Source organism: Centropristis striata, chromosome 2 (genome assembly GCF_030273125.1).
Source record: "Centropristis striata isolate RG_2023a ecotype Rhode Island chromosome 2, C.striata_1.0, whole genome shotgun sequence".
NCBI lineage: Eukaryota > Metazoa > Chordata > Actinopteri > Perciformes > Serranidae > Centropristis > Centropristis striata.
The window spans coordinates 20,859,689-21,100,372 of record NC_081518.1 but is presented as its reverse complement, the minus strand read 5'-3'; the positions used below and the strand labels follow the sequence as shown (position 1 = coordinate 21,100,372).

The window sequence follows — 240,684 nt, the reverse complement described above, 5'->3', positions numbered from 1 at the left end:
AGCAGGCAACATGCATTTTCACTCATATTCAATCCCTGTAGTGATCTATTGATTCATCATCATTAGTATCAAGGATTGGCTGAAATTGTTCTTCTCTCGCCGAAATAAGGCTGTTTTGGCCACCAGCAGTCATGTTTTAACACTGTAAGACCCAAGTATCATTTTTACTCTTTTCTTGTGATTTCAGCTCATTTTCAGCAGGAAACATGCATTTTCACTCATATTCAATCCCTGTAGTGATTTATTGATTCATCATCATTAGTATCAAGGATTGGCTGAAATTGTTCTTCTCTCGTCGAAATAAGGCTGTTTTGCGCACAAGCAGTCATGTTTGAACACTGTAAGACCCAAATATAATATTGACTCTTTTCTTGTGATTTCAACTCATTTTCAGCAGGCAACATGCATTTTCACTCATATTCAATTCCTGTAGTGATTTATTGATCCATCATCATTAGTATCAAGGATTGGCTGAAATTGTTCTTCTCTCGCCGAAATAAGGCTGTTTTGGCCACCAGCAGTCATGTTTTAACACTGTAAGACCCAAGTATCATTTTTACTCTTTTCTTGTGATTTCAGCTCATTTTCAGCAGAAACATGCATTTTCACTCATATTCAATCCCTGTAGTGATTTATTGATTCATCATCATTAGTATCAAGGATTGGCTGAAATTGTTCTTCTCTCGTCGAAATAAGGCTGTTTTGCGCACAAGCAGTCATGTTTGAACACTGTAAGACCCAAATATAATATTGACTCTTTTCTTGTGATTTCAACTCATTTTCAGCAGGCAACATGCATTTTCACTCATATTCAATTCCTGTAGTGATTTATTGATTCATCATCATTAGTATCAAGGATTGGCGGAAATTGTTCTTCTCTCGCCGAAATAAGGCTGTTTTGGCCACCAGCAGTCATGTTTTAACACTGTAAGACCCAAGTATCATTTTTACTCTTTTCTTGTGATTTCAGCTCATTTTCAGAAGGAAACATGCATTTTCACTCATATTCAATCCCTGTAGTGATTTATTGATTCATCATCATTAGTATCAAGGATTGGCTGAAATTGTTCTTCTCTCGCCGAAATAAGGCTGTTTTGGCCACCAGCAGTCATGTTTTAACACTGTAAGACCCCAGTATCATTTTTACTCTTTTCTTGTGATTTCAGCTCATTTTCAGCAGAAAACATGCATTTTCACTCATATTCAATCCCTGTAGTGATTTATTGATTCATCATCATTAGTATCAAGGATTGGCTGAAATTGTTCTTCTCTCGTCGAAATAAGGCTGTTTTGCGCACAAGCAGTCATGTTTGAACACTGTAAGACCCAAATATAATATTGACTCTTTTCTTGTGATTTCAACTCATTTTCAGCAGGCAACATGCATTTTCACTCATATTCAATTCCTGTAGTGATTTATTGATTCATCATCATTAGTATCAAGGATTGGCTGAAATTGTTCTTCTCTCGCCGAAATAAGGCTGTTTTGGCCACCAGCAGTCATGTTTTAACACTGTAAGACCCAAGTATCATTTTTACTCTTTTCTTGTGATTTCAGCTCATTTTCAGCAGAAACATGCATTTTCACTCATATTCAATCCCTGTAGTGATTTATTGATTCATCATCATTAGTATCAAGGATTGGCTGAAATTGTTCTTCTCTCGTCGAAATAAGGCTGTTTTGCGCACAAGCAGTCATGTTTGAACACTGTAAGACCCAAATATAATATTGACTCTTTTCTTGTGATTTCAACTCATTTTCAGCAGGCAACATGCATTTTCACTCATATTCAATTCCTGTAGTGATTTATTGATTCATCATCATTAGTATCAAGGATTGGCGGAAATTGTTCTTCTCTCGCCGAAATAAGGCTGTTTTGGCCACCAGCAGTCATGTTTTAACACTGTAAGACCCAAGTATCATTTTTACTCTTTTCTTGTGATTTCAGCTCATTTTCAGCAGGAAACATGCATTTTCACTCATATTCAATCCCTGTAGTGATTTATTGATTCATCATCATTAGTATCAAGGATTGGCTGAAATTGTTCTTCTCTCGCCGAAATAAGGCTGTTTTGGCCACCAGCAGTCATGTTTTAACACTGTAAGACCCAAGTATCATTTTTACTCTTTTCTTGTGATTTCAACTCATTTTCAGCAGGAAACATGCATTTTCACTCATATTCAATCCCTGTAGTGATTTATTGATTCATCATCATTAGTATCAAGGATTGGCTGAAATTGTTCTTCTCTCGCCGAAATAAGGCTGTTTTGCGCACAAGCAGTCATGTTTGAGCACTGTAAGACCCAAATATAATATTGACTCTTTTCTTGTGATTTCAACTCATTTTCAGCAGGCAACATGCATTTTCACTCATATTCAATCCCTGTAGTGATTTATTGATTCATCATCATTAGTATCAAGGATTGGCTGAAATTGTTCTTCTCTCGCCGAAATAAGGCTGTTTTGGCCACCAGCAGTCATGTTTTAACACTGTAAGACCCAAGTATCATTTTTACTCTTTTCTTGTGATTTCAGCTCATTTTCAGCAGAAAACATGCATTTTCACTCATATTCAATCCCTGTAGTGATTTATTGATTCATCATCATTAGTATCAAGGATTGGCTGAAATTGTTCTTCTCTCGCCGAAATAAGGCTGTTTTGGCCACCAGCAGTCATGTTTTAACACTGTAAGACCCAAGTATCATTTTTACTCTTTTCTTGTGATTTCAGCTCATTTTCAGCAGAAAACATGCATTTTCACTCATATTCAATCCCTGTAGTGATTTATTGATTCATCATCATTAGTATCAAGGATTGGCTGAAATTGTTCTTCTCTCGCCGAAATAAGGCTGTTTTGGCCACCAGCAGTCATGTTTTAACACTGTAAGACCCAAGTATCATTTTTACTCTTTTCTTGTGATTTCAGCTCATTTTCAGCAGGAAACATGCATTTTCACTCATATTCAATCCCTGTAGTGATTTATTGATTCATCATCATTAGTATCAAGGATTGGCTGAAATTGTTCTTCTCTCGACGAAATAAGGCTGTTTTGGCCACCAGCAGTCATGTTTTAACACTGTAAGACCCAAGTATCATTTTTACTCTTTTCTTGTGATTTCAGCTCATTTTCAGCAGAAAACATGCATTTTCACTCATATTCAATCCCTGTAGTGATTTATTGATTCATCATCATTAGTATCAAGGATTGGCTGAAATTGTTCTTCTCTCGTCGAAATAAGGCTGTTTTGCGCACAAGCAGTCATGTTTGAACACTGTAAGACCCAAATATAATATTGACTCTTTTCTTGTGATTTCAACTCATTTTCAGCAGGCAACATGCATTTTCACTCATATTCAATCCCTGTAGTGATTTATTGATTCATCATCATTAGTATCAAGGATTGGCTGAAATTGTTCTTCTCTCGCCAAAATAAGGCTGTTTTGCGCACAAGCAGTCTAGTTTGAACACTGTAAGACCCAAATATAATATTGACTCTTTTCTTGTGATTTCAACTCATTTTCAGCAGGCAACATGCATTTTCACTCATATTCAATCCCTGTAGTGATTTATTGATTCATCATCATTAGTATCAAGGAATCGGCTGAAATTGTTCTTCTCTCGCCGAAATAAGGCTGTTTTGGCCACCAGCAGTCATGTTTTAACACTGTAAGACCCAAGTATCATTTTTACTCTTTTCTTGTGATTTCAGCTCATTTTCAGAAGGAAACATGCATTTTCACTCATATTCAATCCCTGTAGTGATTTATTGATTCATCATCATTAGTATCAAGGATTGGCTGAAATTGTTCTTCTCTCGCCGAAATAAGGCTGTTTTGGCCACCAGCAGTCATGTTTTAACACTGTAAGACCCAAGTATCATTTTTACTCTTTTCTTGTGATTTCAGCTCATTTTCAGCAGAAAACATACATTTTCACTCATATTCAATCCCTGTAGTGATTTATTGATTCATCATCATTAGTATCAAGGATTGGCTGAAATTGTTCTTCTCTCGCCGAAATAAGGCTGTTTTGGCCACCAGCAGTCATGTTTTAACACTGTAAGACCCAAGTATCATTTTTACTCTTTTCTTGTGATTTCAGCTCATTTTCAGCAGGAAACATGCATTTTCACTCATATTCAATCCCTGTAGTGATTTATTGATTCATCATCATTAGTATCAAGGATTGGCTGAAATTGTTCTTCTCTCGCCGAAATAAGGCTGTTTTGGCCACCAGCAGTCATGTTTTAACACTGTAAGACCCAAGTATCATTTTTACTCTTTTCTTGTGATTTCAACTCATTTTCAGCAGGAAACATGCATTTTCACTCATATTCAATCCCTGTAGTGATTTATTGATTCATCATCATTAGTATCAAGGATTGGCTGAAATTGTTCTTCTCTCGCCGAAATAAGGCTGTTTTGGCCACCAGCAGTCATGTTTGAACACTGTAAGACCCAAGTATCATTTTTACTCTTTTCTTGTGATTTCAGCTCATTTTCAGCAGGAAACATGCATTTTCACTCATGTTCAATCCCTGTAGTGATTTATTGATTCATCATCATTAGTATCAAGGATTGGCTGAAATTGTTCTTCTCTCGCCGAAATAAGGCTGTTTTGGCCACCAGCAGTCATGTTTTAACACTGTAAGACCCAAGTATCATTTTTACTCTTTTCTTGTGATTTCAACTCATTTTCAGCAGGAAACATGCATTTTCCACTCATATTCAATCCCTGTAGTGATTTATTGATTCATCATCATTAGTATCAAGGATTGGCTGAAATTGTTCTTCTCTCGCCGAAATAAGGCTGTTTTGGCCACCAGCAGTCATGTTTGAACACTGTAAGACCCAAATATAATATTCACTCTATTCTTGTGATTTCAACTCATTTTCAGCAGGCAACATGCATTTTCACTCATATTCAATCCCTGTAGTGATTTATTGATTCATCATCATTAGTATCAAGGATTGGCTGAAATTGTTCTTCTCTCGCCGAAATAAGGCTGTTTTGGCCACCAGCAGTCATGTTTTAACACTGTAAGACCCAAGTATCATTTTTACTCTTTTCTTGTGATTTCAGCTCATTTTCAGCAGGAAACATGCATTTTCACTCATATTCAATCCCTGTAGTGATTTATTGATTCATCATCATTAGTATCAAGGATTGGCTGAAATTGTTCTTCTCTCGCCGAAATAAGGCTGTTTTGGCCACCAGCAGTCATGTTTTAACACTGTAAGACCCAAGTATCATTTTTACTCTTTTCTTGTGATTTCAGCTCATTTTCAGAAGGAAACATGCATTTTCACTCATATTCAATCCCTGTAGTGATTTATTGATTCATCATCATTAGTATCAAGGATTGGCTGAAATTGTTCTTCTCTCGCCGAAATAAGGCTGTTTTGGCCACCAGCAGTCATGTTTTAACACTGTAAGACCCAAGTATCATTTTTACTCTTTTCTTGTGATTTCAGCTCATTTTCAGCAGAAAACATGCATTTTCACTCATATTCAATCCCTGTAGTGATTTATTGATTCATCATCATTAGTATCAAGGATTGGCTGAAATTGTTCTTCTCTCGTCGAAATAAGGCTGTTTTGCGCACAAGCAGTCATGTTTGAACACTGTAAGACCCAAATATAATATTCACTCTATTCTTGTGATTTCAACTCATTTTCAGCAGGCAACATGCATTTTCACTCATATTCAATCCCTGTAGTGATTTATTGATTAATCATCATTAGTATCAAGGATTGGCTGAAATTGTTCTTCTCTCGCCGAAATAAGGCTGTTTTGGCCACCAGCAGTCATGTTTTAACACTGTAAGACCCAAGTATCATTTTTACTCTTTTCTTGTGATTTCAGCTCATTTTCAGCAGGAAACATGCATTTTCACTCATATTCAATCCCTGTAGTGATTTATTGATTCATCATCATTAGTATCAAGGATTGGCTGAAATTGTTCTTCTCTCGCCGAAATAAGGCTGTTTTGGCCACCAGCAGTCATGTTTTAACACTGTAAGACCCAAGTATCATTTTTACTCTTTTCTTGTGATTTCAGCTCATTTTCAGCAGAAAACATGCATTTTCACTCATATTCAATCCCTGTAGTGATTTATTGATTCATCATCATTAGTATCAAGGATTGGCTGAAATTGTTCTTCTCTCGTCGAAATAAGGCTGTTTTGCGCACAAGCAGTCATGTTTGAACACTGTAAGACCCAAATATAATATTGACTCTTTTCTTGTGATTTCAACTCATTTTCAGCAGGCAACATGCATTTTCACTCATATTCAATCCCTGTAGTGATTTATTGATTCATCATCATTAGTATCAAGGATTGGCTGAAATTGTTCTTCTCTCACCGAAATAAGGCTGTTTCGGCCACCAGCAGTCATGTTTTAACACTGTAAGACCCAAGTATCATTTTTACTCTTTTCTTGTGATTTCAGCTCATTTTCAGCAGGAAACATGCATTTTCACTCATATTCAATCCCTGTAGTGATTTATTGATTCATCATCATTAGTATCAAGGATTGGCTGAAATTGTTCTTCTCTCGCCGAAATAAGGCTGTTTTGGCCACCAGCAGTCATGTTTTAAAACTGTAAGACCCAAGGATCATTTTTTCTCTTTTCTTGTGATTTCAGCTCATTTTCAGCAGGAAACATGCATTTTCACTCATATTCAATCCCTGTAGTGATTTATTGATTCATCATCATTAGTATCAAGGATTGGCTGAAATTGTTCTTCTCTCGCCGAAATAAGGCTGTTTTGCGCACAAGCAGTCTAGTTTGAACACTGTAAGACCCAAATATAATATTGACTCTTTTCTTGTGATTTCAACTCATTTTCAGCAGGCAACATGCATTTTCACTCATATTCAATCCCTGTAGTGATTTATTGATTCATCATCATTAGTATCAAGGATTGGCTGAAATTGTTCTTCTCTCGCCGAAATAAGGCTGTTTTGGCCACCAGCAGTCATGTTTTAACACTGTAAGACCCATGTATCATTGTTACTCTTTTCTTGTGATTTCAGCTCATTTTCAGCAGGAAACATGCATTGTCACTCATATTCAATCCCTGTAGTGATTTATTGATTCATCATCATTAGTATCAAGGATTGGCTGAAATTGTTCTTCTCTTGCCGAAATAAGGCTGTTTTGGCCACCAGCAGTCATGTTTTAACACTGTAAGACCCAATATATAATTTTTACTCTTTTCTTGTGATTTCAGCTCATTTTCAGCAGGAAACATGCATTTTCACTCATATTCAATCCCTGTAGTGATTTATTGATTCATCATCATTAGTATCAAGGATTGGCTGAAATTGTTCTTCTCTCGCCGAAATAAGGCTGTTTTGGCCACCAGCAGTCATGTTTTAACACTGTAAGACCCAAGTATCATTTTTACTCTTTTCTTGTGATTTCAACTCATTTTCAGCAGGAAACATGCATTTTCACTCATATTCAATCCCTGTAGTGATTTATTGATTCATCATCATTAGTATCAAGGATTGGCTGAAATTGTTCTTCTCTCGCCAAAATAAGGCTGTTTTGCGCACAAGCAGTCATGTTTGAACACTGTAAGACCCAAATATAACATTGACTCTTTTCTTGTGATTTCAACTCATTTTCAGCAGGCAACATGCATTTTCACTCATATTCAATCCCTGTAGTGATTTATTGATTCATCATCATTAGTATCAAGGATTGGCTGAAATTGTTCTTCTCTCGCCGAAATAAGGCTGTTTTGGCCACCAGCAGTCATGTTTTAACACTGTAAGACCCAAGTATCATTTTTACTCTTTTCTTGTGATTTCAGCTCATTTTCAGCAGGAAACATGCATTTTCACTCATATTCAATCCCTGTAGTGATTTATTGATTCATCATCATTAGTATCAAGGATTGGCTGAAATTGTTCTTCTCTCGCCGAAATAAGGCTGTTTTGGCCACCAGCAGTCATGTTTTAACACTGTAAGACCCAAGTATCATTTTTACTCTTTTCTTGTGATTTCAGCTCATTTTCAGCAGGAAACATGCATTTTCACTCATATTCAATCCCTGTAGTGATTTATTGATTCATCATCATTAGTATCAAGGATTGGCTGAAATTGTTCTTCTCTCGCCGAAATAAGGCTGTTTTGCGAACAAGCAGTCATGTTTGAACACTGTAAGACCCAAATATAATATTCACTCTTTTCTTGTGATTTCAACTCATTTTCAGCAGGCAACATGCATTTTCACTGATATTCAATCCCTGTAGTGATTTATTGATTCATCATCATTAGTATCAAGGATTGGCTGAAATTGTTCTTCTCTCGCCGAAATAAGGCTGTTTTGCGCACAAGCAGTCTAGTTTGAACACTGTAAGACCCAAATATAATTTTTACTCTTTTCTTGTGATTTCAGCTCATTTTCAGCAAGAAACATGCATTTTCACTCATATTCAATCCCTGTAGTGATTTATTGATTCATCATCATTAGTATCAAGGATTGGCTGAAATTGTTCTTCTCTCGCCGAAATAAGGCTGTTTTGGCCACCAGCAGTCATGTTTTAACACTGTAAGACCCAAGTATCATTTTTACTCTTTTCTTGTGATTTCAACTCATTTTCAGCAGGAAACATGCATTTTCACTCATATTCAATCCCTGTAGTGATTTATTGATTCATCATCATTAGTATCAAGGATTGGCTGAAATTGTTCTTCTCTCGCCGAAATAAGGCTGTTTTGCGCACAAGCAGTCATGTTTGAACACTGTAAGACCCAAATATAATATTGACTCTTTTCTTGTGATTTCAACTCATTTTCAGCAGGCAACATGCATTTTCACTCATATTCAATCCCTGTAGTGATTTATTGATTCATCATCATTAGTATCAAGGATTGGCTGAAATTGTTCTTCTCTCGCCGAAATAAGGCTGTTTTGCGCACAAGCAGTCATGTTTGAACACTGTAAGACCCATATATAATATTGACTCTTTTCTTGTGATTTCAACTCATTTTCAGCAGGCAACATGCATTTTCACTCATATTCAATCCCTGTAGTGATTTATTGATCCATCATCATTAGTATCAAGGATTGGCTGAAATTGTTCTTCTCTCGCCGAAATAAGGCTGTTTTGCGCACAAGCAGTCTAGTTTGAACACTGTAAGACCCAAACATAATATTGACTCTTTTCTTGTGATTTCAACTCATTTTCAGCAGGCAACATGCATTTTCACTCATATTCAATCCCTGTAGTGATTTATTGATTCATCATCATTAGTATCAAGGATTGGCTGAAATTGTTCTTCTCTCGCCGAAATAAGGCTGTTTTGGCCACCAGCAGTCATGTTTTAACACTGTAAGACCCAAGTATCATTTTTACTCTTTTCTTGTGATTTCAACTCATTTTCAGCAGGAAACATGCATTTTCACTCATATTCAATCCCTGTAGTGATTTATTGATTCATCATCATTAGTATCAAGGATTGGCTGAAATTGTTCTTCTCTCGCCGAAATAAGGCAGTTTTGCGCACAAGCAGTCATGTTTTAACACTGTAAGACCCAAATATAATTTTTACTCTTTTCTTGTGATTTCAGCTCATTTTCAGCAGGAAACATGCATTTTCACTCATATTCAATCCCTGTAGTGATTTATTGATTCATCATCATTAGTATCAAGGATTGGCTGAAATTGTTCTTCTCTCGCCGAAATAAGGCTGTTTTGGCCACCAGCAGTCATGTTTTAACACTGTAAGACCCAAGTATCATTTTTACTCTTTTCTTGTGATTTCAGCTCATTTTCAGCAGGAAACATGCATTTTCACTCATATTCAATCCCTGTAGTGATTTATTGATTCATCATCATTAGTATCAAGGATTGGCTGAAATTGTTCTTCTCTCGACGAAATAAGGCTGTTTTGGCCACCAGCAGTCATGTTTTAACACTGTAAGACCCAAGTATCATTTTTACTCTTTTCTTGTGATTTCAGCTCATTTTCAGCAGGAAACATGCATTTTCACTCATATTCAATCCCTGTAGTGATTTATTGATTCATCATCATTAGTATCAAGGATTGGCTGAAATTGTTCTTCTCTCGCCGAAATAAGACTGTTTTGGCCACCAGCAGTCATGTTTTAACACTGTAAGACCCAAATATAATTTTTACTCTTTTCTTGTGATTTCAGCTCATTTTCAGCAGGAAACATGCATTTTCACTCATATTCAATCCCTGTAGTGATTTATTGATTCATCATCATTAGTATCAAGGATTGGCTGAAATTGTTCTTCTCTCGCCGAAATAAGGCTGTTTTGCGCACAAGCAGTCATGTTTGAACACTGTAAGACCCAAATATAATATTGACTCTTTTCTTGTGATTTCAACTCATTTTCAGCAGGCAACATGCATTTTCACTCATATTCAATCCCTGTAGTGATTTATTGATTCATCATCATTAGTATCAAGGATTGGCTGAAATTGTTCTTCTCTCGCCGAAATAAGGCTGTTTTGCGCACAAGCAGTCATGTTTGAACACTGTAAGACCCAAATATAATATTGACTCTTTTCTTGTGATTTCAACTCATTTTCAGCAGGCAACATGCATTTTCACTCATATTCAATCCCTGTAGTGATTTATTGATCCATCATCATTAGTATCAAGGATTGGCTGAAATTGTTCTTCTCTCGCCGAAATAAGGCTGTTTTGCGCACAAGCAGTCTAGTTTGAACACTGTAAGACCCAAATATAATACTGACTCTTTTCTTGTGATTTCAACTCATTTTCAGCAGGCAACATGCATTTTCACTCACATTCAATCCCTGTAGTGATTTATTGATTCATCATCATTAGTATCAAGGATTGGCTGAAATTGTTCTTCTCTCGCCGAAATAAGGCTGTTTGGGCCACCAGCAGTCATGTTTTAACACTGTAAGACCCAAGTATCATTTTTACTCTTTTCTTGTGATTTCAGCTCATTTTCAGCAGGAAACATGCATTTTCACTCATATTCAATCCCTGTAGTGATTTATTGATTCATCATCATTAGTATCAAGGATTGGCTGAAATTGTTCTTCTCTCGCCGAAATAAGGCTGTTTTGGCCACCAGCAGTCATGTTTTAACACTGTAAGACCCAAGTATCATTTTTACTCTTTTCTTGTGATTTCAGCTCATTTTCAGCAGGAAACATGCATTTTCACTCATATTCAATCCCTGTAGTGATTTATTGATTCATCATCATTAGTATCAAGAATTGGCTGAAATTGTTCTTCTCTCGCCGAAATAAGGCTGTTTTGCGCACAAGCAGTCATGTTTTAACACTGTAAGACCCAAGTATCATTTTTACTCTTTTCTTGTGATTTCAGCTCATTTTCAGCAGAAAACATGCATTTTCACTCATATTCAATCCCTGTAGTGATTTATTGATTCATCATCATTAGTATCAAGGATTGGCTGAAATTGTTCTTCTCTCGCCGAAATAAGGCTGTTTTGGCCACCAGCAGTCATGTTTTAACACTGTAAGACCCAAGTATCATTTTTACTCTTTTCTTGTGATTTCAGCTCATTTTCAGAAGGAAACATGCATTTTCACTCATATTCAATCCCTGTAGTGATTTATTGATTCATCATCATTAGTATCAAGGATTGGCTGAAATTGTTCTTCTCTCGCCGAAATAAGGCAGTTTTGGCCACCAGCAGTCATGTTTTAACACTGTAAGACCCAAGTATCATTTTTACTCTTTTCTTGTGATTTCAGCTCATTTTCAGCAGAAAACATACATTTTCACTCATATTCAATCCCTGTAGTGATTTATTGATTCATCATCATTAGTATCAAGGATTGGCTGAAATTGTTCTTCTCTCGCCGAAATAAGGCTGTTTTGGCCACCAGCAGTCATGTTTTAACACTGTAAGACCCAAGTATCATTTTTACTCTTTTCTTGTGATTTCAGCTCATTTTCAGCAGGAAACATGCATTTTCACTCATATTCAATCCCTGTAGTGATTTATTGATTCATCATCATTAGTATCAAGGATTGGCTGAAATTGTTCTTCTCTCGCCGAAATAAGGCTGTTTTGGCCACCAGCAGTCATGTTTTAACACTGTAAGACCGAAGTATCATTTTTACTCTTTTCTTGTGATTTCAACTCATTTTCAGCAGGAAACATGCATTTTCACTCATATTCAATCCCTGTAGTGATTTATTGATTCATCATCATTAGTATCAAGGATTGGCTGAAATTGTTCTTCTCTCGCCGAAATAAGGCTGTTTTGCGCACAAGCAGTCTAGTTTGAACACTGTAAGACCCAAATATAATATTGACTCTTTTCTTGTGATTTCAACTCATTTTCAGCAGGCAACATGCATTTTCACTCATATTCAATCCCTGTAGTGATTTATTGATTCATCATCATTAGTATCAAGGATTGGCTGAAATTGTTCTTCTCTCGCCGAAATAAGGCTGTTTTGGCCACCAGCAGTCATGTTTTAACACTGTAAGACCCATGTATCATTTTTACTCTTTTCTTGTGATTTCAACTCATTTTCAGCAGGAAACATGCATTTTCACTCATATTCAATCCCTGTAGTGATTTATTGATTCATCATCATTAGTATCAAGGATTGGCTGAAATTGTTCTTCTCTCGCCGAAATAAGGCTGTTTTGCGCACAAGCAGTCTAGTTTGAACACTGTAAGACCCAAATATAATATTGACTCTTTTCTTGTGATTTCAACTCATTTTCAGCAGGCAACATGCATTTTCACTCATATTCAATCCCTGTAGTGATTTATTGATTCATCATCATTAGTATCAAGGATTGGCTGAAATTGTTCTTCTCTTGCCGAAATAAGGCTGTTTTGGCCACCAGCAGTCATGTTTTAACACTGTAAGACCCAATATATAATTTTTACTCTTTTCTTGTGATTTCAGCTCATTTTCAGCAGGAAACATGCATTTTCACTCATATTCAATCCCTGTAGTGATTTATTGATTCATCATCATTAGTATCAAGGATTGGCTGAAATTGTTCTTCTCTTGCCGAAATAAGGCTGTTTTGGCCACCAGCAGTCATGTTTTAACACTGTAAGACCCAATATATAATTTTTACTCTTTTCTTGTGATTTCAGCTCATTTTCAGCAGGAAACATGCATTTTCACTCATATTCAATCCCTGTAGTGATTTATTGATTCATCATCATTAGTATCAAGGATTGGCTGAAATTGTTCTTCTCTCGCCGAAATAAGGCTGTTTTGGCCACCAGCAGTCATGTTTTAACACTGTAAGACCCAAGTATCATTTTTACTCTTTTCTTGTGATTTCAACTCATTTTCAGCAGGAAACATGCATTTTCACTCATATTCAATCCCTGTAGTGATTTATTGATTCATCATCATTAGTATCAAGGATTGGCTGAAATTGTTCTTCTCTCGCCAAAATAAGGCTGTTTTGCGCACAAGCAGTCATGTTTGAACACTGTAAGACCCAAATATAATATTGACTCTTTTCTTGTGATTTCAACTCATTTTCAGCAGGCAACATGCATTTTCACTCATATTCAATCCCTGTAGTGATTTATTGATTCATCATCATTAGTATCAAGGATTGGCTGAAATTGTTCTTCTCTCGCCGAAATAAGGCTGTTTTGGCCACCAGCAGTCATGTTTTAACACTGTAAGACCCAAGTATCATTTTTACTCTTTTCTTGTGATTTCAGCTCATTTTCAGCAGGAAACATGCATTGTCACTCATATTCAATCCCTGTAGTGATTTATTGATTCATCATCATTAGTATCAAGGATTGGCTGAAATTGTTCTTCTCTTGCCGAAATAAGGCTGTTTTGGCCACCAGCAGTCATGTTTTAACACTGTAAGACCCAATATATAATTTTTACTCTTTTCTTGTGATTTCAGCTCATTTTCAGCAGGAAACATGCATTTTCACTCATATTCAATCCCTGTAGTGATTTATTGATTCATCATCATTAGTATCAAGGATTGGCTGAAATTGTTCTTCTCTCGCCGAAATAAGGCTGTTTTGGCCACCAGCAGTCATGTTTTAACACTGTAAGACCCAAGTATCATTTTTACTCTTTTCTTGTGATTTCAACTCATTTTCAGCAGGAAACATGCATTTTCACTCATATTCAATCCCTGTAGTGATTTATTGATTCATCATCATTAGTATCAAGGATTGGCTGAAATTGTTCTTCTCTCGCCAAAATAAGGCTGTTTTGCGCACAAGCAGTCATGTTTGAACACTGTAAGACCCAAATATAATATTGACTCTTTTCTTGTGATTTCAACTCATTTTCAGCAGGCAACATGCATTTTCACTCATATTCAATCCCTGTAGTGATTTATTGATTCATCATCATTAGTATCAAGGATTGGCTGAAATTGTTCTTCTCTCGCCGAAATAAGGCTGTTTTGGCCACCAGCAGTCATGTTTTAACACTGTAAGACCCAAGTATCATTTTTACTCTTTTCTTGTGATTTCAGCTCATTTTCAGCAGGAAACATGCATTTTCACTCATATTCAATCCCTGTAGTGATTTATTGATTCATCATCATTAGTATCAAGGATTGGCTGAAATTGTTCTTCTCTCGCCGAAATAAGGCTGTTTTGGCCACCAGCAGTCATGTTTTAACACTGTAAGACCCAAGTATCATTTTTACTCTTTTCTTGTGATTTCAGCTCATTTTCAGCAGGAAACATGCATTTTCACTCATATTCAATCCCTGTAGTGATTTATTGATTCATCATCATTAGTATCAAGGATTGGCTGAAATTGTTCTTCTCTCGCCGAAATAAGGCTGTTTTGCGAACAAGCAGTCATGTTTGAACACTGTAAGACCCAAATATAATATTCACTCTTTTCTTGTGATTTCAACTCATTTTCAGCAGGCAACATGCATTTTCACTGATATTCAATCCCTGTAGTGATTTATTGATTCATCATCATTAGTATCAAGGATTGGCTGAAATTGTTCTTCTCTCGCCGAAATAAGGCAGTTTTGCGCACAAGCAGTCATGTTTTAACACTGTAAGACCCAAATATAATTTTTACTCTTTTCTTGTGATTTCAGCTCATTTTCAGCAAGAAACATGCATTTTCACTCATATTCAATCCCTGTAGTGATTTATTGATTCATCATCATTAGTATCAAGGATTGGCTGAAATTGTTCTTCTCTCGCCGAAATAAGGCTGTTTTGGCCACCAGCAGTCATGTTTTAACACTGTAAGACCCAAGTATCATTTTTACTCTTTTCTTGTGATTTCAACTCATTTTCAGCAGGAAACATGCATTTTCACTCATATTCAATCCCTGTAGTGATTTATTGATTCATCATCATTAGTATCAAGGATTGGCTGAAATTGTTCTTCTCTCGCCGAAATAAGGCTGTTTTGCGCACAAGCAGTCATGTTTGAACACTGTAAGACCCAAATATAATATTGACTCTTTTCTTGTGATTTCAACTCATTTTCAGCAGGCAACATGCATTTTCACTCATATTCAATCCCTGTAGTGATTTATTGATTCATCATCATTAGTATCAAGGATTGGCTGAAATTGTTCTTCTCTCGCCGAAATAAGGCTGTTTTGCGCACAAGCAGTCATGTTTGAACACTGTAAGACCCAAATATAATATTGACTCTTTTCTTGTGATTTCAACTCATTTTCAGCAGGCAACATGCATTTTCACTCATATTCAATCCCTGTAGTGATTTATTGATCCATCATCATTAGTATCAAGGATTGGCTGAAATTGTTCTTCTCTCGCCGAAATAAGGCTGTTTTGCGCACAAGCAGTCTAGTTTGAACACTGTAAGACCCAAACATAATATTGACTCTTTTCTTGTGATTTCAACTCATTTTCAGCAGGCAACATGCATTTTCACTCATATTCAATCCCTGTAGTGATTTATTGATTCATCATCATTAGTATCAAGGATTGGCTGAAATTGTTCTTCTCTCGCCGAAATAAGGCTGTTTTGGCCACCAGCAGTCATGTTTTAACACTGTAAGACCCAAGTATCATTTTTACTCTTTTCTTGTGATTTCAACTCATTTTCAGCAGGAAACATGCATTTTCACTCATATTCAATCCCTGTAGTGATTTATTGATTCATCATCATTAGTATCAAGGATTGGCTGAAATTGTTCTTCTCTCGCCGAAATAAGGCTGTTTTGGCCACCAGCAGTCATGTTTTAACACTGTAAGACCCAAGTATCATTTTTACTCTTTTCTTGTGATTTCAACTCATTTTCAGCAGGAAACATGCATTTTCACTCATATTCAATCCCTGTAGTGATTTATTGATTCATCATCATTAGTATCAAGGATTGGCTGAAATTGTTCTTCTCTCGCCGAAATAAGGCAGTTTTGGCCACCAGCAGTCATGTTTTAACACTGTAAGACCCAAGTATCATTTTTACTCTTTTCTTGTGATTTCAGCTCATTTTCAGCAGGAAACATGCATTTTCACTCATATTCAATCCCTGTAGTGATTTATTGATTCATCATCATTAGTATCAAGGATTGGCTGAAATTGTTCTTCTCTCGACGAAATAAGGCTGTTTTGGCCACCAGCAGTCATGTTTTAACACTGTAAGACCCAAGTATCATTTTTACTCTTTTCTTGTGATTTCAGCTCATTTTCAGCAGGAAACATGCATTTTCACTCATATTCAATCCCTGTAGTGATTTATTGATTCATCATCATTAGTATCAAGGATTGGCTGAAATTGTTCTTCTCTCGCCGAAATAAGGCTGTTTTGGCCACCAGCAGTCATGTTTTAACACTGTAAGACCCAAATATAATTTTTACTCTTTTCTTGTGATTTCAGCTCATTTTCAGCAGGAAACATGCATTTTCACTCATATTCAATCCCTGTAGTGATTTATTGATTCATCATCATTAGTATCAAGGATTGGCTGAAATTGTTCTTCTCTCGCCGAAATAAGGCTGTTTTGCGCACAAGCAGTCATGTTTGAACACTGTAAGACCCAAATATAATATTGACTCTTTTCTTGTGATTTCAACTCATTTTCAGCAGGCAACATGCATTTTCACTCATATTCAATCCCTGTAGTGATTTATTGATTCATCATCATTAGTATCAAGGATTGGCTGAAATTGTTCTTCTCTCGCCGAAATAAGGCTGTTTTGCGCACAAGCAGTCATGTTTGAACACTGTAAGACCCAAATATAATATTGACTCTTTTCTTGTGATTTCAACTCATTTTCAGCAGGCAACATGCATTTTCACTCATATTCAATCCCTGTAGTGATTTATTGATCCATCATCATTAGTATCAAGGAATGGCTGAAATTGTTCTTCTCTCGCCGAAATAAGGCTGTTTTGCGCACAAGCAGTCTAGTTTGAACACTGTAAGACCCAAATATAATATTGACTCTTTTCTTGTGATTTCAACTCATTTTCAGCAGGCAACATGTATTTTCACTCATATTCAATCCCTGTAGTGATTTATTGATTCATCATCATTAGTATCAAGGATTGGCTGAAATTGTTCTTCTCTCGCCGAAATAAGGCTGTTTTGGCCACCAGCAGTCATGTTTTAACACTGTAAGACCCAAGTATCATTTTTACTCTTTTCTTGTGATTTCAGCTCATTTTCAGCAGGAAACATGCATTTTCACTCATATTCAATCCCTGTAGTGATTTATTGATTCATCATCATTAGTATCAAGGATTGGCTGAAATTGTTCTTCTCTCGCCGAAATAAGGCTGTTTTGGCCACCAGCAGTCATGTTTTAACACTGTAAGACCCAAGTATCATTTTTACTCTTTTCTTGTGATTTCAGCTCATTTTCGGCAGGAAACATGCATTTTCACTCATATTCAATCCCTGTAGTGATTTATTGATTCATCATCATTAGTATCAAGGATTGGCTGAAATTGTTCTTCTCTCCCCGAAATAAGGCTGTTTTGGCCACCAGCAGTCATGTTTTAACACTGTAAGACCCAAATATCATTTTGACTCTTTTCTTGTGATTTCAACTCATTTCAAGCAGGAAACATGCATTTTGACTCATATTCAATCCCTGTAGTGATTTACTGATTCATCATCATTAGTATCAATGATTGGCTGAAATTGTTCTTCTCTCGCCGAAATAAGGCTGTTTTGCGCACAAGCAGTCATGTTTGAACACTGTAAGACCCAAATATAATATTGACTCTTTTCTTGTGATTTCAGCTCATTTTCAGCAGGAAACATGCATTTTCACTCATATTCAATCCCTGTAGTGATTTATTGATTCATCATCATTAGTATCAAGGATTGGCTGAAATTGTTCTTCTCTCGCCGAAATAAGGCTGTTTTGGCCACCAGCAGTCATGTTTTAACACTGTAAGACCCAAATATAATTTTTACTCTTTTCTTGTGATTTCAGCTCATTTTCAGCAGGAAACATGCATTTTCACTCATATTCAATCCCTGTAGTGATTTATTGATTCATCATCATTAGTATCAAGGATTGGCTGAAATTGTTCTTCTCTCGCCGAAATAAGGCTGTTTTGCGCACAAGCAGTCATGTTTGAACACTGTAAGACCCAAATATAATATTGACTCTTTTCTTGTGATTTCAACTCATTTTCAGCAGGCAACATGCATTTTCACTCATATTCAATCCCTGTAGTGATTTATTGATTCATCATCATTAGTATCAAGGATTGGCTGAAATTGTTCTTCTCTCGCCGAAATAAGGCTGTTTTGCGCACAAGCAGTCATGTTTGAACACTGTAAGACCCAAATATAATATTGACTCTTTTCTTGTGATTTCAACTCATTTTCAGCAGGCAACATGCATTTTCACTCATATTCAATCCCTGTAGTGATTTATTGATCCATCATCATTAGTATCAAGGAATGGCTGAAATTGTTCTTCTCTCGCCGAAATAAGGCTGTTTTGCGCACAAGCAGTCTAGTTTGAACACTGTAAGACCCAAATATAATATTGACTCTTTTCTTGTGATTTCAACTCATTTTCAGCAGGCAACATGTATTTTCACTCATATTCAATCCCTGTAGTGATTTATTGATTCATCATCATTAGTATCAAGGATTGGCTGAAATTGTTCTTCTCTCGCCGAAATAAGGCTGTTTTGGCCACCAGCAGTCATGTTTTAACACTGTAAGACCCAAGTATCATTTTTACTCTTTTCTTGTGATTTCAGCTCATTTTCAGCAGGAAACATGCATTTTCACTCATATTCAATCCCTGTAGTGATTTATTGATTCATCATCATTAGTATCAAGGATTGGCTGAAATTGTTCTTCTCTCGCCGAAATAAGGCTGTTTTGGCCACCAGCAGTCATGTTTTAACACTGTAAGACCCAAGTATCATTTTTACTCTTTTCTTGTGATTTCAGCTCATTTTCGGCAGGAAACATGCATTTTCACTCATATTCAATCCCTGTAGTGATTTATTGATTCATCATCATTAGTATCAAGGATTGGCTGAAATTGTTCTTCTCTCCCCGAAATAAGGCTGTTTTGGCCACCAGCAGTCATGTTTTAACACTGTAAGACCCAAATATCATTTTGACTCTTTTCTTGTGATTTCAACTCATTTCAAGCAGGAAACATGCATTTTGACTCATATTCAATCCCTGTAGTGATTTACTGATTCATCATCATTAGTATCAATGATTGGGTTAAAAGATGCTTGTCTCGCCCAGTGAGCGCTTTTTTTCGACATAAGCAATTATGTTTTAAATGGATACAGTTGTAAACTAATTTATATGCAGGAAACATTAAATATTAAATATTCAATCCCTGGAGGGATTTTTTGATTTATCATTTTAGTTATTGTTGTTTAGATACAGCAATATATCTTTGCACTTTAGTTTCCAATACAATAAAAATATGTATTCCTATCGGAGGCTAAAGCTAGAATGTGTAAATCATGTGTAATTTAAAGTTATATTGTGAACATTTTCATTGAAGTTCCTCTTCCATGATTAGTTTCTATGATTAGGTCAAATTGTTGTTTTCGTGACGAGACGTTTGGGACATAACCAATTATAACTTTTGTGGAGATATAGAGAGAAAATTATTTTTAATCAGTAAACATGCAATTGCACTGCTATGCAATCCCTTGTATGATGTATTGATTTATCATCAGTGATTTATTGATCTATTATTTTAGTATCAATGATTGCGTTAAAATGTTCTTCTTCCGCCGAAACAACACTGTTTTGGACACAAGTGGTCATGTTTTAACCCTTTAAAACCCAAATATAGTTATCACGTTTTTAAAAAAAACTATTTTCTCGTTATTTTGACTTCTTCTCGTGACTTCACCTTTTTTCTTTTCATTTTGAATACTTTCTCATGACTTGAACTTCTTTTCTCATATTCGCTTTTTTGCGTGATTTACATTTTTTTTGTCATTTTGACTTTTTTCATGTGACTTCAACTTTTTTCTTTTCATATTGGCAGCTTCTTGTGATTTCAACTATTTTAATCAGGAAACATGCAATTGGACTCATATTCAAACGCTGTAGTGATTTATTGATTTATCATCATTAGTATCAATGATTGGGTTAAAAGATGCTTGTCTCGCCCAGTGAACGATTTTTTTGACATAAACAGTTATGTTTTAAATGGATACAGTTGGAAACTAATTTCTATGCAGGAAACATTAAATATTAAATATTCAATCCCTGGAGTGATTTTTTGATTTATCATTTTAGTTATTGTTGTTTAGATACAGCAATATATCTTTGCACTTTAGTTTCCAATACAATACAAATATGTATTCCTATCAGAGGCTAAAGCTAGAATGTGTAAATCATGTGTAATTTAAAGTTATATTGTGAACATTTTCATTGAAGTTCCTCTTCCATGATTAGTTTCTATTATTAGGTCAAATTGTTGTTTTCTTGACGAGAGAAGCAAGTTTTGGACATAATCAACTGTAACTTTTGTGGAGATATAGAGAGAAAATAATTTTTAAGCAGTAAACATGCAATTGCACTCCTATGCAATCCCTTGTATGATGTATTGATTTATCATCAGTGATTTATTGATCTATTATTTTAGTATCAATGATTGGGTTAAACTGTTCTTCTCTCGACGAAATAACACAGTTTTGGACACAATCTGTCATGTTTTAACCCTGTAAAACCCACATATAGTTAAACACAAGAGAAAAAAAATTCAACCATTCAGATGTTGTTGTAGGAGGCCTTTGGGGGTGAAAATGTGTTTCAAAAATGTTTTGTGTTTTCAAAAATGTTATGTTTTAGTAAGTTTTTAAGTAATTGTTGTAATGTTGCAACATTGGGCTTAATGGGGAGCAGATCTCCTATATTTCCACTCATTGTCTGAACAACAATACAGAACTATGGATTAATTTGCAGGGTTTTGCTTTTGCCAAACCAGTATATAACATAATCTCAGTCATGTTGTTATGAAGAGTTATGCATTTTGATATTAGTTTACATTATTTACATGAAGTCTGTGTGCACATCCACATTTATTTGCAGTGATACTCCCAGAAGCAGTTCGTGTCCTCTGAAAAACAGAGCGGATAAGTTGAAATCACGAAAAAAAAGTTGAAATGACGAGAAAATATTCAAAATAATTAAAAAAAAAAAAGTTGAAGTCACAAGAAATGGTCAAAGTCAGAAGAAAAAAAGTTGAAGTCACAAAAAAGTCAAAATGACAAAAAACTTTAAATCATGAAAAAAAGGTCAAAATGAGAAAAACAAGTCAAAGTCCCGAAAAATGATTCAAAAGTAGAAAAAAAGTTGAGATCACGAAAAAAAAGTTGAAATAACATGAAAATCGTCAAAATAAAGAGAACAAAGTTGAAGTCACAAGAAATTGTCAAAATGAAAACAAAAAAAGTTGAATTCACATTAAAACAGTCAAAAAGACGATAAAAAGTCTAAATCACGAAAAAAAAATTAATTAAAGAGAAAATCGTCAAAGTAATGAGAAAAAAGTTGAAGTCACAAGAAATTGTCAAAATGTAAAGAAAAAAGTTGAAATTATGGAAAAAAGGTCAAAATAAAAGAAAATCGTCAAAGTAATGAGAAAAAAGTTGAAGTCACAAGAAATTGTCAAAATGTAAAGAAAAAAGTTGAAATCTTGGAAAAAAGGTCAAAATAACAAGAAAATCGTCAAAATAATTAATAAAACCTGAAGTCACAAGAAATTGTAAAAATGATTAGAGGAAAGTTGCAGTCACATGAAAACAGTCAAAATGAGAAGAAAAAATCGAAAACACTAAAAAAAATTAAATGGCGAGAGGATCATCAAAGTAATGAGTAAAAAAGTTGAAGTAACAAGAAATTGTAAAAATGAAAAGGAAGAAAGTTGAAGTCACATGAAAACAGTCAAAATGACAAAAAAAAAGTTGAAATCATGACAAAAAAGTCAAAATAACGAGAAAATAGTCAAAATAATTTTAAAAAGTTGAAGTCACAAGAAATGGTCAAAATGACAAAAAATTTGAAATCATGAAAAAAAGGTCAAAATGAGAAAAAAGTCAAAGTGACGAGAAATGATTCAAAAGTAGAAAAAAGTTGAAATCACGAAAAAAAAGTCAAAGTGACGAGAAATGATTCAAAAGTAGAAAAAAGTTGAAATCACGAAAAAAAAGTCAGAATAACGAGAAAATTGTCAAAATAATTTAAAAAAGTTGAAGTCACAAGGAATTGTCAAAATGAGAGGAAAAAAGTTGAAGTCCCTTAATTTTCGCCTCCTCTATCCTCTATCCTCACTTGAATCGGAAGTTCTTTCGCAGGCGCCATCTTTAAGACCATTCCAAAGCTCTTATTTGTGCGCAGAGGATAGAGGATAGAGAAGGCATATCGGAGGAGGCGCAAGCGAGGATACATGCGAGCATCCTAAGCGGAAGTCTTTTAGCGGTGTCCCCGCCCCCTGACTGGACATCAGTTATTGATTAGATGCTGCAACTGATCAGATTTATCTTACACATTGCAACATCGCTGTAGTTTCAAACTATAGTGGGGCGGATTAGCTGAACAATCGATCATTTTGTGACAAAAGCTTTATTACAGTCTAATAGAAAAGAACATTAACTTCGTATAACATTTTATTAGATCTTGATATTCCCATTCACAGGCTACGGCCTCCTCTTTGGCTTGTATTCTTCTGTTAGTGGAGCGGCTAAGTAATATAATCTTTCAGTTTATGATACAAGCGTGAAAATTGGCATGAACACTCTCCATGGGTCACTTGACAAGAAAATTGTCTGAGACATTTAAAATTTTAAGATGGCGGCCATTTTTCAAGATGGCCGACACCCAAGTGGAGCAGTTAAGTGACATAATGGTTTATTTGGTGATACAAGCATACAAATTGGCATGAGCAGTCTCTGTTGGTCACTTGACAATAACCCACCCACAGTTACTTGAAATTCCAAAATGGCGGCCATTTTTCAAGATGGCCGACACCTTAGTGGAGCAATTGAATGATATAATGGTTTATTTGGTGATACAAGCATAAAAATTGGCATGAGCAGTCTCCATGGGTCACTTAACAAAAAAATTGTCAGAGACATTTGAAATTGTAAGATGGCGGCCATTTTTCAAGATGGCTGACACCTTAGTGGCGCAATTCAATTATATAATGGTTTATTTGGTGATACAAGCATAAAAATTGGCATGAGCAGTATCTGTAGGTCACTTGACAATAAGCAACGCACAGTTACTTGAAATTCCAAGATAGCGGCCATTTTTCAAGATGGCCGACACCTTAGTGGAGCAGTTAAGTGATACAATGGTTTATTGGATGATATACGCATAAAAACTGGCATGAGCAGTATCTGTGGGTCACTTGACAATAAGCCAGCCACAGCTACTGGAAATTTCAAGGCGGCAATTCTTTTTTTCAGGATGACTGCCACCTGCCATGTGGACCTTTCAATTTCTTATGAATTTCCTCATAGAAATGTATTGGGTTCCTCAAGAGAGGTTGTTTGACTGTGCTTTGTCTGACTCCTCCAGTTTGGTAAAACCTGACAGGAGTTCCCTCCCACCGGCGTAGCTCTCCAGGTTCACCGAGGTTCACAGGCTCCCTTACCATGAGGGCTTTTTTAAATACTTTTTTAAATTACTTTTTTTATAACTAACCATTACTACTGCCATTAAACATGCCAAATAAATACTCAGGGGTGGGGAAACACAGTTGTGGTGCTGAACGGACAGTGCTCCAAAATATTAATTGAGCAATGGTTAATACTGAATGGCAATAATGACGGATCCAGAGGCAACAGCAGCTCTGGCTGACACGGAACCATGACAAACAGTGTCTGAAACTATACTAGGGAACTAAACTGAAAATGTGAAAGCAATGTTACAAAGTAAAAACTGAACATGTCTCAGTAATAGGCTGGTGACAAAATAGAACATAATGTGCAGATGTGGCGAGGGGAAGCCGAGCCATAGGCCTACACTTGAAAACACAAAGGACAACAAGGAATAACACTGGCAAAAGAAACAAGCAAATAAGTTCTAGCAGGGGCAACTGAGTCCATATCTGTAGCACTTACACTTTCCAGTACAAGCCTTGGTGCACCCACATTTTGTCAACTCCCAACAACTCTCCGCAATAGGTGGAAGTGGAGTCCAGAAGACTTTCCACTCCTTGTCCTGTTTACCCATCCCTAGTCGGACGGGCTCGGCATTTGTGGATGTCTCTCTTCAATGCCTGTCCCCACTCATATCCAGCCTCATAAGAAGTCTGGGATCTTCTTGACCTCTTGACATGGATATCTTTGGTATCTTTAGTGTCCTTAGCAGCAGTAGATGCTCTCTTTTGGGCCCTTTCCAGCTGTGTGTTGTTGAACATAAGTTTACAGCTTGAATGATATTTTGCTCTGTTTCTTGTCAATGTGCTTTCTATGCCATCACCTTCATCTAGTCGGGTTGGACTACGTAAGATAGGCAGAGCATTTATTTTATGAAATAATGGAACATTTCTTGCAATGGTATTATAACCAGTATGATCTTGGTGTCCTGCTGTTTGTTTTCTCAACTGTTATGATGGCTTCTGCAATGTCTGCAGCAAATTCAAAGGCAGAGGCTGAGGGTTTATCCTTTTACCACCTTTTAATAAGCACTTTGATGTATGGGATACAACTAAGTTCATGCCTTAACCCTACACTTAGTCCAATCGTTCATCCAATGCCATTTTTACCCTGTACGATCTGTACACCACCCAGTTAACTCAAACTACTCAGAGAGTTGTCGTCTCTTCTTTGACCAACTTTACAATTGGCTGACACTGAACCCCACTCTGAGTTTAACACCAGTCATATATCACCAGTGTGCCCTGGTAGTGCAGATACTCACCCTTGTCTAATCTGTCTATGATCAACAAATCAACACAACTGTATTATGATGTTTTAAAACTTGTTTTCCAGAATAATCTAAATCCCAATACATTTCTATGAGAAAATTGATCTTTTGAGGATCCAGGGGGCGGCCATCTTGAAAATAGAAATTTCAAGTGGCTGGGAGTGTTTTTTTGTCAACCCAAGTAACTGTGGGTGGCTTATTGTCAAGTGACCCAAGGAGACTGCTCATGCCAATTTTTATGCTTGTATCACCAAATAAACCATTATATCACTTAACTGCTCCACTTGGGTGTCGGCCATCTTGAAAAATGGCCGCCATCTTGGAATTTCAAGTAACTGTGGGTGGGCTATTGTCAAGTGACCCACAGATACTGCTCATGCCGATTTGTATGCTTGTATCACCAAATAAACCATTATATCATTCAATTGCTCCACTAAGGTGTCGGCCATCTTGAAAAATGGCCGCCATCTTGGAATTTGCGATGGCCTAATATACAGATTTGTTTGAAACAGATCCACCAACACATCCACCAAATTGTGTGCTTCTATCACAAAATAAACAATTCTTGTGATTTATTGAGCTAATCCGCCCCACAGGGGATGCACATTTTTGGGGGGTGCTACCCACACGTTTAGCCCTGTTGCTCATTCCATGAATGCACTATCCTTACAAGCTGTACCTCGTTGTAAAGGTGACTAATCAGGCTTTCCAAAAATATACAATTCATCACCAGTTGGTATTATTAAAAGGGCAGTTTTTATTCATCATTGATTTATTCGTATAACAAATGCCTGCCACGGCCACTAGGGGGCGCTTTTGAGGTGGCCCAATATCCAGATTTATTTGAAACATATTCACCAACACATCTACCAAATTTCATGCTTTTATCACAAAGTGAACGATTGGTGTAAAATATTGAGCTAATCCGCCCCACTACTAGTGAAAACAGATCACAGATTAAACTAAAATGTCTCACCACAAGTTTTATATTTTATTTATATGATTAACCATGTACCGGTAGTTAAAATCTGTTTTATTGTGGCTCTAAACAACAAAAACACCACAAACATATTTCTTCATTTATAATAATAACTTGGAGGGGTTCTGTTTCAGAACCCTGTCTACTCACCACCGGGGTCCCTCAAGGCTTGGTACTTGGTCCGCTCCTCTTCTCGATATACACCAACTCCCTTGGCTCCCTCATCCACTCGCATGGCTTCTCCTATCATAGCTATGCTGACGACACCCAGCTTATCTTCTCATTTCCCCAGTCTGAAACACGTGCAGCAGCACGTATCTCTGCATGTCTGGCCGAAATCTCCCAGTGGATGTCCTCGCACCACCTCAAACTCAACCTGGGAAAGACTGAGCTACTTTACCTCCCAGAGAAAGGCTCCCCCACCACTAGGGTTGCCAACTCCCCGAAAAATAAATAAGGGACACCTCATTGGCAGGGCCGGCTGACCCGATTGCCTTCACCCATCCTGGCGTGGTGACATTTTTTAGCCCCTTTTTAAGTAAAATGATTTTTTAACAATTTGACTCGAACCTGAATTGAATTAGATGCATATTTTTGTGTGACATGAATACATGGAAAACAAATGATTATCCAGCAATTCACTTTTACACAAAATAACAATTAGGCCCTGTTCTTCAAAGATGTAGTGGAGTTTGCTGATAACAATTTGATTCACTCCTTTTGTTGGCTTTTAAAATGCAGCATATATGCAATTGAATGGCCATTTTGGAAGATTATACCATTCCATAATTCCAAATTGGTTCAGTAAAAAGGCATTACATTCATGTCATGAACACATGGGGACCTGGTCTTCAAGAATGCACTGGAGTTTGCTAATAACAAATTGATGTATTTATTTTATTGGAGCAGCATGAATACAATTGAATGGCTATTTTGGAGTCATGCCGCTGACAAACGGGCCGTAAAGTGCAATGTAATTGCGCACTAAAATTTAAAGTGCAGATGGCGTGACCGCAGTACTGGAAGCATGTTGTTTCAGATCAGTCAGTCCACCATGGGCTACGGGAAAAGAGCGCCGGCACAACGTGCAGTGTGCTTTATAGATGTTATCACACACTTTTTCCACCCAGGTGCTTCCTTTTTCCCAATCTTCAGTATTTTTGCATCCTTTTCTGTTTTTTTCTCGGAGGGGTACTAGACACATTGCTGCTCGAAGGTGTAGCGCCCCGTGAAGCGTCGGCGTCTGTGTCACTGTCCCCTACGCATGCTGCTTTGTTGTCTTCTGCTATCTTCTCCTCGACCAATGGGATGAGCGTATTCTGTATCGTCATACTCGTGTGTGAATATGCTGTCTGTTCATTGGTCACAGAGCAGGACTGCCTGGAAACAAGTTTACCGTAAGTTTACATATAAAGCGCCCTGTTATTACATTTTCATTGGCATTTACTGACTATTTTTTGACTGTCACAATAATACGGGACAAAGTGCGTCCCTTTTCACCTCAATACGGGACGGGTGCTTTTGTTTCTAAATACGGGACGATTCCGTTTTTCAAGGGACGGTTGGCAACCCTACCCACCACTGACCTCCACATCACTGTCCAGAACACAGTGGTTGCCTCCACAGAAACCGCCAAAAACCTTGGCGTAACTCTTGACAACCAACTGTCCCTCTCAACAAACATCACCGCCACTACCAGATCCTGCAGATTCTTGCTGCATAACATCAGGAGAATCCGCCCGTTTCTCACCCAGAAGGCAGCTCAGGTCCTGGTCCAGGCGCTAGTCATCTCACGCCTGGACTACTGCAACTCCCTCATGGCAGGTCTGCCTGCCAAAGCCATCCGACCTTTACAACTCATCCAGAATGCAGCTGCTCGATTGGTCTTCAATCTTCCCAAATTTTCACACACAACACCCCTCCTCCGCTCCTTCCACTGGCTACCGGTGGCTGCGCGGATACGCTTCAAGACTCTAGCTCTGGCGTACTCTGCTGCTAATGGTTCAGGTCCTACTTACATCCAGGACCTTGTCAAACTCTACACCCCTGCCCGTCCTCTACGCTCTGCATCAGCCAAACAGCTGGCGACTCCCACCCTGCGTGGGTCAACTCGCCTCAAAACCACTTCCAGACTCTTCTCTGTCTTGGCTCCCAAATGGTGGAACGAGCTCCCCACCGACATCAGGACCTCAGACAGCCTGTACATCTTCCGCCGCAGGCTGAAGACCAATCTCTTCCAACAATACCTCGGCTAAGTCATGGTCACCTAACAGATATATATATATATATAAAAAAATAAATAAATAAAAAAAAAAGCTCTTATTCTTTTCTCTTCTTTTCTTCTTTAACATATAGCACTCCTTAGCAATGACAGTAAGCTCTTAAAGTTGTGTACTTACTCGATTCCTGTGGTCTATGTCTAGTACCATCAGGTTGAATGCACTTATTGTAAGTCGCTTTGGACAAAAGCGTCTGCTAAATGCCATGTAATGTAATGTAATAAATTAAGAGAAAGATCACTCTAGAAGCTTTTTTTTCCTTTTCATGATCTGTTTCTCCACCATACAGATTTATTATGGATATTATTAAAGTTTAAAAAAAAAGAAACAGTAGAGAGTATGAGAGTCTGTCCGTCGGCAAGAAACACTTGCTCATTTTCATCAGTCCCACGTGAGGCTGATCATTGCTGAGTGTAGCTTTGATCTGAGTGACATAATTTACATTTTACCTTAATCATCCAACCTAATAAAATATTGGCTGGTGTTCACACAATTATGTTCTGGGATATCAAATGATTCATGTATCACCAGGATCGTCTACTAGGACGGCGTATTAGGGCCATGTAAATAAATAGGGACCCAGGGGAGAGGGGCCCAGCCACCATGGCACGCGTAAAAACACATAACATGAGGTGATGGTACTACATCACCACATTTCATTCAATTCTACCTGCGGGATGTCTCCCGCTTTTCCATGATTCACTCTGTTTTGGGTGTTTTATCAGAGTGATTGTTTATGAGTGATCCGACTGATGCTTCCCTCCAGCCTGTCGGCACACAGAGCGCTGTCTTTCAGACCTCCTCTGCTCCTTGTTGACAGTTAGAGTGTGTAACGTTAGTCTAAACTTTTTTCACAGCATTAGGTTTATTGTTCCCAGCCTTCATTCCTCACGGGCATTCTCATGTGATGCGTCTTTACGCGTGCCATGGTGGCTGGTTCATGAAATCTTTATTCATCTTTGAAGTGTGTGTGTGCTTGCATTTGTGGCATCAAACGGACCCAGTGAGGCATGGACCAGTATTACCCCCCCTCCCCCGGGTCCGTATTTTTTTTTTCATACTTGGCCCTAATACGCCGTCTTAATATATACAGAAGCAAATAATAATAAATAAATGATATAAAGGCATTCCCGTGCCCCTGAGCTGGACACCGTTCACAGCATAAATACCCAATGCAGGTTGTTATAATAATAACTTGGAGGGGTTCTGTTTCAGAACCCTGTCTACTCACCACCGGGGTCCCTCAAGGCTTGGTACTTGGTCCGCTCCTCTTCTCGATATACACCAACTCCCTTGGCTCCCTCATCCACTCGCATGGCTTCTCCTATCATAGCTATGCTGACGACACCCAGCTTATCTTCTCATTTCCCCAGTCTGAAACACGTGCAGCAGCACGTATCTCTGCATGTCTGGCCGAAATCTCCCAGTGGATGTCCTCGCACCACCTCAAACTCAACCTGGGAAAGACTGAGCTACTTTACCTCCCAGAGAAAGGCTCCCCCACCACTAGGGTTGCCAACTCCCCGAAAAATAAATAAGGGACACCTCATTGGCAGGGCCGGCTGACCCGATTGCCTTCACCCATCCTGGCGTGGTGACATTTTTTAGCCCCTTTTTAAGTAAAATGATTTTTTAACAATTTGACTCGAACCTGAATTGAATTAGATGCATATTTTTGTGTGACATGAATACATGGAAAACAAATGATTATCCAGCAATTCACTTTTACACAAAATAACAATTAGGCCCTGTTCTTCAAAGATGTAGTGGAGTTTGCTGATAACAATTTGATTCACTCCTTTTGTTGGCTTTTAAAATGCAGCATATATGCAATTGAATGGCCATTTTGGAAGATTATACCATTCCATAATTCCAAATTGGTTCAGTAAAAAGGCATTACATTCATGTCATGAACACATGGGGACCTGGTCTTCAAGAATGCACTGGAGTTTGCTAATAACAAATTGATGTATTTATTTTATTGGAGCAGCATGAATACAATTGAATGGCTATTTTGGAGTCATGCCGCTGACAAACGGGCCGTAAAGTGCAATGTAATTGCGCACTAAAATTTAAAGTGCAGATGGCGTGACCGCAGTACTGGAAGCATGTTGTTTCAGATCAGTCAGTCCACCATGGGCTACGGGAAAAGAGCGCCGGCACAACGTGCAGTGTGCTTTATAGATGTTATCACACACTTTTTCCACCCAGGTGCTTCCTTTTTCCTAATCTTCAGTATTTTTGCATCCTTTTCTGTTTTTTTCTCGGAGGGGTACTAGACACATTGCTGCTCGAAGGTGTAGCGCCCCGTGAAGCGTCGGCGTCTGTGTCACTGTCCCCTACGCATGCTGCTTTGTTGTCTTCTGCTATCTTCTCCTCGACCAATGGGATGAGCGTATTCTGTATCGTCATACTTGTGTGTGAATATGCTGTCTGTTCATTGGTCACAGAGCAGGACTGCCTGGAAACAAGTTTACCGTAAGTTTACATATAAAGCGCCCTGTTATTACATTTTCATTGGCATTTACTGACTATTTTTTGACTGTCACAATAATACGGGACAAAGTGCGTCCCTTTTCACCTCAATACGGGACGGGTGCTTTTGTTTCTAAATACGGGACGATTCCGTTTTTCAAGGGACGGTTGGCAACCCTACCCACCACTGACCTCCACATCACTGTCCAGAACACAGTGGTTGCCTCCACAGAAACCGCCAAAAACCTTGGCGTAACTCTTGACAACCAACTGTCCCTCTCAACAAACATCACCGCCACTACCAGATCCTGCAGATTCTTGCTGCATAACATCAGGAGAATCCGCCCGTTTCTCACCCAGAAGGCAGCTCAGGTCCTGGTCCAGGCGCTAGTCATCTCACGCCTGGACTACTGCAACTCCCTCATGGCAGGTCTGCCTGCCAAAGCCATCCGACCTTTACAACTCATCCAGAATGCAGCTGCTCGATTGGTCTTCAATCTTCCCAAATTTTCACACACAACACCCCTCCTCCGCTCCTTCCACTGGCTACCGGTGGCTGCGCGGATACGCTTCAAGACTCTAGCTCTGGCGTACTCTGCTGCTAATGGTTCAGGTCCTACTTACATCCAGGACCTTGTCAAACTCTACACCCCTGCCCGTCCTCTACGCTCTGCATCAGCCAAACAGCTGGCGACTCCCACCCTGCGTGGGTCAACTCGCCTCAAAACCACTTCCAGACTCTTCTCTGTCTTGGCTCCCAAATGGTGGAACGAGCTCCCCACCGACATCAGGACCTCAGACAGCCTGTACATCTTCCGCCGCAGGCTGAAGACCAATCTCTTCCAACAATACCTCGGCTAAGTCATGGTCACCTAACAGATATATATATATATATAAAAAAATAAATAAATAAAAAAAAAAAGCTCTTATTCTTTTCTCTTCTTTTCTTCTTTAACATATAGCACTCCTTAGCAATGACAGTAAGCTCTTAAAGTTGTGTACTTACTCGATTCCTGTGGTCTATGTCTGGTACCATCAGGTTGAATGCACTTATTGTAAGTCGCTTTGGACAAAAGCGTCTGCTAAATGCCATGTAATGTAATGTAATAAATTAAGAGAAAGATCACTCTAGAAGCTTTTTTTTCCTTTTCATGATCTGTTTCTCCACCATACAGATTTATTATGGATATTATTAAAGTTTAAAAAAAAAGAAACAGTAGAGAGTATGAGAGTCTGTCCGTCGGCAAGAAACACTTGCTCATTTTCATCAGTCCCACGTGAGGCTGATCATTGCTGAGTGTAGCTTTGATCTGAGTGACATAATTTACATTTTACCTTAATCATCCAACCTAATAAAATATTGGCTGGTGTTCACACAATTATGTTCTGGGATATCAAATGATTCATGTATCACCAGGATCGTCTACTAGGACGGCGTATTAGGGCCATGTAAATAAATAGGGACCCAGGGGAGAGGGGCCCAGCCACCATGGCACGCGTAAAAACACATAACATGAGGTGATGGTACTACATCACCACATTTCATTCAATTCTACCTGCGGGATGTCTCCCGCTTTTCCATGATTCACTCTGTTTTGGGTGTTTTATCAGAGTGATTGTTTATGAGTGATCCGACTGATGCTCCCCTCCAGCCTGTCGGCACACAGAGCGCTGTCTTTCAGACCTCCTCTGCTCCTTGTTGACAGTTAGAGTGTGTAACGTTAGTCTAAACTTTTTTCACAGCATTAGGTTTATTGTTCCCAGCCTTCATTCCTCACGGGCATTCTCATGTGATGCGTCTTTACGCGTGCCATGGTGGCTGGTTCATGAAATCTTTATTCATCTTTGAAGTGTGTGTGTGCTTGCATTTGTGGCATCGAACGGACCCAGTGAGGCATGGACCAGTATTACCCCCCCTCCCCCGGGTCCGTATTTTTTTTTTCATACTTGGCCCTAATACGCCGTCTTAATATATACAGAAGCAAATAATAATAAATAAATGATATAAAGGCATTCCCGTGCCCCTGAGCTGGACACCGTTCACAGCATAAATACCCAATGCAGGTTGTTATCAAGTCCGGATGAACCATATGGGCAACTGGGCAATGACCCAGGGGCCCCTGACCCCTAAAGGGCCCAGGGCAGTGTGGGCACAAGCAAAATATGTGCTTATCTCTCGCTTATGTGTTCAACTGTCCGTCTGAGCCGTCGCTCACAAATTAATTTTGAGGTGATTTCTATTTAAAATGAGCTGAGGACCAAAATGCTACTTGATTCTAGATTCTTGATTCTTGTTTGTGTCTTGTTTTCCTCTGTGATGCCTCTATCAATTTAATACATTTGTGCTGCTGGGAATAAGTGTTGGTAAATAAATATTGGATGCTTTTAAAGTTGTTGTTTACTTATTTTTTTGTGAAAATTGAGGACACTTCCTTCCTGATCTTTCTCTTTCTTTTTGTACTGTGTCCTTGAGTGCCAAGAAAGGCGCCTTCCAAATAAAATGCGTTATTATTATTATTATCCATGTAGTGGGTCAATTTCTCCAGATTATACTGATGCTGACGTGTTTTGTTTGGACATTGTGGTGCATTTGTAGTTCTATGAGCGTTTGCACATCTGTACATGAAAATGCACTTGATGACAGTTAATTATTAATGTATTGAGTATGTTAACTGTATATTACTGTAATTTATTCTGTATTTTGCCAGATTATGGTGATTCTAGGGACATGATGATGGGGCCCCTAAATATTGTTGCCCAGGGTCCAGCAGAGTGTTATTCTGGCCCTGGTTGTTATTCATGTGCAGGTGTTTGTTAAACAGAGAAAACAAGTATTATTATTATTATTAGTGCATGTCTACAGCTGTTAAAGCCGACTGACAGCTGATTATTATTATTATTAGTGCCTGTCTACAGCTGATGAAGCCGACTGACAGCTGATTATTATTATTATTATTATTATTATTATTATTAATAATAATAATAATAATAATATTAATATTAGTGCATGTCTACAGCTGTTCAAGCGACTGACACCTGATCCAGCTTTGATCCGCTGCCGCTGTCATTAGAAACGGACGTCGCTTCGTTTGACGCTTTGGAGGGAAGGAGGTCCCATGTCTTTTTTATTTTTTATTGTTCTTTATTGAAAGTCAGGTATTACAAACAGTAAAAACACAGAACATTAATACAAAACAAAAACAATGCCAGGGGGTCACAGAATACCAAATAATGATGAATTAGTTCGTAGGTATGTTATAAAGAATGCATAGCTCAGTGGTTTTGATGGCTTATTTTGATCATTATTGCAATCACGATCATGAAGGAACCCAAACAGTACATTTATATATGTAAAAGAGACACCAGATAAAATATTCTGGGAAATGAATGTACAGACATCTTGCCAGAAAACCGATACAAATGGATCTATCTATCTGTCTGTCTGTCTGTCCGTCCGTCCGTCCATCCATCCATCTATCTCTATGGGATACAGCCACTGTTTTAGAGGCAAGTTGTCTGCGTAGTCCATGCGCAATCTGCGCGCAGTATCGGCGCTCATTGGTATACGTACCCTGACGCATGCCTACTAGGTATGGAGTAATTGGGCGCTGAAAAGGAAGAGCCTACTGTTGTAGTAGTACCAACCAGTTGGACTAGCTAGAGGAACAGCAGGAATCACTAAAACAGCGTCTAATCTTACCGAGTTACTTTGCTTTCGAGCATCGTGACAGAACGCAGAGTTTGGACCATGGCCGATAAAGAAGGTAGGTTTACCACAACTACTATGGTATCAGCAGTGGCCCGTTATCCTCGTGTACCGCTTTGTGTAGCACCATAGCCGGTTAACTCTCCATGGATGCTAGCATGACATGCTAGCTTGGTAAAGTCCTGTCAGTAGGCTTGTTGGTTTCGGGCTATGTGTTGCTCTCGCCTGGTGTTATTGTTTATAAAAGAACGTCATGTCCAACCAGACTTGAAGTTCGCTATGCACCCAGTCCAGAGACAGCTCTTGCTTTAAGTTTCGTGCTTCTTTTGGCGCTGCCACAGCCCCCTGAACTAGAATCCACCGTAACGTAGCACCAAACCCTGTCTAAAGCCTAGGATAGAGTTTTGGACTATTTCGTCCATTTTTTAATCCTTTAAATCCTGCCTGTATACATCACTTAACCCTCAGGGCCCACTTTAATTTACTACCCTTTCGAGTCCTTTAGGCTGAAAATGTCCACCTCCAAAAAAATGCTATAAAAACTTTACAGATTAATATTTTTTTCTACTTTTTTCTGCATAAACCTCTTAAACAACTTATGCCCTGCTCAAAACTATTAAACATTCAAAGATTTTGAGGATTTTAACCCTTTAAATGCCAATTTGATTGCATGATGTCACTGGTGTTTTATATGAAAAAAACACAAAAATGTAGTTATTTTTCATAAAATATATTTTTTTGGTCGGGGCATTGGTTTTTATCACAGCCTTGGATATGTCAAAGATTCAGAACAAAATTGATTTTGATGCATTTTTAGTTTTTGTGTAGTGTCAGATTAAAAATGTAAAACCCTTTCAGGCCCTTTGGGCTGAAAATGTCCACCTCCAAAAAAATGCTATAAAAACTTTACAGATTAATATTTTTTTCTACTTTTTTCTGCATAAACCTCTTAAACAACTTCTGCCCTGCTCAAACCTACCAAACAAGATTTTGAGAATTTTAACCCTTTAAATCCCAGTTTGATTACACAATGTCACTGTTTTTCAAAGAAAAAACTTGAGTTATTTTCCATATAATAAATCATTTTTGGCTGGGGCATTGGTTTTTTATCACAGCCTTGGGTAGGTCAAAGATTAAGAACAAAATTGATTTTGATGCATTTTTAGTTTTTGTGTAGTGTCAGATTTAAAATAAAAAAAAAAACCCTTTTGGCCACTTGATGGCAGACATGTCCACTTCTAAATAATGCTTTAAAAATATTACTGATATATCATTTTTTCCAACTTTTTTGGATTAAATCTTTCAGTCAACCTCAGCCCTGATAAAAACTATCAAATATTCAATTATTTTCAGGATTTTAACCCTTTAAATGCCAGTTTTGATTCCATGATGTCACTGTTTTTCAAAGAAAAAACAAACAAAAATGGAGTTATCTTCCATTTAATAGATAATTTTTGGCTGGGGCATTTATTTTTTATCACAGTCTTGGATATGTCAAAGATTAGCAACAAAATTGATTTTGATGCATTTATAGTTTTTTTGTGTAGTGTCAGATTTAAAAATGTACTACCCTTTTATGGCAGACATGTCCACTTCCAAAAACACTATAAAACTATTACTGATATATATTTTTTTCAACTTTTTTGGCTTAAATCTTTTGATCAACTTCAGTCCTCATCAAAACCATCAAAAATTGCATAATCATCAGGATTTTAACCCTTAAAATGCCAGTTTGACTACATTATGCTAATATTTCTTATGAAGCAGATTTGCTGTGTTTTGTTAGATGTGTGTGTGTGTGTGTGTGAAAAAAGTAGAAAAAAATATTAATCTGTAAAGTTTTTATAGCATTTTTTTTGGCTGTGGACATTTTCAGCCCGAAAGGGCAGTAAGCTTGTACACAGTGTATTATAGAGCCATTAGAAAAAATTAAATTAGAATTTCAAAATGTATCAAGAAAGAAATCTTTCTTCCAAAAATCATGTCATTTGCAGTATCACAGCCAAAATGATTGCCAAAAATAAAGTGAAAAATTTCTGAAATGGCTGAAAATGTCCTTAGTGGGCCCTGAGGGTTAAAAAATGTGTAATGACCTAATAATAATTTATTTTTTATTCTGACTTACTGGATCAACATTTTAAACCAAAAAGATCGTCATTTTGTGTCTTTTTTAGTCATTTAATCCAACATAAAAATGGGATTTAAAATTTTTTTTTACTTTCAAAACACTATCATGCTCAATAAAAAAAATTAAATGTTGCAAATGTGAATAAAAGTTGCAAATATAACATATAAGAGGGTTACATCCAGTTCTATCATTTTATACAAAACATATTTGACTTTGCGTCCAGTTTTACTTGGTTTATCATCATCAAACTGAAACTGGCCTCATGTAGTTTACAGCCAGAACTTTAGAGGTAAATTTACAGTAGGGCTCCACGCTGCTTTTTTTTCTAGTCTGGATGTCATGAAGAAGTCATGATTTGTTGGTTTTGGAGACTCCAGAGGGTTAATAAAACAGAATAGCTTGCCAGCTCTGATATTTTAAAAATTATTATTTAATAAATAATTATTGTCTAGGAGTAGTATTAATTTAGCATTGAAATAAGTTAGCATTAAATTGTATTTTTAAATATAGTTTGGTATAACACCCGTAAGACTGGCCTGTCTATTGTTGAGAAATGCATTGAGGACCTTTAAAATTAAATTCTGACTCCAACAGTAAATCCTCTCACCTATTTATCTGCGCCGATCGTTTGATGGGGAATGATGAGCGGGAGAGGTCAGAGTTCTCAGTTTTACTTCACTTTATTACAATACGTCAAGAAATGTGCAGAGTCTCTGGGTTCAATCTACATGTCCCTGATTAACACATACAGTGGGGAGAACAAGTATTTGATACACTGCAAATTTTTCAGGTTTTCCCACTTGCAAAGCATGTAGAAGTCTGTAATTTCTATCATAGGTACTCTTCAACGGTGAGTGATGGAATCTAAAACAAAAATCCAGAAAATCACATTGTATGATTTTTAAATAATTAATTTCCATTTTATTGCATGAAATAAGTATTTGATACATCAGAAAAACAGTAATATTTGGTACAGAAACCTTTGTTTGCAATTACAGAGATCAGACGTTTCCTGTAGTTCTTGACCAGGTTTGCACACACTGCAGCAGGGATTTTGGCCCACTCCTCCATACAGATCTCCTCCAGAGCCTTCAGGTTTCGGGGCTGTCGCTGGGCCACACGGACTTTAAGCTCCCTCCAAAGATTTTCTATTGGATTCAGGTCTGGAGACTGGCTAGGCCACTCCAGGAGCTTGAAATGTTTCCTACAGAGCCACTCCTTAGTTGCCCTGGCTGTGTGTTTTGGGTCGTTGTCATGCTGGAAGACCCAGCCACAACCCATCTTCAATGCTCTTACTGAGGGAAGGAGGTTGTTGGCCAAGATCTCACGATACATGGCCCCATCCATCCTTCCTTCAATACGGTGCAGTCGTCCTGTCCCCTTTGCAGCAAAGCATCCCCAAAGAATGATGTTTCCGCCGCCATGCTTCACGGTTGGGATGGTGTTCTTGGGGTTGTACTCATCATTCTTCTTCCTCCAAACACGACGAGTGGAGTTTAAACCAAAAAGTTCTATTTTTGTGTCATCAGACCACATGACCTTCTCCCATTCCTCCTCTGGATCATCCAGATGGTCATTTGCAAACTTCAGACGGGCCTTGACATGCGTTGGCTTGAGCAAGGGCACCTTGCGTGCACTGCAGGATTTTAATCCTTGACGGCGTAGTGTGTTACTGATGGTTTTCATTGACACTGTGGTCCCAGCTCTATTCAGGTCATTGACCAGGTCCTGCCGTGTAGTTCTGGGCTCATTCCTCACCTTCCTCATGATCATTGATGCCCCACGAGGTGAGATCTTGCATGGCGCCCCAGACCGAGGGAGATTGACCGTTGTCTTGAATTTCTTCCATTTTCTAATAATTGCACCAACAGTTGTTGCCTTCTCACCAAGCTGCTTGCCTATTGTCCTGTAGCCCATCCCAGCCTTGTGCAGGTCTACAATTTTATCCCTGATCTCCTTACACAGCTCTCTGGTCTTGGGCATTGTGGAGAGGCTGGAGTCTGGTTGATTGAGTGTGTGGACAGGTGTCTTTTATGCAGGTAACGAGTTCAAACAGGTGTAGTTAATGCAGGTAATGAGTGGAGAATAGGAGGGCTTCTTAAAGAAGAACTAACAGGTCTGTGAGAGCCAAAATTCTTACTGGTTGATGGATGATCAAATACTTATGTCATGCAATAAAATGCAAATTAATTTTTTAAAAATCATCTACTGATTTTCTGGATTTTTGTTTTAGATTCCATCACTCACAGTTGAAGAGTACCTATGATAGAAATTACAGACTTTTACATGCATTGCAAGTGGGAAAATCTGAAAAATCAGCAGTGTATTAAATACTCGTTCTCTCCACTGTAAACGCTGATCAGTTCATGAAGGCTGGACCAGTGTAATTTCCCTTGAACCCTTTTTTATAGTCCTTATGATTTGCAGAGACATTAGTGGATACAATGTTTTGCAATGTCCACATAAAATATATAACATAAAATATATATTTTTGTGATTTATAGAATCTTACTCTAAATAGGACACAACGTTTAAGCAGATAAAATACATTTATCAAGAGAAATCATAGTTTTAAAACAATATTTGCACATGATCATTGTATCAAAGGCATCCTGCAAGATTAATCTATAAATGCATAGAGAGAGGGCACACACACAGTTAGTGAAATACGCATGCATCAATAGTGACCTAGTCAATCAGATAGTGACCCCCGTCAGAGACAAACAACAGAGACAGAAAAAGAGACAGAATAACAGATTATTCTAACACTATGAACGAGTCATTGAGCAAGCCCCTGGCTGAACCCCCAGTGGCATCAGCAGGCTGCTTATACTTAGTATGTAACTGTGTTACTTAATATATTATATATTATATATATAATATTTTCTCGAGTAAATACGTAAATCTGTCGAGGAAAAATATGCAGTAACTTCTATTTGCTGTTAAACCTGTATCTAACACAATGTTGCTCTGTTAAAGTGTATGATGATGCAGTAGAAGAAAGGGTCATTAATGAAGAGTACAAGATTTGGAAGAAAAACACACCTTTCCTGTATGACCTGGTGATGACTCATGCCCTGGAGTGGCCCAGCCTTACAGTCCAATGGCTTCCAGATGTCAACAGGTAATCACATGCTTACATCTTACAGCAAATAAAAGTGTTTAAATCTTGAGAGTAATGTCAACAGGTGTCCATCAAACTAAATAATAGAGCCAGTGTCCTCCAGCTCTGTCTCGGCTACTAGAGATGAACTGTTGTCATTCTAACTGTTTGCCACTGTCCATCACTGGACAGTCACCCAGGTCTATGTTCTGCCTCTATCTTTACATGCAAGGTTGCTGTTTTCCTGCAAAATCTATTTCTCTTGGTCCATTCTTGGGAACACAAACATCAAAAAAACACCTGTAGGGCTGGGTATCAATCAAAAATTTTCGATACCGGTATAGATACTGAAACCTTCAATCCGATACCGGTTCCTGAACAATACTTTTTTCTATACCAATTTTAATTAAAGAAAATTACATTACACATTACAGTACAAATCTTGCGTTTTCTATTTCAGCTCAGTATTTTTCCACTCCAAGCTGTTTCCCTACAGAAAAAATAAAAAAACGAATAATTTCTAGTAAAAAAGAGCATTTGCAAACAAGTGACAGGTCAGTGTCTAATGTTCACTGCTACATAAATCACTTAGGAGCAACTTTCTGCTCTTAAATGGATTTTGTGCACGGTCAGGTGCTTCATCAAATTAGTTGTGTTGTCGGCCTTAGCAACTATGACTTTTTTGCATTTCTTGCAGCATTGGCATCAATCTTGCTAAAATGGAGCCACACTTTTGACCTCGTGGCATTTTTTTAACCGCTTCACGATGCACACACACTGCCACACACACTACAGTTCCCATTCCCAACACAGAGACATGTGAACCCCGTCTGTGGGCATAACCACAAATCACCCTAGTATCTTTGTTTTTCCTCCTTGCTGCAAACGCGTGTAACGTTACAGCCAATCGGCAGCACTAGGGCTGCACAATTAACAGTGTCCGGTGCTTGTTGTAAGTGAACACTTCCTGCAGCAGCTGCACATACACACTGTACTGCTACAGAGCTAACTGTTAGCCTATTAGCAATTTGCAGACTGGACGCTAAGGGGTTAACATTCCCTTCGGCTCTGCAGCTGGGAAAGACTGCTGCAGGAGGAATGTGCCGCCGCAGGGGCTGGCGGCTCGTTAATAAGAGTAAGAGCGAGTCTCCAAAAGTCTCCGGTAACAGCAGAAAAAGTCGCTGGATCTGTTGCAAGTTGCTTTTTTTGAAAAGTTGTCCCAAAGGGCGTCTGAAAAATTGCTTTTACAAATGGCTCATGTTGTTGTGGCGTTGAGTACTATGTCACATCCTGCTTACCGATCGCTTGTATTTATTTAGGCAGCTACATGAAACCTTAACTATGCGTTCGCCCCCTGGTGGTTGGTGGACTACTTGTGTAGAAAGTGCTTGATTAGATATGCAGGACAGCCGCATTTTAAAATGGAAATATCGCTTACGATCGGGTTAATTTAATTGTGGCAGCCAAAATCATGATCGCGATTAAAATTTGATTAATTGTGCAGCCCTAGTTCAACCCAGCATGATCAGGTGATCAAGTGATTATCCTCTGGGTACCGAAACTTGGCACTGAAAGACGAGGCATATTTTGATACTCGGTACTACCGAAGCATTTCGGTCGGTGCCTTAAAAGAACCGAAGTTCGGTATCCAGCCCTAGACACATGAAAAGACTAAATCTATTCAGTAGTGCTGTCAAATGATTAAAATATTTAATCACAATTAATTGCATTTATGTCATAGTTAACTCACAATTAATCGCACATTTTTATCTATTCTAAATCTCCCTTGATTTTTTTTTTTTATCCCTTTTTTTCTCATTGTAATGCTCTTATCAATAAAGTGGATTGGGTTGCTTTATGCAAATGTTTTTTTAATTGAAAAACAACATTGGCAAACAGGGCGATATAGAATAAAATTATGCAGTGCACATCAGGTATATTAGGACTCAGCCTATAGTGCAGTTAAACCAGGGCAATACAAAATTAAAATTATGAAGTGCACATGTCAGGTAAATTAAACCATGACTTAATACTTTCAAGTTTCTTTTTCTCAAGTTTGCTTTGAACATAGCAGCCATTGACATTTTCAGACAACAGGGAAGCTCGCTTCTTATGTACAACATGTCCAGACACGGAAAACAACCTTTCAGAAGGTACTGATGTTGCCACCGCTGCTAAGTACTTGCGTGCAAGGCGGGCCATTTCACTGTGTGCCCCTTCATGTGTGGACCACCATTCCTGCGGACAGTCATCCATGCCAGTAAGAGGCTCTGCCTTGTAGCCCAGACATTGCTCAGTAATGTCCTCCCCTTCATCAGATGAAGACTCATGTGCAAGCATGACAGTTGGTTTCATCGTAGGAGGCTCAGGCGTGACTTGGTTATCTGGCTGTACAGGCTTCTCCAACTCCTGGAGCAGGGCGTGGATCGTACCCCACACCTCAGCCCTGTCAGGTTTGCTCAGACACTTGAGGTCCTTAAACCTTGAAATTAAAAGAAATGCAACTTTAAAACAAGTACAGGTGCAGGCATAACAAAATTGTGACAATACCCCTATCTCTGCAGTGCTAAATTCAAAAATACAAAGTAAAGAGGCAAGCGACCTAACAAAACAAACACACTGAGAGAAACGCAATGCTGAGAATGAGGATGAGTGTAAGAATGAAGCATGGCAATCTGACCTTGGGTCAAGTGCTGTCGCAACTCTCAGCCATGTTATGTTGGTCTTCTCCTTACGACCCTCCATGTCTGCTGCGAAGATTCCCTTGAACTTGATCATGTAAGCTGGCTGACGTTTGTTGTGTGCAGGGCCAGTGCATCTCTCAGAGGTTCAGCTGAACACGCTTGATCATTTCCAAGGTACTATTCCACCTGGTGGAGACTTCCTGTGCGGGTGTCTCTTTCTTCTGATGATGTGCGACTTGTTGCTGCTCGAGCTCCACTAGGTTTGCTGGGCTATGCTTAAAATGTCCAACAACTTTTCTGCATTTTGCCAACAGCCCATTTGACAACGCAAAGGGGCTGTTGGTTAGAGAAACCGTGACAGCTCGGTGCACACTGTGCGATGCACGGCATGTGCTCAAAGGGGAGCTGCCTGGCCGCTGCAATCATATAACATGCACTCTGTTGTGTCAGTGAGACAACTTTGTGTTCGATGTCCCACTCTCTTGCTACTTTCATAAAGTGCTCTGCAAACGCGTCAGCGCAGTGCCTCTCTTCTGTCTTCATAACTGTCAAAGCATATGACTCAAGTTTCCACTGTGGATCAAAAAAATGGGCTGTTACCAAGAGGTAGTTGTGATTACTGAGGGACGTCCAGTAATCACCAGTGATCGGGACTGCTTTTGTTTTCTTCAACACCTGCTGTACCTTACCCTTCTCCGTTTCGTGCAATTTCTGTACGTGGCTTGTAATGGTGGCTCTCGAAGGCATTGTAGGTCCAGTCGTTGGATGCTATGCGAATGATGTCAACTAGACCCTCGTCCTCCACAACGTTAACAGGCCTACATGCAGTAGCTACCCATTTAGCTATGGCTGCAGCAAGTTTGTTCTTAGTTGCAGTATCCAAGTGCTTCTGTCTGAAGCCACCCATTGTCACCTGGCTATGACAAGGAGGTGGAGAATTCGCATCAGCTGTGTGCTTTGGCATCAACTGGTATGTCAGACTGGACGTGCTACGATGATAGCTCAGATCGCACTTACAAACGAGATCACTTTGGTCTTGTCAATGGAACCATTTGGCAATTGTTTAAAAGTAAACTTTCCATTCAGAATTGTATTGGCATCCATTTCGGCGTCTCGCGCTCGCCATCCACTCAAAAACTACACTAGGCCAAAATTACGTTAATCTCGCGATAAAAAAATTGACGCCGTCAAAATGGTTTTGCATTAACGCCCTTAATAATGCGTTTAACTGACAGCACTACTATTCAGCCTTAAAATATCACATTGCACTGTAAGATGATGCACGGCTAAAAGCTGTGGACCCCTTTGAAGAGAGGAGGGCAGGAGGAGTAGTGAGGAGCATGGAGGAGGAGGATCCTGGAGGGTGTGTAGGCATGAAGGAGATCAGAAAGGTACAGAGGTGCGAGGTTATGAAGAGCTTTGAAAGTAAGAAGTATCTTGAAATCAATGCATTACTTAACGGGTAGCCTACTCTAATGTTAATGGTAAAGTTCAGCTCAAAATGAAAAATATATATTTTAGTATTTCACGTTGTATCTATCGGTGTAGATTGTTTTGGTATGAGTTGCAGTGTTGGGAGATTTGGGGTGATCTGACCCCTTGAACTGAAATGCAAAGCCGACGAATATGGATTAAAGTCATGTCCATTTTGTGGAACTCTGCAGGCCAGAGGGGAAGGACTATGCCGTTCACAGGTTGGTTTTGGGGACCCATACGTCAGATGAGCAGAACCACCTTGTGATTGCCAGCGTCCAGGTGCCAAATGACGATGCCCAGTTTGATGCCTCGCACTACGACAGCGAAAAAGGAGGTAAATGCATGCAGTGTAATACTTTTTACATGCATCCAGTTTTTTTTATTGCCACTAAGATAACGTCTTTGTAAGGTCAGGGGGGTTGGTGTACATTTGTTCTACGGACAGATAGACGATGTAATGTTTTTTCATTATTATTTTTCATTTATTTATTATTAAACATGAATCACGAGTGATTCTCAACAAAAACATGGTGTGCATAACGTATTTCCTACCTCCTAAAACAATTGTATAAGCACCAACCACAGTTGGGTAATTATCATGAAGCCAGTCTAACGTATGTCTGTGAAGATTATAAGGATATACTTTATTAAACTAAATATATTTCACTTTTATATGATATTGTGTTAAAATGTTTTCTATATTTTTAAACATGTTTTTGATTTGATTTTGATTACCGTAATGCGTCCAGATAAAAATTTCATGGTTTCCCCACACTTATACACAATAAATATTAAATAAACTTTATAAAAAAACAAAAAAACATTTGTTTAAAAATGTATAATTTAACAGAACATAATCAGTCGCAAGGAGGAGGTCTCTGACTGTTGTCTGTGCTTATGCACCAAACAGCAGCTCGGAGTACCCGGTCTTCTTGGAGTCTCTGGGTGGTGTCCTGGAAGGGGTACTGCCTGGGGACTCTATATTTCTTCTGGGTAACGATGATGTTACCTGGAGGGGGGTGATTGGGAGGAACGGCCTGCCCGATCTGAACCCGAGTGGTGTTTATTGGATTTCTGTCCTAGTCACGGATTGTCCATAACAAACACCATGTTTGAACATAGAGTTGCTCATAAGTGTACCAGAGCACTCTAGTACGGTGGCCCTGAAGTGCAAAACACACCAGCAATTCACACAACACACCAGCAATTCACACAGCACGCCAGCAATTCACACAACACACCAGCAATTCACACAGCACGCCAGCAATTCACACAACACACCAGCAATTCACACAGCACGCCAGCAATTCACACAGCACGCCAGCATTTCACCACAGCACGCCAGCAATTCACACAACACACCAGCAATTCACACAGCACGCCAGCAATTCACACAGCGCGCCAGCAATTCACACAGCGCGCCAGCAATTCATCACAGCACACCAGCAATTCATCAAACCGGAAAGGGTAGGTACATAAACCAGTCGCCCATGTAGTGCGCCCGTATTGTGATATTTATGGTAAATTCATTTACGGTCATTCTTTTTCACTTTGCAGGATAAAAGGAAATGTAGTGTTAAAAAAAAAAAAGTCGACACAACAAATACATTTTCGGCGCAACGCAATTTGATTATATCACGTGGAGTGTCCATGTAAAGTTAACACTTCATCTCCTCTCTGCAGGTAAGAGTTTTATACTGCAAAGTGAAAAAGAATGACAGTAAAGTGTTTATCCTTCATGTCAGCTCGCTCTGGACCGGCTCAATGAATTTACCATAAATATCACAATACGGGCGCACTACATGGGCGACTGGGTAGGGGTAAAACATGTTACTTGCTGTTGGCAGCAGGGGCCGCTATGACTGTGTGTCAATATTGACATGTGGGTGTGTTCAGGGCTGGCCCCTAATCACGTGTGTGAAATGTGGGACAGATTGGAAGACGTATGGTCAAGTTATCCAGTCTGGTGTTAGATGGCGTGATGCCATATTTTGCCGGCATGCCACGCCCACATAGTGTGACCGTTGGTAAAGCTTTCAATAACGTTTGATCCCAAAGGCTTTGTGATGGTACTGACCAAGTTTGAAGTTGATTGGGTAAAATCTGTAGGAGGAGTTCGTTAAAGTATGTGAGCTAGAAATGGCAGAAAACGCTGAATATTGCGATATTCAAACCAAGATGGCGGACTTCCTGTTGGGTTTGAGGTATGGCTCCAAGAGGCTTTTTGGTGCGTCTCCACATGATTCATATGTACACCAAATTTTGTGTCTCTACGTGAAACCTACTGCTGGGGCTAGATGTAGAACATGTGACTTCCTGTTGCCAGCGGGGTCGCTATGACTGTGTGTCAATATTGACACGTGGGTGTGTTCAGGGCTGGCCCCTCATCACGTGTGAGAAATTTGGGACAGATTGGACAATGTATGGTGAAGTTATCCAGTCTGGTGTTAGATGGCGAGACACCATATTTTGCCGCCATGCCACGCCCACATATTGTGAAGGTCAGTAAAGGTCTTGATAAGTTGTGTTCCCCAAGGCCTTGTGATGGTACTGACCAAGTTTGAAGTCCATGGGGTGAAATCTGTCGGAGGAGTTATGTAAAGTATGCAACATGGTCATTTTATGAAAGGGGGCGTGTATAAGGCATAAGGGGCGGGGCTTTATGAAATATTGTTATTTAGAAGTGTTAAGAGCTGGACTCTGATGAAGCATGAGAAGTTTGGAGCAGATCGGACAAAGTATGGAAAAGTTATAAGGATGTTGTGTTTTATGGCGAGACGCCATATTTTGTCGCCATGCCACGGCCACATAGTGTGTCCGTTTGTAAAGATTCGAATAACTTTTGATCCCAAAGGCCTTGTGATGCTACTGGCCAAGTTTGAAGTGGATCAGATACAATGTGTAGGAGGAGTTTGTTAAAGTATGCGACCTGGAAATGACCAAAAACGATGAAAAGTGCGACATGCAATCCAAGATGGCCGACTTCCTGTTCGTTTTCGGGTATGGGTTCTTGAGACTTTTTGGTGCGTCTTTCAATGATACACGTATGTACCAAATTTTGTGTCTCTAGGTGAAAAAATCCTATATTGTGAGGCTCTTTTGAAAATTTCAAGGGCGCGCTAGTGAGTCACTTTGCAAGGTCCATTCCCGCGAATACCAGAATACGTAAATTTCACTTGAGATTTATGTATATTCCAATTTTGGTGAGTTTTTGAATATGATAAAGCCCCCAAAAAGGCGATTCATTTGGGCGATGAATAATAATAATAGACGGATGAAAAACAATAGGGTCCTCGCACAGGGTGCTCGGTCCCTAATAATAAAAAACAGACCAATTTCAATAGGGTCCTCGCACCGTTAGTGCTCGGTCCCTAAAAACGCGGCCCTGGTTGTGGAACAACGGACAAGCTCTATAACCTTGCGAGACTTTTGGAGGGAGTTTTGTGGCCTTAGAATTGCATGTCTGCTTTTTGCAGATGATGTGGTTCTTTTGGCCTCATCAAACTGGGAACTCCAGCACTCATTGGGATGGTTTGCAGCCAAGTGCAAAGTGGTAGGGATCAGAGTCAGCACCTACAAGTCTGAGGCCATGGTTCTCTGCCAGAAAACCTGTGGGTGGGGAGAGAGGTACTGCCTCAAGCGAAGGAGTTCAAGTATCTCGGCTCTTGTTCACGAGTGAGGGTAGAACGGAGCATGAGATGGATGGGCAGTTTGGTGCGCCATCAGCAGTGTTGTGGGCGTTGTACCGCACCGCCGTGTTGAAGAAGGAGCTCTCCATTTACCGGCCCATCTACATTCCAACACTGACCTACGGTCATGAGTTTTGGGTAGTGGGTGAGGAGACCCAGAACACGGTGGAGGGATTATGTCTCTCGCCTTGCCTGGGAATGCCTCGGGGTCCCCCAGGAGGAACTGGACGTTGTGGCTGGGGAGAGGGATGTCTGGAATGCCCTGCTTAGCCTGCTGTCCCCGTGACCCGGCGCCGGATAAGCGGAAGAAAATGGATGGATGGATGGTTTTTAATAATGTATAAAGACCAAATCTAAATGAAAATTGATGAGAAAAAATGGTTAAGTGTTACGGTAATGATAGAATTGTTTGCATTAAAATATGTGTATATTTTAATAAAGTACATTTTGGTGATACCCGCTACCCTTGAGCATATTTAAGTGTTTGCCAAAGAAAAAAAAACCTTTCGTTTTTTTTTTTAATTTAAAAATGTCTTACGGTAATGAATTTTGCTCAGTGTCTCTAAAATGTCTGAAAATACCTTAATTTAAAAAATAAATCGATTATAAATTTATATTAAACTGTGAATTTAGATTGTATAAAGGGTCAAAGAAAATATGTATTAAATGCTCTTGGATTTTTGCTATGAGCTGTACCATGTTCATGAGAATCACCCAGTGGCCTGTCATGTAAGGTTTGGTAGACACTGTCTTTGGTTGAATTACTAATTAGCTCAGATGTTTGATATGGCAAATTAATATACAAGTCAAGACCTGAGTTATGTTCCGATGAATCTTTGTTCTCAAACTGTGTTATTTTGTCTCCCAGCAGGTATGTTGATGTCACCCAGCTGTGTGTAGGCTCACTGCTCCTTTGGTGTGTTCCCAGAGGTAGTATTAGTATGTTAGTATCGCCACAGAGCCATTTGAAGGTACGGTTCAAGTAAAGCTCTTTTTCTTTTTCATCGGCCAGTATTCAGCCACCCACATTATGCATGCCTAGTTAAACAGACCAAGCATAACGATAACGATATTAGGTTCACAAGAACGAGACGAGATTCTAAGAAAACTCCAATGACACAATAATTGGAGAGAATGTTGGGAGAGAATGCTGCAGGAGGGCTGTGCTGCTTCAGTTCGTTCTTACTCTTCTTAATGAGCTGCCGCCCCCTGCGACTTAATTCTGGCTGCTAGCTGCTTCCCCTCCTTCTCCTCGTCTTCTTCTTTTCATTTTACTGCCCCCACAGGTCACAAATAGAAGTTTGGATACCTGACAAATCTCGGAAGACAGATTTTCAACGCAACGAGAAATATCGTCAAGTTTAATCTCGTCACACCCCTAGTTGTCAAGTGTCTGGTGTCATTTTACTACCTTGGATGTATTGCAGTCTGATTTTATTCTCTTGTCAGAGTTTGGTGGATTTGGTTCAGTAAGTGGAAAAATTGAAATTGAGATCAAGATCAACCACGAGGGAGAGGTCAACCGAGCCCGCTACATGCCCCAGAATCACTGCATCATTGCCACCAAGACTCCCACCTCCGATGTGCTGGTTTTTGACTACAATAAGCACCCAACTAAGCCAGGTTGGATCCCTGCTGTGCTGATACATTTATGACCACGTGCAGCAGACTGCAGATAACTCCAGTGAAGAACACATCGTGAAGGTAAATTCAGTGTTTGTTTGTGTTTCAGATCCCAGTGGGGAGTGTAGTCCTGACCTAAGGCTGAAAGGCCACCAGAAAGAGGGTTATGGGCTTTCCTGGAATCCCAACCTCAGCGGCAACCTACTCAGTGCCTCTGATGATCATGTAAGTAATGGGCCAGAACCAAGGGTCCAAATGTTTAAGATTAAAGGAGAGTAAAAAACACTGATTACAAAAGCAGTTAATTAAAAAATGCAATAGGATGGGATAAACACTGATTCTGATTTTCTAGATGGTAGTCAAATTAGTGAAAAGACTAATGCTTATTCCAGAGCCGTTGGGCTACAGAGGGAAAATGCAATATTTCCCTGTGAAATGTAGTGAAATAGTAATATAAAGTATTACAAAATGGAAGTGCTTGAGTATAGTTCAAACACCTCAAATTTGTACTTATGTAGATTACTCTTAATAGATTTACTCAGTTCCCCCACTGTGCTGTGTTTCAGTCGCTGTTGATTCCATTACTTTTATATAATAAGTTTTCCTGAAAGAGGAGACTTGCTTGAGTTTTTCAAATCAAAAAATCTAAATTACTTTATTTATCCCCGAGGGTAAATTCAGTTAGTCTAGTAGAATCTCTGTTAGAATGAGACAGCCTGATGGCTGTAGGAGCGAAGGATCTTTCATTTCTCTCTGTCCTGCGGAGCCGTCCACTGCTGTTTTTTTGGTCCATAAAGGTTTTGTGTAACGGATGATCCGGGTGTTTCATGGTCTCAAACATCTTGACCGTGCATCTCTCCACCACCTCCTCCAGTGTGTCCAACCTGGCTCCAACCACAGAACCAGCTCTTTAAACCCGTCTGTCCAACTGCCTTGCATATCTGTGTCTGATGCTGCCTCCCCAGCAGACTGCAGCATAAAACAACACACTAGCACCAAAGACTGATAAAACATCTGCAGCATCTTACAACAGATGCCAACAGATTTGAGCTTCCTTTGTAGAGAGCGTCTGTGTTTGGGCACCAGTTCAACTTATTGTCCAGGTAGACATCTAGATACTTTGAACTTTGCATCACCTCCATGTCCACCCCACAGGTATTAACTGGCTCACTTTTGTACTCATTCACAGTAAAAAATTATTCTGCATTTATAGTAAATCTGCAGTTATCTGTGTGATCATTGTTTGTTTACGCAGTGGGATGTGAATAAAAAAGTTGGCCCTTCATGGTAACGCAAAACTAATTTGAATCTGCCTTGACAAGCACAAAGTTATAAACATCAAATATGTAGTAAAATAAAGAAGTTCCACACGCACTGATTTACAAAGCTTAATTCAAGAAATGTTCTTCACAATGAAACTTCTTTAACTGCAAGTCTACAGACAGTGTGCAGAATTTATTCTGCTACTGTTGCCTACAGACTTTTCTAAAGCATCTGTCGACCTAAAGGTGTGCACAAGCTTGACTTTTTGAAACGTCCAACATTTAAGATATTGGACATGCTAGAGGCTGGTCTGAAGCTTCAGCCCTTGCCTGGTATGCTGCAGTGATCCCCAAACTGGAGTACTTGTGGAGGGATTGTGAAGTAGCTCAGCTAATTTGAAAAAGAAAAGAGTTATGATTTGGTTAAGAGATATACATTTAGGTTTAAGAGGAAAATGAACACACAAATAGTGTTACCAGGTAAGTGTGAAAGTTTTCACAAAAACCGTAAGGACATGCGTGCTGTTGTGAGTGCAAGGACAGTGGCAGTTAAATGAAAGTGTTATAAAAACAACTTTAATTTACAACTTTGGATTGCTGCGGTTGGCACACCAGCAGGCAGGTCTGACTGCACTGTGAGGCTAATCTTGAGAATTTTAAATGTCACAAAAACAAGGAAAATTACCAGTGCTGATAAGCTGAGTAGATAGGACATGTCTCCCACCCAGTGGGATTAGTTGTATCACCATAACATTTAGTTCTATAATTGAGAGCCAATGAAAACTGCTTTGTAAATCAGCAAATAAGTCAAAATGCAGCCCCAAGAAAGAATTAATTACTATTGGAAACATTAGAATATTTTGAAAGTACCTTTTCTACCAGCATCTCTGAGATGCTGAAGGCTGTGGACACTGTTGGGCTGTCATGATTAGCACGCCTCTTCAGTGTTGCGTGGAGGTCTGGGACAGTGCCTGTGGATTGGCAGACTGGGGTGGTGGTTCCTATTTTTAAAAAGGGGGACCGGAGGCTGTGTTCCAATTACCGTGGAATTACACTTCCCCGGGAAAGTCTACTCCAGGGTGCTGGAAAGGAGCCTCCAGCTGATTGGCGAACCTCAGATTCAGGAGGAACAATGCGTCTCCCGCCCTGGCCGTGGAAAAACGGACCAGCTCTTTACGCTTTCGAGACTCCTGGAGGGGTCATGGGAGTTTGCTCATCCAGTCTACATGTGTTTTGTGGATTTGGAGAAGGCTTATGACCGTGTCCTTCGGGGAGTCTTGTGGGGGGTACTGCGGGAATATGGGGTACCGGGCTCGATGCTACGAGCTATCTGGTCCCTATATAACCAAAGTGAGAGCTGTGTCTGCATACTCGGCACAACATCAAACACGTTCCCGATGGGTGTTGGCCTCCGCCAGGGTTGCCACTTGGCTCCGATTCTGTTTGTGGTTTTCGTGGACAGGATCTTAAGGCGCAGCCGGGGGGAGGAAGGTATCCGGTTTGGTGACCTAAGAATTGAGTGCGAAGCGGTTGGGATGAGAGTCAGCACCTCCCAGTCTGAGGCCATGGTTCTCTGCCGGAAAACGGTGGATTGCCCCCTCTGGGTGGGGAGAGAGGTACTGCCTCAGTATCTCGGGGTCTTGTTCACAAGGGTAGAATGGAGCGTGAGATGGACAGGCGGTTTGGTGCGGCGTCAGCAGTAATGCGGGCTTTGTGGACTGCCGTGGTGAAGAAGGAGCTGAGCCTGAAGGCAACGCTCTCGATTTACCGGTCCATATACGTTCCAACCCTCACCTATGGTCATGAGCTTTGGGTAGTGACCGAAAGAACAAGATCGCGGATACAAGCGGCCGAAATTAGCTTCCTCTGTAGGGTGTCTTGGCTCAGCCTTAGAGATTGGGTGAGGAGCTCAGACATCTGGAGGGAGCTCGGAGTAGAGCCGCTGCTCCTTCGCGTCGAAAGGAGCCAGTTGAGGTGGTTTGGGCATCTGGGGAAGACCCAGAACACGGTGGAGGGATCATATATCTCGCCTGGCCTGGGAACGCCTCGGGGTCCCCCAGGAGGAGCTGGACATTGTGGCTGGGGAGAGGGGTGCCTGGAATGCCCTGCTTAGCCTGCTGCCCCCGCAACCCGGCCCCAGGTTGCAGAAAAAGGCAGCAAAACACATGTTGGTTATTATATCTATCAAAATTAGGTTCAGGAACTCGCTCCTATAGTTTTGGCACCAGGATAAAACAAATTGATGGCGCTCTTCCTTTTATTTCTCTCCAGACGATCTGTTTATGGGACATTGGGGCCAACCCAAAGGAAGGAAAGATTGTCGATGCCAAGACCGTTTTCACCGGCCACACAGCAGTGGTGGAAGATGTTTCCTGGCATTTGCTCCATGAATCCTTGTTTGGCTCTGTGGCTGATGACCAGAAACTCATGATGTAAGTGCTCATCTGGTTTCTGCTCTGTTTTGTTGTTTTATTTAAAGCCAGTAAAATGATGTTCCTGCTGCCTCTGACTGTCCTTAATCCTCCACCAGATGGGACACTCGGTCTAGCACCACAAACAAAGCCAGCCACGCAGTAGATGCCCACACTGCTGAGGTCAACTGTCTAAGCTTCAACCCCTATAGCGAGTTCATTCTTGCCACTGGTTCTGCTGATAAGGTAGAGAAACAAAAGATGCACTGAACTCAAATTGAAGAAGTTCGAATAACTATTTAGTGCAATATTTGTTTTGTTTCTCTCAGACTGTTGCACTGTGGGATCTGAGGAACCTCAAACTGAAGCTCCACTCCTTTGAGTCCCACAAAGATGAAATTTTCCAGGTTAGAACTTCAGTTATTTCAAAATGTTATGTTAGTCCAACACAGTTTCTGTGAATGTCAGTCTGAAGTTAGAAAAACATTGTAACATACAAAACATAACTTTGTTCCTAATAACCGTTATAATAAAGAGCTGTCATGGGACACAAAATTCAATAAAAATAATTTATATGTAATCACCTAACTGATCAAATGGTAGCCCTACTTGTTTGACAAAACTTGGCTGCTTGAGCAGGGGGAGGTATAGTAGTGTTCAAAGTGATAGCAGTCCAATGTGACTAACCAGATGAATACAGGTTTTTAGTATATTTTTTATTGCTACATGGCAAACAATGTACCAGTAGGTGCAGTGGATTCTCAGAAAACCAACAAGACCCAGCATTCATGATATGCACGCTCTTAAGGCTGTGCAATTGGGCAATTAGTTGAAAGGATGGAGCAAGCACTTGTTGAACAAGCATTTCTCTTTTTTTTTTTTTTTTTTTACTTAAATTTTTATTAAATTTTCAGCTCCACATGAAAACATCAAAGTATACATATAGATCCATGTATTACATCCTATGGGTGAAGCGGTAGAAAAAAACCCAGATACAACTGAAAAGAGAACAACAAAAAGAAAAAAAGTACAACAGTCATGGCTACATGCGTCCATTATTAAATTACACTGTTTACAGATATAAGAGAAAAGAATATGAATAAGATACATTTCAATTGTTCACAACTGTGTCCCATCGTGTCCACTTCTCCCATTTAGTCAAAAAGACATTTTCCTTCATTCTGAGTCTGTATGTCATTCTTTCCATGTTATGGATTTCTCTAATGATTTCTAACATTCATTTACAGCTGGTGGCTCGACCTTATACCATCTTCTTGTTATTGTTGTTTTACATGTGACCAGTAGTATTTTTATTAAATATCTGTCTTTGACCAGGACATAATGATTCGAATTCCCAAGGTACTTAACACTACATTCCCTAGGTATTGTATAACCCAGGATATCTTTGATTATTTTGTGTACATTTCCCCAAAATGGGTTAATTTTCTGACATCCCCAGACAATATGTGTATGATTTGCCTCCTTTCTCCACATTTACGCCAGCAAGCATGCTGGGAGCCTGTTTGTTTACTTTTTAATTTGGGAGTGATGAAGAAACGGGTCAGATTTTTCCACCCAAATTCCCGCCATATTCTGGAGTTTGTGGTTGTGTGCTGTGCTTCACACATATTCTGCCACTCCTCTACGGTGATGTTAATCTTCAATTCATTCTCCCACTTCTCCTTAATGTACAGAGTGGAGACATCTTCTGAGTCTCTTAAGTTTCGGTACAGTACTGAAACTGCTTTCAGTTTGGTTCCATTGTATGTCCTGATCATTACATCGAGTACAACATTCAGGTTTTTAACAGTTTGTATTTCCTTTATAAAATAGTCCCGCAGCTGTAAAAATCTGAAATGGTCTCTGTTTTCAAGGCCATAGTCCCTTTTCAGCTCCTGGAAGCTCATTACGTTTCCATTCTTCATTAGTTTACACATTGCTGTGAGCCCTTCCCATCCCAGTCCCTGAAATTATAGTAATTTGCCCCCGGCTTAAATCCGTCATCAGAAGCAAACCAACTTAACAGTTTTATCTCTCTTTCTAATTTGTGTTGTCTGACCAAATCAAACCAGATAGTCAGTGTGTGTAGAGTTATCGGGTCTATCCATTCTTGTAGAGACTTCATTAGTTTTAGGTTGCCAGTCAGGGCCTCGGTTGGTGTATCTACCATCACCTTCTCAATATCTTTCCACTTTGCATTATAGTCCGAATCACACCACATAATTATTGGTCTTAATTGTGCAGCACGGTAATCATTTTTTCTTTTCCCTTATTGTAATGTACAGTATTTTATCCGTGGTGTTTTACCATTCCATATGAATCTGGAGATCATTTTATCCCAGACTTTGAACTTTTCCTGTGGAATCTTGATGGGAAGAGAGAGAAAGTAGTAAAGTAGTCTAGGGAAAATGTTTATTTTAATTACCTCGATTCTTGAATTAAAATCTAATGGCAAGGTTGACCATCTCTCTATATCTCTACTTATCTGGAGATGGATCTGGTCATAATTTGTTTTGAATAGGTCCGAGAGCCGTTTTGTTAGAGTTACACCAAGATATTTTATATTTTTTTGCGTGCCATTTTAGTTGATAGGTTTCTTAATTTCTTGGGATGGGACATAGTTAAAGGTCAGAATCTGTGTCTTATTTACATTTAATTTATATCCTGAGTGGTCACCAAATTCGTTTATAAGGTGCATTAATTGAATAAAGTTTGTGTTAGGGCTGTCCAAATATATTAAAATGTCATCCGCAAATGGACTTATTTTATGTTCCTGTCGTTTAATATTAATGCCTTTTACTCTCATTCTGTCTAATTGCCTGTGCTAACGGTTCAATATATAGAGCGAAAAGGAGCGGGATAGGCAACATCCTTGTCGAGTACCTCTTTCTAGTATTATTCTATCTGTTAGGCTGCCATTAACTTTTATCCTGGCTGTAGGGTTTTGATAAATAGTTTTAACACAATTCATTGAGTCTTTGTTAAATCCGAATCCTTCTAATACCAAATATAGGAAATTGCAATTAATGCTATCAAAAGCTTTTTCAGCATTTTTCAGACTTAATAGAATTGCGCTGTTTTTATTTAATTGTATTGTGTTGATTATCTGGATTGTCCTCCTAATGCTATCTTGTGTGTGGCGCCCTGAGATGAAACCGGTTTGGTCTTCATCAATTAGGTCATTCATAAGGGTCTTATATCTTTGTGCTATGATAGATGTATATATCTTGTAGTCCACATTGAGAATCGATATTGGTCTGAAGTTGTTACAATATTCTGTATCTTTTCCTTCTTTGGGGACTAACGAAATTATTGCCTCTTTCTAAGATGTCGGTAATTGGCCTTCCTTGAGGGTCCAGTTGAAAGAAGCTGTAAGAAGAGGTATCAGTTCCTGCTTAAAGATTCTATACCACTCCGATATGAAGCCATCTCCTCCAGGGTTTTGTTAGCTTTAAGCTTGGATATAGCCTTGGAAATCTCATCAGGTGTTATAGGAGCTGTAGGTTTGTTATTTTGTAATTCCCCAATAGCTGATAAATCGAGTGAGTTGAGAAACTGCCTTTTCTCCTCCTCACTAGACGAGGGTGGTTGTGAATATAGTTTTTTGTAGTCGTTTTTGAATATGTTTTCTATTTCAGCTACCTCATATTCTGATTTGCCTGATTGTGGGTCTCTGATTTTGGGTATTGTACTTTGGGTCTGTTGTTTCCTAATACGCCTTGCCAGAATTCTGGTAGCTAGTTTCTTCTCTATTTCATCTTTTAGGAGTTTGTCTATTTCTTCTTTAGTAGTTTTCATTTCTTGTAGAAGTTGAGTTTTCTTTGTGTTCTGATATTTTATTTCTAGATTTTTTTTTTTTATTTATCAGTCAAGTTCAGATAGGCTGCTTATTTTAGCTTCCTTTGCTGTGATGTTATAGCTATTCATTTTCCTCTAATAACTGCCTTTAGAGTGTCCCATAGGATAATTGGTTTAACTTCTTCTGTATCATTATCTTCTATAGATCTCTTTATTTCTTTTTTCATTTGTTCAGTTATTACCTTACTGTTCATTATTCCCACGTTCAGTCTCCATGTTGTGTTTTTATCTTTACTATCCATAAGTACAGTTAAGTGAACCGTGTTATGATCGGTGACATCTGCCACCCCACTTTTACACTCTTTCACCCTGTGCAAGTCCCAGCTATTCATAAATACATAGTCTATTCTGGAATGAGTCTTGTGTGTGTTAGAGTAGTGTGTATAGTCCTTCTCCATTGGATTAAATTCCCTCCACACATCTTTCATACCCTGTTCCTTCAGTGACATATTCATGAATTTAGTTAGATGGATCTTATTCTTTTGTGTGCTTGTTGTATCTATCTTATGATCCAGAATTACATTAAAATCCCCCGCACACATCATAATACCTTCTGCCTCAGATGATATGGTGGCAAATAGAGCTTTAAAAAAATGCTTGTCACTTTCTGGTGGGGCATAGACATTAACTAATGTGACCATCTTGTTTTCTAGTTTCCCTTTAACAATAACATATCGCCCTTCCTCATCATTGATTTCTTTCAAGCATTCAAAATTAACTGTTTTGTATCATTATAGCAACCCCTCTTTTCCGGCTTTGCCTGCATGTGCTATAGTAAGTTTTCCTATTACCAAACTTCATAAGCTTTTCATGCTCCTCCTTGGATAAGTGGGTTTCCTGGAGGAATATGATTTGTGGTTTAACTTTCTTCATTTTCAAAATTACCTTGCCTCTCTTAATTGGGTTATTTAGCCCATTTATGTTTAATGGAACTAGTGAGATATTACTCATATTTTGTTAAGTCCTTCATTCTTTGGATCTGCATCGTAGCCATAGTAACCAACAACAACTTTGTAAAACAGAACTGTATGGTATAGAACATAGAACATAAAACAGTTGAACTTCCAAAGGTAGGCATGTGACCTTCTGTGTGCCTCCCACATTACCTGTGTGGGTTGAGGGGAATATCCCACTGTGTATGGGGGCCCCTCTCTAGGTAGGTTTGGTCCAAATGTCCAGTAATGTCTGTGCATTAACCTCCTAGGACATCAATCACCGATCAGATATATTGAGTGAAGACTGATCAATATTATGACCGGTTTTACGAGTTCAATCAGTTCAGGTCTATCTTTTCTTGTCCTTTTTGTCTGTTTGAATGCATTCACATACCTTTTAGACCATCATTTCCTTTGAAAATCTTGTAGTTGTTTCTTGGCGCAACAGTATCATCTGAGTTCCCGGTTAATTGCCACAGCAGCGCCCGCTGGAGCCGCTCCTCTATCCCCGTCCCGGCTGCGCCTCTCCCCGGTGTCTCCACCGTGACTCCCCTCCTGTGTAGCTCCTTCGCAGCCTCCTGCGCACTCTTGTATGTCCGCGGTCCGGTTTCCCAATGCATCCTTATTTTCGTCAGGGGCGTCTGGAAGCGTATTCCCTTCTCTTTTAGGGCTTTTTTAATAACGTTGTATTCTTTTCTTTTCCGGATAACCTCAGCGGCGTAGTCGTGATCAAAAAAGAGTGGTTGGTTTTGGTAGTGGATCTTTTTCTTCCAGGCTTCCCTCAGTACCGTTTCCTTCACTGTGTACTGAAAGTTCACCACGATCGATCTCGGAGGTTTATCAGCGTCTGGTCTCCGCATTAGAGCTCGATGTGCCCGTTGTATTTGTAGCTCCATGTTTGTCGGCAGTGGCAGCTCTTGTTTCAGAAGTTGTTCAATAAATTGCGTCACTGTTCTGCCCTCCATTCCCTCTTTCAGACCAAAAATACGGATATTATTCCGTCGATTTCTTCCCTCTTGGTCTGTCAGCCTGTCTTGTAATATTTTCTGTTGTTTCATCGATTGGAGCAGGGCCTCTTTTGCCTCCTATGTTCCAGTTTTCCATCTCTTCAATTCTCCCTTCTGCCTCCGTGATTCTCTTGTCTTGTGCCGCTAACTCTGTTGTTGTTTCTGTGAGCCGCTGATTAACGTCTTTTTTTAAATCCTCGAGTTCTTTCATTTCTTGTTTTATTTCTTCCTTGAATGTTGTGAACTCTGCTTTCAGCTGTGCTTTAAAATCTTGTATTTCTTTAATGATATCTTTCAGTCCCGTCCAGATTAGCATAGCCGCTTCGGTCTCCATGTGTTCTTCCTCATGGTCTGAGTCCGTGCCTGTCTCGTCGTCTCTGTCTTTGGTCATTTCTGGTTGTTTTCTCAAGTATCTATGTTTTTTTTGGCTTCTTGTTCTCGCACCCCTTTCCATCTCCACTTCAGGTTATCTATTTCTACCAGAGTTGTCGGGTTCGGGGAATTTTATCTAGTACTGATCGGGAGCTAGTTCTCTATGCTGCCATTTTGGCTAGAGCTTAACCGGAAGTCCCGCATTTCTCTTTTAAAGCCTGAGGAAAATGGGTCGTTCAAGACATTGTTCAGAAGAACAGCGTACTTTGATTAAAAAGTTGAGTTAGGCTGTTCAGCTAACATTATCTCCAATGCTTTAAAATGGAGAGCAAAACCAGAGACGCGTGGCAGAAAAAGGAAGACAACCATCAAAATGGATGGACGAATAACCAGAATGGCAAAGGCTCAGCCAATGATCAGCTCCAGGATGATGGTAAATGGACCTGCACTTATATAGCGCTTTTCTAGCCGCTTAGCGACCACTCAAAGCCCTTTACACTACAGACTGCGCTCATTCACTCCTTCATCGGGAGCAATGTGGGGTTCAGTATCTTGTTGGTATTCTGAGAATCTACCGCACCTACTGGTACCTTGTACATTTTTAATACTGTCGTCAAGTGAAGAGTAGCACGAAAACTAACAGATAAGGTGTCTTTTCCTGCACCAGATATTGTGCTGAAATAAAGTCTGACTAATAACACAGAAGCCATTTAAAAGAACAACAGTGGAACGGACATTGAGCTGTTTGCTTTGGTTCATACAGTAGTTTATCGGATGTTAGCCACTATAACAGTCACAGTAGGGCTGCACAATTAATCAAATTGTAATCGTGATCACGATTTTGGCCGCCAAGATTAAATTAACCTGATCGTCGGCGATATTTCCATTTTAAAATGCGGCTGTCCTGCATATCTAATCAAGCACTTTCTACACAAGTAGTCCACCAACCACCAGGGGGGCAAACGCATAGTTAAGGTTTCATGTAGCTGCCTAAATAAATAACGAGCGAGCGTTAAGCAGGATGTGACGCCACAACAACACGTGCCAATTGTAAAAGCTGGCGAAGCAATGTTGGCAACTTGGCAACTTTGTTGCTATATTTAGGACTTTTCAATTAGCGATCTCTGTTTGTTTACAACAAGCACCTGTCACTCTGTGCACACACTAAAAACTGTTCCTATTGTTTGTTTAAAAGTAGTGCAATAAAAATACAGATGTTTTCCCTAACACGATGAATAATCGTGATTAATAATAGTGATTACAATATTGATTTTAATAATCGTGATTATCATTTTGACCATAATCGTGCAGCCTTAAGTCACAGTTCTTTGCAATGACAACAAGACACAAAAACATGGCTCCCACTCTGACTGTTCTGCTATGTTGATTTATATGGACTCTCTGTTCTACTTGTATTCTATTTCCATGGCACTAAATGGCATTCAACGTTAAGGTTTAGCTTATTTGACCAGAATAGAAAAACACAAATGTGTCAGTAAACACTGCATTTTTTTTTTTTTGCCATACGCACTAATACAAGCTGAAAATGCTACCAGGCCTCTGTTGTAAAGTCTCTTGAGTCCATTCTCATATAACAACTACATTGACCTGCCAGTGAACAACTGTCTAATTCATTAGGTACAATGGTCACCTCACAATGAGACGATCCTGGCCTCCAGCGGCACTGACCGGCGTCTCAACGTCTGGGATCTCAGGTAAAAACTGTCCACCATACCTCCATAATGCATATCTTTAAATTAAACTGTGATTTTGTTGATGTTTTGGTGAGGAGTTTTAAAGAAATTATGTTTGAAAACTGTATATCTAACTTGGTATGAAGAATATCTGGTCATTATAGCAGTGGGCCAAGCAAGGTCGTCCAGGTGTCCTGCTCCCAGCAATGTTTTTCAGCACCTCCTGGACGATCCCGGGTCTACTCCATGGTCTCCAAAAACCTCCAGAGGATGTTGCCAAGGAAGTTACTTATCAGATGCCCAAACCACCTTAACTGATAGTGTAATTACTAAAGAAAATTGCAGTTTAGGTTTAATGCAGCCTTTGATGCATATGAAAGACAACTTTAAGGCATCATAATAATCAATGATCAATGCAATACATTGTTTCTTTACTAGGGCTGCACGATTATGGCCAAAATGATGATCACGATTATTTTGATCAATATTGTAATCACGATTATTAATCACGATTATTCATCATGTTAGGGAAAACATCTGTATTTTTATTGCACTACTTTTAAACAAACAATAGGAGCAGTTTTTAGTCTGTGAGTGTCCGGTGCTTGTTGTAAACAAACAGATCACTAAGTGAATACCTCCTGCAGCAGAAGCACATACACACTGTACTGCTACAGAGCTAAGTGTTAGCCTATTAGCAATTTGCAGACTGGACGCTAAGGGGTTAACATCCCCTCCGGCTCTGCAGCTGGGAAAGACTGCTGCTTCGATTTGTTCTTACTCTTACTGGGGATTTCCACCAGGCGCGGAATGGCAACGGGATGGCTCCGCTGCGGTTTTGCGCCGTCTTCTGCCCAGCGTTAATTCACACCGGGCCCGTTACGGCAGCATAGCGAGCCAGCCGTATACATGCGAGATAACGAGAACACGCGATAATCCTGAACATAAAACTGTGTGATAAACTGTGTATAAAGTAAACAACAACAACCAACAGCTTACTTTGCTTCTCTGACGTGGAAGATCTGATGATTTTTATCCTTATAAAAACAATGTGTTATGTCATAAATGATTGTGTACCGCAGCCGTTCCGTGGCTGTAATGCGCGCGGTGGAAATCAGGCTTTATAAACGAGCTGTCGGCCCCCGCGGCTTGTTAATAAGAGTAAGAACGAGTCTCAAAGTCTCCAATAACACCAGAAAAAGTCGCTGGATTTGTCGCCAGTCGCTTTTTTGAAAAATGGTCACCAAGGGGGTCTGAAAAGTCTCTTAATACAACAACATAGTCGCTGAGTTGGCAATACTGTTTCGCCGGCTTTTACAAATGGCGCATGTTTTTGTGGCATCGTGTACTACGTCACATCCTGCTTAGTGTTCTATCCAATCAGCAACCAGGCTTTTTTCAGGGGAGAAAAGCGGCCCCGCCCCCTGGTGGTTGGTGGACTACTGGTGTAGAAAGTGCTTGATTAGATATGCAGGAGAGCTGCATTTTAAAATGGGAAAATTGCAGATGATCAGGTTAATTTAATTGTGGTGGCAAAAATCGTTATGATGATTAAAATTGGATTAATTGTGCAGTCCTACTTCTTACCATACATTAAAGCTAAGGGTCAGTATCAATGTAAACCAAACCTCAGCTGTGGAATAATAGATATAAATATGATATGCCAAAAGTCAGTTTAAAAAGTAAACACATTGGCTTCAACAGTACAGAACTACAATTAACTGGAAATAAGTGAGTAAAAGTAAAGCCTGACCAATACTGGAATTTTGAGGCAAATATTGGTATTTGACAGTTAAAATGATCTGATAATGATACATTGGGCGTTTTTGACATTAACACATAACCGTTTTTGATACATGTTTCTGATCCCTTTGGGGTCAGTATTCAAGTTGTGAATGCAACATTTTAATAAGGTGCACTTGTAAGTAAAAAGCTGCTTATTCACACACCCATCAAGAGCAACATTAAAGTTCATTTGAAGCTATGCTTCTGTCCACCTGATGAATGTAATATTCACTCTCTTATAGTTCTGCTTTGGTTTCCACCAACTCTGTCTCTTTAAGTGCTATATGCACCACTATGTTCACTGGCTATTTGCTAACTGTGTCTGTCTGTATGGTGCTGGGTAACAGTGTACATTGGGTTTAATAGAGCTTTTTCTCTGAAAACCGATGTCGGCTGCATCTAATTTAATGCTATGAGAGTAGCAAGAGTTAACCAGAGCAGTAAAGTTGCAGCCGGACAGATAAACAATGAACTGAAACTCAGTTAAACTCTGTAAACCAACAGATTAAGCTCATAATTCTAAAATTGTTCATGCTCGCTGAGCAAATTTTGTAATGGAGATAACAAGGAAGTTTCTGAATAACCTCAAACATATCTTGGGCATTTTCTCATTTGCAAATTGCAAAATCATTATCATAGACGCCCTGCTGGTTTTTTAGTCTTGCTCTGAGTTGAGTGCTCAGATGTACATTATCTTGATGCTGATGTTGATTTTACATTTGTCAAACTGAAGATGCCCGGATAGAAACGTGAGCCGCTTTTTCAAAACAATCTTTATTAAAGCTGATGATTATTGGTGAGAGCAGATTTAGAGGAAACTGCATATCTAATAATTCTATCACAAGTAGATGTCAGGGTGTAGTATTCATGACGAGGCTTAAAATACGACAAAATCAATTTTAATAATGGTAGGACTGCACTGCTCACACAATGTGGTCAATATTTTTAATTTGAAAGAAGAAACATCTCACTTGACTTGCATTGAAAAGTAACCACGCCAAATACACTTTTTCTAGTAAAATCGGGGAGGAGCAGTCAGCAGAAGATGCAGAGGATGGCCCACCAGAGCTGCTGGTAAGTGATCCTACAATCAAGAGTACTGTCATTCTCTTTTCTTTTTCCTTTTTTTTCAAAGTCACCTTTGGATCGTCAGGAAATTCTTAGATATGTCAGTAACCATAAACCCTTTCTACATTTGAACACAAAAGGCAGTGGGTGCTACAACTGTGATTAGAACAGTAACTCAAATGTCAATTGTGAATTAAAAGCACTGTACTCAAATTTGTAGGGTGTGAATCATAGACTGTATATAAATAATGGACGTAGTCACCGTGACGTCACCCATTGGTTTGTGGCCAGTTGGAAGCATCGAGTTCAGCGTTACACTCGTCGTCATCCTGTGTCGCCATCTTGTTTCCGATACGGGGAGCAGACCATAGCTGTGTCCCAATGTCAAGGATCCTTCCTTGGTAGGATCCTTCCTTCAGAGTCGGGTCCTCCGAAGGCAAGGCAAGAGTCCTTCCTTTGACTGGTGTAATGCACAAATGGGACAGCCTTCGGAGTGTGCAGCTGTGCGTCATTGCGTAATTGGACGTCCTGCTTAACTTCAGCGCCGCTCTCGGCCCTTTGGCTAAGATCAAGTGTAGTATCTGTTCTTATCAGTTTAATAAAAAATAAATAAATAAATTCAGCGCCGCAATTTCGAAATCAGTTCACGACATGAATGTGTCTCTGGCATCAGCACTCTGACACATATTTGTGAAAATGGAAGAAGATGCTTTAAGGTTGAATCTCCATGATTTATCAAGTAAAAACCATAAAGTGGATTAAACCTGAATATTTAACTGATCCTGGCTGAATTCGGCCGCTACTTAGTGCCATGAATGCTTAACTTAACTTTAGCGACTGAGACGGCATTAATTAACTTAACCGTCAATGTATCAAGATGACGTTTATTATCTTTAAGCTTAATATTCTGGCATATGCTTATTCATATGTTTTTGCTTGACTGTGAACACACGTTTTGTAAGTTATGTGATAACATTCAGTGTAAACTGAAAATATCTACATATTTAAATGCATATTGCGCCGCCGGCGTCGCTGTTTCTAAGCTCGCCATTTTTAAATCTCCCGGTAGACCGGTGTGGGCAATGCTTTATGGGTAGTCGGAGCGCACGGAGGATACACACATGCATCCTCGGAATTTGGGCAAAAGAAGGACTCTGTCCTCCGGAGCATCCTCGACATTGGGACAGTCCTTCGGCGGATGTCGATGACGTGGTGTCCTTCAAATCCAGCCGTTTGAGCATCCTTCCTTGACTTTGGGACACAGCCCATATCTGGACTGTGGAGGAGCGAGAGGGATCTGATCACTGACTACAGCCTCTCTACACCTCAACCTGACTGAGAGAAGCTGCTGCTAATTCATGTTAGCATTAACTGGAGCATTAACTGGGATGTTAGTTTTGGTTAGCAAGAAACAAAACTAAATGTATGTTACTTACCTCAGAAAATTACCAGCGATCAGAACCGATCGATCATGTGGGACGATATTAATATTTATATTTTACTCTTTTTTTTTTTTTTTTTTTTTTTTTTTTTTTTTTTTTTTTCCCCCATAAATTCATCCACTCATGCACAGGCCAATAGTCTTTAATTTATGTTAACCTTGTAATCATTTATTTACTAGAGAATACTAGATTACCTAGATTGACCTTTATTTGTTGCATAGCAGTAACTTTAATATTCCTTCATAGCAGCAGTGGCACTGTGGAAAACAATATGCCAAAATGGCCTCTATAGGGCAGTCAAGAACAGGCAAGAGCTTAATATTGAAAGTTCAGTCATTTATTGATACTATCCATTTTAAATGGCTGTATTGTTGCATATATCGTATCAAATAAAATTCAAATAAAAATTGAGTCTAATTAACAGGCTAAACAAACTCAAAATGCCTGTCTGAACATTGGTGGCATTATTGCACATTGTTGCACAGTACAATGTAACATATTATTGCTCACTCTCACACGAACATTTCTCTAAATGTCTAAACGCTTGCATAAATTGCCACTAGCGTGTGTGACATCGGACTCACTCACTTCGAAAAAGTTCCATATGGCAGACATGTGGGTGTGTGTAGGTGCATGCAGGCTGCGTGACCACAACACAACACTTTTAAAGCAGCAGCGGTTCGGTGCACTACCGCCACCTTTGGATCTGGAATGTATATCACACCATAACAAACTTGTAAAGCACATGTATGTATAATGCGATCGGATCGGTGATTTTAACCTTTGATCGAATTTTCCGATCGATGGTTTTTTTTATCATATCGGGCCAATCTGATCGATCGGCGTCATCCCTAATTTTTACTGAACATAACGTTCAAATAAACCCATTTAGTGAAACTACAGTGAAAGGGTCAAAGTTTGAGACCAAAGCACTAAACGTCCTTTTTTATATCTACATAACGTTATATATAACTTTATTGACACGTATTGTTCTTCTCTCCTGACGACGGCTCGCCTTGTCAGTGACAGTGGCTGTTACTAATGTGTATCTCTATCTTGCACATTTTTCCATCAGTTCATTCACGGAGGCCACACAGCCAAGATCTCTGACTTCTCCTGGAACCCCAATGAACCCTGGGTCATCTGCTCAGTGTCAGAGGACAACATCATGCAAGTCTGGCAGATGGTGAATATATTTGCAGTTTTTATTATTAGTTGTTTTTTAAATTGTGTTGGCTCCAGTCCATCCCCTCTTAAATGGAAAGCACCGTTGATAGTAAATCTATTCAATTGTACCAGCAGGCACTGCATGATCTTATGTCCTTCGTTGGAAGTTTTGCAGCAGCAACTGTTAGCCTGTTAGCAATTTGCAGACTGAACACTAAGGGGTTAGCATCCCCTCCAGCTCTGCAGCTGGAAAAGACTGCTGCAGGAGGGCTGCGCTGCTTTGAATCATGAAGCGGCACAGTTAACGCCAGCCCCAACGGCTTGTTTGGAAGAGTAAGAAGGAGTCTCCAATAACACCATCGCTTTTAAAAAAAAAAAAGTCACTAAGGCAGGGTTTGTACGGTCATGAAAAACCTGGAAAAGTTATGGAAATTGAAAATTCAATTTTATAGGTCCTTGAAAAGTTATTGAAAAATAAAATCCTCTGTAAGGCTTTAGAAAAGTCATTGAAATATTGCTGGATAATATTTAGAATGTGTAAAATAGTCTTATAAAATTATAAAATAAATATAATAATCCCTATACTGTAGTTTTAGGAGTACGTTTGTTACCTTCAATGGTTGGCGCCAGCTTTTTTTAGAACGGCGGAGCAGAGCTGTGAGCTGCTCAGAGCTATGCTATCGTAGCTTAATCGCCTAGCAACAGTTTCGACCGTGATCACATACGCGATGGATTCAACACGGGAGACGCAACTGTGGCCACGTCACTGACTGTGCACAACGTCAGCAGCTGATCATAAACAAAGCAGCATGGCTAATTATAATAATCAACATAGTGATCGTGAATTAACCAACATCATTAACTGTGCACAGAGTGTCCGGTGCTTCTTGTAAATAAACAGAGATTGATAAGTGAACACCTCCTGCAGCAGCAGCACATACACACTGTACTGCTACAGACCTAACTGTTAGCCTGTTGGCTATTAATGGCCCGTGGCTCATTAACGAACAAAAGGAAAGGGAACTGAGAGAAGCTGTGAAGGTCCTCCAGCAGTCAGGATATATAAAAGGTTTACTTGAAATAATAAGGAAAATAAAAACATGTAATGAAAAGTTGTGTAAATGCTTGATTATTTTAGAGAGTAAAGACAAGCTTTGCAGAAATAAAATAAAAGTGAAAAGACAAAAAAAATGCAATAGATACAATAGAACAGCTGTTTAAAATCCTCCTCCTGTAAAACAGTATTGGTTGAGCATTTAAATGTGATGGCTGCATTTGGTGCTGAATTCTTCTGCATTAGTATTTCTTAAGCAGGTGTCAAGTAACCTGGAACATGTTTCAAACACTGCACGTGACTTGGTTGTAGCGCAAATAAAATTTTCGTCAGTCATTTTTTTTTTACTTTAATCCACGTAAATGTGTGTTAATAAGAATTCAAGTTGCAAATAAAACATAGCAAGGTGTATCAAAATGTGTATCAAAATTTGATTTAGAGGCACTGACTACAGTGGTCCGATTTGAAATGCGTTAATTTTTTGGTCTTGAAAATTCATTGAACGCTTATGGAGAAGTCATTGAAAAGTTATGGAAAACCATTGCTAAAAAAGTGTACGAACCCTGCTAAGGGGGTCTGAAAAGTTGGCAACACTGCTTCGCCGGCTTTTACAAATGATGCGTGTTGTTGTGGCGTCGAGTACTACGTCACATCATGCTTGGTGCTCGCTCGTTATTTATTTAGGCAGCTACATGAAACCTTAACTGTGAGTTCGCCCCCTGGTGGTTGGTGGACTACTGGTGTAAAAAGTGCTTGATTAGACATGCAGGAGAGCCGCATTTTAAAATGGAAATATTGCCGACGATCATGTTAATTTGATTGTGGCGGCCAAAATCGTGATCATGATTACAATTTCATTAATTGTGTAGCCTTAACTCAAAGCACTTTGCACTACAGACAGCTGACAGGTGTCATTGCCTTAGGCTCTCCTCAGAGTTTCTGAGACATTTGTGAGTGTAAGTGTGTAATATGTTTTGGTCACATTGTTTGTCGCAATAACGGAATGCAGTATATTTTTTACTACGATTTTTCTCACTCGAAGTATTTGTCTTTGAAGGTGTTTTGACCCTTGTATGTGCATTGTACAGTAGTGTTCAATATAACAGCAGTCCAATGTAACAGATTAATCCATGTTTTTAGTATATTCTTATTGCTACATGGCGAACAAGGTACCAGTAGGTGCAGTAGATTCTGAGAAAACCAACAAGACCCAGCATTCGTGATATGCACGCTCTTAAGGCTGTGCAATTGGGCAATTAATTGAAAGGGGTATGTTTAAAAAAAAAATTAAAAAAATAACAGTGTGGCATTCAATCAGTGAGGTCATCAATTTAGTGAAAAAAACAGGTGTTAATCAGGTGGCCTCTATTTAAGGATGAAGCCAGCACTTGTTGAGCATGCATTTCTCTTTGAAAGCCTGAGGAAAATGGGTCGTTCAAGACATTGTTCAGAAGAACAGCGTACTTTGATTAAAAAGTTGATTGGAGAGGGAAAACTTATAAAGAGGTGCAAACAATTATAGGCTGTTCAGCTAAAATGATCTCCAATGCTTTAAAATGGAGAGCAAAACCAGAGACGCATGGCAGAAAACGGAAGACAACCATCAAAATGGATGGAAGAATAAGCAGAATGGCAATGGCTCAGCCAATGATCAGCTCCAGGATGACCAAAGACGGTCTGGAGTTACCTGTTAGTGCTGTGACAGTAAGAAGACGTCTAGGTGAAGCAAATCTATTTACAAGAATCCCCCGCAAAGTCCCTCTGTTTAAAAAAAAAAAAAAAAAAAAAAAAGGCATGTGCAGAAGAGGTTACAATTTGCCAAAGAACACATCAACTGGCCTAAAGACAAATGGAGGAACATTTTGTGGACTGATGAGAGTGAAATTGTTCTTTTTGGGTCCAAGGGCCGCAGACAGTTTGTGAGACGAGCCCCAAACTCTGAATTCAAGCCACAGTACACAGTGTAGACAGTGAAGCATGGTGGTGCAAGCATCATGATATGGGCATGTTTCTCCTACTATGGTGTTGGGCCTATTTATCGCATACCAGGGATCATGGATCAGTTTGCATATGTCAGAATACTTGAAGAGGTCATGTTGCCTTATGCTGAAGAGGACATGCCCTTGAAATGGGTGTTTCAATAAGGTAATGACCCCAAACACACTAGTAAATAAGCAAAATCTTAAACCAACAACATTGATGTTATGGAGTGGCCAGCCCAACCGGACCTTAATCCAATTGAGAACTTGTGGGGTGACATCAAAAATGCTGTTTCTGAAGCAAAACCAAGAAATGTAAATGAATAGTGGAATGTTGTTAAAGAATCTTGGAGTGGAATAACAACTGAAATGTGTCACTAGTTGGTTGACTCCATGCCACACAGATGTGAAGCAGTTATAAATAACAGTGGTTATACAAATAAATATTAGTTTAGTGATTCACAGGATTGCTAAATCCTAGGAAAAAAGTTTGTACAAAATAGTTTTGAGTTTGTAAAGTCAACGGCAGACACTGCTATATTTTTGAACACACTCCTCTCAACGAATTGCCCAATTGCACAGCCTTAAGAGCGTGCGTATCACAAATGCTGGGTCTTATTGGTTTTCTGAGAATCTACTGCACCTGCTGGTTGCCTTGTTTGCCATGTAGCAATTAGGGATGCAAATTATCGAGTAATTCATTAATCGTTGTTTCATCTTATCGATCGATGATCGATTAATTGATAAGCGGCAATTTTTCTGAGAACCTGAATTTCCCTACTGTATACATGACATAAAATGCTATCTTCCGTATGATATAAAGAAAAAATGCAAATCATATTCCTTAATCAAAGATTTATTCTGGGCTCACTTGAGGGCAGGGAATAAGATTTTGATAGAATATCAAACATATTCTGAATAGAAAATATCAGAATCATCAATATCAGAAATGTGGATGATTAGCAGCATTTATAATCCCCCTTAAACTGGGAAATGTGACAATATCACAATAACATTAGTAGACCAGGACTGGATTGTCGTAGCTCTATTTAACTCCACATCCTCCATCAATTGCCAATATTCATCTCGCAGCTCCAGCGTCCTCGCGTCTGTGAGTTTGGTCACTGTGCGGTCTGAGAGTACGACAGACACGGCCCACCGCTGCTCCGTCAGTCTGTTAAACATGTCACTGACTGAATTCCACCTGGTTTTACAGGATTGGATGAGTTTATGAGACGGCAGCTGCATTTGTAACTGTTTTTTTGCAAGCGCTTTGTTTGCTGGATTGCTGTGATTGAAGTGTTGTACGAGTCCGCTAGCAGCTACAATGACACGGTTAATGTAGGTAACGAAGCCGTCGTTAATGGCCAACTGCAGTGTGTGGGCGAAACATGGAACTGAGTGCCAGTTGACTCGCGTGGGACTGTTTGCCGAGACGATGTTCCGTGCATTGTCGTGTACACAAGCAACCACACACCCGGTGAGACCCCATGTTTCCACAGCCTGTTTTAACTTCTCAGCTAAATTGTTAGCCGTATGCCTCACTGACATGCTCTCTGTGAGTAGGACTGCTGACAAGTACGTCTAGCGTCAAGCGCGCCCTCACACGGACTAGCGGGGAATTACGGGTTCAAAACCCAATTAATTGCAAGTAATTTATTTTAATCGAGTAATTTCTTATCGATAATTAATCGATAATCAATTAATTGTTTGCATCCCTAGTAGCAATAAAAACTGGACTGCTATTATATTGAACACTACTGTATGTGCACGAGTATACGTGTGTGTGTGTGTGTGCACTTACATGCATTTTCTGTTGTTTTGAAACAACTGGTCAATTATGATTGTTGCATATTTATGTTGTGTAAAATTTTATTGCTACTATTTTGTTTTACTAGTATTGGCTTTTTGATTATGTATCTGCTGTTTACACCCACAAATGCCTCTGAAACTCTGAGGGCAGCCTCAGGCTGAAACACGGGACTTTCATTCTGCCGTGCATCATTCAGAGTATTAGATTTGCATGTGCTGCAGCATTGATGGGCTCAACTTAATGAAAAATATCAGGTGCGGTAGAAACCAGTCTACAAGCCAGGTTTGGAGAACAGCCTTTATACAGTCTGTACATTATCGCCTGTTTATGTTCTCCTGCTCCTTGTTCTTCTCCCAGGCGGAGAATATCTACAATGACGAGGAGCCAGACAACACCCCTGCATCAGAGCTGGAGGCTCAGGGATCATAACCCCAGCTCGGCATGAGTCTCTCTCCAGGCACGACCTCCTACCCCCCCCTCCCCTTCATTTCCTGAGCTCTAAACCCAGCCCCACCTGTCGTTTCTCTGTCTGGCTTATCAAGTGCAAAATGAAAAGTATGCTCTCCACATCCACGTGGAGAGTTGCAGACAGCATGGACACTTCCCTTTCTTACAGACTTCAGGCTTCTTGCTTACATGTAACACTTCACCAGGCCCAGGTACCCAAAACACTTAAACACTTGGAGTAGTGGTTCAGGTGGTCGTATCTCTAGTGATTGTGGTGGGATTTTGTGGTGAAGCTGCTTTTAAGACTCTTTGATGCAGAAAACTTTTATGTGCACAAAGTCTGTAAGCTATTGTTAAGACCAGTTGATATCAAAGGGCTTGTGCAAGAAAACATCTGTCATTTCACATTTTGACTCATGAGTAGCCACAAACCACTAACCAGTAAACTTCCCTAAAGACACAAATATGTAAGGAAATGTGGACAACAGAAGACTACCTGGTCTACATCTGTCCAAACTCATTTGTAAAATGCTGACCAATATGGTAATTTCTGGGGGAGCTTTATTTCATACCTTATTTTCCCACCTGTCAAGAACCTGTGACAGTTATTTTCCCTTATTGTACTTAGAAACATTCCCTGCTGTGTTTGCCAACCGTTCATAAGGTACATAAACTCTTCAGTATTTGATTGAGTAAAAGGTGTGGCACTAAATTAGTGCACTTGAGGGAAACGCACATCCTTTTCCTCTCCTCTTTCTGTCGTTACATAATGTGAAATTGCCATGTTTTATTTCATGCACCACAAATTGCAATAAATCTTTTTTAACTTTTCAAAGAGAAGTTTCTCATTTGTGTACATTTAAACTTTTATCAAACACCCTTTAATGCTTTTCTCAGACAAAACAATCTCAGTAAAAATGACCTGATCTTCTTTACTCTTCCAGTCAGGAAATTACACTACACTCATAAATTATTAAGGGAGGAAATGCATCCCGCAAGCTGTGGCCAGGCAGGTGGCACTGCAGCTGGGCTTTGGGGGGGGCATAGAAAGCATCTAGTGGCACCACGGGCTGTTCAATCCATGGAGCTCACAGGCTTGTGAGTGTGGCACCTATGGTACTCTGAAGGGCTGGTTTCACTTCTCTCGGCTGAGTTTGCTCTTCTTTTCCTATCAATTTACATCATGCAAACAATAACACATCAACATGTACAGTAGTGTTCAAAATAATAGCAGTCCAATGTGACTAACCAGATTAATCCAGGTTTTTAGTATATTTTTTATTGCTACATGGCAAACAAAGTACAAGTAGGTGCAGTACATTCTCAGAAAACCAACAAGACCCAGCAATCGTGATATGTACGCTCGTAACCCTTCATTGAAACACTTTCAAATTCCAAATTTCAACCCTAGAGAATATTGGAGGATATTACATACTGCCAGAATGTGGACTGTGTAATGTGTAAAAAAACAACAACATATGGACCCGGGGGAGGGGGGTAATGTTTTGAGAAAAAAGTTTACGGGGTTAAAGTGGCAAATCTCCGAGAAAAAAAGGTCAATAAAGTTAATGTTATATTACTATCATACTGATGGGGACCCCATTTTAATATCCACTGAAGTTACCAAATATAGTTCTTCGCCCGATAAAGGGTTAAGGCTGTGCTGTGAAATTAGTTGAAAGGGGTGAGTTCAAAAATAGCAGTGTGGCATTCAATCAGTGAGGTCATCAATTTTGTGAAAAAACAGGTGGCCTCTATTTATGGATGAAGCAAGCACTTGTCGAACATGCATTTCTCTTTGAAAGCTTGAGGAAAATGGGTCGCTCAAAGAGCTGCAAACAATTATAGGCTGTTCAGCTAAAATTATCTCCAATGCTTTAAAATGGAGAGCAAAACCAGAGACACGTGGCAGAAAACTTCAGACAACCATCAAAATGGATGGAAGAATAAGCAGAATGACAAAGGCTCAGCCAATGATCAGCTCCATATGGTGGCCCTGAAGTGCAAAACACACCAGCAATTCACACAGCACGCCAGCAATTCACACAACACACCAGCAATTCACACAGCACGCCAGCATTTCACCACAGTACGCCAGCATTTCACCACAACACGCCAGCATTTCACCACAGCACGCCAGCATTTCACACAGCACGCCAGCAATTCATCAAACCGGAAAGGGTAGGTACATATTGGACACTGATCCTCCTCCTGATTGGTTCCTGCCATCATTCACTTCTCCATAGTAAAACCAGTCGCCCATGTAGTGCGCCCGTATTGTGATATTTATGGTAAATTCATTGAGCCGGTCCAGAGCGAGCTGACATGAAGGATAAACACTTTACTGTCATTCTTTTTCACTTTGCAGTATAAAACTCTTACCTGCAGAGAGGAGATGACGTGTTAACTTTACATGGACACTCCACGTGATATAATCAAATTGCGTCGCGCCGAAAATGTATTTGTTGTGTCGGCGAAATTCATAATAAAATGCGCTTGGATAATTACTATACAGTAAATATCAAAGGGCATTTTATTCTGATATTCCACAGAGACACGTTCTGTGAGTTTGTGAGTGAGAAGACCCGAGGTCCTCCGGTATTAGACTGGAATTATTGATTGGAAACAGATTATTTTTTAATGTAATGTAATATTTACTGGGCTACACGGTGGTGTGGTGGTTAGCACTCTTGCCTCACAGCAAGAGGGTCGCCAGTTCAGCGGCTCCTGCTCAGTGTGTACCCCGCTTCTCCCCCAACGTCAGCTGGGATCGGCTCCAGCCCCCCGCGGCCCAAGTCCGGATAAGCAGAGGCTGAATGAATGAATATACAAGGGCATTGTATTGTGAATTTCGCCGACACAACAAATACATTTTCGCCGCGACGCAATTTGATTATATCACGTGGAGTGTCCATGTAAAGTTAACACTTCATCTCCTCTCTGCAGGTAAGTTTTATACTGCAAAGTGAAAAAGAATGACAGTAAAGTGTTTATCCTTCATGTCAGCTCGCTCTGGGCCGGCTCAATGAATTTACCATAAATATCACAATACGGGCGCACGATGGAGAAGTGAATGACGGCAGGAACCAATCAGGAGGAGGATCAGTGTCCAATATGTACCTACCCTTTCCGGTTTGATAAATTGCTGGCGTGCTGTGTGAATTGCTGGCGTGCTGTGGTGAAATGCTGGCGCGTTGTGGTGAAATGCTGGCGTGCTGTGTAAATTGCTGGCGTGCTGTGTGAATTGCTGGTGTGTTCTGTGAATTGCTGGCGTGCTGTGTGAATTGCTGGCGTGTTGTGTGAATTGCTGGTGTGTTTTGCACTTCAGGGCCACCATAGCTCCAGGATGATCAAAGACACTCTGGAGTCACCTGTAAGTGCTGTGACAGAAGACATCTGTGTGAAGCTAATCTATCTACAAGAATCCCCTGCAAAGTCCTTATGTTAAAAAAAAAAGGCATGTGCAGAAGAGGTTACAATTTGCCAAAGAACACATCAACTGGCCTAAAGCGAAATGGAGGAACATTTTGTGGACTGATGAGAGTAAAATTGTTCTTTTTGGGTCCAAGGGCCGCAGACAGTTTGTGAGAAGAGCCCCAAACTCTGAATTCAAGCCCCAGTACACAGTGAAGACAGTGAAGCATGGTGGTGCAAGCATCATGATATGGGCATGTTTCTCCTACTATGGTGTTGGGCCTATTTATCACATACCAGGGATCATGGATCAGTTTGCATATGTCAAAATACTTGAAGAGGTCATGTTGCCTTATGCTGAAGAGGACATGCCCTTGAAATGAGTGTTTCAACAAGACAATGAGCCCAAACACACTAGTATACCAGCAAAATCTTGGTTCCAAACCAACAACATTGATGTTATGGAGTGGCCAGCCCAATCCCCGGACCTTAATTCCAATTGAGAACTTTTGGTCTTTTGGAGACATGGCTTCTTCTTCTGTGTGGGAGGAGTGTGAGTGGAATAGCTGAGTGAAATTTAGTTGTTTTTTTTCTGTTTCCTTTTTCTGTGATTTTTTGTTGTGATGGGTTTGTGAATGTAGTTTGTCAATTTGGTTGGTTTTTGGTTAGGTTAGTGCTTGTTTGTCACTTGTTTTGTCAGCCACGCTCGGGGGAGCAGAGGCGGACAGGTTGGTGGAGACAGGCATCACAGTAAATGGGATGTTTGAGCCGGTGCTGCCGCTTACGCAGTCGGCCACAAAAATCACACTATCAAACCTCCCTCCATTCATTAGTGGTGAGTTGCTGCTCAATTGGTCTTCAATCTTCCCAAACGTTCACACACAACACCCCTCCTCTTCTCCCTCCACTGGTTACCAGTGGCTGCGTGGATACGTTTCAAGACTCTAGATTTGGCGTACACCACTGCTAATGGTTCAGGTCCTGTTTACATCCAGTTCCTTGTCAAACTCTACTCCCCTGCCCGCCCTCTCTGCATCAGCCAAACAGCTGACAACTCCAACCCTGCATGGGTCAACTCACCTCAAATTCTCTCCCAGACTTTTCTCTGTCCTGGCATCCAAATGGTGGAACGAGCTCCCCACCGACATCAGGACATCAGACAGCCTGTATATCTTCCGCCGCAGGCTGAAGACCTACCTCTTCTAAAATACCTAGGTTAAGTCATGTTCACCTAAGAAACCTATTAAAAAAATTAATTTAAAAAAATGCTGTTCTTTTCTTCTTTAACGTAAAGCAGTCCTGTAGTGATTACAGTTGGCTCATAAAGTTCTGTACTTACTTGATTCCTGTGGTCTATGGCTAGTACCTTGAAGTTGAATGCACTTATTTTAAGTCGCTTTGGACAAAAGCGTCAGCTAAATGACATGTAATGTAATGAGTTCTTAATTAAAGAACTGTCAAGTCATGGAAAAGTGGTGTCACCTATAAGGAAGGTATTATCGGGAATGCCTAAGGATGCCTCCCAGGCGCCTCCCTTTAGAGGTGTTCCGGGCACATCCAGCTGGTAGGAGGCCCCGGGGAAGACCCAGAACAGGGTGGAGGGATTATATCTCTCTCCTGGCCTGGGAACACCTTGGGGTCCCCCAGGAGGAGCTGGACATTGTGGCTGGGTAGAGGGGTGACTGGAATGCCCTGCATAGCCTGCTGCCCCCTCGACCTGGCCCGGGATAAGCAGACGAGAATGGATGGATGGAATTCAGTTGCTAATCAACATTTAGCACAGGAGCGTGAGTATAAAAGCTGGATTAAAACTTGTCACAGCAAAAGTAAAAAGCACATATACTGAGCGCTAAATGCTGTAAGCTACCTGTGCTCCTGAGTGTTTATTACCTGCAGCAATATATTCATTAAGTGGCCTACGTCAGCGTCCAGGTGACATTTTGTTTAAGCTTGATCTCGTTTGGATGGTAGATGTTTTTAAGTTTAAAGTCCAACATTTCCTCGACTTCCTGAGTGTCCAAACAAACAAACAAAGCAGCGTGGAGCCCTACTGTAAATTTACCTCTAAAGTTCTGGCTGTAAACTACATGAGGCCAGTTTCAGTTTGGTGATGATAAACCAAGTAAAACTGGACGCAAGGTCAAATATGTTTTGTATAAAATGATAGAACTGGATGTAACCCTCTTATATGTTATATTTGCAACTTTTATTCACATTTGCAACATTTAATTTTTTTTATTGAGCATGATAGTGTTTTGAAAGTAAAAAAAAATATTTTAAATCCCATTTTTATGTTGGATTAAATGACTAAAAATGACGACCAAAAAATACAGAAAATGACAAAGAAAAGACAAAATAAATAAAAAGACACAAAACGACAAAAAAGACACAAACTGACAAAAAAGACACAAAATGACAAAAAAGACACAAAATGACAAAAAAAGACACAAAATGACTATAGAAAAGACAAAAAGACACAAAATGACAAAAAAAAGACAAAATGACTATAGAAAAGACAAAAAGACACAAAATGACAAATTGTTACGCTTAACACACAAGACACATAGAAAATAGTGACACTAGTGACTCTAGTGACACTAGAATAAAAAAACAGAGTTGTATGACAGGATAACACACAATCACAAGATCACAGTAATGTTAGTTTTTCTTTGTTTCTTTTTGGTTTAAAATGTTGATCCAGTAAGTCAGAATAAAAAATAAATTATTATTAGGTCATTAAACATTTTTTAAGTAATGTATACAGGCAGGATTAAAAGGATTAAAAAATGGACAAAATAGCCCAAAACTCTCTATCCTAGGCTTTAGACATGGTTTGGTGCTACCTTACGGTGGATTCTAGTTCAGGGGGCTGTGGCAGCGCCAAAACAAGCATGAAACTTAAAGCAAGAGCTGTCTCTGGACTGGGTGCATAGTGAACTTTAAGTCTGGTTGGACATGACGCTCTTTTATAAACAATAACACCAGGCGAGAGCAACACATAGCCAGAAACCAACAAGCCTACTGACAGGACTTTACCAAGCTAGCATGTCATGCTAGCATCCATGGAGAGTTAACCGGCCATGGTGCTACACAAAGCGGTACACGAGGATAACGGGCCACTGCTGATACCATAGTAGACAGGCACTAATAATAATAATAATCAGCTGTCAGTCGGCTTTAACAGCTGTAGACATGCACTAATAATAATAATAATACTTGTTTTCTCTGTTTAACAAACACCTGCACATGAATAACAACCAGGGCCAGAATAACACTCTGCTGGACCCTGGGCAACAATGTTTAGGGGCCCCATCATCATGTCCCTAGAATCACCATAATCTGGCAAAATACAGAATAAATTACAGTAATATACAGTTAACATACTCAATACATTAATAATCAACTGTCATCAAGTGCATTTTCATGTACAGATGTGCAAACGCTCATAGAACTACAAATGCACCACAATGTCCAAACAAAACACGTCAGCATCAGTATAATCTGGAGAAATTGACCCACTACATGGATAATAATAATAATAACGCATTTTATTTGGAAGGCGCCTTTCTTGGCACTCAAGGACACCGTACAAAAAGAAAGAGAAAGATCAGGAAGGAAGTGTCCTCAATTTTCACAAAAAAATAAGTAAACAACCACTTTAAAAGCATCCGATATTTATTTACCAACGCTTATTCCCAGCAGCACAAATGTATTAAATTGATAGAGGCATCACAGAGGAAGACAAGACACAAACAAGAATCAAGAATCTAGAATCAAGTAGCATTTTGGTCCTCAGCTCATTTTAAATAGAAATCACCTCAAAATTAATTTGTGAGCGATGGCTCAGACGGACAGTTGAACACATAAGCGAGAGATAAGCACATATTTTGCTTGTGCCCACACTGCCCTGGGCCCTTTAGGGGTCAGGGGCCCCTGGGCCATTGCCCAGTTGCCCATATGGTTCATCCGGCCTTGATAACAACCTGCATTGGATATTTATACTGTGAACTGTGTCCAGCTCAGGGGCACGGGAATGCCTTTATATCATTTATTTATTATTATTTGCTTCTGTATATATTAGGACGGCGTATTAGGGCCAAGTATGAAAAAAAAAATACGGACCCAGGGGAGGGGGGGCAATACTGGTCCATGCCTCACTGGGTCCGTTCGGTGCCACAAATGCAAGCACACACACACTTCAAAGATGAATAAAGATTTCATGTACTAGCCACCATGGCACGCATAAAGACGCATCACATGAGAATGCCCGTGAGGAATGAAGGCTGGGAACAATAAACCTAATGCTGTGAAAAAAGTTTAGACTAACGTTACACACTGTAACTGTCAACAAGGAGCAGAAGAGGTCTGAAAGACAGCGCTCTGTGTGCCGACAGGCTGGAGGGGAGCGTCAGTCGGATCACTCATAAACAATAGCTGTGTCCCAATGTCAAGGAAGGATGCTCAAACGGCTGGATTTGAAGGACACTACGTCATCGACATCCGCTGAAGGACTGTCCCAATGTCGAGGATGCTCCGGAGGACAGAGTCCTTCTGTTGCCCAAATTCCAAGGATGCATGTGTGTATCCCCGTGCGCTCCCATTACCCGTAAAGCATTGCACACACCGGTCTACCAGGAGATTTAAAAATGGCGAGCGTAGAAACAGCGACGCCGGCAGCGCAATATGAATTTAAATATAGAAGTATTTTCAGTTTACACTGAATGTTGTCACCTAACTTACAAAACGTGTGTTCAGAGTCAAGCAAAAACATATGAATAAGCAAATACCAGAATATTTAGCTCAAAGATAATAAACGTCATATTGATACATTGCCGGTTAAGTTAATTAATGCCGTCTCAGTAGCTAAAGTTATTGTTAATTAATTTATATGCGTCAGATTATGATGTACTATGTGCAACTATGCCATTCAGAAAGTTATACATTTCTTTATTGTGTTTACAGAGACCGAAAGTCCGCTATTATCCGTTATTGTTATTTATAAATAACTGTTATTGTACTGTACTGTAAAATAGAAAATAAAAAATCATAGAACATATTTCCATGATGAATTATGCGCCGCTACTTTTATGAAACTAAGTAGCGGCCAAATTCAGCCAGGATCAGTTAAATATTCAGGTTTAATCCACTTTGTGGCTTTTACTTGCTAAATCGTGGAGATTCAACCTTAAAGCATCTTCTTCCATTTTCACAAATATGTGTCAGAGTGCTGATGCCAAAGACACAACCATCTATCTATCTATCTATCTATCTATCTATCTATCTATCTATCTATCTATCTATCTATCTATCTATCTATCAGGGGCGGCTGGCCCATAGAGGGCGCTAGGGCGCTGCCCCCCTTGACCCACAAAAAAATATATATAAATAAATAAATAATATTAATAATAATAAATTATACAAATTATTAATATTTGTGCGTTTGAAATATGACTGCACCCAGTAATATGTGTAAAATATGATAGAAAATCATCTGTGCAAGATGTATGCTTTTCCTACATGTCCCCTGTCCCGTGCTTCAAGAGCTCTGGGGCGATGGAGAAATCGCCCCAAGAAGGCGGGTCTATGTAACTGTTAAGCCAATTACTAATTTAAGATGTGAACGCATGACATAAAATTTGGCCAATCAGCGTCCTCAAATCCAATCCGCTTGGGGCGATTATTTTATCGCCCCAAGCGAGCCACTGCTAAGGTCAGAACGAGGCTGTAAGGCGCCATTTTTACAACATGACAATGGCGAGCACGATCACTGACGCTCTTCCAAGACCCAACCCTAACTCGGTTAAATCTCTCGTTCAAGACCCATTTGAGAGGAGAACTTTGGCGGAGAAGCTACGGGTGAAAGAGCTGGGCCCAGAACAACCTGACCTCTCAATCCGACAGCAGGCCAGCGAAAAAGGGAAGCGGTATATGCGCGGCTTCTCCCGTAGCTGGTACAGCAGAAAGGCCTGGCTAGCCGGGTGCGGTCATGCTAATGCCTTATTTTGCTTTCCGTGCTTGCTTTTTAAAACTACGGGGACAGATCCAGCATGGACCGTTACCGGAGTGAGGGATATGAAGCACCTGTCAGAGAAAGTCAGGAAACATGAGAGCACCAGGACACACATGGATAACTCTGTCAAGCTAGCTGTGCTAGGGAGGGTGAACATCGCTACGCAGCTGGACGACGGCCACCGGGTTGCTGTGAGGAAACACAACGAGGAGGTGGATAAAAACAGGCACATTTTATCCAAGATAATCGATTGTGTTAAGTTTTGCGGAGCTTTTGAGTTGGCGTTGCGTGGGCATGATGAGACTGACTCCTCGGACAACCCTGGCATTTTCAGGGGATTGGTGGATTTTGTTGCCTCCCTGGACAGTGTGCTGGAGGAGCACCTGAAGGCAGCTACCGTTTTTAAAGGCACGTCGAAGACTATTCAAAACGAGCTGTTGGACTGCATGCTATCAGTGCTAAAGGAGTACATTCTGGAGGAAGTAATGAGCGCTGATTTTATCGCCATTCAAGCCGACGAGACGACTGACATTTCCACCCACTGTCAGCTGGTGCTTGTGCTACGCTACCTCGATGCAAACAGTAACATCCAAGAGCGGTTTTTCGAGTTCATCACCATCCAGAACGCAACCGCCGACACCATCGCTACAGCACTTCTGGAGAGGCTAAGCACCATACTCCCAGATGGACACAAGGCCAAACTAGTGTGATGAGGGGAGCCACCGGCGGAGTGCAGCGTAAGATAACGGATGTATACGAAAATGCTCACTACGTCCACTGCTATGCGCATCAGCTGAACCTCATCATGCAGCAGGCAACATCACACATCCCCAGAATCGGCACTTTTTTTTCCGACCTTGCAGGATTTTCTGCCTTCTTCTCCAGGTCACCCAAGCGAACCACCGTGCTTGACCAAGTGGTTGCGCATAGACTTCCTAGAGCCTCTCCAACACGGTGGAACTTCCACAGTCGCGCTGTTAACACTGTGTACGAGCACAAGGATGACCTCTTAAAGTGTTTCCAGACCATCAGAGACTCTGGCAGCTTTGATCCCTCAACTGTCAGAGAGGCTGGGGGCTTTGTGAGGATGCTTGAAGACGAGGCTTTCTGTTTTTTCCTGGCATTGTTCCACAAGATCATGCCAAATGTGGACATGCTCTTCAACCAGCTGCAGAAGAGGAACATCGACCCTGTCTTCATTAAAGCACTTGTCCAGAGGTTCACAGACAGCATGCTAACGATCAGGTAAATAACTATTTTTACTACTGGCTGATGAAGCTGTTGTTGTTAGAAAGATGAGTTGCTCACTTTCGACAATGTAAAGCCCTAAATGTGCCTTCAAAGTGAATGATTATTATAGAGCACATCACAATTATATTTGTGTTTAACTGTTTTAAAAGGAAAGATTAGAGTCTGTCAGATTTGGATAATAATGCAGGTAAAGTAGTTATTAAACACAGTGTAATAACAGGCTTAATCAGGTGTCCACCAGGTCAATTTCTAGAAGAGGCCTAGTTGTTATTGAAGATTAACTTTTTTGTCATTCAGACTATAATTTACACAGGACAAGTGCACAGCAGTACGTAATTACGTTGCATCTGGCTCACAAATGTAATAGAAAAATGCTAAAAAAAAAAAAAAACTGACAAAAAATGTCAAAGACCAAAAGCAGCGCAGCTTGTGGAAGTCTTTTTTGTTTTTGTTAAGAAGCAGAAAATCAGTCTTATGAACTAACTTCTCATTCAGTATATCACACAAGTAATAAATACTAAGTTAATGATGTACATCACAGTTTAAAAGCAGTTACTAGACATAAGTGTTAGTCCCTGAGTGTGTGTATATGTGAGTCAGTGGATGTGCATGTGTGTGTTGAGGGGGAGGTGACTGGGAGTTAAGGAGTCTGATGGTAAGTTAACAACTTAAACTTTATTTTTTGGATCAGGGCCTCCATTTCCTCTCTGTGTGGGGACAGCGCATCTGACGAGCAGCAGCAGCCCATAAAGCGACGGAGGATGCTGGGACCAGGAGAACAACAGAGGCTGGCTACAGAGGTAAGTTGTGATGTAATTGTTAGTGTTTTCAGGCCTGATGGTATGTAGCCCAGGATGGCATATTGCCACAACTGACTTCAGTCGAATGATGCAGCAGGCAGTCTGTAATTTATATTTGCATTCATATTTTTGCTCACTCAGTGGATTCCAGGATTATGACAGAGCAGTCACAAGCAGCGTGATGATTTTTTGTCATCCACACACATAAGAAATAAATTCAGTGTATAAGGCATCCTCACATGTAACAAAATATGTGGTTTATTTATTGAAATGTCCCTGTAGACCTTGTTTTGTTGGGGAAACCAATAGGAAGTTAAAGATCAGGAGAAGTAAAGATACTGTAAAGTGCAATTAGGAATAATGTTAAAACCTTAGTAATCATATACTTGACTTGGACAAAGGCATGTGTTCAGTCAGAATTACTTTAATCAAAATATCTTTCTTGCAAATTTAAGCTGATGATGAATCTTTTACAGATATGTGATACCATCCTGGTGCATACCAAGGAGTGGTTCTCCTTCACCCAGCACCTCATCAGCGCAACACTGTTGCACGGAGAGTTGTTCCCACAACACAGTGTGAAGTTCCCCGATACAGCGCTTGAAACAACAGTGGAGGTGTACCCCATGTTGAACAAGGCCAAGCTCAAAACAGAACTGTCCCTCATCTATGACAACAGTGAGTTCAAGGCTTGCAGTGGTGCAGTGCCTCTGTACCAGTTCTTCATGGAGAACAACCTTCAGAGCACTTTCACAGAGACTGTCAGCCTCCTGAAGATCCTCATCACCACACCCATGACAACAGCTGAATCCGAGAGGTGCTTCTCTACTCTGAAGAGGATCAAGACCTTCCTGAGAAACACCATGACACAGGATCGCATGAATGCTCTGGCTATGCTCTCCATGGAGAAGAAACTTGTTAGGGACATTCCTGACTTTAATAATCGGGTCATTGAGAAGTTTGCCACTCAGAAGGAGAGAAGGGCAAAATTCCTGTATAAATAAGATGAGACACACACACACCCTCACACACACACACACACGCACACACACACACACACACACACTGCAGCTCTGACCACGTTTCTTTGTATATAGTTGACCTTAGCATAAGACATCAGTCAGTAATGTATGACACTCTATAAATACCTAATATTTTGTCTTAATAGTGTGTTAATATTAATAATTAATGTATATGTTTCTAGAATGTAAACACTAACCAGACTCAGTCTGTAATCTACTGATGCTTACTGTACCTTCTGAGCACATTACAGCTACAACTAATGATAATTTTCACTACCTATTAATCTGCTGATTATTTTCTTGATTGTTTAGTATATAAAATGTTTACTGTAATTTCACAGAGCCTAAAGTGACAAGTTCAATTTCAAATACAAATGGAAAGCTTGTGTTGTTCAATATGTTGTTTATGTTTTTGTGTTAGAATGCCTCAACTTTTTAATATTGGCATTAAATAATTACTGACTATTTCACAGAGCACTGGTTTCCTGTAGTTTGTGTTCAATTGTATTGGGATGGTTACTGAAACTGAATATGGCACAGCCCCACCTAGAATATTCTTCACCAGCCGCCACTGCTATCTATCTATCTATATTAAACTGATAACAACAGATAATAGACGTGATCTTAGCCAAAAGGCCGAGAGCGGCGCTGAATTTAAGCAGGAGTGATGAGTAATTCATATGTAATACATTTAGTTGAAAAGGTTAAAAAGGGATAAAATATTTACATTCATTCATTTCATTTCTGTTTACGAAAGTTAAATTACTGTGTACAGTGACTCATACAGACCACAAGGTGGCAGTATCGTGCTACTCTAGAGTCAAAGGTCAAGAATTAGTGTTGGTTTAGCAGAAGAAGTCAGTAAAAACAAACCCAAAGAAGTTTTCAGTAGTGTTATGCTGTTCATTGTTTTCCTCTGTAATACTGCACGATGGTTCAGTAAAGGTTTGAACTAAGAAAAAGAGTTTCCGGACGTTTTTATAGAACCTACAGTTAAGTTCCCACATTTTGGTGCCGAAAACCCGGGACTTTAGATTAACTTCAGACGGAGTTAGCCGATAGCTGTAGCTAGCTTACCAAGCTAAAGACGATCCGAGACAAGATGACGGAGCAGATACAGAGACTGAAACAACGGCGAGGAGTGCTAAGAGCATCCACCACGAAGCTGCTGAGGGCAATAGAGGAGGAAACTGTCAAGGATAACGTGAGTTGCGACCGCCTGCGGGAGCTGCTGTCGATATTGTCGGCTAAACAACAGAATCTCCTGGATTTGAATAAAGACATTGAAGGTGAGATACCGATGGATGAGCTACAGGCGGACCTGATGAAAACAATGGACTATCAGGACAATCTTAACTTATAGAAAGCCCGTGCAACAAGGCTAGTTGATAGAGAAGAGGCTTCAGCGGGCAAACGGAGCACGCCTCGGCTGAGCGATGTGAGTACACACTCAAGCAGACTGACCAACAGGCCGTCAGTGAAGTTACCAAAGCTGTACATAAATAAATATGACAGCGAAATATCGATGTGGCAGGAGTTTTGGGATCAATTTGAGACTGCTATCCATGAGAACAGGGAGCTGAACAAAACTGAAAAGCTGACATATCTCAAGTCATATCTCGTGGGTCCAGCAGCAAGAGCACTAGCAGGGCTAAAAATAATAGAGAACAATTATGACATTGCCATAGATATGCTTAAGGAGAGATTTGGAAGAAAAGACCTGGTGGTGAGTGCACATATGAATAAACTGCTCAGCTTGACTCCAGTTAAGAAATCTTCAGACATTGCCGCCTTGAGACAGCTCTATGATGAGTGTGATGTCCAGATTAGAGGCTTGAAGTCACTAGGGGTGGTCTCAGATACATATGGAGGATTGCTGTGCCCCATATTACTGCAGATGATCCCAGATGACCTTGCTCTTGCTTACACACGTAAAACAGATTCAGGACAGGAGCTGAAGGTCCAAGGGCTTGTCACTTTCCTACAGCAAGAAGTTTTGAAAGCAGAGAGCGTGCCATGCACTTAACAAAACTGGGAAGCCTTAACAAAGACCCACAACCTGCTCAACAGCATCGTCACAAACCAGATCCATGGGGTGGAAAATTCAGAAAACAAACTTTCCATCAGCTGCAACTCTCCACACAAGCAGCTCAAACTCTACCTAAAGCTGTTTATTCTGTGACAGTACAAGCCATAAATCAGAACAGTGTACAGATGATACAGTCAGCATGCGAAAGGAAAAGTTGAAGAAAATGGGGAGGTGTTTTGTGTGCTTTGGACAACGGCATCTGGCCAAATTCTGCCGAACCAAGGGCATCTCTTGTAGCAAGTGTGGACGGAGACACAACCTCCCTATGTGTGATAAGGATGAGCAGACTGAGCCCCCAAATACTGCTCAAGAGACAACTGAAGCTGTCATTTCTTCTGTAGCTCCCCACACAGTGAACACAAGCACAGAAAAACCAAATACAGTTCTGCTGCAAACAGTAACAGCGTGGGCAGAGGGACCAAAGGGGAGGAGAAAGGTGCGCTGCTTAATGGATGGAGGAAGTCAGAGGAGTTTCGTCCTGCAGAAACAGGTAAAGACACTGGGGTTACCTGTTGTGAAAAAAGAGACTTTAAAGCTCCACACCTTTGGCAGTAGCAGCCCAGCAACAAAGCAACACAGCATTGTGAAATTAGTTCTGCAAAATCTTGGCAACAAAGAACTAAACATCGAGAATGAAGCTGTGAAACACCGCAAGTGAGCTCCGCTATCATGCAGGTTCCAGGAGAACAAATCAGGCAACAGCTAGAGAAAAAGGGGCTGCCATCAGGAGATGTTTCAGGCAGCAGTGGTGAAGATCTGGAGCTGTCAGTACTGATAGGTGCCGACTAGTACTGGAAAATGGTGTCTGGCAGAGTGGAAAGACTATCAGAGTCCCTGGTTGCCATAGAAACTATATTCGGCTGGACAATGCAAGGACCAGTGTCCATGTCAAGAATGAGTGAAGCTTCATGCATGACGATTTGCATTGAGGAAGCCACGTTTCTAACCAGTTACGTGCATTCTGGGAAATAGAGTCTCTGGGCATCTCCAGCAAGGATGGAGAACGACCTGATGACACTGCCGCGCAACAGAACTTTGACAGGTCAGTCAGATACAGTCAAGAGCGATATGAAGTCGAGTTGCCATGGACAGACATAGACAAGATGCACCTGAACTCCCAGACAATCTGAGAATTGCCCGGAAAAGATTTGAGGGGCTGAAAAGAAGACTGAAAGCTGACGTGACACTGTTCAAGGGATACAGTGATGTGATTCAAGACTATCTTCAGCAGGGAATATGTGAAGAAATACCAGACAACAGTCACAAAGCAGGCACTGAGGACAGCACTGTCAAGTACTACTTGCCTCACCATGCTGTAATAAGAGAGGACAAGGCAACAACCAAGCTTAGAGTTGTTTTCGATGCTTCATCACATGAGGACAGCTGTCCCTCTCTTAATGACTGCCTGCTCGCTGGACCAAATCTAAACCCAGATCTCCTAACCGTCTTGGTGAGATTCAGGCTGCACCCAATCGCATTCATGGCAGACATCACTAAAGCATTCCTGCAAATATCTGTTGCTGACAAGGACAGAGATGCTTTGAGATTCCTGTGGCTCACAGGACCTCCTGATGCTGAGGACACCAAATCACGCACACTAAGGATGGCTCGTGTGGTGTTTGGAGTGTCATCAAGCCCATTCTTGCTTGCAGCTACAATCAGAAACCACTTGGAGAAATACAAGACAAGTCACCCACAGGCTGTTAACACTCTGAAAGACTCCCTGTATGTTGATGACTTCATTGCCAGCTCAAGCAATGTTGAAGATGCTTATGCACTAACTACACATGCGAAAGAGATCCTGTCCACGGCTGGCATGAACCTCTGTAAGTGAACAACAAATTCTGCGGAGCTGAAGGCCAAGTGGCTGCAAGAGGGTTTCAACTTCGCTCTGGAACCTGAAGCACACGGCTGTGTGTTAAAGGTGCTCAGTCTGGTATGGAGACCAGAAACTGACGACTTCGTTTTCAACCTCAAACATCTGATGGACATTTTCCACAAGAGAGAGAACGCAAAGAGGAGTGTCCTGCGGTCGTCAGCTAAAGTGTTTGACCCCATGGGATTTCTGACGCCATTCACCATTAGAGAAAAATGTCTCTTCCAGGACATGTGGCAAAGGGGCATCAGCTGGGATGAGAAGCTGCCAGACGACCTCGCTCAAGGGTGGCAGCTATGGTGTGTGGAACTGCTCCAGCTGCATCAGATAGCCATTCCCAGGTGGTATGGAACCGACAAACTGCAAAATGGACAGAACCAAGTTCTTCATGTGTTCAGTGATGCAAGTGAGAGGGCCTATGGCGCAGCAGCGTATCTCCAAGGTCAGACAGCTGAGGGGAAAACTGTAACCAGACTGATCATGTCCAAATCAAGAGTTGCACCCATTAAGAAACTCACCCTGCCACGTCTTGAGTTAATTGGAGCTCTGTTCGCAGCGAGGCTGGGAAACAACCTGTTAAAGGCGCTAAACATGCACACAAGCCAGATCTGCATGTGGTCAGACTCCATGATAGTCATCCAGTGGATCCGAAGCTCAGCGCAAAGATGGAAACAGTTTGTCGCTAATAGAGTGACAGATATAGTCACTGACCCCACCAGAAGCCTGGTCACACTGTAGTGGGAAATTAAACCCAGCCATTTCTGAGTTCAGCAAAGCAGCCAGAGCTAGTAAACAAAAAGCTCTGTGAAGAGGACATACAGGCTGAGCTCAAGTCAAGCCATGTCACAGTCCAGCTGAGTAACACAGAAAATGTACCACCAGATCCGCTGATGAAGCTGGAGAACTACAGCAAACTGAGGACTGTACTCAGAATCACAGCCTGGATTAAAAGATTCATCCACAACTGTCTCTCGAAGGAAAAAAGACAAGGAGAGCTGACATCCGAAGAGGTGGCTCATCCGAAGAGGCACAAAATCAAAGTTTCCAGAGAGAGATAAGTGAAATAAGAGCCGGACGAGACATACACAAGGACTCAAAAATCAGAGACCTCAAGCCATTTCTTGATGAAAATGGTTTAGTCTGTGTGGGAGGGAGACTGCAACATTCAGACCTCAGCTTCAGTGAGCAGCATCCATGGATCTTACCTCCCAATCACAGTTTTTCTAAAATGCTGATTAAACACAGTCATGATCAAGTGATGCACTCAGGAATGAGAGACACTCTGGTGCAACTAAGAGACAAATATTGGATTCCCCGAGCCCGACAACTGGTGAAGGGGATGATTGCAGTTTGCACCACTTGTAAAAGATTCAGAGCAAAAGCCATGCAGCAGATAACTGCGCCTCTGCCAAGAGATCGGATCACAGAATCACCTCCTTTTGAAACTGTAGGAGTGGACTTTGCTGGCCCACTGTATGTTAAGAGCAAGAGCTGCGTAGAAAAAACATACATAGCATTGTTCACCTGTGCAGTTACCCATGCAGTCCACCTCGAATTGGTGAAAAAAGCCATCGATTGCTGGAAAGCCATCAAGGAGCCTGAAATGCTCAAGTACTTCTCCAACAAGGGCATCTCATGGAAGTACATTGCAGAACGAGCAGCTTGGTGGGTTTTTTTTTGGGAGAGACTGGTTAGATCAGTAAAGACATGTCTGAGAAAGGTAATGGGAAGAGCTTCACTGAGCTTTGAGGAGCTATCATCTCTACTAGCAGAGGTAGAGGCAACAATTAATTCAAGACCACTCACCTTTGTCTACAGTGAACCAGAAGAACCTCAGCCTCTGACACCAGCCCACTTCCTTATTGGAAAACGACTCTCCTCTCTGCCACCCAAGCCCATTCATGCTGCAAAGCAAACTTTCAACTGCAGCCGAGAGGAGCTGACTCGAAGATGGAAATATCGCCAGCGCCTTCTCACCGACTTCTGGATTCGCTGGAAAAGGGAGTATTTACTGGAGCTGAGATCCGCCCACACCACAAACACTCCACGGCCCACACCTCTAAAAGAGGGTGATCTGGTACTCATCGGAGATGACAAAGTGCCACGCCAGATCTGGAAAACTGGCATGGTCAAGGAACTCTTCATGGAAAGAGATGGACTTTTGAGATCCTGTGCTGTGCGCACATCAGACAGGACAATATTAAGAAGACCAGTTCAACTCCTATATCCTTTTTTCCGGACGTTTTTACCTACAGTTAAGTTCCCACAACACCCAAAACAGAGTGAATCATGGAAAAGCTGGAGACATCCCGCAGGTAGAATTGAATGAAATGTGGTGATGTAGTACCATCACCTCATGTTATGTGTTTTTACGCGTGCCATGGTGGCTGGGCCCCTCTCCCCTGGGTCCCTATTTATTTATTTTTTCATACATGGCCCTAATACGCCGTTGTAGTAGACGATCCTGGTGATAAATGAATCATTTGATATCCCAGAACATAATTGTGTCCGCTGAACACCGGCCAATATTTTATTAGGTTGGATGATTAAGGTAAAATGTAAATTATGTCACTCAGATCAAAGCTACACTCAGCAATGATCAGACTCATGTGGGACTGATGAAAATGAGCAAGTGTTTCTTGCTGAAGGACAGACTCTCATACTCTCTACTGTTTCTTTTTTTTAAAAACTTGAATAATATCCATAATAAATCTGTATGGTGGAAAAACAGATCATGAAAAGGAAAAAAAAGCTTCTGGAGCGATCTTTCTCTTAATTTATTATAAATGAAGAAATATGTTTGTGGTGTTTTTGTTGTTTAGAGCCACAATAAAACAGATTTTAACTACATGGTTAATCATATAAATAAAATATAAAACTTGTGGTGACACACTTTAGTTCAATCTGTGATCTGTTTTCACTAGTTTGAAACTACAGCGATGTTGCAATGTGTAAGATAAATCTGATCAGCTGCAGCATCTAATCAATAACTGATGTCCAGTCAGGGGGCGGGGACACCGCTAAAAGACTTCCGCTTAGGATGCTCGCATGTATCCTCGATTGTGCCTCCTCCGATATGCCTCCTCTATCCTCTATCCTCTGCGCACAAATAAGAGCTCTGGAACGGTCGTAAAGATGGCGCCCGCGAAAGAACTTCAGGTTCAAGTGAGGATAGAGGATAGAGGAGGCGAAAATTAAGGGACTTGGAACGCACCCCATGTCTCTTAAATCGTTTCCTCTCTCCTTGCTTCGTTTCATGCATCCCCCCGGTGGGCGGGACTAAGACGCAAGGAAAGTGAGGGAAGCAGGAATGCGGAATAAGGGACATGAGACGCAGCCCTAGTGTAACAGCCAGCCTGTCCACGCCCTCCCATCCATCCCCTAGGTATGTTGTGCGGCGCCGATTCGCCCTTCTGTGGTTTTGTGTTTCTCCGGAAAAGGGTGTTTTTGTTTTTTTTCTCTCTTGAGGAGGTTTTCATTTAAAGGTACAGAGGGTTTTTTTTCCTCTCTCCCCGCATTATTCTACACATGAACTGAAAAACAAAGGAATGAACTGTAAATGACCAATTTGTTGGACTTTGACAGTGAATACAGTTTTCATTAACACAGATGCTTTCGTGCTTTCATTTGTTTGTTGACTATAAGGTTCTGGGTATTATAAAAAGGGATACGCTGAAAGGTATTACCTTTGTGTGGTTAAAATGTTGCGGGTATAAATTGTGTGGGGTTGGGAGTTTTGTCTCATTGGTGCTAAGGATCTTGGAATGCCAAAACGTATCAACTTTTGTTGTTGTTTGTGATGTGTATGGAGTACAGTCCCATTATGCATTCCCATTAGTTTATTTTGTAAAAGTCTCGTCCATAAACAGCAAAAACAGTTAAATTACAAACATTGGTAATGCAAAACATGTTCCAAATACAAGCATAACAAAGATCTGAAGGAAATTAAAAAAAACATAAGTTTACATACAGAATGTGTTTTAACCAGCTATCATCAAAAAAATAAATAGGTCTATATCTCATGACAACAATAGCAGAAGCAAAGTAAAGGCAACTGACACAGAGTTAAAAGACAGAGTAGTCTGGTATCATCTTTAATCAATCTAAGTAAACTCTCACAGGGACAATGATTCATTTGAGAATTTCAAAATGCATTATTACACATTTTCTGATGAAAACCCTTTTCACAGTTCTCAGTGTCCTTAGAAAGTAATGTGGTTCAGTTTACTGTCGTTGAGACAAGGCACCAGAAAAAAAAGTGGATTAAGTATTCTTTTTCTTCCAAGTCCATCGCATACCAACGAATATCTGATTTTAAATTGAGAACCAATGGACACTCTCATACAATGAGCTGGAGTACAACAGTAGAGCATGCCACTATAAAAAGCTTTGAAATTAACAGTGATCTATTTCACAGATACACAGAAAAACAGATGTATCACTTTTCCATAAAAAGATGAGCTGTTACCTAGAGCAGTCCAAGTAGAATAGTGGTCCTATATTCTACAACAAAAGTAAAATATACGGATATAGTTAATTTTGAGTTACAATGTGTAACCCACTTGTGCACAACACTTCATACATTTATCTATGAATTTCCTTTTGTCTTTTCTGGTTACATAAAAGAGTAACATATATGGTGATGGACAATGTTTTTTACAGTTCGTCACTATTCCATGAATCCCTCCCATAATTCTCCTTGTAAAAAAAGCAATTTTAAGCTACAGCTAGAGTGATCAGTACACTGCAATACCCAACATATATCATAGATGGTAGGAGAGTATATATATGGAAGTCTTATCAAATGCATCTGTACACAGTGACAGGTGATCATGAGGGATACAATACAGATAGGTATGCACAGGCCAGTATAAATACTGATTGATGGCTATCTACACCATGTGTGATTATGAAGCACTGAGAAAAACATGAGCCACTCCAACCAGCTGTTTCAACTGGTTTAAATGTGACATGTAGTGACATGACTGCATCATATCATGTCAGAGTAGAGTAGAGATGTATTGATACCGTCTTTTTATTGTGAAAGGTTTTGTGACCCTTTGAGCTCATATAATAAGTCACTTTTCAACCATAATTGGAGGCAGTCATTTACTGTATTGTAGTATGGAGAATGGCAGGGTTGTGAACAAATAACACTACTGAATCTTTAGCTAAAAATGTGAATAGAACTTCAGAATAGAAAGTAATTTAGATTAAAATACCTGAAACAGGCCTGTGTATAGCACTAGTTAGGACTTCGCAATTAATCAAATTTTAATCGTGATCACGATTTTGGCCGCCATGATTAAATTAACCTGGTCGTCTGCAATATCTCCATTTCAAAATGCGTCTCTCCTGCATATCTAATCAAGCACTTTCTACACCAGTAGTCCACCAACCACCAGGGGGCGAACGCATAGTTAAGGTTCATGTAGCCTAAATAAATAACGAGCGAGCGCTAAGCAGGATGTGACGTAGTGCTGGACGCCACAACAACACGCGCCATTTGTAACAGCCAGCGAAGCAATCTTGGCAATTTAGCAACTTTGTTGCTATATCTAGCGACTTTTCAGACGCCTTTAGTGACAATTTTTCCAAAAAAGCGACTAGCAACAAATCCAGCTAATTTTTCTGCTATTATTGGAGACTTTTGGAGACTCGTTTTTACGAGTTACAAAAGTTTAGGTAAGAACGAGTCGAAGCGGCACAGTCCTCCTGCAGCAGTCTCTCCTTTGCCTGAAACTGAAGATGCTGTCAAGTCGTTCGTAGCTGCTGACTTGGGACCAGATTTACAGAATGTTGCCCGAATGGCTGATTCTACCAACATGATACATTAGATTGATTTGATGTTAGAAGATAGATGAATGTTGTTTATATGTCATTTTATTTCTGTCCATCCTAATGCATTGATCACTGTATTATTGTTGCAAAGAAATATAGCCAATTGTGGGCTTGAACAGAACTCTTGTCTTGGTCTCGACCTCAATTAGAATTGGTCCTGACTAGGACTCTACTGGACCTGGTCATGGACCTGTTCTTGGTCTTGACTACAACCCCAATTAAATATTTCCTCTTGACTGAACCTAATTAGCTTGTTTCTTATTATTGTCAAATTGTGATATGCATTGTAACTTTTATAATACATATGGCATCTTTTACTTTTGACATATTAACCAAAAACCTTGATTGCTAGTGTAGACTGTAAAAAGCAGTTCTGGAATAAGATAGTAAACAGATCTTGAATTAAGATTATAGTAATTTAGGCTTTAAATTACTGTTTTGGATGTGTAATTATGTGCTCCAATATATCCGGAAATAAGTGTTCTAACACATACAACCAAAATAGGTAAAGCTTTTAAAAGATGGATATTTCACTCTTATGTTTTACAATGAAGAAACAGATTCAATTCTATTCCTGCAGTTATTAAAGGTGGCACCCACACATCCTGGCAACAGTTTAACAAATAAATCTCACTTAACAGGTTATACAAGGGGGATTGGGCTATTATAATCTGAGCCTAGTAGCTAGATATATAACAATGCCTAATTGTATCCAATAGAACTAGGGCTGCACAATTAATCAGATTTTAATTGTGTTCACAATTTTGGCTGCCACGATTAAATTAACCTGATCGTTGGCGATATTTCCATTTTAAAATACGGCTGTCCTTCATATCTAATCAAGCACTTTCTACACCAGTAGTCCACCAACCACCAGGGGGCGGGGCCGTTTTTCTCCCCTGAAAAAAGCCTGGTTGCTGATTGGATAGAACGTTAAGCAGGATGTGACGTAGTACTCGACGCCACAACAACACGCGCCAATTGTAAAAGCCGGCAAAGCAGTGTTGCCAACTTAGCGACTTTTTTGCTATATTTAGCGACCCCCTTAGCGACTATTTTTCAAAAAAAGCTACTGGCGACAAATCCAGCGGCTTATTCTGGTGTTATTGGAGACTTTTGGAAACTCGTTCTCACTCTTCTTAACGAGCCTCCCTTCCCCACGGCCGCGAGTCAAAACGGCACAGACCTCCTGCAGCAGTCTCTCCCAGCTGCAGAGCCGGAGGGGATATTAACCCCTTAGTGTTCAGTCTGCAAAGTGCTAATAGGCTTACAGTTAGCTGTGTAGCAGTACAGTGTGTATGTGCTGCTGCTGTTCACTTAGCCTTAAACTGTTTGTTTACAACAAGCACCTGACACCCTGTGCACACGCTAAAAACTGTTCCTGTTGTTTGTTTAAAAGTAGTGCAATAAATATACAGATGTATTCCCTAACATAATGAATAATCATGATTAATAATTTTGATTACAGTATTGATCAAAATAATCGTGATTATCATTTTGGCCATAATCGTGCAGCCCTAAATAGAACTTGACAAAGGCAAGTAGTTAAAGGAGCAGTGTGAAGGATTTCGGGGGATCTTTTGGCAGAAATGAATTATACTCATTACAATCATGTATCCATTGGTGTATAATCACTTAAAACTAAGAATCAAACCATGTTGCACTGCCATGTTTCTACAGTAGCCCAAAAGGACAAAGCAAACTGGCTGTAGAGAGGGCCTTTCATGTTATTATGTGACCTGTGGGCCACTGTAGTTAAGCATAAATTAATCATTTAGAGTCAGTGGATAAAAGTGATTAAAATCTTAATCTATTTTAGAGATTAGAGGGAGTTCAGGATGACAAATGCTTACCTTGGAGTTCTGACCTGGCCCTTGGCATTAGGTTTAAGTGCTAAAAAACGTGTGACGTAATGCCCAGTTATACCCTGGCATCCACATGATGCCGATGCCAGTGTCCGTATGGGTGCATCTTTCATACAAACACATACTGGAAGTCCAACAGAGAAGTGGAGGAGACAATGGCAGCCAGTAGATGGTGCTGATGAGAAATGTTGTAGATTCACCTTTCCAATACCACAGCTACAAAGAATGATTTCCCTTTCAGGCTTTCTTCACTTAATGTTCTTCTAGAAGCAGCTGGTTCTGGGGGACACAAGAATAAAGAAACAATTAGCATTGTTTTGCATTACTTTTGCACAACTTTTGTGCAGTACTGTATCCCTGTCAGTGTGCAATTGGATTTCTCATGTCACAGCAACCACTGAGAGTGAATCTTGTGTTTTGGATGTTATTATCAGATGCTTGGCTGCTCTAATCTCTGGCTCTCAGTTCTACCGATTTCCTGGACCCATTTCTTGGCAAAAGTGTAAATAAAGTAAAATCCTTTCCAAACATATGGTATTGTACACAGTAATGGCAGCTTATTTGTTTGTGGTGCATTAATCTATCTTGACAACATCAGTGACTGAGATATGTGCTCTACTACATTGGTTCCCAACCTTTTTCTAAGGGACCCACATTTTTACCATTGTAAACTTTGGCGACCCCCCCATTGTCCATTGCTTCTATGAAGCTGAACTCAGTGTAACTTTCATGGTACACTCTCTTTTTCTTTTTGAGATATTCAGCATTCTCATCTCCTTGATGCTTCGCCATTTTTCCATTAGCTCTGTTTCTGTTGCTAGGTGAGGTTACCTCTGCGTTTACTGCAGGAGGGATGTAACTAGGGCTGCAACTAATGATTATTTTCATTATTGATTAATCTGTCAATTATTTAAACGATTAATTGATTAGTTGTTTGGTCAATAAAATGTTGAAAATATCAATCAGTGTTTCCCAAACCACAAGATGACGTCCTCATATCTCTCGTTTTGTCCACAAACAAAAGAGATATTCAGTTTATTGTCATAAAGGAAAAAAGAAACCAGAAATATTCACATTGAAGAAGCTGAAATCAGAGAATTTGGACTTATTGTCTTAAAAAAAAACAATTATTCGATTATCAAAATAGTTGACGATTAATTTAATAATCGATTATTGTTCAATTAATCAAATAATTGTTGCAGCTCTAGATGTTACACACGCCCTTATTCTTGCGATATAGTCTATTTTTAAACTTTTCTATAGTGATTTTTCTATTTAAATAAATGACTAAACGTTTAATGTATCCCCCTTATTTAGTTGTTTTTGTCACACTAATGTGTTACGGCTCCACCCACACCCTCCTCCTCTGCTCCTTCACACCCCTCTGTTCCGGCCTCAGCCACTCCCAGCACCTCAGCTCGCTCCCAGCGGGCACTCCTCAGACACAGCTGCAACAGGTTGAGTTGACGAGGTGAATGAGCCGGATCACTGCACACCTGCTGCCACTCTCCAATCAACCCCTCTGCCTACAAGACTCCAGCTCTCCTGCCGGTCATCGCCAGATCTTCCCTGATTGTTACCTGGCAAGTACCTAGAAGAGACGCAGACTCCCTGCGAAGTGTTTGTTGCTGTTGCCTTTTTGCCTTTTGGCTTTTTGACCCTTTTTGCCTCCTTGCCTTGCTCCAACTCATATTCAACCTCTCTTCCCACAGATCTCCCCTCTCCAGCAGTGATCCGGCTTGCCTGCCCGTCAACCAGCCCAGTCACCTCACCTGCTCTTCACCTCCAGCTCACCTCCGGTTCCCCTCCAGCTCACCTCCAGCTCCCCTCCAGCTCACCCAGCCTTTCCCCCCCACATCACCCTGCTAATAAAACCCTGAACTCTACTAAATCCTGCCTCCTGTGTTGTGCGCTCGAGCCTCTCCCCGCTACCCATAACACTAATGAATTAAATGCTGACTCATCTATATTTAACACATTAGATTTATTACACCCCTTAAAATCAAGAGGGCTTTGCGACCCCCCGTGGATCTTTAGCGCCCCCTGGGGGGGTCGGGCCCCCCCAGTTGGGAATCACTGCTCTACTAGACCCTAGAGTTGTTCCCATTCCGATACCAGTATCGGAAATTGCTCCAATACTGCCGAAAATGCTGTCATCGGTATCGGCAAGAGTCCAGTCCAATACCACCTAATTTATTAAATTAGTAATCTATTGATTGGTTCGCTCTGTTAAGCTTATATTGTGGCTGCACTTTAATTTAAGTTGAATTTGCTGTATTTATTCATGTTGGACAAAGGGTGTAACCTGAGCCAGGCCTTACGACAATGATAATCATATCAAAGTCATGCAGCTATAGTATGATATTGTTTTTATAACATACTGGTATTGGATCGGTATTCAGTATCGGCCGATACTCACAGCACAAGTATCGGAATCGGTAACAGGAGGGAAAAAATGGTATCTGAACATCTCTACTAGACCCCCAATTGTGTTTTCGAGTGCAAACAAAATGGACTGGTGGTGAAACGGCCAATGCTGCTCTCACCAAGTTTGCATTGTTTTTATAAAAGTATGTTGAGGATAAAAGATTTGAGAGAACACAAAATAAATCCAAGTACTATTCAGCCTGGAAGTCAAGAGACATAGAGCAGAATTAGCTCTGTGCAAGAGGGAGGATGGAATCGTAAGTATGACAGATGATCTGAGCAGCAACACCAGTTGTGTAAATACATTTAAGCCAGCAATAACCATTGTCACTCTCGTAGCAATCAAAGATAGTGCCCTGAGCTCAAACGGAGAGCTGAGTGTCGTCACCCTTTGAGACTCTTCCTTCTTCTTACGAAATAAAAGCTGTGAAAGTGATGTTTTTTTACCACCACAAAGTATTTTCCAACTATATTATCTTAAAACTCACGTGTTCACACTAAATAGCTAAAATCACATTCCACTTCATATCTTTATCATTAAAAACCTTTATGAACAAGGTTTAATTTAATTTCTGAGCTTAATGCTGTTCCAGAAACCTAATTAGTCTAAAGGGGTAGTTGGGTTTAGTTTGGGCTAATGACACCCACTTATATATATCTATCAAGCCAGGTGAAATTGATCAGCTAGCCAAACTTAATGCATGCCTTAATTTAATAATTAAAACCTGGATGGTCCACAACTTTCGTTAAACTCATAAAACTCTAAAACTCATTATCAAATCAAATCAAACTTTATTTATATAGCGCTTTTCATACATAGAAATGTAACACAAAGTGCTTTACAAAAAATAAGGGTAAAAACAGACAATAAAAATGACAAAACCCACCCCTCCCATCCCCACATACACATCTGTATGTACACACACACACGCACATAGACACGCACACAAGCACACACTCAGAATCACACACAGCACATATTGATTGACAGTGTAGAGACATGGCAAGGCACAGAGGATCCAGATGAGGAAAACGCAACCTGTGGGAGCATCCACACTGAGAGGTGGCAGAGCCCACAGCCATAGAGGACGCCATCACAGAGACCACCACGATCCGAGTAGACCGGGGCGGACTCCCCACATGGTGCAGAGCCGCCCAGACCCCCGGTCCCAGGGAATCTCCAAAACCACATCCCCACGGGCAGATATGATAAAAGCATATCCGATAGATAAGATGGCCCAAGACCGTTAAGACATCTTTGTTATATTTTTTATGTGTGGAATAAAATTGAGCTCAGAGTCGAAAATGATGCCCAGATTCTTTACACATTTTGAAGTTTTAAAATCTTGTAGTTTTGGTAAAAGTGACTTGATATCTAAAATACAGTTCTGTGAAGCCCTTTGAGGCAAATCTGTGATTTGTGATTTTGGGCTATATAAATAAAATTGATTTGATTTGATTTAAAAGGGAATCAATTGGCTTTGTGTCATCAGGAGACACAGCGATGTACAGCTGTGTGTCATCAGCGTAGCTGTGGAACCTGATGCCTTGTCTCCTGATGACGTCCCCAAGGGGAAGCATATAGAGATTAAAAAGAATTGGACCTAAAATTGACCCTTGGGGAACCCCACACTTGATTTCATGTGTTCTGGAGGAGCATGTATCCATACTTACAAAGAAACTTCGATCTGAGAGATAAGAACTGAACCAGTTAAAAACAGTACCTGTTTAATAAAATGTGATGGTCTCCTGTATCAAAGGCGGCGCTGAGATCCAGTAGAACCAAGACTGTTAATTTCTGTGAATCTAAATAACACCTGAAGGCTGTCTCGGTACTGTGGTTCATTCTAAAACCAGATTGATATTTCTCTAAAATGTTGTTTCTATTTAAAAAATAATTTTACTGGTTAAAAATCAGTTTTCCTCAAATTTTACTTAAAAATGGTAAGTTGGATACAGGCCGGTACTTATTTAAAATGTTGGGGTCTAAATTACTCTTCTTCAGAAGGGGCTTCACCACTGCCGTTTTGTAAGCAGTGGGGAAGACACCCGTCTGAAGAGAGCAATTCACAACATTCTGGGATAAAAGACTGGATCTGATACCATCGATCTTACTTCTGAAGTGGTCTGCAAAGTCCTTGCAGAGGGCCTCTGATAGTGTCATGTGAGCTTTATTAAAACTGGTGTTGGTTAAAAGATCGAAGGTGGAGAATAGAAACCTGGGTTTTTTTTTATTGTCTGTGATGAGTTTCGAGAAATGGGAAATTCTTGCTTGTTTAACTGCGTTATTGTAAGTTTTGAGTTGTTTACGTAGTATTTCATGATGAACTGTCAATTTCGTTTTTCTCCACCTTCTCTCTGCACTCCTGCAATTTCTTTTTAGTTTTTTGATGTTAGCGGTTCTCCGCGGTGGTACAGGTTTTGTTTTTGCAGTTTTAGTTAAAAGTGGAGCCACGAAGTCCAGTGTTGATTTTAGTTTGGAATTAAAATTGTCAACAATAAAATCACAGGGTGCAGGTAAAACCTCAGCAGGGGTGCTCTGTAAAATCTCGATAAAATTTGCAGCCACTTCAGAAGTCAGGTAACGTTTCCTCACTGTTCTCACCGGGGCTTCCTGAGGGTTAAAACTGGCGATGTTAAAATACACAGAGTAGTGGTCAGACACAGCCAGGTCCACAACAGAGGACACACCAGTGGACAGGCCGTAGGTTATGACCAGGTCCAGGGTGTGTCCTCTGTTGTGAGTTGGCTGCGCGACGTGCTGTTTAAAATCTAGGCAGCATAAAAGGTTTAAAAATTCTCTGGACATTGTGTCCGAGATATTGTCAATATGTAGATTAAAATGACCAGCTATTTAAACCCTGTTGTAAGTGGTGTGTATGATTGATAAAAATTCTGAAAATTCATTGATAAAAGAAGAAGAATATTGGGGTGGTCTGTAAACTGTGATGCAGATAATCGGAGGGCTGCTAAAAACAAAGGAGTGATATTCAAATGATGTGTAACTGTTAAAAGAAACCTCTTTTGGGTTCAGTGTTTCTTCGACACTTCTGTTGTGGAAAATAAAAAATTAAAATTAGGTGGGCAGGCCTCAGTGAGAACAGCTGGTGCATCGGTGCCAAGCCATGTCTCTGTCAGTAGAAAAATATCCAGGTTGTGATCTGCAATTAGGTCATTCATGATGAAGGTTTTGTTAGAGAGGGAGCGCACGTTAATGTTCGTGCTGGTTGTGCGCTCAACGTGGTGATGGGGACCTGCCGGAGGCAGGATGATGATGGTGTCTGTTAGAGGTTATGACTGGGATGGAAGAAGGTGGACAGCAGGGAGAGGCAGTGGTAGGGGTGATGACCTGTGGTGGTACCACAGAGGAAGAGGGAGAGGGCAGCCATGCAGGTGGAGGTGTTGTGGTCCGGGCAGCGTGCTGGAAGTTAAATGTCAGTGCCCTGCTGCCCAGCCTAGAGGGGTGTACTCCGTCTCCCCTGTAAAACTCGGAGCGGTTCCAGAATAAATTAAAATTGTCAATAAAACCAAAGCCACACAGCAAGCAGGCTGGTTGGAGCCAGGTGTTAAGGCTCAACAGTCTGCTGAAACGCTCCATAGCTCGTGCAGAAGAGGGGAGGGGCCCGGAGATCAGCACAGACCTGCCGCAGCCCTTCAGCAGGGTAAAAAGTTCCTTAAAATTCTTTTTTATTTCTTCTGACTGGCGGAGGGATGTGTCATTAAAACCGACATGGATGATCAGTCTTTTGACAGAGGATGGGAGTGAGAGGAGCAGGTCCGGGAGTTTTTGCAGAAGAGTTGGAACAGTGGAGCCGGGGAAACAGTGTGTGGTGGCATTGAAAAAGCAGACATACCGGATTATGGAGTCCCTGATTATTGCAGTAGTCGGGGGGAACAGCGGGCGAGGAGATGAGGTGGGGGGGGTGAAGGCGAACCGTCGCACCGATCAGTCGTGTGATTACCACCGGCTGCCGCTGGTGGGGAGACTGATGGAGAGGGGATGAAGGAGGTCGTGGGAGAGCAGGATGGAGATGAGCGTCTCGGTACTGGGGTGAAGACTGGTATGGAGCAGCGACGCCGAGGCATGGCTGGAGGAAGGGCCGGAGGCGACGAAGAGCCGTGGGTTCCTCGGGATGGCAGAGAAGGTGGAGGCATTCCTGAGTCCTCGGGCAGCGGAGGGAAGTCATGCTGGGAGAAGATATCGAACCTGTTTTTTAGCAGGGTGTCTCAGCTCCGTGGCACGCGGGAGGATCGCCTCCCTCTCCTGCCGCAGGCACCGGCCAGAGTCCAGGGCTCAGAGTGGGCTGGAGTGGAGGTGCCCAGGGCTTTATCCGGGAGAAAGCCCGGAAAGAGGGCGTCAGCAGTGGGAGGGCCAGCAGCGATATCCACCTCAGGAGGTGAGGAGGCTTCCGAAGCCAGCTCGGCGGGGGCGATGCGGCCTGCAGCGGGGACTAAGCGCTGGTGGAGCAGGTCAGCGCCGCCGGGAGAGTCACTGTATCCATCAGCCCCTCTGCTTCCCGGATTTCATATAGGGAAGAGATCCTACCTTCCAGCTCAGCGATCTTGTCAGCCAGATGGGCACAGCTGCCACAGCCAGGCGACGCGGCGAGTGGACCCATGATGCCACTTATGTTGTGTCGCTACTTGGATGATTAAAATCCAGACGTCCGCTGATTAAAATCCTTTTCCAGTCTGAGTTAAATGTTAAAACAATCTTTGCACAGAAGCGTTAAAACATCAGAATAAAATGTTAAAACGAATCTCACGGATAGCAGGATCCGGTGCATAAGGCAAATAAAATCATCTGCAAGCAGTTAAATTGCGGTTAAAAACGTTGTTTTAGGGGATTTTCCCACGCTGTCAAAATGTTTGCCGGTAGCTGTGGCTCAATGGCGACCGGCGGACGTGACGTCAACGGATCTCTATCTAAAGACTTAATTAGCATCGATGGCATTACCCTGGCCTCCAATACCACCATAAGGAATCTTGGAGTTGTCTTTGATCAGGATCTGTCATTTAACTCCCATATAAAACAAACTTCAAGGACTGCATTTTTTCACCTACGTAATATTACTAAATTAGACACATCCTGTCTCAAAAGGATGCAGAAAAATTAGTACATACTTTTGTTACTTCAAGGTTAGATTACTGTAATTCCTTACCGTCAGGCTGCTCAAAAAATTCCCTTAAAACTCTTCAGTTAGTCCAAAATGCTGCGGCTCGTGTACTGACAAGAACCAAGAAAAGAGATCATATTCTGCACTGGCTCCCTGTAAAATCCAGAATTGAGTTTAAAATCCTTCTTCTTACTTACAAAGCTCTTAATGGACTGGCACCATCATATCTTAAAGACCTCATAGTGCCATATTACCCTTCTACAGCACTACGCTCCCAAAATTCTAGGTTACTTGTGCTTCCTAAAGTCTTTAAAACTAGATTGGGAGCCAGAGCCTTCAGTTATCAAGCTCCTCTCCTGTGGAATCATCTCCCAGTGTCAGTACGGGAGGCAGACTTAGGCAAACTTAAAACTTTCCTCTTTGACAAAGCCTATAGTTAGGGCTGGCTGAGGCCTGCCTTGGACTAGCCCCTAGTTATGCCGCTATAGGCCCAATGTGTCGGGGGACACGATACACCTGGCCCCTGTTTTCTTCTCTCTCTCTGATGTCCCAATAATACATGACACAAGCTTTTATTTTCGCAGAGTACTCGCACTTTTCTTTGCTCTCTCTTTCACAGGATGTGGAGCTGTGGTCCTGCTCGGCATCACTCCTACTGGTCTCACTGCCGTGGATCTGGTTGGGCCTCAGATGGGAATGCTCCTCTCCTGGTCTACTCTACGCTCACCATCACTACTGGCCAATGGTGGCGCTTCATCACCTGCTGTGCCCCTCCCAGAACTCCTGCTCCTCTCTGTCTCTCTCCCTCTCAACCGTCTCTCTCTATCCTCCCTCCCTCTCCCCCTTCATCCTCTATCTACTCTATTCTACTCTGTCGATCCTGTACAAACACGCTATTGACGTCTGTCCGTCCTGGGAGATGGATCCCTCCTCTGTCTCTCCCTGTGGTTTCTTCTTTTTTTCCCCTGGCTGATATGAGGGTCTAAGGACAGAGGGTTTTCCTTCCATGTACAGTCTGTAAAGCCATTTGAGGTAAATCTGTGATTTGTGATTTTGGGCTATAAAAATAAAACTTGTCACTACTTGACTGACTTGACTTGACGACTCAAATAAGACAAGCAACATCTTTGGAGAAAATCTCAATCTGAAACTGTAACCTTCCTCGAGTGAGCATTAATGAATGAAAACAAAATGGAGTCGGCAGTTATGAATCCCACCTTACTGACAGTGGTATTCTGGAGGCAGTCGTTGTCCGGGTCCCCTCCCTCTGAGCCGCTCTTCTGGTCGTCATCTTTCCCATCCTTCTCCAGGTCATCCTCTCCAGATGAGATCCTCGACAGCTTGGAGGATTTCTGCCACATACACATAGATCACTGACTTAGCGTCACAATTTTTATTTTGAGCAAAAAAATGTCAGTAACACTTGCTTTGTAGATGATAAACCAACATAGTAAGACAATAATCATTCACACCGGCCTTCATGACTTTACTGTGCACAGTTCCTGTGTGACAAACAGAGCTTTTCTCATAATTTGACATATGTTATATAAACTAGCAACAACACTTTAAATAACAAAACAAAAATAATAGGTTTCGTCATGGTTTCATCACAACACGATATTAGATCAACTCATTGGACAACGATGCGATATTTGCTCATATCACAATGTCTGCCACAGTATGACATTTATTCGGTTCAATTCAGGGACCATTGAACGATGTGAGAGGACATTTACACAACCTGTTACATTTATATCAACTCACAAAAAACAACTAAAATACGATTTTACCATTTCATTTCTGAGCTCTTCCAGATATTTAAAAAACGAAACAAATCAATAAATACAGGTTGACATTCTGTTCATTATAAAGTGCCACATTGCATTTAAGTGTAAATGTTTTAACGGCAATATCCACCGATGCATCGATGCAGTAGGATTGTTCACCGAGCAATATAAATAATCAATATATTGACCTATATTAATGTATACATCCCTAGCTAACATCTGGTCACAGCACACAAAAATATTAAATATTGGACTGTGAATATGTTATGGTGGTGTTGGAAAAGCTAAAAGATATAATATTCTCCAACTCTTAAAATACTGAGTGTCACATACAGCCTCATGCACACTGCTTTGACATGTTGAAAAAGCTACAGCCTAAAGCCTGAAGTAGGGCTGCACGATTATGGCCAAAATTATATTCATGATTATCTTGATCAATATTGTAATCACCATTATTAATCACAATTATTCATCATGTTAGGGAAAACATCTGTATTTTTATTGCACTACTTTTAAACAAACAATAGGAACAGTTTTTAGTGTGTGTACACAGTGTCTGGTGCTTGTTGTAAACAAACAACAGAAGCACATACACACTGTACTGCTACAGAGCTAACTGTAGCCTGTTAGCAATTTGCAGACTGGAGGCTAAAGCCTGATTTCCACCGGGCGCGTTACTGCAGCGTCACGTCAGCGTCGCGTATGACGTTGCAAATAGGTAACACTCTAATCAATGAGAGCATTTCCACCGGGCGCGTAGCGTAACGTTACTGCAGCGTCTACGTGAGCATTAGGTAGGACTTCTATTTCTCCGCGAGACGCTGCCAAATCGCGTGAATCTCAACAGAGCAGATCGCACCAGACAGGAAGTCTGACTCAGAATCAGCGTAAAACACTTCGGCCCCTTTCAAAATAAAACACAATACGCAGTTCATGCAGCCTAAGACTACTTCACATCAACATTATGTTATGACCGGGGCACCAGATCAGCAATCAATCAATCAAAGGGTCTCAGAGGATCGGCGACACGGACGACAAGAGACTGATTGTTGAAGTGGAACATCATACAATCATTTATGACATAACATATTGTTTTTATAAGGATAGATGGTCAGATCAACATATCTTTCACCTCAGAGAAGCAAAGTAAGTTGGTTTTTGTTGTTGTTGTTTACTTTATACACACAGTTTATCCATAGACTGTATAAATAGAGTTTAAAGTTTATCACGGGATCTTGCGGTCTCCCGTATGGTCAGGATTATCGCGTGATCTCGTTATCTTGCGTGTATATGGCCGGCTCGCTAAGCTGACGTGCTGCTGCTGTAACGCGCCCGGTGTGAATTGACCGACGCAGCAAAAACGCTGTGGAAACGTGCTGCTGCTGTAATGCGTCCAGTGGAAATCCCCAGTAAGGGGGCAACATCCGCTCCGGCTCTGCAGCTGGGAGACACTGCTGCGGGAGGACTGTGCCGCTTCAACTCATTCTCACTCTTCTTAAGGAGGCTCGTTAAGAAGAGTGAAAACAGGTCTCCAAAAGTCTCCAATAACAGCAGAAAAAGTCGCTGATATTGTTGCCAGTCGCTTTTTTTGAAAAAATGTCCTAAAGGGTGTCTGAAAAGTCGCTAAATATAGCAACAAAGTTGCTAAGTTGGTAACATTGCTTTGCCGGCTTTTACAAATGTTGCGTGTTGTTGTGGCGTTGAGTACTACGTCACATCCTGCTTACCGCTCGCTTGTATTTATTTAGGTAGCTACATGAAACCTTAACTATGCGTTCGTCCCCTGGTGGTTGGTGGACTACTGGTGTAGAAAGTGCTTGATTTGATATGCAGGAGAGCTGCATTTTAAAATGGAAATATGACCGACGATCAGGTTAATTTAATCGTGGCAGCCAAAATAGTGATCACGATTAAAATTGGATTAATTGTGCAGCCCTAGCCTGAAGGGACAACCGCCGTTCTTGGAAGCGGTGAATGCTCAATTGCAACTGACTTTCTATTAGCAAAAGACTGAGATGTGGGTCAAAAAATCGAGTCAGTGGATCCCAGTTAAGATTTGGTCATAACACAAAATACTGATTAAATACATATTTCTTTTTATGAATTTAGGATTTATTATATTTACTCAGTAATGTTTATTGTCCTGACACGTCTTATATCTGTGAAGACATCTAAAAATGTACTGTATATGGTCACCATTTACATGTAAAAATACATCAGTAGTAGCAGTTATCTGTCATCAACTGCATATAAAAGCCTAAGGATTCAAGAGCTACACTTTAATATTCAATAGCATTTGTCCGTCTGAATGTGTGTTTGTGTGTGTGTGTGTGTGTGTGTGTGTGTCATCTGGATCCTCGGTGCCTTGCCATGTCTCCATGTGTCTACACTGTCAATAAATATGTTCTGTGTGCAAGTCTGAGTGTGTGTTTGTGTGTTTGTGTTTGTGTGCGTACGTGTCTATGTGAGTGTGTGTGCATGTATATGTATGTGTATGTGTACGTACAGATGTGCATGTGGGGATGGGAGGGGTGGGTTTTGTCATTTTTATTGCCTGTTTTTATTCTTATTTTTTGTAAAGCACTTTGTGTTACATTTATATCTATGAAAAGCGCTATATTGATTTGATGTGTGTGTGTGTGCGTGTGTGTGTGTGTGTGTGTGTGAAAACAACCAAATGGTTGCTCACCTCTCTCACCATCCCGAGATCACATTACATCTTTTCTCATCTGAGGAGATTTCAGTTCCTTTGTGTACCTCTTGCGCACACGCACACACACACAGCAGTGCCACATTCCTTCGGATGCACCACATGTGCTGTGCGTAATAGGGCCAGTTGCTAGGCAACAGCAGTTGCTAAGTGAGGAGTAGGATGCATGTGACTTTTTCAACCTGCTTCCATTTACAGCAGCAATGGATTGTGCACTAATACAGTAACACACTATGGTAGAGGTCTGCAGCACTCCATCCCTTTAAACCTCTCCAAAGCCTTTTTTTTATAAATGGAGGGGTCGAAGGCAAGGTCGAACAGAGGATAATGGCGTAATGAATGAAAATGAAAATACAGTTGGATCATCAGGAATAGAGGTTATTAAAGAAACTAACATGTTTGGATGAATGAAATGTGGAGAAATGCCAAGCAGTTAAGCTGAAGTTTCATTTTCAGAGAAAAATTAAATCTGCCAGTTTGCTTTCAACAAATCCCTAAAACCCCTTAACCAGCAATATTTTGTTCATGAACAGCTGATATCTGGATTGAGTGTGTCATGAGACTTTTCACAAATTGATTCTATTTTCTATTATTTTCAGCACTGGTGGCTATCCTGTTATTAGGCTATTGAGACTTGATTGTAACAGATCATTGGTTTTCTGCCCTGAAAACTGCCATTTACATTTTCAAATTCTTATTTAAAAAGGTAGGCTAGGACCTGAATGCAATGCTCTTTTTTTTTTTTATTATATATATATATTTTTTTTGCTGTTTTTCTTGATATGTATCCATGTTATGAGACATTGCTGCTCCCCTCTGGCTCGGGCCTCCTAGACTCAATTTCTGGCCCTTTTCATATGAGCGAAGATTCGGTGGAATTTTGTTGGACCGACATGTTTTTGTGTGCATTTTCTTTTTACGTTAATGATTAAGTGGTGGCTGGCTGTCTGTTGTTTGTTTACTTTTTTTTCCCTGTTGGATTAATACAATTTACAAAAAAAGGTATCAAGTGTGATTAAACTTTTTCATTAATGTAGCTAACAAAGGCCACATCATAAAATTTTTGATTTTGTCGATTTGACTTAGATTATTTACATTTGAGTCGATTTTCAATTCTGAATTGAAAGGAAATATGCATCAGCTACAGATTATGTTTGAGAATAAGCTGGCCTTTATACTTAGTATCAACAAATCCCCTGAAAAGACAAACATTTATCAAACAGGAGGAAATTGCATTTGCTGGTGAAAATTATTAGTGGCAGAATAATCCAAATTTGCTGCATTAATATATTTTTAAATATAAATTATTAAATTTGCTGTGCGGCAGTGAAGGCAGGTTTTTATTCCTGCTTTTGAGTGTGGTCATTTGGAACAGGCATAAAAACGTTTGCGTTTAGAGGGTGTCAGACAACAATAGTGGTGGGACTCAGAAGAGACCCCACGATACAATTTTATCCCGATACTTGAGTCACGATATGATATTATTGCAATTTTAAACATTTTGTGATATGGTGAGTATTGTGATACATTATATTGCGATTGAACTGTTTAACGGCATCTTGTGTCCCCAAATTAAATTTAATCAAAAATTGTTTTGTCAAATCAGAGAAAATTCTCAGTGTATTCATCTCACTTCAGTCTTTTTATTTCTTCACAATGAGAGTCAAAGCCACAGACTGACCAACAAAGTATTTAGTCAAACTGAACTGAACTGATATCAAACATGTATGGACGACAACAACTGCAGCATTTTATCAAACTTTCCTCAACTTTATGCTTCACTGCTCTGATTTTTTTTAATGAAACATAAAAAAAACATTGCAGTTATTTCGACAACTTCCCGACACGGTATCCTGATGCACATGGTGCCTATAGATTCCTTAGATCTTCTAGAAAAATAAAAACGGCGAAAATACTGCCGGCCAGCCAGCTGTCGGAACACTAAATATCGATACTTGGTGGCCATGAATCAATATAATATTGCCACACAAAATATCGCGATATTATGCTGTATCGATTTTTTCCCCCACCTCTAGACAACAATGTTATGTTGTGTGAAGAAGTTTGTTTGAAGTGAGTAAGACCTTTAGATATGCCAGTACCACAGTACCAGTTTCAACCTGAGATTTCAAGAAGCCTCTTTCAAGGCAAAGCTCAAAATCCCAAATTACTATCCTTCAACTTCACAGATGGATGATAATAGAAGGATAGATGTTTCCACCAATGATCTCTGGTGATCTCTGTCTGAACTGTTCATGCCATATCTCAATTAAAATAAATATGATATAAAAGATTGCTTCTAAATTTTTATAAGATCACACACATTAAAATTTTTGGACATTGTATACTCAAAAACATTAGAAATTATGTTTCGGGTGGTAAACATGTCAATTCCTGTTTGTATTAAAAAAAAATGTATAACTTAAGGCGGTTGCTAATGTTTGAAACTCACAAAGTCAGAACTAATCTCAAGGACAGATGTTTGTCAGTTTCGGTGTAAAATTATGGAATGGACTAAACGATGAAATAAAGATGTGTTAGTGACTTTAAAGTCTTCTTGTTAGTTTTCAAGAAGACTTTAAAGTCTAAAATTATCAAAAGTTACACTGAAATTTGATTTAATTAGATTTTTCAGTTTAAGCTATCAAGTGTTTTGTAACAATGTGAATTATTCAGTTAATATAAGATGGTACAGGGTCGGCAAAAATAAGCCTTGGGGCTTCAGCCTATTCCTTTTTCACTTGCTGTCTGATGGATTCTTTTGTAAAAACATTACTTTAATATTTATTTTTTTAACCGAAATAAAGCTCATTCACTCATTCATTAACCCATTTAAGCCGGGAAAGCATTACCGCATTTCTACCATTAAAGCCGGGAAAGCAGATACGTCGTTTTGTAGTATTTGTAGTTTTTTCCACCTATTTTCGGCCTCTTGGCCAATGAAATGCATCAGAATACATGTGGGAGTGTCGCAATGCAACATGGGACTTTTCCAGAACTTTGAAATCATGGTGGAAGACGACTATAGCGGAGTGAGCTCAGATATAACAGCTATAAGCTCTCAAATACTTTTTGAATTTCATTTCTATCTGCTACAGAGGCTGAGAAATCTATAATTTAGTAGGCATTGACACTTCTGTTGAATTTCCAGAAAAACTTTAGGTTTTAGGGGGTTATTTTAAAATCACCCAGAGGTTTTACAGACATTTTTTCCAGGCGTTTTAGGCCTAAATAAGTAAAAAAAAAGACACAACATTACCAAAAAAAGACACAGAATTACCAAAAAAGACACAAAATTACCAAAAAAAAGACACAAAACTACCAAAAAAAGACATAAAATTACTAAAAAAAGACACAAAATGACTTAAAAAAGACGAAAAAATGACTTAAAAAAAAAGACACAAAATGACTAAAAAAAGACACATAAAGACACAAAATGACTAAAAAATGACACAAACAGACACCAAATGACTAAAAAAAAGACACCAAATGACTAAAAAAACACACAAAATGACACAAAGTGACTGAAAAAAATCTCTCTCTCAAATACTTCTTGAATTTCATTTCTATCTGCTACAGAGGCTGAGAAATCTATTATTTAGCAGGAAGCGTTGACACTTCTGTTGAATTTCCAGAAAAACTTCAGGTTTTAGGGGGTTATTTCAAAATCGCCCAGAGGTTTTACAGACATTTTTTCCAGGCGTTTTTTAGGCCTAAATGGGTTAAATCTTAAATCTATACAAATCGTATAATTTTAAGGCTGGTTGTCGTTGTCAAATCATCTTCAGCACTCATGTTATATCTGAATTGTCTCACTCCTGTGTTAGCATGTTCACCAGCTGAAGTAAAGTACCTTGGAGGTGGCTGTCTTTTTCCGTTTGGATCCCGTCTTGTCTCCCTTCAACTTTTCCTTGTCATCTTCCTCGTCAACAGAGTCGCCCTCCTCGCCCTCACTGCTGCCATCAGCAGTGTTTCCCCCCTCTTCTGTTTCTGATGAACTCTGTTGCTGGATGGCCTGTGTATAAAAAATGCTCACCATTTTCTTTTTTGCAAGAGCATAACTTTCACTTTAGAATTTATAAATATAAGGCAAGACTGCAAGTTGACACAAACTAATCCATCATTGTTCCTTTATCTGCTTTGAACAGCTCTTTTGTTTGTGTCTTACACTATTGGCGAGGTAACAATGTAGCTTTGTGGAGCATCAAGCCTGTCTGGAATCTCTGCTTTCTTCCACTGTCTTCTCTGTGTATCACAGACATAATAGACTACTGACTGACCTGATAGCCTGTGAACTTGACTCCTGGGTTGTTCTCAATCTCCCACAGGCCCTCGTTGAAGCCTTTCCTCTTGTTGGACTTGCCAAATTTGTCTTTGTACTCCTTGTAGGGCAGAAGATCCTTCGGGCCCAAGAATGCACTAAAGAAGTGGGAAGAGACATTTACTACTACTACTACTACACTGCAAAAAAGCCAACTTGTATTTTTTGGCCTAAAACAGTGATTTAAGATGGTAAAACTTGGAAATATAAATTATTGACATTTAGGGCAATAATGCAAGTTAGCACAACAAAGGAAGCCAGTTGTCTGCTCAAAAAAAGGTTGGTGAGTTGTTGTTACTTATATCTTTACGTTGGGGTTCACAACAAGGGACAATAGTTCTGTTAACTCTTATTTCTTTGTTGTGAAATGCAGGAAAGCCAACTTTCCAAGTTGGTACTGCATAGAGTAGCCATTAGCGTATCAATGCTAACTCAAAATTGTGGTCGCAACATTAGCTGACATTTCATAGCGGCGTTACAATCGTGTCAATTCAGCACATTGCAGAAGTTAGCAGAAGTAAGGATTAAAAGTTATTACAATGTAAAATTATAAGTTCGTACAACTTACAGTTGAGTTGACGAAAATCTGAATTCAGAGTTGAGTTCACCCAACTTTTCTTTTTTTGCAGTGTACTACTACGATCACTGACACAGTCCGGAAAAACACATGGGCTCATTTATCAAACAAGCGTACAAAACATGTGCAGATCTAAGCGTATTTGGTCTTACGACAGGGTTCATATGTGATTTATCAAACGATCGTATTTCTCCAATCACAGCGTGAGAATGATCGGCTGTTGATAAATGTGGTGGCTCGAAACAATCGCAATTTAAATACCATGCCCTAATTCATATATAATATATACCTGATTCAGATGGCTCGCCTCGAGAGTTTACGACACCGAAGGGCACATTACGGCCAAAAAGAGGATTTTTTTCCCCCTAAAGTCGCTTTATTAGCAAAGTGCACCGTTACAAATAACAACAGGAGCGAAATAGGCATATTAGTTAACAACTATTATTTCCAAGGTCAAGAATTAACTCTTGCACTTATATTTATATCAACATATTTTAAGTTTTTGGGAAAAGGTACTGTAAGATATTAGCTTGGCAGGGATATTACATGTTTTGAAACAATATCCAGCTCTACTTATACACAACAAAAACTTCAGGTGACACTGGCAGCAATGTCAAAATCTATTAGAATCCCAGCACTCATGATAATAAGAGTACAGCTGATATTAAATGACACAAATATAAAGAGGAATGCTGCAAAGCTTGGAAAAAAAGATGCCTACGTTTCATGGGTCCCAAAGAAGAAGATAGGGTACTTGTTGGCGGGCGGTTTGACAGCTCCTTCTGGAAGCTCATCAATCTGAAGGACAGGGAAAGAGAAACTGCATTTTATTATACTCTTCCTTTTTTATTTTTTGTTATTATCGGTTCATGTCGTTCATTCATACATACATACATACACACATACATACACACATTATCTTTTTATTTCTTTATCATTTTAAGAGGTTACAAATGACTTTAGCCTGCTGCACGGAAGAAATCCACAGTAAGTCATAACATGATAGTCCATGTGCGCCACTGAATTTGAGGCCATACTGTGTCTGTTATTAGGTGGCTATAGTGTTAAATACATTACATCATTTATTGCAAGAGAGACGTGTATTGATATTCGTATTGAACCAGAGGGGTTACCTGAGGTCAACTACTGGCTCTGTATCCCATGTGTGACAGCTAAATGCAAACATGAAATAAATGAAAAACACGTGTTGATTAGTGGAAAATAATAACATGTAAAAACGACTCAAGCAAGAGCTGCATGGAGCAGGACATGTGTGGAGAAAATGGAGCCCAGTAACTGTTACGTGTTTCCATCGTTTTAAATGCACGCAGTCTGGTGGGAAAGTGAAACATGCAGAGTAAATGTGTCTTTGAGTAAGCCTGAGCCGAGCCCGCAGCCCCGGAGCATCCCTCCGATTACCAGCCAAGCAGCGGCTGGATGTGTAAATCAACCCCGCCTCCCTGTGCTCCAGCCCGGCCGCATCCCAGACTCACCCTCGCCGGCCAGTGCGGGTATCCCTTCATCTTAGCGAAAACCAGATCTCCTGCCTTGTATTCCCGCGGCCGTGGACGAGCCATGTCGCTGATAAATACGGATGTTTTTAAGACTTTATAATCCTTCGCGGTTCTCCCCGGGGCCCTCAGCGCAGGGCTAAATTATCGACCATCAATGTTTTTATATCAAGGCTGCAGTTTACACGGAAATAAATAATTAAAAAACGCGGAAAACGGGGCCTGGGAGAGGGCTATCCCCTTACGCACTAATTCAGGTGTAAACGTAACCGAGAATGGCCTAAGTTGGAGTAGGTACCTGTAAGAAACGCAAAGTCTGACAGAAATTGTACAAATCAAACTTCCTGTCATCGAAATAAGAGCAATGCTTTTTAATATTTATTTCACGGGTAGTTGCTTAAACATACTGTGTTAAAGGTGATTTTCAATACAAAAATTTAAAAAAGATTAACAAGTGATGTTTCTACTCCGATAAAAGACCTCACAGAAAGTGAAAATGTAATGTTTTTTTTTTTTTTTTTGTAAATCTAAACTGCTGATGATTTAGTTACACATCATGTGATGAACATTTTAAAATATATATTATTTTGATTGAGGAAACAAATTAAATTGTACTGCAGGCATTTATGCAGTGGCGGTTCTAGACCAGTTTTACTGTGGGGGCCAAGCAGGGGCCAGTGTTTAATCAGAGGGGCACATTAAAAAACGCCAAAGGTGATATTTAAGCATTCAAATCCTTTATTTTAAGTTATTTAAAAATCTAATTTTAGTATATTTGGAAGATACAAATACATTGATTGAAACAATGAGACTTATCAACTATAACAATTATTTTTGTACGACCCACACAAGCTTTTATTGCACAATTCAACTATTATACAATGTACACAATCTGGGTTAATTTGGTGTACAATGAGACATTGCTTGAACAAAAAATAGGTAAGAATTGTTCCGTCATTCATCGTTATAAATTGTCATTTTATTATTAATTTGACACAGGGGCCACAGCAGGGGCCAAGGGCTTCTTCACAGGGGCAGTGGCCCCTGGAGGCCCCTGTGTAGAACCGCCACTGCATTTATGTTTTGTTAATTACAAACTGGACATTGTCATTTTTGATTCATGTTATTCACCATGTGTACACAACAAAAAAACATAATGCCATAATACTACCAAAAAGGCGATACAACACATATTTGTGGCAATGATCAAATAACTAATCTTTCAGCACATTTCAACTCTTAATCAGACACTAACTCCTGTTAAAATGTTTCCTATTTATCATTCATCCCACATCCAGTGACAGCTAGCGGCCACTTGGTGGAAGCATCCCCCAAGCAATGCAAGCAGGCTGATGGAACTGATCATTTCATCAGATCATATGTATAAATACTTAGGGGTCTCAATTGATGACTCACTCAAGCCACATATAGAAAATCTTGTGAAGAAGCTGAGGCTAAAATTGGGTTTTTATTTTCAAAATAAGTTTTGCTTTTCTTTTAATGCAAAAAAGCGTCTTGTCACTGCAACATCTGTGTTGGAGATCTTTTGTACATGAATGCTGCTGCTCCATGTCTTAGAATGATTGAGTTTTTTATCATGCTTCCCAGAGATTCATTACTAACTGTAAGATGTCCACTCATCATTGTGAATTATCCTCTGGGGTAGGATGGCCTGCTCTGGCCACTCCAAGGGCTAGTCATTGGTATACTTTCATTTATAAGGCAATATTGGGACTGCTGCCTTCATACATTTGCACCTTAATTACTGTGAGAAATGCTGGATCTTATTCTCTTCCTTCACAAGATCAATTGTTGCTTTCTGTCCCTTCTGCTCGTACGGAGTTGGGTAAAAGGGCATTTGTTTACTCTGCACCTTATGCTGGAATACGCTACAGAAAGACTGGAAACTAACTGACTTCATTTCTTTGAACACTTTTAAATCCAAACTGAGAGTTATTGAGGCCAATTCCACAATATGCACTTATTTCTCATAACACCTTAAAGGTCTGTTTCTTATGTAAATATGTAACTGTATTTTGCGTTTGCTGCCTCTTGGCCAGGGCTCCCTTGAAAAAAAGGTTCTTAATGTCAATGGGATATTTCCTGGTTAAATAAAAATAAAAAATAAATTCTTAAGCCTTGCTGCCAATCAAACTTATTATTTCATATTTTTCAGCTGTTATTTTTAGTACAAACAATTAAAAAAATGTAACAGTAATTTGAGAAAGTCTGACAACACAGTTAAGAGAAAAAGGACACAGCAAGTTTTTTTTGGAGTGAATACATTAAAAGATGGTTGCCTGTTTTCCGTTGCAGAAAGGTATGCAGCATGTACCCACAACATGTTTAGATTAGTATGGATTGGCTGATTCAACATAATAACACGAAATTATGCATTAAGATGGTTATTGTACGGTGGCCCTGAAGTTCACATCACAACGGCAAATCAGAAAACACAACAACAAATCAAGAAACACAACAACAAATCAAAAAACACAACAACAAATCAAAAACACAACAGCAAAACAGAAAACAGAACAACAAATCAAAAACACAAAAACATTCAAAAAACATCACAACAATATAAAAAACAACAGCAAAACAGAAAACACAACAGCAAATCACAAGCACAACAACAAATCAAGAAACAACAGTAAATAAAAAACACAACAATAAATCAAAAATACAACAGCAAAAAAGAAAACACAACAAATCAAAAACACAACAACAATCAAAAAACAAAACAATATAAAAAAACATAACAGCAAGGCATAAAACACAACAGCAAATAAAAAGCAGAAACAACCATCAAAACATCACAACAATATAAAAACAAAAGAAAACACAACAGTGAATCAAAGAACACAACAACAAATCAAGAAACACAAGAGTAAATCAAAAAACACAACAACAAATCAAAAACACAACAACAATCTAAAAAATCACAACAATATAAAAGACATAACAGCAAAACAGAAAACACAACAACAAATCAAAAGCAGAAACAACAATCAAAAAACATCACAACAATATAAAAAACATAACAGAAAACACAACAGCAAATCAAGAAACACAACAGTAAATCAAAAAACACAACAACAAATCAAAAACACAACAGCAAAACAGAAAACACAACATCAAATCAAAAAACAACAACAAATCAAGAAACGCAACAACAAATCAAAAAACACAACAGCAAATCAAAAAACACAACAGCAAAACAGAAAACACAACAACAAATCAAGAAACACAAAAACAAAACAGAAAACACAACAACAAATCAAGAAAGACAACAACAAATCAAAAAACACAACAACAAATCAGAAAACACAACAACAAATCAAAAACACAACAGTAAATCAAAAAACACAACAAATCAAAAACACAACAACAATCTAAAAAATCACAACAATATAAAAAACATAACAGCAAAACAGACAACACAACAACAAATCAAACAACAACAAATCAAGAAATGCAACAACAAATCAAAAAGCGCAACAGCAAAACAGACAACACAACAACAAATCAAAAAACAACAACAAATCAAGAAACGAAAAAGTAAATCAAAAAACACAACAACAAATCAAAAACACAACAACAAATCAAGAAACGCAACAACAAATCAAAAAACATCACAACAATATAAAAAATACAACAGCAAAACAGAAAACAGAACATCAAATCAAAAAACACAACTACAAATCAAAAAGCGCAACAGCAAAACAGACAACACAACAACAAATCAAAAAACAACAACAAATCGAGAAAGGCAACAACAAATCAAAAAACACAACAGCAAATCAAAAAACACAACAGCAAAACAGAAAACACAACAACAAATCAAGAAACACAAAAACAAAACAGAAAACACAACAACAAATCAAGAAACACAACAACAAATCAAAAAACATCACAACAATATTAAAACACAACAGCAAAAGGGTCAATGACGTGACGCCCACATTTTTTGTCCGACTGTATTTTTTACAGTTAAAAAAAGGTTTAAACTCGTAAAAAGAAGGTATGCAGTATATCTCCCACATATAAACCTACTTTAACCTTTCAAAAACAGTTAGTTGTTGGCAATTTTTGTGCTCTTTAAAGTGTCAAAATATCATGTGGTGCGACTGTCCGGCCTTAATTTTTGTTTTGAAAACGTCTATAAAATTACCCTAAATCAAATCAAAAAACACAACAACAAATCAAGTAACACAACAGTAAATAAAAAAACAACAATAAATCAAAAACACAACAGCAAAACAGAAAACACAACAGCAAATCAAAAGCAGAAACATCAAAAAATATCACAACAATATAAAAAAACAACAGAAAACACAACAGCAAATCAAAAAACACAACAACAAATCAAGAAACACAACAGTAAATCAAAAAACACAACAACAAATCAAAAACACAACAGCAACACAGAAAACACAACAGCAAATCAGAAAACCCAACAACAAAACAGAAAACACAATGTAACAGGCCAAAAAAAACCCACCTTATTTCCTTTTTCTTCTTCTTTCTTCTTCTTAATTTTCTGCCTGCTACTAAAAAAGGGCAATGTGTATGACGCGCAGGAGCGCATGGTAAAAACAAAAGGTCAGGAGAGTGACTTTTTATTATAAACAATAAAGAGTTTAATCTTGAAAATAACAATGTCCAAAACTGTGTTGGGCCTGGCTGCGGACAGTTTTGCCACTGATTGCGCCATTCCCCAGCCTATTTGATACCTCCTCACCACCTGAGGAGGGAGGAGCTGACACAACAGAAGTTGCACATAATTAAGCACAAATAAAAAATCATTAAAGAAACCTAAATGCGGCTTCTACACACCGGCCCCTAATTGTTCTTTATAGAATCAATTAATATAAATAAGGTTAACTGTAAAGGAAAAAGGAGCCATTTACTATAAATTAAATAAGAAATAAAGCATATACATTACAGTATAGTCTTCTACTCTTCACTCTCTAGGAGGTGGCAAAGCTTGGTCACAGGCCTTTCGATGATTGAGGTCTTGGTCTGCAGTTTTACTGAGCAAACCAGACCTCCTGCATCCGCTCTGATGTCCAGCACTTTTTTGCTTCACCCTGTTTAAAGGCTATTTGTTTTGATAATATATATAGATTGTCTATGTTGAAATTTTCAGTACTACCACCACAATGTCTCCAACCTTGAAATTTCTTATGATCTTCATCCATTTTTGTCTCTCTTGGAGCACAGCAAGGTATTCCTGCGTCCATCTGCGCCAGAAGAGATCAGCCATGTATTGAACTTGTTTCCAGCGGCGTTGGGCGTAAAGATCAGTTTTTGAGAAGGTTCCAGGGGGCAGAGTAGGCTGTGTTTTTAGTAGCAGAATGTGATTTGGGGTCAGTGGTTCCAGGTCGTGCGGCTCAGAGGACACAGTAGAGATGGGACAGTTATTGAGGATGGACTCTACCTCACAGAAGATGGTTTGTAAGCCCTCGTTGTCAAGGGTCTGCTGATGTAGAGTGGAGGTCAACACCTGGCGGACAGATCTAATGAGCCTCTCCCAGACCCCACCATAATGCAAAGCTGCTGGTGGGTTGAAACTCCACTGAATCCCATCAGGAAGCAGAGCACAATCCTTCCTTCATGCATTGAATTCTTCAGCTCTGCTTGTGTGCCACCAGGTTGGTACCATTGTCAGACCTGATGTGCTTAACCTGGCCTCTCCTGCATACAAACTGTCTGATAGCATGGATACACGAGTCTGTATCCAATGAGTGAGCCACCTCCAGGTGTACAGCTCTGCTGTTCATGTAGGTGAACAAGACTCCATACCGTTTGACCAAACTTCGTCCTCATTTCACTTCAGCGGAGGGGAGGTCTGACCTGAGCCGCTCCTGTGGCAAATCTGCCATTTTCTGCTCTCCTGTTCTTCCTCTTGAACGCCGACACACAACACACTTTGAGGTGACTCTTCTTGCAATTGAGTGAGCCTGTACCACCCAGTACTTCTTACAGAGCTCGGACAGCATGTACTTTCTGCCACTGTGCCAGTGCGCTCATGGAGATGTCTTAATATGAGCTCTGAGATGTGTGACTCTTTGGGCAGGATACATGGGTGTTTCATCTCATCAGGCATTGCAGATTTGTGGAGGCGGCCACCCACTCTTATGACACCTTCATCCAGCGCTGGGTCAAGCCTACAGATTTTACTGTTTCTCTTCACTTGAAATGGGGCTGTTTCCAGTGCTGCGACCACCTCTTTTGAACAAAGGTGATGACTGACCTTTCTGCCTGTGCGATGTCGTCCACAGTGAGGCACTGTCCACCAAGTGTGGTCCTGAAAGTGCCAAGCTCAGAGCTCATCCTTTGGCTGCTTGAGCTGGTGGTGATCTGACCTGAGGTAAGTTCCTTCCTCTTTCTGATGATGGATTTCAGAGTGTTTTTTACGTTGATGTACAATGCCACAGCTTTAAGTAGGCTCATCCAATCTGAGAAAAAGGAAAGGAGATGGTCTGTGGGAGTCTTGATGCTTGTCGTCGTTGCAAAGACAGTGGCACTCTTTTTGACCTCTGGGTCATCCTGTTGTAACAGTTGAGATTGCACTGACTTTTCCACAGGCCACTCCTCCTCTGGTTTCCATAGGAACTCCGGGGCATGTAACCATCGCTTCTGGTGCATGGATTTGACTGCACTCATCCCTCTTGAGGCGTCATCAGCAGGGTTATCTCTGCTCCCCACATACTTCCACTGAGATGGGTTTGTACCATCTCGAATCAGTGCCACTCGGTTGGCAACGTAGGTCTTGAATCTAGTGTGCTCATTTTCAATGTATTTGAGGACTGTTTGGCTGTCTGTCCAAAAAGTGAGGGGCTCAAATCCAGGTGTAGTTCTTTCCTCAGCATTTTATCCACCTTTACCAACAGCGTTGCGGCAGCCAACTCCAGTCGTGGTATTGCGATTTGCTTTAAAGGGAGGACTCTGGATTTTCCTACGACAAAGGTAACATGCACGACATCATGAACATCCACCAGCCTGATGTAACTAACTGAACCGTAACAACTGTCACTGGCGTCTGCAAAGTGGTGCAGCCGTGCACTTTTCTGTGCTCCATAGTTCTTTGGCTTAAGGCACCGTGGAACGCTTAGGCTTTTAATGCTCTCCAGGCTTGCTGTCCACTCCATCCATTGGTCTGAGACCGCTTGGGGCAGAGGTTCGTCCCATCCAAAGCCTCTCTGGCAGAGTGCTTGTAGCAACTGCTTAGCTGGGAGAATGAGAGGAGCTAGAAAACCAAGTGGGTCGAAGATAGAGCTCCCGACTGAAAGCATCCCTCTTCTTGTATGTGGCTTTTGGTTGGGATGGATGTTGAAACAGAAGTGGTCAGAGTCCACACACCACTGCAATCCCAGCGCTCTTTCAGTAGGGAGACTGTCCTTATCCAGATCCAAAGCTTTGACATCCTTGGCTCTGTGTTCTGGGGGGATGGAAGATAGAACTCCTCGGCTGTTACAGACCCACTGAGTGAGCAGAAACCCACCTTTGCTGCATAATGCAGTAAGATCTTTCATAAGATGAATGGCCTCAGGTTCTTTGGAGACTGACTTCACACAATCATCAACATAAAAGTTATGGTGGACAGTGTCAGCCACTTGAGGAGGAAAGCAGGTCCTATTTTCTTCATCTGTTTTTCTCAATGCAAAACTTGCGCAGCTCGGGGAGGACACTGCACCACAAATGTGAACCAGCATGCGATACTCTTCAGGGGCTTTACTGGTGTCACCTTGTGGCCACCACAGGAAACGCAGGTAATTCACATGAGCTTTGTCCACCCTGACCTGGTGATACATGGACTTGATGTCAGCCATGAATCCAATGGGTTGTTTGCGAAACCTCATTATAACTCACTATAACTAACTAACACTATAACGAGATAATTTGTCAGGTCAGGGCCCTGTAGCAACTATGTGTTAAGGGATATGCCTTGATAAGTTGCTGAACAGTCAAAAACCACTAAGTTTTCTCTGTTTTGGATGATACACCCCATGGTGTGGGACGAACCACACTTTTCCTTGGGGCTGTTTCAGTTCATCCGGCAGGACTTTCTCTGCATAGTTGTTCTCCATCATGCCATTGAGGAAAGCAACGTACTCTTGCTTGTACTGTTCATCCTTCTTCATTTTCCTTTTTAGGCTCTGCAGGCGTTGCTCAGCAAGTTGGCGGTTGTTTGGCATGTTGACATTGGTTTGCCTGAAAGGTAACTTTAAGATGTAATGTCCATCCTGTAGCATGGCTTCCCCGGCTATTTCCATAAATATTTTGTCCTCGATTGACATCTCAGCCTCTTCTTGGGATGGTACTTCATTAAAGTCCTGATTATACCGTGAGATCAGAAGCTCCTCCAAACTTGCGACTGATATCCTATTCACAGTGACTGTTTTGCCATCCCCCCGTTCCTGAGTGGCCCATTTACAACCCACCCCAATAGTGTTCGTACGGCGTAGGGCCCCTCACCTTGGCTATAAATAACCTCCCAAGGTTCCAGTACCTTTGAAGCATTTGTGCCAATCAGCATTTCCACCTTAGCATTAATAATGGGAATCTTGACTTTGTTCAGATAATCCCACTGTTTTAAGTAGTTTTGCTTAGGAATGCTGCTCAGGGTTACAGGCATTTAATTCTGGGTGAAGACATCGGGAAGAGGTAAGAAGTCACTGTCCAATGCTGAAACTTCAATACCAGAGATGACATGTGATGGGACCAGTTTTTTGTGATTCATGGTGCTTAAGAGAATGTGTCTTTTTACCTTTCAGGTTGAGCTGAGACATGAGGGATTCGGAACAGAAAGTAGCAGTGGAGCCAGAATCCAGGAGGACGTACATTTGCAGGACTTGACTGCCTTTGGCTGCTTTAACTTGAACCGGGACAATGGATAACACATTCTCCTGTTCTCCGGCCCCTATATGACCACATAGCTCTGTTGATGCTTAATTTACAGTACCAGAGAGTCGTTCCAAGCTAGTAGTTACACCCTCTTTGACGTTTATGTGCAGGACACTTGGGTGGGCTTGCTTGCACACTCTACAGGTGAGACGTCTTCCGCAGTCTCTACTAATGTGTCCTGTGGAGAGACATCCAAAACATATACCTTTGCATTTTAAAAAGTTAAGCTTGTTCCTGTGTGTTTGTGCTATGAATGTTTTACACATCTCCAGTGTATGTTTACAGTTGCAGAAAGGACAGGAGGTTTCAGGTGGCTGACACTGCTTTTCCTTTGAGGCAACAGTGACACCTGTAGCAAAGCTGCTGCCTGATGATTTGGTGATTTGTGGTTTGGCAGGGGGTCTGATCTTTGTGGCCACTTTACCATTAACAATTGTCTGGTCCTGGAGGTCACCAAAAACACGGTCAGCTGCCATCCGGGCCTGTTTTTCAACGAAGTGGACAAGGTCCAAAATTCTAACCCTTCATCTGCCCTCCTCTTGCAGTTCATAGGCTTTGCTGCGCCATTTCTCCCGGAGCTTGAATGGCAGCTTAAGTACAATGCTTCTCATGCTGGATATTGTGTCCAGTTCCTCCATGTATTCCATGTCCTCCATGGCATTACAGCTGCTCCTAAGGAACATGGCATACTCATGCAATGACCTCGAGTCTTCAGATTTAATTTAAGGCCAGGATAACCCTTTTTCCAGGTACGCACAAGAGATTTTGTATTTGTTTCCAAAGTTTTCCTTTAACAACTGTTTTGCCTTTTGATAACCTCGTTCGGGAGACATATACTCACAGCTTCTGACCAGTTTGTGCTTGTCCTTTTGTATATTCAATAAGGAACTGTAGCCTGTCCCTGTTGTTGTCTGTTTTATTTTCCACCATATTCTCAAAGGTGTGAATGAAAGACTTGTACTCCAGAATTTGCCCATCAAACTGTGTAATACTTCGTTGTGGTAGGGTGGACAGGAGTTGTTGCTTCACGAGAACTTTTGTCAAGTTGTTCTGATTCTCCAATATTTCCATCATGTGGTTCTGTGCTGAGCTGGACGCAGGAGGGTTTTGCTCCTGGGGCAGTATTGACGGTGGGATTTGAGCTTGGGGTATAACAGGGGGCGCTGAGGTTGGGCGTTGCCACTGCTGTACTTGACTACTGGCTTCAGGTTGAATAACAGGGTGCCTTTGGTATTGCTCTTCATCAAAATCAAAAAAAGGGGACGGAAAGGTAGCTCCTGCTCTGCCGCTAACCACTGGAGCGCTTTCATCAGGGAGTGAACATAGTGGCTTTTCATCCAGCTGCACCTGGGCAGTTGCTGATGCACTGAATTCCTGCTTATTGTAACCTTATGGATTGATTTAACACGCACAGGGGCTTCAATTAAGGAGGCCACAACAGTCAGTGTGGGTCAAACACATGCCATTTATTTTACAATATTTAAAACTCTAAAAAAACCCAGTCAAGAAAAGACAAGAGGACAGACAGTCATATCACGGCTAGGAAACCAACCATCCACTGCCTAGGACACTGGCAGTATACTAAATGTTCAAAAGAAATATAAACCCAACACACTTCAAATTAAAGCACCACACTAATTCAATGTGCAACCACAAACCATATCACCATCTAAAGTGAACTCCACATTTCAGCCACACCGGTGAATGGAGGTCCCCACCAGACGTAATACTAGAAACGGAAGAAGACAGAATGTTAAAATCCTAAAACTAAGCAACTCAAATCTAAAATAATAAAAACAACAAAATCAATGGCTAAATATAAAATACTAAACTAAAATAAACGGCAGTCAGTGCTTTGCCTAAAAACAAACAAAGCACTGTTCGTTTGTAGGACAATAGTAGGAGTGTTTCAGTCCGACAAACAAATGACAGACCCACAATTAAAATAATTAAAATACAAATACCCCAGGGTGCATGCACCCCTACATTACCCTAACAATTAAAATGCTATCCTGATTCTAAAACAATGCTAAAAACCCCAAAAGTCCACCTTACCACACAGAACAGAGAGTCACCAGTCACAGCCATGTGTTCAAACCAAGAGTTTCCAGAGAGTGACTGTGATAGTCACACCTGCTGTTAATCAGCCTCTCCTCCAGCTCCTGTCTCCTCTGATTGGTCTTTTTCTCAGTATTTGTTCTTGCTCTTCAATGGCATGTTTTTCCTGTAACTTGGCAGCTTGGGCCATTAAAGCTGCCCTTTCAGCCTCTGCACTGATGCGTAATGAAGAGGATGCTGTCGATGCGCTGGATTTGCATGATTTAAGTGACACCATTGATCGCCCATCTGCGTCAACTGCTCCTGCTTGTGCCTGTGCTGGTTCACATTGCCCAGGTGGGTTTTCTATTTCTTGAGTTACAGCAACAGGATGTTCAAATGGACTGGGTGGACGTTTATCTTCTATGTCTTCTATCCATCTTGATACAGTGGCAAGAAAGGCTATAATTTGATCACACCGTGGCTGATACCAATTATCCCTGTCCTCTTTCCGTGTGTCCTCATCCAGCATCCCTGTGTAAGTGTCATGCAAATCTCTAAAGTCCTCCAATAGCTCGTTAAATTTGAGTGTTTCATGTTTCATGTTGTTTCATGTTTCCTTTAACCTCTTCAAGGTATTATTTATCAATTAGCAGATTGTTTACAATGTTCATTCTCCTTGTTAAATGTGAAGCCTTTCCTGATCTCGATGCGTGCAGACGCGCAACAGCGTCATCCACGTCTCCAACATCAGGCTCCATTTCTCTTTCATCCGAGCTTGACATTGTAATCATAGCAAAACTCCCACTAATGCCAACAAAGGTTAATAAACAGCTTTACATCTTCTTATATCTTTGCGTCTTTATCCAATTCTGTTCCATGCAGGTGCACAGTCACCGCTCTTAATTACCCGGTCGTGCTGGTGTTATATCCCTACTGGTTTCCACACCAACTGGTTTCCGTACGCGTGCGTGCATCAACATCAGCAGCTGTGGCCCCCCTCTGTCAGCAGATTCGTCACATATTTATAAACATAATACCTGGCGTTTTACGAGTCGCATCTCCTATCTACTGTGGGGAACATCATTGAATAAGTGAACACTACATCACAGCTGCCTATAAAAAAATAATTGTATGAAAATAAAATGTTTGCGAGATCGGTAAGAGCTGGATTCGAACTCACTTTAGCAAAATGAAGTAGCATATTATCCATCAGCTATACACATGAAGCCATTTATCTTCTCTCAATCTCCGTTCCTTCAATTATTTATCCTTCAAGTTGCTTACGTCAGTGTCCAGGTAACATTTTGTTTTGGCTCGATCTAAAACAACTGGTTTCCTTGAGCTGAACATTAACAAATACCGAACGTATTTATCACGTTTCTCCCTCTCTCTCTCTCACTGCCCGTGTCTCGACCGAGGCCATGTCATATTAACCACTTTATGAGCCCCATATGAAACATATTGTGACAAATAAATGCTTTTAAAAAGTGACGATCTAACTTGCCAATGCTCAGCGCTACTTCTCTGGCCAAACTTACTTTTAAATGTCCATGCTTTTCAAATGCACAATGTACATGCACACTTTTAAAATTAGGTTTATTCTATTAATCATAAACAGGATGGAGCAATTAGGGTGTCACTAACATTAAGCGCAGGAGAGTATAAAAGAAGCATAGAGCAGGTGACACGTCTTTTGCTCTGTTGCTAAAATAAAGTAGTTTAACGTTAGCAAGCAAACAATTAGGAACAAAAAAAAACCTTAAAAAAAACAACACCAAAGAAACTATGGACCCTCAGAAAGTCGAGGGAATTTTGAATTTTAAGCTAAAAAATATCTACCCTCCAAAAAAAATCAGCAATATGTACTTAAATGAAGGGCAGAAAGGTGTTATTATTATTATTATTATTATATACCTTATTTGAGGCTTATATTAGGGAATATAATATAGCTACACAAAGGGCAATGACTGTAAATCATTATGTCCATGCCTTTGTTCTGTGTGTAAAACATTTTCATAACCTACACACAAGACCAGAGAAGTAGCGCTGAGCATTGGCAAGTTAGATCGTCACTTTTAAAAGTATTTATATGTCACAATATGTTTCATATGTGGCTCATAAAGTGATTAATGGACAGTAGCCTCGGTCAAGACAGGGGCAGTGAGTGAGAGAGGGAGGAACTTGATAAATATGTTCGGTAATTTTCTATGTTCAGCTCAAGGAAACCAGTTGTTTTAGATCGAGCCAAAACAAAATGTGACCTGGGGCCCGTTGCACAAAAGTAGGATTAAGACATCCAGGATAAGTGACTGAGCTGGGCTCAAAGAATCCAAAACAAGAGCGTTCAGGCTCAGTTGGTTGCACAAAGACCAATCCAGGATGAGCAGACACGGATTCATCAAGCCAGGTGAAACCAATCCTGGATAAGTGCGCGCTCGCGGCTCCCTCAAATAGACCCCGCCACCGATCACAGATTCATTGATTACCATGGCGAGCAGAGCGGCATACTTTACCCCGTCGGAGGGAGAAATCCTGATGGAGGCGCATGAGGAGGTCAAAGAAATTATTAAAAAGAAATGCAACATCGCCACAGTGATAAAGCAAAGAGAAAACGTGTGGCAAAGTGTTGCTGACCGCCTGAATGTGTAAGTAGTGCACAACTACACACTCACCGCTCCGCTGAAACATCACAATTACAATCCAAATAGTTAATTCACATATCCAAAAACGCAGTTGTTTTTCATATCACTGGTGCACTTGACTGCACACACCTCAGGATAAAATCCCCCCCAGGGGCCCATGAGGTGGATTTGGTGAATAGGAAATCCTTTCACAGCATTAATGTTCAGGTGAACATAACTTTTTGATATTGTCAATTGATGAACACAGTACATTGCTTGTGATGTGCATTGATTGGTTTAAAAGTCCTCATCTTATGATTTCACATGGTCTGCAAAGCTGACTGTCTGATCAACAATGTTGTGGCAGAATGTCCTGGCTCAATCCATGACTCCAGAGTCTTTTGGACCTCTGAAATCTGTCAGTGCCGATCACAAGGTGAGCCACACAACCATTAATAACCACTTGTTACATCATGGCTGTGTCAAGAATGTCACTCTGTTTATGAGGTTGTAATGAGATTTTGTGTTGACGGCTGAATTCTCTGGTGTGTTGCTGGGAGATAGGGGGTCGGCCTGCCAGCCTTTTCCCCTGACACCATTCACAGACCCCCAGGAAGCACAGCAGGCCTACAGCCATGCCCATGCCAGGACCAGGACCAGGCCCAGAGTTGAGATGACCTTTGGCCTCCCGAAGGCACGCTTTCAGTGTCTTCACTGTCCTCCACAATGTGGCCTGCCTGAGGAAGGAGAGGCCCCCAGAGGGCCCCCAGCCATGGACTGGGACAATCCTGCAATCTTCCCTGATGACGACAGTGGTCGGCTAATGAGGGACCAATATGTGTTAAATTATTTTAGTTAATATGCATGCTTTAAATTTAAGTTGAATATGTCCTGCAGGGGCCGAGGAATTTGTGTGTTTTTAAAAAAAATTGGTTTGGCCTCTTATGATGTTTGTGCTGTATACTGTGTGTATACAAGCTTGCAGGAAGGCTACTGCACCATTTGTCTGTTCATTCCATGTGTATGGATTTGTCCTGCATTTATTTCAGTGTGCAGACATGCAGGGTGTATTATATACAGACCTTTGAATGTGTATTTATCCTTGTATTGTATAATATACTTTGATTCTGTGCTTTCTATCTTGTAGAGTCACTGTGACTTCAGTTTTGAAAGGAGCCGATGGTTTACCTGTTTTGATTTATCCTTATTCAATAAAGGAACATAATGTTACACTTTGTGTATATATTTATTTATATGGGATGTGTATTTTATACGACCGAGTTTTAGGGCCACACTGAGGAAGACAACAAAAATCATAAATTTATGAGACTGAGTCTTTCTGCGGAAAAGATGTATTGTCTTGCATCTTTTTAAAGTCCTGATGCTTCTGACAATGTGATGCTGGCTGATGTGCCAAAAGATTAAGTATCTCCTTGTCGGTGAAACCTATACTGAAGTACAATTCCACAAAAAGCTCCACGGCCCTCATTTTAACAACTCTCCTCCTCTTAAACAAGTTAAATTAGTAATGTGTCATTTTATATATAGCCTTATAGTCTATGGGAAACTGTAAATTATCTAATGATTGCAACATCATCTAAAATAATTAATTATCCAAAATGATTGAAATGAATGATCACAAACGTTTAAATAATGACATAATGTCTATGTGATAACAATGTGTAAAGGGCAGTGGAATAACTATTGGTGTCCGTTTGTGGTGACTGCTGACTGAGATAAGGGATGAGATTAAATAGATCCTGGAACATAGCCTGGTCTGGGGAAGGCTAGCTCCACAGAATAAATCTCCATGGTAACTGAAACCATAACACATAGGTCGGCATTAGGCGGCCCGTGGGCCAGATGTGGCCCGCAAGCATGAAACATCTGGCCCGTGAGGTTGTTTGAACTATATTGAACGATAAAGAAAAATAATGAAAATAAAAATATAAAATCGGACTGACAGTCTCAAAAATGCTCTTTATTTACAAACTTCATTTTCCAAAACAGAAAAATTTCCTCAGTCTAATAATAATGCTTCATCTGGATACGAGGGTGAATACACACATTAGCGATGTGCAGCGTGAACACTCAACATGCAAAAACAAATGAAGTCATTGGACAGCGCCTGGTGCTGAAATTAGCTGAAACTAGTCCACAGGTTGTCTTTCAAACAAAGCACATAGCTAAAACACGACTTCTTTCAAACATGCAAGATATCAAACAGACTGTAAAAAGTAAAACACGAGTTTCAAACATAACGGACTCAAGTTATTTAGGCCTGTCTGTGGTGGCACCAAAAATGTAAACTGATAACAATTGCCCGGTCAAATTGGAGCAAATCAGAACAAAAAAGAACGAAGCAAAAATGCTGAATCCACTCGACCATGGGCTGGAGTGCTCGACGCTCCTGAAACGACAGAGCAGACGTGCTACATTTACTGTATGCTTAGTAAGAATTAGGCCTAGTCTACAACGAGACAGTTCAGATTAGACACAATCCCTTGTTTAGATTACTCACCTAGTGTGAAAAGTGGCATCTCCCGCTTGTCACTATTTTCTGGATATCTGGTGAAATAGACGTCACTTTAATCCTCAGGCAGTTCTCGAGATTTTTGTGCGTCAGCCTATTCCTCTCGTGCGTTTTTATTGTATTCATAGCTGAAAAGGACGACTCACACATGTAGGTGGAGGGGAACATGGTCAGAGTGTAAAGTGCGACTGTCTTGACGTTGCTGTATTCCTCAGAGCATAGTAGGCCTTAATAGGCCCATGTCCACGATGGTTTTGTCTCTCCCCTGTAGCTGAAGGTTCAGCTTGTTTAGGTGGCCAAATATGTCAGATAAAAACGCTACATTGGACATGAACTTTTCATCTTCCAGCAGGATAAGGTGGTCACCTGCTGCTTTGTTCTTGCTCATTCCAAGGAACGCCTTGATCTCATTTAGTAGCGCGCAGAAGCGATCCAGCGATTTCCCTTTGCTTAACCAGCGCACATCATTGTGAAGCAGCAAGTCAGCGTGGGTGGCATCTTCTGATTCAGCCACAAGTTGTCGGAAAAGCCTGTGCTGGGTGCTTGATGTACCTCTGACAAAATTAATGATTTTCATCACTTTGTCCATGACATCCTTAAGTTCGCCACTCAGTCTGGCACAAAGGACACTTTGATGGATGAGGCAGTGCAGCCCGTGGATTTGGGGGGCGAGTTGTTTCAGCCTGCTAACCAGACCTCTGTGCTTTCCGACCATAGCAGGTGCCCCATCTGTCACGATTAGGTTAACCCTCTCAAATGATAATGAATGCAACTGAAACAACTCTTCCAGTTTCGCAAATATAACATCTCCAGTGGTGTGCCCTTCTAATGGAATTAAAGACAGCAGCTCTTCCTTGAAATCCTTCCCATCATAATATCTCACATAAACGCACAACTGGGCTACATCTGTTTTGTCAGTGCTCTCGTCTATGGCTACGGAAAAATAGTTTGCGCGACTGACACGTCAATAACTGCAGGCTGCACTGCATCGGACAGCACTTCTATGTGGCGGGCAGCGGACCTCGCAGAGAGGGACATCTGCTTCACTGACCCGATCACACTACCCATCGACTTGTCGGTATCCAGTTCCTCCAAAACTGTCACCATCATCTCTTTGAAGACCTCTGCATCAACAAATGGCTTGTTGTGCTTTGCGAGTATCCACAAAGCTTTCAGAGATGCGCTGGTTACCTTCTGTTGGGATGTGAGGCCTCGCACCAGGATCCTGCCGCTGTGTGCATAACCACCTTTGAGTGCTTCGATTTTGCGCTTTCGTACCTCTGTCTTCGGAGGGAATGCATGCTTGAAATTAGCATGCTTTGTTTCGTGATGCCGTCTAATATTATACTCTTTGCATACAGAGACACCCTCGTTACAGATCAGGCATGTTGGCTTTGCATTGATAAAACTGGGGAGGATGAAGGCATAGTTCTCTGTCCATTCTTCATGAAAGACCTTGTTTTCGCTCATAACTTTTCCCTTGAGCTTTTTTGATAGAGCCATTTTTTGACAGCTAACAGCAACAAGTGGAAAATGCTGTTGCGGCCTTTTTTCTTTTTCTTATTTTTTTTCTTATTTTTTTCTCTCAAACAAGTATATAATTAATAGCGCCCTCAATGGCCAGTCCACAAATTACACCCACATCAGCCCTCTTGAATGTCTCGTTATAGCCCCCTACCCCCACCCCCCCGTGGCCCGTCATATAATGGCTTGGAAAATATCTGGCCCGCAGCCAAACTTTATTGCCGACCCCTGCCATAACATATCCTACTGCCCTCTATCCTGCTTTTGTGCAACCGGATCACGGATAAATTGAGCCAGGATAACCAACATATCCCGGCTTAATCCCTTATCCTAGTTTTGTGCAACAGGCCCCTGGACACTGACGTAAGCAACTTGAATGATAAATAATTGAAGGCATGGAGAATGAGGGAAGAGAAATGGCTTAACGTGTATAGCTCATTGGATAGTGTGCTACTTCATTTTGCTAAGGTGAGTTCGAATCCAGCTCTTACAGATCTCGCAAACATTTTATTTTCATACATTTCTTTTTTTTATAGGCAGCTGTGATGTAGTGTTCACTTATTCAACGATGTTCCCCACAGTAGATAGGAGATGCGACTCGTAAAACGCCAGGTATTATGTTTATAAATATGGGACGAATCTGTTGACAGAGGGGGGCCACAGCTGCTGATGTTGACGCATGCACGCGTACGGAAACCAGTTGGTGTGGAAACCAGTAGGGATATAACACCGGTCAGAAACAAACAAATGTTAACAAACATTAACAGAAAACCCCGCTCCCGAGTCCACTTTTCCTTCATCTTTCCTCAAAGGTTCTTCAGTTTAGATCCACGGCTTGTCATTGACGATTGTAACGGGCCAAAAAACCCCACCTTATTTCCTTTATTCTTCTTCTTTATTTTTCTTAATTTTTAATAACATTTCAAAAATGTGTGTGACGCGCAGGAGCGCACGGTAAAAACAAAAGGTCAGGAGAGTGACTGAAGTTAAACGATGTGTTTTTTATTATAAACAAGAGTTTAATCTTGAAAATAACAATGTCCAAAACTGTGTTGCGCCTGGCTGTGGTCAATGACAGTTTTGCCACTGATTGCGCCATCCCCCAGCCTATTTGATACCTCCTCACCACGGAGGGAGGAGCTGACACAACAGAAGTTAGTGGTGCACATAATCAAGCACACATCAAAAATCATTAAAGAATCCTAAATGCGGCTCCTACACACAACAACAACAACTCAAAAAACACAACAACAAATCAGGAAACACTACAACAAAACAGAAAACACAACAACAAATCAAAAAACACAACAACAAAAAAGAAAACACAACAACAAATCAAAAAACACAACATCAAAACAGAAAACACAACAACAACTAAAAAAAAAACAATAAATCAAGAAACACTACAACAAAACAAAAAAAACAACAACAAATCAAAAAAACACAACAACAAATCAAAAGACACAACAGCAAAACAGAAAACACAACGGCAAATCAAGAAACAACAATAAATCAAAAACAACAAAAAACGGAAAACACAAGAACAAATCAAGAAAAAAAACAACAAAACAGAAAACAACAACGACTCAAAAAACACAACAATAAATCAAGAAACAGTACAACAAAACAGAAAACACAACAACTCAAAAAAACACAACAACTCAAAAAACACAACAATAAATCAAGAAACACTACAACAAAACAGAAAACACAACAACAAATCAAGAAACACTACAACAAAACAGAAAACACAACAACTCAAAAAAACAAAACAATAAATCAAGAAACACTACAACAAAACAGAAAACACAACAACAAATAAAAAAAACACAACAAATCAAAAGACACAACAGCAAAACAGAAAACAACAACAAATCAAAAAACACAACAAATCAAAAAAACAAAACAACAAATCAAAAAACACAGCAACAAATCAAAAAACACAGCAACAAAACAGAAAACACAACGGCAAATGAAGAAACATAACAAAATTTCAAAAACAACAACAAAACAGAAAACACAACAATAAATCAAGAAAAAAACAAACAAAACAGAAAACACAACAACAACTCAAAAAACACAACAATACATCAAGAAACACTACAACAAAACAGAAAACACAACAACAAAACAGAAAACACAACAGCAAATCAAGAAACACAACAACAAAACAGAAAACACAAAAACAACTCAAACAACAAAACAACAAATCAAGAAACACTACAACAAAACAGAAAGCACAACAACAAAACAGAAAACACAACAACAACAACTCATAAAACACAACAACTCAAAAAACACAACAATAATTCAAGAAACACTATAACAAAACAGAAAACACAACACCAAAACAGAAAACACAACAACAACTCAAAAAAACACAACTCAAAAAACACAACAATAAATCAAGAAACACTACAACAAAACAGAAAACACAACAACAAATCAAAAAACAACAACAACAAATCAAAAGACACAACAAATCAAAAAAACACAACAACAAATCAAAAAACACAGCAACAAAACACAACAGCAAATCAAGAAACACAACAATCAATCAAGAAACACTATAACAAAACAGAAAACACAAAGGCAAATCAAGAAACACAACAACAAATCAAAAACAACAACAAAACAGAAAACACAACAACAAATCAAAAAACACAGCAACAAAACAGAAAACACAACGGCAAATGAAGAAACATAACAGAATTTCAAAAACAACAACAAAACAGAAAACACAACAATAAATCAAGAAAAAAACAAACAAAACAGAAAACACAACAACTCAAAAAACACAACAATACATCGAGAAACACTACACTACAACAAAACAGAAAACACAACAACAAAACAGAAAACACAACGGCAAATCAAGAAACACAACAACAAAACAGAAAACACAAAAACAACTCAAAGAACACAACAACAAATCAAGAAACACTACAACAAAACAGAAAACACAAAAACAACTCAAAGAACACAACAACAAATCAAGAAACACTACAACAAAACAGAAAACACAACAACAAAACAGAAAACACAACAACAACAACTCAAAAAACACAACAACTCAAAAAACACAACAATAAATCAAGAAACACTACAACAAAACAGAAAACACAACAACAAAACAGAAAACACAACAACAACTCAAAAAAACACAACAACTCAAAAAACACAACAATAAATCAAGAAACACTACAACAAAACAGAAAACACAACAACAAATCAAAAAACAACAACAACAAATCAAAAGACACAACAGCAAAACAGAAAACACAACAACAAATCAAAAAACAACAACAACAAATCAAAAGACACAACAGCAAAACAGAAAACACAACAACAAATCAAAAAACACAACAAATCAAAAAAACACAACAACAAATCAAAAAACACAGCAACAAAACACAACGGCAAATCAAGAAACACAACAATCAATCAAGAAACACTATAACAAAACAGAAAACACAACGGCAAATCAAGAAACACAACAACAAATCAAAAACAACAACAAAACAGAAAACACAACAACAAATCAAAAAACACAACAACAAAACAGAAAACACAACAGTGCCAGTTCCAAGGCGAAATGGCAGGATACACATCTAATACTGGGCGCAGTAATGTGCTGCTACTTGCATGGTGTGTTCACTTATGTGTAAAAAAGGATGGGTTAAATGCAGAGGTTGAATTTCCCCATTGTGGAATTAATATAGTAATCTTCTTCTTCATCTAAACGAGGCTGTAAAGAGAGAGATATATGTCCTTCCAAATGCTGAGGAAATCACTGCAGAGTTGAGCAGCGCAACCAGGGGGGTATTCCAGAAAGCAGGTTCAACAACCTCTGAGTCTATCCCTGAACTCTGAGATGACTTACCCTGAGATGGGAAACTCTGGGTATCCGGTTCCAGAACAGCTGATCTGAGTTAGTTCAATCATCTCTGAGTATGTCAGCCTCGGGTTACGCGCGTGCACAACCACTATAAAAAGCCATCATCAATGGAGCCCCGATTTCACGAGTCACCATGACAACGGAAAAAAAACAAAGATCGACCTATTTCACCGCGGTAGAGTTGGAGATACTCATGCAGTCCTACGGCGAGTATGAGCACATATTTCGCCGAAAAAGTAACACGGCTGCAGCAGCGAAGGAGAGAGAGACTGCATGGGAGAAAATTGCTGCCCGAGTCAACGCGTAAGTTTGAATGTAACACTGACGTAACATTTAACCGTAAGATCGTAGCATTGCCTATAGTTATGATCATAAGTAGGAATTAAATCTAATTTTCATTTAGGTGCAATCCAACAGGAGAAAGGAGGACTTGGAGGCAGTTAAAAATGAAACATAAAAACATTATTCAAAAAGGTAAGACATATTTTGCTAGGCTATGATTGCACCTCACTTAGATTTTTATTTTATTTTTTTAAATTGACTTAGGCTATTAAACAAAGTAAATATTAATTCAGTGGCTACTTCAAATAGTAATTTAAACCCCTAACAAAATGTTGTTTTTCAACGTCCTCTCACTTAATACTCCACTTAGTAGATTAACACTTTATACACATCGAAACACATTTATATTTTATATCTATTGAAGTTATTTAAAATGTGACGCTGTAGCCTACACCAACGCTCATTAAAATACTAATTAAAAACAAACTTTCTGCTCAGCCAACAGAAAGAAGGCAGAGGCCCGAAAAACGGGTGGAGGGCCACCTCCACCACCTCTGACAGAGGCTGAGGAGCTGGCCCTCAGCCAAAACAGGGGTCGGCCTGTGGCTGAGGGCATCCCCGGGGGAAGCTCATCTGAGCCGGTCATCCCCCAGGACACAAGTGCCTACATCAGATGCAAGTATACACTTACATACATACTCTTTTTAAAAAATGTAAATATATAGTTTTATTTATATATTTTTTATTTTTAGCCTGCTTTTTAACAAATATATATCCACCCACCCAACAGTTGTGGATGGTGTGATCTGCCTGGCCCAGCCTCCGACAGAAGCAATTGCTAACCCTGCAGCTGTAAGTATTCCATACTCAGATCTTGCCTCAGATGGTAGTTCAAAGTATTCTGAAACTTATCTTTTCCTGCATCACAGGAGGAGGAGGAGGCGGAGGAGGAGGATGATGATGAGGAAACTCTGTCTGCTGCCACAGGGAGAGATCCGGAGGGGCCTACTGAAGTGTGTCTTAATATTATGTATAGCTACTGGCAGTGCTCCACCCATTCATATTCATTTACATTCTTGAGTGGAATTTGGAGTTTGACATGTAGGCCTACACTGAAGTGATGAGCATAGATAATGGACAAACTAGCACATTCTTGTCCTTCAACAGAACATGGCTGGGCATCACCAAGAGGAGGGCCCCTCAACTTCACGAGCACAGCTTGACACAGTGAGATTTTCAGTCAATACCATGTTAAATCTGTATGTAGAACTGCAGGAATCAAATGTTGTCCATATGTTTCCCCAGTTTCCGGTGAAAGAGTTGTACAGGCTTCACCTCATCAAAAGCACACAAAAGAATGACCGAGAAATGGTATACCTGGACGGGCAAATCAGGAAAACTGATTTAGAAATCCTATTACTTGAACGCCAGTTGAGGTGGGTGCATTGTCATGGTGAAATAGGTGAATATGTGAAATATGTTAATGGTTGCAACTATATTACAAATCCTGACTGATGCTTTTGTACTTTTAGGGAATAAAAAAGAACCAAATTACATGTGAATTTTCATTTTTAATCAAAAGTGATTTCGGGCGATGAGGTCTCTTATTGCCCTTCCATCCTGAACATCCACAGGGATGTGATGTTCATCCTCAGCGTCATTGATTTGTACGGCTGGGTGTTGCTCTCCTCTAATAATTGCAATATTATGGAGAACAACACATGCCACAATGATGTCACATGCCCTCTCTGGGGTGACCCTGAGCTTACGCAGGCACTGGAACCGGGATTTGAGTATGCCTAAGGTCATCTCAACCCGGGCTCTAGTCCTGCAGTGGGCCACATTAAAACGTTGTTGGGGCCCCAGCTCAGGGTCAGGGTAAGGGGTCAACAGAGAGGGCTGGCATGGATAGCCTCGATCCCCGAGCAGGTAGCCATCAAACTCTCCTGTAATTATAGAGGACACATTTGAGTGCATTTAAAAATAGAGACAAAGAACATTTGTACAAAGCTTTAGCTTCCTTACCACGTGCAAATCTGTTGCTCAGACTACACTCCCGGTAGATCCGGGAATCGTGGACTGAGCCAGGCCACTTGGCTTCTACATTTGTGATGATGGAAGCTGCATCACATATGATCTTTACAGTGCAGAAAATGACACGAGTTAGTTGTATTGTAATGTATACATTTTCATGTACATATATTTTAAGATGGTAGGTCACATACCTGGACATTGATACTGTGAAAGGATTTTCTATTGACATAGTCCCCTTCATTTTGGGCAGGTGCAGTAATAGGGATTTGTGTCCCGTCTATGCACCCTATCACATTTGGAAGTCCTGTAAAATGACAGCTAATTAAGCTACTGACCCCACTCTGAGGCCGCAGCAGAATGTAGGCCTATATCATAATTTAAAATAACAGAATATATGATTTCTACATCAGTCATCACCTGCAATCCTGTGGAATTCCTCCTTGATGGTGCGAACAGGTTTGTGTCCTGGGAACACCACCATCACCGGTAACAGGCGCTTCAGTGCGAGGGTTACCTTTCGTACAGCCCTACACACTGTTGCCTTGCCATAATGCTCCGCATCCCCGATGTTGTAAAGAAAACTGCCGTTTGCAAAAAAACGTAGTGCTATGCATAGAGTTTGTTCCGATGTGAGTGCTCGTCCGCGGTGTGTGAGGTTGGTGATATATGGGCGGAGAAGGTTATTGAGATAAATGATACTGTTTGATGAAAAGCGGTAGCGTTCGAAAAGAAAATCCTCTGGAAATGATAAAACGTCTAACCTGGGTCGGAAGATTCTTTCGCGACGTAAAACATTTCTAATGAAAACGGCCTCGATGTCGATCGGATTTCTAAGAAAGGGGCAATCCATATCTAACCGCTTTCTTCGTGTGGGAGGAGACAGGTAGAAACTCTGGGGTTTTTATAGTAAACCTGCAGCGAGCAGGTTATGTTCACAGAGTACGTCACCGCAGTAACGGACCCAGAGTTTAAGTTACCTCTCTTTCTGGAACGGATAACCTCAGAGTTTCCCTCATCTCAGGGTTAACAAGCTCAGAGTTTTCACATAACCCGCTTTCTGGAATACCCCCCAGGTTTACATCACTGAATACTGCCTCTGGGTTTTGGCAGACACCTTTACACCCTGAAAGCAGCAAGTTAACCACGTTCAATACACCCTTCGGGACATACCCATTCAATTGTCTCCCGTTTGGCATCACGAGCGCTCCAGAGATTTTTCAGCGAAAAATGACTGAGACACTCAATGGTCTTGAAAGAGTAGCTGTATAAATGGACGATATATTCATGTATGGCAGCACTGCAGATCAGCATGACCTGCGCTTAAAGAAGGTACTGGAGAGGCTAGAGTCAACTTGCTTACAGTTTTTCACAACCGCTATGACCCGTTTGTCAGAACCTTAAAAACTTTTTCAAAACTGTTAACGCACATCACACCTGATACACACAATTCCCCAAACAGTTAATTTCATGGTCAAAATCACCCAGTGTAACTAAACACAGACACACACTTCCAAAATACAATAATACACTAACACAGTTGACCAAATCTACCAAAACACTGACACACGTTGTCTTCCAACAGAAACATTTAGTCAGTCACAGCACAGTGTCACAAAAAACACTGACAACTGATGGAAGAACACAAACCGAATCACTTTGTATGTTTCTTATCTACTTTTTTTCCTTTTTCTTTTACAATCAACAGATTATTGTATTGATCACACATTTAAATTAACCCTCTGGAGTCTCCAAAAGCTCCAAATCATGACTTCTTCATCATCCAGACTAGAAAACAGAGCAGCGTGGAGTCCTACTGTAAATTTACCTCTAAAGTTCTGGCTGTAAACTCCATGAGGCCAGTTTCAGTTTGATGATGATATACCAAGTAAAACTGGAGACAAGCTCAAATGTATTTAGTATAAAATGATAGAACTGGATGTAACCCTCTTATATGTTATATTTGCAATCTTTGTTCACATTTAAAACATTTCAAATTCTTTATTGAGCATGATAGTGTTTTGAAAGTAAAAAAAAGATTCAAAATCACATTTTATGTTGGACTAAAGGACTAAAAAAGACACAAAACAACCAAAAAAAGACACAAAATGACTACAAAAAGACACAAAATTACCAAAATGAGAAGACAAAATGACCAAAAAAAGAAGCAAAATGACCAAAAAAAGACACAAAATGACTTACACAGACATGAAAAGGATTCAAAAATAGCCCAAGACTCCATAGAGATAATGGGCCTCATTCATGAAACGTGAGCAGAACGAATTTGTGTGTAAACCGTTCGCAGACGGAAATTTACGTGCATCTCCGCATTCATCAATATTTTAGTAGCTCCGATCTTTTCGTAGCTACTAACAAAATCTACACATGCTGCTGACCACACGTAGTGCTTGTGTAAATTTAAGAACGCATATAAATAATGCTCGTCACTGTTGGAAATTACAATTTTAATTCATAATGCGTTCTGTTATGTACACAATACGCAGATGCCTTTGAAACATGTGATATAAACATGGCAAACGATTAAAAATATAACATATTTAGTTAAATTAGTTGGCAATTGGCGGGATTAAGATTCAGATTACAGTTTTTCACAACCGCTATGACCCGTTGTTCAATACTTTTACTGCTTTTTCAAAACTCTTCACACAGTTACCACAACATCAGCCTGTGTGGGCGATACAATTAACACAATTCTTCTTCTTTTGACACAAAATACACACATTTTACACATTTAAAATTAGTTTTAACTCCTTTTACACACAAGCTCAATCAAGACCAAAACAGTAGACGTTAACTGGTGAATTTTCAATTGCTTTCACACAGTTTGTCAAAACAGAAAACCTCATGTTCAAAACTAATGAATTGAAGATTACATTGATCACAGCTTCTGCTCCTTTTTCTTTTTGTCTATTTGGCAATACAGTAATGAATGACAGCTGATTTTTTTTTACCTCTTTACTCTACTGTAAGTCATTTTAATTTGCAATACAGTAAAGTGTTTACTGCAAATCCTGTCATTCACTATCTTCTTCTTTCATACGTAAACATTCTGCAAAGCTGCTCTGACACGGCTCGTTCACTTTCTGTACTGAGTGTTGTACAAAAAAGGACCAAAATTCATGGCCAACAAATGAAAAATGAAGAACATCATCACAAACATTGTCTCTATGGAGGCTATTTTGTCCATTTTTTAATCATTTTCATGTCTTTTCATGTCTTTGTAAGTCATTTTGTGTCTTTTTTAGTCATTCAGTCCAACATAAAATGTGATTTTGAATCTTTTTTTACTTTCAAAACACTATCATGCTCAATAAAGAATTTTACAGTAAATGTTGCAAATGTGAACAAAGGTCGCAAATACAACATATACGTAAGAGGGTTCCATCCAGTTCTATCATTTTACACTAAATATATTTGAGCTTGTCTCCAGATTTACTTGGTATATCATCATCAAACTGAAACTGGCTTCATGGAGTTTACAGCCAGAACTTTAGAGGTAAATTTACAGTAGGGCTCCACGCTGCTTTGTTTTCTAGTCTGGATGATGAAGAAGTCATGATTTGGAGCTTTTGGAGACTCCAGAGGGTTAATTTACATGTATGATCAATACAATAATCTGTTGATTGTAAAAGAAAAAGGAAAAAAAGTAGATAAGAAACATGCAAAGTGATTGAGTTTGTGTTCTTCCATCAGTTGTCAGTGTTTTTTATGACACGGTGCTGTGACTGACTAAATGTTTCTGTTGGAAGACAACGTGTGTCAGTGTTTTGGTAGATTTGGTCAACTGTGTTAGTGTATTATTGTATTTTGGAAGTGTGTGTCTGTGTTTAGTTACACTGGGTGATTTTGACCATGAAATTAACTGTTTGGGGGATTGAGTGTATCAAGTGTGATGTGCATTAACAGTTTCGAAAAAGTTTTTAAGGTTCTGACAAACGGGTCATAGCGGTTGTGAAAAACTGTAAACTCATAATTGTGAATTATCTATGTAAATTGACGCATCCTGCCTGCAGTTCTCAGAGGTATCATTAAATTAATGCCAGAGTATATCCAATTTCCATACGGCGCACAACGGCAGACAGAAGTAATGCAGGGGTTCAGCGCAGTTGCAAACATGCCAGGTGTTATCGGTGCCATAGACTGCACACACGTACGCATCAAGGCTCCATCCGGTGATGCATTTGCTTACATTAACCGGAAAAACTTTCATTCCGTGAATGTGCAACTGATCTGTGACGCAAAGTGTGTGTTGTTAAACGTTGTGGCACGGTGGCCCGGTGGGACGCATGACGCATTCATCCTGCGTAATTGCGCAGTTGGCACGCGTTTGGAGGATGGAGCTGTGAGAGACGGCTGGCTCATTGGTAAGAATATAGCCTGCATAATCACATGTGTGTGTTATATATGGACTTACCTTTCTATATCCATAGGGGATAGGGGTTACCCACTGACGCCGTGGCTTATGACCCCACTGGCCAGCCCACAGACACCACAGGAGCATACAATGAGGCGCACGCGGCTACTCGGGCCGTTGTAGAGCGCACCAACGGGGTATTTGGACTCTGAGCGTCCTCCTCCTGTGGCAGATGTACTTTTTTTGTGTGCGCTAATGCGTTTCTTTGCGTCAAGTTTAATGTCAAACCATTTACGTTTAACCTCGGACGTAGTTCTTTGCACTACCGAAACCACATTTACTGCGTCCGTCACCTCCCTCCACGCTTTCGCTTTGCCTGTCCCTGTCACACCACTACTAACAGATGAAAATAATTTTTTTTTTTTGGACTCCACTTCTCCCAAAATAACTTCAATCTCCGCTTCGGAAAAATTCTTTTTTCTTTCTCGTTCTTTTTTTCTTTCTCGTTCTTTTTTTCTTTGTGCCATGACTGACAGGTTGACAGGATGCCTCTACACACCTCCTTATATGGTGGTCATTAGCAATTCATGGGCGGGGTTCATGCTAATTGCTGATTATCGGGAGCGCGCTGCCACCTTACGATGGATTGGCATTCATGATCATACACACGTGTTTACGATCAGATCTGAGTTTCCCGCGGCGTTCATGAATCCGGAGTAGGTTTTTAGTAGCGTAGGCTTTTATGTGCAAATCTACGCACAAATCTACTAACGTTTCATGAATGAGGCCCAATGTTTGTGATGATGTTCTTCATTTTTCATTTGTTGGGCAAGAATTTTGTTCCTTTTTTTGTACAACACTCACAAAAAAATGAACGAGCCATGTCAGAGCAGCTTTGCAGAATGTTTATGAAAGAAGAAGATAGTGAATGACAGGATTTGCAGTAAACACTTAACTGTATTGCAAATGGAAATGACTGACAGAAGAGTAAAGAGGAAAAAGAATCAGCTTTTAGCTGTCATTCATTACTGTATTGTCAAATACTCAAAAAGAAAAAGGAGCAGAAGCTGTGATCATTGTTTTGAACATGAGGTTTTCTGTTTTGACAAACCGTGTGAAAGCAATTGAAAACCAGTTAACATCTACTGTTTTGGTCTTGATTGAGATTGTGTGTAAAAGGAGTTAAAACCAACTTTAAACATGTAAAATGTGTGTATTTTGTGTCAAAAGAAGAAGAATTGTATTAATTGTATCGCCCACACAGGCTGATGTTGTGGTAACTGTGTGAAGAGTTTTGAAAAAGCGGTAAAAGTATTGAACAACGGGTCATAGCCGTTGTAAAAAACTGTAACTGACACCTGTTCCAGTGACAGCAGAGGTGGACAGACTGCAATTTCTGTCCTTGAACAGAAAGCATTTTTGGCAAAACCATAATACCTATCATTGATCCGACTTCACTTTGAGCGTCCTGAGTTCTTCCTGAACATCTACATATGTTTTTTTTAAAGAAAAATGAAAAATAGTTAGTCACAATAGTTTTTCAGAAATCTTCCTGCGTTTTTAATATGGGAGCCAATGAGGCTGTTGATGCGAGTTGGTGGCGCATCTGTGCGTCGTACGCCAAACTATAACTCTGACAGCTTTACCAGAGGATTGTGAGTGAGAAGACAAATTTTGCTAAATTTCTATGTATAAATTATTTCTGTAGAGTGGAATTTGCGGCCTGGAGCGCAGTTTTCAAATTTATTTTTTGACAATTTTTTCTCTCCCTCTACACTCTGGCAATGATGCCACACACTGTGACACGAACATTCCGTGCAATACACACCCATTATAATCTCAGAATTTCTCCAAAAATGATCATGGTCATTGAACAGCGATTGATAAAAAACTATATGACCTATCGAAACGTGGATTAATACACCGATACACAAGACTTGTGTCTACTGTTTAAAGTTTAAATGGAGTCTCTAGGTGAAATTATGCCGGAGAAGTAGACGTTTAAAAATCTCCAATTATTGTTCTTTTTTGCTCATTTTTTGTCGGCCGTCCCATTCATTTCAATGCAAAAAAAATTGTATTCTGTAGAGAAAAGTAATAGCACACCGATCCCGATCAAACCGCACGTTTTGATATATAATTTGTCCTGCAACTCTTCAAGTTGTAGGACTAGTAGCGGGACGAAGTTGCGTCTGGAAGAGGAAGAAGAAAAAATCCACAGTATAACAGTAGTGCTCGGTGCGATTGCCCCGATGCCCTAATTATGGCTACACAAAAGGAAAATGTTGATGTAAAATCTGATATTGAGACCTATGTTTTGTTCATATATCACATGAGAATATGGCTTAGTCCCTGAATCTTGTTTCACGGTTACTGACAAATATTGAAGAAATGTAAGATAAGGCTATTTACAACCTCTGAGATAGAGACTTTTAGCTTTCCTCTGCAAGACATGTGACACTTAATATATTTGTTCTGGGACTGGGACTGAACAAAACTCACCATCAACTTGGGCTTTAAGAAATTTGTATATATATATGCATCATTATTTTTGGTAACTTAAGACAAAGTGGGGCCTAAGAAACCTGGGCTACTCTATCGTTGGGCCACATCTGGCCTTTTTGGGAATATGCAAGGACGAGAAAATAGACAAGCAATATTTTGGATCATGAAATCACATGCTGTTTGCTTAAATAATCATTTAAGAGATGCCAGGGTTTTCTCCTTGGCTATACAGATGAAGAACCGTTACCATGTGGTGGAGCAGTTCTCAGGGTTCGCCTGAGTAGCGCTGTAGGGGGCGCAAAAGGACATTTAAGGTGCCCACTAATTGTTACAGGTGTGGCGCACAAAGAGTTTGTTTTTTGACCGCAGGCTTGCGGCTGGTTTGTTTTGGAGTTATTGGGTTATGTGCTTTTTGCAAAAAAGAATAAACAAATTGGCATATCCAAAGGAAGCCTTTTGCCTACAAAAATTGTCAAACTTGTCTACTTCTCCGGCATAATTTCACCTAGAGACTCCATTTAAACTTTAAACAGTAGACACAAGTCTTGTGTATCGGTGTATTAATCCACGTTTCGATAGGTCATATAGTTTTTTATCAATCGCTGTTCAATGACCATGATCATTTTTGGAGAAATTCTGAGATTATAATGGGTGTGTATTGCACGGAATGTTCGTGTCACAGTGTGTGGCATCATTGCCAGAGTGTAGAGGGAGAGAAAAAATTGTCAAAAAATAAATTTGAAAACTGCGTTCCAGGCCGCAAATTCCACTCTACAGAAATAATTTATACATAGAAACGTAGGAAAATTTGTCTTCTCACTCACAATCCTCTGATAAAGCTGTCAGAGTTATAGTTTGGGCGTAGGACGCACAGATGTGCCACCAACACGCACCAACAGCCTCATTGGCTCCCATATTAAAAACGCAGGAAGATTTCTGAAGAAGGGAGATGTATCAGTTTTTTTAGATCGCTCTAACAAAGCTATTTTTTCATTTTTCTTAAAAAAAACCCACATGTAGACGTTCAGGAAGAACTGTGAGTGAAGTCGGATCAATGATGTGTATTATGGTTTTGCTAAAAATGCTTTCTGTTCGAGGCCAGAAAGTCTGTCCACCTCTGGCTGCTGTCACTCTTCCGGGACATTGGCAGGTGTCAGTTAATTCTGTTGATTGCTTTGATCTGATTGCCTTTGATCTTTGATGTGATTACAGTTACAGATATACACACACATGCGTGTAAGCGCGCACACTCCTCACATATGCATACACATGCTTCAAACACGCACGCACACGCTTGCGCGCACACACACACACAGGTAAATACACACTTACACACACACACACACACACACACACACAGGTAACTTTATGTGATTTTAATTACACACACACACACACACACACACACACAAACACACTTTTTGAGGTTAAAAGGCATAGTTCTCTGAAGAATCTCATCATAGTGTACACACACCGGTAGTAGCCCCCGTGGCCCTAGTTCTTTTTTTCCCCCTAGTTCTTCTGAGAGCTTTTCTAGATTCTAGATTGATTATTTTTCTTATTTTTCTTGATCATTCTCTAGATTTTTCTAGAGTATTTCTAGATATTTCTAGAGCTTATTCAAGATTTTCTAGATTAGTTTTGTAGAATCTAGAAATGCTTTAGAAAACTCTAGAGAAGGATCAAGAAAAATCTAGAAAAATCTAGAAAAGATTTGGAAAAATTAAAAGGATCTAGAAAAATCTAGAAAATGATCTAGAAATGATCTTGTTAAAACTAGAAAAAAATCCAGAGAAAGATTTCTACATTCTCTACATTTTTTTTGAAAGCATTTATAGATATTTCTAGATCTTTTTCTGGATTTTTTTTCTAGAATCTAGGAATGCTTTAAATCTAGAGAAACATCAAGAAAAATCTAGAAAATAATCTAGGAATATCTAGAAAGATTTAGAAAAATTAAAAAGATCTAGAAAAATCTACAAAATGATCTAGAAATGCTCTTGTAAAAACTAGAAAAAAAATCCAGAAAAAGATTTAAAAAAAATTTAGAATATGATCTAGAAAACAAATATCTAGAAAATCCATAAAAAGATCTAGAAATATCTAGAAATGCTTTCGAAAACTCTAGAGAAGGATTAAGAAAAATCTAGAAAAGATTTCAAAAAATTAAAAGGATCTTGAAATGCACTTGTAAAAAATATGAAAAAAATCCATAAAAAGATTTTTTTTAAATTTAGAATATGATCTAGAAAACAAATATCTAGAAAATCCATAAAAAGATCTAGAAATGCTTTCGAAAACTCTAGAGAAGGATTAAGAAAAATTTAGAAAAGATTTCAAAAAATTAAAAGGATCTAGAAAAATCTAGAAAATGATCTAGAAATGCACTTCTAAAAACTAGGGAAAAAATCCATAAAAAGATTTTTTTTTAATTTAGAATATGATCTAGAAAACAAATATCTAGAAAATCCAGAAAAAGATCTAAAATATCTAGAAATGCTTTCGAAAAATCTACAGACGGATAAATACAAAGTTAGAAAATAATCAAGAAAATTCTAGAAAAGCTCTAGATCTCTAGGTTTTTTCCAATATCACTTTCTAGAGTTTTCTAGATCTTTCTGTAAATTTTTTGAAAGCTTTTCTAGACTTTTTTTCAATTTGTTTCCTAGTTTTTCCTAGAGCTTTTCTAGATTTGTCTTAATTATTTTCTAGATTTTTCTTGATCCTTCTCTAGATTTTTTGAAAGCATTTCTAGATATTTCTAGATCTTTTTCTGGATTTTCTAGATTTTTTTTCTAAAATCTAGGAATGCTTTAAATCTAGAGAAAGATCGAGAAAAATCTAGAAAATAATCTAGAAATATCTAGAAAGATTTTGAAAAATTAAAAGGATCTAGAAAAATCTAGAAAATGATCTAGAAATGCTCTTCTAAAAACTAGGAAAAAAATCCAGAAAAAGATTTTAAATAAATCTAGAATATGATTTAGAAAACAAATATCTAGAAAATCCAGAAAAAGATCTAGAAATATCTAGAAATGCTTTCAAAAAATCTAGAGAAGGATTAAGAAAAATCTAGAAAATAATCAAGAAAAATCTAGCAAAGCTCTTGATTCTAGGTTTTTTCCAATATCACTTTCTAGAGTTTTCTAAATCCTTCTCTAAATTTTTCTAAAGCTTTTCTAGATATTTCTAGACTTTTTTTCAATTTGTTTCCTAGTTTTTCCTAGATCTTTTCTAGATTTTTCTTGATCCTTCTCTATATTTTTTGAAAGCATTTCTAGATATTTCTAGATCTTTTTCTGGATTTTCTAGATTTTTTTCCTAGAATCTAGAAATACTTTAGAAAAATCTAGAGAAAGATCAAGAAAAATCTAGAAAGATTTTGAAAAATTAAAAGGATCTAGAAAAATCTAGAAAATTATCTAGAAATACTCTTCTAAAAACTAGAAAAAAAATCCAGAAAAAGATTTTAAATAAATCTAGGATATGATCTAGAAAACAAATATCTAGAAAATCCATAAAAAGATCTCAAAATATCTAGAAATGCTTTTGAAAAATCTAGAGAAGGATTAAGAAAAATCTAGAAAATAATCAAGAAAAATCTAGAAAAGCTCTAGATATCTAGATTTTCACCTTCTAGGTTGTTCTTGATCCTTCTCTAAATTTTTCTAAAGCTTTTCTAGATATTTCTAGACTTTTTTCTCAATTTGTTTCCTAGTTTTTCCTAGTATGTTCGTGTCACAGTATGTGACATCATCACAAGAGTGTAGAGGGAGAGAAAAAATTGTCAAAAAATAAATTTGAAAACTGCGGTCAAGGGTGCAAATTCCACTCTACAGAAATAATTTATACATAGAAACGTAGGAAAATTTGTCTTCTCACTCACAATCCTCTTGTAAAGCTGTCAGAGTTATAGTTTGGGTGTAGGACGCACAGACGCGCCACCAACACACACCAACAGCCACATTGGCTCCCATATTAAAAACGCAGGAAGATTTCTGAAAAAGGGAGATGTAACAGTTTTTTTAGATCGCTCTAACAAAGCTATTTTTTCATTTTTCTTTAAAAAAAACAAACATATGTAGACGCTTTCTGTTTGAGGCCAAAAATTCCAGTCTGTCCACCTCTTTCCCGGAACATTCGGCATCTCATCATAGTGGACATACACCGGCAGTAGCCCCCGTGGCCCTTCCAGAATTTCCCCTGAGGAAATTTTCTAGTTATTATTATTATTATTTAACCACAGTCTTGTCTCCTTCAATACACAATACAGTAAAGTACAATTCTACAATTTAATGCCACAGATCTGCCACAAATTCTACATTTAAGAAGACTAATGTTTTAGCTGACACTTTCATTAAGATGTTAATTCAACTATATGACTATCATTGAGGTCTTAGCAAGGTCATAGGTTTCATTTGAACATATGGGTGGACCATAGACTGTCTGAAGTTTTATTCTGGTCAATTTATGGGACAGGTGTATTATAAGAACTCGATACTGGACCCAAGGATGGCGTCTATTCAGTCTAAAGAGAATTGGTTGCCTAGCGCATACATACAGTTTTCTGGCATATGGGGTTAACTTACATGTTACACAGCCCACTGTGCAGTACTATTTTTCCCGTTCTCCATGCCCACAAGTTCCACCCTGGCCATAGACTTTGCATTGCGGTGATGTTACAGACATCAAGGCTATTATGCCTCTAGGTCAAGCTGCTGCAGTGAGTGAGTGGAGCTGTAAATTGAATATAAAGGCAGTAGATATTACTGAAGTTGAAATAAACATCACAAATCGCTCAGCCAATGTTGGAAGAAAAAACCCAGTCTTCAGTCTCAGTGTAACAGAGGACAGGCAAAGAGAAGACAAGAAAATAAGAGTTACTCTGAGGGCTTGTCAATCTTTACATTACATTACATTACATGTCATTTAGCAGACGCTTTTGTCCAAAGCGACTTACAATAAGTGCATTCAACCTGATGGTACCAGACATAGACCACAGGAATCAAGTAAGTACATAACTTTAAGAGCTAACTGTCATCGCTAAAGGAGTGCTTTATGTCTTATGTTAAAGAAGAAAAGAAGAGAAAAGAATAAGAGCTTTTTTTTTTTTTAATATTTATGTTAGGTGACCATGACTAAAACGAGGAATTGTTGGAAGAGATAGGTCTTCAGCCCGCGGCGAAAGATGTACAGGCTGTCTGAGGTCCTGATGTCGGTGGGGAGCTCGTTCCACCATTTGGGAGCCAAGACAGAGAAAAGTCTGGAAGTGGTTTTGAGGCGAGTTGACCCACGCAGGGTGGGAGTCGCCAGCTGTTTGGCTGATGCAGAGCGGAGAGGACAGGCAGGAGTGTAGGGTTTGACAAGGTCCTGCATGTAAGTAGGACCTGAACCGTTAGCAGCGGAGTACGCCAGAGCTAGAGTCTTGAAACGTATCCGCGCAGCCACCGGTAGCCAGTGGAGGGAGCAGAGGAGGGGTGTTGTGTGTGAAAATTTGGGAAGATTGAAGACCAATTGAGCAGTTGCATTCTGGATGAGTTGCAGAGGTCGGATGGCTTTGGCAGTCAGACCTGCCATGAGGGAGTTGCAGTAGTCCAGGCGTGAGATGACCAGCGCCTGGACCAGGACCTGAGCTGCCTTCTGAGTGAGAAACAGGCGGATTCTCCTGATGTTATGCAGCAAGAATCTGCAATATCTGGTAGTGGCGGTGATGTTTGTGGAGAGGGACAGTTGGTTGTCAAGAGTCACGCCAAGGTTTTTGGCGGTTTCTGTGGAGACAACCACCGTGTTCTGGACAGTGATGTGGAGGTCAGTGGTGGGGGAGCCCTTCCCTGGGAGGTAAAGTAGCTCAGTCTTTCCCAGGTTGAGTTTGAGGTGGTGCAAGGACATCCACTGGGAGATGTCGGCCAGACATGCAGAGATACGTGCTGCCGCATGTGTTTCAGACTGGGGAAATGAGAAGATTAGCTGGGTGTCGTCGGCATAGCTATGATAATCACACTGAAGGTACAGCCCCTGGTGGCACAGTAAACACAAAGATGGCTTAAGTTGTTGGCGAGAGACCTTTATCACCATGCTAACCGCCGGCTCTGGCAAGAAACCACATTTGGCAGTAAGGATGAGAAGTGATATACAAAGAAGCAAAACAAGAGTAAACATTGGTGTGTGTCTCTTCATTGCTGGCACTTTTCCACTGCTCCAATGCAGCATTTTTCCCCCACCTTGTTATGTTCCTTTTGATCCTCCATCTACTTCTACACTACTCATCACAACCTTCACACCTTTGGCCCTGTTCCTGTTCACCATTGTTGGGAATTTAAGGATGCCTCTTATATGAATAAATTATATCTTGCAGAGGGCGTCAAATATGTAAATAAAAGGGCGTTATCATAATTGCAGAGGATTTTCCTGGTGCCTCCAATAAGTTTCCTTCATGCATTACTTGTGTGACATTTTTTTGTCCTTGGACAGTAGGAGTGTACAAGCAGCCCTTGCCTTGGTTGCCTTGAATTCCTCAACGACAGAGGACAGTGGTAGCTGGAGCTTTGATGATTTGCTGTAGAGGTTAACTGAACTGAAAGCTGGGGGGACACCCAGCCACTTTCGGATGAACCTACTGTTGGGGTTCACCATGGGCTTACAAACAAAGGCCCGGCCTACATGGAAGTGTTGAGACCTGACTTTTGGGCCTACATGCTTAAACAAAGCCTGACCCCCGCCCTTTTTAACAAAGGAAGACCACGAGGGCCGGACCCCCCGTGGTGAGACCATGCGGGTCCCGTGCTCAGACCATGTGGGTCACCTGAGCACAGGGATTCGAGCTCAGGCCCCATTGGTCGAGACCAGAGAGATCCGGTGATGTCACTGTGGCTTTAAAAGCAACAGCTGCACAGAATTCATCTTATTCAGTACGACCTCCAGTTGTTTAAAGAAGATCCACATTACTGTGTTATTAAACACAGATGGATCCAAGTAACTTGTGGGAGCAAGTTATTTCTACCTGCAGAAGGAAGACAACGATCGCCGTTTCTTCACGAAGGAAGTGTTGGATTTTACTTTCCCTTCTCCCGACGTCTCCAGCTGTTTCCATCAGTTTTCATAACTGAAACAGCGACGTTATCTCCACGGACGCGCGCATAACGGACCTGCCGGCAATCTACACTTCAAATTGCTACAGGCGCGATTCAAGTAAGAGGCTCTCTTTGTCTGGGCAGTGTATAGGTTTATTTAATTAGTAAACTATTTGTGCTGTTGGTGTATACGTTAACGGACCTCCGAGTCCAATTGCCTTGTGTTGTTACTTATACCTGCATTATACCTGTACTGTTTTTGACTGTGTCTGTGCGATCGCACAGAATATTGATCTGTGTACCACTTTTGTGGTTCACTGGTGTGTTGTTACAGTTTTTTACAACCGCTATGACCCGTTGTTCAATATTTTTACAGTTTTTTCAAAACTCTTCACACAGTTGCCACAACATCAGCCTGTGTGGGCGATACAATCAACACAATTCTTCTTCTTTTGACACAAAATACACACATTTTACATGTTTAAAGTTAGTTTTAACTCCTTTTACACACAATCTCAATCAAGACCAAAACAGTAGATGTTAACTGGTGAATTTTCAATTGCTTTCACACGGTTTGTCAAAACAGAAAACCTCATGTTCAAAACTAATAGATTGAAGATTACACTGATCACAGCTTCTGCTCCTTTTTCTTTTTGTGTATTTGACAATACAGTAATGAATGACAGCTAAATGCTGATTTTTTTCCCCTCTTTACTCTACTGTAAGTCATTTTCATTTGCAATACAGTAAAGTGTTTACTGCAAATCCTGTCATTTACTGTCTTCTTCTTTCATAAATATTCTGCAAAGCTGCTCTGACATGGCTCGTTCATTTTTTGTACTGAGTGTTAAACAAAAAAAAGGAACACAATTCATGCCCAACAAATGAAAAATGAACATCATCACATACATTATCTCTATGGAGTCTTGGGCTATTTTGTCCATTTTTTAATCCTTTTCATGTCTTTTCATGTCTTTGTGTCTGTTTTCAGTGATTTCGTGTCTTTTTTTTCATTTTGTGTCTTTTTGTGTCTTGTTTTGGTCATTTTGTGTCTGTTTTTAGTCATTTTGTGTCATTTTGTGTCTCTTTTACAGTTTTTCACAACCGCTATGACCCGTTGTTCAATACTTTTACCGCTTTTTCAAAACTCTTCACACAGTTACCACAACATCAGCCTGTGTGGACGATACAATTAACACAATTCTTCTTCTTTTGACACAAAATACACACATTTTACACATTTAAAATTAGTTTTAACTCCTTTTACACACAAGCTCAATCAAGACCAAAACAGTAGATGTTAACTGGTGAATTTTCAATTGCTTTCACACGGTTTGTCAAAACAGAAAACCTCATGTTCAAAACTAATGAATTGAAGATTACATTGATCACAGCTTCTGCTCCTTTTTCTTTTTGTCTATTTGACAATACAGTAATGAATGACAGCTGATTTTTTTTACTTCTTTACTCTACTGTAAGTCATTTTAATTTGCAATACAGTAAAGTGTTTACTGCAAATCCTGTCATTCACTATCTTCTTCTTTCATAAACATTCTGCAAAGCTGCTCTGACATGGCTCGTTCACTTTCTGTACTGAGTGTTGTACAAAAAAGGACCAAAATTCATGGCCAACAAATGAAAAATGAAGAACATCATCACAAACATTGTCTCTATGGAGGCTATTTTGTCCATTTTTTAATCATTTTCATGTCTTTTCATGTCTTTGTAAGTCATTTTGTGTCTTTTTTAGTCATTCAGTCCAACATAAAATGTGATTTTGAATCTTTTTTTACTTTCAAAACACTATCATGCTCAATAAAGAATTTTACAGTAAATGTTGCAAATGTGAACAAAGGTCGCAAATACAACATATACGTAAGTGGGTTCCATCCAGTTCTATCATTTTATACAAATATATTTGAGCTTGTCTCCAGATTTACTTGGTATATCATCATCAAACTGAAACTGGCCTCATGGAGTTTACAGCCAGAACTTTAGAGGTAAATTTACAGTAGGGCTCCACGCTGCTTTGTTTTCTAGTCTGGATGATGAAGAAGTCATGATTTGGTGCTTTTGGAGACTCCACAGGTTTCATTTACATGTATGATCAATACAATAATCTGTTGATTGTAAAAGAAAAAGGAAAAAAAGTAGATAAGAAACATGCAAAGTGATTCGGTTTGTGTTCTTCCATCAGTTGTCAGTGTTTTTTATGACACGGTGCTGTGACTGACTAAATGTTTCTGTTGGAAGACAACGTGTGTCAGTGTTTTGGTAGATTTGGTGAACTGTGTTACAGTTTTTCACAACCGCTATGACCCGTTTGTCAGAACCTTAAAAACTTTTTCAAAACTGTTAACGCACATCACACTTGATACACTCAATCCCCCAAACAGTTAATTTCATGGTCAAAATCACCCAGTGTAACTAAACACAGACACACACTTCCAAAATACAATAATACACTAACACAATTGACCAAATCTACCAAAACACTGACACAAGTTGTCTTCCAACAGAAACATTTAGTCAGTCACAGCACCGTGTCATAAAAAACACTGACAACTGATGGAAGAACACAAACCGAATCACTTTGCATGTTTCTTATCTACTTTTTTTCCTTTTTCTTTTACAATCAACAGATTATTGTATTGATCACACATTTAAATTAACCCTGTGGAGTCTCCAAAAGCACCAAATCATGACTTCTTCATGACATCCAGACTAGAAAACAAAGCAGCGTGGAGCCCTACTGTAAATTTACCTCTAAAGTTCTGGCTGTAAACTCCATGAGGCCAGTTTCAGTTTGATGATGACATACCAAGTAAAACTGGAGACAAGCTCAAATATATTTAGTATAAAATGATAGAACTGGATGGAACCCTCTTATATGGTAGATTTGCAACCTTTGTTCACATTTGCAACATTTACAGTTCTTTATTGAGCATGATAGTGTTTTGAAAGGGAAAAAAAAGATTCAAAATCACATTTTATGTTGGACTAAAGGACTAAAAAAAGACACAAAATGACACAAAAAAAAGACACAAAATGACTTACAAAGACATGAAAGTGATTCAAAAATAGACAAAATAGCCCAAGACTCCAGATAATGTTTGTGATGATGTTCTTCATTTTTCATTTGTTGGGCATGAATTTTGTTCCTTTCTTTTGTACAACACTCAGTACAGAAAGTGAACAAGCCTATCAGAGCAGCTTTGCAGAATGTTTATGAAAGAAGAAGATAGTGAGTGACAGGATTTGCAGTAAACATTTTACTGTATTGCAAATGAAAATGACTTACAGTAGAGTAAAGAGGGGAAAAAATCAGCTGTCATTCATTACTGTATTGTCAAATACACAAAAAGAAAAAGGAGCAGAAGCTGATCAATGTAATCTTCTATCCATTAGTTTTGAACATGAGGTTTTCTGTTTTGACAAACTGTGTGAAAGCAATTGAAAATTCACCAGTTAACATCTACTGTTTTGGTCTTGATTGAGCTTGTGTGTAAAAGGAGTTAAAACTAATTTTAAATGTGTAAAATGTGTGTATTTTGTGTCAAAAGAAGAAGAATTGTGTTAATTGTATCGTCCACACAGGCTGATGTTGTGGTAACTGTGTGAAGAGTTTTGAAAAAGCGGTAAAAGTATTGAACAACGGGTCATAGCGGTTGTGAAAAACTGTAGTGTATTACAGTTTTTCACAACCGCTATGACCCGTTTGTCAGAACCTTAAAAACTTTTTCAAAACTGTTAACGCACATCACACCTGATACACTCAATTCCCCAAACAGTTAATTTCATGGTCAAAATCACCCAGTGTAACTAAACACAGACACACACTTCCAAAATACAATATTACACTAACACAGTTGACCAAATCTACCAAAACACTGACACACGTTGTTTTCAACAGAAGCATTTAGTCAGTCACAGCACAGTGTCATAAAAAACACTGACAACTGATGGAAGAACACAAACCGAATCACTTTGCATGTTTCTTATCTACTTTTTTTCCTTTTTCTTTTGCAATCAACAGATTATTGTATTAATCACAAATTTAAATTAACCCTGTGGAGTCTCCAAAAGCACCAAAGCATGACTTCTTCATGACATCCAGACTAGAAAACAAAGCAGCGTGGAGCCCTACTGTAAATTTACCTCTAAAGTTCTGGCTGTAAACTCCACGAGGCCAGTTTCAGTTTGATGATGATATACCAAGTAAAACTGGAGACAAGCTCAAATATATTTAGTATAAAATGATAGAACTGGATGGAACCCTCTTACGTTTATGTTGTATTTGCGACCTTTGTTCACATTTGCAACATTTACTGTAAAATTCTTTATTGAGCATGATAGTGTTTTGAAAGTAAAAAAAGATTAAAAATCACATTTTATGTTGGACTGAATGACTAAAAAAGACACAAAATGACTTACAAAGACATGAAAAGACATGAAAAGACATGAAAATGATTCAAAAATGGACAAAATAGCCTCCATATAGATAATGTTTGTGATGATGTTCTTCATTTTTCATTTGTTGGCCATGAATTTTGGTCCTTTTTTGTACAACACTCAGTACAGAAACTGAACGAGCCATGTCAGAGCAGCTTTGCAGAATGTTTACGTATGAAAGAAGAAGATAGTGAATGACAGGATTTGCAGTAAACACTTTACTGTATTGCAAATTAAAATGACTTACAGTAGAGTAAAGAGGTAAAAAAAAATCAGCTGTCATTTATTACTGTATTGCCAAATAGACAAAAAGAAAAAGGAGCAGAAGCTGTGATCAATGTAATCTTCAATTCATTAGTTTTGAACATGAGGTTTTCTGTTTTGACAAACTGTGTGAAAGCAATTGAAAATTCACCAGTTAACATCTACTGTTTTGGTCTTGATTGAGCTTGTGTGTAAGAGGAGTTAAAACTAATTTTAAATGTGTAAAATGTGTGTATTTTGTGTCAAAAGAAGAAGAATTGTGTTAATTGTATCGCCCACACAGGCTGATGTTGTGGTAACTGTGTGAAGAGTTTTGAAAAAGCGGTAAAAGTATTGAACAACGGGTCATAGCGGTTGTGAAAAACTGTATTGTATTTTGGAAGTGTGTGTCTGTGTTTAGTTACACTGGGTGATTTTGACCATGAAATTAACTGTTTGGGGAATTGAGTGTATCAGGTGTGATGTGCGTTAACAGTTTTGAAAAAGTTTTTAAGGTTCTGACAAGCGGGTCATAGCGGTTGTGAAAAACTGTAGTCCTTTAGTCCAACATAAAATGTGATTTTGAATCTTTTTCTTTTACTTTCAAAACACTATAATGCTCAAAAAATAATTTTAAATGTTGGAAATGTGAACAAAGGTCGCAAATATAACATATGAGAGTTCTATCATTTTATACTAACCATATTTGAGCTTGTCTCCAGTTTTACTTGGTATATCATCATCAAACTGAAACTGTCCTCATGGAGTTTACAGCCAGAACTTTAGAGGTAAATTTACAGTAGGGCTCCACGCTGCTTTGTTTGCAGCAACAGGTTCAAGCACTGAGCACTGTGGCTCAGTTGGTAGAGTTAGTTGGCCCCCAACCGAAGGGTTGGTGGTTCGATCCCTGACTGTCGCAGCCTACATGTCGAAGTATCCTTGAGCAAGATACTGAACCCCAAATTGCTCCCGATGCTGCGTTCATCGGTGTGTGAATGAATTCCCAATGGTGAAAAGGGTGAATGAGTGCAGTTTGTAGTGTAAAGCGCTTTGAGATTCCTACTGTCCTTCAGGGTTTTGTCATAACTCTTCCCCAGACACTGGATCTCTTGTTCCCAGATGGATGGATGGGCTCTCTGACCCCTGGATACTGAAGGTATTCTCGGACAGTTTCCTCTTCAATAGGCACAGACTCCTGGATTTCCCAGGCTTGAACTGCATGCGTGCCCAGGTAGCCATCTTATCCTGATCCCCTTTTCAAGCCTCTGCCATTTGGTGGTAAAATCTTGCATGCTAAACCTCATCTGCAGCAAGTCCATATGTGACATCACCAGGTACATTTGGGAATGCTTTGGTGAGGTCTAACCAGACCACTGAGAGACTGCTCTTCTTCCTCTTGGCTTCCTTGATGATTTTGCTAATTGCAGACGTATGCTCCAAGCATCCAGAGTAACTTGGGACTCCTCCTTTCTGGACGCTTGTGTCAAAATAGCTGTTGGTGATTATATACGAGGTTAACCTTCTGGCGATAATCGACCAGAAGATTTTCACCTCAACGTCCAATAGGGCGATCTCTCTGAACTGATCGAGGCGTTATTATGGATGAAGCAGCCCTCGGCGAGTGTCCAAAGCCAGAGTTCCTACTTTCTCCAGAGTGTACGCAGAAGTGTGGCCAATCTCTTCAGGGGCCGCGGTCAGTTCTTATAGATCTTGTAAGAAATCCCCGATGGACCAGGAGCTGAACTTGCACGAGCCTGTCACACCACTGGGCTCACTTCCTCGAAAGAAAATTCTGCCTTGTTAAAAGAGGTGCTTGGATTAAGCTTTGTAAACTGGAAGGGAGATTCCCCCAACGGAAGGTTGGGGTCGCCATGTGTTTCCTCCACGCTACCCTCCACCTCTTCCTTGGAACATGTCAGGCTGACACTTTTCGGCTGCCCGAGGAGGTCAGTTGTGAAGCGAAAGGGGTTGCTGAAGAAGTTCTTCCTCTGCTGACGCTTCTCTTTCTGCCTTCTCCAGATTATCTCTGCCCTTTGCAGCTGGTGTAGGTTTTTCCGCACTTCTGAGTTTAGCCAACTAGGCGCTTCATTTTCCTCCTGCTGTGCTTTGCGCCACATTTTCTGAAGTTCCTGTAGGTCTTGGTGCAGTTCGGCGACCTGCCGTTGACTCCTGCTGGTGTTTTGCCAGGCATTTCTTCCTTGACGCCAAATGCATTGTAGCATGCTTGATACACAGATTCCACAATAATCTTGACAACTTTTCCAAACATGCCTTCTCCCAGATCGCTCCTAAATGTATAGCCATGGCCCTCCATGAACATTTCATTCATCACACATCAGAGTTGAGTTACTGGATTTTCTCCAGAAACTGATCTAGTTTGGTACTAAAATGCATCTTTGTCAGATAGGAACAGTTTAAAGAATCATAATATTATGACATCATTCTTTAGAAGCAATGATTCTGAGAGTGTTCCATTAGAATTGTATGTAATGTAAATTATGCACTTCCTCATAATGCACTACCACAACACTGAAATATCTTCCCTGGACACTCTCTGGTGTTGTGCTATGTATTGATTTTCACTACATTTCAGGTCTTTGTCTTCTAATTAGGCCATACCACACTGAAAAAACATCACCTGTTTCAAATATTATCAGACGATTGAATGGGCATCATCAGCGGTTAATTGCCTATATGAATTGGCAAATAGGGGCATGCTCCGCCTGCTGATAGGTTGAGAGGGTCGTTATCAGTCCATTCTATGGCCACTCACTGAAAACAATGTGGTTCCATTCAATTAAAAGGCTGCAGTTTTGTTATGAATACCCTACAAAACCACTTCTCTTTATCAGGGCAACACTTTCTGCTTAGGTGTTTTAAAAGATAGCTTAAATATTAGAATTTAAATGCATGTAAACGTACAAATTTATGGTGTTACGAGGATGACGCGAGCACCGTTAGTGACATTGTTACATTGGTCACATAAAAACATTAAACTTTAAATAACATTGTCAACTTTTGTTTTGACATGGGACACAAACTGGGTGAAAGTACTGTTTTTTTTTTTTGACCAACCTGCCTGCGGCAAGAGTGACTTATCTCCCTTTATACTCCTTATGTTCTTGCTTCACCCTTGGCGTCATTCATTATTACTACAGTCAGCAGAGGGGACCACTAAACAGCACACTTTTATATATCAGCCTACTGATAGGCCTACTGATAGGCTGACAGGGCTACTAGCAAGTAGAGCAGGCAACTACTCACCCATTCTTATGGGTTGATAATCACTGATAATGCCTAATCAATCGTCTGATAACATTCGATGAAAAAAAAAATCCAATTAGTAATTTTAAAGTAGAGTAGAGTAATTGACAATTGGAATTTGAATGTGAAGTACCTTGAATACAAAGTGCCATATGATTTTGGCCTGTACTAAATTAGGTAATCCATCACATTTTGCTTTAATAGATAAAATGATCATTGTCAGATGGTGCTGCAAATGTTTGCAAGTAAAGCAGGAAAAGAAGTTGTCTCTTATTGGACAATGTGAGGTTCAATCAGATCATAGTGCAGCAGTTGAAAACAAAGAATATCAATAGTCAGTGATTATCTTTTTTTATGTTCAACATTTTCATGTCCACGTCACACTCACATTATGGACTTGGCTAAACTAAGGCTGGCAGGCTCTATGTAGAACACAGGTGCAATGGACCTTTTCACAGCACACATTTTGACATGTGACGATGAGAAAAGCACAGGTGCATTTAAAACAGTGATGTGCTTTCAGGGTAGGTTTATTCATATTCATAATAGGTAATTTCATAAAATTGTTCATTTATTTCTTTATTTCTTTATTTTAATTATTTACAATGTGTGTTAGGATTACACATTGGCCTACTCCAGTAAACCTAATCAGAAAGTGGTTTAAAATTGTACTGTTCTCCTTTACAACAACTTGCTCCTCAAAACGAAAACCTGAATGCAGCAAAACATTAGTGATGACTGCATTCCACTTAGGGGATGTCCTGTTATGGTTCATGCCGACTCGCTGGAATAGCTCAAAGGGAAACTTGTGTGTTTGTCTACTATACTGTCTACAATATATAATATATTAATTGAATGTGCATGTATTTATATTACTTTGTGTTTTATTTATCCCTGTGATTGTCTGGAGACCTGTCAAGGTTGTACCCCACCTCTCACCCAATGTCAGCTGGGATCAGTTCCAGCCCCCCACGACCGAGTGCAGATAAGCAGTTATCCTTAACTGCTTATCCGCACTTAATATATTATATATTTCTAACAGGGCTACAGTTAAAAGCTCTCAATATTTTCTGTCAAACTGTTGCAGGGGTCTGGGTGTTCTTTAATCTTTCTATCATCATTCAGATCACATGTTCCTGTCTAAACAGGAAATACTGCAACAGAGAGTAAATAGATGAATAACCTTCTTTCAGTCAAAAAAATCAAATCCAGTTATTGGTGATAAAAAAGGAAAGAAAGAAGGTCATATACTTTTTTCACAGCAGTCATTTTAAAATGTTGTAATAGTTAGACAAACACACAAGTTTCCCTTTGAGCTATTCCAGCGAGTCGGCATGAACCATAACAGGACATCCCCTAAGTGGAATGCAGTCATCACTAATGTTTTGCTGCATTCAGGTTTTCGTTTTGAGGAGCAAGTTGTTGTAAAGGAGAACAGTACAATTTTAAACCACTTTCTGATTAGGTTTACTGGAGTAGGCCAATGTGTAATCCTAACACACATTGTAAATAATTAAAATAAAGAAATAAAGAAATAAATGAACAATTTTATGAAATTACCAATTATGAATATGAATAAACCTACCCTGAAAGCACATCACTGTTTTAAATGCACCTGTGCTTTTCTCATCGTCACATGTCAAAATGTGTGCTGTGAAAAGGTCCCTTGCACCTGTGTTCTACATAGAGCCTGCCAGCCTTAGTTTAGCCAAGTCCATAATGTGAGTGTGACGTGGACATGAAAATGTTGAACATAAAAAAAGATAATCACTGACTATTGATATTCTTTGTTTTCAACTGCTGCACTATGATCTGATTGAACCTCACATTGTTCCTCACAATGAATGAAAGAATGATTATTTCTACTATTAAATCAATTTTTTGGTAACACTTTCTATGAAGACTACATCTATAGTGCATTATGAGCGCATTCATAGTGAATTATAATGCTCATTATAATCAATCATGATGCATTATGACTGCACTCATAAACACATATAAAGCTTCATGATGCACTATATCAACAGTTATAAATATAGCTTATAATGACTTATAAATCCAAGTGTCTTATGAGTGCTCTTGACTGGTTATAAACTACAGGCTGACTGATGAGGCTTATAATACATTACAACTACTCATACCCCTCTATACACACACCTCGACAATCAATTGTTATAAGGACTCATAGGATGCCATAAGTATAAATAAATGATCAACAGTTTAAGGAATAAAACAAAAAAAGAGAGAAAAAGACATTTTTCAAGCTTTATTTCAATAGTCAATCAATTAAAACAGTCTTAATCAACCATCTGGTGGTGAGGAAATATTTGAAGTTTGAATTTCTTTCTCATCTTATTCTTATTCATTTCTTTCTTAATTAACTACTGTAGCAAACATAGGCAACGGGCATGGAAAGCCACCACTGCTACAAATTTAAAAAAATCTACAAATATAAAAACATACTATACTGTATACTGTAGCTGTCAATTTTGAACTAAGTGTCAACCTTTACTACAACGATTCACATTTATATTTCTGTGGAAGCAGAGGGGTCATCGACTGTGGCACCTGGACACTTGAAAAATGTACTGTCTTTTTCTCTTTTTTTGTTTTTTTGTTTTTTTTTGTTTTTTTGTTTTTATTCCTTAAACTGTAATTAAATCCCAAAACCAAAGTTTTCATATGTAAACCCTTATATCTACGTATTAAGTAGTGTTGGTGATTGATTGAGCTCCAAATCTGTGAATCTTAAAAATATACATTTTGTGGACAAAATATGCACGTGGATTGCCCCCTACAGGTTGAAACTGAGCTTTACTGTTACATTCCTAATCTTAGTGTAATTCTCTATATTTGGTATCTGACGAAATGACTTATGATGCAGCATAGCTTCTTTTAAATGCATGAAAATGTGTTACACTTTACTTAACGCCAACAATGAAACATCATGATTAGCTCTACTGCATTATAGATGCGTCTATATGAACCTCACTTTACTTAAAGCATACATTGATCATTTATTTATACTTATGGCATCCTATGAGTCCTTATAACAATTGATTGTTGAGGTGTGTGTATAGAGGGGTATGAGTAGTTGTAATGTATTATAAGCCTCATCAGTCAGCCTGTAGTTTATAACCAGTCAAGAGCACTCATAAGACACTTGGATTTATAAGTCATTATAAGCTATATTTATAACTGTTGATATAGTGCATCATGAAGCTTTATATGTGTTTATGAATGCAGTCATAATGCATTATGATTGATTATAATGAGCATTATAATTCACTATGAATGCGCTCATAATGCACTATAGATGTAGTCTTCATAGAAAGTGTTACCAATTTTTTTTCTAACAAAAAATAATCGTGCTTCATAAAGTTGTCCAGCAGATGGCAGCAGGAAACAACCATCTACCTCACACTAAAAAGAAGATGTAGGCCAGTGGTATGATTTTTGCTGTGCTTGCAATGCATAATTTGAGTGATGTGAATGAAGAAGCAATAAATACAAAAAAAATGTCTATGTGATGTGTTGTTATAATGATTGAGGAGGATAAATAACCACAGATGTCTACATAGCAAACAGGCATGATCACATTTCACACCATGTTGTGTGTGTGTGTGTGTGTGTGTGTGTGTGTGTGTGTGTGTGTGTGTGTGCTGTAGCAGCTGTGACCCAGGTGGAGTTTGTACTGTGGGTGGCAGTAAAGGCAAAGACAAATACAAGACTACATGTCCTGAAGCGGCTCACATGGTTTTCGTCTGTCTCCTGCAGATGTTGGTGGATTGCTGATCCAGTGTCATGTAGCGCTATTTCAACATCAGGAAAGCATTAGGCCGAAACGATTCAACCAACCATCTACCTCACACTTCTATCTATCTCTCGGGCGATTCATCTCTGAATACATCCAATTATTCTTTTGCTCACACCTCTCAGCTGCTAACACCTTGACAACAGGTGGTCAGATGAAAAGAAAGTTATTTCTAAGGTGCTGCCATCCTGTTGGATGTGGCTTTTTAGCAAATAGCATTAGCCCGGGTCACTGGTGTTTTTCATGTCCTTGAAGTTCTGTTAATGTTCATAAACTTTGTTTTTCCTCTCACACTGTGACTGCTGCTCATCGGTGCACAAAAGCCTGATAAATCTGGCTTCTATGGCTGCCAGTAGTGCACTGTCAACTCCCATGATCCTAAATAGCCACAGTCATAACAATGCCTGCGACCAGCCACAGCACTTCACAGCCATAAAGCCCCCCTGGCACGCTCAATTTATCATACATTTCGCACTTTCACACTGTTCACAGAAAGACCTTCGTGTGGCATTAGTGTTAGTTTCTGAAGAGGCCTTCTGACACCCGGCCTGATGCACCTTTCACGGCTCGCATTCATGTCCAACCTGAAGGGAGACGCGCGAGGAGAGGACCCCGGCACACAAATGTGGGCAATTTGGTTTGCGGCTGAAACCCGGCGCTCTGAATAAATGATCTAAATGCTCGCCAGAGATTGTTTTGCCACTGCGGCCCCTCAGCGATGACACAAGGGGGAGCAACACGCCCCCTGTGGCCCTGTGATGGCCAGCCAGGATGAATATGAGGAAATGAGGCAGACATCCAGTAAATAATAGTTGCCATCGTGCCCCTCGGCAAGCGGTGGGACCGGGGGTGGGCTGGAGGGAAGGGGGGCCTCTGCATGATATGCCAGGGCCTGACATGGCACCCAGACCCAGAGCTGTCACCCCTGCGGAAACATCACCCTCGCCTCCACAATTTGTGCACTTAACACTTCAGTTGGCACATGACAGGTGCTTATTTCCCCGCACTGGCTTTTCCCCTCGCAGTGATGCCTCTGAGCCCAGGGCACACACGGCATCTGGTATGGATGTCTGTCCACGATGCTGCTCGCTGTAAAAGTCTGTGATTACACCAGTGATACTTTTCACATTTGCTCACACTGCATTTGCAGCACAGTGAGCATGGCTACAGTATGCCTCAAAGTTTGTGTGTATTTGTGTGCGAAAGGACAAAGGAGTCATGTGACCAGGGTCAGACTGGGATAATAATTTAGGCTGGGAAATTGGTTTCGCATTCATAACAGACCATGTATACTGAAAGTGTTTTATTTAAATATTTTTTTTATTAACATTAGCATATGTTTTAGTTGTAGTTAAGAGCTTCAAAAACCAAGTGTCTTAAGTCTCAAGAGTTAGACTACTGCTCATCTAAACAGGCAAAAAGGAATAAATATTCATATTAATGTTGTCAATGATCAAATTAATTACAAGTTCGTGCTGAGTTCTTGTCACAGTGGACCCAGATTCAAATCCGGCTCGAGCTTTTCCCCTCTGTCTCCCCCTTCCATTCTCTCTGTCACTGTCTGGTAAAGCATGAAAAATGCAAAAATAGATAAAATAAATATTCTTTAAAAAATAAAATCAGTTAAGTAATTACATACATCCATATTTGCTGTGAGAAGCATTTAAAAATATCCATGTGGGTTCTGGCATCAAAAACCCTGTTAACCCCTTTACCACAAATATTGGCCTTCAGTCTCTTGAAATCCATTTAGCGAAGGAGTTTGTAATGTGTCACAGGTGTGACTTGCCGGTGTGTAAGAGTGTGGCTTGCCGGGGCTCGTTACTCATGGCAGCCTGAGGGGCTCTCCAGCTAGCTGCTAACTTCTTTGCAACATGATCTCACAGAAATCCGTGAAATAGCCACGGATTTCGCTTAACTCAAAATCCGTGGAATAGCCACGGAATCGCTCAAATTTCCGTGAAACTGACACGGATTTCGCTACAATGCAAGTTAATGACATAGTCATATCCCGTGGCTATTCCAACATACAAAGTGATTATGTACATTCACTGAGTGAATATTTAGAAAATAAAACATATATTTCTCGCTAGAAATGTGATCGAAATCCATTTTTATGCAGAAACTAAGTCAAAATATTGATTTTTCACTAAAAATGAGAGAACTGTCCGCCATGTTTTTTGTTCTGACCGCTGGGACCTTGAAAGTCACGTGACTTGGAACAAACCAATAGCCACGGGATATGACTGTCATTAACTTGCATTATAGCAAAATCCATGTCAGTTTCACGGAAATTTGAGCGATTCCGTGGCTATTCCACGGATTTTGAGTTAAGCGAAATCCGTGGCTATTCTTTGCATTAAGGTGATATTTCAAACTTTAAGTACTCTGATGGTACGAAAACCCCTTATTGCACAATTTCTCAGAACAGTCCATTCAACAGTTCCATCTGGGCTATTTTGAATGTACACAGTCTGTGAGTGTATCCGTCTCAAATAAAGTATTACACAGCAGGTGTCATTTTTTAAAGGAAACTAAAAGTTTGTTTCAGCATAGAACGTGAGCATTTTCTTACTGGACACCAACAATAAAAATATGGGATAATATTGCTTGTCCGTTTCGAATCACTATTGAAAAAAAGGCAGTCGTTTTTTCAGGTTTCTGATTCAACCATTGTGGTTTACCCTCTGGAGTCACCAAAAGCACCAAATCATGACTTCTTCATCACATCCAGACTAGAAAACAAAGCAGCGTGGAGCCCTACTGTAAATTTACCTCTAAAGTTCTGGCTGTAAACTCCATGAGGCCAGTTTCAGTTTGATGATGATATACCAAGTAAAATTGGAGACAAAGTCAAATATATTTTGTATAAAATTATAGAACTGGATGTAACCCTCTTTTATGTTATATTTGCCACCTTTGTTCACATATGCAACATTTCAAATTCTTTATTGAGCATGATAGTGTTTTGAAAGTAAAAAAAGGATTCAAAATCACATTTTATGTTGGACTAAAAATGACTAAAAAGACACAAAATGACAAAAAAAGACACAGAGATTCATAAAAAGAAACACAATGACTAAAAAAGACCCTAAATGACTTACAAAGACACAAAATGACTAAAAAATACACAAAATGACCAAAATTGTTACGCTAAACACACAAAACACAGATAAAATAGAGTCACACTAAAACCAGAGTTGGATGACAGGATCACACACAATCACAATATCACATTTATGTTGGCTTTTCTTTGTTTCTTTTTGGTTCAAAGTGTTGATCCAGTAAGTCAGAATAAAAAAATAAATTATTATTAGGTCATTTAGGTGAGGTTGTGCTGAAAAAAAATATACCAACATGGCATTTAAACAATTTTAAGTGGTGAATACAGGCAGGATGAAATGAATTCAAAAATGGACTAAATGACAGCATCAATCGTTTCAGCAAGTGCCTCAAAATGACGTGTTTATGCTCAAGTGACAAAGACCTGGAGCAGCTGTAGGAGCATGGAGGCATTGCTAAATAGACAAGCGTCTCAGGGCCTCCCCTGGCCTTCACCTAAGAAATACCCCTCAAAGACACGTTATAGAACCTGATAATGTAATAAATTCCCGATAATGTAATAACCCCGATAATGTGATAAAAATCTGCACTTGAGTCCATTGAAAATGTAATAAAACCTGATAATGTAATAACTTCCAGATAATGTAATAAAGTGCATTTCCCAATAATGTAATACACTTTTTTTTTTTTTTTACCAATAATGTAATAAAGTATAACATTAATGGGAGGTTATTACATTATCAGGTTAGCCTTCATTTCACAAGTCCTGATAATGTAATAATTCCCCAATATTGTAATAATTTAACAGCAGACCACCCATTACTTGGGTTCAAGTGGTGATACTGTGTAGGCAACTCTAGCTCAAGAACTCTAGCGCCACCAACAGGTCAAAGTTGAATGTTTATCAACTTTTGACCCGTTCATCCGTTTTTCACAAACAAAGTAACCATGACACATGAATGCATTCAACAGCTTCTTGAAGTTGCAAAGAGAGCAAAAAAGACTTAAAGTCTGAGATGATGAAGCCTTTTGCATGTGTGTGCCCAGGGGCACTTTGCTGCCATCATAACTCGTATGCATGGGTGGACTATGAGACAAAGACTGAAGTCAGCCACAGAGGTAGGAGGTCAGGGTGAGGCTCGTGGTCATGTCAATAATTGCAGGAACTTGGTGATATGATGTTTTGGCAATCCGTCTTTGTAGAAGTTGAGATATTTCAACAGGTAACAGTCAACAATGGAGACGAACAAGGTTATAATAGTTTTGGATTTTTCATTAGTTTTAACTTCGTTGTCAATTTTTGTTGAGTTTTTAGAGTGTGTGTGTTAGTTTTAATTAGTTTTATTTTTTGGGAATATGCTTAGTTTTAGTTACGTTTTTTTCGTTTTAGTGTTAGTTTTAGTTTTTTGTAATGGGGTATTTGTTGGTTTCCAGATTCAAAAAAGTCACAATAATTGTTTCCTTTATTTCCTTTGTCTGATCCATCTCAGCCCCAATAAGTTTATTAAGTCATCAAACCAGATAGATGAAATAGATTTCATATCAAGCTAAAAGGTTTACGTATGAAAAAAGTTGACAAAGACGGAAACTAAGGACATTAGTTTTAGTTAGTTTTGTAACCACAAAATACAGTTTCAGTTAGTTGTCGTTTTTTAAAAAACTCTCGTTTTTATTTTTATTTCAGTTAACGAAAATGTTTTTTCAATTCTAGTTTTCGTTATTTCGTTAGTTTTCGTTAACTATAATAACCTTAGAGACCTACTACACAATTGTTAGAGATACTTCAGTGCTTTGGATCAATGAGATGCTAAAATGACATTGATGATATTTAATGACATTTAATAACAACATTATGGTACTTATAGTTTGAATCTGTACTGTATGTGGGTTCACATTGGAGTTATTTATTACTTCAAGTCAGAATATAATACTGGTCTGCTTATATTTTCATAGTGAACCTTCCACCCAAGCTGCTGCTGATTGTTTTTTTTCTAACTAGTTAAGTGAGGCATAATAATCATGGGATGTAATCACAGAGCTAAGAATGGAAGCAGCAGGGTGTGTATTCACCTCCCCAGCAGCTATCAAATTAAACCCACATGTTGAAAATGTGGTGCATTTCAAAGCTAACACACCGTGTAACACAAAAATACATCTCCCTGCTATTGATCGTAGTTAACAGCTTTCCTATTAGGCCTGCATCACCGCTTTATTTTTATTGATCAGTTGCCTCTACGACAGAAGTAAACTACACGGCGGTCCATCAGTGTCATGACAGGCCAACTTCAAATAGCTGGGTTTTGATTAAAAAAAACAAGTTGGGTGGCATACTATTTATAAGAAATAGTTTTATTGTAAGTGTAAATGTAAGAAATGTAACAGTTGCTGTTGCTGAAGTATGTGAGAATACACCTTGTTGAAGCGGCTGTAAGCTGTTTGGCCTTGAAAGTACCCACTCTCCCCAGTGTTATAAATAATTGAATGTCCTGTTGAGACGGTCTCTTACCTTGGCGCCCTAAATGACTTTCCTGGATATTGTAATCACACTTGTCATGCTTAAGTCCTTTGCTTCTTGTAGTCAAAGTCACGGTTTCATCCTCCACTCTCAAATCCCATGGCTGTGGTTGACAATTCAAAAACAGAAGTGGGACTACTCTTTTTGTCCTTGTCAATCACACGGAGTCTGACTCCTTTCCTGCAGGCCACAGGCAAGACTTTGGGGAGTGATTGTCAGGTGGCATTACTGTCCCACTAACACTGCTAAAAGCCAGCTTTTTTACATTATAAAAAAAAAAATGTTGATGCATTATTTAACACAGAGATCAGGCACAATTTCTAGAAGGATCTTGAGTTCTAAAACGCACGGCTGTAGTCGAGACTCCTGGGTGAGGGTGAGGCAGCTGTGAGGCACTGTGACAGGCTTCACTTTCTCTTTTTCCCCTCACACATACAAACATACACACATGCAGACATATTAACTGGCGATACTGTTGATAATACTCTACTATTGCATTAAAAAAGGCCTTTCTGCAGTCATAAAGCAGTCATTATTCTGTATTTTTCTTATTATTGAAAAATTCTAGGTTGATCGAAAGCACCAATGCAAATAATCCTGAACTGAATTGGTTCATGACAAAGGGGTATGAATGAAAGGATACTTCTCTGCTTCTGTCCACACATGAGCTCTTTCTCTTTGTCTCCCTCATAGGTACACACTTTGTCTTTTGACAGACAGGTGAATGGCAACAATACAATCAAATTAATACTATGCACATTTTCTATACGTTAGTTCAGCATCTACAGTGAATATACCTAATTCTATACTTTATGTTGACACCAACACATGTAAAACTTCCACTCTAATAAGTCAGTTAGCTGGCTGTAATAAACACAGGTCTGTTTCACTAACATGCAAATTAACCACTAATGAAAATCTGAGCTTAATACAGTTTAAGGCAGTAGTTGTCAACCTTTTTGAGTCGCGACCCCCAATTTAACATGCACTTTGTCTGCTCACTGTACAGAATCTCAGACGCACACTTCAGATCATACAAACTCAGTTGATACGACGAATTTTGGACAAATAATGGAGCAGACAACAACTAAAACATCTCTCTGTCTGTGCATTTATATATATTTTTTATATTTTATTGTTGCTTTTAATCTAAGTCCTTTGCTATAAGTTTAAAGGTCCATTCTGACCTCCTGAGTGTGTAACAGTCAGCTTCAATCCAGAGACTCCTTGGAAAGTAATAATTCGATACTTTGGGATTTGTCAGAAAAGACACAAAATTACCCAAAAAATAATAAAATTTATCACAAAATGATAAAAAAAAAGACACAAAATGACCAAAAAAAGACACAAAATTGCCAAAAAAGACACTTAATGACCAAAAAAGACACAAAATGACAAAAAAGACACAAAAGGACCAAAAAAGAAACAAAATTACCAAAAGAAGACACAAAAGTACCAAAAACGACACAAAATTACCAAAAAAAGACAGTTAATGACCAAGAAAAGACACAAAATTACTAAAAAAAGACATTAAATGACCAAAAAGACTAAAACACTTTGAACACAGTGGACAAAGAGCTGACTTCCAAAATGATTTGCCGACCCCCAGAAATCATCTCGCACCCCAAGGTTGAGAATAGCTGGTTTAAGGTAATGATTGTTCCAGAGGGAGGATCTATACTCTCGTAGGAGGTGGAGACAGGTACAATACCTGGCAGACCTGTTCTGGAAACGATGGACCAGGGAATCCATTTATGCAGGAAAGGCACAAATGAGATACAATCAAAAGGAATTTCACCATTGGAGATATTGTCATTATATATGATGACAATGCACCGAGGAACGTGTAGTCAAGGCCCTTCGGGCGCAAAGGGACTTGTGTGCAGTGACTTGGTTAAAACCAAGACCGACATCATACAAAGACCAATCACAAAGCTCTGTCTGCTACTGGAGGCAGCTGACTGAGTCTATTAAGCCCCTTTCCTTTAGTCAAATGGACCTCTAACTGCTGGACGAGGGGCTATAGATAGATAGATAGATAGATAGATAGATAGATAGATAGATAGATAGATAGATAGATAGATAGATAGATAGATAGATAGATAGATTACTTTATTCATCCCCGAAGGGAAATTCGGTTGCCACAGCAGTCCGGTATTCAAGTACAATAAAATACAATAGAATAAAATACTGAGGTAGCATAAATAAAAACAACAATAGAAAAAAACACAGAATAGAACAAGGACAAGGACACTTAAGAAGTTACAATCAGTTGGTAGGATGGTTGGCAGATGATGGTAATAATTAAACTGGTAATATGATGGCAACAATGCTATAGTGACTAGACGGTATATAATAATAATAATAGTACAGTATATAATATATATAATATAATATAATATAATATGATATGTAATAATAGATAATAAACAATATAAAAATAAAATGAAAAATATAAATAAAGTAAGTACAAGTAAAATAATATAATATATAATAATAATAGTAATAATAATAATAATAATAATAACAAATAAGGCCGGTAAGGCCGGTATAATAATAATAGTAGTATATTACAGTATATAGTAATAATAGTAATGGCAGCAACAGTATATATAATAATAATAATAGTAATAATATTAATAACATAGCAAAGTGTCGTGCATAGATTTAGTGCATAGATTTTAGTGCATTTCAGTAATGTTGGTTCTGGCAGAGGTAGATGAATTGTATAGTCTTATTGCAGAAGGAAGGAACGACTTTCTGTATCGTTCCTTGGAGCAGCGGGGTTGTATGAGTCTGTGGCTGAAGCTGCTCTTTAGCTTGTCCAGTGTTTTGTGGAGGGGGTGAGAGGGATTGTCCATGACTGCCAGCAGTTTTGCCAGCATCCTGTCCTCCACCACCTCCTCCAGGGTGACAAGCTTGGAGCCAACAACAGACTCCGCCTTCCTGATCAGTTTGTTCAGTCTGTTGGCGTTCTTTGCTTTGATGCCCCCCCCCCAGGACACCACAGCAAAGAAGATGGTGCTCGCCACAACAGACTGATAGAACATCTGCAGCATTTTGTTGCAGACATTGAAGGACCTGAGCCTCCTCAGGAAGTAAAGCCGGCTCAGGCCCTTCTTGTAGACGGCCTCAGTGTTGGTGGACCAGTCCAGTTTGTTGTCCAGAGTGATACCTAGGTACTTGTATGAGGGTACCATCTCCACATCCGTCCCACCGATGCTGACAGGAGAGGGCAGGGGCTTATTCCTCCTGAAGTCCAAAATCATCTCCTTCGTCTTCCTCACGTTCAGCTGCAGGTGGTTCTCCCCACACCACTTCACAAAGCGGTCCACCAGGTCCCTGTACTCAGCCTCCCCTCCGCCCTCAACACACCCCACAATGGCCGTGTCATCAGAGAACTTCTGCAGATGACACGACTCAGTGCAGTACTGAACTGTTCCCAGGATTAAGTTCTCTAGAACAGCTATTCTCAACCTTGGGGTCCCAACCCCAATTGCGGTCCCGAGAAGATTTCTGGGGGTCACCAAATCATTTTGGAAGTCAGCTCTGTGTTAAAGTGTTCATGTGTGAATGTGTTTTAGTCTTTTTAGTCATTTTGTGTCTTTTTTTGCGTCATTTTGTGTCTTTTTTTGGTCATTTTGTGTCTTTTTGTGGTCACTTTTTTGTCATTTTTTGCTAAATTTGAGTCCTTTTTTGCTTAATTTTGTGTCTTTTTTTGGTCATTTTGTGTCTTTTTTTGATCATTTTGTGTCATTTTGTCATTTGATTCTTTTTTTGGGTAATTTTGTGTCTTTTCTGACAAATCCCAAAGTAGCAAGTTCTTACTTTCCAAGGAGTCTCTGGATTGAAGCTGACTGTTACACACTCAGGAGGTCAGAATGGACCTTTAAACTTAAAGCAAAGGACTTAGATTAAAAGCAACAATAAAATATAAAAAATATATATATAAATGCACAGACAGAGAGATGTTTTGTTTGTATGATCTGAACTTTGCGCGTGAGATTCTGTTCAGTGAGCGGAGGACAACATGCATGTTAAATTGGGGGTCACGACTCAAAAAGGTTGAGAACTACTGCTCCAGAAGAGCAAAAACTGACACACGTACACACACCCACTATCTTGTCGGATTTACAAATATGGACTTGAGTATTCAACAAATGGACCAAAGTATGCAACTTGCATGGGACAGATCTTTGGTTCTATATTTGGTTAGAATGGCTCCATGATGTATACTTTTAGTAAGTGATATGTAATAAGCAATAAGGGGCTGGTATGTTAGAGCCATTTTTTTGTTAGATATTGTGTTTTATTCATTGCTTAATATGAAAGATGAATTTGGCTTGGTTATTTGAGATACTTGTTTGTTTTATGTTTTATTTTTGTAAAAACATTTTGCTTTTGACATAATGGGGTATAGCTGGCTTGATGAGTGCACCTATGTGTGTATTTAGGAGAGGAGCCCCAGGTGAACAGGTAGACCGGAAGCGGTACAGTTTTTTGACTGCTCAGTGACAGCCTTTTTGGTTTTATATTGTACTGGAGAAGCTTATCGTGATTAGTCCTGTTTTTATTTTGTTTATTGTTAAATAAATACAGCGAAGCTGACGGACAATCTCGGGTTTCCGAAGGGGCAAGCGTGTATCAAAGCCACAATCCTGAAAGACCATGATTATATCTATAAAATAAGTCACAACAATATAGTTTTATAATTTCTGGTCTTTTTGAGCTACCAGTGCTGCTGCTGCTGGGAGCTGGGAATGCCAGGCAAAAGGATCTGCCCCCACAAGCTCAGTCATTTTACAGAAGAGAGTGCTGATTGGGCCAACCCAAAAGGCCGGCACAACATGGGGGTGCTAAATTATTCATTTAGTTTAGTTAGTATATATTATGTTTATTTTAATGAGTTAATTTTCCTGATTTGCTTTGTTGGTAAATTAGCTGTTGTCTTTTGTGTTCAGTGTTTGTCAACCCCCTCTTGTGTTTGGTATGGGCTGATCACCCACTATATAAGTTCCCCCTTGCGTTTAGTCATAAGGTCTGTTTTGTCTTTTTTTATTTTGTTCAGTGGACGGTTGTACAGTTTTGATAGTTTGACCTCTTTTATGGGCCCAATTCTTTATTAGTTTTGTTTGGAAATTTTGTTGCTTTATACTTTGGGTAAATAAAGACCTATTTTTGAAAATATCACTTGTTGTCCTCATTTCCGACTGACTCTGTCCCTCACACTGACAATAACCTTAAAGTCCTAACCTAGACCAACAACCTGTGAAAAGACTACTGTCACAGATGATTTCACACTCAAAAATTCCTTGACAGGAAGTCTAAAAGTGATTTGTAGGATAGAAAAAGACAACACACACACATAATGAGTGAAAGAGTGTATCCCAACATTAATAAATCATAGCAGACACAGGTTTGGTGTGTGCAGCCTTCTATCTCCTTTGCGATGTACAACACAGGGTGTTGTGAGAGGCCTGGTCCTGACAGGTAGGGAGGAGAGGCCAGCTGTGAGCGATAGCCAGGTGGTCCCAGTCCCAAACCCTCTCACCACATCAGCCCACCGCTGGCCTGATTGGCATTAATTGGCAGGTGGTGGTGGTGGGGGGTCAAGGGGGAACAGAGGTTTGGGGGGTTTGAGGGTAGAGAAGAAACAGAGAAAGCAAATGAAAAAGAGACAGACACATGAGCTGAGAAGCTGTGTGCTGTAGCTATCAGAAGGACCAATGTGGTTGGTATCATAATTAGGCATATTTACAAAAAATAAATAAAATGCTACAATGCTCAAGTTCAAAAGTGTTGAATGATTACAAACTCTGTCAGGTTTATCCTGTTGTTACCTAAAACAAAAGATGTTCTTTGCACATACCCTGGTTGTCATTTTAGGCTCACTTCACCTACATCTGTCCTGAAAGACTGACCTCACATGAATTATAACTCTGATAGAAATATTGCAATGCACAAGGCCAGCCCATTGTGTTGTGAAACATCATGCATTCAGTAGGATTTAACTTTGTTTAAAAGGTGAACTTCTTTTCTTGGATGCATTCCTTGCAGAACAGAAGAGAGCATTATCTGGTTAACTCAATACAATACTGTACAACCTAAAAGTTTTCCAATGTAACCCCATCCTTGGCAATATCTTACGCTAATAGTAAGTGCTCCATAACCGATGTTGCAGTATAGAGAGTGAGAATGTCTGCTAAATAGGAGGACGGGGGTTGGATGGGTCGAAAAATAAACAACTTTCACTCAGGAGACCGATATAAGTCAATGTTGACTTATTTATGTTGACCCATTAACTTTTGGAGGCTATCTAACTTAATTTACACTAAACATACATATTTTAACCCCAACCACGATACTTGTCTGAATATAACCAGGTAGTTTTGTTTTAATAAAGAATGTTAAAGTACTTAAGAGTGTGACCGTAGTGGATCGTTATAGTTTGAATGAATGAATTAATGTGTGTGTGTGAATACATGAATGCTAGGGTTGTGAAGCACTTTGAGTGGTCATGAAAAAACTAAGCAAGGTGCTATATCAATGCAGTCCATTACCATCCGAATAACTACATTTAAAGCGCAAACTGAAAAATTGTCAAGTTGTTCGGTGGCACACCTGGTACAGCGCATACCACAGAGGCTTGGTCCTCGCAAACAGATGGCCCAGGTTGGAATCTGGCTTGGAGCCTTTTCCTGCATGTCTTTCCCCCTTTCCCAGTTGCCAAAAAAATATATTTTTTTGTCAATTGTCAAGTTACCACCAATAGTATCATCTGCGCCATTCACTGTAGCTTGCAAGTGAAGTCAGCACCAGGGAAGCTGCAGCTGAGATCACAAAGATCTGTAGATGGAGTTTCCTTGGAGTCAGCATTAGGCAAAATCACCAGAAAACAGACTGGACTGCTTACAGGGATACAGACAAGATGAAGGCTGGGTAATTTAGAACAGGTGAAAACCATACAGTCTATGGTGAAAACAATCAAGGGTGGGCCAGGTAATCACACAAGGCCGAAAAATACTTTAGAGCTGGAAGTGAAGTGATCTGTAAATAGAGACAAAATGAGTGACTAAATAAAACAGGTAACAGAAATGACTATAGATTAAAATACATGACCTTCCAGAGATGTTGCAGTCAGATTCTTCTACTTTCTTTTGATTTTTTAAATTTGAACTCGGACATCTCTGGCTCTGTTTCTGTTTTAGAAGTGGGTACACCGGGTTTTTTCATGTACCTGTGTTCACCAGGATATTAGGTACACAATAAAACATATGGGTACCTCTTTTTATGGTGTGTACTCGACTAAAACAAGTGCTGGTTCCAACCAACAGTCAAGTTGGTGGGTGGGAGGCCAGTGAGAGTTCTCATTCTTATGGCTTCAGTAAGTGATCATTCTACTGGTTGGTCTAAGGACCATGGTTAAAGGTTGAACATTGCTGATATTTGATATCAGTCTTTTCTTTTCCACTGTTATTAAACCAACAAAAAGTAATACACTCTAATTTGTAAGTAACTCACATAATGATAATAATTTAATAATTAAAAAATAAAGTTAATAATTCTGAAGGACCCCAAGGTGGAAGTGCTGTTACACAGTGTAAAAACTAAGAGGGAAGTGAGGTAAATGAGGCTTATGGAGTGCAGGGGTGGTGGTGGATGGGTAAAAAAAACAGGACTCTGACTCAGGAAATCGAAGTTTGTTTTCAGTTTGGAACCAAAAGTCAATGCTATTGTTAGAAGTTACGAAAATTAACCCTAAAGTTAGGGAAGTAATAATGAAATAGTGACTATTTCAGAACATAAACAATGCATTTAATAGGGCAACCGTTTAGGTATGAGGATGGTAGGGGCACTAATTTAGGAAATGCTCCTATGGGTTTTACTGTATAAGAAGGTAGGAAGAAACAATGTATGTGGTTGTATTGTTTTAAGTATTTTATCCAAAAAGAATCCCAACTTTGTCTCAAGAAACTGGTGTTACTGTCCTCTTTGTAACTACAGGTCAACATTGTTATTTTAAATTAACCTACAAATGAACTTCTGTACATAGATACACGACCCTCTACACAACCTACATCACCTACGTAACTATGCCCAGTAGTTATTTATGTAGGGTTATCTGGCTGCAGACACAAATTGCCTCCATTAGGGGGCACCCAAAAGATGTAAGGGGTGTCTGCCTATTTAGATCAATTTTGCTACCAGAAACTGACTAAATTAATGTTCATACTTTAAATAAATTAAAGTTATTGTCGGGGCACCACCTCTTTACTTATAAAGAGGAAAGATAGCAAATCACAGTAAATCAGTAAATCAGTCAGAACATTGATTAATAATTACCTTAAATATCATCAAATTACCATATTCATGTTTAGTATTTGGTTGAAGGAATTTGGGAGTTCTTCTCATAGCAGAGGTCAGAGTATCACTCATTCATGTGCAACATTAAAAGGAGCTGTGTTTTAATCCAAAAAAGTATTTATTCTAAAACTAAGCAAAGCAAGCAAAATACATAATAACTAATCCGACAGACTATTTACAGTGGAAATGTGGGTGAAAGATTATGTGTAACAAAATGGCCGACCAAGGGAGGTCATTGAAGCAAATCAAAATGGCGGAGCCCTTTTGTTCATGGGAGAACAAGAGACCATGCTACTTTGAAAGTCTATGTTGTAGGAAGCCAAATTAAAGTGTATTTTATGTGGACTAGTGTGTGAGCAAATCAAATGAGTTAGAGTTGAGAGCAAGAGCAAGAGCAAGATTAATCATACAACTTCAAATGATGTGGCCACACAAAATATCAGAACAAATATACTTAACAAAAACACAACAGGTCAACACAATTGATTAAGTTTAACAAACCTGTTCTTGCTTGTTCTAGCTGCCCAGAGTACTGTACCACAGAGTCCAGAGTTGAAAGGGGGAAGCAGGAATCCTTTTGAAGAAGATTGAAGGTTGAAGGTTGGGTTTCGGTGTTTTCAGGGTAATTTGCTGTTGTTGGCTCCACAAGCTTGGTGAAGATCTTTGTGACTATAGGTCACAGGCAGGAAACTTAGAGCAGTTGTAGTGATGATCCGAGCCCAATGGCTGGATTTCTGGGCCTTGTAGGCCTTTCCCTTAGAGCTGGAGAGAGAAAGAGAAGTCTGATCTACCCCGCTGGCAGACCAGACCAGACGTGCTGATCCTCCGAGGGGGTTGAGAAGAGAGAGAAGGGAAGGCTGCAGGAGCGTTTTGAATCTCGACCTGGGAGTTGTACTTCCAGTGTGTGTCTTTGTTTGAGAGAAACAAAGAAAGACCTCCATTTTGAAGAAGTCAAAAAATTGCTAACACAATTTTCAATGCATTCCGTCCATAAATACAAATAAACTTGTGGGATACCCGTGACCCCTACTTTTATAACAGAATATTTTAACCCCAATCCCTGTTGTTGTTCCTAATCATAACCAAATAGTTTTGTTGTGTTAACATAACCAAGTAGGTCAATTTCATAATGGTAATAACATGTTTAAACAGAGACTGTCAAATGTTGACCGATACCGATCACCTCATCTCACCGATTACCGATCAGAACCGACGATATTAATATTTTTTCTTTCCATTTTAAATGGCTCTATTGTTGCATATATAGTATCAAATAAAATTCAAATAAAAATTGAGCCTATTTAACAGGCTAAACAAACTCAAAATGCCAGTCTGAACATTGGTGACATTATTGCACATTGTGACACAGTACAGTGTAACATAGTATTATTGCTCACTCTCACACTAACATTTCTCTAAATGTCTAAACGCTTGCATATATTGCCGCTAGTGTGTGTGACATCGGACTCACTCACTTAGATAAAGTTCCATATGGCAGACATGTTGTGGGTGTGTGTCGGTGCATGCAGGCTGCGTGACCACAACACAACACTTCTTCTTCTTCGTTTTAAAGCGGCAGCGTTTCGGCGCACCTTTGGATCTGGAATGTATATCACACTATAACAAACACTTGTACGTGTACATGTACGTATAATGTGATTGGATCTGTGATTTTAACCTTTGATCAGATTTTTCGATCGATCGTTTTTTTATCATATCGGGCCAATCCGATCAGTTGCCGATCGATCGGCGTCATCCCTAGCTGATTACACTGTTCTTTCAATATAGATGGATGGTTATAACTGGCAATATCTTTGGCCAATCTGAATGCATCGGTCTAATCCCTAGTAGAGAGCAGGAGCTGCTTCAGTGTGACTTGAGCAGACAGTAGGTCATGCTGCCATCAGCCGCCTGCTGACCATCAACTGCTGCGTTGAACAGGAATCAATACTGAGACCCAACATCACAAGTTTATGAAGCAGATGTACTTGCCTCTTAAATTCACCATGGCTTTTAAGGCAGCTCCTCACAGGCCTGGTCTCAAGATAAACATAACCCTCATGACTCCCTGTAATTGTTTGTTGAACAGTTCAGACAAACCGGCTGAATGAACGGAGGCTCTTAATAGTGTCTCCTTGTCACTCCGGTGACAGTTACTTTTCAGGGACTAAAAAACATGTTTTTTTCTCTCTCTTTCTCAAGAAAACCCTTTTATCCTGATGTTTTTACCCATCTCTTTTTTGCCTGAACCTAGGTGACTCAATCTTTTCTTCCCTCTAGGCTAAATTGATGGCAGTGCAGGAGTTAATTGTTGAGGCATGTGTTTGGCTTCCTGATGGAGAGTGGATGTGGATCAGGGTGAGGTCAGGGTTCACAATGACATATTTTTTTCTGTGCACTGGAAATGGAGAAGAGGCCATGGGAGAGTGCTGAACATGGGGGTGAATAGGAGTTCCACCAAGGCACTTAAACCTGTCTCTATACAGCAGCCAACAAAAGAGAAAAATCATCGACATCAGAGACGATAGTATATCCAATGAGAGGCACAGCTTCATAGAAACTTTGTAAGACATGACACTTTTTAAAATGTTGGACTCACAAAGAGCCTCTATTGGTCTGCATGAAAGAAGGGTGACATACAGTAAATAAGCACAGCACTGCTGGCTTTCAACAGTGAACTCTGAGAAAACTTCTATAACTTTCATTTATAATTTCAAACAGCACCAGCTCAAAGACTTCAATTACTGCCATATTTTTTTGTTTGGTAGGTTTTACTCTGAAAGGACTATTTATGGAAAAGTTCAAATCAAACATAACTTGATTCAAAGTGTAGAAAACCACAAACTGATGAATACCAAGGAATGTCAATGTTCCTCTTCATACTAGTTGAGGAAAAATGCTTTTCAGTCATGCTATTGTAGATACCTTGAACTTGCATTACATGGTGAAAATGACCCTAAAATTATCTCAAAAATTTTAGTCCTTTATATCATTATCAAAACTTTTAAAAGATAAGATCAGTGTTTTTATATAACGGATCCAAGTATTGTTTGATTTTATTCATCTGAATCAAATAGAGCTCCATTAAACTTGAAATAAAAAAATAGGTTAACCCATTTAGGCCTAAAATGCCTGTAAAAAATCCTGTAAAACCTATGGACGATTTTAAAATAACCCGCTAAAACCTGATGTTTTTCAGGAAATTCAACAGAAGTGTCAACGCCTCTGTAGCAGATACAAATGAAATTCAAAAAGTATTTTACCTGTGGCTTTTCTTTTTTTTTTTTCATTTCAGTTTATTTGTCCTTGTTTTTTTTTTTAAATCAACGTGTTGCATTGCGACACTCCCACATGTTTTCTGATGCATTTGAATGGCCAAGAGGCCGAAAATAGGTGGAAAAAACTACAAATTCTACAAAACGATGTATCCACCTTCCCACCTTCCCGGCATGGTAGAATAATGCAACAGCATTAATGGTAGAATATGTTATTAATGTTGTAATATATGTTAGGTGACCATGGTATTGGTCCATGGTACCATGGTACTTAACCGAGGTATTGTTGGAAGAGGTAGGTCTTCAGCCTGCGGCGGAAGATGTACAGGCTGTCTGATGTCCTGATGTCGGTGGGGAGCTTGTTCCACCATTTGGGTGCCAGGACAGAGAAAAGTCTGGAAGTGGTTTTGAGGCAAGTTGACCCACGCAGGGTGGGGGTTGCCAGCTGTTTGGCTGATGCAGAGCGGAGAAGACGGGCAGGGGTGTAGAGTTTGACAAGGTCCTGGATGGATCTGAACCATTAGCAGTGGAGTACGCCAGAGCTAGAGTCTTGAAGCGTATCAGCCACCGGTAACCAGTGGAGTGAGAGAGGAGGGGTGTTGTGTGTGAAAATTTGGGAAGATTGAAGACCAATCGAGCAGCTGCATTCTGGATGACACAAAAAAGACACATAATGACACCAATGACAAAAAAGACACAAAATGCCAAAAAAAACCACAAAATAACTAAAAAAGACACACAATGACTTACAAAGACACGTAAAGACATGAAAATGATTAAAAAATGGACAAAATAGCCTATACCCTATAAGACTCCATAGAGTTAAACTATTATACAGTGTACACATTCTGGGTTCCTTTTGTGTACAATGAGATATTGTTTGAACAAAAAAAAGGTTAGAATTTTTCCATTGTTCATTGTTATAAATTGATCATTTTATTATTAATTTGACACAGGGGCCACAGCAGCAGCCAAAGGCTTCTTCACAGGGGCAGTGGCCCCTTTAGGCCCCTGTGTAGAACCACCACTGGTGTCTGTCTGTGATAGTCTGGAGACCTGTCCAGGGTCCGGTGGTGTCGGACATTGGTGTCATATGAATGTCTCAGACATACTAGCTATATAACCTCACATACTCTTTTGCAGTACTAAATATTATGTTGCATGCAGGCTTTGTGTTTTTAACATTAGTGATTGTCAGCTGGGTGTAAAAGAGTAGTTTATGTGCTCACTGGAGAGTTAAGGGAAGAAAACAAGGAAAGGGTTAATCTAACTGTATTCCAACAATGTCTTTAAGAGTCAGCCGTGTGTGTGTGTGTGTGTGTGTGTGTGTGTGTGTGTGTTTTTGAACTTCCTACATAGTGAGGACCAGAACACGTTTTTAACCAACAGAGTGAGGACATTTTGAGTGAGGATATTTCGGCCTGTCCTCACTTCTTTAAAGGATTTTTTGAGATTTCAGACTTTGTTTTAAGGGTTAAAGGTTACATGACAATGATAATTACCGTAACTGAAACTGTATTATGTGGTTACAAAACTAACTAAAATTATAGTGAAAATGTCCTTCATTTTCATATTTGTCAACATTTTTCATACATAATGAAGATGGATAAGACAAAGGAAATAAAGGCCCCTCTTTTAATCTCCCACCCAACAAATACCCCATTACAAAAAATCTTAAACTAATAAAAACTAAATTAAAACTAAAGCATTTCAAAAGATAAATAAAAAAATAATAAACTAAAACTACAAAAATCACTCTAAAAACTAATTAAAACTAACTGAATTTGAAAACAAAAATTCACAACAAAATTAAAAGTAAAACTAATGAGAAATCCAAAACTATTATAACCTTGCAAGGGAATTCACTGTTCCAATTAGGGTCCTCACAAAGATAGAAGTACAAGAATGTGTGTGTGTGTGTGTGTGTGTGTGTGTGTGTGTGTGTGTGTGTGTGTCGGTGTCAGCCTGGGCCCTGAATGGACACTTGGATGAGTGGGCAGGATGAAAGAAGGAGCCAGCTGGTTTGACAGCACAGCTATGTGGGGCCAACGCTCAGCCCTCCTCATCAAACCCGGCCGACTGTAGGACAGCCCACATCAACGAACACAAGTCCAACATCTTGTGTCATTACTTCAGCCATCTTAAACCATCTTAAGACACCAAATTGCACTGTAGCCGGACAATGATCGAGGTTTATTTGTCTCAGTGGCTGTTGTTTGGTTCCTTTAACTTAGTTCACCATCAGTGTGGGTTGAGTCAGGAAATCGTGGGGGTATTTAACAAAGCTTGTGTAAGTGATTGTGGCAGATCCTGCCAGCAAACAGCAGGTCCACAGCCCCTTTCACTGAGCCCTGCAGAGGGCCTGCATTGATTTGGATAAGGGAATTATCTCTACTCTGGTGACTCGGACTGGAGGACACTGAAAATTCAATTAAACCAATCTATGTTTTCATAGGCTGGACTTTGACATCTACAGCAGCATGTCTACTGGGTGGACAAAAGGTACTGATTTAAGAAGAGAGGGATTTTGCAGAGGAAAAACTTTTGGTTTGTTGGGAGTTCTATTTTGAGTCAGATGTAAAGCTGGACTTCATTAGAACGTATTATCATCTCGATCCGCACTTCAAATGGTGGTGACCTCAGGGCCAGCGCTGTGACTCACCATGTGGGTGGATGGTGCGGTTAGTTGATATGTTTTACACAGTTAAACCATTTATTGTCTCATGTGGGAGATTTGTTCATCATTAACAATTCAGAGCAGCCCTGAGATGGAGATAACCACGAGACAATCAGTGGACCCGTCCGCTTTGTGCAGCGATGGAGAACAGTGTGGATGTTCATGACTGTCTGAGACCCCCGTGGTTTCACATTGAGAGGGCAGTCAGCAGGAAGGACAGCAGCGCACATGATCATAATGACAACGAGAATATCAATACAATGCAGTCATGTTCATGTTGTAGGTGGGCTTGAGATTTTTGTGATGAAGAATGAGATGGGTTTCTTTCAGTGTGCTTCAATAGGAGATAACTTGAAGTAGTGAGGGCAGAAACTGGAATATTAAGGTATTTTTTTTAATTATTATTTTATTTTTTATCAAAGACAGCATGGACTGGCTTTAGCTGAAAGGATGTATTTGCTTCATGTATCTCCTCTCAAAGCTCTCTGAAATTTCTCAACTCAAATTTACACAGTTGAAAAATATTTCTCTCTTTGTTCCGACTTTTCTAATGCAATGTTTGACACTTCTGAGCTAATCATACAAAACATTTTATTGTGATTGCTGTGCAGCTGCATAGTGTATTATGAAGTAATAACACATACAAAAATACATACAATAATACAATAAATACATACGAAAAAAATGTTAAATTGTTAAAATCTACTAGTACATGAAAAATCAAGCTTTTTGTGATGCTGTCAGCAATATGCTGGCATACACTTTTATTCTTCAGGTTTTGCTCTCAAGTCTGTTTTGGTACAAAATCCCCTCTCCGCAAGGACACACTGTCAGGGACACAATAATGGAATTTTGCACTTAAAATAATGTAACTGTGGAAGATATCCACTTGATTTGACTAGCTTTTTTTCACAGAATGTGGTTTTTAACCACCATTATATTAGAATAGCTTTAGAAAGAGACCTCTTTGACATCAGTATGGGTAGTTTTTTCTTACATGTTGGCACGAGAGGGCCACTATTTCTAGATTTCTAGCTGAAGTCCAGATAACAGATATCCGTGCCAAGACTTCATCTTTATGCAGTGGTTATTGTTTACAGTCTGATGAATTGGATTGTTTGACAATTAGCCAGCTTGGCTAAGTTAGCTAAGCTACTGAAAAGCTAAATCATTGTCAGATGACAGCTGATGGTTTCCAGACTGTATTTGACCAATGCAATCTGCCTCAGTTACTGTCCACACATTATGGGTAAATTTTACTAGGACTACAAATGGACTAAAGTTGAAAATCAGAAAGCTTCCGAGACCAAAATAGATTCCCTTTGCCTACAGATCTGAATTCACATTAGCCCCTTTCAGACTGCCATTTCAAACTGCGATATTTACGCCTTTGTAAGATTTTGCCTGCAATCTGAACACACCAGAGGCATGATGGGGGGATCAAGTGATCCTGGCTCTGTACCGCCTTCAGAGGCAGTAAAAGAGGCGTAAATTGGTGAGACTGTTTGAGGTGGGATCAATGTGAACCAGTGGAGCCGCCAAAATGTTAAATATGTGACGTATCATCAGAAACAACAGTAATCATGTTCAGCATAAAAAGGCAGAACAACTTTGCTTGAGTCTGGAGAATAGAGAAACTTTTAATTTATGTTACTTCCGGCATTATTGTTTTGAATTCACTTCCGCACATACATACTGTGCTGCACTACTGCTGTTCTGTTACACGCCACCACCATCTCATCCCACTTGTTCTGCAATGTGAATGGATGCCAATATTACACGGTCACGGAATCAGTATGAATGTCCTAAGGTGAAAAGATCTTTACAGCACGATAGCTAGCTTTTGTGGAAACGCAGTCTAAAAGAGACTACATAGATATGGGAGGACCAAACTACAATAATTAACTGCACCTGTCCTGTTGTGTATTGACAACCTAAGTTTGTCCCTTCTGAGATACACAATAAACTAAGGAATGGCTACACTGGTTAGGAATATAGGACCATACGAGGAACATAAACGACAATGGAGTTCTTACACTGAGAGGTTTGAGTATTTTGCACTCGCTAACAAGATGAAAGGAGATGTCATAGTGCCAACATTCTTAAGTGTTATAGGAGGAAAAACATTCAACCTACTGCGCAATCTAGTGCAACCTGACAACCCAGGGGACAAATCTTATGATGAAATAGTTACAATATTAGGAAGTCACTACTCTCCTAGGCTACTGATTATCACTGAGAGGTACAGGTTCCATAAAAGGAACCAGGAAGAAGGTGAATCTGTTTCACAGTTCGTAGCTGTACTGAAACAGTTTTCTGAACATTGTGAATTTGGACCTTCACTCGGTGACACCATACGTGACGGATTGGTGTGTGGTCTATGCAGTGAGGCTATTAAGAAATGACTACTTACTGAGGCTTACCTGAAACTGGAAAAGGCCATGGAAATAAGTTTGTCAATGGAGATGGCTGCTCGAGAACAAGGCAGCAGCTGGCAACCCATGCTACTGTTGTGGGAAAAAAAGGACATCAGGCATCAGAGTGTTGGTGCAAGGACTTAGACTGTGGCAAATGGTAAGAAAGGCCATGTAGGATGTGCCTGTAAAATGAAAAAGACTCAGACCTACACAAAGTACACTGAGATGAAAGAAAGTGGCTTCCACAGAAACAAATAGAAGCATGTGAATACAATAGAGCATGAGCAGGGTGACTGAGTCTGATGATGAAGATACAGTGCATGTTTTGTTGTTATGGACAGTGATGATGGATATTGGGTCACACCACTGGTGCAGAACAAAGAACTGCTGATGCAGGTAGACACCGGTACACAGGTATCCAATGGTATCAGAAGCTGTGTACAAGGAGAAGCTGCAACACCTTACTCTTCGAGTGACCAAGTTGAAGTTAAGGACCTACACTGGTGAGGCTGTCCCAGAGTTTTGGACATAACAGTGGAACAAAAACAACCAGAAAAAGACTCTTCCACTGTACATCATTCAAGGAAACTGTGCAGCTCTGCTAGGCCACAGGTGGCTGGAAAAGCTCAGACTGAACTGGCAAGAAGTGTTCCTGGTTAAGGATGTAGAAGCGAGCCCCCTGCAGGAGATTTTGAAGAAGCACTCCACAGTTTTGACAGAAAAATTGCCAGCATGAAAGACATTACAGTTAAGCTGTAAGTCAAACCAGGAAGCACAGTTAAGTGTTTAAAGGCTAGACCTGTCCTGTATGCAATCAAACCCAAGGTAGAGGCAGAGTTATACAGATTAGTGAAAAGTGGGGTATTGGAACCAGTGAAAAAAGATAGTGCTCCAAGGATCTGTGGTGATTTTAAAGTCACTGTGAACCCTGTCTTGACTGCAGAACAGAATCCAATACCCCTCATCGATGACCTATTTTCAAGTTTTGCCGGAGGACAGAAGTTTAGTAAGATAGATTTATGTCAGGCATATCTCCAGATGCATGTTGATCCAGATCACAGGAACTGTTGACCATAGTGACACACAAAGGTCTGTACAGGTACCGGAGGCTCCCTTTTGGGATAACCTCTGCTCCAGCACTGTTCCACAGAGCAATGGACCAGTTTCTGAGTGAGCTACCAGGGGTCCAATGCTACCTGGATGACTTGCTTATCACAGGACCAGATGAGTAGTCACACTGACGGAAGCTGGATGCGACACTACAAAGACTGGAGGATTATGGTCTAAGAGTCTGGGAAGACGTGTACGTTTTTCCGAACTTCTGTCGAGTAGTTGGGGCACGTAATCGACAGTGTGGGACTCGACAGTGCACCATCAAAAGTGAAGGCTATTGAGGCTTCAACTACAAAGAATGTAAGTCAGTTGAGATCATTCCTTGGCCTGTTGACATACTATGCAAAGTTTGTACCTAACCTAGCTAATAAGCTGAAGTCGCTTCATGAGCTTCAAACAAAACAAAGACATGGAAGTGGACAGAAAAATCCCAGACAGCTTTCAAAGAAGTGAAGGAAACCCTCTCTCACTGTAAGGCCCTCACCCACTTTGACGCCACATTACCACTTCAGCTAGCATGTGATGCCACACCTTATTGTATGGGTGCAGTGGTGTCACTCATCATGCCGTCAGGGGAAGAGAGACCAATCGACTTTTCATCGAGGATACTGAACAAAGCAGAAAGCAACTACACACAGATTGAGCGTGAAGCACTGTCCGTAGTGTTCAGAGTGAAGAAATTCCATCAATATCTCTATGCTAGAAAATTCAAGCTATTGACGGACCATCGACCCCTCACCCCTGTCTTCGGCCCTCATGGGCGACCAGTCGCTTGCGACCAGTCACTTGCGACCAGTTGCTTGCAGCGATTGGCTCTGTTATTTTCTGCCCACCAGTATGACATCGAGTATAGGAGCGTAGGCCAGCATGGGAATGCTGACGGGCCCTCAAGGCTCCCGTTACCTGTTGCACGTGCTGAGCCAACACAAGCTGAGCTCTTTTATTTCAAGAACGTGACTGCTGCCCCTATAACCTCGTCTTGTGAAAAACACATACACACACTGTCCCAGTCATGTCTGAGGTTATGGACATCATCACTTGTGGGAAGAGAGGAGAGATGACACCGAGCTTGAAGCCTTACCTGCTGAAAAGAAACAGGCTTTTGGTTCAGTATGGATGTATATTGTGGGGCTATCATGTCATTATTCCACCGCCACTACGAGAGAAAGTGCTTGAGGAGCTCTACTCCTACACTGTGGGGTGTTGCGAATGAAAGAAATCACACGCAACTATTTCTGGTGGCCAGGTCTGGATGCAGCTATAGAGGAGAAAACACCCTGAGGTTGCTGTTATGAAGAGCACCTCCTCAGAGAGAACCATTGAAGAGCTAAGGTCTATCTTCAGCCGTTTTGGTCAACCAAAACAGCTTGTTAGTGATAATGGCCCACAACTCGTCTGAAGGGTTCAAGACATTCACAGAAGAAAACGGTACTCAGCATATCAGTGATCAGTCTGCGGAGTATCACCCAGCTATAAATGGGCTCGCTGAAAGATTTATACAGACCATGAAGCAAGCGCTCAAGTCCTTTCAAGGTTCACAGTCCCTCAACAGGCACCTGTTGTCATACCTCATCCTATGACAAGGGTGTCTCCCGCCTCAGCTATGTGTAAGACATAGCTCTGCACTCGACTGGACCTCCTGAGACCTCAAAAGACAGAAGAGATGTGCACCTTCAACAGAGAGCTCAAGTGGAGAGATGAGTGAAAGCAAAGCTCCGGAGCTTCAAAGCTGGAGACAGGGTTCGCCTAGAGCTATACCAAAGGTGAAAAGTGGGCGCCGGTGACAGTTGTTGCAAAAACAGGTCCTGTGTCATACACAGTAGAAACCAGTAGTCATCACATCTAGAGAAGACACATCAATCAACTGCTCTACACTTCTGGTTCCTGTGATAACTCACCTTTGCCAATATCCCCTGTTCTAGAGCTGAAGGCCTACCAGGGACAGCATCCATCACCAGTAGGAGCCCAGAAGCAACTTCAAGGAATGGACATAATTCCAGGCACACCTCTACCTGCTCAGGTGCCCCAGGCCTCACTTCTTCTAGACATGGATTCAAGCAGTCCTCACCAAGAGACAGTGATAGTGACTTACCTACTGGTCGTACTTACCTCCCGATAGACTGTCAATGTAGTGTAAAGACTTACCCTCCACATAGGAGCAGATTAATCCCCAGGGCTCAGTCCCGGAGTTGAGGTAGTCCACCCTCTTTCCCTAGTTCAGGCAAACGTTCTACAGCCAAAACAAGTTTGTTAACAGTTAATTAAAGAGGGAATAATGCCAAACAATTTAGACTGTGACATTTAAAAGAAAGAATTTGAAGCAGAGACTTTTAAGAGAATATACTGAGACAGTTAAATGTTTTACCTTGTTAGAAGTTAGAAGAAGAAGTTTGTCACTTCTGAGATACAGTCATGCCCCCTTGTGTTAGGTTACGGCTTACGTTGTTGTTTCACCATTAAACTAGCTTACATGCTACGTCTCTTGTTTTCCCCATTAATAGACGAACGAGTACACAACATGCCCCTCTTACCTCACAGTTCATTCAGTTCCATTGCACTTCTAACCTAGCCTGGGTATACCCATACAGCCTTGCGCGCTCAATTTCATTTTGAACCTGCAGCCAGTCTGGAAACTACAGCCGTTTCTTAGCCCTGTTTTAGGGATCCAATCACAGAACAGGGAGGGACGGCAAGACGTGTACTACTCGACAGATGGAAGCTTGTGGTTTTGTAGTTTTCTTACGGATCCAACATGGCTGCAGCAGACACGAAGTTCTCTTTGGATCTAGCTGTAGATGGTGTTTTAAATATTTAGAGCGAAAGATGATTTTAAAAGAAAAACAACGTTTGACTTTACACTCCTGTTTCACCATGAAAAAGGATGTTTTAGCCTTGCTTCCACAGGATTTGGCCAAAGCCTAATCTACCAACTAGCCCCGCTACCGCTCACTGCTGTAACGCCGGTGATCTGGCTACGATCCGGGGGACAGCCGAGCCCATAAAATCAGTGAATGTGTGTGGCTGAATGACATGAGGGGGAATAAGGCGTAAAAAATAAATAATCTTGCAGAAAGCGAGAACTTGAGAAGCAAAGCAGCAAGCAACACACACACACACACACACACACCAACACTGCCTGTAGACTGTGAGCAGCCAGAGTCAGAACATGCTGCAGAAAAACGTTGCAGAAGCAGAATTGAGCATTTTAGTCTCAAAGTGGAGATGGGCTAGTCTGGCTATGTAAACATCAATGTCTGTCACTCTACATATGTCATCTGGTATAATACGATTGGCTAAGATCTACGTACAGACACTTTTGAGAAGACATTCGTAGCGTCCAATAAACGGCTCTGGAGGATCATAAACCACACCTCCTCTACGGAGAAATGAATGGCTGGTGTCCAGACTAATCTCATTTGTGATTAGTCTGGCGTTAGCCAGGCTACTCTAACCCACAACCTGTTTGCAGTACCAATTCCTTCACAATTTCATAATGCTAAATATGACACTATCAACTGCAAATGAGCTTATTATAATACACTGTATATGAGTTATTTTGAGATACATGTAGCCTGGCTAACACCAGCCGTTCATTTCCCCGTAGAGGAGGCGTGGTTTACGATCCTCCAGAGCCGTTTATTGGGCGCTTAGCATGTCTATCAAAAGCGTCTGTACATAGCTATTAGCCAATCGTATCAGTTATACCAGATGACGTATGTATAGCGAGAAATTGATGCTTACATCTATGGTTTACAGATTAGCCCATCTCTACTTTGAGGCTAAAATGCTCAATTCTGCTTCTGCAACGTTTTTCTGCAGCATGTTCACATTCAGCCACACACATCCACTGATTTTATGGGCAATAAACAAGCTGCTGCAGGTCTCTCGGTGGCTCCGCTGTCCCCCAGCTCGTAGCGAGATCACCGGCGTTACGGTAGCGGGGCTAGTATCGCAGCTAGTTAGTAGATTAGTAGATTAGACTTTTCCCAAATCCTGTCGGAAGCAAGGCTAAAACATCCTTTTTCGTGGTGAAACAGGAGTCTGCTGCAGCCATGTTGGATCCGTAAGAAAACTACAAAACTACAAGCTTCCGTCTGCCGAGTAGTACTCGTCATCTTGCCGTCCCTCCCCGTTCTGTGATTGGATCCCTAAAACAGGGCTAAGAAACGGCCCTGGTTGCCAGACTGCCTGGAGGTTCGAAATGAAATTTGAACGCGCAAGGCAGTATGGGTATACCCAGGCTAAGATACATGATGAATTCAAGTTGATGGAGGTCCATACATTCAAGGTATAGAATACAAACAATTAAAGGTCACATAGTCAGTATTACACAGTGATTAACTCTTAATAAAAAATAATTAAAGCACAGTGTTTGAGTTATATACAGGTTCAAACATATGCTAAAGTGCTATAACCCCCTTTCACTCATTTTGCATGAATTTAAGGTGATCTGTTTTTCTTTGACTTGGCATCCAAAAATCATACCAAAATGCATTTGTCAGTTCAATATGAAAAGTGGACTGAGGAAGTATCACATATCTGGGTGATAAATGTCACCCCAGAGGTGTCTGGCAGAGCAATATTTGATAATATTTAATTGACGTATAGAGTGCATGTCTCCACAACTGCAGGGAGATAACCCAATAATGTTTGACTGGAACTCCCCTCTGCTCCTGTGTGTTGTGTTACACTCTGTCTACTACTAACTGCATATTAATTCTTATGTTTCATCTTTCAGATCAACTTGTGTTACAGGGCCTGTGTTGTCCACTGCCAGTAAACAGATAATAAGGAGATAACGGTTAAGTTAAAAAAATATATCTGGGTTAAGAACCGAATGATAATCAAGACTGAGGTTTTACATTTGTCTGATGCAGAGTTGCTTTGGAGGCAGAAATAATCTGTCTGGTAGAGTAAAACTTCAATGAGTGGAACCAAAGGGCCAAAGAGTTGTTTTTGTACTTCAGTGCATTTGATTTGAAATGAAAAGAATAACTGTGGTTTCAATGACCTGCCACTTTCATCTAAATGGGTGTTCACTTCTGAATTGGCTGAAACTGTTGTTTGTAGTATAGTATAGTATTTTAGCCACACTAGTGGCACAGCGGTAGGTATGGCAGTATCGTTCAGTTTACAACTTTACACTGACTGAAATATCTCAACTGTTGGATGGATTACAATGACATTTTGTACAGATTACCATAATTCCACAAACATAGATTTTTGCTGACTTTGGCGCGGTTTTTTCATCTAGTGCCTGAGGTTTTACACTGAGTAAATATTTTGATTTTGAACTATGAGGTGGACTGCCATATAATATGGTACACAGAGACATTGGGTCATTTTGGGCAATTAAGATATTTTCAGGTAAAGCAGGCCACGAGTGTATCATTACAGTGGGGTGAGCCTCACTGTAAAAGCAGATAACACCTATGATTTCCATATCAGAATGATGCTAATAACTTTGGCAATTCTTTTGCTGTGTCTCATGGTGCATTGAGTCACAAAATTTGTCTTCATGTTTATTGCCATCATCAGGTAAAATTTCAGATTCCTCACTTCACTCCATATGCTTATCTAATATGGTGAACATGGTAAACATTATACCTGCTTAACATCAGCCTCTTAACTTTGTCACTGTGAACATATACACTCACTGGCCACTTTATTAGGTACACCTGTGCAACTGCTCTTTAACACAAATATCTAATTAGCCATCACATGGCAGAAACTCAATGCATTTATGCATGTAGAGATGGTGAAGACGAGCTACTGAAGGTCAAAGCGAGCATCAGAAAGGGAAAGAAAGGTGATTTAAGTGACTTTGAACTTGGCATGGTTGATGGTCCTAAATTAATGTTTCACAAACTGCTGTTCTGCTCACACACAACCACCTCTAGGGTTTACAGAGAATGGTCAAAAAAAAAGAAAATATCCATTTAGCCAAAATGCCTTGTTGATGCTCGAGGTCAGAGGAGAACGATAATAGAAAGGCAACAGTAACTTAAATAACCACTCGTTACAACCAAATTTTGCAGAAGACCATCTCTGAACGCACAACACGTCCAACCTTGAAGCAGATGGTCTACAGCAGCAAAAGACCGCAACGCCATTTATAAGGTATGAATTGTTAGCTTATAAATAGGCCAGTAGGTGTAAAGTGAACAGATAGCATAACTCTGAGACTCGTGACTGTTGTTTTGATGTACAGTATTGCCTCTCAACTACTATTAACAACCGATCTATGAAAACAATAAGGAAATAGTAGAAGAGATTCAGGGTTAACGATGTCTGGCTGTACTGTTGGATGTCAGAAGAGAACTGAATGTTAATTTATATTAACTACTACGTCAAAGACTACCTTTGAATCTAGATGGAGACATTTATGGAGGCCAGCCATTAAACGGATGCAGAAATCACCTGAAATTCTTGTATTTACAGAGTGCTCATTTCATACATACACACAGCTCAAAATTAAACGCCAATTAAATTCTATACTTTATTAATCCCACAATGAAGAAATTCAAACTTAACCCATCCTTTTTTACACACAAGTGAAGACACCATGCAAGGAGCAGTGGGTAGCTGCATTTCAGCACACCCAGGGATGGGGTTAGGTGCCTTGACCTGTCATTCCTGGGATTTGAACTGGCCACCCTCCGGTTACAAGCCCGATTCCTAACCTCTAGACTACAGACTGTCCAAGTTATTGTTATTATTATTATTACAGCAGGAATTTAAAATCAACAATAGCTCTACACAATCACATGTCATTTATACACACACACACACACACACACACACATACACACACATATATATATAAATATATATATATATGTATATATTTATATATATAAATATATATGTGTTTGTGTGTTTATATATGTATATATGTATATATATATATATATATATACATATATATGTGTATATATATGTAGATAAATTACATATGTGATAATGTAGAGCTATTGTTGATTTTAAATTCCTGCTGTAATATATATATATATATATATATATATATATATGAATGAGAGAGAGAGAACCGTCTGTTTAATGGCTTGCAAACATAAGTCTTTGACAAAAGTAATCGATTTGAATGAATGCCAGTTTTGTTTTTGTTTTTTACTATTCCTGTTCTGACATCCAACGGTATAGCAAGACATTGTTACCCCTGAAACTTATCTCTTAACCTTTATTTTCTTATCATTTTCATTGATCGTAATTGTTCTGGTCTGAATTTCTGCCACCAGTCTGCACATGCAACTGCCAGTGACGTAACTATGATGTCTACTCCAAAACTGGTTGTGAATCTGAATGCAAAATCAAGTAATACTGCTCTCAAACTGAAAATCCTTCGCTCAAGATGAAATTCCTTAAAAATCGAAATTCTTGAATCTTCTTCTTGATCTTGTTTGTGAATAAAGATAGTAAATAAACTCTGTATGATAAAACACTTTTGTTATAAAACTGTTATCATGCACAAATGAACAAACATCAAATGCTTAGACTGAAATATACCATGAAAGCAGCTTATCTAAAACACTTGTCACAAGGAAGACCTTTTCACCCAAGACACATTTAAATTTCCATAGCCGCAGAGTTAGAATTTTACCTTGGCTATGTTTTTGCAGCAAATAATTTCTTCAAAACAATAGTGTGTGAAAAGAAAATGTGACCAAAATGAAGTCACGAGAGTGAGGGGTGAAAAAATAGAAGAAATCAGGCATGATCATGATACTGCACTGCTGAGCAAACTCAGGGGCCTCACTATCTCTCTCTCTCTCTCTCTCTCTCTCTCTCTCTTACACACACACACACACACACACAAAACACCATCCCCCCTCACGTTTGTGGGTAATGGATTTTTATCAGGGCAACAGTATCAGGGCTGATTTTGACGAGTCCCTAGGCTGCTCTACAATTCCTTTTGAAATCCCTTTCTTTAGTAGTCTTGTTCAAGTAGCCTGAGGCCATGGCCCTCCGAGATCACAATGTTATTAATACAAACATGTCAAACCGCATGCTGAAATTCAAAACAGAGGTGCCAAAATGTCAAGGTGTCAAACTCCTGAAATATAAATTATGCTTGAATATTCCTAAGCACTACACAAAATATGCTTCAGCGCATTTAAAAAGCACGATACGCACAAGTGTTTTAAATTTCAGTGTAATGTCACCAATTGCAACAGCAGAGGGGATTCGCTGACGGCCGTGGCCCTGGCTGTGATGTGAAATTTCAAGAAGCCTACAGGATTAATGACTGGACTTGGTATGCCACCCTGCCATCCCCCCACCCCGCTCCAGCATGTAATCCCCCTGTAGTAAACTCAACGACATCTGCTGAGAGAACAAAACTGTAGCTAATTATCATCTAATATCCCTCATTTCTTTATTTTTGGCTGTACATGCCCGCTGTTGTTTGGAGATTTGATTATGTGATCTAAAATGACAGATGACTGAATCTATTTAGAAAATGAAGCCCTCTCCTGAATCCCAGTGCACTTATGAATAGTGTATTTTACTGCTCTGGCTTTTTGTCAGTTCTACTCTGAGATAGAGCTGGTTGATAAGCCAGAAATTACCAAAAACTTCCATTATTAATCTCATGTGCAGTCTCAAGTACAAACTACTTATCGCTGTCGGCTAGTGTGTGCTTATGTCATGGGTCAATAAGTGTTGTCTGATGTAGGCCTTGTAGACAGGTGTATGGAAAAATAACATCACCCTATTAGCGCTGACTTTATTGGAGATTCACTGTTTCAACTAGTTGCTTGATTTGTTCATCATGTATGCAATCATAATAGGCCTTATAGGTTCTTTCTTATTTGGCTCAAGACAATTGTACACAATGTGAATTAAGGCATGTTTGACCTGATGTATTGTGTAATATTAGACTCTTTAGTTAATCATTGCTTGATAATAATTCATTGATGATAATAATTAATAATGTAATTTATTAGAAGACACATTTATTTCAGGTTATAATTAGGGCCGGGACTTTAACGCGTTAATTAAGATTAATTAATTACACAAATATTAACGTGTTAAAGAAAATTACGCATTTTAATCGCACTTATTTTTGCACTGCGGAACGTTTCTCACTGGATGAGTTTCAGGCGGCCCGATTATACTGGAGTACCAACTAGCGTTCATGAGTTCAGACAACAACAAACCACAGTGAACATGAAGGAAGAAGCTGATGAGACGCTTTGGTTGGCCCCGTGGATGATGGGACATTTTGTTACAAAAAAACAACAGATGGAAGCGTCGATAAGAGCATGGTTGTGTTGCTATGCAACAAGGAATTCCAGCCTCAAGTATCACCTCAATGCAAAACATATAGCAGCTGGTGGCTAGTGTGGTAGCTAGCGTGGATTGTGTTTTACTTAAAAAAACAAAGTATTATAGTTTACAGAAGGTCTACCTACCCATAGGCTACCTGAATTTCTGAAATGTACTATATTTCTAAATATGCTATTGCTACACTTAATGGAAAAAATTGCAATGGTCTGTTGGACTTGAACAAAAATAAACAAAATTTTTTTGTTGCTTAAGCTTATGTATTTAGCCATTATTCAATGGTATACTAAAAATCCATGTGAAAAAAATTACTTCTCATGTCAAATTTTAGTATGTGATTAAAATGCGATTAATTTCAATTAATTAATTACAAAGCCTCTAATTAATTAGATACATTTTTTTAATCGAGTCCCGGCCCTAGTTATTATATTATTTGATTTTCGACAAGTGGTCAAATCCTAAGATGTCGTCCTATTTCAACCAAGCCACTAATGAGCTCTGCTTTGTTAATTAAGCCCTTCTTTTCTCCTGACATCTGTCCATTGTGCACATGAACACACAATTGCTTTAGTGACCGCTGAGGACGATGAGACAGCCTTGTTATAATATCAATATTTACAGCTGATTTATCTCACCGATAGCTACCAGTTGGCGTCTGCTGCACCAGTTACCACCAGTTAAACGCCTCCATTGCAAACGTCCTACCTCGGAAAGGTTCCTGTCACTTTCAGTGACCATTAATGGATGACATGAAGGCATCTCGCATCTGTGACAGGAGAGGGTGGGAACCATCCGGAAAGGCAAAGTTACCTGATGTGTTTTGTCACCTCTTACGGTTGCATGAGCAGGCATTTGTGTTGGTGCTTTCGCTCAAGGGCCTGGGAGTGTCGGACTGCATCTGCTGTGGCTGCTCTCTGCCTGCCAGCTCCTCTTCATGACATCTGAAACTAGCCAGAGCAGCGCTGGTTTACACATGAAATGCTCAGGCCACTCAGCCCTGTGAGAGCAAACTGTCAGTCAGCCAGCGTAGGACCTTGAAGCGCTGACCTGCTTGCTGAACTGAACTGTGCTGCCCACCGCTCCTGCGCAGGGAGTGGGAGTAAGAGTATATGATATACAGTCTATGTATCTTTTATCCCCTCTCGCTCTGTGTTTGGGAATGCAGTTTTATTTTTCTTCCTAGTTTCTCTGGGAAGTGAGAAAGAACAAGCAGCAAGAGTTCATACAGCAGTTGTTTAACTTAGTTTTTAGTCCTGATTTAACTTTATTATAAATTCAGTAAACCCATGTTACAGAAATATATATATATATATATATATATATATATATATTTTTTTTTTTTTTATTTTTTTTTTTATTTACATTATTTATTTTATTTATATTATATATATATATTAATATATCCCCTATTTTAAGATACTATCTATCATAACAATACAATCAAGGTGAATGGGTTTCTTGTGTTTTGCTCACAGCCTTGAAAGACTTTAGCAGCATTTTTTCTTTTTTGCAGATTTTTTTCTTTGGCAATTCTGCTGTGTGAGCCGGCAGGCAGGAAAGGCAGGTGAGAGGGAATAGGGGATGAATTGCAGTAAAGGGCACTAGGAAAGAGGAAAAAAAGGAAAGAAAGAAATAATAGATATTTGATGGACTGATTCATGTGGTAAACAAGGATTTCTGAAGGGTTGTTTGTTCCGAAAGTGGTTAAATATAACATTGAAGTGACTCCAATAATGTGATTTGTTTGTGTGTCAAAACATTATATTTTTTTAAAAGTTCTCCAAAAGTGTTCTGAATGGTTTTGGATATTATAACCCGATAGTTTTTTTTTTTATAGTGCTATGCCTCATGCCCTTTGCTACAAGTTTAACACAGGTTACTATCCAGAAAAATATAAATGGTTCCCCCCCAATATCATTTACTTACATCATACAAAATAATAATAAAAAAGTACACGGCATGGCATCGAAGGAATAGTTCCCCTATTTTCACTAAAAGCTTCACAGGAAAGGGTCATGCATTTTGCTAAACATTTTGTGTGGATTTTAAAATTGAAACTTTAGAAGTCTTTAACATAAAAATGCTGTTATTATCTTGTAATTTCTAGTGTTTAAAAGTCACCAGAATGCAGGCAAAGTTGTCTCTGAAACTCATTTTTTTCGCGTTCACAGCAAAAAGACTGTAAATTCTGTTTACAAAATGTTTTCATTGCTAAAATTATTTATCTTATGAAGTGACTGTCTTCCACATATTTGAAAACAAATCTTACAACTGAAAGTTAAAAGTATGTAAAAAAACTGAAAAAAAAAGAACACTGTAAGTGCTCACATTATTTAACATGTATTTTTGTATACTTTGTGATAATTGTTATAATGTATATTTACAATAATTACATGCATGAACTAATTCAAAGCATTTGAAATGATCTTCAAGGAAATGAACATGATGTAATCAATAATGTCTGATGAACCTGTGTCAGTACAGCTTGGGTTGCATTGGTTGGTGTGATTTGGGCATGTACTATGCAAGCCCTGAAATATACATTCAGAGAAACAATTCTGGACCTCAATAATATCTGAACCATGGTTTCTGACCACACATAACCACAACTTAGGTGTGTGACACAACTATGTCATAGAAAAATGTAAAAGTATTAATTTGTGTTTTAGGGGTTGGTCTATGAGCAGTGATGGGCAGTAACGTGTTAGAAGTAACGTGTTACTGTAATCCCATTACTTTATTCAAGTAACGAGTAAAGGAGAGATTACAATTGCAAAAACAGTAATTAGATTACTGTTACTTTCCTGCAAGCAGGCTGCGTTACTGCGTTTCTAAAACGTGATCACATCTGAGCGGTGCGACGTCAGTGGTAACAAACATGTGTGTCAACAAGAGGTGGAGTGATGGAGAGAGCAGGACCATGCAGCGTTTAATGCCTGGAAATACCGACATACTTTGAGTTTGACTAGGTGAAAAGTGACAAAAACATTAGCATCTGCTGTACACTCTGCTTGGGAAGAAAACTTTGATCTACAGCGAAAAATTCCACCTCAAATCTGAGCAAGCAGCTAGCAAGCCAGCACAGGAATGTGAAACTGATTGAGAAACCCCTGGATCCCCCCACTGACATGACCGATGAGGCTACCACATCCAATTCAACCGGGCAAACCTCCGATGAACAGGTGAAAATAGACTTCAGTTCAGCGGACTAAGTCCTGTCGCTCTGAAGACGCTAGTCGCTGGCTATATTGTTGAGGACATATTACCCATTACCATGTAGACCAGGGATGGGCAACTTGAGGCCCAGGGGCCGCATACGGCCCGCACCCTCACTTGAAGTGGCCCTCAGTACAACTACATGCATTTGAGCATGAAATCCTAAAAGTACAGTGTAAAAATGCACAAAATTACTTCTTGCAATTAGTTGGTCTGCTGTTCTTGCACTGAAAAAAAAAGAAATCACAGTAAGTGGTTATTTTTATTTGCTTTAAACCTTTTGTATTCCTATTTATACTGTCATAAATGCATTTGAGCATGAAATATGTTAAGTTACTGCACTGTAAACATATTTAAAATTGCAGTTTCATCATATCTGGTTAAGTGCACGCTCCTATATGTGGCCCTGTGGTAGTGTTGATGAAAAATTGTGGCCCCCTCCAGCATTTAAGTTGCCCATCCCTGATGTAGACTCTGAATCATAGAGAAAAATATGTATCAATATAAGTAAGCGTATTAAGCTGCCACAGAGAAAGTCATTTTCAGGATACCGTGACAGAGAATATTATATTTGATTAAACTGTATATGATGGAATATGCAGAAAGAATAGAATTAGGCTGAAAGGTCTATTGCTTTATAGATTATTCAGGTTGTGCATCATGTTTTTGAAAAGTAACTAAGCAAAGTAATTACAGTAACTAATTACTTTTGAAAATAAGTAATCAGTAAAGTGACTGGATTACTTTTTTGGAGAAGTAATCAGTAATCAGTAGCTAATTACTGTTTCTAAGTAACTTGACCAACACTGTCTATGAGTGACATTAATCAGTGAACTTTTAGGTTTTAGCTATATTTTTGGACAGAACCTACGGTGGCCGACAAGGGTCAAACGGACGGCAACGGCCCAATACGTCTCAGTTTGAGAAAACAGCTTCTTGTACAGAAACGATGCAAAATCACAAACTCAAACACAAGTCTAAACGAGGTACAAAACGAGGAACGTGGTGCAAATTAAAAAACGTGCTGCAAAAAACAAAGACAAATGCATCATCATCATCAAACGCGCTGCAAATGGAGAAACGATCTGCAAACCGAGAAACGATCTGCAAACTGGGAGACTGTGATAAGAGGGCTTTTTAATGTATTATTAAAACGGGTGTTTTATGTCAAGCAGGCTAATCTACATGCAAACATATATAAACACATATATACATATATATAAAATCAAGTAAAAGTCACATTACCGTTCCCGCTGTATCTTCATACACTGTTGGGATTCAGTCAGCTGTTCTGTCTCTCTCCATCCCGTGTGTCTCTCTATTGAGCTGTTACGCTGAGGGCGCCCCCTGCAGGTTTGGAGCATGCAGCGTTTTTCGTTTGCAGATCGTTTCTCGGTTTGCAGATCGTTTCTCCATTTGCAGCGCGTTTGATGATGATGATGCATTTGTCTTTGTTTTTTGCAACACGTTTTTTAATTTGCACCACGTTCCTCGTTTTGTACCTCGTTTAGACTTGTGTTTGAGTTTGTGATTTTGCATCGTTTCTGTACTTGAAGCTGTTTTCTCAAACTGAGACGTATTGGGCCGTTGCCGTCCGTTTGACCCTTGTCGGCCACCGTAAGAACCAGACTAGCTGTTTCTCACTAACTTCTGTATGCAAAGCTAGATTAACCCTGGCGGCAATCTCCATGTCTGAGGATGGAGGTAAACCAGGAAGTGCTTTAAGCTGCATTCTACCGAAAATTCCAGCAGGGGGTGCTAAATTTGGCTGCAAAAAAAATATGCCCATTCATTTCAGTGCAAAATTTGAAAACTTCTTACTTGATTTATTACCTCAGAATTTTTTTCAGAACAACACTATGGTCTCAGTCACTAGTAAAATATCTTCTTCAAGACAATTTGATGTTAATAGTTCCAATAATGACCCATTTAGAAGAAAATAGAAGATAAAGAATCGTATGATTTGGGGCGTGGCTACCTTTGATTGACAGGTCACTTACAAGGCTAGCCGTCATCAGGAGAGAAGCAGAGCAAAGCGTATCCACGGCAACGTGTCAATAAAGATATATATAACGTTATATAGATAGAAAAGAGGACGTTTACCGATTTGGTCTCATAACTTTGACCCTTTCACTGTATTTTCACTTAACTTCACTAAACATACATTTTGTTTTTGTTTTTTGCTAGCCAAAACTAACATCCCAGTTAATGCTCCAGTTAATGCTAACTTAAATTAGCAGCGGCTTCTCTCAGTCAGGTTGAGGTGTAGAGAGGCTGTAGTCAGTGATCAGATCCCTCTCCTCCTCCACAGTCCAGATATGGTCTGCTCCCCGTATCAGAAACAAGATGGCGATGCAAGATGGCGACGAGTGTAACGCTGAACCCATTGCTTCCAACGGGCCACAAACCAATGGGTGACGTCACAGTGACTACGTCCATTATTTATATACAGTCTATGGGTTAACCACATCCTCATTCCAGCTGTGTACTTACAATGAGAGTAAGATCCAATTTCTCGTTTTACTTTTGGAAAGAAAATGAAGCATATTTTCAAAAATTTTGACTTGTAAGAGATGTTTAAAATAACAACATGACAATCAAATGAAAATTCGGTCATTATTAGACGTCATATAAAAACACAATGCAACTTTCCAAACCAGCTTATGTTGAGCATGTCATTTTTTCTAGGTGAGAAGACTTTTTTTGTTGTTTTGGTCCGCCAGTGAGTCCAAGTGGTGAAACAGAGCCAGACGCAGCAGATCACCCCAAACCACTGAACCTTACATTCCTCCTGAGTCCTGACATACTTATCTCCAACACATAGCACTCTGGCAGGGGTCAGCTGCTGGCAGAGACAGAGTGAAAGACAGAGAGGGAGGGTTGGGGGTTTTGGGGGTTGGGGGGGCTCCACTGTACCTGGAGGGGACGGAGGAAAGCTCGGAGAAAGAGTGAAGAGACCTCCACAAACAAAAGGAGGGGTGGCTGCTGTTTCAGAGATGAACCCCTAATTATGTGTGTGTATATGCACGCGCATGTTGGGGGGGGGGTCCGATTTGGCCTGCTGCTTTGCAAGGGGAATGGCAAGGTCTATAATCCAGTTAGAGGTAAAGGGGGGGGGGTCGACGGTTGGGTGGGCGTTTAGCCCCCAGCCCAACAGCAGGCCAGCTCACAGGTCATTGAACCCCCTTCTTCTCCTCCTCCTCCCTTCTTGCTCCTTAGCCGCCCCCCACCTCCACCCACCACTCCCCCTCAGTTGCCTCACCTCCTCCTCAGCTTCCCGTCGGGAAAGATTACAGAGGAGAGAATATCTGAGGTCAACAGATAAACAACAGCCTGAGCGAGGTACAGTACAGTCCTCCCCCTCCTCTGTTTCAATATTTGTATATCTTATATGGTAAAGGACTGATGGGAAGTGTTTGATGCTGTAGAGTTAAGTCCATTGCATGGACACTAGGAGCCAGGCTAAGCTCTTAAGAGACATACCTACAGGGGGCCGCACTGTTGATAGTGACGATGTGGTGGAATTTGGAAATGGTGAATTGGGGGGGGGGGGGGGGATACAAACAGATGCATACTCTACTAGGGCTCAGTCCTCCCATCTTGTTTAAGGCTTACAAAATTGTTGTGAAATTGTGGGGAGATTTTCTAAATTATCCCCGAATGCACTGATGTACTTCAAAAGTGACATCAAAATACTTTGATTCAACACATATATCTTTCAAAGTTGGTAATATTTGATATAAGTGCCTTTAGCATTCATGTAAACAACACAGATGTGACCAAAGCGGCGTGATGCCGGTCTTTGATCCCAGCGTCTCTGCTTTGATCTGGCTCACAGAGTAAAACATGTATTTTCCGAGGGGGAATTCAGGCAGGCACCGCAGTGAAATGGCCCTGGCAGCATTAGCCAAACATCGGCTTAGGCTGCGGAAGCAAACCGCCAACACAGAGCCCAACAAATTAACTAAACATACTTACCAGTCTCACATGTTTAGGGCATCATGCCCCGTATGCCTTGAAAAATTGTAAGCTGCTGCTTTTCTAATAATGCACAGAACCCCCCCCCCCCTGCACCACATTTGGAGATTAATGTAGGAAGGTTGACACGGGTTATACTGATATTTGTACAAGTAGAGACCGGAAAGAGCTTACAGAAAATGAGAGCCACTGAGCTAATACATCTGACCTCCAGGACACCTCTGCCTACGAGCGCTGGAGTTTTACCACCAGCATGGTCGCAAATAATTTGCGCTAATTGGCTTTGAAGGCAATTACTGCGGAGAGAGGACACAGAGGAGGAATGCTGGGGAGAAAGTGGTGCAGGATGAAATGCATATTGATGGTTAGCATCAAAAGCAGGCCTCTTTGAAGTGCTGCTGTGGTGTCAGCGTGTGATGGGAGAGCTGATAGAAAAAACTGGACAGGAGACAGGTTCTTCTTAAGCACATGGCTGGCTGCTGGGAGAGGTCAACTACCCCGCAGCACTGTGTGTGTGAGTATGCATGTTTGTGTACACATTGAAGAGAGACTCAATATACTTAAAGGCCTTTTACAACACCATCACAATTTAACTCCCAATATTTCAAAAGAAGGGTGACTATAATTTAAAAATATATGCAAAATATACAATTTATATTATATATAACAGAGGCATGGGTGGATTACATGCTGACTGGTCTCCACTCAAAAACGTTAATATAAGGGGTGTGTACATGCAGCAAAACACGACTGATGTTTTAGGCTGATGTTTTAGGCTGTCCTCCACCGCCATCTTGCAGGTCTAGTTTAAATGCTTAGTATCACACTTGGGGCTAGTAGGAAGCAAGGTTATAATAGTTTTGGATTTTTCATTAGTTTTAGTTTTAATTTCGTTGTGATTTTTTGTTTTCAAATTCAGCTAGTTTTAATAAGTTTTTTATTTTTTGGAAAATGCTTAGTTTTAGTTTAGTTTTTATTCGTTTTAGTGTTAGTTTTCGTTTTTTTGTAATGGGGTATTTGTTGTGTGCGAGATTGAAAAAAGTCACAATAAATGTTGCCTTTATTTCCTTTGCCTTATCCATGTCAGCCCCAATACGTTTATTAAGTCATAAAACCAGATGGATGAAATAGATTTCATATCAACCAAAAGGTTTATGTACGAAAAAAAGTTGTCAAAGACGAAAACGAAGGACATTTTCACTATAATTTTAGTTAGTTTTAGTTAGTTTTGTAACCTCACAATACAGTTTCAGTTAGTTATCGTTTTTTAAAAAACTCTAGTTTTTATTTTTATTTCAGTTAACGTAAATGTTTTTTCAATTCTAGTTTTCGTTATTTCGTTAGTTTTCGTTAACTATAATAACCTTGGTAGGAAGGGAGGCTGATTGGTTGAACAAACTTTCACCCAGGAGAACGGGGTTCCTGTCCCTTGTGAAAACAAAATTAAATCACTCTTCATGTAACTTACATTTTTTTATGTAACTTCTCGTGTGCACGTCAGTTATGTTTTTTTATGTAACTTACTTTGTTTACGTAACTTACCTGGCTAGCGTGATCCTCGTTAGTAGTAGTTCACTTCAAGCATTTATGTATTTTTTTTTACAGTTTAAACTGTCTTTTATAACATCTTACCTGGAAGTTTTTTGCCCTAAACCCATAGGTCAGGGGTTGTGTAGCCTAAATTGCAAAAAGAAACCATTAGCCTTTTTTACAATCACGAACCGTACATGTTTTAGGGCTTTGACTCCCTACTTCGATATTCTAATATAATTTGAATATTAAAAAAATTAATAATTTTCGAACGAATATTAGGCATCTCTTAATATTCGATTATATTATATTTCTTTTAATAAATAACAGATTGTACATTTTTTAAAAGATTAAGCATCCAGTACATAGGAGCCCCGTCATTAATTTTGAAATACACTCCTTTTTTTAGATTTACCAGGCACATTAGGTGTATTTGCACAAAGTATCGGTGTCGGATCGCTATCGCCGATACCAGCCTGAATTTTACTCAGTATCGGATCCGAAAGGAAATCGGTGGTATCGAACATCACTAGACACTACATCCTGGCAAGCTGGAAGAAGAGGAGGGGGAGGAGGAGGGGGGATCGGGGATCAGAATCAACTTGCTATCTCCTTCACGAGGCCTCCCCTATGCCCATCAAAATAGAGCAACAGATTTGCTGACATGCTTCGTTTGCGAGGTTATGAGGCCCATTAGCATGATATATAGGAGCAGGTTTCAAGCTTTCGTCCATGAGCTAGAGCCAAGATTTAACATCCCCTGTTACAGGACCATGCATGGTAAAATAACAAAGCTGTACGACACGACCAAAGATGGCATAATATAAGGGAAATGCTGCATTGAGAGAAAACGCACTGAACACTGATCGGTGGACTTCTTTGGCTATTTTAGTTCTATTTTATGGTCACAGCCCATTTACCGACGAGGACTGGGAAATGAGAAATGTCATCCTGGACACGTCTGAGCTTCAAACCGCACACACAGCAGGGAATGTCTCCACATGCATCAACAGTATTCTACAAAAATACAGCGTGGAGCGAGAGTCTGTGCTTGCAATCAAAACAGATAGTGTGACCAATATGTCAATGCTGTAGAGAGGTACTTGGAGATCATGGATATCCTGTGCATGGTTCAAACAATCAACCTGGCAGCTAAAGGACTTGCAGAGCGTTCCATTGCATCAAACAAATTGTGTGCACATCATGAAACTCCTCTAGATGATGTTAAATTATTTTTTTAAAAAGCAGGAAAATTATCATTCCATGTGCTTTCCCTCACACATAGGACATTGCCGAGTATTAAACATTCCACCTCACGAAAAAATATTCAAAATGGAAGAAAAAAAAGTAAATAGTCACAAGAAAAAATCAAAACGAGACAAAAAGTTGAAGCCACGAAGAAAAAGTCAAAATGATAAGAAAGCAGTCGAAGTCACGACAAAAAAAAACAGAAAACACAACAACAAATCAAAAAACACAACAACAAAACAGAAAACACAAGGGCAGTGTACTTGTTATTAAGCAAGTAGCCTCCCAGACGCTGTCAACAGAAACTAGCCAACAGCATCAGCAGTCCTCCCCCTGCTCTTTGTGGCTGTTTTGCACCTTTTCATAGTTGCTGTGAGTCTATTGTTTCTTTGTCTCTACTCACAGCTGTTTTGCATCTTTTTGTAATTGCAAATTCAAAACCTTGAGCCTACAAAACAGCAACATACACAGTTCCTGCCTACCTGAACTGCTTATATAGGTCCACTAACCCTCCTGCTCACTACGCTCTTCCAGTGAAAGGCGTCTGGCTCCTCAGCAACTGCAGGGCCCTACGTCTCAAACTAGACTCTGTAGAGAAATGCATTGAGGAAACCTTTAAAATTAAATTATCTGACTCCAACACAGAATCCTCATCTATTTCTCTGCGTCGATCGTTTGATGGGGAATGATGAGCAGGAGACGTCCAAGTTCTCAGTTTGACATTATTTTATTACAAAACGTCAAGTCTGTCTCTGGGTTCAATCCACACTTCCCTGATTTACACAAAAAGGCTGATCAGTTCATGAAGTCTGGAACAGCCTTCTTTCCCTCAAACCCTTTTTTATAACCTGAAAAGTTTACTAAGAATGTAGGTAGATATCTCCAGAAGTGCCTCTCTCGATCCGCTGATTTGTCAGTTTTAATCAATATTGTTGACACGTCATGTCACCAAGCAGAGAAGACAGTTATCTTTCTGCTCAGCACATCATGTCCATGACCTGTCCTGTTAACAAAACTTTCAAATCACCACCTCCTGCCTTGGTATGATTTGCAGAGATATTATTGGAGACACAGATTTTGCAACAAAACAATAAAACATAAAACTCGAGCCGGGATTTTAACACGTTAATTAAGATTAATTAATTACACAAAAATTAAAGCGTTAAAAAAATTGATGCATTTTAATCACACTTATTTTTGCACCGCGGAACGTTTCTCACTGGATGAGTTACAGGCGGACCGATTATACTGGAGCACCAACTAGCGTTCATGAGTTCAGACAACAACAAACCACAGTGAACATGAAGGAAGAAGCTGATGAGAGCGCTTTGGTTGGCCCCGTGGATGATGGGACATTTTGTTACAAAAAACCAACGGATGGAAGCGTCGATAAGAGCAAGGAATTCACATAGCACATCGAGCCTCAACTATCACCTCAATGCAAAACATATAGCAGCTGGTGGCTAGTGTGGTAGCTAGCGTGGATTGTGTTTTACTTAAAAAAAAGTATTATAGTTTACAGAAGGTCTAACTACCTATAGGCTACCTGAATTTATGAAATGTACTGCAATTGCTACACTTAATGGCAAAAATTGCAATGGTCTGTTGGATTTGAACAAAAATAAACAATATTTTTGTTGCTTAAGCTTATGTATTCAGTCATTATTCAATGGTATACTAAAAATCCATGTGAAAAAAAATTACTTCTCACTGTTCTCAGGTCAAATATTTATATGCGATTAAAATGTGATTAATTTCGATTAATTAACTACAAAGCCTCTAATTAATTAGATTAATTTTTTTTATCGAGTCTCGGCCCTACATAAAACATAAAATATATATTTTTGTGATTATAGAATCTTACTCTAAGTAGGACAGAAAAAGTTGAGCAGATGGAATAAGTTATGGAATAAGTAAGCAATTATGGATGTATTTATAGTAATCACAGTTTTAAAACAATATTCGCACATGATCATTGTATCAAAACATCTTATGATTAATCTATTTATGCACAGAGAGAGGTTACATGCACAGTTAGTGAATTTTGCATGCATAGATAGTGACCTAGTCATTCAGATGATCAGCAGGTGACTGCCATTCACAGAGACAGACAACAGAGACAGAATCACAGATTATTCTAACAACTCTTCTCCTCTGTAGTTCCCACAAACTCCATCTGATCTGCTGAGTCCCTCTCTATCCTAAAAGAGAGACTAAAGACCCAGTTCGTTACTGAACACCTTCACACATAATTTACATGAATTACTGCCACCACTTACAGTTTTTTACAACCGCTGTGACCCGTTGTTCAATACTTTTAACGCTTTTTCAAAACTCTTCACACAGTTACCACAACATCAGCTTGTATGGGCTATACAATTAACACAATTCTTCTTCTTTTGACACAAAATACACACATTAGTTTTGAACATGAGGTTTTCTGTTTTGACAAACTGTGTGAAAACAATTGAAAATTCACCAGTTACAGTTTTTCACAACCGCTATGACCCGTTTGTCAGAACCTTAAAAACTTTTTCAAAACTGTTAACGCACATCACACCTGATACACGCAATCCCCCAAACAGTTAATTTCATGGTCAAAATCACCCAGTGTAACTAAACACAGACACACACTTCCAAAATACAATAATACACTAACACAGTTCACCAAATCTACCAAAACACTGACACACGTTGTCTTCAACAGAAACATTTAGTCAGTCACAGCACCGTGTCATAAAAAACACTGACAACTGATGGAAGAACACAAACCGAATCACTTTGCATGTTTCTTATCTACTTTTTTTCCTTTTTCTTATACAATCAACAGATTATTGTATTGATCATACATGTAAATTAACCCTCTGGAGTCTCCAAAAGCTCCAAAGCATGACTTCTTCATCATCCAGACTAGAAAACAAAGCAGCGTGGAGCCCTACTGTAAATTTACCTCTAAAGTTCTGGCTGTAAACTCCATGAGGCCAGTTTCAGTTTGATGATGATATACCAAGTAAAACTGGAGACAAGCTCAAATATATTTAGTATAAAATGATAGAACTGGATGGAACCCTCTTACGTATATGTTGTATTTGCGACCTTTGTTCACATTTGCAACATTTACTGTAAAATTCTTTATTGAGCATTATAGTGTTTTGAAAGTAAAAAAAGATTCAAAATCACATTTTATGTTGGACTGAATGACTAAAAAAGACACAAAATGACTTACAAAGACATGAAAAGACATGAAAATGATTCAAAAATGGACAAAATAGCCTCCATAGAGACAATGTTTGTGATGATGTTCTTCATTTTTCATTGGTTGGCCATGAATTTTGGTCCTTTATGTACAACACTCAGTACAGAAAGTGAACGAGCCATGTCAGAGCAGCTTTGCAGAATGTTTACGTATGAAAGAAGAAGATAGTGAATGACAGGATTTGCAGTAAACACTTTACTGTATTGCAAATTAAAATGATTTACAGGAGAGTAAAGAGGTAAAAAAAAAAATCAGCTGTCATTCATTACTGTATTGCCAAATAGACAAAAAGAAAAAGGAGCAGAAGCTGTGATCAATGTAATCTTCAATTCATTAGTTTTGAACATGAGGTTTTCTGTTTTGACAAACTGTGTGAAAGCAATTGAAAATTCACCAGTTAACATCTACTGTTTTGGTCTTGATTGAGCTTGTGTGTAAAAGGAGTTAAAACTAATTTTAAATGTGTAAAATGTGTGTATTTTGTGTCAAAAGAAGAAGAATTGTGTTAATTGTATCGTCCACACAGGCTGATGTTGTGGTAACTGTGTGAAGAGTTTTGAAAAAGCGGTAAAAGTATTGAACAACGGGTCATAGCGGTTGTGAAAAACTGTAACATCTACTGTTTTGGTCTTGATTGAGCTTGTGTGTAAAAGGAGTTAAAACTAATTTTAAGTGTGTAAAATGTGTGTATTTTGTGTCAAAAACTCCTTTTACACACAAGCTCAATCAAGAGAGAAGACTCCAGAGGGTTAATTTACATGTATGATCAATACAATAATTTGTTGATTGTAAAAGAAAAAGGAAAAAAGTTGATTTGACACATGCAAAGTGATTGAGTTTGTGTTCTTCCATCAGTTGTCAGTGTTTTCTATGACACTGTGCTGTGACTGACTAAATGTTTCTGTTGAAGACAACGTGTGTCAGTGTTTTGGTAGATTTGGTGAATTGTGTTAGTGTATTATTGTATTTTGTAAGTGTGTGTTTGTGTTTAGTTACACTGTGTGATTTTGAGCATGAAATTACCTGTTTGGAAAAGTGTGTGTATCAGGTGTGATGTGCGTTAACAGTTTTGAAAAAGTTTTTAAGGTTCTGACAAACGGGTCATAGCTGTTGTGAAAAACTGTAATTGTTTCGTCCACACAGGCTGATGTTGTGGTAACTGTATGAAGAGTTTTGAAAAAGCATTAAAAGTATTGAACAACGGGTCATAGCGGTTGTAAAAAACTGTAAACATTCTGCAAAGCTGCTCATGACATGGCTCGTTCACTTTTTGTACTGAGTGTTTTACAAAAAAAGGAACAAAATTCATGCCCAACAAATGAAAAATGAAGAATTAATTAATTTACATGTATGATCAATACAATCATCTGTTGATTGTAAAAGAAAAAGGGAAAAAAAGAGATTTGACACATGCAAAGTGATTCATTTTGTGTTATTCCATCAGTTGTCAGTGTTTTTTATGACCCTGTGCTGTGACTGACTAAATGTTTCTGTTGGAAGACAACGTGTGTCAGTGCTTTGGTAGATTTGGTCAACTGTGTTGGTGTATAATTGTATTTTGGAAGTGTGTGTCTGTGTTTAGTAACACTACGTGATTTTGAGCATGAAATTAACTGTTTTGGGGATTGTGTGTTTCAGGTGTGATGTGCGTTAACAGTTTTGAAAAAGTTTCAAAGGTTCTGACAAACGGTTCATAGCAGTTGTAAAAAACTGTAATGGCACCTTGGTCCAATTGGACTCAAACGTAACCCATGGCATTTGTGTTGTGTTGTCTTGATCTTTGCTTGTGTTGAATTAACTCGCAAATGTATGTCGCTTCTGGATAAAAGTATCTGTTAAATGGCATGATAGGACTGAAGAATTGTTTTGGGCACTTTGTAATCTTTTGTGTCTCTTTGTAGTCGTTTAATCATTCTTGTCTCTTCCTGGTTGGTACATGTCTCTTTGACTGACAGTTGTAGATGAAGGACAGGGGGCACCTGATAATTTGTCCCACTGGGGCTTTGCCAAGCAATATTTTGATGTAATAATCTGCAGTTATATTTGACTGACTTTGGAACAGATACACACCTTACCCGGTTCAACTACTTGTTAATGCAAATATCTAATCAACTGAGTCTAACGAAAGCATCAGAAAGGGGAAGTAGGTGATTTAAGTGACTCTAAGTCACGCAGTTATTAAAAGTTGCCATGGTTTTATATAATGTAAATATACATAATAGATCAGGGGTGGTCAACCTGTGGCTCCAGAGTCTCATGTGGCTCTTTAGGCCTCCTGCAGGGGCTCCCCGTGGCTGAGACAAAAAAAGTATATATATATTTTTACATTCAAATTTTTATCAATGGTGTATACCAAAAAAACTAAAATATGCTTCATAATTCTCCAGCCTGACGCCTTAACCTTTAAGTTTTGCCAACTTTGAGTTTAATTTTGAGTTCCCCTAGATAGACTAGTTTTCAAAATAAAATTAATAAATGCCCAACATGACTATTAATAATGTTGGTAGGCTAATTTAGACTTATTAGGCTGTTTAATTTTCATTTTAGGCTCAATATAAGGGTTTGCGGCTCCATGCCATTTTCTCATTTTTTTTGGCCAACAGTGGCTCTTTAGTTAGTAAAGGTTACCCACCCCTGTAATAGATAAATAAATATATGCATCTTTTTAAATTCATAAGCAATAAAAGGTACCATTGCTGAACACTCTGGTGTCTGCTGCTGCATATCTGTTCTGGTAATTGCTGTGTTGCTAACACCTCTTGTTTTGCTTCTGCTTAACAATGTTTTAGCATTTATTATTATCTAGTCCACAATAGCCAACGTTAAACAAAAGTTGATAACCTTGAAAGTATTGTGTGTCTTAACAAAGCTTGGAGACACAACATGATGGGCAACAATGAAAATGAAGCAGACTTTTGGCACTTGTTGACATGATAAAGTATTTTAGTGGTTTATAAACTAAAACAGCCTTTATAGAAAATGGCAGGAGTGCTCTTTCATACAGGAAATGGCATAAATAAATTGCTTTGTCCATTATCCACAAAATAAAGTGATCTCAAGTTTGTTTGGATCGGGATGGCTTGGGTTAATGGGGTAATATGACCAGATTTTATATTGGCATCCCATGGTCTTCAGTTTGTGATAATTACTTTAAAAGGGACACAGTTTTAGCATAAAAATATCAAGTGGCTTACACACACACAAAAAAAACAATCTGCTTTCCTCCAACAGTATTTACCACTGTCATTTTGAGGGCCATTATTTCCTTTTTACCAGTGATGTTGGTTTTACAGAGTATGAACTGATGTACTAGCAGCCATCGGCCCTCAGTGTCTGTCACTCTGACTCAGTGACTAAGCTCTGCTGTAGCTGGTAATTTCTCTCCCCTCTCTCACCCCTGGAGGGCAACAATAGGCCCATAAACCCAATGAGAGCAGGGCTGTGCAGTGAGAGAAAATGAGTGCTTAAACAAGAGATAAAGAGTATGTGTTTCTGTGTGTGTGTTTGTGAATGTTGTGTGTGAGTGTATCAGAGAGCCTGGTTTAGTCCTCTGGAGCTGTGAATTTGCCTTACCTCTCGGCAGAATATGGGTCTCAGCTTGACAGCTGACACTATAATTCCCCATCGTGACCCCTGATAGGCAGGGTCAGTACAATATCACCATCACACTGGCCGCCATGGGCCAGCCTGGGGAGAGGTGGGGTTTGTTCCCTGCTTCCCCTTGCAGACACAATGTGAATCCAATTACCCGCTTTGTCTCTGGCCAGAGTGCAATCCAAGATGCATGGTGGGGAAACCCTTGGTGAGGAAGAATAACACTGCTGTCAGTGCAATTTCACAACCATTCCTAAACAGTTTTTTTTTATGCTCCGTGTGAATCGTGGAAAAGAGATTTGATTTTGATCATGTTAGTCTTGCTAAATTTTCTGAGTCTTGATGTACTACTCTTTATAGTGTGTAGGCATAGACAAGATGCGAATGACTTTACGCATTTACCTGACCGGCATTCAATATGTACCTGGAGGATTATATCCACACAGAAGGGGGGGTTAAGTTAAATCATCTCTGGAAGACACCAAAATATAATTCTTGCACCCGATTCCAATGTAATCATACCCATAAGCATGGGTGAGTAGGGGCCTGCTTCTTGTAGGTGCAGTAGGTAGTTAGTTATCAGCCATTTAATGGGATTTGTGTTTCTAGCAGAAAATGTGTCTATTTTTTTTATTTTAAAATAAGAAATATCATAAACATAAGTACCATGAACGCCTAATGTATCGTATATGTCACATCACAGTTCTTTGACATGTAGGGGTATAATTTTTTTAAAAACATCATAAACCATACATTTCCTTTAAGGATTACTTATGCTTATTCATGGTACAATATGTGTTAATGTTAAAGAAAATAATACTGACCAATATATTGTCTAATTTTCAGAAGAGGCTCAAATATCAATATTGATATTAAATTTTGTATCATTATTCTCATTTGTAGAATAATTTAGAATATGGTTTGTAGGTGGGGACATCTCTGCAGCAATACTTGCTTTCATCAAATATTGCATTTCTTGGAATGTGGGTATTGAACCAGCTTATACTGTGATTTTGAAAAAAATGCAATTAATTGTTCAGCCCAAGGCTATCTGCATGGTAGCCATCAGTGGTTTACAAACAAATCATCAAAAGTAGGTTTATCATCAGGCGTGAGGTTGTGTTGAAGGGCACTGGTACCTGTGTGCTTTTGTTCAGACATTGGTTCTATGCAAGTTTAGTGACTATTGACAAGCCTTTTAAAAATGAATTATGTTTTATGATATGACAACACTGTGGTCCAGGAATTTGGTTTAGGTCAGAGAAACATACCTTCTTCTTTCTATTCAGCAGATCTAAAGAAAAGACCCAAACCAAATGAAATTGATTGAAGTGTTCTGTGTTTATCAAAGCCTGGTATTAACTTCTTTTTCTGGAACATAGATCTCAATTGTTAAAACGATTAAAAAGCATACTGAGCCACGCTGTTGTTTATAACCATGAACACACGACTACAGAGTGTAGTTTCTTTTGATTTAGTCTTAGGTACACTGTCTTGCTGCCCCATATAATCATTACAGCACAAAATGTGAACTAATCTTTTTCTAAAAATGTACTATTTTCAATTTTTTGTTACATCTGCCAAAAACTACAAAGCCCAGAAACCAATGAGCTTAGGCTTGAGAAACACAAACAGGAAAAGACACACTGTTTTAATGCTTCAATGGGATTTTTTAGAAGAACACAGAATACCAGCAGTCTTATCCTTTAATATGCAACACATCTACCTAGTGTTACAGAAACACTACAGATGGTTACAAATGATCCTGCCTTTACACTCTTCTAAATGAATGTTACATTCATAGTTACTGAACAGTAAAAGCAAAATATTGAATTCAAGCTACTGAGTGTACAAACTGCGTGCCACAAAAGAGTGACTTCAGGTCCATTTATCGACTTATTTTTGTCTCACAACCAAACATGCTCTTGGAGGCACATCTTTGACAAGTGCTCTGAACATGCTGTGCCTTACAGCAAAGTAAATATCACAGGCTCATGTTTCTGCAGCCGCCTCTCTCCGACCCAACTTATTGATTTCCCCCCTTTTGAAAAATACATTTGAAAAAGGCCCTAAGCTATCTGACACTGCTGAGGGCCCTGACACACACTGGATAGTCTTGGGGCCCCTTGGGTATTTCATGGGAGCCCAAGCAGCTCTGGCAAGAGGAGAGGTCAGGGGTCATCCTGTCAGGCCATGTCCTGCAGGTCCCCCTCCCCTGATACTGACGTCCAAATAAATCTCTAAGCCCCCTCTCCCGACGATGCAACATGAAAGAGGGCACAGCCATTACCGCCGGTTACCACAGCAGACAAGCACCACCTTTCTGTTTATATTTTACTCCTCCATCTCCTCTTCCTTCCTGCAGCTCTCCTTCTTATCAGCCCATCCCTCCTCCTAATTCACTCCTCTGATTCTTGACTGTCTTTCCTTCCTGCGCCTGGAGAAACTGGCCTTGGATGGCCGGTCTGCTTTGACAGAAGAAATAAGAATACAATGGAGCTCTGTGGCTTCCTGAGTCCCTCCATCTAATCGCAACACTTACTACAGCTCAAGGCTTTCCACTCGCTGGATGAGTTTTGTCAAAGTTGCACTGAAGATTTTATTGTTAAGTTGTTCATCAAGAAAATAAACGCAATGTGGGATTCTCATAGAAATCTTGTTTTACACTCATGGACATACAGTATTTACCTTGTTTGCAGTGTTTCAATATAATGTTATATATGGAAGAAATATCTTTATTCAAGAGTGTAGATTTTCAGTTTTAGATTATGATGTTATTCCTTTTCAGTGACACAGCTCCTTCTCATGCTCAGATTTATTCTCCTCATGTTCACATTTTGTGCTCACGCTCAGATTTCTGCTGCTTTCTTTCAAAATCACAATCTTGTGCTCACATTTCTACTTCTTGGACACAAACATTTAGCTCGCACTTAAATATGTCCTGTGCGTGCTCAAATCTAAAGTCCACGCACTCAAATCTTAAGTCTGCGCTCTAAAAACATATGTGATCACACTCAGAAGCACGTCCTCTCAGGTTGAGGTATCTGCTCAGACTGAAGATGTCCTTCCCTGCACTTATTATAGTGTGTTTCACCGGCCAATAGGGAGACAGCTAGAGTGTGGACCAATCAAATGACGGATGCCATGTATTGGGTGCGATCCTTTGCCCTTTTTGAGCACTCTGTTGCGGCGGGTATCCCCTGTTTGAAAAACTCTTCTCTCTTAAAATACACCAATTTACCATATTAGCCAAGTTTTTGAATCGTCACCTATTTGAGACACCAGCATATTTATTTATAATTAATCTTAAGTAATCCTAAAAAGAGTTATCTTAGTTATTTTTCTATTTTTATATCAGCGGGATATATATATATATATTATAGTATAAATACTCTTTGTGGCATAGCAATGGTATGATAGTCAAATGGTTAAGCACATTGTTAATAAATGCATTTTAAAACATGGGATGCCAGTTCGCAACCTGTCCGCCGCACTTATGCTGCATGTCATATTATGGTTTTAAATTTAAATTAATAAATTACTGTTACAGTTATAGAATCCATGTAACCAGCGTGATTAAAAAGGTATAAAAAATACGCTATGAACATTGGTGCATGTAATGCATAGTATTATCTTCATCTACTACAAATTAGTACGCCTATTTACGTTGACACCCGGGGTTCAAAGCCAGCGGGCACATAATTAGTTAGTGTTGGTTATGCTTTCACAAGAAAAAGACTTAGAAGATTCGGAGCGGGGTAGCCTGCTGAGTGGGAGACAAGATTGTTTTGATTTAAAATCATAATATGACATGCAGCAAGAGTGCGACGGCCGGGATGCGAACCGGCATCCCATGTTTTAAGACTTTGGAGTCTGGGGATATTCTGTTGGTTTTGGACTCCTTTTCATTCAGCCTGTACAAACCACTTAAAAAGTGTTCACCATGCCACGTTGGTATCATTGTTTTCAGTACAACCTCACCTATATGACCTGATTATTATTTTTTCATTTTGACTTACTGGATCAACATTTTGAAAACAGAAACACACAAAAAAATACAAAAAACACAATAAAATAAAAATAAAAAACACATAAAAACACACTAAACCACACAGAAAACACACAATTTTTATTCATTTTTTTTTACAAAAAACACTAATAAAATAAAAAAAATTACAAAAAACACACAAAAAACTCACATGAAAACACCAACACGCACAAATAATTGCAAAAAACACACAAAAAATTACAAAAACCACACAACAAAATTACAAAAATCACAAAGAAATTACAAAAAACACATAAAAACACACAAAAAACATTAAACACAAAAGACTGCATTAAAAGTGCATTGAAATGCTGAATGCACACTGCAAATTCAAAAAAATCTCTTCAAAAACAGTAAAATCATGTTAGACTTGGTCGAGGTAGTTTTGACCTTTGCTGAAAAAGAGTTGGAAATATAGTCCATAAACGGTTGCCATTTATTGTAGAATTTGCTCAGGTTTCCCCATCTTGAATATCTAATTTTCTCCACTTTTAAGAAGGACATAGCCTCTTTAATCCATTGTGTGCTGTAAGGAGCTGCTGTGGATTTCCAATTCAGGTGGTTCAGGAGGTGATGTTTAGCAATAACTGAGGCAAAAGCTATCACTTCCAATTTTTTTGGAGAATATAGGGCAGGGATGGGCAACTTAAATGCTGGAGGGGGCCACAATTTTTCATGGACACTACTAAAGGGCCACATATAGGACCGTGCACTTAACTAGATATGATGAAACTGCAATTTTAAATACGTTTACAGTGAAGTAACTTAACATATTTCATGCTCAAATGCATGTACACGGCAAAAAGGTGTGTCTAAAACAAGATAAAGACACTAAATCTGAGGGAAATTATCTTGCTGCATGGACAGATAATTTCTTAAATTAAGATTATTAAATCTAGAAATAAGCATGTTGAACACTTTAAATAAGAAATTAACTCTTAAAACAAGATCAATTATCTAACACTTCTAAAACTAAGTTTGTTTTATCTTAAGAACCAAATAATTTGCAGTGTTTAACAGTATAAATAGGAATACAAAAGGTTGGAAACACTGATTTTTGTTTTCAGTGCAAGAACAGCAGACTACTACAGAGCCCCTAAAGGGACATGGTGAAAATAAAAAAAAACTTTGGTATCTCGTGAGCACGAGAAACATTTCTCGTGAGCACGAGATGCATATTGCATGCGCGCATGGTTTTGGTAAGAACACCCTCTGCATTTCAGCTTGTTTCTGTATGAAAATGACATTACAGGAGTTAGTTCGGCTATATTTTCACCTGGAGCTTCATTATAAGGACATTGCTGCTTTACTTGAAAAAAAACGACAGTTGTTTTCCCAAGATAACAATATAATTAATTCGAGATCTTGAGAAAACAAGACAATAGTGTAGCCCAGAGGCGTAGCCAGTAATGTAATGTATTTGTAAGCCAGCCCGTGTGGGATGAGCCTCTCCACACCCTGGGACTCTGCGTTGTGTTGTTTATGATGATGGAGGGCGGAGGAGGGACCAGTCGGACACGGGTGGTCTTTATATTGTGGCTCGGACCGCGTCGTGCTTTATTTCTCACAACGGCTGGCAGCTCAACCTTAAACAGTACCAGTAAACACTGGCGTGAGGCAACAGAAAGTCTAAAGGTTTGTGTTGTGTCCTTACTGGTTTCCACACTAACTGGTTGCCGTAGATCTGCGCAGTTTCTGTTACGCGTGAGCTGTCCGTGGTACTGAAACAACAATCGCCGTTAATATGATAATTTTCTGTCTGATGCAGGTCTATGTTATGCTGTACGTTAACACTTTATCGAGCCTACTGATTGGGTTCATCTGTAGTCGGCACTTTGTGCAATAAAATGATTTATTGTGCCGTGCGATAGAGCCGATACGCATGTTTTGTCTTTACTGTTGTATTGTGTACAGCCTTCCCTAAAGGGATATGGTGAAAATAAAAAAAAAACGTTGGTATCTCGTGAGCACGAGAAACATTTCTCGTGCTCACGAGATACTTTCTCGTGAGCACGAGGTATTTTCTCTTGCTCACGAGATACCAAAGTTTTTTTTTATTTTCACCATGTCCCTTTAGGGGCTCCGTAGCAGACCAACATGAATTGCACGTCATTTTGTGCATTTTTACACTGCACTTTTAAGATTTCATGCTCAAATGTATGTAGTTGTACTGAGCGCCACTTCAAGTGAGGATGCGGGCCGTATGCGGCCCCCAGGCCTCCAGCCTCCATCCCTGATTTAAGGTATAATCTTCCAGATGACCAAAAATGCCAATGTGTGGTGAAGTGTGAATAGTTGCCAAAACATCATCAGAGCTGGACAAGAGAAAAACATTAGACTAGTAAATACTTTTAATTGAATAGAGAAGAGAAGATAATATAAGAGTTTACAATGCTGGTTAGTTAGGTATTAGATATCAATGTACTATGAGGCATTTAGAGTTCTGATGGCCCTGGGGAAAAAAACTGTTCTTAAGGAACAATTACAACAGTAATAACTAATAATACAAGTGATGACGAAGTTTCAATATTTCATCCTAAATGAGATGTGAGGCTCAACATCACAATATACAGTATGTTGTACCTCTGACCTTTAGACAGTAACACTACCTGTGACAGCATGTCTTGGTGATTGCAAACTGTCAGCTGGAGTGAGAGGAGGTTTGTTGTGTGGAGTGTATGTATTGACTGGGCTGTCTACAGGTGGTGAATTGATATATTTGACTGACTTGACATAGAAAGGTGAGCATCCAGACTATCTGTCCAAAGTCATTAAGGGGTTTTGTACATGATTGTGTCAAGATTTGCATCTATTGATATTTGTGGTTGGAGGAGCATGCACTCAAAAAAATAATACTGCATGTTACTTAATTCAATCAGTGAAACATTTTTACACTTAAAAATACTAGTTGATTTGAAAGCTCTTAAATCGGTGAAACAAAACATGAGTAATGAGTAAATTTAGGTAATTAAGTAATTTAAGTACGTCTGAATGAATTGACTTGGCTCAATTACCACATAAATTGAGTAAATGTAACTGAAATATTATGTCAACCATATGGAAAACCTGAGTAGAAATCACTAAACAAACTGAGTAAATATAATTGAAAACATTTGTAGGATATAACTGCAAATTTGCTTATGATTAATGTTAGTGTGGCTCCGGCTATTTTTACTTTAAAACGCACACTTCAATTATGGAGCGTGAGGATGTAGTTGACGCGTGTCTTAAGCTGAAAAAATTCCACACTTTCTTTCTTATGGTTTATTGAAAACCTTTCGTTTGAGCATGAAAAACAATAAACTGCAGCAATCCAAAAAATAATAATAATTATGAGCACGGTCAAAAACTAGTGTGCTCTCCTCGTCTCCAAAATCTTAATTAAAACAAAGTACGCAATTATGATGTTACATACGTCTCAGCCAATAAGAAGAGTGCAATTACTACTAACCAACAGGCATTCCTACAACCTCAATAAAGAACTATGAATCAAATCTGAATTATTTATCAGCTTCTCCACAATATACAAAATGGCTCTAACAATTAACTTAAAAAAATGTGTTGTACTGACTGATTGTACACTTATTGTACACTTATTATTACAAATATTTAAACCATGTGATCTGTTAGTCATATATGAATTTATTTTGAAGAAGTAAACTTAATTTATATATGGATATTTTACACAAAGATTCCTGCTGGAGTTCTACAATTTTGATGTAGTCAACTCAAACACTCATCACGATGATATTCAGTATTTTTATTTAATATGCATACCTATATATTACTGTCACATTTACAGGCTCTTTGAATTATTTCAAGGTGTGTGACAGGACAGTGATTCCCCCAATCGATAAATGAAGCCGAACCACACATAACACTGGTGTCTGTGGCTGCCAATATGAAATAAATTGATGTATTCAAATGAAACTTCACGTTTCTTTTTTCATTTGTATGCATGATTTATAATAAAATTGTCTACATTTTGAAATACATTTTTCTCACATTTTTTAAATGCATCATTACAATCAATAGGAAATGTAAATTTCAACTCTATTGACAAATAATTGCCATATGACTTGCCCAACATGGCATTGCTCTCATGTTATAATAAATGATATGATAATACAATTAAATTAAATTAAAATAAATCAGCACATAATTCAAGTTCAAATTTAAAAAATCACTTTGAATTTTTTTTATTTTTAATTAAATTAAAATTAAGGAAGCATAATGCATTATGCCAGGAAAAAGTAAGTGAGTCCTTCCCTTAAAACTGTTGGCTCTCCCCATATCCCTTTATAGGGCACTCCTGGAAATTGAAAATGTCAACCCTGAAGTGTTATAGGAAGATATTACAAGACTTTTTGCAAACTGTTTCATTTTTATATTGCAAATCGAGGTCAATTGAGTCATTATTATTATTATTATATTTATTATAGTCTCTTTCCCACAGCAACCCTAAATAGACAATAACACATCATTTGCATCCATCACCAGTTTATCTTTTACCTTTAAACAATTTATTATCTTTTTAGACTACTTATTACATATGCATAATGTCTGAATGTCTTTTTTAAAGCACCTTATATATGAGAAGCACACGTAAATTTATTTGTATACTTTTTTATTGATTTTGTTTTACTGATTGGTCAGATGCCAGTGTCACTATCTGTGATGTAGAAATCAATGTGTTTCTATGAGCTCAAGTTACCAAATATGGTTCTTTGCCGGATAAAGGGATATTCATGTATCACTGGCTAGCTTATTGCTGTCACTCACCTGTGCAAGAGAATGCTTACTGCCAGTAACGCTTCGCTTCAATTATGATGCTGTCCCACCAAAATCCCTCCCATGGGTTGGGATGTTGTCACTGTGGAAGACATATCAACCCCTGACTATTAGAGCTTTCCCCCATTGCAGTTTTTCTCAGTCACTGTGGTGCATTTCTCACATCAATAATAACATTTGCGCGACAGTTAGTTCAACCTCCACAACATTTAGTCATTTGTGCTCATCATAGTAGCAGTTTCTCCTTACAACAAATTACAAATGCTTTTGGACATGCATCAAGTGCTTTCATACAATTCTCTGCTGTTTTATAACATTATAATATCTTATGTCATGTCAGTCAAAATTAACTATACTTGTGAATGTTGAATAGTCATTCCATATAAAACTAATAGTCCTCATTTCATTGCTTCAGTCATTACATACAAAAATGTTGAACAAATGTTGTCAAAATCTGTCAAGCAAATTTTATATGTTTTTTTCTAAATCTTTATTTTTTTCCTGAATATGTCTCCTAATTTGAATAATTTCTCTCAGGTGAACCTCAGCTTTCACTGATGAGAAGGGCTGTGTGCAGCATTACTTGCAACCAATGAGAAGCCACTTCTCTACAATCACACAGAGCTTAATCCATAAACCCATAAACACTTTACAACATATATTTAGAGTACTTTTTAACATATTGAGAAAATAGGTCACATGTATTTCATTAGAATCAAGAAATGCACTTGTTATTAGTTAGAATACACAAAGTCTAAGGTATTTGTGGGTTCATTGAGATTAGATATTTTTACTTGTTTTGGAAAGTCTTGATGAGCTAAATATTCTTGTTCCATTGGCAGATAATTTTGCTATTTTTAGCAAAACACAGCTAATTTTTGTACTTTTTTCCCTTGTTTTTAAGAGCTGACTTTTTGCAGTGTGGAGGCACATTGAAGATGTTTCGCAGCCATACAGCTCGCTTGAGCTGTGACTTTGTAAAGTATTTTCATATTTCAAGCAACTAACCAAAATTGTAAGGCCAAGGAGCACATCAGGGTTCGCAAAGAGGTCAAATGGCTGAGTCTACTTCTGGAAAAAAACAAATACTTCTTTCAATCAAAAGGGAGGCAGAGAAAACATGGTGGTTTCCGCCCACAACTCCATACACTAGAAACTAGAAGTCACACTGCTCAGCCATATGTGTTGCTCTTAGCTGCTGCATAAATACAGGCTGCAGAGCCTGTCCCTGTCTGGGCCCATAAGTCACATTTAGTCCTGACCTAAGAGTGCCAAGAGTGATGGTTTCAGGAAAGGGGGACTTCCTCTGAGAGTAAAGGGGAGCAGAGGGGTGGTGGTGAGGTATTGGTGGGGCAGGAAGCACAGTGTGTGGTGGTGCTATCAGGATGGCCTGTTCAACACTTGTCTCTCTTAGTGGCCATGTGCATGTGCTGCTGAGGCTCAAAGGGGACCTGAGGGAGAAGAGAACCCAGGGGAGGTGGGGGCACACAGGATAGAAGACTAATTTATGTCCTTGCATGCCAAAAAGTTGCTGAAAAGGACTCATCGCATTCCCCTTATGGTTGTCACATGTGGATCGGTCACAGTTGGGAGCGATGCCGGCTCTACGCCGGGGCAAGAGGGGGAGTTGAGAAAGCACATTTAATATACTCACAAAATTAATATACATTACAATTAGGGTTGTCAAAAGTATTGATACTCAAAAAAGTATCGATACTTAAATGTTGTATCCGGATACAATACTAATTTTCAAAAGTATCGAGTATCTGAAGCTTGTTATCATAGTTGCAGTTTCTTTTTGCACAACTGTTTTTTATTATGAATATTGAACCTGTGGTTCTGTTAATTTTTACATGTTGCATTTTTCTTGTTAATAAAAATATTTCTGTTAAATTTTGGGGTCTTTGTTTTTATCCTTGTGGTATCGAAAATGTATCGAGTATCGAATATTTTCCTGAGTATTGGTATCGAGTTGAAAATTTTTGTATCGGGGCAACCCTAATTACAATTTGACATTTTGACACACGATTGTTGGTTGAAATCTGGATGGATTTTATTTTTTTAAAAACATTTTTTTATTGGATTGATTATTTTATTGGATGGATTATATCTTATTGTGGTCAGGGGGTTTGCGTGCCTAAGTGACCTTAAGAGCTAGACCAGCAGGAGCTTAGTCTTCAGGTGGGACACCCAAGTTGGACAGGTCTGAAGGTAGAGGCCTGACAAAGTGAAACCCACTTCTCCAGGTTGGGGTTGGACACATAGACCCCTTTCAATGAAGAAAGCATCGTTACTATAAGCACAGAAAAAAAAGTGAGTTGCACTTGAGGGCCACATTAGGAGCAGCAGTAGGAAATGTTAGCATTAGCAGAAACTTAATCCAGCTCTGATAATGGATACAGAATGAACTGTGAAAAACTCAATGACATCAAATAACAAGCAGTAACAATGGACTGTAACACAGCAATGGCAGACTCCGCCACTAACAATGAAAGCTACTTCATAGAGAGGTAGTCACAAAATGTAAAGACATTCAATTACTATTGCAGAGAAAAAGCCTAAATAGCATCAAAATGGGAGATGATTCCATAAAAATTGTAAGGACTCTACAATAACAAAAATGTTTGCAGTATTAAATTCTGCAATCCCCATATTCTGTGACAGTATTTATGAATAAAAAGTTGTGAAATCCAAATAATGAAAACAAAATTGTAATTGTTAACATTTCTTTATGTAAAATGATCTGTAGAAGGTACTTGTAAAAAAGGTTACTTTTAGACAGCCGCCTCTACACTGAAAAAACAAAACATAGACCCCTTTCAATGCAGAAAGCATCGTTACTGTAAGCACAGAAAAAAAAGTTCTGGAGCATGATGTGTCCACATGATGCCCCCTTCACATTTCTGACTGCCCCCTCATATATGCTGCCTAGAACCGGTCCTGGCTCGGAGTCGACACAGCTGAGGAGACGCAGGGGGAGAAACATGGTGAAGGAGAGGTTGGGAAGATGAAGAAAAAAAAGCACATTGTTTTGCTTATACTGTCTATCTGAATATACCTTAAGGGTGCTTTCACACCTATCTGGTTTGGTCTGGACTTTAGGATTTTTCGGTTTGATTCCAACCTAAAGCATGGTCCGCACCAAAGGACCAATGTTTGGTCCGACCAAAAGAGGTGGTCTTGGTCCAGACCAAACCTACCAAGGTCCCAACCTTTTGCAGTGTGAAAACAACTTTTTTATAGTTCGGACCTTCGTATTAATGACATTAATTGCCATAACTGTCAGGATTGCGAGCCGTTTTTTCCTCCTCTCCTGTCGACGGCGATACAATTTTGGCATGATGAGGAGGCTCATCTTGCTAATAGAAAGCACTCTCATGTAATCCTCATTAAGCTGGTGCTGCTTGTAGCAAAAGACCAGCAGAAGTATTACCACAGGTAAAAGGTGGCTTGCTGGATTCATTTAGTGTAAACACGTTTAGGAAGTAACTCTGATGTCAGATGCCGGCCGGCCTAACAACGCAGCGTAACCAAAACAAAATGAGCCGCGGAAGTACACAGGGAGATGACGTGTCCAGTAGAATTGTCTTGTAAAGTCCGTTATTCCTTTTGCGGTATAAAACCAAAACCAACAGGACCAAATGTATACAATGTAACAGAAAACGGACCTTGGTTCGAACTTTCAGGTGTGAAAACGCCCTTTTTCACTAAAACACTACTCACTAGTCACTTTAGTGCCTGTCTCTTTAAGCCCCTTTTTCTAAAGAGCCCTCTTTTGCTCTGAGTGGCTTGGGAGAAAATATGATGCATCTCTGCAAAGGTAATTCTCAACACCTGTTTTGAATATTATCAGCTGATTAAATGGCCATAACAGCTGTTATGTCTAAGTCAAAGTGAAAGTTTAGTTGCCAAAACTATGTGGAAAAAAAACGACAAAAGTCAGTCAATATAATTTCAACCTACGTTGGTTGTGTTGCTGAGGCGGTGGAGGTGTGCAGCCTGTGGCCTCATCTCACTCTTCCATTACTTGCTGACATACTTCAGACTGATCCACTGACAAAAAGGGACTAAAATGCTCACATTTGTGATGAGCAATCATGGTCAGCACTAACCTCTATGACAAATACTAGACTGTATTTCCTGTGACTGCTGGACAGTAAAAGCCATCCTGTACGTTGCCGGTGAACACTTTTAATGTGAGGCAGGAGCATACGGTCGCCCTGAAGTGCAAATCACAACGGAACATCCAAAAATACATGTTTTCTGATTTGCCGTTGTGTTTTTCTGATTTGCAGTTGTGATTTGCACTTGAGGACCACCATAGGAGCAGCAGTAGGAAATGTTAGCATTGGCAGAAACTTAATCCAGCTCTGATAATGGATACAGAATGAACTGTGAAAAACTCAATGACATCAAATAACAAGCAGTAACAATGGACTGTAACACAGCCACTAACAATGAAAGCTACTTCATAGAGAGGTAGTAGCAAAATGTAAAGACATTCAATTACTATTGCAGAGAAAAAGCAGACCATAAATAGTGTCAAAATGGGAGATGATTCCATAAAAATTGTAAGGACTCTACAATAACAAAATATATTTGCAGCATTCGATTCTGCAATCTACTCCCCATATTCTGTGACAGTATTTATGAATAAAAAGTTGTGCAATCCAAATAATGGAAACAAAATTGTAATTGTTAACATTTCTTTATGTAAATGATCTGTAAAAGGTACTTGTAAAAAAGGTTACTTTTAGACAGCCACCTCTACACTGAAAACAACAACAAAAACAAACGTTGTTTTTACGGTAAAAAAAACGGCAGTGGTGGTTGCCAGAACTTTACCTTAATAAATACGGTGGAACTTTTTAAAATATTACGGTAAAAAGATATTGGCACAGTTGATTTCACGTTTAAGATTGCCAATTTATTCAATGTTTTACTGTATAAATAAAAGGAACGCTGTTCTGCCATATAATTGACAAGAAAATACTTTATAAATGCTGCATAAATTAAAGATTTTATCATTAAATATTACAGTATATTTCTGTTAGAGATATGATGTTTAGTACATTAAACAGTGAGAAAAAGTATTTTTTACAAAAGATAAATGCAAAAATGACAGTGGTGGCCTGTATATATATTACATTAAATACATTTTACAGTGTATTTTACAGTGGAGTAATGTATTTTTTCAAAAAACAAAACTGTAAAAATACTGTTTTTGCTGATATATATATTTACAGTGTTTCATTGTTACTGAAACTGAATTAATCCATTTATCATTTGACGGTCTTTAACTGTCGTGGTTTAGCAGTTTTTCACTGTAAAATCTGCAGACTTTTTTTACAGTGTATTGTTTCCAATATTAATACAATGCCAGCTGTGTTGCTGAGGTCTGCAGCAGCGGCAAGTAAAGAAAGGACAGCTGCTGTCAGAGTCCATAATGGTTCCTATTTTTCAATATGCTTTCGCAGCTTGCCATGTGACCATGGCAACCACAGATACCTCACTACACTGAGGGAGATGATTCGTTAGATAATTCTACAGCTATCTGAGTTCCCTGATTTATACCACTCTTCATCAGCAGTGAAAAAAACATTTTGGGGTAAAACATGAATGTTTGTATAAAGATTAATTAAATGAGATTTTTTTGGCAATATTGAAGGCTGTAAATTGATAAGTACACTGTAAAAATGTTTTTTTAATTTTACAGTGAAAAACTGCTAAACCATTACAGTAAAGGACCGTAAAATTATAAATGGGCTAATTCAGTTTCAGTAACAATAAAACACAATAAATGTATATATCAGCCAAACAGTATTTTTTAGAGTTAATAGGGTTTTTTTCTAAAAAATACATTACTTGACTGTAAAATTCACAGTATATACTGTATATATATATATATATATATATATATATATATATATATATATATATATATATATACAAGCTATCACTGTAAGTTTTGCATTTATCTTTTGTAAAAAATACTTTTTCTCACTGTTAAATGTACACCATATCTCTAGCAAAAATATACTGTAATCTTTAATGGTAAAATCTTTAATTTATGCGTTTTCATTTATAAAGTATTTTCTTGTCAATCATGACAGAACAGTGTTTCTTTTGATGGAAAAACGTTTTATTTATACGGTGAAAAATGCAATAAAATGGCTTAAACATGAAATCAACAGTGCCAATATCTTTTTACTGTAATATTGGAAAAGTTGCACCGTATTTGTAACGGTAAAGTTCTGGCTACCACAGCTGCCATTTTTTTTATTGTAAAAACAACACTTTTTTTTTTTTTTTTTTTTTTTTTTACAGTGTATGCTCCAGTCCTCTCACCACTCATAAGTAGGGATGCGACTTGATAAACAGTTGCAGTTGAGAACTGGTTACACGTTGTCAAATCCATTGGAATCATATGTCTCTGAGCTTGTCAATTAATTTTTATCAATGTTGACAAGTTTGTCTGACCGTTGCACATTGCAAAATAATAATGTCAAACTTGTGCATCTACGCTGCTGGAAACTTGCAAGGAGTCATGGTGGAGAGGAAGAAATTTCACAAAGAGAGATGACAACAGTACAGATAGTAATGTTAGTTAAATGATCATTTCAAGTAAAAGTGGAAACACCAGCAAAATGCTGAAACATCTCTGTATGCTACTAGTGGAGTGGCTAAGTGCTCATTTTTGCCAGAATCTTTCAGTTTATGATACAAGCATGAAAATTGGCATGAACACTCTCCATGGGTCACTTAACAAGAAAATTGTCTGAGACATTTGAAATTTTAAGATGGCGGCCATTTTTCAAGATGACCGACACCTAAGTGGAGCAGCTAAGTGATATAATGGTTTATTTGGTGATACAAGCATAAAAATTGGCATGAGCAGTCTCTGTTGGTCACTTGACAATGAGCCACCGACAGTTATTTGAATTTCCAAGATGGCGGCCATTTTTCAAGATGGCCGACACCTTAGTGGAGCAGTTAAGTGATATAATGGTTTATTTGGTGATACAAGCATACAAATTGGCATGAGCAGTCTCTGTTGGTCACTTGACAATAACCCACCCACAGTTACTTGAAATTCCAAAATGGCGGCCATTTTTCAAGATGACCGACACCTTAGTGGAGCAATTGAATGATATAATGGTTTATTTGGTGACACAAGCATAAAAATTGGCATGAGCAGTCTCCATGGGTCACTTGACAATAAGCCATCCACAGTTACTTGGGTTGACAAAAAAAACACTCCCAGCCACTTGAAATTTTTATTTTCAAGATGGCTGCCCCCTGGATCCTCAAAAGATCAATTTTCTCATAGAAATGTATTGGGTTTTAGATTATTCTGGAAAACAAGTTTTAACACATCATAATACAGTTGTGTTGATTTGTTGATCATAGACAGATTAGACAAGAGTGAGTATCTGCACTACCAAGGCACACTGGTGATATATGACTGCTGTTAAACATAGAGTGGGGTTCAATGTCAGCCAATTGTAAAGTTTGTCAAAGAAGAGACGACAACTCTGAGTAGTTTTAGTTAACCGGGTGGTGTACAGATCGTAAAGGGTAAAAATGGCATTGGATGAACGATCGGACTAAGTGTAGGGTTAAGGCATGAACTTAGTTGTATCCCATACATCAAAGTGCTTATTAAAAGGTGGTAAAAGGCTAAACCCTCAGCCTCTGCCTTTGAATTTGCTGCAGACATTGCAGAAGCCATCATAACAGTTGAGAAAACAAACAGCAGGACACCAAGATCATACTGGTTATGATACCATTGCAAGAAATGTTCCATTATTTCATAAAATAAGTGCTCTGCCTATCTTACATAGTCCAACCCGACTAGATGAAGGTGATGGCATAGAAAGCACATTGACAAGAAACAGAGCAAAATATCATTCAAGCTGTAAACTTATGTTAAACAACACACAGCTGGAAAGGGCACAAAAAAGGCATCTACTGCTGCTAAAGACACTGAAGATACCAAAGATGGTAAATGGACCTGCACTTATATAGCGCTTTTCTAGTCGCTTTGCGACCACTCAAAGCGCTTTACACTACAGACTGCGCTCATTCACCCTATCACACACACATTCATACTGGTGGCAGAGGCTACCCTAAACGGTCCCACCGGTCCCACACCGATGAACACAGCATCGGGAGCAATTTGGGGTTCGGTACCTTGCTCAAGGATACTTCAACATGTAGGCTGCGACGGTCACCAACCCTTCGGTTGGGGGCCAACCAACTCTACCAACTGAGCCACAGCCGACCCAAAGATATCCATGTCAAGAGGTCAAGAAGGTCCCAGACTTCTTATGAGGCTGGATATGTGTGGGGACAGGCATTGAAGAGACAGCCACAAATGCCGAGCCCGTCCGACTGGGGATGGGTTAAACAGGACAAGGAGAAGAAAGTCTTCTGGACTCCACTTCCACCTATTGCGGAGAGTTGTTGGGAGTTGACAAAATGTGGGTGCACCAAGGCTTGTACTGGAAAGTGTAAGTGCTACAGATATGGACTCAGTTGCCCCTGCTAGAACGTATTTGCTTGTTTCTTTTGCCAGTGTTATTCCTTGTTGTCCTTGTTGTGTTTTCAAGTGTAGGCCTATGGCTCGGTTTCCCCTCGCCACATCGGCGCATTATGTTCTATTTTGTCACCAGCCTATTACTGTGACATGTTCAGTTTTTACTTTGTAACATTGCTTTCACATTTTCAGTTTAGTTCCCTAGTATAGTTTCAGATACTGTTTGTCATGGTTTCGTGTCAGCCAGAGCTGCTGTTGCCTCTGGATCTGTCATTATTGCCATTCAGTATTAACCATTGCTCAATTATTATTTTGGAGCACTGTCTGTTCAGCACCACAACTGTGTTTCCCCACCCCTTAGTATTTATTTGGCATGTTTAATGGCAGTAGTAATGGTTAGTTATAAAAAAAAAAGGAATTTAAAAAAGCCCTCATGGTAAGGGAGCCTGTGTACCTCGGTGAACCCGGAGAGCTACGCCGGTGGGAGGGAACTCCTGTCAGGTTTTACCAAACTGGACAGGTCGTGGGCAAGGAGTCAGACAAAGCACAGTCAAACAACCTCTCTTGAGGAACCCAATACATTTCTATGATTAAATTCATAATTTAAAGGTCCACATGGCAGGCGGCAGTCATCCTGAAAAAAAAAATTGCCGCCTTGAAATTTCAAGTAGCTGTGGCTGGCTTATTGTCAAGTGACCCAGAGATACTGCTCATGCCAGTTTTTATGCGTATATCACCCAGTAAACCATTGTATCACTTAACTGCTTGACTAAGGTGTCAGCCATCTTGAAAAATGGCCACTATCTTGGAATTTCAAGTAACTGTGCGTTGCTTATTGTCAAGTGACCTACAGATACTGCTCATGCCAATTTTTATGCTTGTATCACCAAATAAACCATTATATCATTCAATTGCTCCACTAAGGTGTCGGCCATGTTGAAAAATGGCCGCCATCTTGGAATTTCAAGTAACTGTGGGTGGGTTATTGTGAAGTGACCCACAGATACTGCTCATGCCAATTTTTATGCTTGTATCACCAAATAAACCATTATGTAATTTAATTGCGCCACTAAAGTGTCGGCCATCTTGAAAAATGGCCGCCATCTTACAATTTCAAATGTCTCGGACAATTTTCTTGTTAAGTGACCCATGGAGACTGCTCCTGCCAATTTTTATGCTTGTATCACCAAATAAACCATTATATCATTCAATTGCTCCACTAAGGTGTCGGCCATCTTGAAAAATGGCCTGAGACTTGACTTTTCTTTCACCTTAATGTATCCTGGACACACTCCTAGGGATCTCAATAGGAGCGACTCATACCTTCTGAAGATCTTCCTGCACTGTAACAGATTGCTGTAAGAAAACAGCCAAATTGTGACAGTAACATACTTTTTTTCCATTAAAAAGGTACTATAGTGTAGAAAACAATGCATTCTGGGCAATATTTGTAGGTAGCTTGCCGTTTCCCATAAAATACTGTAATATACCATAAATAGCATTGCATTCTGGGAGTTATGGTAGAATCAACAGCGGTGAGGCTGAGAAAATACGGAAAGCTACTGAATTTCCAGATGAGACATTCAGCCAACTCTGGTCTTTCCTTTCTTGGAACATCCATTTTAATCCTGCATTTCTTGAGCAAATCACAGGGTAAGTTGAACTATGTTTTATTTGTTAGATGATGTTTGCAGTATCAGTATTTTATTGTCAAATCAAGGATATACAGGATTGTACTGTAATTCAGTATGTGGTTTTATCAAAGTAACATACTGTAAAATAAATAACAGTAAGGAAACTGTAAAATTAACAGTAGAATGCTGGCAACCCTGCTGCCACAATTTTACTGTTAATTTACAAGACAATTGTTTGCAGTGTGGCCGCCAGCAAAAAGACAATTACAAAATGCTGGCTCCAAAGGAACCCTCCCACCATCTCCCTTTTTATCAACATAATCAACTCAATACGTGTCATGGAGAAAATTACTTTCACTACTGTTTGCAAAAAGAGAGAGGAGATGTTTTTTATTTTTCTAACTGGACCCCAGGGGGTCAATGCCCTGTACCTGTTGTTTCTTTATTTTATATGTGTAAATACACCAGACCTCGCCCTTTATATGGTTGCACTGAAGAAAAAATACAAGTTTAACCCTCTGGAGTCCATGAAACCACCTGTATATTACTTCTTCATGACGTGAAGACAAGAAAAATGAAGCAACATTGAGCCTTGCCATCAGCTTCCCCCTAAAATTGTGGCTTGAAACTGCATACCAGATTTTTTTTTTTTTAATGATATTCGGCCAAGTAAAACCGGAGAAAATTTATATTTAGTATAAAAATACTGAACTAGATATTATCCTCATTTTACCTGTTATATGCTATCTTTGCAACCTGTGATCATATTTGCAGCATGTACATTTCTGTGTGTGAAACATTATTTTAAAGATTAGATTTTATGTTTTCCTTCTATGTTTCTTTTGGGTTAAAAATTTTGATCAAGTCAGTCAAAGTTAAAAATTAATTTTCAGGACATGTAGGTGAGGTTGCGCTGAATAAACTGATACCAACATGGCACGATGAAGATTTTTAACAGATTTTTTTTAATGGACATAATAGCCCAAGATTTCAGAGGGTTAAAAAAAGAAAGTTGTTGTCTCGCATATTCAGGTACTGAGCACATTTTACTACATTTCATGACACTGAGCATTTGTCTTACTCTAGACAGAATGGCCCAGCATGAAACTAAAGATATTTCTGCAGCTAAATAATGAAGATGGATTCCTGACAATTATTCCTCTAACACCATCTGAATGTCAAGTGACTCTCAAGTCCTGAACCAAAAGGTCTTCATCAAAGACTAAAGCCTGATGGTTTTGACAAGTGCTCCGCCCAAGTCTAAACATCTTCCTCGTGCCTAGTCTGTTCTGGTCCTTTACCCAGACAGCCCCCACCAAAACGCCATTCCTCTTTCTTTTTTTTTTCATGTCTTTCTTGCTCTCGTCGTCTCTTGATAACCACCAGTATTCTGCAGGTTGCCTTTTCTGATTTGTCCCACAGGAGAGTGGGGGTTATATGTGTTCAAGAGTAAGATAGACAGGTAAGATGAAACTGGATGAGGGTGGAGCGGGGGTGAGCGAGTGCGAGCTGTAGGTAAGAGTGAGGAGAAATGGCAGTAAGAGATGATGGTAAGGGATAAAAGGAGGAGGGAGGGCATGTGGTGTGGGGGTTAAGGAGCGCTGTGCATGTGCTTGGTGTCATCTGACTTTCAGGCTGGCTTGCTGATCTCCTCTGATGTACAGTACATGACATGGGCCTGGAAGCCCAGCCCCTAATCAAGGCAACATCGGCTGCACTGCCCCCCGCCCTTCCCCCTTTCCCTTGACACAACCAGGGCCCACGGGAAGGAGGCAACAAACCAGCAGCTGTGTTCGCCTCCTCTCCTCCAGTCAGGTGGAATGAGGGGATTGGAGAGGACTGGAAGTGGAACAGAAGGGTATCTGAGTAAAGCCGGAGATATTTGCATGCCTCCCAATGCTTCAGAGCCTCCAATTACCATCGGAGGCCCTGCTGCCGGCTGCGGGACCTAACCGCGGCTGGACCAGTGGTGGCATTCCTTGGCCTAAGGAGGATTAACACACCCCTCCTCTGGATGGGGATGTGCCAGAGCGATGACCCGACCATGACCCTGTACCCACTACCCATAAGGTCACACTTAGGTCTCACACATCCAGGTGAATTTGCTTTTGTGCTGCTATCTCACCTTCAGATCAATTAACCCTTTGATGCACATCATATATACACCTTCTAATGCACAACATGGGTCAAAAATGACCCATACATCTTTTTTTAATATTACAACAGATCATTATATCCATGTTTCCTTTCATACTTTATGTTGAAAGATATTTTTTGTATTATTACATCAAGTTTACACACATGGGTCAAAAATGAGCTTGTGCATTAGAAGCGTAGTGATACAAAAAGGGTTTTTATTTAACCCTTTGATGCACAACATATTGACACCCCTTCTAATGCACATGGGTCAAAAATGACCCGCATTAATTCCCCATGTTATTTAATGCTTGCTGTGTGTTTCTGTGCTCTATCTTTTGATTTCAACTTATTTTCTGATATTCCAAGTGTTCTTTAAATATCTTGTTTTTGATAACAACAGATCATTATTTCCATTTTGCCTCTCATACTTTGTGAAGAAAAAAAGGTTTTGTACAATTACATAGCTAACTTCTTGGCTAAGTAGCTTGCTAAGCTAACTACTTAGCCAAGACGTTAGCTAAGTAGTTAGCTTAGTAAGCTACTTAGCCAAGAAGTTAGCTATGTAATTAGCTTAACAAGCTAGAAAGCTAAAAATGCATATGGATAATTTCTGACCCATGTTGTGCATTCAAAGAGTAGTGACACAAAATGGGATTTTATTAAAAAATGAATAAAGGAAAACATAAAATTAGGATGTATGATGATCAAAAACAAACTAATTGAGGAAAACCTGGAATAATGAATGATGAAAATAATTTATTGCAAAGATATAGAACATAAAAACTCTGTCGGGTCACTTTAGACCCATGTTGTGCATCAAAGGGTTAAACAATGAAGTTGAAGTTGATGGTTGTAGGCTCAGGTTTGTCCTCCCTTTTAAAGTTGTCTAATAAAAATGATCAAAGGATCATATTAGGGGTATATCACTCTGTTGAGGCCACTTAAGGCTGCTGCTGGATTTATTTCCAATTTTTTGATGTGCATTTATTTTACATCTTTATAACATTTCACCATCAAACAACAACATGTATTGAAGAAAAAAGCAATAAGGTTGATTCTCATGAAGCCAATCTAAGCTATGTCTGTGAAGATTAGAAGGACATGCTTTATTAAACTAAATATATTTAACTTTTATATGAATGAATAATATAGCCATAATGAGGCTTCAATACAGTAATGCGTCCAGATAAAAATATCATGGTTTCTCCACACTGACTTTAGATTGTATATGTTATAAAGGGTCAAAGAAAATATGTATTCAATGCTTTTGGATTTTGCTATGAGCTGTACCATGTTCATGATTTTCACCGAGACTGTTAGGTCTTCAAGTGCTGCAGCAGGAATCCTGAGTTGAAAATGTTTGGAATCTATATTCACGGGAGAGTGCGGATTAGCTGCCATGCACAATGCTAAATAAAATCAAGGGAAAGCTTTAATGTCACGTCAGATATTGATCAACAAATTATTTACAGTGAGAATTTTTACTGATGTACATTATATAACTTGTTGAGATCAAAATTACATGAAAACCTATATCAATATATGTCCGACCACTTAGGAAACTTGGAATTACGTAAAAACATGTCGAAAATGAACATATCTATTTGATCAAATAATCATCTAGTGATATTCTCAATAGCTTTAAATGATTGCTTGACACAGAAAATGTAGATTTTGACACCAAGATTGACCTTCTAAGTGGCATGGAAGATATGTTGGTTCTCATAGACTTTATATGGCTGCCATCTCCCATCCGCAATCTTGATGAAGTGGCTCCTACCAAATATTGAAACCTATGGTGATAGAGAGAAAGTAGAAAAAAATTGGTGCTTTTGTCCGACGTGTCCCCATTCTTCTCAAATCTGGTCCTAAGTCGCCTGACTATTTTATCAATTCAGCAGCAGAGAGCAAGAGATTTTACTCAGAAGTTAGATGAGACTGAACAAAAGTTTAAAGGACACTAAATATTGGATTTATATTCTTTAGGTGGACACAAACAAGGCCCCAAAAAATCATAATATTTCATACAGCCCCGCCCCTTATGCTATATCCACGCCCCCTTTCATTAAATGACCACATTTCATATTTTAATGAACTCCTCCTACAGATTTAACCTGATTGACTTCAAAGTTGGTCAGTACCATCACAAGGCGTTTGGGATCAAAAGTTATCCAAATCTTTGCCGACAGTCACACTATGTGGGCGTGGCATGGCGCCAAAATATGGCGTCTCGCCATAAAACACGAGATCGTTATAACTTTTCCATTCTTTGTCCCATCTGCTCCAAACTTCTCATGTTTCATCAGAGTACAGCCCTTAACACTTCTACATAACAACTTTTTCATAAAGCCCCGCCCCTTATGCTTTATCCACGCCCCCTTTCATAAAATGACCACGTTGCATACTTTACATAACTTCTCCAACAGATTTAATCCCATTGACTTCAAACTTGGTAAGTACCATCACAAGGCTTTGGGGAACACAACTTATCAACTCCTTTACTGACCTTCACAATATGTGGGCGTGGCATGCCGGCAAAATATGGCGTCTCGCCATCTATCACCAGACTGGATAACTTCACCATACATTGTCCAATCCGTCCCAAATTTCTCACACGTGATGAGGTTCCAGCCCTGAACACACCCACGTGTCAATATTGACACATAGTCATAGCGCCCCCCGCTGGCAATAGGAAGTCACATGTTTTACTCCTAGCCCGAGCAGTAGGTTTCACATAGAGACACAAAATTTGGTACACATATGAATCATGTGGAGACGCACCAAAAAGCCTCTTGGAGCCATACCTCAAACCCAACAGGAAGTGTGCCATCTTGGTTTAAATTGATTAAATCTGTTGGAGGAGTTATGTAAAGTATGCAAGGTGGTCATTTTATGAAAGGGGGCGTGGATAAAGCATAAGGGGCGGGGCTTGATGAAAGATGGTGATTTAGAAGTGTTAAGGCCTGGACTCTGATGAAGCATGAGAAGTTTGGAGCAGATGGGACAAAGTCTGTAAAAGTTATAAAGATCTGTTGTTTTATGGCGAGACGCCATATTTTGCCGCCATGCCACGCCCACATAGTGTGACCGGCAGTAAAGCTTTCAATAGCTTTTGATCCCAAAGGCCTTGTGATGCTACTGACCAAGTTTGAAGAGAATTGGGTGAAATCTGTAGGAGGAGTTCATAACGTATGCGGCATGGAATTGGCCAAAAACAATGAAAAGTGCGATATTCAATCCAAGATGGCCGACTTCCTGTTCGTTTTCGGGTATGGGTTCTTGAGACTTTTTGGTGCGTCTTCCCATAATACATGTATGTACCAAATGTTGTGTCTCTAGGTGAAAAAATCCTATATTGTGAGGCTCTTTTGAAAATTTCAAGGGGGCACTAGTGAGTCATTTTGCAAGGTCCATTCCCGCCAATACCAGAATACGTAAATTTCACAGGAGATTGACGTATATTCCCAAAATGGAGTTTTTGAATATGATAAAGGCTCCAAATTAGCGATTTACTTTTGGTATGAATAATAATAATAAGAAACGGACCAATTACAATAGGGTCCTCGCACCTTCAGTGCTCGGTCTGTAATTATCTGCCAGTGCAGTAAGTACATTTTACTCTGTAAGAATTCTTTAAGTAAATAAAAATATCTTGGCACTGGAAAAACAAGGATGTCTTGAAATAAATCCAAAAATACTTATTTTGAGCAATTACATAACATTAAAATAAGCCAGCAATACTTGAAACTAGCACGTTTTTTTTCATTTCAGTATCTGTGGGTAGATGCTTGTGGTAGAAAATGCTTTTGAAATAGCATTCAAACTACATGCAACTAAAACTCTCAATTGGAACCAAGATTTTGGGTAACAACTCACCATATTAAACAGTTGAATAGATTGAAAAGCATGGAAAAAGCTCACAATGTCAATCCTAAAGAGAAGTCTTTACACAAGACTGAAATCCCTGTGAAGGGTTATTGACTCATTTTTGTTACAAAATGACTTTTTTTTAGGTTTTACTAACTTTGTACTTAACTTAACTATGTTCTCAAAATAAGCACATGAAGCTATGGTCAGTAGTTAAATTGTACTCAAAACAAGATAATTAAGATACTATTGCTAGATATAAGAAGAAAATACTTGGTAAGCTTAATGTCTTTTGCAGTGGAGGGACAGTGTAGATATAGGACATGCAAGTTCAGTTCAATGAGAGGACAGCTGCTATTTTATGTATTTTGTCAGTGTTTCTTATTCATCAGTGTTTCTCATCCACAGTCTATTGTATGTGTGTGAGGACAACCATTTTCTGTCCCTATGGAGCTGTCAAGCAAGAATACATTCAAGTGACATGAATAAGGCATTTCCATCCTTACATCGAATTCAGTTTGGGGCAAGGCCCCAAAGGGAAGCAATAAGCTACCAGCAGACTCAAGCATACAGTTGAAACCAGAAGTTTACATACACTATATAAAAAGACACACTTTTTTTCTCACTGTCTGACATGAAATCAGACAATCACTTTTCATGTTTTAGGTCCATTAGGATTACCAAAATTATTTCTATTTGCTAAATGCCAGAATAATGAGAGAAGGATTTTTTTAGATAATTTTTTATTACTTTCTTCAAAGTCAGAAGTTTACATACACTAACATTATTATGCCTTGAAACAATTTGGGAAAGCCAAGATGATGCTGTCATGTCTTTGGAAGCTTCTGATGGTTCTGATGCTTATTGACATCATTAGAGTTAATTCGAGACACACCTGTGGATGTATTTTAAGGCACACCTGAAACACACTGCTTCTTTGTGTAACATCTGGGAAAGTCAAAAGAAATCAACCAAGATATCAGGGAGATCATTTTGGACTTCCACAAGTCTGGTTCATCCTTGGGTGCAATTTCCAAATGCCTGAAGGTGCCAAATTCATCCGTTCAAATAATTATACCCAAGTATGAACACCATGGGAATGTCCAGCCATCATACCGCTCAGGAAGGAGACGGGTTCTGTGTCCCAGAGATGAACGTGCTTTGGTCCAAAATGTGCATATCAACCCAAGAACAAAAGCAAAAGACCTTGTGATGATGGTGGCTGAAGCTGGTAAGAGTGTGTCATTATCCACAGTGAAACGAGTACTGTTCTGACATGGACTGAAAGGCCACTCTGCCAGGAAGAAGCCATTACTCCAAAAGAAACATAGAACAGCCAGATAACAGTTTTGTCAGACCACAGGACATGTCTCCAAAAATTAAGGTCTTTGTCCCTGTGTGCATTTGCAAACTGTAATCTGGCTCGTCAAGAACTGGGGATTTTCACCAGGCGCGCCACGGTTTTGATAGCTAAAGAGCAATGTTTGTTTTTTACTTTAGATTTTCTTTAACTCTTTTTGTACTGGGGCTGCACGATGCCAAAATGATAATCACGATACTCTGATCAATATTGTTATCATGATTTTAGGGAAAACATTTGTATTTTTATTGCACTACTTTTAAACAAACAATAGGAAACGTTTTTAGCGTGTGCACAGACTGTCTGGTGCTTGTTGTAAACAAACAGAGATCACTAAGTGAACACCTCCTGCAGCAGCAGCACATACACACTGTACTGCTAAAGACCTAACTGTTAGCCTAATAGCAATTTGCAGACTGGACGCTAAGGGGTTAACATCCCCTCCGGCTCTGCTGCTGGAAAAGAATCCTGCAGGAGGACTGTGCCGATTCGACTCGTTCTTACTGGGGATTTCCACCGGGCGCACCACGGTTTTGCTCCGTCCATTCAAAATTCAAGCTAACTTTATTTTTAAAACAACAAAAGAAACAGTGTTTCAAATTTCATCTCAAAACCTGCTTGTTATGTTAGCATGCTAACATGCCACCTGATTTGACTGTATTTAAAGTACTGAATGTGTGTTTATCTGCACTTATCACCCAAGCCTATGGGAAAACAGGGGCCTGCTCAGCTCGTAGGCCACAAGATCCTTATCAGCTCATTCAAATAGGTA

The 240,684-nt window shown here is 39.5% G+C and overlaps 5 protein-coding genes and 1 non-coding gene across 7 annotated transcripts; 4 read left to right on the top strand and 2 right to left on the bottom strand.

The window, feature by feature from the left end:
* Positions 1-30,495: 30,495 nt before the first annotated feature.
* On the top strand, positions 30,496-137,513 carry LOC131993817 (uncharacterized). Its single transcript, XM_059359871.1, has 6 exons — positions 30,496-30,549; positions 135,867-136,249; positions 136,350-136,420; positions 136,727-136,903; positions 137,019-137,080; positions 137,158-137,513. The coding sequence occupies exons 2-6, from the start codon at positions 136,080-136,082 to the stop codon at positions 137,347-137,349; spliced, it is 672 nt and encodes a 223-aa protein (XP_059215854.1). The 5' UTR covers positions 30,496-30,549; positions 135,867-136,079; the 3' UTR covers positions 137,350-137,513.
* On the top strand, positions 34,698-72,639 carry LOC131993797 (histone-binding protein RBBP7). Of its 2 annotated transcripts, none has more exons than XM_059359848.1 (12): positions 34,698-34,860; positions 39,910-40,054; positions 44,382-44,527; positions 49,332-49,505; positions 49,615-49,730; positions 53,039-53,199; positions 53,298-53,424; positions 53,508-53,585; positions 60,989-61,065; positions 63,846-63,903; positions 66,415-66,525; positions 71,710-72,639. In XM_059359848.1, exons 1-12 carry the CDS (start codon positions 34,845-34,847, stop codon positions 71,779-71,781), a joined length of 1,281 nt encoding a protein of 426 aa, XP_059215831.1. In that variant the 5' UTR covers positions 34,698-34,844; the 3' UTR covers positions 71,782-72,639. The 2 variants fall into 2 exon arrangements, with proteins under 2 accessions (XP_059215831.1, XP_059215822.1); XM_059359839.1 differs by having other exon boundaries at positions 49,329-49,505.
* LOC131961002 (U2 spliceosomal RNA) lies at positions 64,438-64,624 on the top strand. Its single transcript, XR_009389813.1, has one exon. It is a non-coding gene; the product is annotated as a U2 spliceosomal RNA (small nuclear RNA).
* On the top strand, positions 81,908-84,799 carry LOC131993809 (uncharacterized). Its single transcript, XM_059359861.1, has 3 exons — positions 81,908-82,468; positions 83,166-83,274; positions 83,751-84,799. Exons 1-3 carry the CDS (start codon positions 81,933-81,935, stop codon positions 84,276-84,278), a joined length of 1,173 nt encoding a protein of 390 aa, XP_059215844.1. The 5' UTR covers positions 81,908-81,932; the 3' UTR covers positions 84,279-84,799.
* On the bottom strand, positions 94,511-114,851 carry hdgfl3 (HDGF like 3). The gene is made up of 6 exons (XM_059359884.1): positions 114,400-114,851; positions 113,628-113,704; positions 112,289-112,427; positions 111,862-112,023; positions 104,729-104,863; positions 94,511-96,246 (listed from the first exon to the last, which is right to left on the bottom strand). The coding sequence occupies exons 1-6, from the start codon at positions 114,481-114,483 to the stop codon at positions 96,220-96,222; spliced, it is 624 nt and encodes a 207-aa protein (XP_059215867.1). The 5' UTR covers positions 114,484-114,851; the 3' UTR covers positions 94,511-96,219.
* Positions 137,514-137,792: 279 nt separating the features above from the next.
* LOC131991542 (putative nuclease HARBI1) lies at positions 137,793-139,321 on the bottom strand. The gene is made up of 4 exons (XM_059356997.1): positions 138,680-139,321; positions 138,454-138,566; positions 138,254-138,365; positions 137,793-138,174 (listed from the first exon to the last, which is right to left on the bottom strand). The coding sequence occupies exons 1-4, from the start codon at positions 139,110-139,112 to the stop codon at positions 137,804-137,806; spliced, it is 1,029 nt and encodes a 342-aa protein (XP_059212980.1). The 5' UTR covers positions 139,113-139,321; the 3' UTR covers positions 137,793-137,803.
* Positions 139,322-240,684: the final 101,363 nt, after the last annotated feature.

What these genes read in the sequence shown, in the direction of transcription:
- LOC131993797 (XM_059359839.1), top strand. An exon ending in GATGACCAGAAACTCATGAT is followed by an intron (nt 53,200 to 53,297) that starts GTAAGTGCTCAT and finishes ATCCTCCACCAG; the next exon opens with ATGGGACACTCGGTCTAGCA. An exon ending in CCACTGGTTCTGCTGATAAG is followed by an intron (nt 53,425 to 53,507) that starts GTAGAGAAACAA and finishes TGTTTCTCTCAG; the next exon opens with ACTGTTGCACTGTGGGATCT.
- LOC131993809 (XM_059359861.1), top strand. Translation starts at nt 81,933, where the DNA reads ATGAGGGGAGCCACCGGCGGAGTGCAGCGTAAGATAACGGATGTATAC. An exon ending in GACAGCATGCTAACGATCAG is followed by an intron (nt 82,469 to 83,165) that starts GTAAATAACTAT and finishes TTTTTGGATCAG; the next exon opens with GGCCTCCATTTCCTCTCTGT. An exon ending in AACAGAGGCTGGCTACAGAG is followed by an intron (nt 83,275 to 83,750) that starts GTAAGTTGTGAT and finishes AATCTTTTACAG; the next exon opens with ATATGTGATACCATCCTGGT.
- hdgfl3 (XM_059359884.1), bottom strand. Translation starts at nt 114,483, where the DNA reads ATGGCTCGTCCACGGCCGCGGGAATACAAGGCAGGAGATCTGGTTTTC. An exon ending in TTCTTTGGGACCCATGAAAC is followed by an intron (nt 112,428 to 113,627) that starts GTAGGCATCTTT and finishes CCACTTCTTTAG; the next exon opens with TGCATTCTTGGGCCCGAAGG. An exon ending in AAAAGACAGCCACCTCCAAG is followed by an intron (nt 104,864 to 111,861) that starts GTACTTTACTTC and finishes TGTATGTGGCAG; the next exon opens with AAATCCTCCAAGCTGTCGAG.
- LOC131993817 (XM_059359871.1), top strand. Translation starts at nt 136,080, where the DNA reads ATGACAACGGAAAAAAAACAAAGATCGACCTATTTCACCGCGGTAGAG. An exon ending in ATTGCTGCCCGAGTCAACGC is followed by an intron (nt 136,250 to 136,349) that starts GTAAGTTTGAAT and finishes ATTTTCATTTAG; the next exon opens with GTGCAATCCAACAGGAGAAA. An exon ending in TAAAAACATTATTCAAAAAG is followed by an intron (nt 136,421 to 136,726) that starts GTAAGACATATT and finishes CTTTCTGCTCAG; the next exon opens with CCAACAGAAAGAAGGCAGAG.
- LOC131991542 (XM_059356997.1), bottom strand. Translation starts at nt 139,112, where the DNA reads ATGGATTGCCCCTTTCTTAGAAATCCGATCGACATCGAGGCCGTTTTC. An exon ending in TTCACAGTATCAATGTCCAG is followed by an intron (nt 138,366 to 138,453) that starts GTATGTGACCTA and finishes TGCACTGTAAAG; the next exon opens with ATCATATGTGATGCAGCTTC. An exon ending in GAGCAACAGATTTGCACGTG is followed by an intron (nt 138,175 to 138,253) that starts GTAAGGAAGCTA and finishes CTATAATTACAG; the next exon opens with GAGAGTTTGATGGCTACCTG.